The sequence below is a fragment of the Capra hircus genome, chromosome 2, assembly GCF_001704415.2.
Source record: "Capra hircus breed San Clemente chromosome 2, ASM170441v1, whole genome shotgun sequence".
NCBI lineage: Eukaryota > Metazoa > Chordata > Mammalia > Artiodactyla > Bovidae > Capra > Capra hircus.
This window is the reverse complement of record NC_030809.1, coordinates 61,939,362-62,227,719: the sequence shown is the minus strand read 5'-3', so window position 1 is coordinate 62,227,719 and position 288,358 is coordinate 61,939,362.

The window sequence follows — 288,358 nt, the reverse complement described above, 5'->3', positions numbered from 1 at the left end:
TTTTCTATTTCTTCCTGGTTCAGTTTTGGAATATTGTACTTTTCTAAGAATTTTTCCATTTCTTCCACGTTGTCCATTTTATTGGCATATAATTGCTGATAGTAGTCTCTTATGATCCTTTGTATTTCTGTGTTGTCTATTGTGATCTCTCCATTTTCATTTCTAATTTTATTGATTTGATTTTTCTCCCTTTGTTTCTTGATGAGTCTGGCTAATGGTTTGTCAATTTTATTTATCCTTTCAAAGAACCAGCTTTTGGCTTTGTTGATTTTTGCTATGGCCTCTTTTGTTTCTTTTGCATTTATTTCTGCCCTAATTTTTAAGATTTCTTTCCTTCTACTAACTTTGGGGTTCTCCAATTCTTCCTTTTCTAGTTGCTTTAGGTGTAGAGTTAGGTTATTTATTTGACTTTTTTCTTGTTTCTTGAGGTATGCCTGTATTGCTATGAACTTTCCTCTTAGCACTGCTTTTATAGTGTCCCACAGGTTTTGGGTTGTTGTGTTTTCATTTTCATTAGTTTCTATGCATATTTTGATTTCTTTTTTGATTTCTTCTGTAATTTGTTGGTTATTCAGAAGTGTGTTGTTCAACCTCCATATGTTGGAATTTTTAATAGTTTTTCTTCTGTAATTGAGATCTAATCTTAATGCATTATGGTCAGAAAAGATGCTTGGAATGATTTCGATTTTTTTGAATTTATCAAGTTTAGATTTATGGCCCAGGATGTGATCTATCCTGGAGAAGGTTCCGTGAGCACTTGAGAAAAAGGTGAAATTCATTGTTTTGGGGTGACATGTCCTATAGATATCAATTAGGTCTAACTGGTCTAATGTATCATTTAAAGTTTGCATTTCTTTGTTAATTTTCTGTTTAGTTGATCTGTCCATAGGTGTGAGTAGGGTATTAAAGTCTCCCACTATTATTGTGTTATTGTTAATTTCCCCTTTCATGCTTGTTAGCATTTGTCTTAAATATTGCGGTGCTCCTATAATGGGTGCATATATATTTATAATTGTTATATCTTCTTGGATTGATCCTTTGATCATTATGTAGTTTCCTTCTTTGTCTCTTTTCACAGCCTTTGTTTTAAAGTCTGTTTTATCGGATATGAGTATTGCCACTGCTGCCTTCTTTTGGTCTCTATTTGCGTGGAATATCTTTTTCCAGCCCTTCACTTTCAGTGTGTATGTGTCCCTTGTTTTGAGGTGGCTCTCTTGTAAGCAGCATATAGAGGGGTCTTGTTTTTGTATCCATTCAGCCAATCTTTGTCTTTTGGTTGGGGCATTCAACCCATTTACGTTTAAGGTAATTATTGATAAGTATGATCCCGTTACCATTTACTTTATTATTTTGGGTTCGGGTTTATACACCCTTTTTGTGTTTCCTGTCTAGAGAATATCTTTTAGCATTTGTTGGAGAGCTGGTTTGGTGGTGCTGAATTCTCTCAGCTTTTGCTTGTCTGTAAAGCTTTTGATTTCTCCTTCATATTTGAATGAGATCCTTGCTGGGTACAGTAATCTGGGCTGTAGGTTATTGTCTTTCATCACTTTAAGTATGTCTTGCCATTCCCTCCTGGCCTGAAGAGTTTCTATTGAAAGATCAGCTGTTATCCTTATGGGAATCCTCTTGTGTTATTTGTTGTTTTTCCCTTGCTGCTTTTGATATTTGTTCTTTGTGTTTGATCTTTGTTAATTTGATTAATATGTGTCTTGGGGTGTTTCGCCTTGGGTTTATCCTATTTGGAACTCTGTGTTTCTTGGACTTGGGTGATTATTTCCTTCCCCATTTTAGGGAAGTTTTCAACTATTATCTCCTCAAGGATTTTCTCATGGTCTTTCTTTTTGTCTTCTTCTTCTGGGACTCCTATAATTCGAATGTTGGAGCGTTTCATATTGTCCTGGAGGTCTCTGAGATTGTCCTCATTTGTTTTAATTCGTTTTTCTTTTTTCCTCTCTGATTCATTTATTTCTACCATTCTATCTTCTATTTCACTAATCCTGTCTTCTGCCTCCATTATTCTACTATTTGTTGCCTCCAGAGTGTTTCTGATCTCATTTATTGCATTATTCATTATATATTGACTCTTTTTTATTTCTTCTAGGTCCTTGTTAAACCTTTCTTGCATCTTCTCAATCCTTGTCTCTAGGCTATTTATCTGTGATTCCATTTTGCTTTCAAGATTTTGGATCATTTTCACTATCAATATTTGGAATTCTTTCTCAGGTAGATTCCCTATCTCTTCCTCTTTTGTTTGGTTTGGTGGACATTTCTCCTGTTACTTAACCTGCTGAGTATTCCTCTGTCTCTTCATCTTGGTTATATTGCTGCGTTTGGGGTGGCCTTTTTATATTCTGGTAATTTGTGGAGTTCTCTTTATTATAGAGCTTCCTCACTGTGGGTGGGGTTGTATCAGTGGCTTGTCAAGGTTTCCCGGTCAGGGAGGCTTGTGTTGGAGTTCTGGTGGGTGGATCTGGGTTTCTTCTCTCTGGAGTGCAGTGGAGTGACCAGTAATGGGTTAAGAGACGTCAAAGGTTTTGGAGTAGCTTTGAGCTGCCTGTATATTGAAGCTCAGGGGTGTGTTCGTGTGTTGCCGGAGAATTTGCATGGTATGTCTTGCTCTGGAACTTGTTGGCCCTTGGGTGGAGCTTGGTTTCAGTGTAGGTATGGAGGCGTTTGATGAGCTCCTATTGCTTAATGTTCCCTGAATTCAGGAGTTCTCTGACGTTCTCAGGCTTTGGACTTAAGCCTCCTGCTTCTGGTTTTCAGTTTTATTTTTACAGTAGCCTCTAGATTTCTCCATCTATACAGCACCGATGATAAAACATCTAGGTTAAAGATGAAAAGTTTCTCCACATTGATGGACACCCAGAGAGGTTCACTGAGTTACATGGAGAAGAGAAGAGGGAGGGGGTAGTTAGAGGTGACTGGAATGAGATGCGGTGAGATCAAAAGAGGAGAGAGCAAGCTAGCCAGTAGTCACTTCCTTATGTGTGCTCCATAGTCTGGACTGCTCAGAGGTATTTATGGAGTTATAAAGGGAAGAGGAGAGGGAGGAAGTAGACAGAGGTGGCCAGGAGGATAAGAGAGAGGAATGAGAAGGAGAGAGACAAATCCTGCCAGTAACCAGTTCCTTAGGTGTTCTCCACCGTCTGGAACACACAGAGATTCACAGAGTTGGACAGAGAAGAGATGGGGGAGGAAAGAGACAGAGGCCACCTGGTGGAGAAAAAGGAGAGTCCAAAGGAGGAGAGAGTGGTCAAGCCAGTAATCTCGCTCTCAGGTAAAACTGGGTAGTGAAGTTTGGGTTTTTAAATGTACAAAATTGACAACAAAAACCAAAAAGCAAAGATTAAAAATCTAGAGTAGAGGTTGGATTTTCAAAAATACAATATTAAAGAAAAGAAGCAGAAGGAAAAAAGAAACAAGAAAAGAAAAAAAAGCCACAAGAATTATTAAAAAACTACAACCACACCACATAAAAACTATATATGGTGTTTGTCTTAAAAAAATAGAGTCTTTTTTTTTGAAAAATAATAGTAGGTTATAGAAATAAAAATTAGAGGAGAAATGGAAGACTTAACAATTAAAAAAAGTTAGAAAAAGGGCAAGAAAAAAGAAAAAAAAGGGGGGGGGAAAGGAGTGATTGTAAAAATAGTAAAGATATTTCTGGCCCTTCTCTGATGTGGGCAGTGAGGGGTCACTTCCAAGGTGGTTCCCTCTGTTTAACTTCTTCTGTTTGCTGTTTTTTAAGGCTCACTAGTTCAGTCACGCTGTGGGGAGGGGGGATGCTGCAAACAAATAGCACTGTCGTGTGCACACAGTGTCTCAGCCCCACTGGACCTGTCCCTTCTCGCGGCACACAAACCGCTTCGGCTCTATGATGCTCAGCCGGGAACCGTCTGGGGCTGGCCCTAGGCTGCGTGCACATCCCTGGTCTAAGCTGCTCAGGTTCGGCGCTCAGGTAGCCCTCAGAGGCTCAGATTCGGCTGGGACTGCGTTTTGTGCCGTTCCGGGTCCAAGTAGCTCAGGAGTTTGGCGAGCATGGGCGCTGCGACTAGTTGCCTTTTCTGCCTCTGCTGCTCAGCTTTCTGGGTGTACCGCTGGCGCCCCTTGTGAGGCACATGGTGACTGTCCAGCACCCCCAGAAGTCTTAGCAAAGAAGCCTGCTTGCAGTTTGGTAGGTAGAGTCTCTCCGGGGCTGCAATTGCCCCTTTCCAGCCCTTACGGCTCTGGCTGCCTGTCCCCGGCGGGGGATGGTCTGCAGCCGGCTTTTTCCGTTCCGTCCTTTGTTCTGTGCTCGGTCCTGGCGGTGTCTTATGTTCGAGCTTTTCGCGTGGTAGCTATCCCACAGTCTGGTTTGCTAGCCCAAGTTAGATCGTTCTGGTTGCGCGTGGGGCGTTCCTGCCCGATTCTTACAAAGCTCTGCAGCCCGCGCCTCCCGCGCGTCCCTGCCCTGCCCCCACTTCCCAATGGCGGATGCAGGCGTCTGTGCTGCTTTTCTGCTGGGGGAGTTACTGTTGGGCTTGTAATCTGCTGGTTTTAATTATTTATCTATTTTTCCTTCCTGTTATGTTGCCCTCTGTGTTTCCAAGGCTCGCCACAGACTCGGCAGGGAGAATGTTTCCTGGTGTTTGGAAACCTCTCTTAAAATTCCCTTTCCGGGACAGGCTTCCTTTCCCGGGTCGGAGCTCCCTCCCCACCTCCTTTGTCTCTCTTTTCATCTTTTGTATTTTTTCCTACCTGTTTTTGAAGACAATGGTCTGCTTTTCTGGTTGCCTGATGTCCTCTGCCAGCATTCAGAAGTTGTTTTTTGGAGTTTGCTCGGCATTGAAATGTTCTTTTGAGGAATTTGTGAGGGAGAAAGTGGTCTTCCTGTCCTATTCCTCCGCCATCTTAGGATCGCCCTGAATATAACTTTTTAAAGTTCACTATTCAACCTCCTATACCCTCCCTGTAATTGGTATAAGTTTATCCCCATGGTCTGATACCTGGTTGTCTTTCCTTTTTTTCTCAGTACCCAAGTCCTTCCATATAACTTACCTGGTGTCCAGCTTATATGGTCCTGGGATCTGCCTTCCCCCCCTTGTTTTTATTGTAATCTCCCCCACAAAGTTTGAAAACCTGCTCCCGAGCCGTGTGTTGCCCCATGCTGACTGGCTGCCTTGACACTGTTTCCTGGCCATTGAAGATCTTCTGCCCTGAGGTGGTCCCTGGCCTGTGCCTGTCTCTCTCCACATGGTCAAAGGCACTCTGTCAAAGGTTCCAGCATCTTACCCTATACATCAGACCCCCTCCAGACTCCATTTTCTCTCTTCACCCACAACCTGCTTACTGCAGCCTGGGGCTTATATTTTTCATCCTGGGCCTAGGAACCTGGCTTCCTGCCTCTCTGACCAATCACTTCTCACTCTTCTCCCTCTTTGCTATGTCTTGGTTTTTGATTCTGGCTGTGACATTTGCATCCTGGCAGCAGCTCTAGACTAATCCCATCCCAGTCCTGGACCCTAGAACCCTTCTGACCTGGCCCATTGTCTCAAATGTATATCTGTGTACAAATGAAATAGAACTTATCCCACACTTGCTGTGTTTTCTTTCCCAGGTCTCAGGTCCTTCTGGTTTCCATTGTCTGATCGTGTCACCAAAAAAGGCCTCAGGAGAATGAGGACAACACAGGTCTCACTTTCTGAAGATTCAATGGGGTGATTGGCTTGTCCTTGCAGAATTCACTAGGCCTGTGCTGTCCCATGTCAGTATGTGCAGATTTCAATTTCATTGCCCCTACTTACTAAATGGTCTTCCCAGGTGTTGCTAGTGGTAAAGAACTTGCTTGCCAATACAGGAGACATAAGAGACGTGGGTTTGATTCCTGGGCCAGGAAGATCTACTGGAGGAGGGCATGGCAACCCACCCAGGATTCTTGCCTGGAGAATCCCATGGACAGAGGAGCCTGGTGGGCTACAGTCCATAGGATCACAAAGAGTTGGACATGACTGAAGCGACTTAGCATTCACATGCTTACTAGATGTCTGACCTTAGGAGGGTAAATTGTCTCTTCTGCTTCAGCCTCATCTGTAAAATGGGGACAATAATAGAACTTTCTCTATAGTTCTGTCTACATAGAACTGTCTCTATAGCAGAGACATTACTTTACCAACAAATGTTCATCTAGTCAAGGCTATGGTTTTTCCAGTAGTCATGTATGGATGTGAGAGTTGGACCATAAGGAAAGCTGAGCACCAAAGAATTGATGCTTTGAACTGTGGTGTTGGAGAAGACTCTTGAGAGTCCTTTGGACTGCAAGGAGATCAAACCAGTCAATCCTAAAGGAAATCAACCCTGAATATTCATTGAAAGGACTGTTGCTGTAGCTGAAACTCCAATACTTTGGCCACCTCATGTGAAGAGCTGACTCTTTGGAAAAGACCCTGATGCTGGGAAAGATTGAAGGCGGGAGGAAAAGGGGATGACAGAGGATGAGACGGATGGATGGCATCACTGATGCAATGGACATGAATTTGAATAGCCTCCGGGGTTGGTGATGTGCAGGGAAGCTTGGCGTGCTGAAGTCCACGGGGTCACAAAGAGTTGGACACGGCTGAGTGACTGAACTGAACGGATAGGTCTGTTGGTTTGAGGTTTGGCCTGATGAGGGTCAGGATAAGACATGACTCCAGGGAAGATTATAATTGTATGTTTTTCAGGGATTATGCCCCTGAGGACATTAATTTGTATACCATATGGGGTCTCCTCAGTGTGGACTTAGGCAAAATTACCATCGGACCACATAATTGGATAAACTGGGACTCACTTGTGAAAGTGATTTGTTCTCTATTAGTCACATCAGAAAACTTGAGACACTTCCTGTTCTTCTTTATACCTTGACTGCTTGGAAACTCAGAGCTAAATTTGTGCCCTCTCTCCAGCATGTGGATGGAGCCATGTGGTCTGTTTCCCATGCACTCTTTCTTTGGCTGTGTTACTTTCATTTTGGTAATAGATATGTTTGGAATTGCAGCCCAGCTCATACTAGCTTCTCCTCCTCACAGCTGGTGGTAGATTCCAGGTTGTTACAGTAAGTCCCCTTTATGCAAATGAATTCTGTTCTGAGAGTGCTGTCGTTAAGTCCAACAGAGTTAGCCTAGGTACCCAACTAACACAATTGGCAATTAGTACTGTATTGTAATAGGTTTATAATGCTTTCCACACAGATAATACAGAAAAAACACGCACACAAAAATAAAAAACATTTTTAATCTTATAGTACAGTACCTTGAAAATTACAGTAATACAGTACAATAGCTGGTGCTTCTTAGCAGTGCCAGCAATATCACTGCTGCTTTTATGTTTGCTTCCAGACATTCTGAGCTTGACAAAAGATATTATATTACTGTGTACTTGTGGGTTTTTTTTTTTTTTGCAAAAGGGTTATATAAATTTATTTTTTATATAACAATTAATTCCATCTCTCAGGTTTTAAAAAAATCACTAAAAGGACAAAAATCCACAGAAAAATATAATCTTTATCTGTTCTAAAGTACACAAAAGCACAATCACTTGCAGGGGATGTACATGCGTGACAATGTCAGACACGTGAACTACCTTACATGATTGGACATGCGAACGCATATTTGCGTCTTTGTAGGGGACTTAGAGTACTCTGAATAACACTATCCACTGAGTTGTGTGCCCTTATGCCACCCCCAATTCATATGTTTAATCTGTAACACCAGTGGGATGGTATTTGGAGATGGGGTCTTTGGGAGGTAATTCGATTTAGATGAGGTCATGAGATGTTCACGATGGGATTGATTCCCTTACAAGAAGGGACACCAGAAAGCTTGCTTCTCGTGGTCTCCTTACTCATAGGCAAGGAGTAAATGTCGCGCCAGACACGGTGAGAAGACACGTGTCTGAAGCCCAAGGAGAGAGAATGCGGGAGACCCGGGTTCAATCCCTGGGTGGGGGAAGATCTCCTGGAGAAGGCAATGGCAACCCACTCCAGTATTCTTGCCTGGAAAATCCCATGGACAGAGGAGCCTGGTAGGTTACAGTCCATGGGGTAGCAAAGAATCGGACATGACTGAGCGACTTCACTCAAAGGCCGTGCCAGACACGGCGAGAAGACACCTGTCTGAAGCCCAAGGAGAGAGGTCTCAGAGATGCTGACTGTGCCGGCAACTTGATCTTGGACTTTCAGTCTCCAGAACCATGAGAAAACAAAAGCCTATTGTTGAAGCCCCCCACTCTGTGGCTTTTTGTCATGACAGCCCAAGTTAACACACTCTTCTGGATAAGTGTCAGCCATCTCTAACAAACCGACCTAAAGACAACTTCTTCCTAGGAATCTGGGACCGGAACCAGAGAGAGTCAGCATCTCTCCAGGCAGCTTGAGCCTTAAGAGGTAGACTCAGAGGCTGCAGATAGCTATGTGCATGGGCAACAGGAAAGACAAACTGCTAAGAAAGTGAGAGAAACAGGCGCATGAGATAAATAGAGCTGAAGGACAGGCAGCTGATACTTCCTGGGATCCAGAAAGAAGCTTTGTTACTGGTACTTTCTTTCCTGTGACCCAGTTCCTTTCTTGCTCTTGGGTTTCACAGATTAAATCTTAAGCTTTTTTTTTTTTTAATTGCAACATTCCTTTTTGTTTTTTTTCCCCCCTAACAAAGCTATCTTGAATTCATTTCTGTTACTCTCAAACAAACAATAACTCTCCAGTAAGCCTCTTGCTCTGGTCCCTCACCATATATCAGTGTTTACATTTTGGTCTTGCATCATTTTTCAGAAGGTGCCTTAGAATTCCTTTGTGAATTTGGGATTGTGAATTGGAAAAGACTCTGATGCTGGGAAGGATTGGGGGCAGGAGGAGAAGGGGACGACAGAGGATGAGATGGCTGGATGGTATCACTGACTCGATGGACGTGAGTCTGAGTGAACTCCGGGAGATGGTGATGAACAGGGAGGCCTGGTGTGCTGCGATTCATGGGGTCGCAAAGAGTCGGACACGACTGAGCGACTGAACTGAACTGAACTGAAAAGAATTCAGATATTCTCTTCTGAAGCTGGTCATGAAGTCTTCTGGATGTCACTGACAACGAGACAGGGCCTGGGGGAGGTCCAGAACACAGAGAGGTGGGTCGTTGATCTGGGGTGTCTTCAGTTATAGGATTATCTCTTCTGCCACGAAGAAAAATTATTTTGGTCTGGCCTGACTTGTTTTGAAAGCATGTTAACTTTTTCCTGGTTTGCTCTTGCTTTGTCAGGAGTTGCAGATCAGTAATTTTTTATTTTTTATTTTTAGATCAGTAAATGATTTGTCCTTATTTATGGGAACTTACTCTGAACAGTCCCAAGTTATGACTCCAAACTAGGGTGATTGCTGTGATTGAAGATTTACAGAGGTGCTTATGTTTCTAAATATCCTTTGATGAGTCTCCATTTCTGTGGTAACCTAGGTAGGCTACTCAGTACACACACGCACTTCTTTGGGAAAACCTGATAGAAGAAAACCTGAATTTACAGAAGAGATAAAGTAGAGGTTGGCGCTTCACCCGGGTTTATAGAAGATGCACAGAGAGCAGCTCCCCTGAATCGTCCGGTGCCTTCTCTGCTCCCCACACAGATCATGAACAATGTCTTCTACAGAATAGGATCTGAATGAGAATTTTGTTGACTGATTGATGAGCCACTTGGGAAGAAGAGAAATGTGAAGCCAGGGTGATGGTTTGCTGCTGCCAGTTGGAGATAAATCAGAAAGGAACAGGAAGCATCCTGAGCAGACAGCCAGAGTCAGTGGGGAAATGGGACCCCATTTTTTAAAATGTGATCTGCATACAGTTTGTAGGAACTTCTTGCTGTATAAACCAAGGTATACAGGGCTTTTTCACATTGATTTGCTTGAGGCCTGAAGGATGGCCCCTCACCCTGGGTGCCAGTATTAATCAAAGGATGAGTGAGGTCCCCACCATACGGCAGTGCCAGGACCTGGTGTTTTTGTAGAGAAGCTACTGTTCATTTTTCAAGTTTCAAGTCACCCTGGATGAGGAGCTGCATTTTGCAAGCCTGAGACCTTGAAAAGCATGGCCAGCAGGGGCAGCCAGACTTGCCTTCCTCCTGGGGACCTGCATTGGTAAGGCTTCTTGGTTGCAAAGATTAGAGCAAAGAGCCCTGGCCCATTGGAGCTGGGTGAACAAGAAGAGGAATTTAGAATGAAGAAACAGGACTGCTCCCTGTACTCCAAGGACAGGAATATAGCTGTGCCTCAGACTCGGGTGGTAAAAAGGTGTGAGGGATGCAGGCAGTTTCCTTGCTTCATCCTTATCTCTCGCAGCCTGGCTTTATCTGCCTCTGCAAGCACAAGGGGGACTCTGTGGAGTAGGAGGTCACCCATAACCTACAGACCCTCCCTCTGAATGGGGTCAACTCCAGCCCTGCTGGCAAGCCTGGAAGGTGCATCTTATAGCAACTAGTTAGCTCTGAGAAGTATAATTGAGTCAAGAGCTCCTAGTAGACACTTTTTTAAAAAAAAGTGGAATATAGTTGCTTTACAATGTTATGTTAGTTTCTGCTCTATAATGAAGTGAATCAACCATAGGTATACATATATCCACTCCCTCTTGAGTCCCCCTCCCAACCCATCCCCATCTCACCCCTCTAGGTTATCACAGAGCATTGAGCTGAGCTTCCGGTGCTATACGGCAGGTTCCCACTAGCTATCTATTTTACACATGGTAGTGTATATATCGGGGAAGGCAATGGCACCCCACTCCAGTACTCTTGCCTGGAAAGTCCCATGGACAGAGGAGCCTGGTAGGCTGCAGTCCATGGAGTTGCTAAGAGGCGGACATGACTGAGCGACTTCACTTTCAATTTTCACTTTCATGCATTGGAAAAGGCAATGGCAACCCACTCCAGTGTTCTTGCCTGGAGAATCCCAGGAACAGGGGAGCCTGGTGAACTGCTGTCTATGGGGTTGCACAGAGTCAGACACGACTGAAGCGACTTAGCAGCAGCAACAGTGTATATGTGTTAATCCTAATCTCCCAGTTCATTTTACCCCCTCCCTGTGCCTACTTGTCTGTTCTCTTCATCTGTGTCTCTATTCCTGCCCAGCAAATAGGTTCATTTGTACGATTTTTTTAGATTCTGCATATGATATTTGTTTCTTACTTCACTCTAATGACAGACTCTAGGTCCATCCACATATCTATAAATGACCCAGTTTTGTTCCTTTTTAAGACTGAGTAATATTCCACTGTATATATGTAACCTATTTTCTTTATGCATTTGTCTTTCAGTGGACATTTAGGCTGCTCCCATGTCTTGGCCATTGTAAATAGTGCTGCAATGAACACTGGGGTGCATGTGTCTTTTTGAATTATGTTTTTTTTTCAGGGTATATGCCCAGTAGTGAGATTGCTGGGTCATATAGTAGTTCTGTTTTAAGTTTTTTAAGGAACTTCCATACTGGTCTCCATAGTGGCTGAATCAATCTACATTGTCACCAAAAGCGTAGCAGGGCTCCCCTTTCTCCACACTGTCTCCAGAATTTGTTTGTAGGTTTTTTCAGTGATGACTTTGATTCAACATGAATTCACCAAATATCCCTTGTGGGCCTGTCTCTGCAGGTGCTAGGGAGTAGATTATGCAAGAACTGGCCTAAGCCTCATTAGTTCATTGTCTGGCTTGGGAGATAGATAGGGAAACTGGTATAGAATAGAAATTGCCAGGATGGGGACCATCACAGATTCTCAGTGGGCGTTCAAAGGAGGGATGTATGCATTTATTCATTCAACATTCATGAGCGCCTCCCATGGTGAGGAACTGCTCTGAGGGTCTGGGAGTGCAGTGGTGTTTATGGCAGACCTCTGCCCTCAGGGGAGGAAACTGGCAAGACATGGACATAACCAAGATAACTTCAAGGTAGAGAGGAAGGAAAGAAAGAGCCCTCAAAATAAATAGGTCAGGAGATTGAGTAAAAGGCCATCGTGGGGTCATCCGTGTCAACCAGGATGGTGGCAAAGCCTGGGGTAGAACAAATAACATGCACCAGCCTCCAATGAATGATCAAGAGTCATATACACACACATGTGTGTCTTTGTGTGTGTGTGTGTATTCAGATTCTTTTCCCTTATAGGTTATTACAAAATATTGAGTATAGATCCCTGGGCTATATGGTAGGTCCTTGTTGCTTATCTATTTTATACACAATAGTATGTATATGGTAATCCTAAATTCTTAATTTTTCCCTCTTTCTGCTTTGGTAACCACATGTTTGTTTTCCATGTCTGTGGCCCTATTTCTGAAAAACTTAATTTCTGAATTTTCATTTCTATTAATAATGAATCTCTGAAGGAACACAGTATGGGTGATGCAACGTATTGGGGTGTCCCAAGGCAGCAGCTGAGACCTTCTGCTGTGGACCATGGGAAGTCCCTGGAGGGTTTTAAGCTGAAGCTCCATATTTGCATTTGAATGGATGGCCTGGCAGCTCTGCAAAAGGTGGGTCTCCACCTACTGACTGGGGACCTCTGTCTCTTATCCTCTACCTGCTTTCCTCTTTCTGTTTCACTTTCCATAATGCGCTCAAAAGCTGCGCCTTGTTCCTTGGCTTGGGACTCCTGTGCAACCTTCTGTGCAGGCAGGTTAGTAAACAACACCAAGTGTGTCAAACTCAAGCCTTGCAGATCACACAGGGAGTCAGGGCAGGCTACGAACTGAACCAGGAGGCACGAGGTCAGCATCTCTCCTCTTAATCAGCCCTCAGAAAGAAGAGACACTCCCCTGGTAGCCACGGCACCAGCACCTAGGTGAGACTTGGACATGCAGGTAGTTTAGGGCCTGGGAGAGAGGCTGGGGAGGTGGTGTGGTTGTGGACACCATATTTGGTCTTCCCTGAAGAGGTCCACATCTCACTGCTGCCACTGTATCCGTAGGGTGTAGGCTGCTCAGCTGAAGCCTGAGGTGTTGAGGTCGAGATTGTGGGTTCCATCTCTATGCCTTTATACATGTATTCACTCCAGTGATAAATACTTTCAGGGCTTACTCCACTGCACTTTTATACAGTGGTTTAAAAAAAGAGTATCCCTGCCCTTATGCAGAGTTGAATGGAGGAGGTGGATATTGTGCAAACATAGCAACACAGATTATTTTAATTAATAAATTTTGTTTTATTTAAATTTTTTAAAATTGAAGTTCAGTTGATTTACAATGTCATTTCAGGTATACAGCACAGTGATTCCGTATTTTGCAGATTCCATTCCATTCTATGTTATTACAAGATACTAGGTATAATTCCCAGGGCTGTACAGTACATTCTAGTTCATTTCAGTAGTTTGTATCTGATAATGCCAAACTGCTAATTTGTCCCTTCCCTCTCCCTCTCCTTTGGGTATCTGTAAGTTTGTTGACTGTCTGGGAGTTTGTTTCTGTCTCGCATATATTCACTTGTATTATTTTTTAATTAACTCCTTCAGTGCCCCCTGGGCCCCATGTGGAAGTTGGTGCTCCTGACTAGCTGATGCGCCCCCTGGTGGTCATCTCCCGCTGCTGCCCCTCACAGCGCGCCTCCACCCTCCGGCTCCCGTGTTCACACAGCCTCCTGGCTCCTTTCTAACTCACTCTTATAACAGATATTTCCCGCCCCACGCCCTCCCGCCCCACCCTCATGGAGCTCTGCTTACCCACCTTGTTATCCACTCATCTCCCCATGTGCTAAATCCATATCTCACATGTAGTTCTCTTTCTGCTCACAGCAGGCAGTACTCTGAATATTTCTTTATGTCTGTAAAAAAGGACTCTAGTTGCGAGTATCTGAAATCTAATCAAACCAGCTTAAAATTTTAAAACAGTGACTGTGATTATGGTGGTTGTTTGTTCTCTCAGGGCTCATGAAACAAGGAAAGTCAAGAAGCGAGTCTGGCTTCAGGCGCCACTGGATCCAAGGGTGTGTCATCAAGAGGTGACCCTTTGGCCTGGTGCTGGGCTGGATCCCCCCACCTCCCCTGTTAGGTCTTATTCTCAGGAAGCTGCCCCCACTGGGTGGTGAACACAGCTGCTGGCAGCTCCAAGCTCTGTTTCCAGGAGAAGGCATTTCTTTTCCAGCCGTTTCAGCAAAAGTCTGGACAGAGTCACATGGCTTTCCTTGAGCCAACCATGCAGTCAGGGTTGTGGACACTCTTTAACTGGCTAGATGCGGAGCTCGTGCCTTGGACATCAAGATGGCCACCTCTGGCTGGAACTTTGTGGGCTCAGAAGTGGGCTTCCTCAGAGAAAAACCCGGGCATGATGGTTGGAGGAAGGGATTCTGGACTAGCAAATAGCAAAAATGTCCACCTTGGTTTCAGCCAAAACCCCCTTAGTTAGTAAAACAAGGACTAAAGCTGTGTCTTACTGCCTTTGATATCCTCACTGGCTCTTCCAGGACTGGAATGCAACATTCAGGACATATTTAGTGAGCAAGTGTGTGCAGAGGTGTAAAAGGTGTCGGGACTGGGGAAGACACACACAGCTTTCTGTATGGAGTGGCCAGGATGTAAGGGGGGGCGGTTGACTAATGGGTGGAAATGCAAGGATGGATGAGAGAGGGATTTTGAGGCAGGACTTGGTGACAGATTATCATGAGAAGTTGTGCAGGAACAAAGGTCTAGGACTTCTGTTCTGAGTAACTGGGAACAAGAGGGACCACTGCCTGGGAAATAGTGATTTATCCCTGGATATCCTTCACCTTGGGTCATCCTAGTGGAGATGCTCAAGTGTTTATAAATCAGGGGCTGGAGCTCAAGAAAGAGGTCATCACTAGATCTAGAAGTCTGAGGATTTTCTTTCTTTTTTTGCATTGTGAAAGTATGATAGCATATTTACAGGACTCTCAGAAAATATAGAACAAAGTTACATATAGTTCCAATGTAAGTGAGCATTTTCAAGGATAATCTGTGAGTGTGCGTCTAAGAAACAGACTGGGTGACGGTGGGTGGGGAATGGAACTTCTCTGGCAGTCCAGTGGTTAAGATTCCAGTGGTTAAGATCCACTGCCGGGGGTGTGAGTTCAATCCCTGGCCTGGGAACTAAGGTCCTGCATGATGAGTGGTATGGCCAAAAAATAAATAAAAAATAAGGAAATCAAACAATGGTGGAGTGTATATATATATATGTGTGTATTATGTGTGTATATATATATATATATATATATATATATATATATTCAAAAAAGAAAGAGTGAGGGGAAAATAGAGCTCAGGCTGCAACATGGGACTGGCCCTGTGGGAGGGTGAGCTGGAGGAGCAGGCTGCAACTTGGGGACCAGCCCTTTCTTGGAGGGTGAGCGGGAGGAGGAAGACCAGCTGATGATGATGGCATGGCCAGATTGAAGGGGAATGGGCAGAAGCAATAAGGTTACCCAACCCAGGGGAGGAAAACATCTCCAAAGAGGAGGGCAAAAATGTGAGTCGATCCAAATGGTCAAATGGGATTCGCCCAAGAAAACACCTTGACCTGTAGCATTTAAAGGACCACAGGTGATCTTCAAGAAAGCAATTTAGGGAGTAACAGGGCAGGAGGAAGATTCTAGGGAGCTGAGAGATAAGACAGGGAGAAACCTGGACATGGATGAGCAGAGTCCTTTCCATAAAATACAGTGCTCCCAGCCCCGCAGGCCTGAAATAGAGTGAGGAGACAATAGAGCTTGAACACAGTTGCTTGAACAATCATTTGGGGCCTCAGTTTCCCTCCTCCTAAAGTTTAGGTTGAAGTAGCTGCTCCTAACCTTAATATTAAATTTATAAGCGGCTTTGGTCTCAGAGCAAAGGGTAGGAAAATAAGATTTTTTCCCTTGACATACGTCTCCTTTTGAAGGTAATGGGTAAGGATGGAAATTCACATTTGAAATCGATATTTTAGAAGACTTAATGGCAGCATGACAATTGCACATTTGTGGCTCTCAAAAGGGCAGATCTGTTCAAATCAGAGAAGATCGAGCAAAATCGGTAATTTCACGTCTTGCTTGAGAAGGAGGATTCATAGAGAATTTTAAAAAGGAATAAGGTTACTGCAAGGGACTCCCTTTCATGTTAGTCTTTTTTTTTTAAAAAAAGACTCTTGGTAACAGATTCATGGCACAGCTGTTGAAAAGAAGGCTCATTAATTAAAAAGCTGCAGTGGCTTTCCTAGGTATATAGAAATGAATTCTCATTTCTCACGGAGACCTTCAAAGTCCTGTACAGTCTGAGCTCAACTTCATTTCATGTTTTCTTAGGTATAAAAATTCATTGCCCTTTGGACATTACTGGCCCCCATTGCTGGTCCTTTCCAACATTTATTCATCCCACGAATGTTAATGTGCCAGGACCTGTTTTAGGTGCAGAGGTTTTGATGGTGAATAAACTCACACCTGGTGCTCTGTTCAGGCCATGCCATTGGGCTCAGACAGCAGGATTAAAATTTAGAGTCAGGCTGTGAGATTTTGGGGAAATCTTTTCTCCAAGCCTCCACTTTGTTTAAAGTGAGGTAAGAACACTGATTTTTAGGTTTTATGCAGAATGAGAAAATAAATGCAATGAACTTGACAACAGAGATGGTTCCAGTTTACTTTAGCTTCATCACTGCTGCTAAAATCCTCTCTGCCCAGGTTGTCTGTCTTCATCAGACTTCTTGGTTGGCCTGTACATAGAACCACTGAAACAAACATTGCCCCTGTGAGGATGCATTTTTTTCCTGTTGGCTCCTGTGACACCTGGGGAGCTCTAGCTTTATTAGGCAGGGGAAGCTTAAGACTGGAACAAGTAAGAGAGAGAGTGTGATTGGAGCTGGGGTACCAGCCATTGTAATAACCACACGAGAAGTGGCCAGGAAAGATGAAGTGATGCAGATGTGAAAATCTAGAAGTGACCTTTGGTATGGACAGGGAGGAAGAGATGTTAAATTTAGAAGAGAAGCAACTCTGGTGGTTGGAAATGAGGTCTTTAAAAAAGGGGAGTTGGTTTCAGGGGGAGGTGCATATGTGTTTAATCACTAAAAGTCATGTCTGACTCTTTGTGACCCCATGGACTGTAGCCCTCCAGGCTCTTCTGTCCATCGGATTTCCCAGGCAAGAACACTGGAGTAGGTTGCCATTTCCTCCTCCAGGGGATCTTCCTGACCCAGAGATGGAACCTCAGTCTCCTTCGTCTTCTGCATTGGCAGGCGGATTCTTTACCACTGAGCCACCAGGGAAGACCTTTAGGAGTAAGAGGTAGAGTTTAACTTTATCCAAGAATCCTAGAGTGTTCTCTTGGTAATCTGGGACCATCAAGATATGGGGTATTTCAATCATGGTGGTGTCAATCACTCAGTCATCTTAGACTCTGCGACCCCACGGACTGTAGCCTGCCAGGCTCCTCTGTCCATGGGATTCTCCAGGCAAGAATACTGGAGTGGGTTGCCATTCTATTATTATTCACAATAATAATGTCATTCACACATTATTCCATGTGTCGTTGTGAGGCATATGTAATAACACCTGGAATCACAACACCAGTGAGGCTGACAACTGCTGAACGGTGTGTGATGTAATTTTCACCCTCTTGTCAACATTCTTGCTGCCCCATCCCCAACACAGGCACCGTCTTCTCTTGGCTTCATTTCACAAAGCATGGTGATCACAGAAGGACATTGAAGTCTATGAACAGCAAGATGGATACAGGTGATGGTGCTGGAATAAGGAAAGTGCCCAGCAGGTCGCTGAGAAAGAGGACCTGCAGTAGAGAGTCGAGGCTGCGGCTTGTGGTCCAGCTGCGGGAAGTGTCATCCCAGCTGAAGTTGGGGGAGGAAATGAATTATTCAGAGGGAGCATGTGAAGGGCAGAGAAGCAAGGGGAAGAGCAGAACTGAGAAGGAAGGGAAGGAAAGAAGCAGGGCTCATGAGGAGCCTTAACCTTAACCCTGACACTGTTCTCGACTGCTGTGGAACCAGGGGTGTGAGAGTCAAGGATGATAAAAGCTTTCAGAACTCAAGACTGAAGAGCTGTGATCCTGAAGGGCTCAGAGAAGATCACAGGAGGCGCAGCTGAGAGCTAGTGATGAGGAGGTGGAGATGACGTCTTGGTGAGCAGCCTCAGAATGAGGCTTTTGTAAAATAGGTAATTAATGAGATAACCTACTGTATGGCTCAGGGAACTCTACTCAGTGCTCTGTGGTGGCCTAAATGGAAAGGAAATGGAAAAACGGGATAAACGTATACGTATAGCTGGCTCACTTTGCTGTACAGCCGGAACTGACACAGCACTGTAAAGTAACTACATTTCAATAAAAATTAATAAAAAAAAAAGAATTAGGTTCTCAATTGGAGTTGGGCAGGATCAAGAGAGCCTCAGACAAGCAGGGCTGGACCCCTGGTGACTGCAGCTGGGATCCAGGGGCTTCTGAACTTCTCGGTCTGTGGAGAAGCACTTGGTGACTATTTAAGCCCATTTGAATAAGGGGTTTTCTGTTTCCAGCAGCCAAACACATTCCAGTGGTTTCCGTCTACTAGAATGTAAACTCCAGGAAGGCAAGGGTCTCACTAACTTGTTCATTCTTGAATAGTCAGGGCCCAGAATAGTGGCCAGTGTATGTGGATAAATATTTGTTGAATAGAATATCTTTAAGAAAGTGCTTCTAATAATATTACTAGTAAAGACCATTGGGAATTTTTAGGCAAGACAACAGGTACACGTCTCTAGGGGCTTCTCCAATAGCACGGTTTTCCTGTAAGGGACCCAGGATAGGTGGGCCTGGTGCCAGCTGGTTGCAAAACAGCATCATCTACAAATACCATCTAGTGTTATCTTTCTTGAATCAAAAGCTCAGAACAATAGTTCTTAACCAGAGGTGTACATGAAAATCTCTTGGGAGTTTTCCTAAACTATACATATCTGCTTAAACTGCTTAACTGTAAATAAGGCATTTTTGAGACAACCAAGAACATTTAATTACCGGTGAGATCTATAGCATCCAATAGAAATATAACTCAAAGCATGCAAGTAATTTAAAATTTTCTAGTAGTCACATTTAAAAAAAAAAAAGGAAAAACAAATAGGTGAAATGAAATTTATTCATATTTTTTACTTAAACAAATATATCCGAAGTGTTATCATTTCCGTGTGTAATTCATGTAAGAAACTATTGATGAAGTAATTCGCATCCTTTCCATCGGTGAATGTGGCTGAACCATGAAATGTGAGTTGCCCAGGAAGCAGGTGTGATGGAGCGCAGCCTCTGACCCCGACTTGACCACTATTGTTCTGTGTGTGAACTGGCAACTTATTTATCTCTCTGGACTTTTGTTGCTTCATCTAGAAAAAGGCTCTATGCTTATAGTAACCTGAAAATAGGTAAGTGAAGTAGGTATTATTCACCCATTTTACCTGTGAGGATGTTGAGGCTCTAAGTTGAGTACCTTGCTCTGGTCTTTTAGCTCTGAAGGTGGGATCAATCTTGAACCAGGGTTTCCCTGACCCTGTAGAAACCTCTTTCCATTTTGCTGCCCTTTCAGACCCTCTGTGTTTTCAACCAGAAACCTCCCAGGAAGTAACAGCATCTTTCCTCGTCACTCTAGGATTCTGGTCAGGGTTGCAGCAAGGCTCTCCTTCCCAGCCTTATAGACAGAATCCAGTAAGGATCTGGGAAAAGACACTTGTGGGGGTATATATAGCAAAGGCCATTTGTTTTCTTCTAAACATACACGGAATAATGCAGTGTCTAAACAGCCCTGCCTTAGAATGCGAAGGCATGATTTACTTTTGAAAACCAAGGGGGTTAGGTCTCTGCTTGATATTTACAGTGAAGACTCTTCTCACTATCAGCTAGACTGTCCTCACCAGCATCCCCTCAACTTCTGGGCACTGGGAGTGATACTGAAATCCTGTCAGTCTGGGTGTAGACCTTCCTGCTACACCTAACAGCAACACCAAGGGAAATTCAAAGGCAAAATTAGCTTGAGGGTTGCTGGTGCAAATAAATTCTCAGTAGAGTGACTGAAGCATGGTAATTTAGCAGTTGCCAGCCATTTCTCAATAATAACTGAAATAATTATTTATAATTAGATGAGATCTAATAAAGGATTACATTTAAACCAGATGAAAAACATGGACCCCCTACCTTCACCCCTTACACATTCTGACTAATTCAAATATTTCTCATTTCTTTTTCTCCCACAAAAGGATGAAAAGAGCTGTTTTGCCTTCAAGTAAAAATAAGTATAATTTTCTTCTAGCGGGCTCACCAACAGTTCATTTTGACTTGTCGCAAAGGCCAAGTAAGAGACAGTCACCACTGTTGGCTAATCTTGCATGCCTTTTGAGTGACTGCAGGTTGAAATGGAGTTGATCTGCGAGGGCCCGGCTTCCCACAAGAAGCACAGTGCCCACGCGGGGTGCTCTGGAGACCTGGTGCTAGTCCCTCATCAGCCCACTGGGTCCCTGCTCTGCCCTCATTGCTCTGATGGAGACTTGAGAGGTGTGGCCGCTCAGGCTTTGAAGGTGACTAATTAAGCTCCTGCTGCCTGTGCCCTGAAGCCTCCTGGAGTGAGCCTCCGGATGAAGGAAGTTCTCGTGGGTGGTGAGGCTCTGGAGCAGCAGGAGAGTGTGCACAAGCACTTAATACTGCTTCTAATTTCTCAGACAATTGGAGGCACCGAAGGCAGAGCGTCTTGGGAATTTATTCTCCACGTTAATGGGGATAATTTGAGAAAACCACTTTCAGCTGTCCATGCTCACGGCCCCTTATGCTTCGCACTGCCTACACCCAATTAACTAATCATTTTCATAGCGGGAGCATCTTAGCCTTAGAAGAGAACAAGCTGTGTGCTGAAATATAGGCGGAAGCAAGGACTCTGGGTTTCTCTGCTGTCCTAGTAAGAGAGGGAGAGTGAGAACAGTCCTGAGGGGCCGCCTGGCTAACTCACACAGACCCGCCATCTTCCAGGGAGAAGCTAGGGGCTGGGTTGGATCTGAGAGGAGCGGTGCGTGCTGCGTCATCCAGGCAGAACCAATCGAATGTGGGGATGGAGAGGATGGGACCGAGGTGAGACCACCCGCACCCCAGCCTGTCTCCCCAGAACACCTGAATCAGTGTTGATCAATGGACACCAGTGGAAGGGTGTGCAGGGAAAAAGGATGGTTATTGCTGGGAACCAAGCTAAGAGATCACAGATCCAGGAGAGGACTTAAGTGCAACCCCTTTAAGTCTCTGTGGTTGAAATCAGCAGTGAATTCAAAAGTAGATGGTTTTTTAAAATTAATTCTTTTTCGAGTATAGTTGCTTCACAGCGTTGTGTTAGTTTCTGCTGTGCAGCAAAGTGAATCAGTTATATGTTTACATATATCCCCTCTTTTTTGGATTTCCTTCCCATTTAGGTTACCACAGAACACCAACTAGGGTTCTCTGAGCTATACAGTAGGGTCTCACTAGTTATCTAGTGAGCAGAGAAGGAGGGGCTGCAAGCTGGAGCTGAGAGCTGGGGTGTTCAGTGGTTCCCTAAATTGGTGGAGGGCAAATGGACCAGGGGTGGGGCAGGGCAGCCGCCATCATAAACTTGAAATGAGACCAGTGGGTGTGTTTTGTCCAGCTATATTCAGCCAGCTCCTGGGATATGGGGACAGAGATGTCAATGGAGGATTTACAGAGGGTCAGGTTTTGCTGGGCAAGAAGCAAGGAGGGGAGAATATGGATGAGGAGTTTGAGGATGTGGCATGAGAGGGATTATAAAAAGGCAGAAGGTGGTCCAGGGACAGTGAGTGGATGCATCGGGTCAATGATTTCAAAATCCTACTGGTGCTGAAGCATTGTAGGAGTAGGAAGGACACATTCAGAAAGTTTGCGAATATAGGGGATTTTGCTGAAAACTGGCCACAGATATAATATAGGGGAACACTCTAGAGTGGGGGCAGTGGTAGAGAGTAGGGGGTGGGTTCTGCTGAGAGCAGAAAAAACTGGATGGGTTTAGAGCCTGGGAACTAGCCCCAAACTGTAAGATTGTCAGGAGACTCAGGCTACCCAGGGAGGTGATGGGTAGCCATTTCGTTCTTCAGGGGATCTTCCCTACTCAGGGATTGAACCCAGATCTCCTGCATTGCAGGCAGATTCTTTACCATCTGAGCCACCAGGGATGCTCAATTACATACTGGACATTTTTCTTAGAACATTCCATTAAATTCAGTATTATCTAATTCAAACCTATGTTGTCCCCAGAGACCTTTCTTCCTTCCTTCTTTTCTTCCTGTCTTTCAGTATAGTTGATTTCAGGTGTACAGCACGGTGACTCTGTTATATATACATACATACATACATATATATATATATATATATATGTATGTATCTACTCTTTTCCTGATTCCTTTGCATTACAGCAGAGGTCCCCAGCAAGTTCATGGTCGGTTAGGAACCAGGCTGCACAGTAGGAGGTGACCATCAGGTGAGCAAGAGAAGCTTCATCTGTATTTACAACTGCTCCCCCATTGCTCACATTAGTTGCCTGAGCTCTACTTCCTGTCAGATCAGTGGTGGCGTTAGATTTTTATAGGAGCATGAACTCTGCTGTGAACTGTGCATGCGAGGGATCTAGCTTGCACGATTGTTATGAGGATCTAATGCCTGATGATCTGATTTTGCATTATGGTGAGTCGTATAATTATTTCATTATATGTCACAATGTAATAATAGTAGAGATAAACTGTACAATAAATGTTATGTGCTTGAATTGTCATGAAACTATCTGCCCCCTACCCCAGTCCTTGGTGCCCAAAAGGTTGGGAACCATTGCATTATAGTTTATTATAGAATATTGAGTATAGTTTCCTGTGCTAAATAGTCAGTCCTTGTTTTTTCTTTGTTTTATATATAGTGGTCTGTATAAGTTAATCCCAACCTCCTAACTTTTCCCTCCCTTTTTCCTTCTTTCCTCTTTGGTAACCTTCTTTCCTCTTTTGTTTTCTATGCATAGACCTTTTTTCATACCATGATTTTTCATGGAAAATGCCCTACCATCAACCTGCTCCCAATAGGAAACCCAAATCCCCTCCTTGCCTGCTCTCTTTCCCCATGCCACATTAAAGTCCCCAGCAAGCCATTTTGATGGGACTTCACCCAGGATCTGAATCTGCCAGCCTGTGCCCCTAGCTACACATGGCTGTGTTCCAGACCACCCTGTCTCTGACCTCGTGTCTGCCCACTGCTTTCCTCCATCCCCACTCTGCTATAAATGCTTCTTCCAGCTAGGTGAACATCTGAGAAGTAGCTTGGTTAAGAGTCCAGCACATCTTCTTGCACCCTTGCTGGGTTCCCAGAGCTGAGCACAGTGCTTGACCCCTGGAAAGAAATCCATCAATACTTACCACTGGATTGATTCCCAGCTACAGATACCATGGGCTCCTTCACTGGATGTGACAAGCCCAAATCACGCTAATGAGAAAATCAGATAATTCATTGGCTCCTAGGCCTGAGTGGTCTAGGAATGAAATTTGACTATGTCTAGAAGGCAATGGCACCCCACTCCAGTACTCTTGCCTGGGAAATCCCATGGACAGAGGAGCCTTGTAGGCTACAGTCCATGGGGTCGCTAAGAGTCGGACATGACTGAGCGACTTCACTTTCGCTTTTCACTTTCATGCATTGGAGAAGGAAATGGCGACCCACTCCAGTGTTCTTGTCTGGAGAATCCCAGGGACAGAGGAGCCTGGTGGGCTTCCATCTATGGGGTCACACAAAGTCAGACACGACTGACGCGACTTAGCAGCAGCAGCAGCAGCAGCAGAGATACAATAGTGTCTTTTCCTGAGTACACAGGCTGGCTTCTTTCAGGCATGTCTTATCAGCTTGCTGATCCCTTCAGAAAAGCAAAGACTTTTCTGGAAGCTCTAGGGGAAGGTACCAGGGCCAGGCTTGTCCACCTTTGAAGGGTGGGCACCAGCTCTATCTGGCAGGGAAGAGGGGTTCTGGAGGCTAGTGGGCTAATCCCTCCCTGCTGGTCCCCTCCCCACTCCTACCTCATTTGGCAGTGGGAAAGAGAGAAGACAGGAAATCTGGAGAGAGGAGTTAATACCTAACAGAGATTCAGTCTGGAAGTTCTGTTTGCTTTGGATTGTTGAGCCCATGAAAGCAGATCTATGTCTTTTCAGAGGAAGTGAGGGAACATTTGTCAGAGCATATTTGATAAATGTGAAAAGACAAGTGTAGGAGGGTGTGTTATTTTGATTGATGATAGCATACTCATATCAGTGTCAAAAACATATTAGGAAGATACAAAACTCCATCATCTCTTAATAATAGAAATAAAATAGGTTCAATTAAAATGCTTGCTGTTCTTTTTCAAATGTGGGACCAAATGACATAAACCAAAGGTTCTTACGATCCTCAGAAAAGAAGAACAACAAATCTGTTAGAAAAACAATTTGCAAAATACTCATTAGTCCAAAAGCATCCCTGAGAATTCTGCCTCCAGGCCTCTAATGGGCCATGAAACTTGAATTCAATAAAAAATGATTTAACCGTCAAGCGGGTGAACAGGGTAGACGTCGGCTTCCTTGCTCTCTCATTATGGAGTTTATTCTTTGGAGGTTGTTTGTGTAAATGCTATTTGTTTTACTGAAGTTCAAAGAAGCTTTGTGTGAAAATGGTATTTTGTTTCATGGAAGGTGCTGGTACTGGCTGAACTGCTGTCCATCTTCCCTGCTGTTCTCTGCCACCCTCCCTCCCCCAGGGGGTCCCGGAAACCTCAGCCCCCAGTGCTATGATTCCCCGGTGTGAGCAGTGAGTCAGCCAGTCTGGGGAATTCTGAGAGCTCGTACATTAGATTCTTGCTTTCCAATCCATTAATTTTGTTGTTTCTAGGCCTGTTGGGAGCCCTGTTGCCGCTTGTAAGAATAATATCTCTGCTGATGCTTTGGGCATCTGTTAGCCAGGCAGCTGTTTTCCAGACATTCTGTCTCCACAGCGTCGCTGGTCTTTGTGTGTCTTTGTGTGGTGGACCCAGTTTTATACTGACTTCATAGGAGGGTGTGAGCATCTTCCTCAAGGGTGGGGCACCACTCACCTCTCTTCTGGGAACACTAAGCCCATCCTCTGAATGTGAGAATGTGGAAAATCCTTCCCAAGCATTTTACAAAGAATCTGAGGAATCTGTTCAGGACACAGTGGTTTGGGATTTTCTTCTGATGTTGTCATCTCATGCCTCCTATGAGAAGCTGTCTGGGAACCAGGGCCTGGGCGCTGGCTTGCTGACACACTGAAGGGCTTTGGAGTCTTGTGCCTGGTGGAGGCCGGGAAAACAGCCGACTGGTTGGAGAGGGAGGTGGACAGGTGGTTGGCCTGTGTCGGCTCACCTTTGGTCCCAGGGGATTCAGGTGCTTGATCAGCATGTAGAGGCCCAACTGCCATTTAATTGGCGAGTGCTTGCTTCTTTCCTTCTGGGTCTGATGTCTTCCTGCAGGTGATCAGACAGTTCCAGGGGGGTGGAGGTCCACGTGACATGCAGAGAGGGTAAGAACTCTACCATTAGAGAGGTAAGAGCTTTGGAATTCAGTCCTGCTTATCAGCTGGGTAACGTTTGAAAATTTACTTAACTTCTTTGACTCTCCGTTTCGTAACTTAAAAATGCAAATAATAAGACCTACCTCTTTACCCTGTGTTCATAGTGGCAGTATTCACAATAGCCAAAACATGGAAGCAACCTCGATGTCCATTGACAGATGAATGGAAAAAAAAGTACATATTCCCAGGTGGCGCTAGTAATAAAGAATCCACCTACCAATGCAGGAGACACAGAGATGTGGGGTCCATCCCTGGGTTGAGAAGATCCCCTGGAGGAGGAAATGGCAACCTGCTCCAGGAAAATTTCATGAACAGAGGAACCTGGTGGGCTGCAGTACATAGGGCTGCAGAGTCGGACATGACTGAGTGTGCATGTATGTGTGTGTGCGCGCACACACACACACACACAATGGAATTGTACTTAACCATGAAAAAGAATGAAATAATACCATTTGAAGCAACATGGGTGTACCTGGAGATTATCATACTAAGTGAGTAAATCAGATAGAGAAAGACAAATGCATATGTGAAATCTAAAATATGGCACAAATGAACTTATTTATGAAACAGACTCACAGAGAACAGGCTTGTGGTTACCTAGCAGGAGGGGCTTGGGGGGAAGATGGATTAGGTATTTGGAATCAGCAAATGCAAACTAATGTATAGGGAATATATACACAGCAAGATAATATTATATAGTACAGGGAACTATATTCAATATCCTGTGATAATCCACAATGGGAAAGAATATGTAAAAAAGAAGACTCACCTGTTAATTTCAGGTATACAACAAAGTGATTCAGTTATGCATATATATACATGTATATAATACATATATATATCTGCCTATCTATATCTATACAAATCTATTTTTTCAGATTCTGTTCCCTTATAGGTTATTACAAAATATTGAATATAGTTCCTTGTGCTATACAGCAGGTGCTTGTTGTTTATCAGTTTATATATGGTTGTGTGTATACATTAATCCCAACCTCCTATTTTTTTCTCTTCCCTCTCTGCCCTTTGGTAACTATGGCTATGTCTGTGAGTCTGTTTCTGTTTGTGTGTGTGTGTGTGTGTGTTTTATTTTATTATTATTATTATTTTATTTTACAATATTGTATTGGTTTTGCCATACATCAGCATGAATCCTCCATGGGTGTACATGTTCATTTGTATTATTTTTTAAGACTCCACATATAAGTCATATCATACGGCATTGGTCTTTGTCTGACTTACTTCACTTATTGTGATAATCTCTAGGTCCATCCATGTCAAATGGCATGATGTCATTCCTTTTCATGGCTGAGTAATATTCCGTTGTATATATGTATCACATGTTTGGGCTTCCTTGGTAGCTCAGCTGGTAAAGAATCTGCCTGCAGTGCAGGAGACCCCATTCAGTTTCTGGGTGGGGAAAATCCCCTGGAGAAGGGATAGGCTACCCACTCCAGTATTCTTGGGCTTCCCTTGTGACTCAGCTGGTAAAGAATCCGCCTGTAGTGCAGAAGACCTGGGTTCGATCTCTGAGTTGGGGAGGTCCCCCGGAGAAGGGAAAGGTTACCCACTCCAGTATTCTGGCCTAGAGAATTCCATGGACTGTATAGTCCATAGGGTTGCCAACAGTTGGAGACAACTGAGTGACTTTCACTTTCACTTTTTTATCCATTCCTCTGTTGTAGGACATTTATGTTGCTTCAACGTCTTGGCTGTTAGTGGGAATGTAAACTGATGCAGCTACTTCATATGGGGAACAGTTAAGAAAGTTCTTTAAAAAACTAAAAATAGAGCTACCATATGATCCAATAATTCAACTCCTGGGTATATATCCAGATAAATGTTAATTCAAAAAGATACAAGCATACATGTTCATAGCAGTACTATTTACAATAGCCAAGACATGGAAGCAGTTATTTATAAGAACTCCCCTTTGTTGAAATATGTAGTGCGATTTCTGTTTTTCTGGCTAAAACTGAACTCATACAGGATGATGTAAGATGTCAAGAGTTCCTTATTTCAGGAAACAGATCCTCAATGAGGAGACTTAGGAATTGATTTGGTGGTATCCTTCAGTTTAAGTACAATGCTGAGCTTCTAGCCACTAGCGATCGGATACTGGAAAGACCTGGGATGCAGTGGCAAGGAGAGTCTCTCAACTGTCAAGTGATTCTCATCTCATTTTATAAACCAAGTGTCTAAATCACATGGCTGCTGCAGGTGGCCACCTTGGTGGTAACAACAATCACAGGCAAGAACTGTGGGTGACATGGCTGCTTCTGAGGGCAGTGCGGCACTTTCAGAAAGAGAATGACAGCTCGGGGGTCTGAACTCTGCTCAAGTCAGAATCAGAAAGCTGGAGAGCCACCATGACAGCCTTATAATGGTCTCTTAGGAGGTGAAGTTACCATGCTCAAGAGACATTCAGTTCAGTTCAGTGGCTCAGTCATGTCCGACTCTTTGCAACCCCATTAATCACAGCATGCCAGGCCTCCCTGTCCATCACCATCTCCCGGAGTTCACTCAGACTCACATCCATCGAGTCCGTGATGCCATCCAGCCATCTCATCCTTGGTCATCCCTTTCTCCTCCTGCCCCCAATCCCTCCCAGCATCAAAGTCTTTTCCAATGAGTCAACTCTTTGCATGAGGTGGCCAGAGTCCTGGAGCTTCAGCTTTAGCATCATTCCTTCCAAAGAAATCCCAGGGTTGATCTCCTTCAGAATGGACTGGTTGGATCTCCTTGCAGTCCAAGGGACTCTCAGGAGTCTTCTCCAACACCACAGTTCAAAAGCATCAATTCTTCGGCACTCAGCTTGCTTTATAGTCCAACTCTCACATCCATACGTGACTACTGGAAAAAACCATAACCTTGACTAGATGGACCTTTGTTGGCAAAGTAATGTCTCTGCTTTTCAATATGCTATCTAGGGTGGTCATAACTTTCCTTCCAAGGAGTAAGCATCTTTTAGTTCCATGGCTGCAATCACCATCTGCAGTGATTTTGGAGCCCCCAAAATAAAGTCAGCCACTGTTTACACTGTTTCCCCATCTATTTGCCATGAAGTGATAGGACTGGATGCCATGATCTTAGTTTCCTGAATGTTGAGCTTTAAGCCAACTTTTTCACTCTCCTCTTTCTCTTTCATCAAGAGGCTCTTTAGTTCTTCTTCACTTTCTGCCATAAGGGTGGTGTCATCTGCATATCCTTAGAGGTCTCATCAAAAGAAAAAAAATCTTGTTTTTGGTATCTTGCAGTAATCATTTCACAATATATGGAAGTCAAATCATCATGCCATAACACCTTAAACTCTTAGTGCTGTATGTCAGCTATGTCTTAATAAAATGGAAAGAAAAAAATCGTATTTCTCGTATTTGCAGGTCAGTCTTGCTTGAGAGCCCAGACAAAGCTGAGAATCTTGAACCCACAAATCCTTGAACCCTGCTTGCTGTCTTGACAGGATTGGCTTCCTTGTGTATGAAGACTTGAAATGACCTCTCCTGGGTTAGTCACCATCTAAGGGCAATCCTGTTCCCCTCACATCCCAAACAGTGTCCACTGGCTGTGGCAGGAAGAATGGTGGTTCCCAAGGATGTCCACATCTTAATCCTCATGATTTTTGAATATGTACCTTTACATGGCAAAAGAAATTTTTCAAGTGTGATTCAGGTAAGGACTTTGAGATGGGGAGATGATCCTAGATTTTCTGGGTGAGATTATCCTAATGTAAACATAGGGATCCTTAATAATGGGAGAAAAAGGCAGAAGAAAGTCAGGAAGAGATATGATTATGAAGACGGGTCAGAGAGATTGATGTTGCTGGCGGTGAGGAAAAAAGATGCAGCTGAGAGCCAAGGACTGCAAGCAGCCACTAGAAGCTGGGATTGTAAGGAAGTGATCCTCTTTCTACAGACTCCAGTGAGAAATGCAGCCACACAGACACCTTCATTGCAGCCCAGTAAGACCTGTGTCAGGTTTCTGACCTACTGAGCTGTAAGGTAATAGATCTTTGCTGTTTTGAGACACTGAGTTTGTGGTAACTTGTTATGGCAGCTATAGAAAACTAACACAGACCTGCAACCATGGTCCTATCTCAGCATGCTGCATGGGATGGACATAAAATCTGTTCAAAGAGGAGATAGTTTATATTCCAAAGTCATTGCAAAAGCTGGCTAATTTATATCACTAGAGACCTACGTGTGCTCTAAGTCTTTTCAGTCATGTCCTACTCTTTGCAACCCTATGGACTGTAGCCCACCAGGCTCATCTATCTCCAGGCAAGAATATTGGAGAGGGTTGCCATGCTCTCCTTCAGGGGATCTTCCTGATGCAGGGGTTGAACCTGCAGCTCGTGCAGCTCATGCATTGTGGGCAGATTCTTTACTGCTGAGCCAGCAGGGAAGTATACACACACACACAAACACACACACACACGTGCACATGCACACATTCTTTTAAAATATTCTTTTCCATTATGTTTTATCACAGGGTATTGACTATAGTTCCCTGTGCTATACAATAGAACCTTGTGTATCCATTCTATGTATAATAGTTTACATCTGCTAATCCCAAACCCCCACTCCATCCTTCCCCCATACTTCCTCTCCACTGACAGCCATTAGTCTGTTCTCTATGTCTGTGAATCTGTTTCTGTTTCATACACAGGTTCATTTGCGTCATATTTTAGATTCCACATATAAGTGATATCATATGATATTTGTCTTTCTCTGACTTACTTCACTTAGTATGATGATCTCTAGTTGCATCCATGCTGCTGCAGATGACATTATTTCATTCTTTTTTAATGGTTGAGTAATATTCCATTGTGTGTATACACACACACACACACACACACACACACATGTATATATATATATGAGAAGAAAATGGCAACCCACTCCAGTGTTCTTGCCTGGAGAATCCCAGGGACAGGGGAGCCTGGTGGGCTGCCGTCTATGGGGTCGCACAGAGTCGGACACGACTGAAGCGGCTTAGCAGCAGTAGCAGCAGCATACCATATATTCTCTTTCCATTCATTTGTCACTGGACATTTAGATTGCTTTCATGCCTCGGCTGTTGGGAATAGTGCAGAGCCCTTGGTTTAAAGGTGGGGGGCGCACCCTTGAAGAAGGACTTGGCTGCACTCCTACAAGTTCATCCTGTAAATCTTCCTCTAATCTGTCCGCAGAGTGTCCTGGATCTGTTGATTAAGATGACTGTGCTCATGTCACTGGATGAGGGAAATGCCCAGACCTCTAGTGCATTACTCTGTGTAGGCTTTTTATGACTGTTAATTCCTGGGGAGCCCAAAAGGGTGTGGTCCACAGATCAGGCTCATGGGCTCACCTTGTGATAATTTCCCATTTCTGAATGCCTGATCTGAATACACATCATAAGCAACAACTAGAATCTTCTCACTGGCCTTAGGCCCATGGAATGAGGGCTGTGATAGCAGACAGGGCATAATCCCTTGGGACATCCCTTCCTGACCTGAATAGAAACTCAAAGCTATGCTCTAGACCAGGGACCAAGAGAAGAAGGGCCACATGTTCATGTGTCCACACGAGCTTGTCCATCGTATGCCTTTTAACTGGACTGGACCATCAGGCACAGAGTCTCAAGGACAAGTTGGAGCTCACTGTGAAGTTGTGGGGTTGGAGTGGGTAGCCCTGTGCTTGTATCTCAGGACTACCACTGTACAGGTGTGTGACCTGCGATGTGGACCCAGGTAGAACAAAGCCCCAGTTTCTTCATGGAAAAGGCCAAGATTCTGGAGTGTGAGAGATTCCTGGAATCCAGCTTTCTAGACTCAACTGTGGGTCTTCTACTTACTTGGGAGTTGTGTGACCTTTGAAGTTGTTTAACCTCTCTATGGTCTCTATGTTATGACCAACCTAGATAGCATATTGAAAAGCAGAGACATTACTTTGCCGACTAAGGTCCATCTAGTCAAGGCTATGGTTTTTCCTGTGGTCATGTATGGATGTGAGAGTTGGACTGTGAAGAAGGCTGAGCGCTGAAGAATTGATGCTTTTGAACTGTGGTGTTGGAGAAGACCCTTGAGAGTCCCTTGGACTGCAAGGAGATCAACCAGTCCATTCTGAAGGAGATCAACCCTGGGATTTCTTTGGAAGGAATGATGCTAAAGCTGAAACTCCAGCACTTTGGCCACCTCAAGCAAAGAGTTGACTCATTGGAAAAGACTCTGATGCTGGGAGGGATTGGGGGCAGGAGGAAAAGGGGAAGACAGAGGATGAGATGGCTGGATGATATCACTGACTCGATGGATGTGAATCTGAGTGAACTCTGGGAGATGGTGATGAACAGGGAGGCCTGATGTGCTGTGATTCATGGGGTCGCAAAGAGTCGGACACAACTGAGTGACTGAACTGACTGAACCTCTCTATGCTTTAGTCTTCATCTCTCTAAGAATATGTTATAATGTCTACTTATTAGCTTCTTGTGAGAATTTAGTGATATCATAGATACAGTACATTGGAACAAAACAAGTGCTAGAAAATAAGTGATGGTAATTATTTAGGAGAAGAAGCTCTTTGGTATATGATAGCTAAGGCTGACATGAACAGAGATGTGAAGTGATGCGTTTTGTATCTAAGGCCTGACCAGTGATGCTTCATACCCCAAACCAACTAATCAACCAACTAACCCACAAATGAACAGCAAAAGATTCCATCCTATTTTTCAAATGATTATGCAGATTCAGTTCATTGTTTGGTGCAGGGTGAGTGGATCGGAGGTGTAGGGAGTGTTTGAGGACAGAGGGTGGGTGATGAGAAGGGACTTTATTTCCTGTAGAACCTGCGAAGGCAGAAAACCATGTGGCCACAGGTTCCTGGATGGATTAAATTACATTCCAAGCTTATTGCAATGTCCTTCTCTTAGACATGAACTGGTCCCTGGACTGACAGTCTTTTCTGGGTACCCATGATGGACCTGACATTTTCTACCAAGTTCAAACAAAAATATGGGGCTTCTATAGTATCTGTTTGAAGGAGGATATCTAGCATTTACTCAGCTCATCCTAGGTATCAGACACTAGATAAGCAACCTTACATATAGCTGGATTCTCACAACCAGAGTGGAAATATTCATTTCACCCCCAAAAGAGAATGCCATAAACAGCAGCAGTGACAGCAGTGCGCAGCCTCTGTTGATGATTGCTCTGTGCTGACACTGTACCAAGTATTTTACATATATTGAATTACTTAATCCTGGCAGGGAACCCATGGGAGTGGCATTGTATTTATTTCCATTTTGTAAATGAGAAAACCAAGGTGCAGAGAAGTTATATAGACAGGCCCAGTAAGTGCTAAAACTGAGACTTCACGATGGGATGATCTGATTCTCAAGTCCATGCTTTCCTGTATTAATTTGATTTTACCCAACAGAGAAGAGTCCACATGGATCCCATCCGTGCTGAGAAGTCGGCTGTGGTGGGGAGGTGATGAATTGTGGGCCTGTTATTTTTCCAAAGAGAGGAATGGAGAGAATTTATCTTGTCCCTAAAATTCAAGTTTACTTTGAACAAACAAAAGAGGAGAAGATCCTGCTGTGTGCCTGGCCCTTGCCAGGTCCTAGTATGTCGGGGATGACTGTGTCCTTATCCTTTTCCTCTGCATCCCTGTCCTCATTCTGACATCTCGGGGGACTGGATGTTTGAGCATCTTCTCTCCCACCACATCATCCTTCACATAGCAACAGTGTGGCTATTTCCTGCTGGTTTGGCAACTAGACTGGGCAGGCCCTGTCCTCAACTACACACCAGCTCCCTTCCTCCACTCCATCAATTCCGAAGTTGCTGTTATTCTCCCTGTTTATCAATGAAGATATTGCAGCGTAAGTGAACTGTCTGGGATCTCTGAACTGGAAAGCTGATGCTTACTTCCATGCCCTTGGGCTTCAAAGACAGGTTCTTTTTTCTACTCTCCATAGCTTGTCCCTTTGGGGAATAGTTTGAAGGACTTTACCAAAATATCCTGCCTGCAATTGACCCTTAAGCTCTTCTGTTAGAAGTGGCAGGATTGTGTTGAGGTGACATGCTTCAGAAAGGACAGAAATGGTCTTAGTCATCATTCAATTCCCAGGTGGGTGCTGAGCACAGAGAAAGCGCCAACAGTGTTTAACCAGAGAGGACATATCACGCATATACTTTTACTCAGGAAGAGGCAAGGCACGTGCAGCTCCTTCCATTGGGTAGGTTATGAGGTCTGGGAGAGACGAGGGCCTGGCTTCTGGTGTGGAGAACAAGGGAAAATAAAGACAGAAAACAGGGAGCGGTTGTGCTTGGTTATTAGTCATGCAGCAATTTTGTTGTAGCCTAGTCTGCATGGTCAGCCATGTCTGTGCCCCTGAGGCCCCAAAACTAATCCAGAATGCTTTCCCTTGTTCTCTCCGAGAAGCACTCTCATTGCCCGCCCACTGATGGTGATTGCATGTCACCTCTCATGACACCACCTTCTAGAACATTCTCCGTCTCTGCTTCCACCTCCAGGCGTGACTCACCCCCTGATGACTGCAATTTCCAAGCTCATTTTCTCTGTTGGCCTAAAAGAGTCAAATCAATTCTCTGTCTGGGTGCATTTTTTTTAAAACTGGCCATGGTGTTAGCTTACTTCTTCCCTTCCTTAACACAAATGGTTTCTAAAACGAGGAGTTCAATTTTGCAGCCCACTGGTCCATTGCGTGCATCATGGTGGCCGCATAATGTTGTCTCCTGGCAGTGCTGTCAGGAGACTAGGACTGCCATGTGGTGTCTGGAATGGGGAGGGATGTGTCACGGAAGGAAAAGATTCCCACCACTGCTACCTCTAAAATAATGACGATTGGTCACACGCAACTGCTGGTTTATGCACACGTGACTTTATGTGTTTCTCTGTGGTCTGCTGGGATGAGGGTTGGACTTTGTGGAGGGAGACTTCCAGGGAAGATGGGTGTAACTTCACAGCTGCTCTGCTGGTGGTCAGCCTTGTGATACAGGGTCTCAGTTTTCTCATGTGAAAAAGAGAGCTTTTGATGAGATAATACCTGAGATTTCTTCCCTTTCCAGGTAGCTTCAGTATAACTTTCTACATGCCAGGAACTCTGCCAAAGGCATGAAGATGATAAATAAAACACAGTCCTGTTTTCAAAGATTATAGATTATATATGCACATAAAAGTGTGATGGTACCCCTAGAGTGACGTAAGCTCTGGGAATGTATCTAAAGGAATGATGCATTCGCCCTGGTGGGACAATGTTTAGGATGGGACAGGGATAGGGGAAGGAAGATAGAGAGGCGACAGGAAAGTGAGGATGAGGAAGCTGGGCCTGGATGTGTGGGGGGAACATTTCTCAGACTGGTGAGGGTGGGGAAGAGGCTTGAGAAGCACCGTGAAGCCTGTGGCACACAGCTAAATGCCTCCTGCCAAATGTCTAAGTACCTCATCAAGCCAGAAGCTTTGTGATTTGGGGAAACGTGAGGACCCCCTGTAGACAACACCTAAGACCCTTTTCTTACTAGAAAGCCCAGTGCCCTAGGGCCACACTGGATGCTATCCTGGGACTTTCCTAAAGAGCAGATAGTATAAATATAGGCTTTGTGGGCCCTATGGTCTCTGTTGAAACTACTCTGCTCTGCCATTAGTGTGCTAAAGGAATCATGGACAGTACGTCCATAATTGGATGTGGTTACTTGTCAATAAAGCTTTATTTACAAAAACAGGTGTGGGCCATACTTGACCCATGAACTGAAGTTTGCTACCCCCTGGAGGACACTGACAGGTAGAGCTGAGATATAATTTAAAAAATTCAATTGTTCTATTGTTGGTGCTATTTTATGACACCTTTTCTTTTTTGAAAAATTTTATTTTATAGAAATATAGTTAATTTGCAAGATTGGGTTAATTTCTGGTGTATAGCAAAGCGATTCAGTTACATATCTACGTATTCTTTCTCAGATTCTTTACTCTTATATGTCGTTACAAGATATTGAGTGGATTTCCCTGTGCTATACACTAGCTTGTTGGTTATTGGTTATCTGTTGGTCCTTGTTGGTCCTTGCTGGTCCTTGTTGGTTATCTATTTCAGATATAGTGGTGTGTATCTGTTAACCCCAAACTCCTAATTTAGCCCTTGCTCCCTGCTTCCTCTTTGGTAACCATGAGTTTGTTTTCTATGTCTGTGAGTCTATTTCTCTTTTCTAAATAAGTTCATTTATGTCATTTTTAAGATTCCACATGAAAATTATATCATATGGTATTTTCCTTTGTCTAAGTGACTCACCTCACTCATTATGACATTAATAATCTCTAAGTCCATCCATGTTGCTACAAATGGCATTATTTCATTCTTTTTTTATGGCTGAGTAATATCTCATTGTATAGATATACCACATATTCCTTATCCATTATAATATCCTTTCTTAAAATTGCACACAGTGTGGAGCTTTATGTGTGTGTCCAGCCTTCAGTGGATGATTGGTGGTGCCTGGATAGGACTCTGACACAGAAGAAGCTGTCTCAGGGCAGTGAGGACCCTTATCTCTGTATGTTTAAGTGATTGGCAAGACTTCCTGGTTTTCTTTGGAAACTCCTCCTCCACCTCTGCTTTCCCTTGCAGCCTGACTACCTATTCCACATCCATCTCTGCACACTGTGGCCCCTTTCCATCTCCCTGTGGGGGACTTGTGTCCTCCAGATCCCCATATACTCCTTTTGACTGAGTCCCGACCTCACACCAAGCACTGAAATAGGGTTTTGTTGCTGTTTGGTCACCAAGTCGTGTCTGAGTCATCGAGACCCTGTGGACTGTAGCCTGTCAGGCTCCTCTGTCTCTGGGATTTTCCAGGCAAAAATACTGAAGTGGGTTGCCATTTCCTTCTCCAGGGGATCTTCCTGACCCAGGGATCTAACCTGGGTTGATTGCTGCTTGGCAGGTGGGTTCTCTACCACTGAGCCTATAAGACAAGGGCCATGCAATTGGGATTAGGCTTGGGCTTGGCTGTCCCCTGCTCACACTCAGGTTTGTGCTCTCCTTCCTAGGCTGTGGTACCAGAGTTGGAGGAGTCAGGAGACCTAAATTCAAATGCCATCTCGGTCACCAAATGACCATAGGATCTTTCACAAATCACTTCTCCTTTCCCAGCCTCTCATCTGAATAAGTTGTTCTTAGGGATGTCCAAGTTCATGACTACTCTTGCATACCATGGCTGTGATGCCTAGCTAGTTATGCAAATGGAAGCTTCATAGATTATTACCAACTTTCCTACCAGGAAAAGATTACTGAAGAGTTAGAGCTTCAACCACAGCCAACTAGATCCATCCTCATCGGGCCCTCAGTTCATCTGGCTCAGGATGCTGTCTCGGGTGGTGGCTCTGAGCAGAGTTGGTGGGACTCTGTTCTGCTTGCTTGGACTGATATATCTGCCATGTCCATCTCTCCCTCTGGATCTGAGCTCCTGGGGCTGCAATGAGATCTGTTTTTTGGCGTCATCTCAAGCAGTTTACACAGTCCTAGCACATAGTAGGTGATCAGTAAAGACTTGTTGGATTGAAAGTTTTATGGTAATATTTGATATTTATTTGGAGGTTTAGAGGAGACCCTCAGGCAAGAAAGCCTACTTGAAAAAGTATGTGGTGGTTTAGTCGCTAAGTTGTGTCTGACTCTCGCAACCACATGGACTGTGGCCTGCCAGACTCCTCCATCCATGGGATTCTCCAGGCAAGAATACTGGAGTGGGTGCCATTTCCTCCTCCAGGGGATCTTCCCAACCCAGGGATTGAACCCTGGTCTCCTACACAGTAGGCAGATCCTTTACTGACTGAATGACCAGGGAAACTCTCAGAGAAAAAATGTAGAGTTGATTTACAATGTTGTGTTAGTTTCAGGTATACAGCAAAGTTATTCACTTTATATATTCTTTTCCAGATTCTTTTCCATTATAGGTATTACAGGATACTGGCTATAGTTCCCTGTGCAGTACAGTGGGCCCTTGTTGTTTATCTGTTTTTTATAGTTTTGTTTCTGTCAATCTCAAGCTCCTTATTTATCCCCCTTCCCCCTGAGAAAGTCTGTTTTTGACAGGGGAAATTATTTATTGGGCAATGATGAACTTTCATAAACACTTACTCTGCTGGGGCTTGGTTCTGATTCAGTTCTTAAAATACTACACATGCTTTCTATTTTACAAATGACTATTTCAAATCAGTAGGCCAAGCCAACCACTTTTATTGGTGAAATATATTGATTGCATGTGACAGGTACTATGCTATCCTGTACATTTCTGTTTCCATTTAAGTCTAACTCAAACACTGGGCAGTTTATATTATTACTTCCATTTCACAGATGAGGAAGTTGAGCCCTGGCCTAAAGTCACCTAGGTAGGAAATGGCACAGTCTGACTCCAAGGCCTATACGCTTATGTGGCAGGTTTGACTTGGAGCTTTCTGGAAATCTTGGCCAAAAATTTGATGACTTACAGAGTTTTTGTTGTGAGAATGTGTCCTAGAAGGACCTGTCTTTAGGATAAAAAGCTGTATCGATAATAACCAACATCTCAATGACACTTTCATCATGTAGGGAGGAGTCAGTTTAGATATGGCAGTTTGTGTAAAGGTTCCTTTTTTTAAATTAAAAAAATTTTATTGGAGTATAGTTGATGTATAATATTATATAAGTTACAGATGTACAATATAGTGATTCACAATTTTTAAAGGTTATACTCCATTTATAGCTATTTTGTACTTGATAAGTTTTTCATTTTAAAGAATATTTTTTTATTTTATTTTAAAACTTTTATATTGGAATACAGTTGATTTATAATATTATGTTAGTTTCAGGTGTACAGCAAAGTGATTCAGTGATACATATACGTATATCCATTCTGTTTCAGTTGTATTTCTTAATCCCTTATCACTATCCTGCCCCTTCCTCCTGCCCTCTCCCACTGGTACCACTAGTTTGTCCTTTATATCTGTGAGTCTGCTTCTTCTTCGTTATCTTCATCAGTCTGTTGGATTTTTTAGATTCTACATATAAATGGTCTCACTGATAAAGATATCAAGTCTCCACATTATGGTCCTCAAATTATATTTTTAAAGGAGGAATACTCAACTCTGGTTGCAGATTTAGAATCACTTTTGTTAAAAAAAAAAAATAGCCTGGGCAGATCCTAGGCTGAGTTAATGAGAATCGCTGAAGTACTGAAATCTCTTTCAATACTCCTGAACATTGACATATTTTTAAAAGGCAAATAAAACCCCCGTAGCAAGCAGAGCTGGGTGGGGCGGATTCCCATGTACCTCCACTAATGTTGTTCAGGAATAAAATTTCTTGTAGTCTAGCTTGTTACAAAGGCTGCAGAGGATGCTTTGAGGTGGCAGAGGATGGCCTGACCCTCACGTCTTCTTTCTCAAACATGATTTATCTCAGATGCACTTTTCATCAACCCCAAACACCAGAGCATGTCAAGTGGCTCTTGCTCGTGGAGCCACAGGGCAGGTGTCTGCTAGAGGGGTCAAAAGTCCAGTTGGTCACCATCTTTCTTCTCAGTGACCTTTGTGAACTTTGTCCTCCATAGGTGCCCACACAAGTGGTAACTATGATTAGAAGCAGCATCTCCAGAGAAAAGCAATGCTCAGTGACAACCAAGGAACAAAACCAAGTGACCCATTTAATTCACTGCATTTGCGGCATGCTTTACATTTTTCAAATTCTTTCCGCATCGTCCATCTTATTTAACTGTGATGACTTTCTCCTTAGCATCCGTCAAGGGGCTCCTCGTGACAGGACCCTTTGCTACTTTTCCAGCCGACTCTCCTGCCTTTCACCCCAGGCACCTGCGCTCCAGCCATCTGCAGCCATTTGTGGTCTTTCATGCCTCTGTGTTGTTGTACGTCCTGCCTTCTGTCTCTGTTTCTGGAGTTCTCTTTTCAACTCTGTGCACCCGGTAAATCCCTGCCATCCTTCAGGATCTAGGTGGAGAGTTTCCCCCTCCATCAATCTTTCCCTGCATCCCCGAATCTTCTGTACCATCCCTCCCATCTCCCTAGCTGTGATGCACTCAGGTGGTCCTCTCCCTAAACTGCCAGCCTCTCTAGGGTAAGCAGCCCTTCTGGCTCATGGTTTGCCATGCTGAGCACCATGTATGGAAAACTGTCCATGTTTAATCAATGTTTTCTGAGTTACTGAAGCCCCGTGAAGGGGATTTTGGAAGATCAGGGCAAGAGCAAGCAATGTGCTGTTTCTCCCACTCTTCACTATATCCACTCCCTGCAAGACACAGTGTCCTGGAGAAGAGACTCTGGGAAAAATGGAACAACGTGGGCTCTTGGAAAGGAACAAGGTGCCTGAGGGACTGGAGGGAGACTTGCTTTCTCCTGGGTGCCCTTATTACGTTTTGAACCTTATGCCATATTACATGTTTGACCCACTCAAAAGATAAAGTAAAACACAGTTGCTCTCATCTCCTGACGACAGTGTTTGGTGTGAGTGTTGGGCTGTGGAGTCAGACCCCTGTTCGATTCCTGACACTTTCTAGCTGTGTAAACCTGAGCAAATTTCTGAGCACATCTAAGCCTCTGTTTCCCTATTGTAATATAAACATAACGGCAACAATGCTTGAAATAAAATTAGAAATAGAAAAAGCCGTCCTCGGGAGTGGGAACTGGTCGTGAACAGAAACAATGCCACGGGACGCCAGGATCAGACAAGCCCACTCTGTGACCACGATGGAGCAGGAAACAAACAAGATCACTCCATAACCATGTGTAGATATAGACAAAAGAACAACGTGGTCCAGATCATAAAAATGATAAAATGTCCCCTACGCAGGCTATTCTATGGGATTGCAGCTTGTTTAACAATTATATCTATTGGACTTCAATTTGTGCTTTCCACATTATGGATGAGAATTATCAAGTTAGTCTTTGATAGAATTACCCCTCCCTCCTGAAAGATTCAAGTCCAGGGCTAAGTCTCCCCTTCTGGGACCCTCTCCTAAATCTCCTAACAGGAGCCCAGATCCTTTTACACCTTCTCTCAACCACCCTCTTCAGGAGATGCCTACTGCTCCAATGGGATGCGACCTCCCTGTTGCCATGAGGCTATGAACTCAACTTTGTTCAACTACAAATGTGTTTCTGACAGTTTGGCTGCTGTAAAGTATCAATAGATTTTCATCATCATCATCATTAATAATGACCAACACTTATTATCTTCTCCCTCTCCTTTTTAGATTTACCTGGGATCAGATAACAGCAAAGACAAGATTTGACTTATGATTTCTTGAGTCTTATCCCCACCATCTTTCAGCTGCTTTGTGGAAAATAATACTTTTGCACAATAGGAAAAAAAATTATTTCCTGCAGAATCCCAGCTGCCATTGTTAATGTCAGATTTTGCTAAAAACATCCTGTGCAAACTAGAAGTATATTCTGAAAATATCATGGTGCTTTGTTGGTCTCTGCTGCTGAAAAAAAGCCCACGCAAGCTCAAAGACTCAGAGCAAATCGATACAGATGCTTAAAGGATTATTTCCAGGGCTTGGAAACCTCTGAGAAAGATACTTGCTCCACCCATTAAGAATGGCAGGGGTGACCTTCAGTGGATGAAGGTCATCTCAGTGTAGAGATTACCCACACCAGGAAACCCTTCCTGGAGGCAGAGAAAGGGATTCACTGTCAAGGCATTCTTTTCTAGGTTGCTTGAGCAACTTAGTACTTGGCTACTTTTGCTTGCTCCCATTTTGGGCTTGAAAATGAGAGAGCAATTATTGTTTGGGTTCAGAAATAATGAGGAGTTTCTATCTGGGGAAAATACTAATATTCTAAAGTGGCACTGAAAACAGGGGATGTAAAATATACACGCTTTATGATTGAAGCTAAGAATTATATGGAGATAATAGACTGGAAGGAAAGTACCAAAATAGAATACTGATTGCCACTGTGTGGGGAAATGGTGAGTGATTGTCTTTTTTTGTATTTTCCAAATGTCTTATATAGATCTTGTGTTACCTTCATAATGGAAAAGGTGAACAATGATACCATACAAAGATTCAGCAAAATTTCATCTCATGGTCAGAGGCAGTGGTGTCACAGACAGGCTAGACTCCTGGCGGTAGGAGATCAGAAACTTCCCAAGGACCCCTGTTCTTTCTAAAAGCAGGCACCAAGCTGCTGGAGGAGAAGGCAACGACTGAGCGACTTCACTTTCACTTTTCACTTTCATGCATTGGAGAAGGAAATGGCAACCCACTCCAGTACTCTTGCCTGGAGAATCCCAGGGACGGGGGAGCCTGGTGGGATGCCGTCTATGGGGTCGCACAGAGTCGGACACGACTGAAGCGACAGCAGCAGCAAGCTGCTGGATGTTTGCAAGTTTTATACAAACATCATATTAAGCATCACAAAGGCACTATTCCAATGGGGAATGGGCTGGAGGCCAAGTGGGGTATAACTTTCCTCTGATGCCTGGCCTGTGGCCCAGGGCTTTGCTTCTCAGTCCTGTTGAGTATCCTATTGCTAGCCTCTATAGGCTTCCCTGGAGAAGGCAATGGCACCCCACTCCAGTACTCTTGCCTGGAAAATCCCATGGATGGAGGAGCCTGGTAGGATGCGGTCCATGGGGTCGCTAAGTTGGACATGACTGAGCGACTTCACTTTCACATTTCGCTTTCATTCATTGGAGAAGGAAATGGCAACCCACTGCAGTGTTCTTGCCTGGAGAATCCCAGGGACGGGGGAGCCTGGTGGGCTGCCGTCTATGGGGTGGCACAGAGTCGGACACGACTGAAGCGACTTAGCAAATAAGCTTCCCTGGTGGCTCAGAGGATAAAGTGTCTGCCTGCAATGCATGAAGCCCAGGTTCGATCCCTGGGTTGGGAAGATCCCCTGGAGAAGGAAATGGCAGCCCACTCCAGTATTCTTGCCTGGAGAATCCCATGGACAGAGGAGCCTGGTGGGCTACAGTCTACAAGGTCGCAAAGAGTCAGACATGACTGAGCGACTTCACACTTCACACAGCCTCTATAAGCCTCTGTTTAGGGAGATTTAGGAAGTTTGATTCAGTTCAGCTGCAGTATCTAAAGCTTGGAGAAACTAGAGATGAGACTGGATGGAGAGAATTCAGAGCATAGAGAGCTATGGGGGCCACGCAGGAGAGCCTGATCTTGGGTACCTAGATCTGTGCTATTTAAACTGGCTGCCTCCTCCTTCTGGTGTGACATCATGTCACTTACAGTATCAACATGACACATCTTCCTGGACATTCAGTTTGATTTGGGTTTTTGGAGTGGTGCGGGGGCGTGTAGAGAAAGTCAAGTAATTTAAATGCTGAGTATTTTCTTATTTTTACATTAAACAGACATACATTTGGTACTGAAATGTGAAATCTGCATGAATTATTAAGAGCAAAGAAATGTTGTGCCTGCAGCAGACCACCTCCTACCACATCTTTAAACCCTCAGGAACTCACTCTTGGACAATTTAACTTTTTTTTTTTTCTCATCAGAAACTGAATTTATAAAGCAAAGACTAGAAAACTGTCCAGGACAGTGAACTGGGGACCTGTCACCCAATAATTTTTAGTAAGATGTTTTTAAAAATCAATTAATGTACATTTAAATTCTGAAAGACCCACATTAGAACCAGAAAATGGTCTTTTTATCATTTTAAAGGGATGCGAAATGAATACCCTCCATGGGCTATGCAGGTGGAGGAATGACACATTTGTTACATCATCGAGCTTCATTTCGGGTAGATTATTCCCCTCAGTCTGAGGGATTTATTCCTTTCCTTTTCCCTCTCCTTCTCTCTCTTTCTCTCTTCCTTCCTCTCTCCCTCTCTTGCTTTCTTCCTCCCCTCCTTCTCTCTCTCCCCCTCTCCTTCCTTCCTTTCTTTCATTCCACAAAGACTTATTGAATTCCTAATAAATGGACATCTCTATCTCAGAGAACAGTTTCCTGCACTCCTAGGGCTTAGAGCTTCCAGACCCTGTGGAGGTAAAACCCTGCAACAGAAGCATTCTTACAGTTACTGAAAAGTGTACCTTAAACTCTATGCCAATGAACTTGGATTCTTGTCCTGCTCAGTTAGTCTCACTGATTGGCCTTGGGCAAAACTTGAGTGAATATGCAAATATCTGTTTCCTCTGCTATAAAATATTGGCACTGCCTGTTTATCTCTGCTGATTTCTCAGCATGGCCATTGTATTTGTGAATACAAATTCAAAGGCTTCATCATCTGTGCCATGTTCTACTAGGTTAAGCTGATCATCTAAATAATAAAAGAAGAATCCCAAAGTGTTATTGTTATAATCATCATACCATTCTAATGAAGTTCCTCTCAGCCATCAAGCACATCAAATCAAGGTTAAGAGGTGCTTTTGAGACAGCAGACGGAAGCAAAAACTGGTATAAAGTGAAACGAAGGGAGGACAGGCAGTGCACTCAGCCTACACACAGCAGGTTGGGGGCCACAAAGCCAAGCAGGCCTGCAGCCCCTCAGTGCTGTGTGCTCCTGGCACTGCTTTGTGAAGATGCAAAGAAGTCCAAGAGCTGGGCCTGATTTCAATGTCACCTGGTGATTTGGACACAGAATCATCTCGTGTTCCAAAGAAGCATCATTGCAAGGAGAGGGGGCATTATCCTTCAGCATGACATGGTTCTCTTCACCATCCTTCCTTCCTCCACAAAGTAGGGGCTTTGGTCCATCCCAAATGGGAGGAGTTGGGCTGCTTCTCCTTGGGGACAACACGCTGGGTTAATGCACTGCTGGCCCTTCTTCCACTCTGCTTTCACACAGAAGGGAAAATCTTAGAGGCCTGGCTGTGTGCCAGGTCTTTACTCTGTGCCCTGGACCCCTGCTGCTGCTAAGTCGCTTCAGTCGTGTCCGACCCTGTGCGACCCCATAGATGGCAGCCCACCAGGCTCTCCCATTCCTGGGATTCTCCAGGCAAGAACACTGGAGTGGGTTTCCATTTCCTTCTCCAATGCATGAAAGTGAAAAGTGAAATTGAAGTCACTCAGTCATATCCAACTCTTAGCGACCCCATGGACTGCAGCCTACCAGGCTCCTCCGTCCATGGGATTTTCCAGGCAAGAGTACTGGAGTGGGGTGCCATTGCCTTCTCCACCTTTACTAGCTCACTTAATCCTCACAAAAAATCCTCCTTTGCAATTTTTACAAAGAAAAATTTGAGCATCATGAGGCAAAGTAACGTCCAGTGCTGTGTAGCTCATGAGTGGGAGTAAATGCAGAGCCTGCCCTTCTAACCGCAGCGCATAGCACTGCAGTGCCTCTCAATGTGTTTTTAGTTTAATATAAATATTTTTTTGAGAAATGTGTCTTTTTCTTGCATGTTTATGAGGTGTTGTTTTTAAATAAATTAATTAATTTTCTGCTGGGCTCCACTACCAATGGCAGGGACCATGGCTAACCAAACATCCTGTCTATTATGTCCTCATCTATCATTGATTCAGGGAGTATTGAGAGAACAGACTCATGTCATACAGTGGAAAACCACAGGCTTTGGAATCAGAGGCACTTGGATTTACAACCCAATTTCCAGAAGTGACCTAGAATAAGCCAGTCTCCATGAACCAGAATTTTCCAGTATGTGAAATGGGGATTATAATACCTGTTTTTACTGCAGGAATTAGAAATAATTCTTTCAACATATCTAGCACAGAGTGAATGCTGATAAATATGAATTCTTCCTTGAAGAATAACAAGTCTATAACTTATTCTTTGCTCTCATGACTCATTTGATACAACTGGCTATGTGCCCCATCTACTGAAGCATAGTGATGGGGCTGACTCATGTGATGTGTGAGCTGATATTACAGATGTCTGTGTAGCTCCTACATCAGAGGATGTGGAATGGCATCCTGGGAACCTCCTTGAGCTTTAAGACCCCAGGGAGAATGTCTCCCATTGGGGTCATGTCAACCAGGCAAGGCCATGATGCAGTAACAAAAAGCCCTGAGTCTCAATGCTAAGCTTAATGCAATCAACTTAAAATTTTATTTTATTGAAGTATATAGTTCATTTACAATGTTGTGTTAATTTCTGCTCTACAACAAAGTGATTCATCCTTATATATGTATTCTTTTTCACATTCTTTTCCTTTATGCTTTATTATAGAGTATTGAATATAGTTCCCTGTGCTATACAGTAGGATTTCGTTGTTTATCCATTTGAGATATAATATTTACATCTGCTAATCCCAAATTCCCAATCCATCCCTCCCTGACCCTGTCCCCTTGGCAACCAGTCTGTCCTCTATATCTGTGAGTCTATTCCCACTTCACAGATAGGTTTTTTTTGGTGTCATATTATAGATTCCACATATAATTGGTATTGTATGATGTTTGTCTTTCTCTTTCAGGCTTACTTCACTCAGTATGATAAACTCTGGGTCCATCCATGTTGCTGCGAATGTCATTATTTCATTCTTTTTTTTTTGTTGAGTATTATTCCATTGTATATTTATGTACCAAATCTTTTTTATCCATTCATCTGCTGATAGACATTGAGGTTGCTTCTTCATATCTTGGGTGTTGTGAATAGTGCTGCTATGAACATAGCTGCACACCCATGAGTGGGATTGCTGGATCATATAGCAGCTCTATTTTTAATTTTTAAAGGAACCTCCATACTGTTCTCCATAGTGGCTGCACCAGCTTACATTCCTATCACAGTGTAGAAAGGTTCCCTTTTCTCCATACCCTCCCCAACACTTGTTATTTGCAGATTTTTAATGACGGCCATTTTGACTAGAGTGAGGTGGTACCTCACTGTAGCTGTAAATATCATCAACTTTTCTTTATGTCTCATTCTGCACATGCAATGTCATGGATCCCTGCTGTCTGACACTGGTCAGGCTGATGGAGGCACCACCATCATACAGCTGTACCATCTGAGATGCACAGGCTCCTGATAACTGGTGTAGGAAAGACACTGATGGGGGGTGTGCACTAGGGGTTAAATGATGTTCATCGCCCTGGCTCACACCCTGCGAGTCTGTCCAGATCCTGGCTAACTGCACAGGGCAGGGAAATCCACCCTCATGTTTGGACAGAGGGGATAAATTGATGTGAACAATCACTCCAAGACTTTCCACAGGAAGAATATTGTCTCTGTGAAATCAGTCATTTCTCTGCAGCTCAGATTCCAATCTGAAAGGAACACCTTCCTGTGAAAAGACATTTAAACAGACATAGAGAATAGACTTACGGATATTGGGAGAGAGGAAGAGAGGGTGAGATAATTGGAAAGAGTAACATAGAAACTTATATTATCATATGCAAAATAGATAGCCAATGGGAATTTGCTGTATGGCTCAGGAAACTCAAACAGGGGCTTTGTATCAACCTAGAGGGGTGGGGTGGGGTGTGGAGGGAGATAGAAGGGAGGTTCAAAAGAGTGTACCTATGGCTGACTCATGTTGAGGTTTGACAGAAAACAGCAAAATTCTGTAAAGCAATTATCCTTCAATAAAAAACAAATTAAAAAAAAATCTATTTTTTTACTGGAAACATGCATGACACCCCAGTAGGTATGGGACAGAGTGCTTGACTCAAACTAGAGAAAGAAGTCTTGATTGGTGATGTCTCTGGATTCAGATGTTAAGAGAGGATCCAGCCAAGGGAAAGGTCAGCCCGCCCTCTCACACAGTCCAGCTTTAACCAGGCTTCTCCAATACAAGGATGTTGGTTTGTACAAAAATGGAGGTTAGGGTTTTAGAAGTTGAACAAAGAAGAGCTGGGTTGTGCCATGGTTCACCCCCAGTGGTTGGATGGATTTGACATCTGACAGTGTTTTGGAGAATGAACATCATCTTTAAAATCGGCTTCAAAAGCAAAGAATGACCAAACATTCTGCATTTTCTCTGATGGTTCACCATAGCTATCATTATACTACCACACCACTGTATCATTCTTGGGGATTTTTTGAAGTTTTTATTTTATTTTTTTAAATAGAATTGTAGTTAATTTCAGCTTCCTGGGTGTTTCTAGTGGTAAAGAACTTGCCTGTCAATGCAGGAAACATAAGAGACATGGGTTTGATTCCTGGGTCAGGAAGATCCTCTGGAGGAGAGCATGACCACCCACCCTAGTATTCTTGTCTAGAGAATCTCATGGACAAAGGAGCTTGGTGGGCTACAGTCCATAGGGTTGAAAAGAGTTGGATATGACTGAAGTAACTTAGTATGCATGCACATAGTTAATTTACAATGTTAGTTTCAAGTGTACAGCAAAATGGTTCAGTTATACATACTCATAATTTTTCCATTAGTGGTTATTATAAGATATTGAGTATAGTTCCGTGTGCTATCCAGTAGGGCCTTGTTGATTATCTGTTTTATATATAGCGCTGTGTCTATGTTAATCTCTATTAGCTTATCTGCCTCCCTTTCCTCCTTGGCAACCATAAATTTATTCTCTATGTCTGTGATTCTGTTTCTGTTTTGTAAATAAGTGCTTTGTAGCATTTTTTAGATTCTGCATATAAGTGATAGCATATATTTGTCTTTGTCTGACTTATATCACTTAGAGTGATAATCTCCAGGTCCATCCATGTTGGTGTAAATGGCATTATTTCAGTCTCTTTTATGGCTGACTAATATTCCATTGTATATATGTACATCTTCTTTATCCATTTATCAGTCAGTGGATATTAGGTTGCTTCCATGTCATGGCTACTGTGAACAGTGCTGCCATGAACACTGGGGTGCATGCGTCTTTTCTAATTAGGGTTTTCTCCAGATGTGTGACCAAGGCATTCATAATAACTTAGAACCTTTTGTTTTGAGCTATTTCTCCCCTAGATACCTGATGCTCTGATAGGAGAAGACGCACGTGGGACCCTGAGCTCTCAATCATTAGCTGTTTGGATTTGGGCCTCAGTTTCTTCATCAGTAATATGGGGACAATGATACACTGGATGTGTGACTGTTATGAGCATCAGATGAAATGAGATGTGAAGTGAGGTGCACCAGCAGTCATGGCTGACAAAAAGCCAGTCACAAAAATGTTATTTGGTGTGCCCTATGTTTATTACCCCCTGACTTGCTGGGGCTTAAATTTAAATTCCTGTATACTCTGGACAACTTGTCCTGGGATGCTGAGATTTTGATCACAAAGTATACTCTTTCAACCTGTATCTCCCTTCACCCAGGCTTCTTTCTGCACCAGGGACACCCAATACCCTAGGTTGGTTCTCGTCCAATAACTCCCCTATTGTCCCAGAAAAAAGCCTAATAACTTTTTCCTGTCACTATCATCAGGACCACTCAAGACATCTGGCTGCCGCTGCCAAGTGCATGATTAGCCAGGGCGTTGGCGAGCTCTTCTTCCAGGATGGAGAGAATCTGTTGGAAAATGATAGTCATTGACCACAATTATGTCAAAGGAGAAAAATCAGGAAAGGAACAGGAAAGGGGGCAGCAAATACATTTTCACCATGACTTAGATTTATTCTGGAAAAACATGAACTGATTTAGAAAAAGGATACCACTGAAAGGCAGGAGCAAAGCAGTGCTTTGCTGGAGACCAATTTCTGGGAGGACAAGATAACACAGGTGTTTATCTGAAACCCTTTATACACATGCACACACGACAGCTTTTTCTAGCTAATTAGAAATTTCATTTTACTGATGGCATTCCCAAACTCTTATCAATCTCTGCGGCAGACAAATGCTTGATGGAGGTGAATTTTCTAGTTTGGATGCTGTTCGGGTAATTCATAGGCCTCAAAAATAGAAAGTGATTGAGATGGAAAGGACCTTGACAACTCATTTTGTTAGCATCTCCGCTCTGCCCCCGGGATTTCCTTTATGGCATGTATATTCCACATTGCAATGATGATGCCAGTCTTTCCACTCATCCATCTACTCAACAACAAAGTGTTGACTAATAATAAAAATAAATAGATGAGGTTTTATTAAGTTTTCACCTTTACGCCAGATACCATGCTAAATGTTTCACATTAATTTTCTCATTTTACAATGAGAATTCCCTGAGGGATAGATTATTACTATCCTACTATTTAGATGTGATTTTGGAAGGTTGAGTATCTGACACCTAAGATAGAGCTGTTGGGGGTACTTCCCTGGTGGTCCATTAGCTAAGATTCTAAGATTCTACATTCCCAATGCAGGGGGCCTGGGTTTGATCTCTGGTCAGGCAACTAGATCCCACATGCCACAACTAAGTTCACATGCTGCAACTAAAGATACCACATGCTGCAGCTAAGACCCAGCACAGCCAAATAAATACATACATATTAAAAAGAAAAACAAAAACAGAGCTGTGATGAAGACATAGCCCTGCCTTCAAGGAGCTTATAGTTGAGTAAGGACACACACCCCAAGTGCATACAGTATAATAAGCATGCATAGCACTGAGACTGTGTTGCTGAAGTCCGTGGAGGCCAGCTTAGCTCAGCATGGGGATGTCAAAGAAGGCTTCCTGGAGGAGGTGATATTTGGACTGAGACTCGAGTAGTAAACTGAGAAAAACGTGGAATGGAATAGTTCTACCCCAAGGTCCTCATCAAATATGATTTTAGCCAGGTTCTTCTGGTTTGTTTTATTGTATCAGAAACAGTTTGTGCAGAAAATTGGAGGTTAAGGCTTTTGAGATTAGGAAAAAAAGGTTGACACCGAGACCGTCTCTTAGGCCCAGTGCATGGATGAGTAGCCCTTGAGTTTGGCTTCTGAGTGTGGTAGGAGCAAAGACCAGGAGGAGGAAGCAGCATAGCAGTTGACATAATGAACAGAGTGAGGGCATGTGGTTCAGTATGAGGGGCGTGGGATGAAGCCAAGTGAAGAAAGATGAGGCTGGAGGGGTGCAGGGATCAACGGCCCCAACTTCTTTTCTTTAAAATTTATTTTATACAAGTATAGTTAATTTACAATGTTGTTAGTCTCGGATATATAGCAAAGTAATTCAATTATATGTATATTTACATTCTTTTTCATATATTTTTCCATTATGGTTTATTAAAGGATATCAAATATAGTTCCCTGTGCTATACAGCAGGATCTTGTTGTTTATCTATATAATAGTTTACATCTGCTAATCCAAAACTCCCTGTACATACCTTCCCACTGCCCTCTCCTCCCTCTCCCTTGGCAACCACAAGTCTTTTCTCTATGTCTGTGAGTTCTTTTCTGTTTCATAAATTTATTTTTGTTTGTCTTTCTCTGTCTGACTTACTTCACTACTCTGATAATCTCCAGGTCTATCCATGTTGCTGCAACTGGCATCATTTCATTCTTTTTGGGGGCTGAGTAGTATTCCATCACACACACGTACCACATCTTCTTTATCCATTCATCTCTCTGTGCGCATGCAGGTTGTTTCCACGTTTTGGCTATTATACAAAGTGCTGTTATGAACATAGGGGTGCATGTATCTTTTCAAATTAAGAGTTTTTCTTGATCCTCATTTAATATAGGGTCACCATCTCTGCCAAAGTGGGGCCCCTACACGTGGATGCTTGCCCTCAGGGGAGGGGCTGTGTTCAGTCTCACTGTTCCCAGCTCCCGTCCTCATTGATTTTCCAGCTGCTGTGCTTGCTCCCACCAGAGACAAAGTGGAGGTGGAGAAGAGGGCCATGAATGGGGACATCCTTACTGGATTGATGCTGCAGGGAGGTGGCTCTGCCCTCTGGCCTGGCAGGTGCTCTTGTGGGTACCTCTGTGGATTCTTTGGGGATTTCCTTATGGGTCCCTCTTTCTCGGGAGATGCTTATCTATCAAGAGGATGCACTGGGAATTCCCTGGTGGTCCAGTGGTTAAGACTTGGTGCTCTCACTGCCATGGCTAGAGTTTGGTCCTTGGTCTGGGAACTAAAATCCTACAAGCTATGTGGGGAAAAAATAAAGAAAAAATAAAGAAGTACTGCTCACTTCTTAGTTTCCGCCTGTGCACCCTTCTGTATCCACAATGAGGCCCCTCCTGAACCTCTATCTATGATCAGTTTTCAGACAAGTTGGGGTCAACATTTCTATCACAAGTTCATCTCAACCTGCATGAAGGCTTCCCTCTCTTTGATCTGCTCTTTGATTTGCACTTACTTCCCAAATGCAGTCAGCCTTGGCTTTCCCAGACATGCACCTTCTGTGTTCCAGGGGATCTTCACAATCAAGAGATCGAATAGGTGTCTCTTATATCTTCTGCATTTGCAGGCAGGTTCTTTACTGCTAGTGCCTGGAAGCCCAGACACACACACACACACACACACACACACACACACACACACACACACACACATCTATTCTTTTTCAGATTCTTTTCCCTTATAGGTTATTATGAGACACTGAATATATTTCCCTGTGCTACACAGGGAACTAGGTCCTTGAAAGTGAAGTGAAAGTGAAGTCGCTCAGTCATGTCTGACTCTTTGCGACCCCATGGACTGTAGCCTATCAGGCTCTTCCGTCCATGGGATTTTCCAGGCAAGAGTGCTGGAGTGGAGTGCCATTTCCTTCTCCAGGGGATCTTCCTGACCCAGGAATTGAACCCGGGTCTCCCGCATTGCAGGCAGACGCTTTACCGTCTGAGCCACCAGGGAAGCCCTTAATAACTAGGTCCTTATTGTGCACCTATTTTATTTATAGTAGTGTGCAAATCTTAATATCAAATTTTTGTTTTGTCCCTCCCTGCTTTCCCCTTTGGTAACCATAAGTTTGAAAAAATAAATCACTTAATATTTATTCTTGATGCTTTTCTATCTTCACTGACAATTGGTTATTTAGCTAGTTCTCATCACTAAGTTTGAAATGTCACATTGAGGTCTTTATTGCACCTCGATTTTGCAAGTTGATGTTTATTATATGTCAGTGTTGCCTTCGAAAGCTCCCGCTGAAGATTCTGTGGCATGATGCTTTCAATCTTGCCCACATGCCTAATGTATTTGAACCTTAGAGCTATACTGTGGATAGGGAAGGTATTTTTGTCTCTATTTTTCAAATTTAGAAATTACTAACATGGTGAGTAAGAAAAAACCCTGTGGGCCTGTGGACTGGACCAAGTCAGGAGGGTCAGGCTCAGTAGCTACCTCTGGATAGGGCCATAGTCAGTGACCCAGAGAGCAGTGTGTAAGGGGAGCCTGGATGGGACAGAGTCCCAGGGGCATAGATGTCACTCAGGCTGGGGCTGAGTAAAATAGAGACAAGAGCTCACCCAGCCTGTGTCTTTGGGTAGCAAGAGGCAGGAGGCAGCACAGAGAGTTGAAATGAACTGTTAGGCTCCTGTGATCTGGGGCAAGTCTCTCCGTGTCTCTGGGCCTCAGTTTTTCTTATCTGTTAAATGGGACCATGAATATCTTCCTCACAAGGTTGTCACAAGACTGGATGAAATGGCATCTATTAAATTCCAGCACACTCTTTGCCAGAGGAGAGGTGGTAAACAATAGACAGAGTTCTTGAGGTAAAGTTACCTTTGTCAAGCTGATGGGTGCCTGGCCTTCTATGTGGGTGGGGTCAGAAGAAGGAGAGAATTAGTAAGAACTTCATCTAGAACTGGAAGCAGAAAGCAAAGTCGTTGGTGATTTTCCTTCCTTCTTTCCTTTGTTTCTTTTTACAATCAAAGGATAGTTGATACACAATGTTAGTTTCAGGTTTATAGCAAAGTGATTCAGTTATACATTATATATATATATTTGTTTTTTCATATTTTTTTCATTGTAGGTTATTACAAGATATTGACTATAGTTCCCTGTCCTATAATACAGGTCCTTATTGGTTACCTATTTTATATACAATGGTGTATATTTGTTAATCCATACTCAATTTATTTGATGATTTTTCTAATTTCCTTACTCCTAATACTTAGGGTATTAGCATAGAACTAACACCCAAAGAAGATGTCCTTTTCATTATAGGGCACTGAAATGCAAAACTAGGAAGTCAAGAAACACCTGGAATAACAGGCAAATTTGGCCTTGGAATGTGGAATGAAGCAGGGCATAGACTAATAGAGTTTTGCCAAGAAAATGCACTGGTCATAGCAAACACCCTCTTCCAACAACACAAGAGAAGACTCTACACATGGACATCACCAGACGGTCAACACAGAAATCAGATTGATTCTATCCTTTGCAGCCAAAGATGGAGAAGCTCTATACAGTCAACAAAAACAAGACTGGGAGCTGACTGTGGCTCAGATCATGAACTCCTTATTGTCAAATTCAGACTTAAATTGAAGAAAGTAGGGAAAACCACTAGACCATTCACGTATGACCTAAATCAAATCCCTTATGATTATACAGTGGAAGTGAGAAATAGATTTAAGGGCCTAGATCTGATAGATAGAGTGCCTGATGAACTATGGAATGAGGTTCGTGACATTGTACAGGAGACAGGGATCAAGACCATCCCCACAGAAAAGAAATGCAAAAAAGCAAAATGGCTGTCTGGGGAGGCCTTACAAATAGCTGTGAGAAGAAGAGAGGCGAAAAGCAAAGGAAAAAATGAAAGATATAAGCATCTGAATGCAGAGTTCAAAGAATAGCAAGAAGAGATAAGAAAGCCTTCTTCAGTGATCCATGCAAAGAAATAGAGGAAAACAACAGAATGGGAAAGACTAGAGATCTCTGCAAGAAAATTACAGATACCAAGGGAACATTTCATGCAAAGATGGGCTCGATAAAGGACAGAAATGGTATGGACCTAACAGCAGCAGAAGATATTAAGAAAAGGTGGCAAGAATACATGGAAGAACTGTACAAAAAAGATCTTCACGACCCAGACAATCATGATGATGTGATCACTCATCTAGGACCAGACATCTTGGAATGTGAAGTCAAGTGGGCCTTAGAAAGCATCACTATGAACAAAGCTAGTGGAGGTGATGGAATTCCAGGTGAGCTGTTTCAAATCCTGAAAGATGATGCTGTGAAAGTGCTGCACTCAATATGCCAGCAAGTTTGGAAAACTCAGCAGTGGCCACAGGACTGGAAAAGGTCAGTTTTCATTCCAATCGCAAAGAAAGGCAATGCCAAAGAATCCTCAAACTACCGCACAATTGCACTCATCTCACATGCTAGTAAAGTGATGCTCAAAATTCTCCAAGCCAGGCTTCAGCAATATGTGAACCATGAACTCCCTGATGTCCAAGCTGGTTTTAGAAAAGACAAGGAACCAGAGATCAAATTGCCAACATCCGCTGGATCATGGATAAAGCAAGAGAGTTCCAGAAAAACATCTGTTTCTACTTTATTGACTATGCCAAAGCCTTTGACTGTGTGGATCACAGTAAACTGTGGAAAATTCTGAAAGAGATGGGAATACCAGACCACCTGACCTGCCCTTGAGAAATCTGTATGCAGGTCAGCAAGCAATAGTTAGAACTGGACATGGAACAACAGACTGGTTCCAAATAGGAAAAGGAGTACGTCAAGGCTGTATATTGTCACCCTGCTTATTTAACTTCTATGCAGAGTACATCATGAGAAACGCTGGACTGGAAGAAACACAAGCTGGAATCAAGATTGCTGGGAGAAATATCAATAACCTCAGATATGCAGATGACACCACCCTTATGGCAGAAAGTAAAGAGGAGCTAAAAAACCTCTTGATGAAAGTGAAAGAGGAGAGTGAAAAAGTTGGCTTAAAGCTCAACATTCAGAAAACGAAGATCATGGCATCTGGTCCCATGACTTCATGGGAAATAGATGGGGAAACAGTGGAAACTGTCAGACTTTATTTTTTTGGGCTCCAATATCACTGCAGATGGTGATTGCAGCCATGAAATTAAAAGACACTTACTCCTTGGAAGGAAAGTTATGACCAACCTAGACAGCATATTGAAAAGCAGAGACATTACTTTGCCAACAAAGGACCGTCTAGTCAAGGCTATGGTTTTTCCTGTGGTCATGTATGGATGTGAAAGATGGACTGTGAAGAAAGCTGAGCACTGAAGAATTGATGCTTTTGAACTGTGGTGTTGGAGAAGACTCTTGAGAGTTCTTTGGACTGCAATGAGATCCAACCAGTCCATCCTAAAGGAGATCAGTCCTGGGATTTCTTTGGAAGAACTGATGCTAAAGCTGAAACTCCAATACTTTGGCCACCGAAGAGCTGACTCATTGGAAAATACTTTGATGCTGGGAGGGATTGGGGGCAGGAGGAGAAGGGGACGACAGAGGATGAGATGGCTGGATGGCATCATAGACTCGATGGACATGAGTTTGGGTGAACTCCGGGAGTTGGTGATGGACAGGGAGGCCTGGCATGCTGGGGTCCATGGGGTCCAAGAGTTGGACGTGATTGAGTGACTGAACTGAACTAATATAATGTATAACACGAAGAGTGAACCCTAATGTAAACTCTGGACTTTTGGTGATTATAGTGTGTCAGCATAGTTTCACCCACTGGAACAAATGACCCGTCTGGTGGGGGCTGTTGATAAGAGGGGAGGCTGTGCATGTGTCTGGGGAAGAGTATACAGGAAGTCTCTGTCCCTGCAGTTCAATGTGTGCATGTGAGCTAAGTTGCTTCAGTCATGTCCGACTCTTTGCGACCCTATGGACTGTAGCCCACTAGGCTTCTCTGTCAACGGGATTCTTTAGGCAAGAATACTGGAGTGGGTTGCCATGCCCTCCTCCAGGGGATCTTCCCAACCCAGGGATCAAACCCACAACTCGTGCAGCTCCTGAACTGTAGGCAGATTCCTTACCACTGAAATTTAAACTCATCTGGAAAATAAAGTCTTCATAAAAAATAGAAGCAATCAATGCAAAGAAATAGAGAAAAAGAACAGAATGGGAAAGACTAGAGATTTCTTCAAAATTAGAGATACCAAGGGAACATTTCATTCAAAGATGGGCTCAATAAAGGACAGAAATGGTATGACCCTAATGGAAGCAGAAGATGTTAAGAAGAGATGGCAAGAATACACAGAAGAACTGTACAAAAAAGATCTTCATGACCCAGATAATCACGATAGTGTGATCACTCACCTAGAGCCAGACATCTTGGAATGTGAAGTCAAGTGGGCCTTAGAAAGCATCACTACGAACAAAGCTAGTGGAGGTGATGGAATTCCAGTTGAGCTCTTTCAAATCCTGAAAGATGATGCTGTGAAAGTGCTGCACTCAATATGCCAGCAAGTTTGGAAAACTCAGCAGTGGCCACAGGACTGGAAAAGGTCAGTTTTTATTCCAATCGCAAAGAAAGGCAATGCCAAAGAATCCTCAAACTACAGCACAATTGCACTCATCTCACATGCTAGTAAAGTGATGCTCAAAATTCTCCAAGCCAGGCTTCAGCAATACGTGAACCATGAACTCCCTGATGTCCAAGCTGGTTTTAGAAAAGGCAGAGGAACCAGAGATCAAATTGCCAACATCCGCTGGATCATGGAAAAAGCAAGAGAGTTCCAGAAAAACATCTATTTCTACTTTATTGACTATGCCAAAGCCTTTGACTGTGTGGATCACAGTAAACTGTGGAAAATTCTGAAAGAGATGGGAATACCAGACCACCTGACCTGCCTCTTGAGAAATCTGTATGCAGGTCAGCAAGCAATAGTTAGAACTGGACATGGTACAACAGACTGGTTCCAAATAGGAAAAGGAGTACATCAAGGCTGTATATTGTCATCGTGCTTATTTAACTTCTATGCAGAGTACATCATGAGAAACGCTGGACTGGAAGAAGCACAAGCTGGAATCAAGATTGCTGGGAGAAATATCAATAACCTCAGATATGCAGATGACACCACCCTTATGGCAGAAAACGAAGTGGAGCTAAAAAGCCTCTTGATGAAAGTGAAAGAGGAGAGCGAAAAAGCTGGCTTAAAGCTCAACATTCAGAAAACGAAGATCATGGCATCTGGTCCCATGACTTCATGGGAAATAGATGGGGAAACAGTAGAAACAGTGTCAGACTTTATTTTGGGGGGCTCCAAAATCACTGCAGATGGTGACGGCAGCCATGAAATTAAAAGACACTTACTCCTTGGAAGAAAAGTTATGACCAACCTAGACAGCATATTGAAAAGCAGAGACATTACTTTGCCGACTAAGGTCCGTCTAGGCAAGGCTATGGTTTTTCCAGTAGTCATGTATGGATGTGAGTTTTGGACTGTGAAGAAGGCTGAGTGCCAAAGAATTGATGCTTTTGAACTGCGGTGTTGGAGAAGACTCTTGAGAGTCCCTTGGACTGCAAGGAGATCCAACCAGTCCATTCTGAAGGAGATTAGCCCTGGGTGTTCTTTGGAAGGAATGATGCTAAAGCTGAAGTTCCAGTACTTTGGCCACCTCATGCGAAGAGTTGACTCATTGGAAAAGACTGTGATGCTGGGAGGGATTGGGGGCAGGAGAAGAAGGGGACGACAGAGGATGAGATGGCTGGATGGCATCACTGACTCAAGGAACGTGAATCTGAGTGAACTCCGGGAGTTGGTGATGGACCAGGAGGCCTGGTATGCTGCGATTAACGGGGTCGTAAAGAGTCGAACAAGACTGAGTGACTGAACTGAACTGAGCTGATTGTGTGTTTAACCACACTATCATTCCTGTTTATCCTGCTTTGGGTAATGATTTTGCAAAGTACCAAGTATCTTTTTGTTTCCAGTCTTAGAGTCTCAGTGCTGTTGGGTTTAGCATAACTGACTGGGTTTGAATTTTTTCCAACAGTGTTTGCTGGTGTGCATGTGTATGTACATGCACTTAGCATGAGATAACAGGCAGATGGGTAGAGGGGAAGAAGCATCAGGTGTGACAGTCCCATACTCCCCTTGTCTTTTCAGTAGTGTGTCCGATGTTTGTATGAGTGGAGTCCATTCTGCTCCCTATAGGGTGATATTTACTTCTTTGTGTGCTGGAGTGTGTATGGGGCTTCCTTAGGGAAGACTTTACCCTGAATCTTGTGTCAAGGCTTTGTTTTTAGTAGCTTCTATGTCTGCTAAAGTGAATTGATTGATTAATATTCTGTGTAATTGGGCTCTCAAACCTGAGCATGTGTCTGAAACACCTGGAGAGCTTCAAACACAGATCACTGAGCCCTAGGCCCATAGGGTCTAATTCAGCATGCCTGAGAGGCACCTGATTAATTTCCCAGGCAATGCTGGTGCTGCCAATTCGAGGACCCAGTTTGAGAAACACTGGGCCTGTGAACAATTCTAATACAATTTGATGTCATTTCTTCAAAGCACCTACACTAGAAACTAATTGTTTACTCCTAGAGCCCGAAGGGCTTCTTTGGTGGCTCAGACAGTAAAGAATCTGCTGCAACCGACTGCGTAACTAACCCTTTCACTTCCACTTTTCACTTTAGGGCTTTAAAGCATTACATGTGTGTGCTCAGTCACTTCAGCATGTCTGACTCTTTGTGACGCTATGGACCGTAGCTTGCCAGACTCCTCTGTCCATGGGATTCTCCAGGCAAGAATACCAGAATGGGTTGCCATGCCCTCCTCCAGGGGATGATCCTGACCCAGGGATCAAACCCGGGTCTCTTAGTCTCCTGCATTGGCAGGTAGACTCTTTACCACTAGTATCACTCAAAGAAGTACATAGTCAAAAGGAAAGTTATGTGTAGCTTTAATAACCACAGCAAGTTCCAGAAACCCCAAAGCAAGCTCAAGGTAGCCCTAAGCTGGGAAACAGAGTACAGGCTTCAGGTGAAAGTGTGGTTTCCACACCTGAACCCAAATGCTTGCCTTCAGTAACTACTGAGGGTCAGAGCTGGGACTTGAATTCAGGCAGAGTTTGGCTCATTGGATAGAGATTGCTGTTGCCATCAAATAGATGATGAAATGGAGTTTCAGAGAAGTTAAGTGACTTGCTTAGAGTTGCAAAGTTGGTAAGTGAGGGAGTTAGAATTTAAACCCAGCCCCGTGGGCCATAGAACTGGGGCTGCTTCCACTCCAGGTTCTGCCCTTTAGGACAGCTACAACGGATGAGGTCTACACATGGGTGCTTGTGATAATTTCATCCTTGGGATAAGTGTAGCACTTTCTCCAGTTCTCTCCTTGAGTGGCATGGCCCTTGCTTTGATGCATAATTTCCTGTTGAGTGTCAGAAAGCCTTTCATGTGATTTTTGGTTTCATCTTACACATGAACTCAAACCTCTATTATGGACGAAGACAAAAAGTGAATGTTTGATTTGCTTAAAAATTGCCAAGACAGCTAGAGGTGGGTCTGGACTTAAACTCAGCATCCTCAACCCAGAGCCAGGCACTCATTGTTCATCCATCTTTGGGATGTGGTCAGGGCATCTGTTCTCCTTTCCACATTCTCAAATTGGGGGTGGAGGAGGGGAAATCATCTGGATACAGTGGTAATATCTTCATGCTGTTTCTGCTAAAAGTCAAACCCGTGCTGCTACCATGGCTGTTTCTGGCATCTCTGTTGAGTTATTTATCCTATGTCCATATCACGCACACCATTTACACACACAGAGATGCAATCTATGCATTTGAAGGATGGTTATGATCAGGGCTGCTCTATTACTTTACAAAAAGCTTCAGGAAATATGGTGTTTTTCTCAAAATGCCAATATAAAAGTTGATATAAAGATTTGTGGTGTGTAAGCTTTGACATTACATAAAAATATATAGGCACTGTAAAAGTTAACAACCGTTTTATTTATAATTATATTGCAGATTGGGATTTTTATATCCGCATTGTCAACAGTAACCTTTCCGCCTTCCCTTCCATCTTGGCCACAAATGTTTATGGTAGGTTATCAGGTCTGTGTTTCCTTCTGTCACATCAGGGCTCACAGTGTCTTTCCTGAGTCTCAGTCATATGCGTGTCACCCATCTGTCCCCCCGGGAAAAACAGATCTTACCCCGCTGCACCCATGATTCTCAGGGTCCTACTGCAGTTTGCTATTTTGTGACTGCCGTGGAAGTACAGACCATACTTTTCTCATTCTCTACATCCTCATATTAATAATAACCCTTTTGGATTGTCACATCTGTCTTGCAAGATAGAAAAGTTACGTTCAGCTGAAATTTGAGTCCCTGCATTAAGAAATGTTCATTATCTGGCTCTTACAGTTTTATAAGGATGAAGATTCAAACTCTCCTCTTCACATATGTATGAGGAAGATAATAGTACACTTTTATCCTTTGCTCAGCGCTGCTTTAAGGGAAAAAATACCTCATCTTAAATATTTGTTCTTCTCTACGAAAGATTCCCTATTGAATAGGGAGCTATTACTTTTAGCTGTCAGAAAACCACTTCGGAGGAGTGTTTAAAGTGGGAAGAGAAAAGCGATAGCCATGTAATATGTGGAACTATTGACCCTGGAATAATGCTACTTTCTTTTTTCCAGTTTCTTTATAAATTGAAGTATAGTTAATTTATAAGGTTGTGTTAGTTTCAAGAGTACAGCAAAGTGATTCAGTTATACAAACACACATGTGTATTTTCAAATTATCAAGGATTTTAAAGTTAGTGGGTAGGAAAAGTAATCTTTTTGTGAGCTTCTGCCACATGATGTTCCCCTTATTCAGACATCACATATATTATCATCTCATCTTTGTGTAAACCCTGCAAAAGTGTGGTCTCTGTTTATGGACAAAGAATGAAAGCTCAGAGAAGTTGAACAATTTGTCTAAGTCAACACAGTGCTGGAAAGCAGTACAGTCAAGATTGAAACCCTGAGTAGGTCTGAATCCAGAATCTCAACCAGGATTATCTTTTCTATCTTTTGGGTCTTAGAATCAGTGGTTGGAAATCCAGAGATCCCAGTTAATTCGAAGAAAGTAAGAATGCTATTTGGCAAAGCTTTGGCTCTGCTGGAGAGTTCAGCAGGACACCTTTGAATTCAAATCTGAATGCAATTTGTAAGAGGGTTTCCAGCATGGGGCTGAGAGTTGTCACCTCCACTGCTGTTCTCTAGTCTCAGGAGTGTTACAGGGCTGAGATTTATCTTTGAAAAAGAAAAGATCAGAGGCACAGCCTCTGAAATGCAAATATTGTTTCAGCAGCTTGCATTCCCCTCATTTCACTGCTGTCTGTGCACTTGTCTTCCTCTTAAAACAGAATATAGAAACTACTTGACCTTGGTGAGATGGTTGCCTATTTGGATGAGATCATGATGAGATGACATTATCATGGCAGGCACTTGACAGTTGCTTTATTAATTAGACTGCTTTATTTAGCAGACATTCTTCTCATCATTCTCCCTTCTGCACGTGCAGAAGAGGCAGCTACTTGTGTGCTGTGAATTGGGGAGTGCTGGGAGGGGGACCCTCATCTCAGAATAGCTATGGCTTGCTGCCCAGCATCACGAGACAGTACGACATCACATGTCACTAGTCCAGGAAAAGATAACAATTCAAAATTCAAAGTTCACGTGGATGGACCTAGAGAGTGTTATATGGAGCGAAGTCAGAAAGAGGAAAGCAAATATTGTGTATTAACTCATATCCGTGGAATCTGAAAAATGGTACAGATGATCTTATTTGCAAAGCAGAAATAGAGACACAGGCATAGAGAACAAATGTATGGATATCAAGGAGGAAAGGCGCTGCGGGAGAAATTGGGAGATTGGAATCGACACATATACACTATTGATACTGCGTATAAAACAGATAACTGATGAGACCATACTGTATAGCAGAGGAGACTCCACCTACTGCTCTGTGGTGACCTGAATGAAAGGAGGTGTGAAAGGGAGAAGATATATGTACTAATATATGTATGGTTGATTCATTTTTCTGAGCAGTAGAATCTAGCACTGCAGCAGAATCTATAGTTGTAAAGCAACTATACTCCAAGAAAAATTAATTATAATTAACCCCTCCCCCCCAAATTCAGAGTACCATTTCTACCAAGTGCATAAAAAGTGAAAGTGAAAATCACTCAGTCATGTGCAACTCTTTGGGACCCATGGACTATACAGTGCATGGAATTCTCTAGGCCAGTATTCTTTCTCTTCTCCAGGGGATCTTCCCAACCCAGGGATCGAACCCATGTCTCTTGCATTGTGGGCAGATTCTTTACCATCTGAGCCACAAGGGAAGCCCAAGAATACTGGAGTGGGTAGTCTATCCCTTCTCTAGGGACTCTTCCTAACCCAGGAATTGAACCAGAGTCTCCTGCATTGCAGGCAGATTCTTTACCAACTGAGCTATCAGGGAAACCCTATCTTAAGTAGGTGACCATCTGTATTATTCTCTGCCCCCATTATTTAACAGCTGCTCTGTTTCTCCTTGTCCTGGTAGAGTCAGTACAGTAATCCCTGTCATTGCCTGTTGGTTGAGAAGAAGGAGGAGCTCAGAGTCGCTAGGTAAGCATCTCAGTTTAAAGTTCAATGCGACAGTTGTTGAGCCCTTCCAGTAAAGGCACTACTGCTTTGTTAACAGACCTCAAAATCAGCAGACTCCAGACTGATGGAGGTGTGAAGAGAAATTCTGAAAGTTGGTTATAGGAATATCAGTAAAGTTGGCTACTCCTGCCTTCATGGCTTCCTTCTCCAGCTTTACACTTGACTGTCAGAGACAGAGTCCTTTGTTAACTGCTGTATTTTACAGGATTGCTTCACAACTATGCACAGTGTTGTCTCTGAGCTGGTGCCACACTGAATTTTTAACAGACCACCACAATTTTCTAGACGGTAGTCTGTTCCTGCATAGTGAGGAAAATGGTATGAATGATAAATGCCAAGGACACAAGTCTATTGCCTTACTCATATTGCTGAAATAAATTTTCTTTTTGTGAGAAGCAAAGTTATATAGAAGCAGTAGATTGGTGATAAGAAAGGTATTCAGTAGGTTCAGAGATGAGAGCCCAGCTTCTGCCAGAGAAGGCATATCCAAGACCAGAGTGTTTCTATTCTAGTGAGGGGAAATTGCTGACCCTTCATGAGAAGGGTCCCAGTATAACGTAACTGCCACCAGGGGTCTGGCTGGTTCTCTAGGGAATGATGCAATATTGTGAACATGGTTTCCAGTTCTGATTTGGGCAGGTGAGGCATTTGGCAATTGGAGTAGCCATCAGAGATCAGTATTGTTGAACTGACGCATAAGTCAGTCTATGTCCTGGCTGCATGATTCAGGAATCCATTGAGCAAGCCCTGGAATAGCTGGGGAAGTAGCTGCCTCGTCTAGAATGGGTCAACTTCTTTACCCAATGATGGAGACCAACCTTTACAGTAGGTACCCTCTGGTAAAGAGTTGTATGGAAAAAAGGTATCTCCATACTCTGCTCATTCTGACAAATTTACCCTACCTCCTCCTCAGAGCTTCTACCACCATTTCTATGAATTTAACCTCTTTCCAACCTTCACCCCATAGCCAAATTATTGGTTACTGGTCACAGTCAATGCAGGTCTATTCCTCTGACCATCTCGCCTTCTAGGCATTGTTTGATTCTGCAGATCATACTAGTAGAATTCGACCTTAGAGCCTAACCCTGTTTCTTATGAAAAAGCTGGAGCACTGATTAAGAAAGAGTAGAGATAATCCCTTGGATGGAGGAGCCTGGTAGGCTGCAGTCCATGGGGTTGCGAAGAGTTAGACACGACTGAGCAACTTCACTTTCACTTTTCACTTTCATGCATTGGAGAAGGAAATGGCAACCCACTCCAGTGTTCTTGCCTGGAGAATCCCAGGGACGGCAGAGCCTGATGGGCTGCCATCTGTGGGGTTGCACAGAGTCAGACACGACTGAAGCAACTTAGCAGCAGCAGCAGAGATATCACCTCATACCAGTCAGAATGGTCATCATAAAAAATCTATTAGCAACACACTGTTGGTGGGAATGTGAATTGGTATAGCCACTTTGGAAACCAATATGGAGATTTCTTAAAAAACTAAAACTAGAGCTACCATTTGTCCAACACTCCCACTCCTGGGCATATATCTGGAGAAAACCAAGGTTCAGAAGGATACATGCACCCCAATGTTCATTGCAGTACTGTTTATAAGAGCCAAGACTTAGAAGTAGCCTAAATGTCCATTGACAGATGAATGAATAAAGAAGATGGGGTGCATATATACAATGGAATATTGTTGTTGTTGTTTAGTCACTAAGTTATATCCAAATATTTTTAACACCACAGACTCTAGCCCACCAGGCTCCTCTGTCCATGGAATTCTCCAGGCAAGAATACTGGAGTGGGTAGCCATTCCCTTCTCCAGGGGATCTTCCCAACCCAGGAATCAAATCTACATCTCCTGCTTGGCAAGCAGATTCTTTATCACTGAACCCCTTGGGAAGATCCCCACAATGGAATATTACTCAACCATAAAAAGAATGAAATCATGCCATTTGCAGCAACAGGGATGCATCTGGAGATTATCATTCAAAGGTAACCTGTGTGATTATCTTTCACACAGAGAAAGACAAACATCATATGATATGGCTTATAAGTGGAATCTAAAAAAAAAGAGATAGAAATGAATTTATTTACAAAAGAAACAGACTTATAGTATTAGAGAACGAGCTTGTGGTTACTAAAAGGGAAGGGTAGGGGGAAGGAATAAGTTACGAGTTTGAGACTAACATATACACATTACTATGTTTAAAATAGATAATCAACAAGGATCTACTGTATAGCATGGGAACTGCTCAATACTCTGCAATAACTTAAATGGGGAAAGAATTTGAAAAAGAATAGATATATGTATAACTGAACTACTTTGTTGTACACTTGAAGCTAACACAACATTGTTAATCAATGATACTCCAATATAAAAGAAAAATAAAAAATAAAGAAAGAAAAGAAAGAGCAGAACCTGAGAACTGAAATGGGGACATTGCCTGAATTCTGCTGAAGCTGGTATTTCAAGCCTTCATTCTACATTGAGCCTCTCTTCTCTGGTGAGGTCGGTCTTCCTTGTACGTGTACTCTGCAGTGTCTCCACCTTGATTCATAAAGGAATGTGGATATTCTCAAGTTCCACCCTCACATCCTTGCTTTGCCTCCAGACTCAGGACCCTGGATAGATCTCTGGACAGATTCTGGGGAGATGAGCATAAGCAATAGCTATTGGTGGTCTCAGCTGCTTGCCACTGAAGGCAGGATTCCCTGGAGAGGTTCCAGAAGCCACAGCAGAGCCTCCTGCTTCCTGTCTGTCCAAGACCTCATGCCTGCCTACTGCTGTTGCAGTGGTAGCTTCTGCTCCTTTCCACCTTCCAAATATTTCAGGAGAGTTTCTCCTTGGATGATCAAAGAAGAAGCCACTCTGGCAAAGATTCTGGGAGATATGATTTCTAGCCTTCTGCCCCTGTGCCACATGAGAGAATGTCGGTTAGTAGAGCTGGTGATATCTCCCACTTGAAGGATCTGCAAGGCATACACTTGAGGAGAAAGTGAATAGGTAACAGAGGAAAGAAGGAGCATTCCTGTAAATGAGCTATTTGGAAGGTTAGAAAGGAGATAAAGAAAGAGAAAAATTGGATGGAGAAAAATTCCTGTCATAAGAAGTAGATTCATTATTGTTCTTGATTGAAAAGACAGTTCCCAAGGACAGATGAATGATATAGTTGGCCCCATAGAAGTAGCTTATATCCTGGTGGGGACCAGTTTCTAAAAATTAATAAATTGCCAAAGATTCATTGAATGCTGTTAAGAGAAACAATTCTCTGTGGGATTTACTCAAGTTGGTTTTATTTATAGGAAGGCTGAAGTCTTTCTCTCCCTGATGGGTTCTCTCTTAGGCATGAAATGTGTTCTGGGAAAATCCAGGAAAGCAAGAGAGCCAAGCAATGAGTGGGACACATGTGTTTGTTAAGAGGTTTTGACAAAGCATCCGGGAGGGACATCTGTTATGAACAGTGGGAGCTAAATTGCACTGTTTTGTTTCTCTTGATACATGCAGAGAAATGAGCCCACATGTCCCCTTTGGTATGGTCGTGGAGATATGAGCTCTCTGGAAAAGATGAAGGATTTCATGTTTGAAATATGTGTAGTTTCTTGGCATCCATACCTAGGACGTCTGATAATGAATAATGCATACATGATTATTCCTGATTAATATTTTAATCCTCAATATTGCACCAATTGGGAGAGCGTTGGCATGTTAACAGCTTCAACAATAACGGGGAACAAAGATTCTGCTTCAGCCATCAGAAGAAAACTCAACTCTATAGGCAAAGAGAACTGATGTCCAGGGAGATCCCAATCTACCTTCATGTGCAGAAATCAAAGAAAGACCCTGAGATGAAGGAGAAAAAACACAGTGGACTTGTGTCAAGGTTTTTTTAAGGAAGTAAGATAAAGTCAGTGGGAGCTTTTCACCAAAAAGATGATCCCACAGTGGCAAAGTTAGAGGGAGAGCCTAAATTACAGGGGGAGGGGGTGGTCTCAGGGAGCCGCAGGGGTGGGCAGGATGGTGGCACTGGGCATGGAAGACAGTGGACAGTGAAAGATGCAAGGAAGGGTCCTAGCAGGATTAGGGTTAGGGTTAGGGCTGGGGCAATCAGTTCGTATCTACACTGTGGATAGCGGTGGAGTTCTGGGCTGGCATTTCCAAGCCGTGTGGGTGGAGGCTGAGTTGGCCAATCAAAGCCACAACACCAGGCTTGGGAGTCCCAGGAAACCAGGTTGTGTCCAGGAATTGGCCTACTGTGGGGCAGGACACCAATGAAAGCTCCCCCCACCCACCCCACCTCTTCCCCGTAGCATGTCTTCTTTGTAACTGTCCTTGTAGGACCAATTTCTCTGAGGGCAACCTGTGTGAGTGAGTCTCCAACTTTGTGGACGTGGGGAGTCCATGGTCCTGGTCACCCACAAACATGCCTTTGTTCCCATCACCTGAAGCAGTTCTGCTGTTTTCTATTCTCTTACTCCTGCTGGAGCCCATCACCCAAGAACTGCATCCTGTTGAAGGGTGTGATTATGTCAGTGAAGGCTACTTCAGTTACAGGTGACAGAAAATTAACTCAAGCTGGCTTGAGTCGCTTTGAAAAAATGAATTTCTTTGTCTTGTAGAGCTGAAAATTACAGAGATGGATATAGGTTCAAAAACATTAGAATATGTTTTTTTGAACATGGGATTCTGGGTGGGTAGGCAAAATGGATGGGGGTGATCAAAAGGTACAAACTTCTGGCTGTAAAATAAATAAGTCATAAGGATGTCATGGGCAACATGGTGACTATAGTTAATAAATACCTTATGGTATAACCGACAGTTGCAAAAATAAAAAGCCTAAAACAAACAAACAAACAGAAAACTCCACACAACAGAAGACAGAGAATCAAATGATGCCATGAATCATGGGGATGCAAATGCCCAACCTCACTCATCTCTGATCGTCTTTGACCTGATGTCGTCCTTAGGCAGGGTTTCTCTCTGTGGCTGTGGGCTTACAATTTCCTGAACTGGGGTCCGGAAGTAAAATAAGTTCCCCTTTTCCAAGGCCTGAGTTTGGGTCTTTCTGAGGCATCCCTGGTCTAATTTCTGTGGCTGGGTTGGGGGAGGGGGTTGTGTCCAGTGTTTTGATTGCCCAGACCTAGCTCTTGTATCCACCTCCAGAAACAAGGAGGATTTATTACACTTGAGCTACTTAAACTGGAAGGTTTAGAGGCTGGAGGATTTCTTGAAGTAAACTAGGGTTCCCTTCTATAAGAAGGGGGAGATAAAAAGACCCATTGCATACGGGGACAGCAGAAGATGACTCATGAAGCATCTAGAATAGCAGGAGCAAGTCTCAATTATGAATGTCATTTGACTGGAATGACTGCCTGAAACATGGTGTTGAGAAGGATGCTGAGGTTGCCTCAATGTGCAGTAGCTGATAAGCAATGTCTATCACAGATGCGGAAGCATGGGCTGGTGTTATAAGTGCCGTGGATTAACCAGCTCTGATGGAGAAGAGACCTTTATTTGGCCATGCTGATCACTAATGCCTTTAAAATGAGAAAGCTTTTTGCCTTCAAAAAACATGAGATGGGATAAGATTTTTCCTGATAAAGATGAGCAATATAGTCAAGCATCACTTGTTCTGATGAAGGTCCCAGTGTATCCTTTCTTATCTTCCTTTTGTGAAAATCAAGGTAAAGCAGGAAGCTTGGCAAGTATTGTTGAGATCTGCATACAGACTGTGGCTGAAAGGCCTGGGGAATGTTTGAATGCTTCTGCTTTGGGCACAATTACATTGTGAATGAGCCAGTTGTGTGGAAGATGTAAAATGTTTCCGAGTGGATTTCTCATCTTGACAAACTCCTCCACTAACAGCCTGGGAGCACAGATCTCTTTAGCACTGAAAGGGAATAGGCATTAATAGTGAGAGGTTGGGATGCTAACAGCCCAAGGCCCACAGCCCTCTGCCCAGTACCATCAGCTTAATCTTCTGTGGCCAGAAGCTGCCCTCCCTCAACTCCAGGCCTCATTATACATGCTTCTTGGGCCCACTGTTTCTTGCTCCACAGCTCCTCCTCACGCATCTGACATAACCTAATGAAGACACTTAGCTTCACTTCTCACATCTGTTGCTCAGGCACAAGTCAGTGTCCTCTGATGCCTGAGTGTCTGAGGGGCGCAGCAGCATGTGGCCATCAGGGCTGTGGCTCAGAGAGACAGTTCAGGGCTGCACTCTCTCTGGGACCCATTCAGCAACACCTTTGAATATCTTATCTAGGCATGAGGACGCACAAATAAACATCACTGGTCCCCATCCTCCAAGACCATCTAGTCTGTGACCAAAGACAGGTCCCTCAATGTACAAGTCATAACATAGAACGCTGAGTTCCAAAGAAAGGAGTAGGCTGAAGAGGCTGCTTGAAGACACAGCAATGAATGCAGGTTTGTATTACTTCCTGACGCTCATGCTCATTCTGTTTTAATAGAAGAACAAATCTGATGCCATAGTAGATCTGTTTCTTTTACTTTAACCTTTGTATTCTATTGCTTCCAGTTAAGAATGTTGCTTATAACCTAAAATATACAGGGTAGACTCTTATTCTACCTCAAGGCTCTTATCTTTAGAGCATAACATTTTTCCATTCATAAATAAAAATTTGCAGAACAGGGAATAACATTTGCCTTGTTGGAAGTTTGCATGAACACCATGACCTGGACCTACGTGGACAGCTGGAAGAACAAAGGATTCCTACACCAAGAAGTCTGCAATAACCAACCATGCCCCTTCCTCAATTTGCCTTTAAAGACACTGCTGAAACCCTTTGGGGAGCTCAGGGTTTTGGGGGGCATGAGCCACTTGTTCTCCTTGGATGGCCCTGCAATAAACCTTTCTCTGCTCCAGACTCCAATGTTTGGTATCCTTTGGCCTTGCTGTGATTTGGGCACATGAAGTTGAGTTAGCACTATGAAATTGACAGGTTCTGTGTTTATTGCCCCCATTTTACAGATGGGGAAACCAAACTTTAGGTTATATAGCCATTCATTCATTCATTTACCTTTTTCTAGTACCTACTATGTATCATCACCTTGCTAAGTACTGGGGATACAGAGATGAGTCATCCTTCCCACTCTTGATTTAGATGCTCATGACTATCCCTCAAGAGACGCCAGTCAGTGAATGGATCTGGGAGACTGAAAGCTTGTTCCTCTGTATGAGGTTATCTTCCCCCAAATACTTGGGATGGTGCATTTCATGCAGTGTAACCTCAAAAGTATGGCATTCCTAAAATGATCTACTCCCCAAAACAGTATTGATGTTTTGCTGTAAGATGTTTCTCTAAGTTCTCTGAGTTTTTGCCAAGATGGAGAGGCAGCTCCTGGTTATATAAATGCAGTTCCATCCTACAATGGGGACCATCTCTTGGGAGGAATGAAAATGACTCCCTAGAATTTTCTCTGTTCAAATGGTTGTTGACATATCAAGGAAGAATTTTTCAAGAAAGCTCTATAAACACTGGACTTGAGAACTGTGTTTACAAAGCCATCTATTATGTTGACTCAGAAGATCTGGAGGCAGAAATCTTTGGGCTCTGCAGGCACTGCATGAACCCCAGTGGTGCCATCAGTGGGTGCTTGACAGGATGGCTCTAAGCTGCACCCCAGGGAACTCAGGAAAGCCATTGTCCCCTGCCACTTCCCCTTACCCTGGAATGAACACAGTGGAGTTGTTTTGACTCTTCTCCCAAATGGTGCAAGGCTATATTCAAATTATTTTTTCTGAAATCACTTAATACCATAGTTAAACCAGTGATTGGGTTCAGGCACATTTTGACCACTTTCCTGAAAATTTGTTTATAAGGATATTTTTAAGCTGACAATGAAAACATTCTTATTTTGTTCCTTCAAATTTAAGCTGTCCTGGTGGAGAAGGCAATGGCACCCCACTCCAGTACTCTTGCCTGGGAAATCCCATGGACAGAGGAGCCTGGAAGGCTTCAGTCCATGGGGTCACTGAGGGTCGGACACGACTGAGCGACTTCACTTTCACTTTTCACTTTCATGCACTGGAGAAGGAAATGGCAACCCACTCCAGTGTTCTTGCCTGGAGAATCCCAGGGACGGGGGAGCCTGGTGGGCTGCCGTCTATGGGGTCGCACAGAGTCGGACACGACTGAAGTGATTTAGCAGCAGCAGCAGCAGCAGCTACAGACAGGAGAGAGTGAGGGCTCTTGTTAGTACCTTTTGGATGAATTCTGCCTGCTCTACAGAACAGCATAAAGCCCCACCCCCCGGCCACCTCAGAGTGCTGAGAAGATCATCTAGCTGGACCACAAAAGGCTTTCTGGGATGCCCAAGACCTGTGACCAACAAACAAACAGTCTGGGGAGGGTGGGATCATGCCGTCCTGGACTTGGCTGAAGCAGAAGGACCCTCCATGTTGCTAGCACAGTGTTTTGCCCTTTTCTTGCTCTTCTCCTCCCCCAGCAGGCTTGAGGGAGCTTGGGAAGGCAGAAAAATGAAGCATAGGCCCGGGCAGAGCTGGAATGGCATTATATCTCCTGTGTTATCCTGTGCCTAATAAATCTACCTCAGGACTCAGAGAAAGCAAAGAACCTTTCCCACAAAGCTAAGTGATTCTTGCTTTCTCCTCTAGAACACACTAACTGGGCACATTTAGGGCCAGTATGCCAAGCCCACTTAGATTTCTCTAAAAACCTTGTTCAGCCTGTCCACTTGACCCCATACTAGCTTGAAAAAAGATGAGAAGGTATTGATTAATTTTATTCTATGGTTTTCAACTAATATACAGTGAATCTAGTTTTAGACATAAAATTGGTATCTTGTAGATGTCATGCTTGTGATTGAAGTTTCACTGTATTATCACACATTTTTCTTAGGAAGAAGCTGTTTCCAGGGTCCCCTACTGTGTTGTTATTGTTAAGTTGCTCAGTGGTATCTGACTGTTTGCAACCCCACGGACTGCAGCACACCAGGCTTCCCTGTCTTTCACTATCTCCCAGAGTTTGCTCAAACTCATGTCCATTGAGTCGGTGATACCACCCAACCACCTCATTCTCTGTCATCCCCTTCTCCTTCCGCCTTCAATCTTTCCCAGCATCAGGGTCTCTTCTAATGAGTTGGTTCCTCGAATCAGGTGGCCAAAGTATTGGAGTTTCAGCTTCAGCATCAGTCCTTCCAATGAATATTCAGGACTGATTTCCTTTAGGATTGACTGGTTGGATCTCCTTGCAGTCCAAGGGACTCTCAAGAGTCTTCTCCAACACCATCAATTCTTTGGTGCTCAGCCTTCGTTATGGTCCAACTCACACATCTGTACCTGACCACTGGAAAAACCATAGCTTTGACTAGATGGACCTTTGTCAGCAAAGTAATGTCTCTGCTTTTTAATATGCTGTCTAGGTGGATGAAACCTCCACCAGGTGGGAGAAATGAACTGAATGCTGCCCATAAGTATGCAGACCCCAGACTAGTTGGAAACAGAAGGTTCATGATGGTGATTCCCACTTACTTCACCACCAACGAATCAGAAGAATGTTCATGAGCTGATCACTCCCTCTTTGAACCATTAGTATAAAAACTCCTCACTACTCCCTCCAGGTTGGGACACACAGTTTTCAGGGCCTGCTATGTCCTTTGCCTGGTAAGCAATAAAGCTATTCTCTTCTACTTCACCCGAAACTCTGTCTCTGAGATTTAATTTGATGTCAGGGTACAGAGGCCGGATTTGACTTCCCTGTTGACTGACCTGCATATCAATAGCTACTTTAGAGTTTCAGGGTCTCATCAGCCTGGGAAGACAACAAAAGGAGTTCAGCATGAAATATTCATCCACAAAAGCCATGGAAGTGCTGGACCTGTAGCCCAGATGTGTTTCTCCTTTCTCCTGCTGGGTCCTGGTTTCTGTGATGTGCCTTTGACCTTCACTACCTTTTCTGGATCAGCTCAATAAGAGGTGGCATTGAGAGTCGTTAGAAATGACATGGCAATTCCCTTTGTCTGTAAAGTCAATAGACAGTGTCTGGGCTTTCTCTCTCCTGTGAGTGAGCTCTTTCTCCCCACTCCCTGATCTGGTCCTGAGAGTCAAGCTTTTTTTTTTTTTTTTCCTGAGCATCATTAGCTATCACTATAACAGGGAAGAGCAAAATCCGACTCCCTATTGGATCTGTTTCTTTTACTTTAACCTTTGTTCTCCAATGCTTTTGTTACTATAATCACCGAAAGAATGCTTTCTATAGCTATAAGCATACACAATGGCCTGCCTTGGGGAACCTGCCCCTCTGCCTGAAAGTTAAACTGCGGTGGCTTTGTTCAGCTCACTGGGAAACACCCTGCCCCTGCCTACCAGTGAATGGTTGCAGGGAAGCAGAAATGAACACATCCCCTCCCCCAAAGCTGGCCAAGCCAGGAGATACTTGGCAATATTTATTTACTTTACTTCCTCCCCCCTCCCCATCTCTGTCCCATAAAAGAAACAGGCATCCAGTCTCTAATAACACGGTACTCTAGGACATTAGTTCACCATCTTCTTGAATGTCCAGCTTTCTGAATAAAGTCTCTATCCCTCACCTCTATACCTTGTCTCCTGATTATTGGCCTGTCATGTGGCCAGCAGGCTGATCTTGGGTTCGGTAACATCACCTGGCTGAACTTTTCTGCTTCAGTCCCTTAGGCAAAGAGGTCACCTCTGCCTCTGACCTGAACCAAAAGTTGAATGTTTCTGTGCTCAGATAAGCCCCTTTCTGGGGATTGAGCTTGCCTGTATTGATAGAAAAGAGGACAGGAGAGATACCTGGGTTTGTTCCTTCCTGCTGAGGCACCCTGAGTGAGGCATTTAACTTCCTGAGCTCTCCAAGGCCTCCAGCCAAACCCTGAGAATGTGAGGATGCTGCAAGTGCGCTTCTGTCCTGGAGGATGAGCTGCAAGATCTCCTGAGTGGATGGGATGGCTCTGTGGCAAACTAAATGGTCTGTGGTTTTCCCTTTGGTAACCACTTGTTTGATATCATTTTTACAGAAGCTCTACTCTTTTGTAAAGTCGTCTTTTTCGTGCTGCGCTTTGTCTTGTGATTCTGTCTTATTATTTCTTCCTCCTGTTTTCAGTGCTGGCTTTCCACAGATGTCCCTGGACCTCGCCGTCATCCATCAGAGTAATTTCCTCTGAATCCATTTCCCACAGGAGCTCACTGGAGGTTCCCTTTTGGTCCTGCTATGATGAGATGATTTAACAGCCACATTCCCACAGCTAATCCACATGGAGGAGATGGAACCTTCCAACTGATTCCCTTTTCCTTTCCCTGATGCCATTACACCTTGCCTTTGATACGATCTGATTCGACACACGCCATAAAACGTGAAGAGATCACAATGCTTCTTTCTTTGGAAAGTTAAACAAGCAGTTTCCAATTTTTGATGCTCCTTTTCTTCCAGAAAAATTACCCAGAGAGTAGTTGATTTTCTTCTCTTGGGGCAGCTCTAAAAAGAGAGAGGAGATAAAATTGTTACATAGAGTGCTGCCTGTGTCCTTGGCTTTTTACCAACTGCACAAAGAACAGGGAACCTTGCCTTGCTAACTCTCGGCATAAAAGAAGATGGATCAAATAGTTTCAGAGGAGCTTGGAGAAGTGTCGGCCACGGCCTGCAGTGCTTTCTGCACCCGAGCACTTTGTAAATTGCCCCTTTTGAGTTATTCAAAGGCTCTGGAAATGTCTTTTCTTCCCACTCAATTTTTGGGCCCAAAAGTTCATCTATACTAATAAAATACTAGTTTTGATAACAATGAAATGGATGCTAATAGTAGCTACCATTTGCAGGCATTGAGGTGCATTAAATAGGCTGCACGTTGTGTTTAGTAATTACCGTAGTCCTATGAGACCAAAGGGATCTCCCATGTATAGTCAGGGAAAGCAGAGCTTGGAGCAATTAAACTACCCATCAGGAAGACTGAGATAGAAATAAATGCTGTACTGAAAATTTGAAACAGGGAAGAACAGAATCAGACTGTTTCTTCTACCTTAACTCTTGCTCTCCATTGCTTTTGGCTCTATCGTCACTGAAAACATGCTGTCTATAGCTGTACTGTTGTTGTTTAATTGCTAAGTGGTGTCCAGCCTCCCAGGCTCCTCTGTCCATGGGGTTTCCCAGGCGAAAATACTAGAGTGGGCTGCCATTTCCTTCTCTAGGGAGTCTTCCCCACCCAGGGATCAAACCTACATCTCCTGCTTGGCAGGTGGATTCTTTACCACCTGGGAAGCCCCAGGTGGCTGTAAGCATACATAATATCCTGCCCTCAATCCTGCCCCTCTGCCTGAATGTTAAGCTAAAGTACCTTTGCTTGACTCAAGGGTACTTTAGCTTCTGATGCTGCCCAACTCTAAATGGCTGCCTAGAAGAAGAAATGACCACATCTCCTCCCCAGTGCTGGCTAAGCTAGGAGATATTTTACAAGACTTATGGCCATTTACTTTACTTCCTCATCTCCTTCCCCTCTCTGTTCTATTAAAAAAAAAATTAGCATCCAGACCCCAATGAGATGGTACTCTAGGACATTACTTCACTATTTTATTGGATGCCTGGCTTCAGAAAAAAGTTGCTGTTTGCCTCAACATGTCTCCCAATTATTGGCCTCTCATGTGGCAAGCAGATGGAGTTTGGATTCGGTAACAAATTCACACCCAAGGCTTTTCCAACTTCAAACCCTGTGTCCTTTCCTGCATGTCAAACCCACTTTGAATTTCACTTTGATTGTCGGTCTTTTTCTTTCATCTCCCTTGTCAGAGTAGGCAGTATTTTTTTGATTTTCATTACAAGCAATGGGTAAGGAGTTTGAATAGCAAAATTCTCTGAGCGGAACCTGGGAAATTTGAGAACTCTCCTGCCCCCAACACACACAGATGACACTGTTGTTTATTTTATTACAGAGAAGTTGTAAATTTTTTAATTTTAATTTTTTAAAACAATCTGTACAAATGGTTCTAATTCTCAGCTTGAGCTAAAAAACCATGATCTTCTCTGTACTCAGAGAAGAGATTGAAGTCGTGGTGTGTCTGCTGGTTTGCTGTGTGAGTCCAGATGGATCATACCTCTTTTTATTGATCCCTTATAACTGGAAGCTTCCCTGGTGGCTCATGGTAAAGAATCTGCCTGCAATGCCAGAGGCCTGGGTTTGATCCCTATGTTGGGAACATCTCCTGGAGAAGGGAATGACTACCCACTCCAGTATTCTTGCCTGGAAAATTCTGTGGTCATAGCTGCAGTCCATGGGGTCACAAAGAGTTGGACACGACTGAGCAACTAACGCTTTCACTTTCTAATAACTAGAGGACTCTCTACCTCTCTCTGTCTTTTTTTTTCAATTTCCAATAAAAATTTTCATTTTTTAAGGTAAAACTGTAACGAATGACAGAAAGCAGAGAAGTGATTACCTAAGGTTAGGGACAAGCATTGGATTGTCCACAAAGAAGCAAGAGGAACTTTTAAAGTGAAGAAAATGTTTTATATCTTCATTTTCTTTATTGTTGATTTACAAAGTATGGTTGATTTACAATGCTGTGTTAGTTTCTGATAGGCTAGGTGATTCACACATACATATTCACATTCACATATACATATATACATGTATTCTTTTTCAGATTCTTTTCCATTATAGGTTATTACAAACTATTGAATACTGTTCTTTTTCTGAGTGGGAAATAGGGCTGCCAGTGGTGTGGGAAGAGAAGGAATAGGATGGTGTGGAAGGCTCTGTGCATGTTACATGTTTATTCAATCCCTTGAGGTTTAGAATCTAGAATTTGCAAAGTTTGAATTGTCAGCATTTCCAGGCAATGGCACGATTTTCATTCTGAGATGCCTGGTGGTTCAGTGGCTAAGACTCCACACTCCCAATGCCTGGGGCCCAGGAATCCCAGGTCTGGAAACTAGGCTTCACAGTCCACAACTAAAAGAAGCCACATGCTGCAACTAAGACCTGGTGCAGCTAAATAAGTAAAAGAATGTGACTGCAGGGTCACACCCACCAGACCAGGAACTGGGTTCTTCCTTTAACAAATTGAATGAGAACCCAAAAGGAACCTCTAGCTTTGTGATTAGACTTTGACATTTGGATCCAGCCCTTCATGCAAAAGCATGGACCAAACGGGCCTGGTTCCTTGTAGGTATGGGATATATTCTAGTCTCCTTTTTCTTTTACATATAAGGTTTTTAGAGCCAAGCTGAAGCCTGTGGGGAGGGCATCACTTGAGATTTGCAACCCTTCTTCACTGAACTCCTTTCCTTTGTCTCTTCAAGGGGCCAAAGTGACCCTCAGGCAAACGCTCAAGTCTACCTGGACCCAACGAGGGAGGAAGCCATTACTCAAAAAACATAAACACCAGGAGTACAGCAGCACTTTGGTCAAATGGAGATGCCAGCTTTTCTGTCTGGATTCTATCAGGATTTATGCTGTGGTGATTCCAAGGAGACTTGCAAATGGTTATAAGTGGTGCAAATTATAGAAGTGACTCATGGACATTCAGCTTATTTAATTTGATTGCTGCCCTCAAAAGATGCCTTGCTGACTGAAGTGTAACAGTGACAGGTAAAGAGTGTCTGAGGGGGTTCCTTGACTTTGTCTGCCTGGCTGTTGATATGCATAAAACAACAAGGTATAAAAGAAAGACAGGGGGAAAAAAAAAGCAACCCTGAAGCCTTTCATACAGCGGTTCCCTGCCTTCGAGTCACAATTGAAATGAAACTTTTCAAATTCCTCTCTCCCAGTTCAGCCTGTTCCCATCAATCAGTGACTGCGTATGATGGGGCTCTTTACAGGTCAGTCCATTTATCCTTGAGACTGCCGACAGGACTTTGCCCTGAAAAATTCTCAGACAGATGGGTGACTGTCCTCCTTTTCAGAGCTTTCCTGAGAAATAAATCATCAGCATTCTCAGTAACCCACGTTGGTGCGGAGCGTCTGGTAAGAAAGTCTCAAATTGGCATAGCCTTCAAAGGGAGAGGAGTCAGGAGTCCAGCTCTGTATTTCTTAACATGAATCATGCATCTTAGAATAAAGGAGGCATGGAAATCAAACACTTGATGTGCCAGAAACAACTGGCTCAACTCATCACCCTGTGACTGGGCCATTATTTCTGACAATACCAGCTAAGGTTCCTGTAGCAAAGCACCTCCACTTCTGGGATCTGCCTTTCTATTCTATCAAATGATGCATTATGACTCAAGGTGGAAGTCAGGGATATTATTGGGACCTCATTCTAAGATATGGAAAAATATATTTTTTTCCCCCTTGTGCAAGGCCTTTAGTGTAGATCTATCTTGCAGTGATTTCCTTGGGTGTGATTTGAGGGGCCCCCTACTGGTTAACATTTTTATAGCCTGTGAAATGGAGCAGGACCCGATGGCCCTTCCCTCCATGTCCTCTACCTGCCTTTGTCTGTAAAAACACTTCAGTCAAAGAATAAGTTTAATCTGAGAAGTGAGAAAAGGTAGAAGCAAAAGAAAAGAGTCAAACAGAATGAAATAATGATAGTTTAGTCATTAAGCAAAATTGAGGACCTTTGGTTCCTTCTCAAGGGCTATATAGACAATAGCCCTGAGCCATCTCCTGTGGGCTATCTTATAGATACTGAAACCCTCAGCAGGTGGAAGAAGTTAACTACATAATGATAAAACTGTAGCCATGATATAAACTGTTCCATCTCACACAGTCCTGAGAACTGGCCTCAAGGAAATGGGAACAAACTGGCCTTGGAACTGAAAACTAACCGTACTTAAAGCAATCAAAATGACACTGGTCAGACACTACAGGACCAGGTCTGATAACCATCAGAGCTGCCTATGCTGTTTCTACTTGTAGGGCCCTCCCTCAGTCTATAAAATTCATGCCTACTGGTTGTCTTGGGGTTGGAGAAGCTGGCCTTTGGACAAGAGTCTGCCCCCATTGCCCCCTGTTGCCAGCATTCAAAATAAAGCAAACTTTCCTTTCTATCAATCTTGATTCATTTTGGCTTTTGAGTGGCAAACAGCCAGACCCCCACTTTCAATAACACCTGTACATTTTAAATTGCCCTAACATCCCCCTCCGCAACATACACATAGGTGCTATTATTATGCTAGCATTTTTTCCCTAAACAAACTGTAAATATTTACCTAAGAGTTTTTAAAATTGCTGCTGTCTGGTGGAGCTTGGCTAAGGGGTCATTGACAACTAATGGCTCCAGGAATGTATGGCTTGGTAGAAGGAAGGGCTCTTACCTGTGTGCATGGCTGCCTACCCTTTGTCTCTGCTGTCTCCCTAGGGGGACTTGGGCAGTTCTCTTGACCCGTGAGAATGTTCTGTCCTGGTGCCTGGGGGGATTCCCTCTCTTAGACCAGACTGTCCCATAATGATAGACTCACATTACTGATCCCATATAGTCAGATAGGCTCCTGGGACTTAGGGAAAATTTTGACCTTATGAGTTAAGGAGCCCTTGGCTGTGAAGTAAGAGAAGACAGAGACCATATTGTGGCTCTAATAAGGGCATCTGTTATTACATATAATAAGAGGTTCAGGTGGCTGCAGGCTTCCTACAATTAGAAGCTCAATGATGACATCAAGGAAGTCGTCCCAGTCTGTTAATCTTTTTTGCGACTTTTGCCCTCAGGATGTCTCTTTCTCGATCATCTGATGACCACTGTTTCTCAGGTATTACATTCAGATATAGGGATTTCCAGGGGCAGAGGACACCATCACTTCCAAAATCTCTTTCTTCAAATAGAGAGCACTGTTTTCTCCAGGAACCTCCTGATGACCTCCTGTCATGTCTTATTGGCCAGCTGACCCAATGTCTACCTTCCAGCCATGACCAGGAAGGGGAAGGAGAGCTGGACCCACCTTTTCCTGAGGCGCCTAACCCAGACGAATCTTGTTAGAGAGGAGGATGAGGCCATCAAAAGTCATGGATGAACCTAGAGACTGTCATACAGAATGAAGAAAGTCAGAAAGAGAAAAACAAATATCATATATTAATGTATATATATGGAATCTAGAAAAATGGTACAGTTGATCTTATTTTCAAAGCAGAAATAGAGGACACAGACATACAGACACCAGGAGGGAAAGCGGGGGTGGGGGGGGTGGGGGTGGGGGTGGGAGGAATTGGGAGACTGAGATTGTCAGATAGACGCTATTGATACTATGTACACAATAGATAACAAATGAGAACCTACAGTATAGCTCAGGGAACTCAGCTCAATAGATGAGTTCTCAAATTAGCTCTGTGGTGACCTAAATGGGAATGCAATTCAAAAAAGAGGGGATATACATACAGCTGATTCACTTTGCTGCGCAGCAGAAACTAACACAACATTGTAAAGCAATTATATACCAATAAAAATTAATCTTAAAAAAAGTCTCTATAAAAATCTGCCGTCTTGGCCAGTGATTTTCTCTTTTCAGGAACGAGTTAACATTGCACTGCCTACTTTGCCTGACTGGCAGCAGTGATCTGGGGTCCACACTGATTGCTGAACTCATAAGATATAATAGGGTCCACCCAGTGCCAAAGTTAACTTTAATAGAGGCTATGAGACAGCTAATAAATAGCACAGCATATACAATCCGTGGCATGACAGAGGTCATGAAGATCCCCAAGCTTCCAACTCTCCTCAAATTTCTGTATACTTGGTACCTTTGTGGTCACAAAGCTGAGTGGGCAAAGACAGTGATTAGTTCTGGGGACTGTGACTTTTACATCATGCTACTCCTTGCTCAGGGGTAACTAAAATTGTCAGAGCACTTGTAATTCATCAGTTACCAATCACTCATTAGTTACAGGTTATCAATAGATAACCTCAGTGAGGTATGGATTCTTGATCTGTACATAGCATTTGTCTTGGGTCAATGCTGTGCATTATCTATGAATTCTTTAAGTTAATATCACAAGAAGGATTTAACTGAAGATCAAATCTTCTGTGTCTCTGAGGTTAGAGAAAAGACTATAACCAGCTATTGGCCCTTTCCTTCCAAGTTTATTTTTATTTACTTATTTTTAATTTTTATTGAAATATAGTTGGTTTACAATGTTGTATTAGTTTCAAGGGTACAGCAAATTGATTCAGATATATATATATATATGTACATTAAAAAATTCTTCTTTAAATTCTTATCCATTATATTTATGTATATATACACATATATATATGTATATGTATATAGATATATACATTAAAAAAATTCTTCTTTAGATCCTTATCCATTATAGGTTAGTATAAGATATTGAGTATAGTTCCCTGAGCTATAGAGCAGGTCCTTGTTGGATGTCTGTTTCATATATAGTTGTGTGTATATTTAAATCTCAAACCCCCCTTTCCCAATTGGGTCCCATCACTTCATGGGAAATAGATGAGGAAACAGTGGAAACAGTGGCAGACTTGATTTTTTTGGGCTCCAAAATCACTGCAGATGGTGACTGCAGCCATGAAATTAAAAGACACTTACTCCTTGAAAGAAAAGTTATGACCAACCTAGATAGCATACTGAAAAGCAGAGACATTACTTTGCCAACAAAGGTCTGTCTAGTCAAGGCTATGGTTTTTCCTGTGGTCATGTATGGATGTGAGAGTTGGACTGTGAAGAAGGCTGAGCGCCAAAGAATTGATACTTTTGAACTGCTGTGTTGGAGAAGACTCTTGAGAGTCCTTTGGACTGCAAGGAGATCCAACCAGCCCTTTCTAAAGGAGATCAGCCCTGGGATTTCTTTGGAAGGAATGATGCTAAAGCTGAAACTCCAGTACTTTGGCCACCTCATGCGAAGAGTTGACTCATTGGAAAAGACTTTGATGCTGGGGGGGATTGGGGGCAGGAGGAAAAGGGGATGACAGAGGATGAGATGGCTGGATGGCATCACGGACTCGATGGATGTGAGTTTGAGTGAACTCTGGAAGTTGGTGATGGACAGGGAGGCCTGGCGTGCTGCAATTCATGGGGTTGCAAAGAGTCGGACACAACTGAGCAACTGAACTGAACTGAACCATAAATTAGTCTATTTTTGTTTTGGATATAGGTTCAGTTTTATCATTTCTTTAGATACCACATATAAGTGATATATCATAATGATATTTGTTTTTCTCTGTCTGGCCTACTTCACTTAGTACAATAATCTCTAGTTGCACCCATGTTGCTGCAAATGGCATGATTTCATTCTTTTTATGGCTGAATAATATTCCACTGTGTGTATATATATACTGCATATTCTTTTTATTCATTCATCTGTCTATGGACATTTAGGGCATGTCTTGGCTATTGTAACTAGTTCTTCTATGAACATAGGGGTACATGTATCTTTTTGAATTAGTGTTTTGTCACAGGTATATACCCAGGAGTGGGATTGTTAGATCATATGATAGCTCTATTTGCAGTTTTTAAAGGAACTTTTATGCTGTTCTACACAGTGGCTGCACCAACTTATGTATTTTAGCCTGGTCCTCGGAACATTATGTGAACAAAATAAATATAACTCTCCTTATCCCTTTCTTTCTTGAGATGTATACCCACTATGGTTTTTACCTTCTTCCCTCTTTTATTCCCAGTTTCCAGGGAGATATCATGTTCCACATTTTTGCACAATTTCTTGTTCAAATTTGGTTCCATTAAGATCCTCCCTTAAGATACTGAGAAAGCCTTGTCAAGCTGAAGAATGATTATTGCATTTTATAAAGAAGAAATCAAGGCTGACACTAGATAACTTACTTGAGACAATACTCTCATTAGATTTGGTGAAAAGATCCAGGTGTCCTCAGTGCCAAAGTGAGTGCCCTTTCCACCTACTATGTTGCTAAATCACCAGGTGCAAGGAGCACCACTGAGGGGAAGAGGGACCACACCGCTGCTATGGGATCCTGGCCCCTGTTAGAGCTCTGTTTCTGTTGCTATCATGCTGCAATTGTCGAGCCTCTGACTGTTCTCAAGCCTTGTCGCCACCTTGACCCTGGCAACTGTCATTGTTTCTCTTTGCCCGGTTTCATCACTGTCCTACTGCTCCAGAACTGATAGAGTTGGCCCTGCCCTCCTTTGATAGACCACCTCCTGGAAAGAGTCTTGTCACTGGAGCTCAGTTAATTTTTTTTAATAAAGATTTTTTTTTGATGTGGACCATTTATAAAGTCCTCATTGAATTTGTTACAATTGCTTTTAGATTTTATGGTTGTTTTATTCACCCGAAGGCAAAGGGGATCTTAGCTCTCCAACGAGGGATTAAACTTGCACCCCCTGCATTGGAAGGCAAAGTCTCAACCACTGGCTCACCATGGGAGTCCCTGGGCAAATTCACTTTTTAAACCATTTTTGGAAATTGTGTTATTTTCAGGTATACAGCAAAGTGATTCAATTATACATACACGCACACATATCCATTCTTTGCTAGATTATTTTCTCTTCTAGGTTATTATTAGGCTTTCCAGGTGGCACTCAGTTCAGTTCAGTTCAGTTGCTCAGTCATGTCTGACTCCTTGCAACCCCATGAATTGCAACATGCCAGGGCTCCCTGTCCATCACCAAATCCTGGAGTTCACCCAAACTCATGTCCATCGAGTTGGTGATGCCAGCCAGCCATCTCATCCTCTGTCGTCCCCTTTTCCTACTGCTCCCAAACCTTCCCAGCATCAGAGTCTTCCAATGAGACTCCAATGAGTCTTTTCAATGAGTCAGCTCTTTGCATGAGGTGGCCAAAGTACTGGAGTTTCAGCTTTAGCATCATTCCTTCCAAAGACCACTCAGGACTGATCTCCTTTAGAATGGACTGGTTGGATCTCCTTGCAGTCCAAGGGACTCTCAAGAGTCTTCTCCAACACCACAGTTCAAAAGCATCAATTTTCAGCGCTCAGCTTTCTTCACCGTCCAACTCTCATATCCATAACATGACCACTGGAAAAACCATAGCCTTGACTAGATGGACCTTTGTTGGCAAAGTAATGTCTCTGCTTTTCAATATGCTGTCTAGGTTGCTCGTAACTTTTCTTTCAAGGAGTAAGTGTCTTTTAATTTTATGGCTGCAGTTACCATCTGCAGTGATTTTGGAGCCCCCCAAAATCAAGTCTGCCACTGTTTCCACTGTTTCCCCATCTATTTCCCATGAAGTCATGGGACCAGATGCCATGATCTTCGTTTTCTGAATGTTGAGCTTTAAGCCAACTTTTTCACTCTCCACTTTCACTTTCATCAAGAGGCTTTTCAGTTCCTCTTTACTTTCTGCCATAAGGGTGGTGTCATCTGCATATCTGAGGTTATTGATATTTCTCCTGGCAATCTTGATTCCAGCTTGTGCTTCTTCCAGCCCAGTGTTTCTCATGATGTACTCTGCATATAAGTTAAATAAACAGGGTGACAATATACAGCCTTGATGTACTCCTTTTCCCATTTGGAACCAGTCCGTTGTTCCATGTCCAGTTCTAACTGTTGCTTCCTGACCTGCATACAGGTTTCTCAAGAGGCAGGTCAGGTGGTCTGGTATTCCCATCTCTTTCAGAATTTTCCACAGTTTCTTGTGATGCACACAGTCAAAGGTGGCACTTGTGGTAAAGAAATTTCCTGCTAATGCAGGAGATGTAAAAGATGTGGGTCCGATCCCTGGATTGGGAAGATCCCCCAGAAGAGGGCATGGCAGTCCATTCCAGCATTCTTGCCTGGAGAATCCCAGGGACAGAGGAGACTGGCAGGCTATAGTCCACAGGGTCTCACAGAGTTGGGCATGACTAAAGTGACTTAGCATGATGCATGTATAAGGTTATTATAAAATATTGAGTTTAATTCACTGTGCTATACAATGGGTCCTTCTTGTTTCTCTGTTTTGTATATAATAGTGTGTCTACATTATTCCCAACCTCCTAAATCATTTTCCCCACCCCTCTATCCTCTTTGGTAACCATAAGTTTGTTTTCTATGTATATTCCTTTTTTTTAAAAAAAAATCTGCCAGAAAAGAAAATTGTGAGACAATATTCAATTTCACAAAATAGTTTTTTCCATTTTTAATATAATTTAATTTTTTTCCATTTAAAAATGTTATTTTATATTGGAGTATAGTTGATCAACACCATTGTGTTAATTTCAGGTGCAGAGAAAAGTGATTCAGTTATGCATAGACTTTTACCTATTCTTTTTCAAATTCTTTTCCTATTTAGATTATTTTCAAATATCGAGCAGAGTTCCCTGTGCTATATTTAAATAATACATCTATTCATTTTTAACACAAAGTTTCCTTAATGACAGTTTGGTGACCTTTGATCTTTGATCTTTGCTTTTGGACACCCAAGTGTCTCAGCACTGGGGTCCATCACACTGGATCCCAGGGAGTGAATGCTAGTCAACTTTTCTAGAGCTATGCTGGGCAAAGTTTGGGAGCAATAAAAATGGTCCCTGTCCTCAAAGCCTCACCATTTTAAGGAGTATGGAAGATGACATTATTGTTCAGCAACTATTCACTCCCCCACCACCATGGGAGGAGTTCACTCCTCTCCCACTGGTGCTGGGCTTGGCTATGTGACTTGCTCTGGCATGAAAAATGTGTGTAGGAACGTCCAGTGCACCATTCTGAGCCCAGGCCTTGAAGGGCCTGGGCATTTTTGCCTTTGACACATTTTTTGCTATCACTGTGAAAGGACAGTGCTCCAGGAAGCCAGGGAGGATGAGACATATGAGCAGACCTCAACTCAGCCTGTGGCCTGGCCAAACCGGCAGATCTGCACACCCCAGTGAGAAATAATGCCTATATTATTTCACAGATGCCTGTTATATCACTGAAATTTTGTTATTTTGCAGCAAAAATTGGTGCCTAGGGACACATGGTGATAATGAGCATAATAGTATAACACATGGGAGGACACAGGAGGAGGCGTGATGCATGGAGTCTGCATCCAGGTGCAGGTGCAGCTGCAGCTGTGTGGTGCCTGCCCCACACACCTCACCCTGACCCCCCTGCCATGGTTAACTGGATTGTCCTCCGAGAGAGAGGTGAGAGGTGGGACTGTCTCCTCTATGTCCATTATTTAAATTTCCTTATGCACCCCTGGCAGTTAGGGCTTCCCTAGCAACCTCCAGGCAGCTCAGTTATCAGCACCAGTTCTGCTAGGAACCCTGAAGTTATTCAGGGAGGCTGGCACTTGACTTTACATGTTATAATTATGTCAAAATGTAAATGGCAACCTTTTGTCTTTAGATAGTATTGTGGGAGATCTGGAGATCTTTTATATTTTCTTTTTCAACACAGTTAAATAGCTAATGACACCTTTGTGCATGTGAGCATGCTAAGTCACTCTAGTCGTGTCCAACTCTTTGGACCCTATGGACTGTAGCCTGTCCATAGGATTCTCCAGGCAAGAATACTGGAGTAGGTTGCCATGCTCTGCTCCAGGGGATCTTCCCAATGGAGAGATGGAACTACTGTCTCCTAGGTTTCCTGCATTAGCATGTGGCTTCTCTACCCACTGAGCCACCCGGAAGCCCAATGATTCCTTTGCCTGATCTCAATTCTGAGATAACTATGTTAATAAAACCACTGTAGTGATTAGAGAGAGCAAGACATCACAGGGCAGGGCTGCCTCCCAGATTGGTGATGTCCTAAAGACTCAAACCCAGAATGTGTGCATTTTTAAAATTGAAGTATAGTTGACTTACCCTGTAGCATTAGTTTCAAGAGTACAGTAAAGTGATTCAGTTATGCATATACATATATCTATTCTTTTTCAGATTATTTTCTCTTATAGATTATTATAGACTATTGAGTAGAATTCCTTGTGCTATGCAGCAGGTCCTTGTTATTTATATTTTATATTATGCACCTGTTTTATGTATTTTATATATGTGTCTATTCATCCCAAACTCCTAAATTTTCCCTCCCTCCTTTCCCTAAGGGTCTATTTCTATTGCATTTGAAGTCCATAAAAGTGAAGGGACCTGCTTAAGGTCCCATAGCTATGTGGCTGGTGCTGAGAACCAAGGTTGATGGAGTATCTACCATGAGGCTTTTCCTCTGCTCCAATTTTTTTGTTAACACGTCTTAATTCCTGCAACATTCCTGTAAATATTATTGTCCTTCCTACTATTCTACAGTTGGAGAAACTGAGGCACAAAGAAAACTGTCAAGCTCTCACCCTCATTACCCCCACCACTCCGCCAGCATGGAAGACCTCTAAGGCAATTTCATTAAGTTAAGTGTTTCAAATATCGAGAGATATTTGATGGCCTTTCTGCACTGATTCTCATTCTGTCTGTGAGTCTGCTTCTCCTTTGCTTTATTCACTGTTTTGTTGTCTATATTAGAATCCACCTATAAGTGATATCAATCAAGATTTGTCCTTCTCTGACTTAGCTCACTTAGTGTGATGCTCTCCAAATCCATCCTTGCTGGTGCAAGTAGCAGAATTTCTTTCTTTTTATAGCTGAGTAGTAGTCCATTGTGCGTATGTACTACATCTTCTTTATCCCTTCCTCCGTCGAAGGACATTTGGGTTGTTTCCATGTCTTGGCTAATGTGAATAAGTCTGCTATGAACATTGGGATGTATTTTTTCAAATTAGTGGTTTTGTTTTTGGATATATATGCAGGAGAGGAATTGCTGGGTCATATGGTAGTTCTATTTTTAGTTTTTTGGGAAACCACTATACTGTTTTCCATAGACTTCAATAAAGAAATCTTTATTGAATTCGTTACAATATTGTTTCTATTTTATGTTTTGCTTTTTGGCCACATGGCATGTGAGATCTTAGTTCTCTGACCAGGGATCCAACCTGCACCTCCTGCATTGGCAGATAAAGTCTTAACCACTGGACTGCCAGGCAAGTCCCAGTGTCTGGTCTTACATGCAAGTCTTAATCCATTTATTCACACAGATTACTTCCAGAGAGTGCTTTATTCACTCTATGATCAGGGCCACTAATAAAGAACGAAAATGATGAGGACAAGAACAATACTCATAGTTGCCGCGGCAGCACAAGCAAGAGTCGCACTGCACAGGAGAGAACGAGCGTCCCACAAGAAAAATAAAGAAGAAAAAGATGAGAGATCAGACAAAATGTGATGCTTTCTTATTGTGCAATATATAGAAAAGTATTGACTGACATCACAAGATGTAATCTAGAAATACAAGACCTACATGAAAGATCACAATAAAAAATCTATTTAAAATAAGTAATCTATCTCTATGAAATGCAAGAATAACGTCAACTAGGTAATAAATTCACTGGACACTAGAACATGCTAAGCATGCTAAGCTCTGCATAACGCCGAGCAGCCCCAACTTACCCCCCCCCCCCATAGTAACGCAGGGTCATGAGGGCTGTGGGTGGTCTCCTAAGAGCCTTGGGTTCTGGGGTGGAGGCATTACTGATCCTGCAGGAAAAGCAAGCCTGAAGTAGGATGAGGAAACATAAAGTAACCTGGCTTTGGTCTAAATGGATAACAACCCTTTTTTTCATTTGGTGTGGGTTTTTACCACATAAGTCTTCACAGAGCAACATTACTGAACCACAGTCTTTCTGCTATATTGAGTGTACCTCTTATGAGATGATTATAATGATCCTTACTTTCCTCCAACATGCAATGACATGCCATACATTCCTGAGGGTGAAATTTCCTTCAACAAGACGAGCTCTAAGAAAAGAAACCAGTTTTCAAAATTTATCATGAAACTAAATTAAAAGGCATATAAAATAATTTTTTCTCATATTGGGTCTTGAAGTATGACACATTGGGTTCTAATCTCAGATCTGCCATTTCCCAACTGTTTTTTTATTTTTAATTTTTTTGCTGCACCTCATGGCTTGTGAATTCTTAGTTCCCCAACCAGGGACTGAACCCAGGCCACAGCAGTGAAAGTGCTGAGCCACCTAGCCACTGAACCACTGCTAGAGAACTTCCTCAACTTTTGTTTTTGTCTTAGCTTCTCCTTCTTTTGTCTCTTTCTTCCTTTCTTGTTCCCTCCCTTTCTGCCTTCTTTACTTCTACTAAATTGGTTAGTATCTATCTGAATAGTTGGGGGGAAAGGGCATATTTTCAAGAAAGATTTGATGTGGTAAAGGCAATGACTTATTAAGAACTAAATCTCTGGATAGACATGGAGAATCTCATTCTAAGTGAAATAAGTCAGAAAGAGCAAGACAAACACCATATGATATTACTCGTATGTGGAATCTAAAATACAACACAGATGAACATATTTGTGAAACAGAAACAGACTCACAGATATTGAGAGTAGACTTGAGGCTGCCAAGGGAGAGGGAGGTGAGGGAAGGATGGATTGGGAGTTGGGTTAGCAGATGTAAACTATTATATAAAGAGTGGATAAATGAAAAGTTCTGCTGTATAGCACAGGAAACTATATTTAGTATCCTGTGATAAATGATAATGGGAAAGAATATGAAAGAGAATGTATGTATATGTTTAACTGAATTACTGTTCTGTACAACAGAAACTAACAGAATATTGTAAGTCAATTAACTTCAATAAAACAAAATTTAAAAAAGAACTAAATCTTCAATGTGTAGATCACACTTCTCAGCTCTTTTGACTCCTAGTCAACCTTCTGGAAGAGATATAGTTTCTTCTACTATTTCTAGGATATAGGGAAAGTATTTAAATGCCTCTGTTAAGATTTAAGCCACTGAATGATGATGAAACATTTTTTTCTCACAGCTCTGAACAGAAGGACTCATGTTCCTGCATTCTACCCAATTCAGTTTGGGTTACCAAACTGCTTACAGCCTGGAAACCAACTTCCCACCATCATTTGAGAGCTGAACACAGTAATAACAGGATTCTTTATATCCATTTACCTAAAGCTGATGGAACACTAGCTACTCCACCACCACATCCAACATCTTTTCCAGTATCCCTTTGACTATGGAAGAATGGTAACTTATGTGCTTATTATTTGCCTGGCTCTGTGCTAGCCCTTTGTCCTTGAATTCTGGGTTTCAATCCTCATGAGAGGATTTAAGGATTGACACTGTTCCCTACTTTACAGCTGGAACTGCGTGATGAAGAGGTGGATAAAGTCCACAGGTCCAGAATTCATACTGTTTAATTCAACCCAGTGAAATTACTTTAGTATCATTAATGATTAATTTTTATATGTATAGTTCTTAAAGACACACCACGACTTTTAATTAGAATGCCTTATTGATGTTAATGGTTTCATGTTGATATAACAAAATTTTGACAGAAAAAAATATGTTGTTCACCTGGCAGAGGAACAAAACAATCAGAAAGGCTTGTGGAGAGGGACTAGTCACTCAGGAATGGAAATAGGTTTAAATTAGTGAAAATTGCAGCAAAAATCTTTGTTAAGATTTTAATCATTTTAATTTTGTAAGGACTTATCACAGTTTCAGCAAGAAAGCTCAAACTGAAAAGAAGATGGATTACTCAAAATAGGTTTCCTAACAACAAACAAGGGAAAAAAAAAGTTTGCTGTTGGTAACCTAAGGAAACAACAATATGGATGAAGTAATTTCTCCAAGTAGTTGAAAAGTTGGAAAACTCTGTATGTTTAGTGATAGAGCAATGGTTATATGGTACATATGATAGCGTCACTCTCTGTAATAATAAGCATTAAAATGATGGTTAATAACAAAAGAAAGAAAAGAAGTCGATGAACCTGTTTGTCCCAGTCCCTTGGGTTATGCATGAGGTCAGAACGCAAAAGCCCAGGACTCTTTGACTGTAAAGGTTCTGTTCTTTCTCCTCTTGCATTTCACTCTCTACCCTGTTGTCACTGCAGGGGTGCTCCCTGTGCTGTGGTTCTGGGAAAGAGGTGGGCTCCTGGGTGGCCTGGAGGAGGGGAGGAAGCAAGACCACTTGGTAGGACTAGTTACATACTCTTGATCCTCATCCTAGAGCATTTGTGTTCAGTCCATCTGTCTTCATTTGTCCAGGTCTTGCAAAAGAAGTGGTGCTTTAACAAAACTGCAATTTGAAAAGCATTCAAGTCCTGCTAAAAAAGGAGGGTCCTGATTTCCTGCAAGCCCAGCAGACTCATGATCCTGGCAGATGTTCATCTCATGTCTGTTGACATAGCTGGGACTTAATAAGCCATGCTAAATGTCACAGCTTCAAGGGATGAAAACAGGAGTGGAAACACTCATAATTAGCCAAGGATATCAGCCCAGCCCTAGAGACTAATGAGCTGGGCTGATGCCAAGTTTATTATTATTTTTAATAAAATGAAAAGTTAAAAAAAGATATCTTGCAAAGTGCTGTAAGTAAATAAAATGCTAACAAAAAAAGATAATGCCAGCCCCACATGCCTCAAATTATAACCCCTCCTCCTCCAACTACTGTACAAAGCTGCCTCCAAGAGGAAAAGAGGTGCAGTTTTGCTGAGAAGAGTAGTAACCTTAGCTAAGAGACTGGAGACTGCAGCAATCAGGAGGGGGGTCAGTTTGCAGTCATGGAACTCAGTGAGCTCTGGTGGAGATGGTAGGTCCAAGGCCACAGCTCCTAGATGGTGATGGGCCAGGGAGGCCCTGGGTTGCTATGGGAGGAGATGTCTCAGGGCAGGCTGGGCCCTATGTGGGGACAGACAATAACAAGATCCATGAATAGGGTTGTTAGGAACATGAGACTCTCTGGTATTGCATTGGAGGGTGATGGGAATAGCAAGGCCTCAGGCTTCTGCTCCTCACTCTGTCCACCTGGATTGCTGTTCCCCTTGCCGTCCTTCTTCCACACTTCAGTGCTCTGCACTGATGACATCATCAAAGACTCACAATAATTCTCTGTGGTCTACACCAGTAGCCCCATTTAATAAATGGGAAGCCAAAGTTCGGGAAGTTTCTGTAAGTTGACCAAGATCTACTTTGTGACAGGTATTCAAATGCCGTTCACGATGTTTCCATCACCTCCTGAATCAGAGAGATTTTCAGTGCCATGGATTTGAACTCCCTTTCCTGAGCCCATGAAGGTTTCTATCAGAGATTTGCAGAGGATGGGGGTCCCTCATTTCCCTAGGAAGCTCTTCTCTGTGTAGCATCAAGCATCTCTGTATGCAGTGCACAGAGGATGGAGTCTGGTTTGGGGGTTATTTTGTACCCCACTTCTTTTATTTTAGCTGCATGACCCTGATAAAGTTATTTAATCTCTCTTAGTCTACTAATTTTTAAAGAGATCTCTTTCTGATCTTTGGAAAGGGTTGGAGGGGGGACAGTAATACCCACAAGGCTGTATTTGAGTTTAGAGTAAACAGGGTGCGCAGTGTAACTGGGATCATTCCTAGTGTCTAGTGCATACCGATGAACCATAATACTGACTGCCGGGCAATTATAGTTTCAGCACTGAGATATACAGATGACGCAGGATGCAGTGTAATAGGTGTTGGACCTGCATCAGAGCAGCTGGGTTCTCATTCTGAGTCAGTGGTACATAAGCCCTGCAGATGTGGATGAGACTCTGAACCACTCTGAGCTTCAGTTTCTTCATCTGTAAAGTGGAAGCTTAATCTTGATCTCTGTTTCTTGAACTCACCCCAGAGGATAGCTCTGAAGAACATGATGTCTGTGCAAGAGCTGTGTTTACAAAAGTGTCAGAGTTACACAAAAGAGGGAAAAGATCCTGTCCCCAGCTGAGAGGCAGTTTTGATGTGGTAGGTGACATGACTAGACACAGTTAGCTATGAAACTCTTGGGCAAAAGTCTGTATTACACAAGGATGAAAATGATGCTACAGAGGACACTTGGGATTATGGCTGAACACCTCCTGCAGGCATCAGGCTTATTTGGATTTGTTGGGTCCTCATTTCAGATGGAGGAGGTATGCTAAACTCTTGGGAAGATTTTGCTTTCAGGAAATAAACATTGGAACTATAGCAATGGACAAAATAGACACACTCTTTTGTTTTCATGTAACATATTTTAGTGGAGAGAAAATAGACAATTTAACAGATCAAAACCCTACCAACTACATAGCTAACACATATAGTTTTCTGGATAGTGTAAAGTGCCATGGAAAAAAATAAAACAAGAAAGAGGGTGAACACTAGTCAAAATAGTCATCTTTAAAAAGTTTACAGATAACAAATGCTGGAGAGGGAGTGGAGAGAAGGAAATTCTCCTATACTGTTGGTGGGAATATAAATAGGTACAGCTACAATGGAGAATGGTATGGAGGTTCCTTGAAAAAAACCAACTAAAAATAGGGCCTACTCTATGATCTAGTAATCCCACTCCTGGGCATGTATCTGGAGAAAACCATAATTTGAAAAGATACATGCACTCCAATGTTTATAGCAGCACTGTTCGCAATAGCCAAAACACAGAAGCAACCTAGATGCCTATTGACAGATGAATGGAAAAAAAAGATGTAGTACGTATGGAATACTACTAAACCATATAAAAAGAATGAAATAATGCCATTTGCAGAAACATGGGTGAACCTAGAGATTATCATACCAAGTAAAGTAAGTCAGACAAAGACAAATATGATGATATCACTTATAGGTGGAATAACACAAATTAACTTATTTGCAAAACATCAAAAGACTCACAGACGTAGAAAACAAACTCAGAGTTACTAAAGGAGAGAGCTGGGGGTGGGAGATAAATTAGAAGTTTGGGATTAACATATACACATCACAGTATATAAAATAGATGAACAACAAGGACCTGCTGTATAGCACAGGGAGCTCTACTCGGTTGCTTGTAATAACCTATAATGGAAGAGAATCTAGAAGAGAAAAAATGTATATCTCTAAATGAATCACTCTGTTACACACCTAAAACAAACACAATATTGTAAATTAACTATACTTCAAATTTGAAAAGGTTAAAAAAAAGAAAGATAATGAAAGTGTCACTGGGGAAGGATCATGGGGAGGACTATGGGACAGGGTCATCGGGGAAGGGATTTACAGTTTATTCATTTAGTTTTTGGCCATGCACTGCTGTATGCAGGATCTTAGTTCCCTGACCAGGGATCAAACCCTCCTGCCCTGCAATGGAAGTGTGAAGTCTCAACCACTGGATAGACAGGGAAGTTTCTACAGTTTTAAAAATGATGCTTGCAGACACCCTCACTGCAAAGGGTCCTCTGAATGACATCTGAAGGAGGTCAAGGACAGGAATGTAATGTAAAGGGTGGTATGCTCTAGGAAGAGTGTGCCAGGTGGAGGGAATGACAGGTGCCAAGGCCCTGAAGTGAGGGTTATAGGTCTGTTTACAGGGTGTGAGCAGTTTTGGCGCGGGCTGCATACAGGACTGGCGTGGGCTGAATGGGGCACTTGATGGGGGAGCTCTGGAAAGACAGGAGTCATTCTGCCAAATTTGCCTTTTATTTGGAATTAGATTATCTGTTATTTGGAATAAGTTAAAGGAGGGCTTTGAACCGAGGAGGGTTGTGACCTGAGTTACATTTTTACAGGCTCCCTCTGGTTGCTTTGTAAGGAAAAACAAGGAGGAGAGGCCAGAAGTTAGGAGGTTATCAGGAAAAAAAATTTTTTCAATTCTTTACTTTTGTGTCTTTATGAGATAATGGATGTTCATTTAAACTTACTATGATAATCATTTCAGGATATATATAAATCAAATCATTGTGCTGTATACATACATCGTGCTGGATACCTTAAATGTATCCAGTACTATCAATGACATTTCCATAAAACGGGAAGAAAAAAAAAAAAGCAAAGGTTAGCTATTTCAGCCTGGCTTCCACCAGTACAAGACTGAAAAAGAAGGAATTTAAGAAATTATTGCAGTAATGTAGGTAAGCAGGTTTGCTCCTAGGACTGCATCTGCCTAAGTTAATTTTGTATCCATTCTCCTTCCACCCCAGAGTGTTTGGTATATGGCAGGTGTCCCCTAAGCCTTGTTAAAATGGAAAACGAGGATGTAGCGTTCTCTGGTGATTACAGAGCATGGGCACCACTACTGGGATTCCAGCCTCAGCATTCCTGCCTTGTGACCTGGGACATGTCACTTTCCCTCTCTGTGTTTCAGGTCCCTGATCTGTAAATAGAGTAATAACAGCCTCAACCCTGTAAGCTTCTTGTGAGCATGGTACAGAATAATGTACTCAAAGGGCTTGGAAGAGGGTTTCACGAATATCAGTAATCAGCAAAGGAAGAGCAGACTTTTTGTACCTTTCTTGAAGAAAGAGAAAAATATTAGAAATATCCCTGAATGATTCTGAAATGTGAGAAGTATTTCTTTGGCAATATTTCTATTCCAACAACACAATTTTTTTGTTGACTATCACTTTTCTTTCCTGGACTGAAATCAGATTTTGGTTTTGATGATGTTACAGATGGACTGGGGGTCTAATCGGGCAGGAATGGGGATGTGGGCTCTATCCTTGGCCCAGATTTCTCCATATGGAGCAGCCTTGTGTCCTTTCCTCTTATCAAGCTTCACGGCAGCCACGTTGTGAGTTTATTGCTAATGTTATTAGTTTCTAATCAGGGCCTACTGAGATTATTACCTAATACTTATCGCACTGCACTTCTAACCAGATGTCAGAAATAATGAGCCAATAAAACTGCTATTAATTTAGTTCTGAACGACAATTTTAGGCTCTAAGAGCTCAAGATGAGGGGCCTCATAAAAGCAGGGCCCAAATAATTGGGGTGCTCAAAAGTAATAGCAAAAATGGTGAGAATATGAATGAATATGTAAGTGTTTCTAATTTAACAGCAAAACACGCAGCTCTGAATACTAACACTTCTCATGCACTTTCCTGGGATGAATGGAGCTGTCCTCAGGGATTCAGTCTGTAGGGTTTGGGCAGAATGGCCAAGGAAGTTTACTCTTTACAGGAAGAAATTATGGTGCCACCGTAGCCCTGTTTACCACTGTCCGGTTTGGTTCCAATGAGAGAATAGGGTTCGCAGGTCCCTGGAGCAGAGGATTTCCCTGAGAACTCACTGAAACGTGCTTTTTTTGCTGCTAGGCTCTGGGGCATCCTGACTGACCCCTGGTTGCCTGCCCTGGCAGACGCTCCATTTTTGAGAAATACCCTCTTTCTACCTGCGTTGTCTGTCATCCTGCATGCAGCTGTGGGAGGCTCGTGTTCAAATCCTAACTGCACCACTCTGAGGAAGTGATGGAAACATCATTCTGCATCTCAGCTCTCTCATCTCCCAAAGGAGTGATATGAATAGCCCCTTCCTTCAGAGGGTAACAGTGCAGCATTCAGAGAAATAACAGTGAAAAGGAGCTTAGTGAAGTGTCTGCGCCTCCATGAACTGGATCAAATGTTGCTGTCTCTTTAATGATGCAAACGTGCTCTTCCTCCTTCGTCACTGCCCGTTCATTCCCTCATTTGGATGCTGCTTATCAGGTGCAGGAGAGGGTACCACTAAAAGGTTCACTTCTTTTCTTCCTCATCAGCATATGCATTAAGTTTGCCCTGAGTGCCTTCACTTTGGTTCACCAATTTTGTTTTTCTTATATTTTTGGAAGTTTAGTTGATATATGATATTGTGTTAATTTCTGCTGTACAGAAATGTGACTCAGCCTTTTTTTTCTCTTATTCTTTTCTATTATGGTTTAATCACAGGATGTTGATTATAGTTCCCTGTGCTGTACAATAGGATCTTGTTGTGTATCTATTCTTTGTACAATAGGTTATGTCTGCTAACCCCAAACTCCTAATCTACACCTCCCTTATTCCCCTCCCCCTTGGCAACCACAGGTCTGTTCCCTATGCCCCGTGTCACCATTTTTAAAGACACTTAAACCTGTTCTGCACACACACTTGGCTCACTGGGGTGGTAGGGATTTGGGGCATAGAAGTGAAGCTTCAGTGGGTGATTTGATTCTTCTACTGTCTGGTGGCTGTAATCGAGGAGAAAGATCCTTGCATGCCCCTGGGAGGACAGGACGCAGGCGGCAGAAGCCTTGCTGTGGCTCCCTCCATGGCCAAGTCTTCCACTGGTAGACCTGGGGTATGGGGCTTGGCTCTGAGATGTCACCACAGATGCAGGCTAATTGTTCTCAGTGGTTGCTTATTCTCACTGGGCAGACAAGTCTACTCCATTTCTCAATGAATGAACTGTAGGCAGAGATGATGACCAGCAACCTCCCATCTGTTCCCAGGCCTGGTCCATAAACCCTACCTCCTAAACTTCCAGGCATCTCTTCCTTTGTCTGCTGGCTGCTGTGGAAGATGCATCACTGCACCTGGGACCCTGGGATGTCAAGCCATTGGAGGGAGGAGACATCTCTGAATGAACCTCTGTCAACTTGCACTGAATGCTGAAGTGAGCACACAGATGTCACTGGGTGTAAGAGGGAAACAGTTTTCATCCTCATTAGATTTGTTTCTTTTGCTTTAATCTTTGTATTCTATTGTTTTTGCCTCCACTTAAGAATGTTGCCTAGAGACTGAAATATGCAGGATAGCCCATTTTCAAGCCTCTGACCTTTAAGAGTGTAACACTTTCTCACTCATATAGAGATACAGTTTCAGAACAGAGAATAGCATTTGTCTTGAAGGATTATGGGAACATTGTGACTTGACCTACATTGACACTTGCAAACACAAAGGATTCTGACACAAAGGCTTGATAGTATAAAAGAAACCCCTTTTCAGTATAAAAGAATCCTGAATTCTGACCAGCGTAAGATGGTTCTCTAGGACATTAGTCTGCCATCTTCTCTGTCTGCTGGCTTTCCAAATAAAATTGTTATTCCTTGCTTCAACTCATCTCACAATTTATTGGCCTATTGTGCAGCGAACACAATGAGTTTTGAGGCAGAAAGTGAAGAGGAACTAAAAAGCCTCTTGATGAAAGTGAAAGAGGAGAGTGAAAAAGTTGGCCTAAAGCTCAACATTCAGAAAACGAAGATCATGGCATCTGGTCCCATCACTTCATGGGAAATAGATGGGGAAAGAGTGGAAACAGTGTCAGACTTTATTTTTTTGGGCTCCAAAATCACTGCAGATGGTGATTGCAGCCATAAAATTAAAAGACGCTTACTCCTTGGAAGAAAAGTTATGACCAACCTAGAGAGTATATTCAAAAGCAGAGACATTACTTTGCCAACTAAGGTCCGCCTAGTCAAGGCTATGGTTTTTCCTGTGGTCGTGTATGGATGTGAGAGTTGGACTGTGAAGAAGGCTGAGCGCCGAAGAATTGATGTTTTTGAACTGTGGTGTTGGAGAAGACTCTTGAGAGTCCCTTGGACTGCAAGGAGATCCAACCAGTCCATTCTGAAGGAGGTCAACCCTGGGATTTCTTTCGAAGGAATGATGCTAAAGATGAAACTCCAGTACTTTGGCCACCTCATGCGAAGAGTTGACTCACTGGAAAAGACTCTGATGCTGGGAGGGATTGGGGGCAGGAGGAGAAGGGGACGACAGAGGATGAGATGGCTGGATGGCATCACTGACTCGATGGACGTGAGTCTGAGTGAACTCCGGGAGTTGGTGATGGATAGGGAGGCCTGGCGTGCTGCGATTCATGGGGTCACAAAGAGTCGGACACGACTGAGCGACTGAACTGAACTGAACTGAATGATGGTGGGAGTTCTGATGGTTTGAAGGGTGTTTATTACAGCAGCTGACTAACAAAGATGAGCAGCACTTTGCCAGGTAGACAGGCAGGAAGAGGGCATTGCCTGCCACAAGTGTGGAGGAGCCAGAATCCCCCAAGTGTGTGTTATGGGGACTGAGGTCAGCTGGGGCTGCAAGACAACACAGTGGGAAGGCTGGGGGCAGGAAGGGTGCAGGAGCAGAGGCTTGCAGGCTCTGTTTGCCATTTAGGATCACAGCATAAGCAATGGGGCCATTGGAGAATGGTAAGCAAAAGCTCTCACTGTAATGATGCTCTAGGCATGTCCTTCTGCTGGCAGTTCTCCAAGGCAGGATGGATGAGGGTGACATGGGATTTGTCCCAAGCTGATGGATAAGGAGGCTTTCCAGACCATCCAGGGTAGACAGCTTGGGGGCTTGAACTAGGAATGTGACTGTGTTGACAGGAGCTGGAGCTGACAAAGTAGTTATTTCAGAAGCAGAATTTTCAGGAATTGGTCATCATTTTGAGGCCAGCTGGGACTGGGGGAAAAGACCCTGATGGCTTCCTTCTGTTTTTGTAACCTTGTGTCCACTCCCCTTTCTTTCCTAATTTCTTTTAAGTATGAATTGGTGACACACTGGCTGTCATAGAATGGTGAAAGCTGGCTCTTGTTTTCTGGGGCACGCTTGCTTCTCATGGGCATGCTGACCCACAGGGTTGCAGAGCAAACACTTAACTTGCTCATCAAGGAAACCACTTATGCCCTGGCTCTGCTGTCCCCCAGGATGCATGGAGGCGGTGGGCATCCAGGGGCATATTTTCTTAGCTCTCTCTCCCTTGCTGTGGCCCCTCCATGGCCAAGTCTCCCATCAGCAGACCTAGGGTATGGCACTCATAAGCCACCCACTCATATTGTGGGGATGGAGTTTCCATTTCTTTTGATTGAACTCATTCATAAATACATCCATGGCTGATTCATGTCAATGTATGGCAAAACCCACTACAATATTGTAAAGTAATTAGCCTCCAATTAAAATAAATAAATTAAAAAAACATATTCATAACCAAAAAAAAAAAAAAAAAGAAGGGAAACTCTTTTAAGTGGATTTGAACAGAATTTTATCATGTTGGAGAAGAAAATGGCAACCCACTCCAGTACTCTTGCCTAGAAAATCCCACAGATGGAGGAGCCTGGTGTCCATGAGGTCGCAAAGAGTCGGACACGACTAAGCGACTTCACTTTCACTTTTACCATGTTCACCACAGCCAACTTTGCCTTTAGAGCTTGGGTGAAAAATCAGAAGTGTTAATTGAGTCTCTAGTTCAATGGGATTATCTTTGCTGCTATTAAAGTAGAAATCAATATTAATATTTCCCCCGTTAACCTTAACCATCTTTCTAGAACCAATATTTTTCTTCCCTTTGTGTCTCCCTCTATGACTCTGTTACCTTCGCATTTCTAATTGTGTCTGGAATTTATGGAGTATCTTTTATTTCTAAAGAACACAGATAGCTGGTGAGGCTGCCTTCATATCTTGGATCAGCGTCTGTAATGGATTTGCTTTTATGCCTAGCTCCTGGACAGCCCTCTCATTATCTGATGAGAGAAGATTATCTTTGCTGGCCTTCTAGGTAATGAATCCTTTTCATTTGTTTTCCTACAAACAAGAAAGGAGCTGGAGTGCAGTTTTGTCCAACGTACGTCTTGAGAGAGCTTAATGGACCCTCTGATACCCAGACAGCCTCTGGGTGGACCTGTGCACCTACCTGCTCCGTGGAAGCCAAGTTCATCGTCTAACTAACTGAGGTGTGTGTGCTCACTTGGGTCCCCGGGATGCTCCCCACCGTGTCCCAGGTGCTGGTGTGCTCTAATCTGGGCATATAATTGGTGCTTGTCCTGAGAGGCACTCTCACTGCTTTCTGTGTGCTCTGCATTGAGCACCGCCCAGTGATTTTATGGCTCCCACTATGAGTGTCTCCCAATTTGTTAGAGGTAAGCTCTTTAGCCCGGCATGCAAGGTCTCCTGTAATCTGTCCCTGTTTATCTCTTTGGCCTCATCTCTAGCCCCTGTAGCTGGAACCCAAACTGTAGTTATGTAAAGCTGTTTGCAAGTTCCCAAGCACAGCTTGCAAAAGGGCCTGTCCACACTATTCCATCTCCCTGGAAGGTCCTTCCCCAGAGCTACACCTTGAGCCTGAGTTTGAATGGCCTGCTTCTGAGAAACACCTTGGCCTTGCAGGAAGTCAGCTCTTCACTGTCTTTGATGACCTTGTAGTCTGTCTCTCTTCCCCACTATACCCTGAGTTCCTTGAGGGTGGGCCACCTGTCATCCCATCTTTATCACTACCACCTCACATGGATCCTGGAGGAAAGATGTGCTTGGTGAAGGCTAGCTGAGTGGCATCTTTCCATGTGTATCTGGGAACCCAGCCCTCGATGGAAGAGCTTCACATGCCATGTTTCATTCATCTGCAACACGCCTCTGTGAGGCAAGTGCTCCTTTTCCTCTGTTTCACCGATGAGTCATTTGAGGCACAGAGAGGTTAGGTGACTTGTCTAAGATGGCTCAGCTTATGTGTGGAGGGTAGCGGAATAAAACCCTGGCTTTTTGTGCTTCATGGTCTTAACTGCTTTGACCCTGACACTTTCCCTCCTCTCTTTCTCTTGCCCCTGCATCTTGACAGGTCTTTGCCTTCTTCCGCTACTTTCCCACCTCTCTCAGAAGATACATATTGTTGTAAAAGGAGATGGCTATCTTTGTGAAGCCTAAAATCAGTGCAAGTGTGCTGTGTGGGGTGGCCTCTGTTTGTTACCCCTTCCCACACTGCCCTGTATAGTCTCCAGCTCCCTCTGCCCCGTGCTCCAGGAGCTCAGTTCTGGCAATTCTTCCCTTGCTCTCTGGCTTTTGTTTGGCCCATGGAGGCATCAGGATGGGGAACGGAGGCAAAGTGGTTCTTGAACCCTAACTGTGTTCTCCTAGAGCAGAGCTTGCGAACTCTATAAATTGCCAGATGGTAAATATTTCAAGCTTTGTGTCACAAGAGATGAAGTTAAGGCTATGATTTAGGTAATTAAGACCCATTTAAAATGTAACCATTTGAAAATGTAGTCATTTCTAGCTCATGGGCTATAACAAAACAGGCAGCAGATCACGTCTGGTACAGCCATAGTCTATCAACCGCTGATCTGGAGTCTGGAGCAGGAGATGCCAAACTTTGATGTGTACCAGCATCACTGGGAGGCTGTTCTACCACAGATGGCAGATCCCCATCCCCAGAGCTTCTGTAACTGGGTGATGTTGATGCTGCTGGTCTGGGTACCACAGCTAAGAACCATCAGACAGGCGAAGACACCTGTCGAGTGTTCCTTCAGGCTCAAACATTCTTCTCTTTCTTCATTTCTTCAGGCCTGTGTGCTTCCCTATCTGTTGTGGATTCCATCAACACTGCCCTTTGTAAATTGTCCTTTCCTCTTCAGTTAAATTCATTTGCATGCACCACCTTGGTTAGAATCTTCTGGATACTTGGAGTGTTTCCATTTTCCAGAAAGAGTCTGAGAACATTGTGCCTCTGTACTTTACAGGACTAATCCTTGGAGGAGAACGTTTCACCAGTGAAATATTCTTGTATTGATTGCATAAAGACTCTTGAAGGGTCATCTCTGCATATGGCTCTCAGGGAGCTGGCACCAGTTCAGAGGATGAATAGGACAGCAGAGTTCTTGTTGTGAGACAGGCATCTGTAGGAGGCTACAGGTGTGTCAAGGATGCCCAGCTCTGAGGAAGTGGTCAGAGCAGGCTCTCCAGGGGAGGAAGTGAGTTCAAAGGAAAGATAAGCATCAGCCTACAAAGAACTGGAAGTCTTGGGGAGTAGAGAGTGTGTGAAGGGATCTGGGGAGCCACAGGAATAGTGTGTGTGAGTGTGTGTGTGTGTGTGTGTGTGTGTGTGTGTGTGTGTGTGCGTGTGCTGGGAGAGGCAGGGTCTGAGAGCAGTTATACAGCTGGAGATGTGAGAAGAGGCCAGATCACAGGGCCCTCATTGAGGATCAGCATGAGAACAGTGGGGGTTTTTATCAGGGAATGACACCGGGAGACTTTCAAGAAGAAAGATCGCCTCGATGGGGAACTGCATGAATGGTGCACAGGAGAGGCTGGTGGCCAGGAGGGCCCCTCACAGGCTGCTGGGCTGGTTTCCCACTAATCTGGTTTAGGACAGGCTGAGTCTGGAGGTGGCGGCTGCCAGCAAGCTTTAAGATAATCTTAGGTGAGTCTCCACCATTTCAAATGTGCTGCCTGGGAAGCTGGCGAGAAGAAAACCTCTCCAGAGGCCTCACCTCTTCTTCTGGGAAGCAGGATTCCCACCGTGCTCAAGGCTGCCCGCCAGACGCCACTGGATGGCTTCATTTCACAAATAAACAGTATGAACAAATAGAATCATTTCTAAGAGGGAAAGTATTAAGGAAACCGTAGCAGCACTTGTCCATGTAGCAGCATTTGTCCATGTTTCTTACGAGGTCATCACTTCTCTGCAACATTTACCCAACACCTCAGAGCTCCCACCAACTACGGGCTACCTTTATGGAAAGGTCAAACTTTTTAAAGGTTAATTGTTACCCTTAAGAAAATCACAAAAACAAACTGCAGGGCTGCATGTTTAATGAGAGTTTGGTTCAGCAGTTCCCAGAAGCAGGATTCCTGACAATTTGATTTAAGCAAATCAAGATTAGTCTAGAAACCAAGTGCCACTGGCGACTTCTGACTTAAAGTGTGCAGGCCAGCTGGGGTTTAAGGAGTATTACTGTGCTTCAGAAATGTCTTCTGGCCAAAACCCCCAGCCAGCCAGGAATTTGAGCACTGCTAAATCCTTGTGTCTTTGCAGTGTGGTTGGTGGCTGAGCAACTGAGTACAGAGGGACCCAAAGATTTCACCCTCTTCTCTTGTCAATATCCTCTTTCCCTCAGCAATCTGTCCCGCGCAGCACCTGGCCAATCACCTCTCGGAGGATGGCTTTTCCATCTGGCTCCCTCTGCTTCCTCCATTTGTTGCCTAGCAGCAAGCTCAATGCAGTTTGTCCAAATCAAATCACTGTTGCCCTTTCCCTCCATGCTGGGTTCTGCCCAAGACTGCTCCCCTCTAGAGCTCATCCCACCCCTGCTGAAATTCTCAGGTTTTGGTTACTTTTTCATTCCACATTGTTCTTCCAGGACCCTGTCCATCCAATTGCCAGATCGTATTGATTTCTTCCTCACAATTCATCTCAGTACTGTCTCTTTTCATTGCTGGGGCCACCACTCTGCTCTGATCTGAACCTCTCTCCTGGATGACTCCAGTCATTCCCACTGTCTTCATTGTGGGTCATCCATGTCACCCACTGACACAAGACAGATTTTCCTGAAGATCTGTTGTGATTCTGCAAATCCCTTGATACAAGATTTTACTTAACAACTCTGGAATGAAACTCAGAATTTCAGTATTCCCCTCCTTTGTCTTAATCTCTTACCCACCTCCCTCTTGCCTTTTATTTAAATTCAAATTATTTATTTATTTAATTAGATTATAGTTGATTTACAATGTTGTTTCCCCCTGCCTCACATACCTGGAATATTCCTTCCTCCTTCCTTCCTTCCCTCTTTCCTATATTTCTTCCCTCCCTCCATCTGTCTCGGTCTTCCTCCTTTTGAAATGACCACCTACCCTGAACAGTGCTTTTGTGTTCAGTACCCACCGTGTGCCAGATACTCTGTTAGGACCTCAGTGCCCTCATGGCATTTACTATTAACCCCAGATACCTGTTATGGAAGAATGAAACGGGTTCAAAAAGTGTAGCTGTGGGGCTAGAATGTAAGTAAGTCACAGCCCAGCAGGGTTAACACCACATGGACACAAACAGCAGTTATCTCCTGCAGCCTAGGAGAAAGGACACTTGAGTGACCAGGACAGGCTGTGGGAGGACACAGGGAGGAAGGAGACGCCTCTTGCCAAAGGGCAGGGGCATCTCAGGCATGTGAGGGGCAAGTAAAGGCATAGAGCGGGGAGGAGAGCCTCCAGTTTAGACTGCAGACTATCCTCTTTGAGGTGATAAGGTTTTGTAACAGTGATAGGTTCTAGAGATCTGTAGCTCATAGATCTCCAGTGCCCATAGCTCACTATACTATGTTGCGCCCTTGTAAATTGGATAAGAGGGTAAGTCTCTACAATGTTCCCATAGCTAAAAAGGCAGGGGACACAGCAGTGTAAACCAATTATACTTCAATGTTGTTGTTTAGTCACTAAGTCGTGTTTGACCCTTTGTGACCCCATATACTGTAGCCCACCAGGCTCTTCTGTCTATGGTATTTTCCAGGTAAGAATACAGGAGTGGGTTGCCCTTTTCTTCTGCAAGGGATCTTCCCAACCTAGGGATAGAACCCATGTCTCCTCCATTGGCTGGTGGGTTCTTTACCATTGAACCCCCAGGGAAGCCCCTATACTTCAATAAAATAAATAAAACAAATAATTTTAATTTAAAAAAAAAGGCAAGGGGAGGGTAAGTGATTAAAAGGTGGGGAATTCTGAGTTGAATTCTGAGTTGCATTACAGAGATGCTAAGAAAGACAGAATCACAACAGATTTTTAAGAAAATCTGTCCCGTGTCAGTGGGCAAGGTGGATGACTCACGATGAATACAGTAGGAAGTGATTGGAGTCATCCAGGAGAGAGGCTCAGCTCAGACCAGTGTTGTGGTTGTGGCAGTGAAAAGCAAGTTCTGAAATGGATCATGAGGGAAAAAAAAAAAGTCAGTAAGACCTGGCACCCGGGTGGACAGGGTCCTGGGAGTCAGAGGGTGGGAGCTAATTAGCTAGAACTTTCCTAACTGTGCTCCTCCCTGCGGTCAGATTATAGTCTTCCTGCTCCTCCTATGGGTTAAGCTTAGTCCCATCTCTACACCTTTACCCATTCTCTGGATTTCTCCTAAAAGAGCTGGAGGGCCTGGACTGCACTGGGTTGTATCAGCTCCGAGTCCCATACATTCATTGCCTGAAGCCACTGCTTATGTGCCCTAAGAACTTGTTTCCCTTCAATTGTCTCTTAGTAGCTGAGTGCCACGCGTGGAAGGTTGTACAGGGTCATCAGCCACCAGCGCATTTCTGTTGCCCTTGCTCCATGGTTTTCAGGGTCAGAGTTTCTTGTTCAGATGCTGCAAAGCTTCTGTTTTAGATGCCATTCCTCCAGGCAGCATGACCTCATTAAGTGCCAGACAAGGAGGTGTCTTTGCCTTTGGACTAATGCTTGTGCCAGAGGAGGCTGTCCTCGAGCCCCGCCCTGTCTTTGCTGACTCAGTACCTGCTGTGCTCTGCTGTGCTGTGTGCCAAGTGGCTTCGGTCGTGTCTGACTCTGCGACTCTATGGACTGTAGCCCGCCAGGCTCTCCTGTCCATGGGATTCTCCAGGCAAGAATACTGGAGTGGGCTGTCCTATCCTCCTCTAGGGATCTTCCCAGGACAGGGGTCAAGCCCACATCTCTTCTGTTTCCCGCATTGGCAGGCAGGTTCTTTACCATTAGCACCACCTGCAGTGTTGTGCCTTAGTTGCTCAGTTGTGCCCGACTCTCTGCAACCCCATGGACTGTAGCCCAACACGTTCCTCCACCCATGGGATTGTCCAGGCAAGAATATGGGAACGGGTTGCCATTTCCTTCTCCAGGGGATCTTCCCAAACCAGGGACGAACCTAGTGCCACCTGGTGTAGTCTAAATACATTGTAATTTAGGATGGATCGGTCTTCCTCTCTGCTGCTGCTGCTGCTGCTGCTGCTGAGTTGCTTCAGTCGTGTCCGACTCTGTGCAACCCCATAGATGGAAGCCCACCAGGGGATTCTCCAGGCAAAGAACACTGGAGTGGGTTGCCATTTCCTTCTCCAATGCATGAAAGTGAAAAGTGAAAGTGGAGTCGCTCAGTCATGTCCGACTATTAGTGACCCCATGGACTGCAGCCTACCAAGCTTCTCCATCCATGGGATTTTCCAGGCAAGAGTACTGGAGTGGGGTGCCATTCCTCTCTAGGTCCCTCCAACTCACTGAGTGGGCCTCCTAGAAGGAAACCTACAGGTCCTCCCATCCTCTGGCTTAAGTTGTGTTGGGTCAGTGGGTCAATCAGAAGCAAAAGAAATAGTATGTTTCCTCTGGCTTTTCTCCTGCATGGTTCTCCAGACTGTTTGTGGCCCAGCCAAAGGCCACTGCACCTAACATAGCTGTCTGCTCTCTTCTGGCTCAGGGGGCCACCCTTCCTCCCTCCCTCAGGGACTCCTTCAGGAATCCTGGTCATTACTGATTCCAGGGTGCTTGTGCATTCTCTAATCTCTACCCCAACTTTGTAGCCAATTTATTTAACTCCCTTAACTTTTCCCAAGTGCAGTTTTCCTTCCTGACTAATATGCTCCATAAGTGACTTGTGGAGCAAACCTTGAAATATTGTGTCCAGCAAAAGAAACCCTACATGAAAGAATGCATGTGAAGTTTGAGAACAAGCAAAACTCATCAGTGGTGATAGAGGTCGGGGCTGTGGTTGACTATTTTGGGGTTGGGGCTTGGGAAGAGGGAACTTTCTGAGGTTTTGGAAATGTTCTGTATTATGATTGGGGTGGTGGCTACATAGATATTTGCAACTGTCAAAAACCATTGATGTAAATCAAACTATAGTGAAGTACCTGCCAGAGTGGCCATCATTAAAAAGTCTGCAAATAATAAATGCTGGAGCAGGTGTGGAGGAAAGGGAACCCTCCTGCCCTGTTGATTGTAATGTAAGTTGGTGCAGTCACTATGGAAAGCAGTATGGAGAGTTCTTAAGAAACACTAAAAAAGGAGTCACCATACGATGCTGCAGTCCCTCTCCTGGACATAATGTACGTGTGTGTGCTCAGTCACTAAGTCACGTCTGACTCTTTGTAACCCCATGGACTATAGCCCTTATAACCCCTATAGCCTGCTCTTTCTCATAGGATCACTTGTGTGTGCCAAGTCGCTTCAGTTGTGTCCAACACTCCTCAACCCCATGGACTGTAGACTGCCAGGCTCCTCTATCCATGGGACTATCCAGGCAAGAATACTGGAGTGAGTTGCCATTTCCTTCTCTAGGAGATCTTTCCCACCCAGGGATCAAACCTGTGTCTCCTGCATCACCTGCATTGGCAGGCTGATTCTTTACCACTACAGCACCCGGGAAGTATTATTGTACCAAGGTATCCATACAGCTGAAAAACACAAACAAACAAACAAACAAAACCCTCATATTGTTCTTGAAAAAAAAATTCATCTTTGGCAAGAATTAAAAAAAATCTGCCTACAGGGTTAAGATATTGGCATACATTTTTCTGAATTTTTTTTAAAATTATTGGTAATTTGTATTTATTTTGTAAATCGTCTATTCAGATCTTTAAAAAAAGACATTAAGAGAAAACTCACCTGTGGGATAACTCAGCCTGCATTTAATAGGCAATAAAGGGTTATCTGCTTGAATAAATCAAGGAAAAAGTCATTGAACTCATACACATGTTTTATTATGTGTAAATTATACCCAATAAAAAGTAAGTATCTAGGAGTATAAGGGAAAGTAATTAGATTGAAATATGTATAACAAAATGTTTAACATCAGTTTGTGGTATGAGTAAAAACATCTTTCTTGTTTCTCAACAAATACATCAACACCCTATATAGCCACTGTTTTGAACCTGCAGCCTGGTGGCACCTAGGAGTGCAGCAGCCTCTTCTCCTGTCTTGGCTCTCCTCATGGGGCATCTACTGCGCTCGTGTTAATTGCTGTATGAGCAGGTGTTGCTGAGAGCAGGCCGTGCCTCTTAGATGCTTCAAAACAGGGGTGTAGATCTTGGCACGGAGTGGATATGTAAAGTTTAAAGCCGAAGCCACTGCTTCTTTAATAAATATTGAATGAATTTCTATTCTGAACTAGGCAGTGTGTTCGTGACTAGGGAAACCTATTTTCCAGTTTTAAACGGAGTCTCATAAACTCAGACGTGTTCTTGGCCCTTGGAGTTTTGCCCCAGATTAATGGCCTGTGAAAGGGCTGCGCTCACTCACTTTCTGAGGTTTTCTCCTGTGTTTTTCCTCGGTAGAGGCTCCCGTCTGCTCCTGTTGCTGTTCCTGTCACCTTCACCCCAGACTTGTGGGAACCTGGGTTGAGAGGCCTGCTGTTTGCATCGCGTGCAGGACGTAGGGTGTCACAGTGGAGACTCACGGCTGAATATGACCATTGTCCTGCCTCTTTCCTGCTTCCCTGTCCTTGATCAGCAGATGGCCTTAACTAGGTTCTCAGAAGGAGAATTCCCTACCCCACACAGCCACTCTGGAGGCACAATCTATTCCTTCACTCTTTCCCCACCTGTGCCATTTCCCTACTTCTTTTAAATTGTTTTTTAGGGGCCAACCAAGCAGGTCATTTTTTGTTTCATATAATTTCCTGAAATTCTAATAAACATATATTTTTCCATCTTATTATATCTGGAAGAAAAGTATTTCCATTTTGTGTGATCATCCAATGCAGATGATCTCTCTGGGGGAATGAATGAGAAAAAGACAAGAAATAGCATGTAATTTGCCCTCTGGCCATCCTTACCCAGTACTGCTTCTTCCTTAGGTGATGGGCAGTGCTCTTCTCTGGGACTGTGCTTGGGAGTCTCTTTCATGGCATAGCTTGGCTGTGGGATGCTTTTCTACTTCAGAAAATCTTGGATACCACTTTGTATTGATATATTCTTAAATCTACCATAAATACCTGGACCCTGATGGCTGCGCTTGCCTGGGAGACCACACATGAACGTGAAAAGAAATGAGACTCTGAGTTGTTCTGAAGACCTGTCTGACCAGAAGTGAGGAACCTAAAAATGACCTTACCTGAGGACACTGCCTGGTTGGGGGTTCAGCTTCCTTCATAAGCTTGGGTCTGGGAATCTGAGCTTAAGCTTCCAGATCTCTGTGAGGTTGGTTTCTAAGGCTAGCAGATGTCCTGTAGGAAACAGATGTCTATTTTCCTAAGTTCACAAGAATTGGGGGCAGAAAGTCTCAGCCATTTTGTGCAGGTTTGGTTTCTTGAACTGCATCTCACTGTCAATCATTTTCCTCCCACTTTGCTCCAGCTGGATCTGATTTTCCAGATTAAAATCATGAAGGATTGGTATCCAGCTCACTGCCAAAGCCTGGGGAGGTTGAAGTCTTTTCTCCTTCCTGTCAGTGCATGTTCAGAAACCTGCTGTGCGGATCTGTGCACCATCCACAGTCCTGCAAGCTTGTCTGAGTGCTTTTCTGCCCTGGAGACAGAGAGATTCATGACTTTTGACTTTGTGTAATTTCTAGTTCTGGTCCAGGCAATTTTTCTATCCATCATCATTGCTTCTCCACATCTGAGGCCTGCCTCCCTTGGAACATTTCAGTGGCACATTCTAACTTCAGCTCAAAATCTTCCTCTTTAATCTGGCACTACCTTCCCCCAGAAGCCTTATCTGGGCTAGCATCTGTGTGCTAGCATCCAGGTACCCGTCATCTGTGGATGCAAGGCTTGCTTGATAGCTACCCCTTAGGAGGATGTTGGGCTCTGGAGTGGTCTGTCCCAGCAAACAGAGCAGGATGAAGACTCTTCTCAGTTATCTTGAGCTGAGTTTTCAAGGTTCTCCTCTCCTCTCTCAGGACTGAGTGTCACTGGAAGCTGTATTAACCACCAAGCCATAGGGTTTCCTCTGATTGGCTAGTTTATGAGTTCATTTCTTGGCCTCCATTGCCCTGGCCAATGTATCAGTAAATGTTCTTTGTTTTCTGCTCTATCTACCTGCCTGGAGGGGCCATTATTCCCTCACATTTTCATGTTGGTCTTGGGGCTATGTCACCGTTGTCCTCTGACCCAAGCGCTAACACTGTTCTCTGACCCAAGCATCACTGTGGTCCCTGTAATAATAGTCATCTTCCTTCCCAGAGCTGGATGTCCACTAGCTTGGCAATCAAGACAAGGGTACCCCTTGGCTCAGCTCTAGGGCAGTAATTTCATTCATGTTGCATTGCACTAGAGTCCCATTTCTCAGCTTTAAGATCCTAGGCCAGGGACTTCCCTGACGATCCAGTGGTTGGAACTCCATGCTTCCAATGAAGTGGGGGTTGGGGGGTTACGAATTTGATCCCTGGTCTGGGAACTAGGATTCCACATGCCATGTAGCCAAATAACTAAATGTTAAAAAAAAAAAAAAAGATCCTAGACCAGTGCCCCAGTTTTGCTCTGATGTCATGTGGGGCTGCTTGCCTCCTGAATATTTAGGTAAATATAACTCTAATCTTCAACATCGTGGACTGTGTTAGATCAGAGTTCTCCAAACAATTGCTGTGAATTCAAAACTTGAGCCTTCAAAACTTGGTCCTCTTATGGACCTCTTTGCTGACCTGGATGTAGATTCCTGCCTGTTCACAGTTTTCCTCCAAAACTTTTATTCAAACCAAGCTGATGCTCTGCCACTTCTGCCTTTTTTGTTTGTTTGTTTGTTTGTTTGTTTTTTTTTTTTTGTTCGTTTGCTTCAGGTAGGGAAGAGTTGCTATAGGCCAGTCAGCTCTGTTTAGTTTTCCTTCCCCAATGGTGATGAATACAATTTTCTCTCTTTCCTTGGACAAGTGTTTTTGAGTTGGACTTGGCCACAGTCACCAATATTATTCCATTATTCCATACACAATTGCAGGCAATATCTCCAGCATGGAGTAGATTTGAGTTTATAAGCAAGAGGGTTTACAATGCTTACGTAACACTGTGAGACTTAACAGATGTTACCTAAATGTGGGTGAGTAAGGGAAATGAGAATTAAACCCCTTATTTTGACATTCACATGATATCGTGAAAAGCAGATTGGCTTTTTTCCTACTCCTCAAAATTCTTTTTTATCCAAAGAATTGCACTTTTATTATTAAGTGTCATGGTATTCATTTTGTAAACAAGATTTATAATATGCCTTAAATAGATAATATGTACTTTGTTGCAATTGGTATTTGTCTCAGTTCAAATTCCCAGCTGTTTTTAATCACTACTTAATGCAACCCTGGCGTTAACATTGAATGAATATATTTCATACAAATTTATTTTTCTAGGGGTCATACTGCTTCTTAGACAATGCCCTTTCCAGAGATTGTTTCCAGAAACCTACATGGTTCTTCATAGAAATTTCTGCTAAAAAGCCTTTTGATTAGAATTTAACCTGTATCATAGTAGAAGCCATCATTATCATCGAATTTGTGTCCTCAACTCTTTTTATGTGTCCTAGTATCAAACACCTATAGCGGCTTCTGTTCTCCAAGCCAACGAAACATTCTTTCCATAGCTTTATGGTAAAAGAACATAATGTTCCAGGCAATTAGAAATCATAATCCACTCTTGTTTAATGGTATGTTGCTGCCTTTTTCTCCATTTATGTATAAAAGCATTTTTAAAACATGAAATGTCCATACCATTTTGTCTTCTTTTTCACTCAACGCTAAAAACATTTCACTGTTTCTCCAGAGGATTCATAAATGTAATTCTTAACACTGTAATCTATCATTTTATCTACATCTTAACAGTCAAAATTTTACTTACCCTCTGACATCTACAAATGCATTTGCACAAAAAGCTGCATTTAGCCTAAGGTTTTGGATAAGACTGACTGGGTCTGATGGTTAACTTGATCCAGCAGTGGCTGTCTGTCTTTGAGTAAGTTATCCTCGCCCTGTTTTCTAATCAGAGAAGCATAATAATAACAGTGCCGCATCACAGGGCTGATGTGAAGATCAAATATGTGTTACGTAAGAATCCTTTGGATCAGCGCCTGGCACAGAGTAAGCCGTTAATAAATGTTACCGACTGTTTTTTTTTCTCATTTTTATTCTTTTTTTTTTTTTTCTTTTGCAAACGTCTCCATTAGAGATTGCCATCCAGTTCTCTAGGCTACCTTTATGTCTGCTTGTGCTGTGCAATGCATACCCTTAGTTCTTTTCATTCTTCACATTTTATGGAGAATCGCTTAGAAATTCTCTGCTCCTTGATTTAAGTGGATTTCCAGGGAGACTAAAATAAAGCAATTTTTGTGTAGAGGCCAGCTGATCCCCTTGCATTAATTACAGATGTAACAATGGTGTTCCCTAAGAAAGCAGGTGTTGCTTTCTGAAAATTTAGATGAAGAGTGCTTTGTGGAATATGCTTTGTTTGACAATAAAAAAATTTTATTTCTTCATGGGTAGATGCAAACCAAGAGGCAACCAAGAACTTAAAAAGTGACATGAAGAGTTATGTAGAATCACAGTGACTGCCTTGTCCCAGCTGAGTTTCTTTCTTTCTTTCTAATGTTTGGGAACGCATGTAAGAATTAAAGATTTTAAAATTAAAAAAAAAAAAAAAAAAAAAATAAATAAATGGATATTTTGGTTTATTTTCTTTCATTTTTTTGGTAAATTAGTATAATTTCATATTTCCCCATTTGTAAATGTTATTATTTTATTGGAGTATAATTGCTTTACAATGTTGTGTTAGTTTCTGCGGTATGAGAAAGTGAATCAGCTATATGTACACATATATCCCCACCCTCTTGGACCTCCCTGCCTCCCTCCCTCCCACCCCTGTTCCACCCCCCAGGTCACCACAGAGCCCTGAGCTGAGCTGTCTGTGTGAGGCGGCAGCTTCCCACTGGCTGTTTCACATGTGGGAGATATTTATGCCAGAGCTACTCTCCCAGTTCACCCCACTTTCCCCTTCTCCTCTGTGTCCACATGGCTATTCGCTACATCTGCATCTCCTCTCCTGACCTGCAAATAGCTTCATCCGTACCCTTCTTATAGATTCCATGTTGTTGTTCAGTAGCAAGTCTTGTTAAACTCTTTGCGACCCCTGGACTGCATCTCACCAGGCTTCCCTGTCCTTCTCTCTCTCCCAGAGTCTAGGTTCTGAATATATACATTAATATACAAGACTTGGTTTTCTGTTTCTGACAACTTCATTTTGTATAGCAGACTATATATAGGTCTATGCACATCACTACAAATGACTCAATTTCATTCTTTTTTATAGCTCAACAATATCTCATTGTATATATGTATCACATCTTCTTCATCTATTCATCTGTCAATGAGCATTTTGGTTGCTGCCAAGAACTGGCTATTGTAAATAGTGCTGCAATGAACACTGGGGTGCATATGTCTTTTTTGAATTATGGTTTTCTCAGGGCATGTACCCAGTAGTTATCCAGCTGAGTTTCTGAATGAATTGGTCTTTGACTAATTTATATTAACCAGTACCCCTATCAGTGAATTCAGTGCAGTTCCCTTCCCTGCAGTGGACTTCCCTGGTGGCTCAGACGGTAAAACGTCTGTCTACAACATGGGAGACCTGGGTTCAAGCCCTGGGTTGGGAAGATCCCCTGGAGAAGGAAATGGCAATCCACTCCAGTACTCTTGCCTGGAAAATCCCATGGACAGAGGAACCTGGTAGGCTACAGCCTATGGGATCGCAAAGAGTCGGTCATGACTGAGCAACTTCACTTCACTTCACCCCTATCAATTAATTCAGTGCAGATCCTCAGTTGTGTCCAACTCTTTGTCCTTCACTGTCCTTCACCAACTCCTGGAGCTTGCCAGAACTCATGCCCATTGAGTCGGTGATGCATCCAAACCAACTCATCCTCTATCATCCACTTCTCTTCTTGCCTTCAATCTTTCCCAGAATCAGGGTCTTTTCCAATGAGTCAGTTCTTCACATCAGGTGGCCAAAGTTTTGGAGTTTCAGCGTCACCATCCATCTTTCCAGTGAATATTCAGGACTGATTTCCTTTAGAACTGGCTGGTTGGATCTCCTTGCAGTCCAAGGGACTCTCAAGAGTCTTCTCCAACACCACAGTTCGAAAGCATCAATTATTCAGCACTCAGCTTGCTTTATGGTCCAAATCTCACATCTATACATTACTACTGGAAAAACTATAGCTTTGATCAGATGGACACTTTTTGGCAAAGTAATGTCTCTGCTTTTTAATATGCTGTCTAGGTTGGTCATAACTTTCCTTCCAAGGAGTAAGCATCTTTTAATTTCATGGCTGCAGTCACCATCTGCAGTGATTTTGTAGCCCAAGAAAATGAAGTCTGTCACTGTTACCATTGTTTCCCCATCGATTTGCCATGAAGTGATGGACCATATGCCATGACCTTTGTTTTCTGAATGTTGAGTTTTAAGCCAGCTTTCCCACTCTCCTCTTTCACTTTTATCCAGAGGCTGTTTACTTTCTCTTCACTTTCTGCCATAAGAGTGGTATCATCTGTATATCTGAGGTTATTGATATTTGTCCCTGCAATCTGAGAAGGGGGCAACAGAGGATGAGATGGTTGGATGGCAACACTGACTTAATGGATGTGAGTTTGAGCAAGCTCTGGGAGTTGGTGATGGAGAGGGAAGCATGGCGTGCTGCAGTCCATGGGGTTGCACAGTTGAACACCACTGAGTGGCTGAACTGAACTGTGCTTCCTCCAGGCTGGCATTTCACATGATGTACTCTGCATACAAGTTAAATAAGCAAGGTGACAATATACAGCCTTGATGTACTCCTTTCCCAATTTGGAACAAGCCCATTGTTCCATGTATGCTTCTAACTGTTGCTTCTTGACCTGCATACAGATTTCTTAGGAGGCAGATAAGGTGATCTGGTATTTCCATCTCTTGAAGAATTTTCCACAGTATATTGTGATCCACACAGTTAAAGGCTTTAGCATAGTCAATAAAGCAGATGCAGATGTTTTTCTGGAATTCTCTTGCTTTTTCTGTAATTCAACAGATGTTGGCAATTTAATCTCTAGTTCTTCTGCCTTTGGGCTTCCCTTGTGGCTCACCTGGTAAAGAATCTGCCTGCAATGTGAAGACCTGGGTTTGATCCCTAGATTGGGAAGATCCCCTGGAGAAGGGGAAGGCTTCCCACTCCAGTATTCTGGCCTGGAGAATTCCACAGGCTATGTAGTCCATGGGGTCACAAAGAGTTGGACACAACTGTGCGACTTTCACTTTCACTTTCCTCTTCCTTTTCTAAATCCAGCTTGAACATCTGGAAGTTCTCAGTTCACGGACTGTTGAAGCCTAGCTTGGAGAGTTTTGAGCATTACTTTGCTAATGTGTGAGATGAGCGTTTTATGGCAGTTTGAGCATTCTTTGGCATTGCCTTTCTTTGAGATTTGAATGAAAACTGACCTTTTCCAGTCCTGTGGCCACTGCTGAGTTTTGCAAATTTCCTGGTGTACTGAGTGCAGCACTTTCACAGCATCATCTTTTAGGATTTGAAATAGCTCAGCTGGAATTCCATCACCTCTACTAGCTTTGCTCATAGTGAAGCTTCCTAAGGTCCACTTGACTTCACACTCCAGGATGCTGGGTCTAGGTGAGTGATCACACCATCGTGGTCATCTAGGTCATTGGGATCTTTTTTGTATAGTTCTGTGTATTCTTGCCACCTCTTCTTAATATCTTCTGCTTCAGTTAGATCCATACTATTTCTGTCTTTATTGTGCCCATCTTTGCCTGAAATGTTCCCTTGAATCTCTAATTTTCTTGAAGAGATCGCTAGTCTTTCCCATTCTATTATTTCCCTCTATTTCTTTGCATTGATTACTGAGGGAAGCTTTCTTATCTCTCCTTGCTATTCTTTGGAACTCTGCATTCAGATGGGTATATCTTTCCTTTTCTCCTTTGCCTTTCACTTCTCTTCTTTTCTCAGCAATTTGTAAGGCCTCCTCAGACAACCATTTTGCCTTTTTGCATTTCTTTTTCTTGGGGATGGTTTTGATCTCTGCCTCCTGTATAAAGTTATGAACCTAAGTCCATAATTCTTCAGACACTCTATCTATCAGATCGAATCCCTTGAATCTATCTGTGGCTTCCACTGTATAATTGTAAGGGATTTGATTTAGTACCTCTGTAGCTAACTATGTTGCTTACTTGTCCCAGTTAAACCAGTTTGAAGTCTGGCAAGTTGAATTTTATTTCTCTGTCTCAATTTTTCATGCATCAAATGAAGAGAAAGAAACACAGGTGAACTTCATAGGGATATAAAGTACTTTGAAATGTAAATATAACTATAGATGCATACGTAAAATAAACTGTGAACTGGTATGCAAATATCCTAGTAAAGCTATGTATTTTCTTTGAAAGAAAATAAAGGTCCAGAGATCATTTTAATTCACATTTTTAGGAAGCCTAGCTTTCAATTAATGTTAGGATTGATACTCTTTGTGAGGAAGATGCTACTCAGATGTAGGTTTCATTGACATGATAGAGGACCCTTGTTCATATTTCCATATAATACAATGGGGCCTTTTCAGAGATGGCTTTGGTTTTACTTTCCAAAGACCACCTGTGTAAGCAGGTGAGAAGAGCAAGATCACAGAACTTCTCTCACTGTGAGCTGATGATATTGTACTTTGGGTGAATTCCATTTTGAATCAGCAAAGACACAGTGGATTGAGTAATCTCAGCAATCAATGAATCTCTCCCTTGTATCTTGTCCTCAGTCTTTTTTGCTGATTTCCTCTGAAACATTGTATATCTGAATTATCAAGACACCTACCCACTTTAATTGTGAGTCTCACTGAATACAAACATAACCATCTGTAGTTATAACTATAAAAACTCTATACATAAGCTTTGTAACTAGATATATTTCTTTGTAGAATTCCTTGGAGTCACAGAAATAAATTTTGGTTCAAGTATTAGAGATAATCAGGTCTCTAGTTTCTTTGCATATTAATTTAGTGCTAAGCTTTAATTAGAAAACATATATTTATTTAGAAGTTTTCTTTCATGCACTTAGGTTATATTAACAACAAGAAATTATTCATTTAGGATATATTTAAAAAGTACAAAGCATATATGAAAAAACACTTTGTCATAGATAGAACTGTGTTCCCTAAATTTATATGTATTAATAGAATCCTACCCCACTAGTACCTCAGAACTCAGAATGTGATCTTACTTGGAAATAGGATTGTTGCAAATTTAATTAGTTAAGATGATGTCAGCCTGGAGTAGAGTGGGTTCCTAATCAGATATGACTGGTGTCCTGATAAAAAGAGACATTTTGGACACACACCAGGAGAATGCCATGTGGAAATGAAGGCAGAGACATGGGTGCTGCTTTTATAAGTCTAGCAATGTCAAATATTGCCAGAAAACCACCAGAAACTGGGAGAAAAGCATGGAACAGAGTCTCCTTCCCAGGTTCAGAAGGAACCAACCCTTTGAAACTTTGATCTCTGACTTCTAGTCTCCAGAAATATGAGACAATGCATTTCTTTTGTATTAGCCACTCATTCTATAGTAGTTTGTTAGGCAACTCTAGCAAATTAAGACTGTAGTACCAGAAGTAGGATGCTCCTGTAGGGGGTACTCAAAAATAAGAGTGATTTTGGAATTTGTTGATAGAGTCTTGAGGTGCCTGATTTAAAAAGAAAAAGCCTTGCCTGGGAAAGGGATTTGAAAAAGAACAGTTAATTATATGGGCATAATTGAATCACTTGGCTGCACACCAGTAACTAACACATCATTGTTAATCAACTATGTTGTTTTTGTTCAGTCGCTAAGTCATGTCCGACTCTTTGCGACCCCATGGACTGCAGCATGCCAGGCCTCCCTGTGCCTCACTATCTCCTGGCAGTTGCTCAAGTTCATATTGATTGACTTGGTAATGCCATCCAACCATGTCATCCCCTTCTCCTACCTTCAATCTTTCCCAGCATTATGATCTTTCTCAATGAGTCGGCTGTTGACATCAGGTGGCCAAAGTATTGGGACTTCAGCGTCGGTCCTTCCAACGAATACTCAGGGTTGATTTCCTTTAGGGTTGATTGATTTGATCTCCTGTCCAAGAGCCTCTGAAGAGTCTTCTCCAGCACCACAATTCAAAAACATAAAATTCTTCAATCCTGAGCCTTCTTTATGGTCCAGCTCTCACATCCATACATGGCTATCGGGAAAACCAAGGCTTTGACTATACGGACCTTCATCAGTGAAGTGGTTTCTCTGCATTTTAATATGTTGCCTAGGTTTGTCATAGCTTTTCTTTCAAGGAGCAAGTGTCTTTTAATTTCATGGCTGCAATCATCATCCATAATAATTTTGGAGCCCCAGAAAATAAAGTTTGTCACTGTTTCCCTCCCCGACCCCTCATCTATTTGCCATGAAGTAATTAAACCAGATGCCATGATCTTCATTTTTTGAATCCTGAGTTTTTAAAAATTTATTTATTTTAATTGGAGGCTAATTACCTTACAATATTGTGGTGGGTTTTGCCATACATTCACATGAATCTGCCATGGATGTACGTGTGTTCCCCATCCTGACTTTCCCTCCCACCTCCCTCCCCATCACATCTCTCAGGGTCATCTCAGTGCACCAGCTCTGAGCACCCTGCCTCATCCATTGAATCTGGACTGGCGGTCTATTTCACATATGATAGTATACATGTTTCAATGATATTCTCTCAAATCATCGCACCCTTGCCTTCTCCCACAGAATCCAACAGTCTGTTTACACCTGTGTCTCTTTGGCTATCTCGCATATAGGGTCATCGTTACCATCTTCCTAAATTCCATATATATGCGTTAATATACCGTATTGGTGTTTTTCTTTCTGACTTACTTCACTCTGTATAATAGGCTCCAGTTTCATCCACCTCATTAGAACTGATTCAAATGCATTCTTTTTAATAGCTGAATAATATTTCATTGTGTATATGTACCACTGCTTTCTTATCCTGAATGCTGAGTTTTAAGCCAGCTTTTTCACTTTTCTCTTTCACCTTCATCAAAAGACTGTTTAGTTTCTCTTTGCTTTCTGCCATAAGGGTAGTATCATCTACATATCTGAGTTTATTGTTATTTCTTCTGGCAATCTTGATTCCAGCTTGAGCTTCATCCAGCCTGGTATTTCACCTTAATACTTAATGATCTAAATTTCTCTTGTCAGTCACATGACTATTCACTGCCACAGCATTCTGAATCCTGTTGATCTTTTGCCCCTACAAGAAGAAGTGGCATTTCATGACTGTCTTACCTCAGGGAACTTTCCGTTCCTCACTCAGATTTACTAGAGACTCTGACCTAATATTATTTGTGTGTGGATCATTCCTCAAAGTTGAAACTGGCAGTTATCAGAAGAATATACTATTTCCAATAGAAGTTGTCCTTAGAACATAGTTCTTTATCTGAGGTAAAATCAACCCAGAATTAACAAGTGAGTGCAATAAGATTTGCACTTGTCAATTAGCCAAAGAACAGACAGCAAATGTATACTAGAGTTGTCCTTTAGTGTCTGTAGGGGGTTGATTTCAGGGCCCCCATTATATGCTCAGGTCTGTGTTAAAGTGGCAAATGTGTGTGCGTGCTCATTCTCTTCAGTCGTGTCCAATTCTTTGCGACCCTAGGGACTGTAGCCCCCCAGGCTCCTCTGTCCATGAGATTCTCTAGGCAAGAATACTGGAGTGGGTTACTGTGCCCTCCTCCAGGGGATCTTCCAGACCTGGTGATTGAACTCACGTCTGCCTGCACTGCAAGGAGAATCTTTACCCATTGAGTCACCTTGGAAGCCCAAAATGCCATATTTTTCCCATATATGTACATCTTCTCATACACCTTAAATCATCTTTGAATTATTTATAGTACCTGATGTAATGTAAATGCTATGTAAATAGTTGTAAATACAATGTAAATACTATGTAAATAGTTGCCAGCATGGGGCAAATCTAAGTATTGCTTTTTGGAAAGTTCTGGATTTTTTTTTTCCTTAATATTTTTAATCTGAGGTTAGCTGAATCTATGGATGTGAAACTCATTAATATGGGCAGCTGATTGTATACAGAATCAGGTATGATTTTGCAGTAGTATATGACTTTGAGACACTTTGGAGGAAAAGACCTTTTTGCCTGTTCTGAAGACACTATCAAAAATGGTCAACAAGTTAAGAAACTTATAGTTCATGGGGTCTGAAAGAGTTGGATCGATGCAAAGAAATAGAGGAAAACAACAGAATGGGAAAGACTAGAGATCTCTTCAAGAAAATTAGAGATACCAAGGGAACATTTCATGCACAGATGGGCTCGATAAAGGACAGAAATGGTCAGGACCTAACAGAAGCAGAAGATATTAAGAAGAGGTGGCAAGAATACATGGAAGAACTGTACAAAAAAGATCTTCATGACCCAGATAATCATGATGATGTGATCACTAACCTAGAGCCAGACATCTTGGAATGTGAAGTCAAGTGGGCCTTAGAAAGCATCACTACGAACAAAGCTAGTGGAGGTGATGGAATTCCAGGTGAGTTGTTTCAAATCCTGAAAGATGATGCTGTGAAAGTGCTGCACTCAATATGCCAGCAAATTTGGAAAACTCAGCAGTGGCCACAGGACTGGAAAAGGTCAGTTTTCATTCCAATTCCAAAGAAAGGCAATGCCAAAGAATGCTCAAACTACCACACAATTGCACTCATCTCACATGCTAGTAAAGTAATGCTCAAAATTCTCCAAGCCAAGCTTCAGCAATACGTGAACCGTGAACTCCCTGATGTCCAAGCTGGTTTTAGAAAAGGCAGAGGAACCAGAGATCAAATTGCCTACATCTGCTGGATCATGGAAAAAGCAGGAGAGTTCCAGAAAAACATCTATTTCTACTTTATTGACTATGCCAAAGGCTTTGACTGTGTGGATCACAATAAACTGTGGAAAATTCTTCAAGAGATGGGAATACCAGATCACCTAACCTGCTTCTTGAGAAATCTGTATGCAGGTCAGGAAGCAACAGTTAGAACTGGACATGGCACAACAGACTGGTTCCAAATAGGAAAAGGAGTGCATCAAGGCTGTATATTATCACCCTGCTTATTTAACTTATATGCAAAGTACATCATGAGAAACACTGGACTGGGAGAAACACTGGACTGGAAGAAACACAAGCTGGAATCAAGATTGCCAGGAGAAATATCAATAACCTCAAATATGCAGATGACACCACCCTTATGGTAGAAAGTGAAGAGGAGCTAAAAAGCCTCTTGATGAAAGTGAAAGAGGAGAGTGAAAAAGCTGGCTTAAAGCTCAACATTCAGAAAACAAAGATCATGGCATCTGGTCCCATGACTTCATGGGAAATAGATGGGGAAACAGTGGACACAGTGTCAGACTTTATTTTTTGGGGCTCCAAAATCACTGCAGATGGTGACTGCAGCCATGAAATTAAAAGACGCTTACTCTTTGGAAGAAAAGTTATGACTAACCTAGATAGTATATTCAAGAGCAGAGACATTACTTTGCTGACTAAGGTCCGTCTAGTCAAGGCTATGGTTTTTCCTGTGGTCATGTATGGATGTGAGAGTTGGACTGTGAAGAAGGCTGAGCGCCGAAGAATTGATGTTTTTGAACTGTGGTGTTGGAGAAGACTCTTGAGAGTCCCTTGGACTGCAAGGAGATCCAACCAGTCCATTCTGAAGGAGATCAACCCTGGGATTTCTTTGGAAGGAATGATGCTAAAGCTGAAGCTCCAGTACTTTGGCCACCTCATGCAAAGAGTTGACTCATTGGAAAAGACTGTGATGCTGGGAGGGATTGGGGGCAGGAGGAGAAGGGGACGACAGAGGATGAGATGGCTGGATGGCATCACCGACTTGATGGACATGAGTCTGAGTGAACTCCGGGAGATGGTGATGGACAAGGAGGCCTGGCGTGCTGCGATTCATGGGGTGGCAAAGAGTTGGACACGACTGAGCGACTGAACTGAACTGAACTGAACTGTAAAGATTTGGACATGACTAAGTGACCTCCACTTTCACTTTCACTTAGATGCATTCCTACCTCTGGAAGAGGTGGCTGTTTTAAAGTTTGAGGTCCATGAAAAGAGAGAGTATACAAGTTACAGGAAATGCTCTAGCAGATCATTGTGACAAAAACAGCTCTAACCAAGGTAATGATCTTAACTAAACTCTCTGAGTATTTAAACAGGTCATTATAAAATGTCGATGGTTAATCCTTTGTTTAAGAAAGGAAGAAATGAAAAAACAAATCAGGTTTCACTCTTTGCTCATATATTCTCTGGCACTATCAAGATGGCCACTTGGTGGTACCAGATTATTTCAAATAGATACTAGCTAAATTTCTCCATTAAATTATTTATTATGGTACAAATGGGTTACACCTCAAATCAACATCTATAGGGAAACTTTCAAAAGACTGCTGAGTTTGTTTTGAGGTCACATGTCATCTCTCAAGAACATAATCCTGGAAAAATCATAAAGGGACACAGCCAGATCCTAAAACCTCAGGGTCCTTTGAACACATTCAGATGAATTTGGTCAGATTATAGCCTCTATGGGATTTGATTATATTTTAGTTATTGTACTTATTTTCAGGGTGGGTTGAAGCATTCCCTTGTCAAAAACTACAGACTTTACAGTAGTGAAACAACTGCTTGATTTTGTGTTTTAACCTGGGAATAGCAACTTTTATATTAAGTTACTGAAGCACATAGTTTCTGGGAACAATTACAGGAAAACTCTGTGAGCCTTTATCTGTTATTCAATAACTATACTACTTTTACCATACGTGATCACCTGGAATGATTGAAAGAACTATGGTTTCCTTAAACGAAAGTGAACAAAAATTTCAGGAGTCCTTGAGGTCCTTTGGCCAAAGCTCTTCTGAAATAAACCTTCTGGCCATAAAGTCCGCTCCTCCTACAACACATTAGTCATCTCTCTATTAATTGGTAGATGGAAGTCCTATGCACTTAAGATTTTACTTCCAGTACTAGACTCTGCCATGTTGAACACAGATATAGCAAGACACTGTAAGAAATTCACCATGTACTATACCTGGGCTGTCACCAATAGGGTACCTTATCTTTCCACAATATCTTCCTGGACAGTCTCTTCACAGTCTTAGACCGTGAGATTTCATATATTGGAAGAGACAACAGAGAAAAACTGTTCTTGAGTCATGTTGTAAAGAACCATATCATGTTTTATGAACAACAAATAGAGCAGTGCAACTTCAGGGAGTCAAGCTTTGGGTTCACATTTCATAGCTAAAGAAGCAATTCAGAACTCCACATGACTGGAAGGCTGCTGCTGCTGCTGCTAAGTCGCTTCAGTCGTGTCCGACTCTGTGCGACCCCATAGACGGAAGCCCACCAGGCTCCCCCGTCCCTGGGATTCTCCAGGCAAGAACATTGGAGTGGGCTGCCATTTCCTTCTTCAATGCATGAAAGTGAAAAATGAAAGTGAAGTCGCTCAGTTGTGTCTGACCCTTAGCGACCTCATGGACTGCAGCCCACCAGGCTCCTCCGTCCATGGGATTTCCCCGGCAAGAGTACTGGAGTGGGGTGCCATTGACTGGAAGGCTACTCCACTGTAGATTCTTAGAGACCCTCCATAAGAAGCTGATCTTTAGGAGCAGACAGCCAGTCTAAGATCTTTGGAACAAGTACATGACTTCAGATAGTGGAAAACTTCACTCCATAATTTGGGTCAAGGCTTATCTTTAATTCCTGTATTGTTTTTCATCCGTTCACTTATAATCATCTTATTTTCTTTAGATCCCTGGTTGTTGCTGATCCATATTGGCTTCTTTTCTCTTTTCTTTCCTCTTTCTTATAACTGCTTAATCTGAACCTCCTCGTTTAAACACCATTCTTCAGTTCAGTTCAGTTCAGTTCATTTCAGTTCAGTCACTGAGTCATGTCCGACTCTTTGTGACCCCATGAATCACAGCACACTGGGCCTCCCTGTCCATCACCAACTCCCGGAGTGGATGGCATCCTGGTGATGCCATCCAGACATCTCATCCTGGGTCGTCCCCTTCTCCTCTTGCCCCCAATCCCTCCCAGCATCAGGGTCTTTTCCAATGAGTCAACTCTTCTCATGAGGTGGCCAAAGTACTGGAGTTTCAGCTTTAGCATCATTCCTTCCAAAGAAATCCCAGGGCTGATCCAGATTACCCCCAATAGTAGCCACTGCCCTCAATCTTGCTCACTGCTGGATATGCTGTCCATGATCAAATCTGGACTGTTGGATATGATCCCCATGATAAAAATGTCTGGACAATACTTGTTTCATCAAATGAGACAATCAGAGCTATTGGTATTTGCACTTTCACCAATATGAACAATTGACCCTAAACAAGTTAACTTATGACTTTGTTAGTGTTTGTCTCTCCCAGAAAAATAACTATTTATTGCAATCAACTTATCAGACCATAGGAAACTCTAAATTTGAAATCATCAGATTTTGTAGGGGGATAAGCCAAAGCCGACATTAAAGAGACCAATAGAGGTCTCTATAGGTCAAACATAATCCAGCTAATGTAAAGCTTTGGTTCCAATCTCATGTCATAAAAACTCCTTTTCCCCTGATCTCCATGTGCCCCTACTGGATGCTATTTCTTTTATGGCCATAATGTTTTGTCCTGTTTGCTTCTGATTCGTACCTCATGCACTTTAGAAATAGCATTATTATACTTGTATGTACCCAGAGGCCCTATTTCTATAAATCCTCAGGGCTCAAAATTCTGACTTAAATGTGGGCTCCAAAATGAAGCCACCCTCCACACACTCTACCTGGAGGAATTGCTGTCTTGTTTCTGTGAATCATCAGAGCACTGTTCCCCATGGGCATTCTGCAGAGGTCATTAATGATACCACCTCTGCCTAGAAGGAATACAGGTTGGTTTCAACTCATTGATATGAGTGGTGGTGGACAGTTATATTGCTCTATACGTTTTTGTTGGCTAGTTGTGGTAGAGTCTCTGCCATTGCTGGTAGCTTGCCCTGTACTTGAACCAATGAGATGAACAGGGTGGAGCAGGCTCTACATTGCCTTGGCTCCCTAAGGTTGATGTTCATGGCCCAGAGGGCATTTGTTCTTGGTCTGGGTTGGTTAATTTGGATTCCCAGTTCTGAAACATTTTACAAGTACTATCAATTGTTCTTACCTTTGTCTTGGTGCTGATTGGTTGCATTCTATCCAGAGTCATAAATACATCTATGCAGCTATTCTCTTGTCAGAGGATCATGATAACGACACAGCAAAAAGGTCAAGAAGATCTCACAATACAGTTGACTATGGAGAAAACTGTACATTCAATAAATGGAGACAGTCTGGTTCTCTAGACTACTCTGCATTTGTCAACTTCTCACAGGTGAGAAATTGGCTAAAAGGGGAAATTGATAGGCTGAATATACAAATAGACAATGTTTGTCCATATATAGTAAACTGTGACACAGCAGCAGCAACCAGTCCCAACCACAACCTGTGTAACAATTGTCAGAGCTTGGTCAATGACTGAGAGCTTCTCCTTTTTACCCCCACCCCTGACCTCTTTCCAATTCAGGACCAACTAGAGAAAGCCAAATATGCTCCTCAAATCACTTACATAAGATCCCTCACTTCTAGTTATCCCACCTCTACTTTCCTGTGGCAACAACCTCCAATCAGGGCATATCTGAAGTCTCCCCCTTTTTTCACTGCAAAACTTTCCTATTCCCATGTCTACCTTTGAGTCTCTGCTAAACAAGTGATAGTGACCGACTCCTCCTCTGTAGAAAGTTCTGAATAAACAGGCTGTTTGTTCTCAGTTGCATGGTCTTATTTATTGCCATGCTTCTTAGCTCTAAGGAATAAAGGGCAACATCCCTAATTAAGAATAATGTGCATGTGGGTTGGGGGAGGAGAAAATCCTGGGTAGGAGAGAGAAGAGAAGATTAGTCTGATTTAGTACAAGAGAGAAATAGAGAATGTTTTCAGAGTTGCATTTTTCAACTTTCAAGTAACAACCTTTCTCAGGTCATTGTCTGACACATGGTAGACAATTATTAAATGTTTTTTGACTGAATGAGTCTATGGAAGCTTGTTCTCCTCCATCCCCACAGCAACATCCTCAGAGTTCCTACAGTTTTCAAGATATTATTGAGCTGGACAGTTGGCCTTGGGGTAGAACTGTGACTAGTGGAAATTGGTTTAATGCTTGTCCTTTCAACCTTTCTTTTGGCGCTAAGGCTATGTTCTCTTTTTATAGGACCCCTTGGTTAAAAATGTTGTTATTTATTATTAGATTCCTTTTATTCAGGAGAAAGATCCTATATATTTTTGAGGGCAGAACTTTATTTTATTCCAAGGAGACTATGCAAGAAATATTTTCAAATTGCACAAGTCCTAGCATCGTGGTTTTGGAGGATACAGATTTATTCCTACAGCAAATAATTATAAAGATTTAAGTAGGTTTTAGTAAATTAGGCAAAGTAAAATGTTGGTGAAAGTTGTGACTTTAAAATAGAATATCTTCATGGAGATGGTCCATCTGACTGGACCAACTGAGTAGTGGCTCTAGACAAGTGGGATGTGCGCAAACTCATCTTGAACTTTCTGTAATTTTTTTCTCCCCCTGATATTTTCCTCTAATCATTCCTCACTCCTTCTTTATTGTGACAGTTTATAACTGACTTAAAAATATGCATGTCTACATATGCACACGCAAAGGCACACACACACACTTTTCTCTAAATGGGGAACTTCTTCGACTTTCTTAATGTGCACCTACCTTTCTTTTCTATCATTTGTCTCAGTTGCAATATTATACTTATTTTACTTAATATACTTATTTTACTATAACTTGATCAGTAGACTGGAAGAACTATGTCTGTTTTGGTTCATGGCTTGGCTCAGTAAATATTAACTGAATTAAAGGAATAGAAATATTGAAATAATCTAATAACCTGTTTTCACATCTCTCTCATCATTAGTTAGTGTTGATTTCTTAGAACCCAAGGTTAAGGCCAACTCATATTGGACCCTTAATAGAAAACTTTTGTTGAAATGGATTTGTTGTCCTGTATCAGTGATCTGTCCTGTATCATTATATCATTCCCAGGGGAACCAAACCAAGGACGATGTGCCTGACTGAGGAGAAGAAGATAAGAAATTACAGGGAGTACATGTGGCTGTATCAGCACAAACTGCTCTATTTCTTGCAGAAGATGAGTGATTAAATCAAGGGTTAATTCACCTTTGGTGGCACTGGATTTATTATCCTTTTAGTTTCTTAGGCCATTTGATAGTCAGATTAGTCATTTAGTAAGGAAGTGAGAAGTTCTTATTGCAATGTAGGGGGAAAAAAAACTGATATAAGCATCAGAGACCTTGATTCTTCTATTTTCTCTTTAGCTAAAGATGGGCAAACATGTTTTACTCTCTCGGCTGCAATTTTCTCAGCTTAAAATTAAGCTCTGGGAACAGAAATTCTCTTAAATTTCTAACACACAAATTCTGTGTTTTATAAAATAAGAGAGGATGTTATGTTTGAATTTTCATTTGTTTGGCTTATTTCAGCCACACATTTTTGCAAGTGTTTGTCTTATATTCTGAAAAAGCTGAGCACTCCTAAAAGAATATATTTATAAGGTAGAATAATGCTGACTTAAACTATGGCCAAGAAAACTTAAATGCAATAAAATCCTCTATTTTTATATCCAACTGGTCCTCCCAGGCTAACTTATAAGAATGATTTTTTACTTCTCTTGAAGACATTTGTTGATTAGTTTTACTCTGCCTTTGTGTCTTTAGTTATTTAAGTCTGATGTATCTCATGTGTATATTATGAATTCTTTTTTCTAACCCATTAAGAAGACATGGTGTAGTGTATGGGCTTGTGGGTCAGACACAACTAGGTTCAATACCGGCTATAGTACTGACTAGCTGACTTATCAGGACAGTTTATTTCTTGGCTCTAAAATGTAAAAATATCAATGTAAAAATATCATCAACCTTTATGATGACATCATATTGTAATCTTTGCAAGGATTAAATGCAATAATGTGGAGCAGACTGAGTTCCCTCAGTTAACATATGCACTCTCCTTTCTACTGTGTTCAGGAGGCTTCTTGAATCAAACAACTTTTTCTTTTTGTAAATACTACACCCCTATAATCAGCAATTTTTAGAGTAGAAGTTTAATATGGGCTGATGGTTGGAGGGAATGACTGCTCGATACCTAGAAGGAACATGGCCCTGAAGAATGTTTTCTTAGCTATTAAAACAAACAAATTGAGAGATGACGGTGGCTTGGAACAAGGTTAGGTTTAGAGTTAGGGCACTGAAGGGAGTGAGAAGTAGTTGGAGATGTATGTTGGTAGGGCCAACAGAACTTTCAGATCAATTTTTTAAGGAGTACAAGAAAGAGAGAGGTCAAGGATGGTTCCAAGATTTTTGTTCCCCCTAAGTAAAAGGAACTGAAATAAATAAACTGTGATGGAGCTAAAAAAGAATGCTTTCATTAGTTCAGGGGAATTAGAAGGGGGATCAAGCCAATGCAATGTAAATGTCATGGAAACACACAGAAGACTGAAGACTTCTGTGAAGGGTAAAATACAATAGAGACTGCTCTCTGCTGCTGCTGCTGCTGCTAAGTCGCTTCAGTCCTGTCTGACTCTGTGCGACCCCATAGACAGCAATGCTCCCTAGAGAGAATGAAAACCTATTATCCCATTAAAATGCCTCTCCTCTGGCTCATCTCTGCAAGGTGGGAAAACTCTAATAATGCACATTATTTCCTGGCAAATCATGATGGAAATGTTGCAGATTTTTGTTCATGAGGACTGAAAGAATTCATCATGGTTTATTCCATGACAATTAACACCAAAGAGAGTAATAACAGTGCACTGTTTATTAGGTAGTATCCTCAATCTTTTCATATGGTAGACAGAATCCCCACAGGCTTGCTAAAGGTATATAGGCCATAAAACCTTACACAATAATGTTTGACTGTATCTGTGCAGTATTCTAGGGGTTGCATAAGTGGTCTGGTTCTTAAATCTCCTCTAAGACTATCAGACATGCAACCAAAGGCCTCTGGAAATATCGTTTTAAGAACAGATGACCACCAATCAGCAAATACTTATTCAGTTCAGTTCAGTCACTCAGTTGTGTCTGACTCTTTACAACCCCATGAACTGCAGCATACCAGGCTTCCCTGTCCATCACCAACTCTCAGAGTCCACCCAAACCCATGTCCATTGAGTCGGTGATGACATCCAACCGTCTCATCCTCTGTCATCCCCTTCTCCTCCTGCCGTTAATCTTTCCCAGCATCAGGGTTTTTTTTCAAATGAGTCAGCTCTTTGCATCAGCTGGCCAAAGTATTGGAGTTTCAGCTTCAACATCAGTCCTTCCAATGAACACCCATGACTAATCTCCTTTAGGATGAACTGGTTGGATCTCCATGCAGTTCAAGGGACTCTCAAGAGTCTTCTCCAACACCGCAGTTCAAAAGCATCAATTCTTCGGCACTCAGCTTTCTTTATAGTCCAACTCTCACATCCATACATGACACCTGGAAAAACCATAGCCTTGACTAGATGGACCTTTGTTGGCAAAGTAATGTCTCTGCTTTTTAATACGGTGTCTAGGTTGGTCATAACTTTCTTTCCAAGGAGTGAGAATCTTTTAATTTCATGGCTGCAATCACCATCTGCAGTGATTTTGGAGCCACCCAAAATAAAGTCAGTCACTCTTTCCACTGTTTCCCCATCTATTTGCCATGAAGTGATGGGACCGGATGCTATGATCTTCGTTTTCTGAATGTTGAGCTTTAAGCCAACTTTTTCATTCTCCTCTTTCACTTTCATCAAGAGGCTTTTTAGTTCCTCTTAACATTCTGCCATAAGGGTGGTGTCATCAGCATGTCTGAGGTGATTGATATTTCTCCCGGCAATTTTGATTCCAGCTTGTGCTTCTTCCAGCCCAGCATTTCTCATGATATACTCTGCATATAAGTTAAATAAGCAGGGAGACAATATACAGCCTTGACGTACTCCTTTTCCTATTTGGAACCAGTCTGTTGTTCCATGTCCAGTTCTAACTGTTGCTTCCTGACCTGCATATAGGTTTCTCAAGAGGCAGGTCAGGTGGTCTGGTATTCCCATCTCTCTCAGAATTTTCCACAGTTTATTGTGATCCACACAGTCAAAGGCTTTGGCATAGTCGATAAAGCAGAAATAGATGTTTTTCTGGAACTCTCTTGCTTTTTTGATGATCCAGAAGATGTTGGCAATTTGATCTCTGGTTCCTCTGCCTTTTCTAAAACCTGCTTGAACATGTGGAAGTTCACGGTTCACATATTGCTGAAGCCTGGCTTGGAGAATTTTGAGCATTACTTTACTAGCTTGTGAGATGAGTGCGATTGTGTGGTAGTTTGAGCATTCCTTGGCATTGCCTTTCTTTGGGATTGGAATGAAAACTGACCTTTTCCAATCCTGTGGCCACTGCTGAGTTTTCCAAATTGGCTGGCATACTGAGTGCAGCACTTTCACAGCATCATCTTCCAGGATTTGAAATAGCTCACCTGGAATTCCATCACCTCCACTAGCTTTGTTCATAGTGATGCTTTCTAAGGCCCACTTGACTTCGTATTCCAGCATGTCTGACTCTAGGTGAGTGATCAGACCATCGTGACTATCTGGGTCATGAAGATCTTTTTTTGTACAGTTCTTCTGTGTTTTCTTGTCACCTTTTCTTAGTATCTTCTGGTTCTGTTAGGTCCATACCATTTCTGTCCTATATTGAGCCCATCTTTGCATGAAACGTTCCCTTGGTATCTCGAATTTTCTTGAAGAGATCTCTAGTCTTTCCCATTCTGTTCTTTTCCTCTGTTTCTCTGCATTGATCGCTGAGGAGTTTTCTTCTCTCTCCTTGCTATTCTTTGGAACTCTGCATTCAAATGGGTATATCTGTCCTTCTCTCCTTTGCTTTTCTCTTTTCTTCTCTTCACAGCTATTTGTAAGGCCTCCTCAGACAGCCAGTTTGCTCTTTTGCATTTCTTTTTCTTGGTGATGGTCTTGATTCCTGTCTCCTGTACAATGTCACGAACCTCTGTCCATAGTTCATCAGGCACTATCAGATCTAGTCCTTTAAATCTATTTCTCACTTCCAGTGTATAGTCATAAGGGATTTGATTTACTTGTTTACTTGAAATACTTGTTACTCATGTACATTTCATAAGACTTCATCCTGCACCTGTAAGAGTGGGTGTAGATGAAGTGCACCAGCTACTTCAAACTAACAAATGACACACAAAGTCAAGTTGGGACTAGGTATGCAAAAGGCCAAAATTCAAACTGAACTTCCTTTTTAGGCTTTATTTCATTTTACTTTAATTGGATCTCTAATGAAACTTACTATTTGGTTAAGTCCTAAAGAACATGTATTAATGCACTGAAAATGAACAGAGAGAAATGTTAAAACATTTTCAACAATGAACCTGGGATGAACAACATTTTATTACATTTAAGGGACTGTCACTCATTTTCTCTCTCTCCTTCCTTCCCCCAGACTCATTCTTTCTCCTTCTCCCTTCTCTTTTGTCTTCACTTTTTCTTTTTCTTTAATTTGAGATCTGCTTTTCCCCAGGTCAAATGAATAGCTGTATCACAAAATACAGCAGCTATTAGGCAGAAAGGAATTTCAGAATGTCACCAGATCTAAGACTGTAGTTTCAGATCTGATTGCCCCTGAAGGACTCTTAGATAATTGCTTGTCTGGTTCTTAGATCTTACTGCCTCATTCTCAGCATAAGCAGTAATGAGGGGAGGTAAATTTCTAAAGGGGAGAAAGCCTAAGAAAATGACCTTGCTTTAGGTTGTATGGGTAAGGCCCATTTCTGGAATTATAGAGGAAGATTTGATGCGTACTATACATGCATGCATGGAGCAATAAGCACGTATAATAGTCTCATGATTCCAAAGCTTTGGGTATAATACATGGAATGATTTATCCCATTATAAACCATAATTTACCCTCTCTTTTTATTTCTTCCCAACTGCATGAATAGTGATCATTGGGAAAAGATGAGTATTTTATCCCATTTTAGCATCTCAGGCAGAGCAACGTAATGTAGACTATGATTCAAATTGAGTAGTTTCCATGTAAAAATGACACATATCTTACTATCACATCCCTGATACATTAAACTGTGTGTGTGTCAAATGAAAGATTCTGTCCTGGGTAATAAAGAAGAATTTTCAGAGAACTTGGCTGAAGCTGTGGGCAAAGACTCAAAGAACTGCAAGTTTCCTTTTGGCCTACGGAATCTTGTTACACTCCCACGATATTAAATTTCTATAATGAAGGATGACAAATTGATCAGGGGAAGGGAGGTATTTTGCTTACAAAGAGGGGGCAAATGAGCACAGGCTTTGAAGCTGATCACAGCAGGCTGAAAGCTTCTCTGCCACTGGAGGGCAGGCCACTCATTTACCCTTCTGAACAACAGTTTCCATATCTGTCAAAGGAGCATGTCAGTTTCTGTGGCTACACATAATGCAGGGAAGCATGGGACATAGTCGGTAATAACACCTTTGTTACAGTTAAGAAAGTGGTGAATGTAGAGTATCGACTAAATTGCAGGGCAAGTTAAAACTGCGTAAGATGCCTGTGTGATACCATTTATGTGCAATTGATTCGATCATTTAAGTAATATATGCCCAACAAATAGAGCCTTTTCTCACAATAAGAAACTTCATAAGGCAAAGCTTAGTCAGATTCCATCTGCAATGTTTTGAAAACATTTTGTAATTCTGAGCACTCTTATAACTGCTTAGAACAAGGGGGTGGAAGGCTGGAGGCCAGCTTCCTGGCTTCAGGTCTTTTTCTTATTCTTTTATCTTACAGGTTATTACAAAATATTGAGTATAGTTCCCTGTGCAAAGGAGTGAGTCCTCACTGATTATTGATTTTGTTTATAATAGTGTGTATATGATAATTCCAGTCTCTTAATTTCTCCCCCATCACCTTCTGCTTTGGTTATCATGTTTATTTTCTATCTCTGTGTGTTTCTTTTTGTTTTGTATATAAGCTCATTTGTATCTTTTTCTTAGATTCCACATATAAACCATAACATAGAAAATGGGATGTGTTCACACACACATATGCACTCAATGAAATATTACTCAGCTATAGAAAAGAATGAAATGATGCCAGCAATTTTGATGGACCTAGAGATTATCATACTAAGCGAAGTAAGCTAGACAGAAAAAGACAATTTATTCCTTTAAATGTCAAAAGTAGTTGAGATATATCCATATCCAATGTCTCTAGCATTAGAAAAGATATTTTGGGTGCTTTATCAGATCATAAATATTAAGATTTGTTTGGCAATGATTGGAGAGCTAGGAACTGATTGATTAGAAACATTAAACCTTTGCTGCCTAAAATACTAAATTGGCTTCATACAGAAGGGAACACTTCAATGAGCCAAGTGTTAGGTACAGGGTGGGCTCTTGATGCAGAGAACAGATGGAAAACAACAAAGTCGAAGACTGTCAGTGTCTTGCTGGTATTCTTGACTTGTATACAGAATCAGCAGTTGCTCATGTATATAAGATTATGTCCCTTGAGAGTTCAGACAGGAAGTGTTCTCATTAAAGCTAAAGATAAAAAGATCAGTACTTACTGGAGAAGACATTTTGTGGATATTCTCAACTAAATTTCAGTGGTTTATAACTATATATTTAATTTCCTTCCACAGAACCTAGTAAACAGCTATACTACCTTGGAGTCTCACAAGTATTTTATGACAAAAGCAGCTCATGAGATAAATGAAAAAAATATAAAGCCTATAGAATAGACCACAATTTTACTAACATCTTTAATTTTTAGAAAAATTGGCTCAGTTCCCACTCTTTAATGATCTAGAATTTCCAGTAAATCCTGGAGAAACTTGAGAATGTTATGAGAGCAAAAAATATTTAAGGAAAGAGACATTTCACATCACGGTAAAGAAGCACATAAAGCCTTGATTGCTATGCGCATCCTTGGTATCACCTCCTGCTGCCACCCAGACAGGTTTTGTATTTTCCTGAGACTGATCTGCATTACTTTGACCCCAGTTGTAGGTGTATTCTGAATCTCTGTATCTTCCATTAAGGCTTCTACTAACCATTCACCAGGAAAATACTGCCCCCCCACCAAAAAAAAAACCCTCTATTTTTAGAATTCTCTTGTTTTCACAGATTAGAGTCATTGTCCTTAAATTTAAGTCTGTTTTCTGCGCTTACTCTCTGACCAGATGCCTTCTTTAGTTGACCTACAGGTTCAACTGATGCTGAGTCTACTTAGATTGCAAGAATTTTTTTCCTTTGGTGGTGGTTATGGAAATGTATAATTGAAATTTAATAAATCTCATTGATGAAAGAGCTACCTTGGTATTTTTCTGTAATGGGACTTATCCTTTTTTTTTAATTGGAGGACAATTACTTTACAATATTGTGATGGCTTTTGCCATACATCAATATGAATCAGCCATAGGTATACATGGAATTTATCCTGATAACTTTGAAACTGAAGACCATACCCCCAAAATATAAAACGAATATTTGTGATTTGCAAAAAATAGCTATTCATGGGCACTCTATACTCCTTTCTATTTTATTCTCCTCCCTTTTTACTTTATTTTCACATTTTATTTTGAAAATATCAAATGGTAATTTTAAAAAATGGTATTGTTTTCTTAGAGATAATGAAATTTTAATTTGCTGTTATAAATAAATAAAGGAGAAAATAGATTCATGAAGTAAGGAGCTGCTAGCAACCTATTTTCCATGTGCTTTTGTTTCTGTTACATGATGGAGAAGTTTGTATACACATGTACAAAAATGCTGTTATCTTAGAGATTATTATTTTGTCTCCATTTTCATAGGAGAAAAACAATCCTGTTTAGAAAATTTAATATTTGGTAGATTAATCTCTATAAATGATCAAATTGGTTGGACTTTGCGCTAAGGCTTCGAATAATTATGCATGAAAATAATTCCTAATGAGTGCATAATAAATACGTAGCCTCTCTCCCTGCCCTGATCCTGGTCTCACTCACAAATAACCGTGACCCATGGAGTAGCTTCTAGTGAACATTTCTAGAAATGTTCTTTGCATGGGTGCCCACAAGCATACATACACATATTTTATCCACCTCTTTTTAAGGATAAACATGTTGTTCTAGATAGGTTAATTGTTCTGATCTAGATTTTCTTAACCTATAGAAAACATAGATGTACTTCATGCTTCTTGAAAAATTATTACAGGATACCAGAGTATATTCGTATGTACCCTGTATACTAGGTAACAATTGCTAGAAAATTATGGCAACAGACCCACTGCCTGTTTTTATAAACAAAGTTTTCCTGGAACACAGACACATTCATTTACTTACATGTTATTGATGGCTGCTTTCTAATGGCAATGGCAGAGTTGAGTAGTTGTAACAAAGATTGCATGGCCCACAAGTCTTAAACATTTACCATCTGGCCCTTTAAAAAACTGTTTTCAACCACTTCAATAAGATTTAATATGCTCAGTTGCTAATTTGTGTCCAACACTTTGTGACCCCATGGACTGCAGCCGGCCAGGCTCTTCTGTCCATGGAATTTCCCAGGCAAGAATACTGCAATGGATTGCCATTTCCTTCTCTAGGATTTAATATAGCAGGTTATGATATAGCATATAATAGAATGACATGACACATAGAAAAGAACACATAAGTGTATGGCTTGACAAATCTAAATAATAAAATAAACAAATCTATGCCATCAGCTTCCAGGCCAAGAAACAGAGTATTGCCAGTACCTTCTCATGGCAGCTTCTGTCACCACTGGCAATAGTTCTTTATAACTGTCTTATAATATTCCATTATTTGAGTCGACCTTAATTTGTTAAACATTTTCCTATTCATAGGCATATTGTTGCTGTTGTTCAGTCATTAAGTCATGTCACACTGCTTGTGATCCCATGGACTGAAGCACCCCAGGCTTCCCTGTCCATTACCATCTTCCAGAGTTTGCTCAAACTCATGTCCATTGAGTTGGTGATGCCATCCAACCATCTCATCCACTCTGTTATCCCCCTCTCCTGCCTTCAGTCTTTCCAAGCATCAGGGTTTTTCCAATGAGTTGGCTCTTTGCATTAGGTGGCCAAAGTACACAATGTTTTCTTACTTATTATTACATTTTAATACATATTTCCTTGCACCTTGGAAGACAAAGAATTGATGTTTTTGAACAGTGGTGCTGGAGAAGACTCTTGAGAGTCACTTCAGTAGCAGAGATCAAACCCGTCAATCTTAAAAGAAATCAATCCTGAATATGCATTGGAAGGACTGATTCTGAAACTGAAGATCCAGTACTTTGGAATGAACAGCTGACTCTTTGATATCTAGATCCAGAAGATTCCCCCAAACAAACTTTCTCATCCATTAAGCAATCAGTGCTCATCCTCCCCTCACCCAGCCCCTGGCAACCACTCATCTGCTTGTTGTCTCTATTGATTTGCCTATTCTGGACATTTATTATAAATGGAATCACACAGTGTGGCCTTTTGTGTCTGGCTCCTTTTTCTTAACATACAATCCAGTGATTCCACTACTGGTTGTATACACAGGTGTTCAGAAAAACTCGTAACAAAAACTCATAACAGCATTATTATGGCCCATAGCCCAAAGGTGAAAACAACACAGATTTCTATCAACCGATGAAAGGACAAACAAAATGAGATATATACCTGCAATGGAATATTATTCAGCTGTAAAAGGAAATGAAGTGCAGACACATGTTGCAAAATGGATGAACCTTGAAAACCATTATAGGTTATTTATTATTATTAAAAATATTTGCATATTAATAGAAATTGTATATCTCGACCTGAGAGACTTTGGCTTTTGTATTCCCAAAGCTGAAAGCATGAAAGGAAATGATTTAGAAAGCCAGGCAATGTGTCTCTCACTGTCATACCCTTTCCACACCAGAAACAATTTCCTCAAGAGTTGGAGTTGATGAGGCTGAGAGGAGTGAATGAGAGTCAAGAATTCGTGCAACCAAGGAAAGAGATTCTATGCCTGCTTCCTTGTTCTCATCTTGCCCTGGGCAGACAGAAGACCCAGAGAGCTCTGGAGGAAGCAAAAACAGAAGGGATATTTCCCACAAAGAATGCAGGACAGTGGCCACCTGCTGAGAGGATGAGCTTCATGGTGCTCAGTTCATCTCAGCCAGGGCCAGCCTGGACACAGCTCCTAGGACTCAGTGTAGCCCAGAAGCAGCAATGTGATGGTCACATCCTTCGGTCCCACCTGAAAGTATCAGAGAGAACTAGAAGGGAGTGAACAAATGGCCCGGGGGCTACATTATGGCAGCTATCTGTGTATAGTGATGGCTGAGCATCTTTGGAGCATGGAAGCAGCAATCTCTTTGTGAACATGTGAACTCAACTTTAGATAACTCCCTACTGCTTTCCCTGCTTTCATGACAGACAACAAGATAAAATATACCACATCTCTTTTGTATTTCACAAACCTCTAGAACTGGGACATGGTCTTGGGAGAAGTCTAAGGGAAACCAGCTTCAGTTGAGATGAATTTCTCACCATTTCATTGGATGGATTTTTGATCGTTAGAGAAAAATAAAGAAAAGGATCATTTCTTTTTGACACCTTGGTTTTTGCAATTATATTTCACTTCTTTATAAATGTGTCAATAGGAGTTCTTTCTTAAATTTCTATTTTCATTCTTTTTGTTGCTCTCTGTTGCTTTCAGAGAGGAAGTTGAAGTGAACTGAACCACTTTGCTGTGCACCTGAAACTAACACAATGTTGTGAACTAACATTGCGAGTGCACGTGAATGTGCTCAGTCGTATCCGACTCTTTGAGACTCCATGGACAGTGGCCTGCCAGGATCTTCTGCCCATGAGATTGTCCATGCAAGAATACTGGAGTGGGCAGCCATTTCCTGTTCCAAGGGCTCTTCCTGACCCAGGGATCAAACCCTTGTCTCCTATGTCTCCTGCATTGGCAGGTGTATTCTTTATCACTATGTCACCTGAGAAGATAAATTAACTATATTTCATAAATATATATATATAAACTATATTTCAATAAAAAGAGAGATAGAACAGAATAAAATGAATTGATACAAAAGTTTTTGGTAAAAATAAAGAAAAAGTAATATTACTAATGTCAAGCTCTTGGATTGTCTAAGGGGTCTTATTTGATTTTTCTAAACTGTTACAGCAGACAGAATTCATTTGGGAAGACATAATTAGCTGCATAGGTAAGAACTCATCATGGGTGGTTTGCAAACGGAAAAGAAGAAAGCCAACACCGGGAGAGATGTCCTGTCTCACTACCTTGTGTCTAGTGGTCCTAGATTGTCTTGAGCCCAAGGTTGAAGGGCTATATCAGTTGAAGATTTTGACTCTATCAATTGACTGTATAAATTTAAAGACAAGCTCAGCAAAATGTCTTAATTAAAACTAAGCATACAAAGTCTGAGGATATACACGCAGGTATTAGGAAAGCTTAATTAGATAAACCAGAAGGAGAATGGATACACTGACTTCAAAAAAACAACTCCAAAGAAGCTGTGTTATATTTGAAGACAAAATACCCATCCAGGGTTCATGCTGGGCAAACCCACATGATCTGGACAGACAGAGTTCAGTTTGGGTGTGGACAAATTGATGAGGTCCTTATCGTCAAGACTGAACAAGTGAAACAAAGATAATCACTCAGTTGGGCAAACCAGTGGTTTTCTGAGCTGAGTCTGCAATCTGATTTGGAAATTGGCTTCATCATTAGAACGTTCCACTGTGGAGTGGCCAGGACCATTTTTCTCCTCTCCAGCTGTTTATTATTGTTAGACACCCTTTTTGTTTTAGATATAAAATTGCCTGACAAGGTAAAATGAAATGACGTTATCTTTCTAATCAATGTGTAATGGCCATGCTGGTTTCAGCCATACTGATTGAGCACCCCATGTCTGTGATCCAGAGAAATAATTAGACATGCCTTGAATGAATCTCCCTTCTGGATGCCTTTGGGAAGGAATAGTGGTGGTATGATTTCACCAGGAGTGGGAATTAATATGTCTTTTGTTTTTATTTCAATGGCACCTCATTTACACTGTGAGAATTCCCTAAGACAGTGTCCTCTCCTCATTTTCAAGACATTCTGAGATGTCCCAGGGAAGGATTGGGACACCTGTCCCAGGTGCCCAGTAGTCAGTTGTTTAGCTCAAGAGGAGCAGCAAGTTCAGCGGCTATTTTGATTCATGTGCACAACTGATGCTCCTAGAGGATTTCTAATGGATCTATAACATCCACTAAGTCTCTGATGATACAGAAGAGATACCCAAGGCTCACATGGGAGGTGGCTGGTGTGCTGCATTATGTGAAATCTTGAAGACAGGCAGGTCCATGTTCAAATCAAGTGTGCCAGGAATAACGATCTTTGTGGCCTGGAATGAGTTTTGGAGCTGTTCTGAGCTTTAGATTTCTCCACTGAAATATAAATAATAATTCTATCCCAAATTCTTCACTGAAATCCACACATGCCAATCTACTATGTGCCAGGAATTTGGAGAGACAGATTTATTTTTACTCATTCAGAAATATTTGGTGAGAATCTATTATATTCTAGGCCACTAAGATGAATGCCAAAAAATAGCATTGCAGCAGTATGTGATGGATACGATGGATGGATGGAGATGACTTCAAGGTTTTGTGAGAGCATATAGAAGACTCTAAAGGACTGGTGAGATCAGGGAAAACTCAGAGGGGAGCTGCTGTTCCGTAGTGTTGAATGAGGAAGAGAAACTTCCCAAGTGGGGAACAGACTAGATTTCTCTAGGTGAAAGAGACCCAGACCCCAAACCAGGAGCTTCTGACTGCTAATCTAGTGCTGTTTTTCACTGCTGTATTTTGAATCTTCATTTGAACTTTCAAGGATAGATTCTAAATATGATAACAGAGGTGTTTGGAAAGATCATATTAAACCACCAATGAATCAACTATGAAGAACCATTTAAAATACAGATTTTCATCTGTCTCTTACAGCCAGAATTGACATTCTGATGCTTTTCGTAGAGGATAATGCCTAAGTTAAAAAAATTAATATCAAAGTCTAAATTATGAGGGATGGGGTGGAGAGAATGCATTACATGGTAAGAATTATTTAAGTCATTGAGATAATAAAACCTTCATTCTCATAACAAGGATGAGATAATGAGATGAATCCTTCCAAGATTTAACAGATTTATTATTCTAATGAACTCTACCTGACAGTTTTGAACTGTATATAAAAACTTATTAATCTTTTGATAGACACTGAGATTTTTCTTCCTTCCCATCGAGGTGTACGATGAAAAAATTATGGCCGAAATTGCTCACTGAAATTTTCCTCATGGCAGAGTGTCATTTTGAGGATATGTCTCTCTGCCATCCTGACTTTATTGAATTAAACTGGGGAAATAAAACTCTGTAAAGAAGAAATTAGAGGTGTAATGATGGAGGAGATTAACTGGCATGTGGGTCCAGTGGTAAACAAAATTAAGCACAAATTAGATTTTTATCTGCCAGCTCAGCAGGATTCTGTCTTGTTAATTTAACAGTCTTTTTAATTTTACAAAGATGTTCTGAACATCTATTTTATGCCAGGCACAGTGATGGTGCCAGGGACACAAAGTTAACTAGGATATGGTTTCTGTGCTTGAGGATCTCAGCTTGTAGGGAGCATGGACTCCCAGGCAGGCAATGAAGGAATTGATTACTGACATGGTCAAGGCATAAGAAAAGGAGCAGAATGAATGGATTGGAAGTCTTGAAGTGGTTAAAGAATTGGAGCTGGGACACTAGAGAGAGAGAACAAGTTTTAGAGAGTGGTGGTTAAGGTGTGACATGCTTAAAACAGAAACATAGGATGGGGTGCAATTATTGGTAATGTTTCAGTTCAGTTCAGTCGTTCAGTTGTGTCTGACTCTTTGCGACCCCATGAATCACAGCACGCCAGGCCTCCCTGTCCATCACCAACTCCCAGAGTTCACTCAAACTCATGTCCATCGAGTCGGTGATGCCATCCAGCCATCTCATCCTCTGTTGTCCCCTTCTCCTCCAGCCCCCAATCCCTCCCAGCATCAGAGTCTTTTCCAATGAGTCAACTTTTTGCATGGGGTAGCCAAAGTACTGGAATTTCAGCTTTAGCATCATTCCCTCCAAAGAAATCCCAGGGCTGATCTCCTTCAGAATGGACTGGTTGGGATCTCCTTGCAGTCCAAGGGACTCTCAAGAGCCTTCTCCAACACCACAGTTCAAAAGCATCAATTCTTTGGTGCTCAGCTTTCTTCACAGTCCAACTCTCACATCCATACATGACCACAGGAAAAACCATAGCCTTGACTAGACAGACTTTTGTTGGCAAAGTAATATCTCTGTTTTTCAATATGCTATCTAGGTTGGTCATAACTTTTCTTCCAAGGAGTAAGCGTCTTTTAATTTCATGGATGCAATCACCATCTGCAGTGATTTTGAAGCCCCCCAGATTCAAGTCTGACACTGTTTCCACTGTTTCCCCATCTATTTGCCATGAAGTGATGGAATCAGATGCCATGATCTTCGTTTTCTGAATGTTGAGCTTTAAGCCAACTTTTTCACTCTCCTCTTTTACTTTCATCAAGAGGCTTTTTAGTTCCTCTTCACTTTCTGCCATAAGGGTGGTGTCATCTGCATATTTGAGGGTATTGATATTTCTCCCAGCAATCTTGATTCTAGCTTGTGCTTCTTCCAGCCCAGTGTTTCTCATGATGTACTCTGCATATAAGTTAAATAAGCAGGGAGACAATATACAGCCTTGACGTACTCCTTTTCCTATTTGGAACCAGTCTGTTGTTCCATGTCCAGTTCTAACTGTTGCTTCCTGAGCTGCATACAGGTTTCTCAAGAGGCAGGTCAGGTGGTCTGGTACTCCCATCTCTTTCAGGATTTTCCACAGTTTATTGTGGTAATGTTTAAAGTTGTATTTTCACCTGTTTTTGATTATGATTTAACAGAAGTAAGAGATTTTTTTAAAATTAATTTTTATTGGACTATAGTCGATTTACGATGTTGTGTTCATTTCAGGAATACAGCAAAGTGAATCAGCTATACATACATCCCCTCTTTTTTGGATTTCCTTCTCATTCAGGTCACTACAGAGCCCTGAATGGAGTTCCTTGTGCTACAGAGTAGGTTCTCTTTACTTACCTATTTTTATACATAGTATCAATAGTATAGATACTCAATCCCATCTCCTATTCATCCTACTCCTCCTTCTTCCCTTGGTATCCATATGTTTGTTAGAGAGATTTTGTACCTCTGTCTAGTACACATGTATATCTTTGAAACAAAGTTTCATGAAACAATCCTTACCCTTCCTGTTGGAAAGTCCCTCTGATATTTCCTGTTCTGCTTTGTTCTGTTTATGTAATTAAAAACTGAATTTTATGACATGAATACACTGCCATTCTGGCTTGAACTTCACCAGGAATGAGTGGTTAACAATGGGTAGAAGACAAATTCATGGGCAGCAAGAAGATAAATAAAATAAGAGACCAGAATATTGAATGGATTGTTCAAGGGTTTTGAAATCACCAAGCATCATGGTAGGGGTAATGGTGGAGAGAGAAAGACAGTGGTCCAGGGGACAGAATCTTCAGTGAATTAAGGGAAGTGACCAGGAGACTTTGTTGTTGTTGTTCAATTGCTCAGCCATGTCTGACTCTTTGCAACCCCATGAACTGCAGCAAGCTAGGCTTCCCTGTCCTTCACTATCTCCCGGAATTTGCCCAAAATCATATCCATTGAGTCGGTGATGCCATCCAACCATCTTGTCCTCTGTTGAACCCTTCTCCTCCTGTGTTCAATCTTTCCCAGCATCAGGGTCTTTTCTAATGAATCAGCTTTTTGCATCAGCTGGCCAAAGTATTGGAGTTTCAGCATCAGTTCTTCCAATGAATATTCAGGGTTGGTTTCCTCTAGGATTGATTGGTTTGATCTACTTGCAGTCTGAGGGTCTCTCAAGAGTCCTCTCCAGCACCACAATTCAATAACATTAATTTTTTGGTGGTCAGCCTTCTTTATGGTCCAACTCTCACATATGTACATGACTACTGGGAAAACCACAGCTTTGACTATATGGATCTTTGTTGGCAAAGTGATGTCTCTGCTTTTTAATATGCTGCCTAGGTTGGTCATAGTTTTTCTTCCAAGGAGAAAGTGTCTTTTAATTTCATGGCTGCAGTAACTGTCTGCAGTCACTTTGGAGCCTAAGTACATAAAGTCTGTCATTGTTTCCATTGTTTCCCCATCTATTTGCATGAAGTGATGGGACCAGTTGCCATGATCTTCATTTTTTGAACATTGAGTTTTAAGCCAGCTTTTTCACTTTTCTCTTTCACTTTCATCAAGAGGCTCTTAAGGTCCTCTTTGTTTTCTACCTGAGGGTGGTGTCATCTGCATATCTGAGGCAATCTTGATTCCAGCTTGTGCTTCATCCAGCCTGGCATTTTGCATGATGTACTCTGCATATAAGTTAAATAAGCAGGGTGACAATATACAGCCTGACATACTCCTTTTCCAATTTTAAACCAGTACATTGTTTCATTTTTGGTTCTACTGCAAAAGAAAGAAGGGTAGTAGCTTCTAGTCTGACAGAAAGTGCTTTAGAATGACCAGCAGTCTTACAGAGATGGAAAGAACATGGTGTGGACACAACTATGAAGGATGAGAAGGCATCCGTCCCATGAATATGAAAGAAAGCTGCCATTTAAAAGAATTACAGAGGAAACAGGATCATCAGGGAGAGACAGTTTCCAATTAGAAGATAGAAGGACTATTTAGAGATAGAATGAAAGTGGAGAAGACTTTGCCCTCTGGAACTCATCTTCTGTCCTTGGGTTTGGAGGATGGAGGAAAGAAGGGAGTTTGGGTTAGTTTATAAGACATGTCAAGCTTTGAGGGGCTAAGTAATAGACACTTGGTTGTGACTGAATTAAAGAGCCTCTTGATGAAAGTGAAAGAGGAGAGTGAAAACTCAACATTCACCATCCTAAGATCATGACATCAAGTCACATCACTTCATGGCAAATAGAAGAGGAAAGACTGGAAGTAGTGACAGATTTTACTTTCTTGAGCTCCAAAATCTCCATGGATGGTGACTGCAGCCATGAAATCAAAAGACACTTGCTCCTTGGAAGGAAAGCTATGAGAATCATAGACAGTGTATTAAAAAGTAGAGACATCATTTTGCTGACAAAGTTGCATATAGTCAAAGTTATGGTTTTTCCAGTAGTCTTTTACTGATGTGAGAGTTGGACCATGAGGAAGGCTGAGGGCTGAAGAACTGATGCTTTCAAATTGCAGTGTTGGAGAAGACTCTTGAAAGTCCCTTGGACTGCAAGTAGATCAAACCAGTCAATCCTAAAGGAAATCAACCCTGAATATTTAATGGACGGACTGATGCTAAAGCTGAAACTCCAATACTTTGGCCACTTGATGTGAAGAGCCAACTCTTTGGAAAAGACTCTGATGCTGGGAAAGATTGAGGGCAGGAGGAGAAGTGGGTGACAGAGGATGAGACGGTTGGAGGGCATCACTGACTCAATGGACATGAATTTGAGGAAAGTCCAGGAGACAGTGAAGGACAGGGAAACCTGGTGATCTGCAGTCCATGGGGTCACAAAGAGTCGGACACAACTTAGCTACTGAACAAGAACAACATTGCACCATGGGCTTTGACATGGCTTCCACTGGGCACAAGGTTGATTACCCTTCATGACAATACCCTTCAGTAGCATGCTGTATTGAGTCAGGGAGAATTTGGAGGGGTATATCTTATGTTTTCAGATGGTGGAGGGGAATATGAGATACCACCTGTATTCTCTATGTAAAAGTTTAGAAGTTTGGTCAAACAACACAGTGCTGCAAAAATCATAATGTAACATGCAGATGCCAATCGCTATTGAGAGAAAATAGAATTAACTTCTCAGAGGAACTGCGGGAGGGCTTTGCAGAGCAGGTGAACCCTAAGTCCTCACCTGGTTACAAGTAGAGAACATCCATTCTACAAACAAAGGAAAATCCCCCTGGAGGAAGTAAGACCTGAGCTGGCTCTTGCCACTGGTTTAGAACAAACTGCGGGTTACAAAGCACTGGTTCATTTAAATTTAAGCAGTGGATCTGCGTTAGCATTTTAAAAAAGTATAGAACATACTAGAACAAAAAATAATTTAGTAAAGGAAAATATAACTTCTGAAGATTTTACATGATAAACAGCTAGTAACTGTTCTCTATGGCGCATCATAACTCTTGGTATAAGACCAATGGTCAATTACAATCTTCACAAAGAGTGAACTCTGACACTGCCTCTTGAGGTACTTAGGGCATCATTGTCTCTCTCTGGACCTCAGGTCCCTCATCTGTAAAGTAAAGTGGGGTGATATTTTTGTTTTCTCCCAGTTCTAAATTCTCTGATTTCTCTTAAGAAGATGGCTACAAAGCTCACGGGAGACAGAATGCTAATGTTTACTATTTCACAGTGTATTTTGTCTGAAGTTTTCTGTCCCATGAGGTCACAGAATTAAACTCATTATCCTTATTGCTAATATAATTAAATGCCTTTGAAGCCAGAGATTTCATTTGTTTATCACTGACCAAGTGATAATTATGTGGTCAAATAATGAATTATGTTATCAGCTACATAAATAATGAATTACAGAATCAGTTATCTAAAAGTGATTTTAGAGTATAAGAAATTGACTTAATCTCCTAAATCAAGAAAGTATTCTATAGAGCTAAGTAAATTCTTCTCTTTTTAAACTGATAACACATACAGCCTGGCCAAAAGATAACTACAGAAGTAGAAAATGGTCTGTCTTAGAGGTTTTTAAAGATTTGTATTAAGTTGCAGTCCTGTTCTACACAGTATGGTTGATTTTTTATAAATCCATCTTTCTCTTTTTTTCTTGACAGCACATTTATCCATGTGCTTTTCAAGCTGAGCTTTCTAAGTGACCAGCCTTATTTACAATTTTCTAGAAAGAGGTAGAGTGCAACTTCTGATTTTTGAAAGGAAATATTTTTTTGTGTGTAATAGAATGATTGAATACAAGGTACTACTGTTACAGTTTCTAATAACTTTCCAGAGATTAAAGAGAAAGCCATGCATAAAAAAAATTGTTATCTCTCAGTTTTTAATGTTTATGCTTTAAATGAAAGATTTAAAAAAACCTAGACTTGATATAGACTTAGATGTTGAGGACAGTGTGAGGGAAACTGATGGCCTCACCTTTCTCTTGTCTGTTGGGTTTTATTATTGATGATCAGCTAATGGGTTTCAATACTTCTCTTTTTTTACACTTGATCTTAGCCAAAAGAGAGAATACTTCTCTTTTTAAAAATAGGTTGGGGGCACATCTATGTATCTGTGATGAGAATCAAGTTTTTAATGTAATGTTGCAAACAGCCATAGTTGTTCTAAATGTTGAAAGATCATATGCAAGTAATAAAAGAAATCTAGTGCAGGAAATAAGAGCCTGCATTACACGGTTGCTATGAATGTGAAAGAAAACAGGTCTAAAATTTCTGGTTCAGGGCACATGTATGGTTTAGTTGCTAAGTGGTGGTTTAGTCCCTAAATTGTGTCCAACTCTTGTAATCCCATAGCTGTAGCCTGCCAGGCTTCTCTGTCTATGGTATTTTCTAGTTGAGAATACTGCAGTGGGTTGCTATTTCCTTCTCCAGGGGATCTACCCCACCCACGGACTGAATCTGGGTTTCCTGCATTACAGGCATTCTTTATTGCCTGAGCCACTAGGGAGGCCCCTAGCACTTCCCTAGTACCCAACAAGTAACATAGTAGCACAGCAAGTGGCAGCTACTACGATTCCTAGAGAATTTGTTAGAAAAAAGGGTCTTTGACCAAAACAAAAACCAAAAATAACACGCCATGGATTCCTTTCTTTGTTTTTCTTGTAACTTATAATTTCAAACCAGAAAAGTAACAAGAATAAGAATAGTGCGAGGAATGTGCGTATACCTCTTACCCAGTTCATCTACCACTGTTTGTACATGCTCTTTATGTTTGCTCCCCCCACCCATGTATCTTTCTCCCTGTATCAATAGAGAGTAAGTTGCATATATTATGATCCTTAAACCCGAAACACTCAAGTGTTTCATAAGAATATGAATATTTTCATACATAAGCACATTTTCAAACATAAACTGCTTTGCAGTTGTCAATTTTAGCAAATTTAACATTAGTGCATGCTTTTATCTCATCTACCCTCCATATCTCAATTTTGTCTGTTGACCCAATATTTTTACGGCCTTTTCCACCTGTGAGTAACAGGACTGAGACAGGATCATGTATTACATTTGGTCATCATATCTGGGACATTCCCAGCCTTTCTTTGTCATTTAAAACATGGACATTTCTAAAGAACATAGCTCCCTCCTTTCCTTAAGTAAGATGTTCCTCCTCTTGGATTTGCATGTGTTTCCTTGGAGATCACTAGAATCAAGACCAAGACATGGAGACCTAGTAGTGTTCATCACTATTGGGTGATTTTTGCTTTCAGAAGGCAAATCTAGGTGTTCATGGATAGATATCCACATACCTCATATACATGCCAAAATACAGAAACATTCATATTTGCATGCATATCTACATATACATGCATGCACACACATGTACACACACATATATGCATATGTATTCTAGAAATTATGAATTTATACCAAAATCTTTAAATTCAAACTGTCCCCAAAGGTTCTTTCTTACTCCCCCCAATCGTTTCATATTTACATGTCCTTTTTCCCTAATAATTTCAACATATTTTGTAATTTGTTCAATTCTATATGACATAAAAAATTATTTCAGAAATGCTTTGCCCATACTTTACAAGAAACAAATCAACTGAAAAAGAATTTCAGATTTGCTTGCAATTCTCCCATTCCATCTCACCTAAGACTGAGGGTTTATCAAACGTCACGTTCGTAAGTTATTTCGTTAAGTTCTTTTTTTTTTTTTTAAGATTTAAAATGTTTTATTTTTTATTTATTTATTTTTTAATTTTAAATCTTTAATTCTTACATGCGTTCCAACATGAACCCCCTTCCCACCTCCTTCCCCTTGTTTTCCTCTTTAATGTGTTACCTCTTTAATGGTTTTCATTTTAAATACATAAAACAGAGTTCCTTTTGTTTAGTTTTAGATTTCCTCATCACATCTACTCTGCTTCATTGACTACCAAAAGCCTTTGACTATGTGGATCATAGCTAATTATGGAAATTTCTTAAATAGATGGGAATACTAGGCCACCTTATCTGTCTCCTGAGAAATCTGTATGCAGGTCAAGAGCAACCGTTAGAACTGAACATAGAACAAAGGACTGGTTCAAAATTAGGAAAGAAGAATGACAGGGCTGTATATTGTAACCCTGCTTGTTTAACTTATATGCAGAGTACATCATGTGAAATGTCAAGCTGGATGAATCACAAGCTGGAATCAAGATTGCCAGGAGAAATATCAACAACCTCGGATATACAGATGGCACCACCCTTATGGCAAAAAGCTAAGAGGAACTAAAGAGCCCTCTGATGAAAGTGAAAGAGAAGCGTGAAAAAGCTGGCTTAAAATTCAACTCAATAAGCTACGATCATGTCATCTGGTCCTATCATTTCATGGCAAATAGAAGGGGAAAGAGTGGAACCAGTGAGAGATTTTATTTTCTTGGGCTCCCCAAACACTGTGACAGTGACTGAAGCCATGAAATTAAAAGACACTTACTCCTTGGAAGAAAAACTATGACAAACCTAGACAGCTTATTAAAAAGCAGAGACATCACTTTGCCAACAAAGGTTTGCATAGCCAAAGCTGTGGTTTTCCTAGTAATCATGTATGGATGTGAGAGTTGGATCATAAAGAAGGCTAAGCACCAAAGAACTGATGCTTTTGAATTGTGGTGCTGGAGAAGACTCTTGAGAGACACTTGGACTGCAAGTAGATCAAACCAATCAATTCTAAAGGAAGACAACCCTGAATATTCATTGGAAGGATGGTTGCTGAAGCTGAAGCACCAATGTTTTGGTCACCTGATAGGAAGAGCCAACTCACTGTAAAAGACCCTGATGCTGGGAAAGATTGAGGGCAGGAGGAGAAGGGGGAGGAAGAGGACGAGATGATCAGTTAGCATCACCAACTCAATGTACATGAATTTGAGAAAACCCTGGGAGTTAGCAAGGGACATCAGAGCCTGGCATGCTGCAGTCCACGGGGTCACAAAGAGTCTGATGAGACTTGGTGACTAAGCAGCAGCAACAACAACAAATAGCACCCTTACTGATTTAATACTTTGTAAATGCAGACCATTAAAAAGCTCCAAAAAGCTCCTAAAAATGACATAAGAAGGTGTACACAGAGAAAATCACTCCCATACTACTGATACCACACCACTACCAACTCCGTGTAGGTAGCCGACATTACTGTTTTATGATTTATCCTTTCTGTATTCACACTGGTAAAGACAAGGAGATGTAGGCATGCTTTCTTATTTCTCTTTATTTTTTTTTTTAACAAAGAAGTAGCATATACATATTATCCTTTTCATTTTGCTTTTTTAGGAGAAAAAGTTATAATATCTTCTGGAAATCACTTCATTTGGTTCATAGAAATCTTCACCATTCTTTTTCAGAGTTGCATAGTATTCCAATATAGGTAGGTAGCATTGATTATTCTACTAGTCTGCCTATACTTGTACTTTTGGGTAGTTTCCAAATTGATGTTTTGAAAACTCAAAGAACATTGCAGCAAACAACATGTTGTTTGAAATATTTATTCAGGATAAGCACAATGTTGAAGTTCAGAGTGAAGCCATGTATATATTATTTGTTCGGTATTACCAAATTCTGTATGGGTTGTGCAATTTGCCATTCTTGAGCTGGAAGGACTATAGCATCTATAGTAATGTGCAGCATCTGTGGGTGCCTCTAAGTTTGGTGTGTATTAAATGGCAACCCATTCCAGTGTTCTTGCCTAGAGAATTCCAGGGACAGAGGAGCCTGGTGGGCTGCCGTCTATGGGCTCACACAGAGTCAGACATGACTGAAGTGACTTAGCAGTAGCAGCAGCATGGAGTGTTTACTGGTCTTTCTGTCTCCAATGTAGCCCCACAGTTCAGTTCAGTTCAGTTCAGTCGCTCAGTCGTGTCCGACTCTTTGCCACCCCATGAATCGCAGCACGCCAGGCCTCCCTGTCCATCACCAACTCCCGGAGTTCACTCAGACTCACGTCCATCGAGTCAGCCATCTCATCCTCGGTCGCCCCCTTCTTCTCCTGCCCCCAATCCCTCCCAGCATCAAAGTCTTTTCCAATGAGTCAACTCTTCGCATGAGGTGGCCAAAGTACTGGAGCTTCAGCTTTAGCATCAATTCCTTCCAAAGAAATCCCAGGGTTGATCTCCTTCAGAATGGACTGGTTGGATCTCCTTGCAGTCCAAGGGACTCTCAAGAGTCTTCTCCAACATCACAGTTCAAAAGCATTAATTCTTCGGCACTCAGCCTTCTTCTCAGTCCAACTCTCACATCCACACATGACCACAGGAAAAACCATAGCCTTGACTAGACGGACCTTAGTCAGCAAAGTGATGTCTCTGCTTTTGAATATACTGTCTAGGTTGGTCACAACTTTTCTTCCAAGGAGTTAAGTGTCTTTTAATTTCATGGCTGCAGTCACCATCTGCAGTGATTTTGGAGCCCCCCAAAATAAAGTCTGAGACTGTTTCCACTGTTTCTCCATCTATTTCCCATGAAGTGATGGGACTGGTTGCCATGATCTTCGTCTTCTGAATGTTGAGCTTTAAGCCAACTTTTTCACTCTCATCTTTCACTTTCATCAAGAGGCTTTTTATCTGCTCTTCAATTTCTGCCATAAGAGTGGTGTCATCTGTATATCTGTGGTTATTGATATTTCTCCTGGCAATCTTGATTCCAGCTTGTGTTTCTTCCAGTCCAGCATTTCTCATGATGTACTCTGCATAGAAGTTAAATAAGCAGGTGACAATATACAGCCTTGATGTACTCCTTTTCCTATTTGGAACCAGTCTGTTGTTCCATGTCCAGTTCTAACTGTTGCTTCCTGACCTGCATGAAGATCCCTCAAGAGGCAGGTTAGGTGGTCTGGTATTCCCATCTCTTTCAGAATTTTCCACAGTTTATTGTGATCCACATCTTATCGATAATCAAACATCACAACTTTTCACCTCTTAATTTGAGGGAAAGCAGTGCTGGCTGCATTGAGGATGTTTATCACCAGTTTTGCTTCTGATTGCATGGCAGAATTTCTGTCTTTTGAGTAAGTAGGGGTTTGATTTACTGAGAACCACCATGCTACCCCACCTTATGACTGGGACCATATGCTGAAATCAGACAATGGAACAGAGCAGCAGGAACTGAGCTTGGAGGGAAAAATTGTCAGAGAGGAAATATAGACTGCATGGTCAGAAATAAGGATTTGGAAGCAGCTATGGAGAGTTCTGACAAAACATGATCCACTGGAGGAGGGAATGGCAAACCACTCCAGTATAATTGCTGTGAGAAATGCATGGACTTCATAAAAAGGCAAACAGATATGATACCAAAAGATGAGTGCCCCCAGTGTGCTACTGGGAAGAGTGGAGTACAACTACGAATAGCTCCAGAAAGAATGAAGCGGCTGGGCCAAAGCAGAAAGGACACTGCGTTGTGGATATGTCAGGTGATGGAAGTAAAAGCCCATGCTGTAAAGAACAGTATTGCATAGGAACCTGAAGTGTTAGGTTCATGAATGAACATAAATCGGATGTGGTCAAGCAAGAGATGGCAAGAATAACATCGACATAATAGGAATCAGTGAACTAAAAGATAGGAATGGGCGAATTTTATTCAGATGACCATTATATCAACTATTGTGCCCAAGAATCCCATAGAAGAAATGGAATAGCCCTCATAATAAACAAAAGAGTCTGAAATGCAGTACTTGGGTGCAACCTCAAAAATGACAGAATGATCTTTGTTCACTTTCAAGGCAAACCATTCAACGTCAGAATGATCTAAGTCTTTGCCACAGCCTCTGATGCCAAAGAAGCTGAAGTTGATCAGTTCTGTGAAGACCTAGAAGATCTCCTAGAATTAATACCAAGAAAAGGTGTCCTATTCATCATAGGGGATTGGAATACCAAAGTAGGAAGTCAATTCTCAGAGGATGAGACAGTGGGATGGCATCACCAATTCAATGGATATCAACTTGGGCAAACTCCAGAAGTTGGTGAGGAACAGGGAAGCCTGGTTTGTTGCAGTCTATGAGGTCTCAAAAAGTCAGTCACGAATCGACAGCTGAACAACAACAACAAAATCTGGGATCACTCAAGCCAGATAATTCAGGTGGTTGATAATCATCTGAAATGCAATGTGATGCATGGGACAAATGTTCATTTCATAGGAGCAGGAGGACAAGCTAGTAACCAAGATTATCAAGCATTTAGTATGTGTCTGGTATTGTGGTCAGTGTTTCAAATCTGTTGCCATTTTAGTTCATCTGTGTTTGAGATGAAAGATGCCTCCAGCAGTGAACTTAGAAAGTTTTCATTTTAGAGATCTACTCATTTTTTTTTCCAGCTTCATTCAGCTCAATCAATAACCACTGAGTGCTTCTGGTAAATTAGGAGTGATGTAGATTAAAGACAGTTTCTACCCAGCCTCTGCCTTCAAGGGTTTCTTGACCACCACATTCCAAAGTGGGTGAGACTATTCAGACACAGGCAGTGCCAGTCCAATTTGGGCAAGGTGAGACTAGAGTAATGGTGGGTATCCTGGGAGCCCTGAGGAGCCCTCAGAGATTTCCAGAGGTGGAAGGGAGGGTGCCTGCCTAGGTCAAAAGTATGTGGGTGAAAAAGTGTGAGGCAACCAGAAGAAGAGCAGTGGGGTTTCAGGCAGAGAGAACACCTTCAATTCTGCAGCCATGGCCCAGAAGAATGAAACAACAGGCCATGAGTGGGTGAAACTGTGGGCACTAGATGCTGAATGGGGGAGGAGGGCATGGAGTGATGGGCTGCACTGGGGGTCACCTCATGTGGACCGAGGAGGTATGCACAGTTCTTTTTGTCCTTAACTCTGGTACCTCAGCCAGTAAAGAATCTGCTTGGAGTGCAGGAGACCTGGATTTGATCCCTGCGTTGGGAAGATGCCCTGGAGAAGGAAATGGCAAACCACTCCAATATTCTTGCTTGGAAAATCCCTTGGACAGAGGACTCTAGAAGGCTACAGTCCATGGGATCGCAGGAATCAGATGTTACTTAGCAACTAAACCACCGCGACTGCCTGCATACCCTTTCTAGCTGTTCAGAATCAGGAATAGTAATAGTAGTAATAATAATACTAATAATAGTAAATCATCCTTTATTTGGAAGGTTATTGGGCAAATGAGACCTAGAAATTGTCATCTGGGAAAATTCAGTGGCTGCGTCATCTTTGGCCAGAGGTCCAGGGTGAGTGTTTGCCTGAGTTGAAGCTCAGTTGGATTGATTGTGTTCATGGTCTACCTGACTAGAGGATCAAAACAAGCATGAGTTCTCCACTGCAATAAGTGTGTGACATCTTCTACAGTGGGGCACAATAAAACTTGCCCTTGTTCCAGGAATATCAGGGTGATGGATGTGCTGACAAAAAAATGCACCTCAGAAAACCACCAATAACGCATTTTATAAGTGATTGGTTGGCCTGACCAAGAGCTATTAATATACTACTCAATTATGTTCATTTTATGTTGTTGTTCCTAATAACTTTTGGGACAAAATCTCTCCTCTATCCAATTACAGTGCTCTTTCCAGGTCTAAAAGCAAAAGAGTAACTTCCAAGTAGCTGAAGGTATAGGATCTGAGTTATCAACAAGCTGATTTTCACTGGAGCATCAGCTTTTGGTGTTTCTCAGAATGAGAATCTAACCTGAGTCGCTCATTAACTGCCACAGCTTCCCTTTTTAAAAAATTAATTTATTTTTAATTGAAGGATAATTGGTTTACAATATTGTGTTGGTTTCTGCCTTACCTCAACATGAATCAGTCATAGGCATCACAGCTTACTTTTTAAAGATAAACATTTCTTCTTGCACCAAAAAAGATATTTTTAGTGTAATCTTTGCACATGGATTTTTACTCTTCCCTTTCCTGTCCTTTCTTTCCTGCAACATGTTTTTCTCCGTCATTATCTGCTGTTAAATCTCACTAGGTCATTGCTGTATAACCTGTCAGTGGAGTGAGTTGGTGGATTAACCTGATCTATTCACATTATTACAACGTGCATGTTCTCTGCTATTCTTTTGTTATAATTGGTAGAGTTGACTAGAATTCTCAGCTCCCAGCTGAAGGGGGATTGTGTTTGCCCGGTTCATCTCCTCATTAGGAAAATGGACTAATTTAACGTTTCAAAAACCGCTATTGAATCATTTCTCCATTTGCTTGTTGTCTGAGACCAGTGTACTGATGAACTATTTCAACTACATTCTGCCTTATTTTGTGAGAAAGACCCAGCTGACTGGTCTTTCCTTCTCTACTCCTGAGATTGTCTGACATACTTTGGAACTCCTTGGGTTTCTTCTTTCTTATTTAAAGAAATCAAAACAAGTGTCACTCTATCATTTAGAAGCAGATATATACTGAACAAAAGAACTAAGATATTCACATAAATGATCACTTGGGAAAATCAATAGCAATTTGATAATGGGATAGAACAGTTGTGTATTTCAAATAACTTTGTGTTTGTTTCATATTTACTTTCACCTAAAACTAGAAGTTAGGGTGCATATGAAAGTTTGTTGGTTTTTATAAGGTAATATCAACTCTGTGTTGAACTCAATTAACTTTAATAATAGATCTATTGATTCTGGTATATTTCCTAAATAGATGATCACATTGTAAAAGAATGACAAAAATGTGATTTCCTTTCCTATAGCATTGGCTAGAACCAAGGTTCAGTGTGAATCATATGATTGATAGTGGTTGATTTCATTGTCACAAGAAATACAAAGTTGACTGCTGGGTTTTGAGAGATAAATATTTCAAGTTAAGAAAGTTTTCTTTTAAACCTGGACAGCTGTCTTTGTAAGAAAAGACACTGGAATGAAGGTTGAACTTTATCAAATATTTTTATTAGAATTTATTGAAATAATTTTTATCTCTTACTCCAGTGATCCCCAACCTTTTTGGCGCCAGGGACCAATTTCATGGAAGATGATTTTTCCATGGACGGAGTGAAGGAGATGGTTTCTGGATGATTCAGGCACATTACATTTATTATGCTGCCACTGATCTGATATGTATGTATGGGCCTTCATTCTGCATCATTTGGGCCCTATCTGAGGTTTCATGTCTTTTTAAAATTCAAAGAAGTTTTTCCTTTTATTGACTTGTGTGTATTTCTCCTCAAAGGTTTCTACTTTGGGAATTACTATTAGACAGTTATTTGAACTTGTGTAGGTGAGGGAGATTAAGATCTACAACTTTCCAGTTGCAAATAAATGAGTTATAGGTATGAAATGTACAATGTGGGGAATACAGTCAATAATCATGTACTATCATTGTATGGTGACAGATGGTTACTAGACTTACTTATCATTGTGAAATGTATAGAAATATAAATCACTATGCTGTGTAACAGGAACTAACATATTGTTGTAAGTCAATTACACTTAAGAAAAGAATATATGTATCTTACCTCCCTCTCTTTTAGCTTACTACTTTATTGTCTTTTTGCGGTATTCTCTTGAATTGTCAGTTCAACCTTCCAGCTCACTTTTCTCCCTTTAAAAAAATTATATTTATTGTGAAAAATTTCAACATATAAAATGTATACACAAAATAATAAGTAATTAGGTCCATAGAATCTTGCTTAAGGAATAAAATAACATCAAAATATTTGAAGTCCCTTGTGTTCACCTCCCTGTCAGAACCTTTCTCTCTAACTAAAGGGAATCATAATTTTGAATTTGGTATTTTATCATTTCCAATCATGTCTCTATATTTACGACAGGCATGGCATCGCTTCACTTTCTAAATATTGTACAAACAGTACTATACTGTGTACATCTTTTGTAGCCTTGCTTTTCAAAAACCACTCAGTTATGTTTATACTTACTCATGTTAATAGATATAGTTCTAGTTTATTCCTTCAAATTATTGTTTAAAATATCTGAACAGACCTCAGTTTATTTACTCATTTTCCTCTTGGTGTGCATTGAAGTTTTCTTCAAATAGACAATTGTAATGAAAAGTAGCCTTACTGTGAACATCTTTGTCCATGTCTTTTTCTTACTGAACTGTAGATTACGTTACTTATCTCAGAGAGTAATATTTTGGGGGTCCAAACATCATCATCTCATTTTCTAATAGATTGATATTGCACTCCTCAAATGGTTTCTTCGCATACAGAAGAAATCTATGCATTTCTTCAGATAAAGAAATTCCCTATGTGAAGTCATGAAATATTCTTTACTAATTTACTCTGGTTTCTAGTTTTTATTTTTTCACATTTAAGTCTTTCCTCTGCCTACAATTCATTATTACTTATAGACTATGTAATTATAGTTATAAGTAATTTGAGAGATCCAATTTTATTTTAATTTACATCAGTTCAGTTCAGTTCAGTTCAGTCGCTCAGTTATGTCTGACTCTTTGGGACCCCATGAATTGCAGCACGCCAGGCCTCCCTGTCCATCAGCAACTCCTGGAATTCACCCAAACTCATGTCCATTGAGTCAGTGATGCCATCCAGCTATCTCATCCTCTGTCATCCCCTTCTCCTCCTGCCCTCAATCCCTCCTAGCATCAGGGTCTTTTCCAAAGAGTAAACTCTTCACATCAGGTGGCCAAAATATTGGATTCCAGCTTCAGCGTCAGTCCTTCCAATGAACACCGAGGACTGATCTCCTTTAGGGTGGACTGGTTGGATCTCCTTGCAGTCCAAGGGACTCTCAAGAGTCTTCTCCAATACCACAGTTCAAAAGCATCAATTCTTTGGTGCTCAGCTTTCTTCACAGTCCAACTCTCACATCCATACATGACCACTGGAAAAACCATAGCCTTGACTAGATGGACCTTTGTTGGCAAAGTAATATCTCTGCTTTTGAATATGCTATCTAGGTTGGTCATAACTTTCCTTCCAAGGAGTAAGCGTCTTTCAATTTCATGACTGCAATCACCATTTGCAGTGATTTTGGAGCCCCCGCAAAATAAAGTCTGACACTATTTCCACTGTTTCCCCATCTATTTGCCATGAAGTGATGGGACCAGATGCCATGATCTTCGTTTTCTGAATGTTGAGCTTTAAGCCAACTTTTTCACTCTCCTCTTTCACTTTCATCAAGAGGATTTTAGCTCCTCTTCACTTTCTGCCATAAGGGTGGTGTCATCTGCATATCTGAGGGTATTGATATTTCTCCCAGCCATCTGATTGATTCCAGCTTGTACTTCCTCCAGCCCAGTGTTTCTCATGATGTACTTTGCATATAAGTTATATAAGCAGGGTGACAATATACAACCTGACGTACTCCTTTTCCTACTTGGAACCAGTCTGTTGTTCCATGTCCAGTTCTAACTGTTGCTTCCTGACCTGCATATAGGTTTCTCAAGAGGCAGGTCGGGTGGTTTAGTATTCCCATCTCTTGAAGAATTTTCCACTGTTTATTGTGATCTACACAGTCAAAGGCTTTGGCATAGTCAATAAAGCAGAAATAGATGTTTTTCTGGAACTCTCTTGCTTTTTCGATGATCCAGCAGATGTTGGCAATTTGATCTCTGGTTCCTCTGCCTTTTCTAAAACCAGCTTTAACATGTGGAAGTTCACGGTTCATGTATTGTTGAAGCCTGGCTTGGAGAATTTTGAGCATTACTTTACTAGCGTATGAGATGAGTGCAGTTGTGCAGTAGTTTGAGCATTCTTTGGCATTGCCTTAAGGATACTCAAAGATTCCAAAATATTTGAATAATTATGTAAGTAAGAGCAAGACAGGATGAAAAATAGCCAATAGCTAGTTACTCATTATGACTGTGAGTAATTTAAACTTGATGGGAATCTTCCAGACTTTGAAAATTTTGACCTTTTAGAATTTAATTTGTCATAGAGGGATAATGTGAGCTTGTGAGATGCTCCTATAGTCTTGACCCAGAACACGATGACTAGAAGACTCAGGGCCTCACTGTTGGACAGAAACACAGGTAATTAGTCCTTCAATCAAATGTCCTGGAAGACAGTGGGCAGTGAATCTTCTTGACCATTTGTCGTTTGATAAACTTTCATCATATGTCTCAGTAACCTGTGCCTGGGAGCAGCTTATATATTACATTATTTAAGTTGTTAAAGTCACAAGCTTTATATTCTGCAGGCTTTTTATTATGCAGGGTGTCATTAGAATGTTCTGTGCCACTGCTTTGTAACAGCTCTCTGATAGAAAGTAGAGGAGCCCACCTCTCAAAGCCTGAGATAGTAAAAGTAGGGGGTTTAATTGACAGTCATCACTGTCAATCATCTCAAGCAGAGAAGGTGAGGCAGTGCTTACATTGACCCTGTGGTGCTGTGTGGATTAATTTCTTTTTGTCTGCTTTTTCATCTGGAGCCTGAAAAATTATTATGGGTAAAGCAAGATGTTTATCTTATGATACACCCCAGATACAGAAATGAAGGGATTTTGTCAATAAACCTATCTTTACCTGTTGGGTCTAGCTTTTGAAGTTCAGAACCTTTTAAAAAATAATTTATTCATTCTCTTTGGACCTGGTAAGAGAAGAATCTTCCCTGATTATTCATCAAAAATTCTTCTTAAATGACACAATATCTATATCATAGTTGTGTGAATTTTCTCCAGCTGTCTCCTCTACCTGGCAACATATCCATCTTCTTTGAGCAACAAAGGGGCTTCCCTGGTGGCTCAGATGGTACAGAATCTGCCTGCAGTGCAGGAGACCCAGGTTCCATCCCTGGGTCAGGAAGATCTCCCTGAGAAGGGAATGGCAACCCACTGCAGTATTCTTGCCTGGAGAATTCCATGGACTGAGGAGCCTGGTGGACTATAGTCCATGGGGTTCCAAAGAGTGAGACACAACTAAATAACTTTCACTTAGCAAATAAACTCCTCTTCACCCAACTGAGCTAAGAGTGCTTCTTGGCCAGTGTCCCCGCCATGGTGCCCAGCTCCTTCTGGTCCACCATGAGCTCTAGGAGGACTTGGACTTGTCCTTCTTATATGTATATCTTCTCTTCTTTGTACACACATGCATACACACACAAGTGTGTGTACTTGGATATGTTTGGTGTCCAAGTACATTTTATTTATTTGAAAGGGGGCCTAGGGTTTCCTAGGGTAGTATAGGTCAGCTTTTCATCTTTTATTTTTTTAATTGAAGTGTATTTGATTTACAATGTTGTGTTAGTTTCAGGTGTACAGCAAAGTGATTCAGTTATACATATAAATTTATATATTTACCTTCATTGACTACATTAATGCTTTTGATTGTGTGGATCATAACAAACTGTGGAAAATTCTTAAAAAGGTGGGAATCCCAGACAACCTTACTTGTCTCCTGAGAAACTTGTATGAAGATCAAGAAGTAGCAATTAGAACTGGACATGGAACAACTGACTGGTTCCAAATTGGGAAAAGAGTACATAAAGGCTATGTATTGTCACCCTGCTTATATAGCTTTTATGCAGAGTACATTATGTGAAATGCCAGGCTGGATAAATCACAACCTGGAATCAAGATTTCTGGGAGAAATATCAATAACCTCAGATATGGAGATGTTACCACTCTAAAGGCAGAAGATTAAAAGGAACTAAGGAGCCTCTGGATGAGGGTAAAAGAGGAGAGTGAAAAAGCTGGCTTGAAATTCAACGTTCAAAAAACGAAAATCAAGACATCCAGTCCCATCACTTCATGGCAAATAGATGGGGACAAAGTGAAAGCAATGACAGATTTTATTTTCTTGGGCTCCAAAATCACTGCAGATGGTAACTGCAGCCACAAAATTAAAAGGTGCTTGCTCCTTGGAAGAAAAACTATAACAAACCCAGTGTATTAAAAAGCAAAGACATGACTTTCCAACAAGGGTCTATATAGTCCAAGCTATGGTTTTTCTTATAGCCGTGTACAGATGTGAGAGTAAAAAAGGCTGAGAATTTGATGCTTTTGAATTGTGGTGCTAGAGAAGACTCTTGAGAGTCCCTTGGATTGCAAAGAGATCAAACCAGTCAATCTTAAGGAAATCAACCATGAGTATTCAAAGGAAGGACTGATGCTGAAGCTGAAGCCCCAATACTTTGGCCACCTGATGTGAAGATCTGACTCACTGGAAAAATCTCTAATGCTGGAAAGACTGAGAGTAGGAAGAGAAAGGGGCAACGGAGGATGGATAGCATCACCGACTCAATGGACATGAGTTTGACCAAACTCAGAAATACAGTGAAGGGCAGGGAACCCTGGTGCACTGCAGTCCCTGGGATTGCAAAGAGTCAGATACAAATTAGTGATGGAACAACAAAAATATATTTGTATATTCTTTCTGTCTAGCTATTTCTCTTGAACTGAATTGAAATTAAAATATCATTAACTGATATCCACAAAAGAGATAAAAATGTTTAAAAGCTTTGGGATCAGAGAAAACTGGGTTCAAATGCTATTTTGACCATTTATTGCTCAGATGCTGCTGGAAAAATTCATATCTGAGTCTTAGATTGTTGTTTGATAAAATTAGAATCATAAGAGTTCTGTTAGATAACACCTACCTAGTGACTGTCACAAAGGAGGACTTATTTTTTGGTCTACTCTCCTTTTCTGTTTTCAAAGAAGAGTTGCTTTTAGATTATTTTCATTTTAAAAGAGGCCTATTGATGATTGTGCCTTGCATAAACAAAGTAACAAATCATTGATATTCCTCTCTTCTTGTTTATTTGCTATTTCCTTTGTGGGAAACAATACATAAATGAAAATTTGGCATCAGACTCTTGGAACCAGAAGCATCAGAGCCACTTGGGAACTGGTGTGAAATGCAGAATTCTAGAATGTATTTGGTGAGGAATGTGCATTTCAGGAAGAGCCTTAGAAGATTCAAGTGCCTGTTCAGTTGTGAGGAGAACTGAACCAGAGTGGATGCTGACCCCTGATTTGAGGAGTAGTGGGAAGTTAATATTAGCTTTCGTGCTATTGGTACGGGGATTTCTAAGGTAAGAGTGACCAGTTAGGTAGAACTTCTTTGTGGTGAAAGGAGGCCTGGGTTTTAATGGCTGTGATTGCCTGCATCTCCCAGCTGTATTTTATTTCATGGGTGTGCCAGCCTGGAGCTCTGGAACCTGTGTAACAGTTACCTTCCCCGGAGGAACCAGCTCGTGTGCCCATCCTGACATGGAAACAGTGGCTGGTGGTTTGATTTCATTTATCTGTTGATGATTATTCCCTGTGGCCATGTCAGCAGACTGTAGTCTTGTGCCTCCTCAGGGATTCAGCAGACTGAAACAAAACTTTTCTTTTATCCTTTGTTGTCTTATTAAAAAAAAACCCTCTAAAAGAAGCAAGGCTTTAATATTATATATATATGAAATAAAATAAAATATGATGAAATAAATATATGAAATAAAATACAACTGGGAGATGCAGGCAATCACAGCCAATAAAATCCAGCCCTTCTTTTATATATATATATATATATATATATGTTTGAAGTGTTCCATGTCTCATAGAAAACATATTATTACCCTCTGAAAGGATGACCTTCACTGACATTTCATTTCAAGGGTATTGGCTTGGTTGACTATCTTTCTTTTAAGTCTCCACACATTTATTTGAAACTTGCAGATGTTTTTGTACCAATTAAATGTCTATACTCTGAAGATGACCATTCATGAGCAATTCCAGAGTTTCATTGGTGACAGGTAGATTTAGATTTTCATGACCATTTAAGTGGATACCTTTTGTCCTATCTTGTGTGATAACCAAACAAATTTCACTTCTGAGTGTTGGATGACACCTTAAGAAGTGTTTTTCAGGAGGAAAGATGACTTAACTATTTTCTAGCTACTTTTTAAGGCATTGGTTCAACAAACATTTTAAACATATTTACACAGAACATGTCCTTAGAGTAAAAAGACATGAGAAGTGTACAGAGTTTCTGCTTTCAAGAGGTCAAGAATTTGGTAGGCAGACAAGCAGTGTTTGATTAATTGCAAATAAAATGTGATGTAATTGCTTGACTCTAAATTAAATAAGAAAAAGATATGTATAGAGTACAATTTTTGTCCCAGAGAGAACAAAGGGAATGTTTAGGTGAGGACTTGAAGTCCCAGAACAGGTAAATAACTTTGGATATGTGTAATTAAGAAGAGACCCCCATATGTACCATGGTGACAAAAGGACATTCCACTGGGGGGAAATGTACCTACTCAGGCCTGGAGATATGAAACAGTACTGTATATTTGGAGAATTGAAAGTATCTGAATCTGTTTATAGTAGTGGCTCTTACCACTCATCAAACATTTTTCATTGTGACAAGTAGTGAAAAATATATTTTATGTAGTGATTCAGTACCCAACACGTGTACACACAAATTTAACAGGAACAAAAGACAAAAACTTCACAAATACTATTTGATGATATAGTATATTATCAATATTATAAATAATAATATAGTATATTATCAATATTATAAATAATATTTGCTGCTGCTGCTAAGTCACTTCAGTCGTGTCCGACTCTGTGCGACCCCATAGATGGCAGCCCACCAGGCCCCTCTGTCCCTGGGATTCTCCAGGCATGAATACTGGAGTGGGTTGCCATTTCCTTCTCCAATGCATGCATGCATGCTAAGTCACTTCAGTCGTGTCCAACTCTGTGCGACCCTCTGTGCAGCCCACCAGGCTCCTCTGTCCAGAGGATTCTCCAGGCATTTAACGATAATTTAAATAATGTTTATCCTTGCTAAATACAATATGCTTTGATATTTTCTTTCCTCATCTCTGTGGTTCTGTTTCATTTAAAAATGCTGCTGCTGCTGCTGCTGCAGCTAAGTCGCTTCAGTCGTGTCCGACTCTGTGCGACCCCATAGACAACAGCCCACATGGCTCCACCGTCCCTGGGATTCTCCAGGCAAGAACACTGGAGTGGGTTGCCATTTCCTTCTCCAATGCATGAAAGTGAAAGTGAAAGGGAAGTCGCTCAGTCATGCCCGACTCTTCGCGACCCCGTGGACCACAGCCCACCAGGCTCCTCCGTCCACGGGACTTTACAGGCAAGAGTACTGAAGGGGGTTGCCATTAAAAATGCTGGTCATAACTTATTAAACTGATGACAATTTATTAGTGAGTCATTATCTACAGTTTGAAAAACAATGGTATGGTCTGTAAGTACTCGGGGGGAGGAAACCAGACTGGAGAGTCATCAGGAATCAGATAACACTAGAGGAAAACATAGGCAGAGAAATCTTTGATAAAAATTGCAGCAATGCTTTTTGGATCTGTTTCTTACAATATTGGAAATGAAAGCAAAAATAAACAAATGGGAATTAACTAAACTTAAAAGCTTCTGCACAGCAAAAGAAACCACAAACAAAGCAAAAAGACAACCTATAGAATGGGAGCAAATATTTGCAAACAATATGACTGACAGGGGATTAATTTCCAAAATATAAAAACAGATCATACAACTGAGTAACAACAACAACAAAAACCCCCAACAACTCACTAAAAATATAGGCAGAAGACTAAAATAGACTTTTCTCCAAAGTCTTTTTTCTCCAAAGAAGATGTAATGATGGCCAAGAGACACATGAAAATATGCTCCACATCACTAATTATTGCTAAAATGGAAATCAAAATTAAAATTACATACTAGATCACACCAGTCAGAATGGCCATCATTTAAAAGTCTACAAATAATAAATGCTGGAGAGGGTGTGGAGAAAAGGGAACCTTCTTACGCTACTGGTGGAAGTGTTAATTGGTGCAGCCACTATGGAGAACAGTATGGAGATCCCTTAAAAAACTAAAATTAGAGTTACTATATGCTCCAACAATTCCACTCTTGGGCATATATCCAGAAAATACAAAATCTCTAATTCAAAAAGATACACGTGCAACAATGTTCATAGCCACACTATGCACAATAGCTGAGACATGCATGCAACCTAAATGTCCATCAACAGATTAATGAATAAAGAAGTTGAATATATATATATGCATGCATTAGTATATATATATATACATGTGTAGAAACACAATGGAATATTACTTAGCCATAAAAAAGAATGAAAATTTTTGTCATTTTTAGCAACATGGAAGGTCCTAGAGATTATCATACTAAGTGAAGTAAACTAGACAGAGAAAGACAAATATGATACATTTACATGTAGAATTTTGAAAAAAAGGATATAAATGAACTTATATGGAAAAGAGGAATAGCACCACAGACATAGAAAACAAACTTCTAGTTACCAAAGGGAGAAGAGGTGGGGGGAGGGATAAATTAAGAATTTTGGATTAATAGATACACACTGCTAAGCTGCTAAGTCACTTCAGTTGTGTCTGACTCTGTGCGACCCCATAGATGGCAGCCCACCTGGCTCCCCCATCCCTGGCATTCTCCAGGCAAGAATACTGGAGTGGGTTGCCATTTCCTTCTCCAATGCATGAAAGAGAAAAGTGAAAGTGAAGTCACTCAGTCGTGTCCAACTCTTAGCAACCCCATGGACTGCAGCCTACCAGGCTCCTCCGTCCATGGATTTTCCAGGCAAGAGTACTGGATTAGGGTGCCATTGCCTTCTCCGAGATACACACTAGTATGTATAAAATAGATAACAACTATATAGAACAGAATGCTATACTCAATATTTTGTAATGACATGAGGGAAACACATCTGAAAAGTATGTATATATGTATACACACACACACACACACACACACACACATATATATATATAACTGAACCATAGAGTCGGACACGACTGAGTGACTGAACTAAACTGAACTGAACCATATATACATATATATAAAATAATCTCTTTGCTGTATACCTGAAACTAACATAACATTGCCGATCAACTACACTTTGATTAGAAAAATGATTCTCAGATTTTGACTTGAGCAACTGGATGGATGGTAGAATCACTTGTTGAGATGTAGTGGGCTCGCATATGCTATTGTGCAGGACAAGGGTGCTTATCAAGAATTTTGTTTTGTTTGAGGCAAACTTGAGATGACTATTGATTTCCAAAAGAAGATGTCAAGTAAATAGTTGAATACATTAGTAAAGAGTTCAGTGAAGATGTCTGGAACTAGATCTATAAATGTGAGTGCCTTTGACATGTGGGTGGTATTTAAAATTGTGGGACAGTTAGGAATGAGATAGGGAGAGGAGGAAGATAGAGAAAAATAGCGAATTAGTTGTTAGTGAAATGGGCTCAAAAATTAAGAGATCTAGCTAAGGAAGGGAAGACAAAAGTTCCTGGAAGCTTGTGGTTAATGTGGTGGAAGGAAGCCTGGGTGGTTGTCCTTAAAATACCAGCAGGAATAAGAGTTTTCTAAAGAAGGAAGCTTTTGATTGTGTCAAATGCTGACGAGATGTCAAGTGGGAGGGAAGAAGTCATTGCATTTGGAAGGAGAATTGGAGTGGTGTTGGAAAGAGGAATTTTTGTAGAGTGGTGGCTTTGGAAGCAGTAATGGAAGGGCTGGAATGATGATCATGAGGATGTGGAGGTTGGGACAGAGTTGCGCCAGAGCCCAGGAGGCAGTGAGAAGTGCAATGGATGTTATTGAAAGGCTTTCAGAGAGTTTTGAAATATCTTGTGGATAGTGTGTGGAGAGGCAGCATAAGGTGGGTGTGTGTGGCTAGGGAGAGCGAGCAATTGTGAGGCTTTGCAGTGGTCTATGTGAAAAAGGATGGCAGCTTATTCTAAGCATTTGGCTTTGTGAAGGAATTATGTCACAAAAACCCTTCACAGAACAAAAAACGAGTTCAACAAGAGCAGTAAAAGTGTTTTATCTTTGGAAATGAGCATGATGTTGCATTTGACAATATTTCATGTTAATTTATTCTGTTGACTAATTGTTCTTTGGAGAAATTGAACTCATTTGCCATTAGATTTGACATGTTAAATAAATCAGATCTCTTAAAAGGCTTCCAAATTCTGAGAGCATAAGATAGTTCAAAATTGCATCCACATTTATCCACACTGTTTTTGACATGATATGCAAAGAAAAATAGCCTCATTCATTCTTGTCTGTACACTGGCATGGGGGCATTTCCTGGGTTACAATTTTTTTCCCCTTTTTCAAGATGAACTGACTGCCTTAAACCCGACTCTATTATTAATCCATTATTGATTAATATAAATCTTAAAAATATAGTTTTTTAAAATCAAAACATATCATAGATCATGTGAAATTCCTTTCATTTCTCATCACTTCATTTCTGGTTTTGATATTGCTTTTAAAAAGTTTTTTTTCTCCTTTATAATGAGACAGCGTCTATAACACATTTCCTATTACATTGCCATTTTTGTTTAATGGAACTCAACTTGAAGCGTCCATTTTTCACTTGGAGCAAAATGAAATTCTTTCTCTGAGCTGTTGCATTAACAGTCAATATTGTGTTGGTTCTAGCTCCTCAAAATCATGAGTGATGTATACTTAATGGATCTTCTTCTCACATCTCACCCATTTTTCTACATTTCTCACTGATCCTAAGTATTCTTTCCAAAAATCTAACCTTTATCACTCTCTACTAAACTCTTCTCTTACATTTTAATGCCTCGCTTAGATGTAGTTTATCATCGTCTGTACTTAAAGATGTGGTTTTTGGTTGAGGAGATGTGATTACCTTAAAGTAACTTTTGTGAAATTTTAAGATAGATTCAATTTTTAAGGGAAGCTTTTCAATCTTGAACAAAGATCGAACTTCAGTTCAGTTCAGTCACTCAGTCGTGTCTGACTCTTTATGACCCCATGGACTGCGGCACGCCAGGCCTCCCTGTCCATCGCCAAGTCCCAGAGTTTATTCAAACTCATGTCCATTGAGTCAGTGATGCCATCCAACCATCTCATCCTCTGTCATCCCCTTCTCCTCCAGCCTTCAATCTTTCCTAGCATCAGGGCCTTTTCCAATGAGTCAGTTCCTTGCATCAGGTGGCCAAAGTATTGGAGCTTCAGCTTCAGCATCAGTCCTTTCAATGAATATTCAGGACTGATTTCCTTTAGGATGGATTGGTTGGATCTCCTTGTGGTCCAAGGGACTCTCAAAAGTCTTCCCCAACACCACAGTTCAGAAGCATCAGTTCTTCAGTGCTCAGGTTTCTTTATATTCCAGCTCTCACATCCATACACGACTACTGGAAAAACCATAGCTTTGACTAGGCACACCTTTGTTGGCAAAGTAATGTCTCTGCTTTTTAATATGCTGTCTAGGTTGCTCACAACTTTCCTTCCAAGGAGTAAGCATCTTTTAATTTTATGGCTGCAGTTACCATCTGCAGTGATTTTGAAGCCCCCCAAAATCAAGTCTGTCACCATTTCCATTGTTTCCCCATCTATTTGCCATGAAGTGATGGGACCAGATGCCATGATCTTAGTTTTCTGAATGCTGATGAATGCAATTTGCAAAGTTTCAACTTGAATGAATGCTCTGTTGGTCTCAAGAATGTTTTTAAAATTATTTTAAATTTGTATTTAAACATTTTTATTCTATACCTTTTTTTTCTTTTAGAAAGGTGGAACAGCAGAAGCATAAAAGTGAGGACATAAGACTTTGGAGTTTTCTCCATAGGATGTATGCAGAGCTGATTATATCATGAATAAGATTTTATTACAATTAATTTTTCTAGATGAAGAACCTCAATAAATTCATCAAGTTTTCCTTGAATTTCTCTAATTATCTTGAGGTCTTCAGCCATTCGAACTTGTTTAACAATAAACAATTTTGCTTTCTTCTTGCTATCTTCATCAAAATCTTCTAATGCATCTTTAACATTTTTCTCCAATTATCCGACTTCAGTGTTTGTAGGTTGTTGCATTAGAGTATTTGCAGTGATAGCAAGAAGGTATAGTTTTTGCCAAAATAGGACAACATCTTTACATCCCTACTCAGAATCTAGGAAATGCTATTGCTGGTAATAGGAGAAGGCAATGGCACCCCACTCCAGTACTCTTGCCTGGAAAATCCCATGGACGGGGGGAGCCTGGTGGGCTGCAGTCCATGGGGTCTCGGCGAGTCGGACACAATTGAGAGACTTTACTTTCACTTTTTGCTTTCATGCATTGGAGAAGGAAATGGCAACCAACTCCAGTGCTCTTGCCTGGAGAATCCCAGGGATGGTGGAGCCTGGTGGGCTGCTGTCTATGGGGTCGCACAGAGTTGGACACGACTTAAGTGGAACTTTTCAGTCTTGAACAAAGATGTAACTACATTCCTGTGAAATATATAAAGTCTCAACATAAACGAATGCTCAGTTGGTCTTCAGAATGTTGAAAAGATGTTTCACCTTGAGGGGAATTGCATTTGTGCTCTAGTTCTCTCTCTGTCTCTGTCTGCCTATCTCTCTCTGTACATTTCTAAAGACACTTGATCTGCCTTTCTCTGTCCTGTCTCACTTGCCTCTTGTTACTGTTCCCCTCAGTTCAGTTCAGTTGCTTAGTCATGTCCGACTCTTTGCAACGCCATGGACTGCAACACGCCAGGCTTCCTTGTCAGTTACTAACTCCCAGAGCTTGCTCAAATTCATGTCCATGGATTCAGTGATGCCATCCAACCATCTCAACCTCTGTCATTCCCTTCTCTTCCTGCCTTCAATCTTTCCCAGTATCAGGGTCTTTTTAATGAGTCAGTTCTTCACATCAGGTGGCCAAAGTATTGGAGTTTCAGCTTCAGCATCAGTCCTTCCAATGAACATTCAGGACAAATTTAATTTAGGATTGAATGGTTTGATCTCCTTGCAGTCCAAGGGACTCTCGAGCATCTTCTCCAACACCACAGTTCAAAAGCATCTGTTCCTCAGTGCTCAGCCATTTTTATGGTCCATTCTCACATCCGTACACAACTACTGGAAAAGCCATAAAACTTTAGCTTTGGCTATATGGACCTTTATCAGTAAAGTAATGTCTCTGCTTTTTAATATGCTGTCTAGGTTTGTCATAGCTTTTCTTAAAGGAGCAAGCATCTTTTAATTTCATGGCTACAGTCACCATCTGCAGTGATTTTGGAGACCAAGAAAATAAAGTCTGTCAGTGTTTCCATTGTTTCCCCATCTATTTGCCATGAAGTGATGAGACCAGGTGCCACGATCTTTGTTTTTTTGAATGTTGAGTTTTATGCCAGCTTTTAACTTTTCAGTGTTCTCCTGGTTCCTGATAAAAGGCAGTTGTACCTTTATTCTCTACCAACCATTTTAATCCAGAGACTAGGTTCATTCTTCTCACCAATTCACTTGTTTTTCATTAGAGTTCTAATAGCCTTATAGTTTACTGTTTTACAGACTTACACATTGACTATGTTTTAAGTGTATTGGATTGTCGGGCATCACTCACCTATTCATTCATTCACTTCTCAGTTCAGTTAGTGAACAAACACTTATAGTGTCCACACTACATGTTATTTACTAGGAATGCAGACATGAATAAGACAGAATCTATATCCTCAAGGAACATCCACGAGAGGAGGACACACCTAAGCCTTGATTCAAAAGGAATACTCTCAGAAGACTCGCTGCGATGGAATCTCCCCACTAAAAAGGACCAGAGTTAATAAAATTCTAAGGATTTTCTTTGGATTTTCTATGGCATCTGTAAGGGAATTTTGATTCTTAAGTACCTACTGGGATCTGGCATTATGTCGGCCTGTTATAATTATTAATCTCCAAAGTCATCATGGGAGGGAAAACATTACCATCCCCAATTTATTGATGAGAAAATTAGAAATAAGAAAAGTTAGAACTCATCCAGTATTCTAAGGTTAACAATTAATTTGCAAAGTTGTTTTTCTTTAAGCTTTGTTAAAATAAAACACAAAATAGAGACCAAACTTGAAATAATACCTCCTGAACCAAATAATAAAATGGGAGCCCTCGTTGAAATAGAGAACTAAATTCACCTGAGAAAGATAGTGCGTGATGATTTATTTCTTATAAACATGCCGATCTTGGTATTTATATCCATAATAAAAGAAACATATGTTACCTTCAAAAATTGTATGAAATAATCACTTAAAAAATTCTCCTTCTGTCTGAGAATCCACATTGTAATAACTAATCACTTTCAAGCTTAAATAACTTCCTCATTTTGTTTTTTAAGATTTTTTTATTACTGAGGCAACATTAGTTAATTCCTAAACATTGGTTTATATCATGTTTCCTGTGTAGAGCACTATATTTCTATTTCTGTATACCCTACAGTATGCTCACCATGAAAAACTGAGTTTCCATCTGTAATCACATGGCTGGTCTTCTTCACCCATTTCACCCTGCCCCTGCCCCTCTGGTAACCACTGCTCTGTCCTCTGTGTTCGTTTTTGTTTGGCTTGTTCATTTATTTATTTGTTTGTTTGCTTTTTATATCCCCCATATGAATTAAACCATATAATACTTGCCTTATATCACTAAGCATGAAACCTTCAAAGCCTACCCAAGGTTGCAAATGTCAAAATTTCACTTTTTTATGGCTGAGCAGTATTCCATGGTATATATATGTATCGCGTTTTTTTAACTGATGGGTACTTAGGTTGTTTCCATATCTCGCCTGTTGTAAATAGTGCCGTGATAAATGTCGGGGTGTATGTGTGTTCAGTCTTGATCATGTCTGGCTCTTTGTGATCCATGAGCTATAGCCCACCAGACTCCTCTGTCCGTGGGGTTTTCCAGGCAAGAATACTGGAGCTGGTTGCCATTCCCTTCTCCATGGTATCTTTCTGACCTGGTATTGAACCCGCATCTCCTGTGTCTCTTGCATTGGAAGGCACATTCCTTACCTGTGAGACACCTGAGAAGCCCATGTATCTTATCAAATTAGTGTTTTTTTTAAATTCTTGGATAAATACCTAGAGTAAAATTATTGTTTCCTTATTCTTGGATAAATACCCACAGATGGGATAGCTGGATCAGTTGGTAGTTCTATTCTCAAATTTTTGAGGAATTTCCATATTGTCTTCCATAGTGACTGCTCCAATCTACATTCCCACCAACAGTGCATGAGAATTCCCTTTCACCACACTTTTACCAACAGTTATTTCTTGCCTTTTTGATAATAGCCAATTAATAGGTATGAGGTTATATCTCATTGTGATTTTGATTGCATTCCCCTAATAATTAGTGGCATTAAATATCTTTTCATGTATCTGTTGGCCACCTGTATGTCTTTGGAAAAATATCTATTTAGCTCCTCTGCCATTTTTTATTAATTTTTTTATTTTTTTTTTCAGTTTTTTATTTTTTAAACTTTAAAATCTTTAATTCTTACATGCGTTCCCAAACATGAACCCCCCTCCCACTTCCCTCCCCATAACATGTCTCTGGGTCATCCCCATGCACCAGCCCCAAGCATGCTGTAGCCTGCGTCAGACATAGACTGGCGATTCACTTCTTACATGATAGTATACATGTTAGAATGCCATTCTCCCAAATCATCCCACCCTCTCCCTCTCCCTCTGAGTCCAAAAGTCCGTTATACACATCTGTGTCTTTTTTCCTGTCTTGCATACAGGGTCGTCATTGCCATCTTCCTAAATTCCATATATATGTGTTAGTATACTGTATTGGTGTTTTTCTTTCTGGCTTACTTCACTCTGTATAATCGGCTCCAGTTTCATCCATCTCATCAGAACTGATTCAAATGAATTCTTTTTAACGTCCTCTGCCATTTTTAAATTGGATTGGTATTTTGTTGTTGTTGTTGAGTTGTATAAGTCCTTTATACATTTTGGATATTAACTCCTTGTTGTATGTATCATTTACAGATATCTTCTCCCATTCAGTAGGCTATCTTTCCTTTTTTTGTGTGTGGTTTCCTTTGCTATGCAGAAGTTTTTTAGTTTGATGCAGTAACATTTGTTTATTTTTGCTTTTGTTTCCTTGTCTGAGGAGACATATCTAGAAATACATTGCTAAGATTAGTGTCAAAGAGTGTATTGCCTATGTTTTCTTTCATGAGTTTTATGGTTTTAGGTCTTACATTCAAGTCTTCAATCCACTTTGAGCTAATTTTTGTGTATGTTTTTGTGTATGTTATGAGATAGTGATCTGGTTTCTTTTCTTTTTTTTTTTTTGCATGTTGCATTTTCCCAACACTATTTACTGAAGGAACTGTCCTTTCTCCATTATATATATATTTTGCTCCTTTGTCATCAGTTAATTGCTTCTATTTGTGTGGGTTTCTTTCTGGGCTCTGTCTTTTGTGCCATTGATCTATGTATCTGTTTTTCTGCCAATACCTCACTGTTTTGATTACTGTGGTTTTGTGATATAGTTTGAAATTGGGGAGTATGATACTTTTAGCTTTGTTCTTTCTTCTTACAATTGCTTTGGCTATTTGAGGTCTTTGTGATTCTATATAAGTTCTAGAATTTTTTGTTCTATTTCTCTGAAAAATATCCTTGGGATTTTGATAGGGACAGCATTGAAACTTAAGGCTACTTTAGGTAATATGGACATTTTAACAATGTTAATTCTTCGAATCCATGAGTGTGGAATATCTTTCCATTTATCTGTGTCCTCTTAAATTTCTTTCAACAATGTCTTATTGTTTTCAATGTACAGGTATTTTACCTTCTTGGTTAAATTTATTCCTAGATATTTTATTCTTGTTTTTGATTGTAAATGACATTATTTTCTTAATTTTTCTCATTATCACTTTATAAGCCATCCTGTAACATCATGCCCCTGAGCTTCATATCAGTTTAATTTTAAAGCTTCCAGTTTGTGAACTATTCTTATATGCACACGTATGTGTGCTCAGTCACTTTAATTATGTCTGACTCTTTGCAACCTTATGGACTGTAGCCCTCCAGTCTCCTCAGTCCATGGAATTGTCCAGGCAAGAATACTGGAGTGGGTTGCTATCCTCTCCTCCAGGGAATCTTCCTGATCCAGGGATCAAACCCACATCTCCTGCGACTCCTGCATTACAGGTGGATTTTTTTTTTTCACTGCTGAACCACTGGGGAAGCTCTCTTATATGCAAAGTAAATGCATACTACATTTTATTTATCCAGTGGTTTTAATTTTGCTCTTTCTCAATTTTTGACATCTCTACTATGAACACTTTCAAATATGTGCCAAGAGCACATAGCATCAATTTTTAATACCAAATACCTCTATCACCAATGATTAGTATCAAATATCAGTATCATCAGTTATCAGTATCTTGCCATTCTTCTTTCATCCATCACCTTCATCTTTCTTTCTCTTTACTTTGTGTCTGTAATAGATATGAACTCAGAAATACACAAACAATATTATTAGTACAACAAATAATATTCCTTTATAATTGCTTAATATCATCTGACACTCAGCTCATGTTTGCTTTTTTTTGATTGTCACAAAATGTCTTTCTGGAGTTACATTTTTAAAACAATTAATGTCTCAAATAGATTCATACATTGCATTTGATTAATATGCCTAATAAGGCTCTTTTCACTTTAAAAATTTTTTCTCCTCATTTTTTCATGTCAATTACTTACTGAAGACATTTTTTCCCCCCTGTGGAATTTATCATCTTCTGGATTGGGCTGATTGTGTTCACTTGATTTTGTTTAACATGTTCCTTTATGCCCCGTATTTTCAGTAAATGGGTAGAACAATCTAGCGGTATCATTAGATTCAGATTAATGTGCTCTCTTTTGGAAAAATATTTTCTTTGTAACTGGTACTATGTCCATTCTATTGCATCACTTCTGGTATCTCCTTTCTGTCAATATTATAGTTGATAACTGGGTTCAGGAGTTATGGATCTGAGTCACACTTTGCAAAAACCTGCATGAATATTTTGCTTGTGTTTTCAAAGTCACCGATATTCATTGTCCAGGTTGATTATTTTATTAGAAGCTGTAAAATGATGATTTCTATAATTCTATCATTCCGGACACATTCATTAGTTAGCAGTCTTCTAGAATAAGAGTTTATCCTTCATCAGTTATTTAGTTGCCTGGAAATACAGTTCACATTCAGGCTTCCCCAATGGCTTAATGGGTAAAGAATTCTCCTGCAGTGCAGGAGACACAGGAAGCATTAGTTTGGTCCCTGGCTTGGCAAGATCCCTTGGATGAGAAAATGGCAACCCACTCCAGTATTCTTGCCTAGATAATCCCATGGATAAGGTGGCAAAGAGTCGGACATGACTGAGTGACTAAACAGACAGACAGACTGATGGTTCATATCCAAAATACAGGCTGCATGCTTGATTCTAACCCTGTTTTCACCAAGTTTCACAGTGATGAGTTGGTGCAATACAATACTGGAACCCAGGATTAGGTAACTCTGAGCCTTTATAATTTCTACCTAATTAAAGAGTTTAAAATGCTGTAAGAATATAAACAAAGTCTGAAAGTCCCAGTGCTTTTAGGCAGACAAGAGGTTAAAGAGCCAGGATTCCCGAGACACCTTCATTCTATTGTTTCTGGAGATGTGTTAGAGGTCACTAAGTGCCACCCAGTCTCATTTCATAGCAGTTATTACCACTCTTCCCAGGTTGATTTACCATTGTAACCACCGTGGACTCTCAGCACGCTGATGATCAACAGCTATTTTAACTAATAGCCTCAGCCCTTCTCCTATTCTTCTGGCTCTGGGCTGGGGTATTTTTCCATATTACTTCCTGAGGCAGCCTGACAACTTTGAAAAAAGAGGGAAATTATGTGAGTAAATACAGTATTTCCTCCCCGGCCCCAAGGGGATTGCCTTTGTCAGCATCAGCAAAAAATCAGAGATTGGAAGTGACTCCCTCCTGCTCCTGAGCTTGCTCAGCACAGCAGCTGGAACCAAACAGGCCTCTGTGTGCCCATGTGAATACCTGAAAATAATGTGTTTATTTCTGTACTTTAAAAATTAAAATTACCTTTCAAAAACACTCCAGGAAGCATCAAGGAAATTGTGGGAGACTCAGTTAAATGTTCTTTTTTTGCCTACTGCTCTCCTGGTTTGGGGGCCTGAGAGGGGTCATCTCCAGGCACCACTGTCGTAGTAAAAGGTTGCGTCTTTCTCCAGACATCCCTCTCTGCACACCGTATATGAAATGTTCTTACTAATCCTACATGGGAGATAGAGCCTGACTTTAGTCATCTCAAAAGGGTGGTGTTGGATAACAGAAACAGTTAGAATTATGTATACAAGTCCCTTCCCTCCTCTCCATCCCTACTGGAAACCTTAAGTGAGTGAATGAAAGAAGCTCGGGCGTGTCTGACTCTTTGTGACCCCATGAACTATACAGTCCATGGAATTCTCCAAGCCAGAATACTGGAGTGGGTAACCTTCCTTTCCTTGCTCCGGGGGATCTTCCCAATCCAGGAATCAAACCAGGATCTCCTGCACTGCAGGTAAATTCTTTCTAACTGAGCTATGAGGGAAGCCTGGGAACCTCAAAGGGTAGAGCTACATTAATATTTTGGGGAGTGGAAGAAAGGAGGGTCAGGGTAGGTGGTATGCAAGGATACAGAGAAGACGGCAGAAGGCTGGGGATACAGGAAGGGCAAGGGGTCTAGAGAGAGCAGGTAGGGGCAGTGGGGCCAGGAGTCAGGTGGATTCCAAGGGGAGAGTCTTGGGCTCCTTTCTTGCTCTTCCCAAGTTCCTTGCACTTCCTCTTCTTTTTCTCCCAGTGTCCTGGGGCAGCTCTTGGCAGATGGTCCAGTATCGAGTCTTTGGGAGAGTCTGAGGCTGAGGGGTGACTGTGGTGAACAAGTACAGGGCTTGTTCGCATGTTCATTGTGTGAGCCTGGGGCATAGTCATCAGGGGCAGAAAGATCTGCCTTTTGAACAATGGTGTCACAATAGTGAAACAGCAGTTCCTTCCCCTCACCATGTTCTCCTCTTGCCTTTTGTCTGTAGAAAAACTTTTGTCAAAGAGTACATTTAATCAGCAAAGTGAAAAATAAAAAACAGGACAAGATAATAATAGTTGAGTTATTAAGCATTGTTAAGGACTCTTAATTCCATCTCAAGGGCTATAGATAATATTCTGAGCCATCTCCTGTGAGCTGTCTTATAGATATTGAAACCCCCACCAGGTGGAAAAAGTTAATTATATGATGATCAGATTGTAGCTATGACATAAGCTGCCACAATCCTGAGAACTGCCCTTAAGGAAATGGGAACAAACTGCCCCTGGAGCTGAAGACTAACAACACTTGAAACAATCAAGATGATGCTGGTCAGACGCCACATGGCCAACTTCAAGATGACTGTTGAAGCTGACCGTGCTGTGTCTGTACGTAGCCCCTTCCTTCCACCTGTACACTCCTGAAACTCCCCTTTAAAAGCTCTTTCTCACTGATTGGCTGTTAAACAGATGGCTGTTTTCTGATTTTGCTATATATTTTGGGAACTGTCCTAGCACTTTTACTGAGATCATTCCTCCCCCCTCTCCCCGTTTCCTGCTAAGCCTTGAGAGTCACGGACTCCTGGACTTACCCAGGTGACATAGAGAAAACAAGGACAAACATCTGGAACATCACTGACATCATGGGCCCAAGAAATGTGTTGTTTTAGTTCAGTCAAGGAACTAACACTCAAAGAGTTTTAAAGCCTTAATCTCCTCTCAGTATCAATTGTCAGACATATTCAGCCACCTGTAGTAATAGGCTGCATTCAGCTATAAAAAGGGCCATTGTCAAAACGACCTGAGAAATATTTCTAATGATTCCTTTAGGACTTCTGTCTGGTGCACACTCATTCCCTCTTGAAGCCTTTTGGCAAGTTAAGGTATGTGGCCCAGGCTGGAGAACCTGCTTACACTTCCCAGTTGGTCCACTGCATTTTGGATATCATAGTGCTTCTTAAATCTACACGTGTCTGTCCCAACACCCAACATCCTTACATCAAAGTAAGGCGCATGCTGAAGTTTCACAAACAGCATTGAGAAACTGTAAAAAAGTTGGCAAATCTCATCCCTAACTATAGTGCATAGAGTTACATGAACCCCAAAATACAGGCAAGGAGTTTAGATACCACCATGGCCTTGGGCAGAGAAAGGCAGGAAGAAAGAAAAAGCACGAGCTGTCAGTCATATGTGAGGGAGAAGGAAATCACAAAGTCAGAGTGTAGACTCTGCCTGGCACCTGGTGCCTTGTAGATCCTGCTCCAATTGCATATGAAAGTTTTCCCCAACACATCCCTTTTGATGTGGAAAATGTTAAGACTTGAAGGAGAAGCGAAGGTGACTGACTTGCTACAAACTGAGAAGGTGCACGCCACATCCGTGGCAATCATCACAACATCAGTGACTAAGTTTAAAGAGAAATGAGTGTGGAATCTAAAGAGATGATACAAATGAATGCATTTACGAAACAGAAACAAACTCACAGACTTACACAGTGACCTTATGGTTATGGGTGGGGGGCAGAGAAGGGAAGGGATAGTTAGCAAGTCTGGGATGGATGTGTACACACTGCTATATTTAAAATGAATAACCAATAACGACCTACTATATAGTACAGGGAACTCTACTCAATGTTATATGGCAGCCTGGATGGGAGAGGAATTTGGGGAGAGAATAGGAACATGTATATGTATAACTGAATCACATACGTATAACTGCAAACTAGCACAACATTGTTAATTGGCTGTACTCCAATATAAAATAAGGAGTTAAAAGTAAGAGACATGAACATTATGTTCAAGGAATAAAATGCCTGCTCATTGCATTTTCTTCCCCAGTTATACCAAATGAACATTTTCCCATCTCACCCAGCTATGCTGAATTCCAAGCCCAGTGTCCTTTTTAAGATCTCCAATTAATCACCTGACAGGAGGAAGGCAGGGGGTGTGGGTGGGCAATGAGTTAGTAGGAGAAGGGTAGTAAGGAATTTGGCAAGGAAATACACAATTACAACTGTGTGAGAGGCTTCTCAGAAAACATAGGCAGTGTTTTCTGTCTACTCCATTCTGTTGAAAGGAAACAACAGGAAACCCAGCAATGGACCCAGGTGATCACGTGCATTTAAAGTACTCTTAGCATCCCCCCTGCTGAGTCTGTGTTGGCTATACAATTAGGGAGGCTGAAGCTGGAGAAAACACAGTTAGGAGTTTTAGTTTTCAAATTATGAAACATTTACCTGGTTCTTGAAAGAGAAAGATGTGTACCTGGCAGAAGCTGAACCCGCCTGGGTACTTCCTCTCTTGTATCATTTAGCATCTCAACATCACATGCCTGCAGGGACCACGAGCATCTGGAAACATCCCACAAGTCCCCAAGCATGAAACTTCATTGGCTTCTCTCTCTTAAGACTTTCTTCCTTTGTCTTTCCCTGAAGAGAGAGGAAAGAAGAGGCATGCATTCCAATTGCTTATTTAGGGAGACAAAAAGGCTGTTTTTGAATTTCAAGTTCAACATCTACTAACACAACTGTGTATCTTAGGAAGATTGTTTCCTTAAATGTAGTCATTTTTTCTTTCTCCTTTTGCAAACGTCATTAAGTGGGGACATATCATACTTTCTTAAGTTCCTTCTGCCTGATTTCAGTTGAACAAAATATTAGTTGTTCATCTACTTCACCATTTAATAATGTTTTATTAGGTAATGATTATGTGCAAATCGTTTTACTAGCCCCAGGAAATAAAGATGATGAAGGCATGGTTGCTGTCCTCAAGGAACTCCAAATATCAAAGGATCCCTGACAGTCACAAAAGAATTGAAACCATAGCCTATGATGCCTTCCCAATACACAATAAACCAAAACAGAAAAATTGGGACTTCCCTGGTGGGCCAATGGTTAAGGACTCTGTGCTTCAAATGCAGGGAGTGGAGGTTTAATCCCTGCTTGGGGAACTGAGATCCCACATTCTGTACAGCCAAAAAATAGATGAACAAAAAATGAAGTTGAGAAACTAATCTCCTTCAGGTCATTTGTCATGCTTAGCCATTCATTAATTAAGCTATTCATTAATACAACAAATATTGATTGAGCATGTACTAAGTGCCAGAAACTCTCTGAAACTTGCATTTATGTCAGATAGTGATAGGATGTAGGATGGTCACAAGGACAGAAATTGTATGGACCTAATAGAAGCAGGAGATATTAAGAAGAGGTGGCAAGAATACACAGAACTACACAAAAAATATCTTAATAACCTAGATAACCACTATGGTGTGATCACTCCCCTGGAGCCAGACATTGTGGAGTGTGAAGTCAAGTGGACCTTAGGAAGCATTACTATGAGCAAAGCTAGTGGAGATGATAGAATTCCAGCTGAGCTATTTCAAATCCTAGAAGATGATGCTGTGAAAGTGCTGCACTCAATATTCCAGCAAATTTGGAAAACTCAGCAAAGGTCAGTTTTCATTCCAATCCCAAAGAAAGACAATGCCAAAGGATTGAATTTGGCATTGAATTCATCACACACACTAGCAAAGCAATGCTCAAAATTCTCCAAGTCAGGCTTCAATAGTACATGAACCGAGACTTCCAGATATTCAAGCTGGATTTAGAAAAGGTAGAGGAACCAGAGATCAAATTGCCAACATTTATTGGATCATATAAAAAGAAAGAGAATTCCAGAAAAACATCAACTTCTGCTTTATTGACTATGCTAAAGCTTTTAACTGTGTGGATCACAACAAACTGGGGAAAATTCTCCAAGAGATGGGTATACCAGACCACCTTACCTGCCTCCTGAGAAATCTGTGTGCAGGTCAAGAAGAAACAGTTAGAAATGGACATGGAACTGGTTTCAAATTGGGAAAGGAGTATGTCAAGGCTGTATATTGTCACCCTGTTATTTAACTTATATGCAGAGTACCTCATGAAATGCCTGGCTGGATGAAGCACAAGCTGGAATCAGATTGCCAAAAGAAATATCAATAACCTCAGATATGCAGATGACACCATCCTTATGGCAGAAAGTGATGAGCAATTAAAGAGCCTCTTGATGATAATGAAAGAGGAGAGTGAAAAACTGGCTTAAAACTCAACATTCAAAAGACTAAGATCATGGCATCCAGTCCCATCACTTCATGACAAATAGATGGGGAAACAATGGAAACAGTGACAGATTTTATTTTCTTGGGCTCCAAAATCACTCTAAATGCTGACTTGAAGTTAAAAGAGTTTGGTCCTTGGAAGAAAAGCTACAAACAACCTAGACAGCATATTAAAAAGCAGGCATTACTTTGCCAACAAAGGTCCATCTGGTCAAAGCTATGGTTTTTCTAGTAGTCATGTATGGATATGAGAGTTGAACAATAAAGAAAGCTGAATGCCGAAGAATTGATGCTTTTGAACTGTGGTGTTGGAGAAGACTCTTGAGAGTCCCTTGGACTGCAAGGAGATCAAACAAGTCCATCCTAAAGGACTTTTGCTGAAGCTGAAACTCCAATATTTTGGCCACCTGATGTGAAGAGCTGACTCATTAGAAAAGACTCTGATGCTGGGAAAGATTGAAAGCAGGAGGAGAAGGGGACGACAGAGGATGAGATGGTTGGATGGCATCACTCGATGAACATGAGTCTAAACATTCTCTGGGAGTTGGTGATGGACAGGAAAGCGTGGCATACTACAGTTACAGCGTCACAAAGAGTTGGATGCAACTGAGCAACTGAACTGAACTGAACTAAATGACACAGGCAATGTGTAATAAGGTCGGTTAAGGGGATAGAGAGAGATATTGCAGTTGGATACAGTGACAGTTGAACACAGAGTGAGTGAGCTTTATAAATATCAGGTGTCTGCAAGACAGAGGGCCTGAGGAATGAATGAAATTGACGTGCTCAATGGGCAGCCAGGAAGCCAGAAAGGCTGAAGAAGAGGAAGAGGAAGTGATGAGGAAGAGAGGAAGTGAAGGTTTCTTATGTATGGATACATGGTTGTATAGGTCCTGGTAAATAATTGGGGTTTTACAGTTGCTAAAAACAAACAAACTAACCTGGAAATAGATGAATATATAGTGTCATTTAACATAATGTGACAGTTCGATCAAATAATACTATCTCTGTTTCCAAATTTTATGACTATCTTGAATAAGGAAAACTGTGGTAGCTCCTCGAGGGTTTTGAGCAGAAGAGAGGCATGGCAAGAAGCCATTTGAAGGGCTTCATAGTATGCTGTCTCTCAAATGTACCATACTGGCCTAATGATTATTTTGAGATCAAGATAATTGAGAAAAAGCACACACAAGCCGGCCCCCTCTCTACCAGGGAGAGCAAGACTGTTCTTGTCCTTAATCACCCTGGAGATAAGTCTAGATGCTTATTAGTCCAGAGATGGTCCCAGAAGAATCTATGTAGCAAATATTGCTAGAAATGCCCTTACTCTGCATCTGTTATTGTTGTCACTAGGTCATAGCCAATTCTTTGTGACTTCAAGGACTGCAGCATGTCAGGCTTCCCCATCCTTCACTATCTATCAGAGTTTTCTCAAACTCATGTCCATTGAATTGATGATGCTATCCAGCCATCTTGTCCTCTGTCACCTCTTTCTCCTCCTGTCCTTAATCTTTCCCAGATTCAGGGTCTTTTTCAGTGAGTTGGCTCTTCGCATCTGGTGGCCAAAGTATTGGAGCTTCAGCTTCAGCATCAGTCTTTCCAATGACTAATCAAGGTTGATTTCCTTTAGGATTGACTGGTTTGATCTCCTTGCTGTCCAAGGGTCTCCTCCAGCACCACAATTTGAAAGCATCAATTCCTTGGCACTCAGCCTTCTTTTTGGTCCAACACTCACATTAGTTTCCTCCATATATTTACCTTCTCACAATTTGTTGTTCAAACTCAAAATCCTTTTCCTTTCTATCTTGTCCCTTCTCTATGAAGTTAATATTCTTTTGTTAAGATGCTATTTAAGTTCAACTTCTAACCGTCTCTTGGAGTCACCATCACTGATGTCTCCCATGTGTAAGTGAATGCACACATGAATCAACTTCTATTTGTTTCCTTCTTGTTTATCTTTTTGTCAGCCTAATTTGTAGAGCCCTATCTGGAGAACGCATGAGGGTGGAGGGGGGAAAGAGTTAGGTTTTTCCTCTCCTACACTTTCCTTTGACCAAATCATTTCATCTGCTCTGTTGGGAATAACCTGGAGGGTTGCAAGGATGAAACAGCAAAAGCACGTGCTGGGCTGTGTAAATGGTTTTGATGGACTATGCTGGGAAGTTGGGCTTGAACAGCGATGGTAAGAAGGGCAGATTCTAGCTATGTGTCAAACGTAGAGCTAAAAAGACTTGATGGTGGATTGTGATGCAGGATGAGAAATAAAATATAAGAAGGACAACTCCAGGCTTTTGTCTGAAGTGACTGGCAGCCAGGAGTGATTGTCAAGATGGGAAAGACTAAGGAAAGAGCATGCTTGGGGTGAGGGCATCCTAAATGGAGATAAATGAACACTAGGTTTGGGTTTGTTGTATTTTAGAACAGAAAACAATTGAAACTGATGAGCGGGCAGCTGGATGTAGGAGTCTGAGGTTTAAGGTGGGGGCAGGAAGAAATCTGGTCTGGAAATTATCAGAATTTGAGAGTCTTTGGTGTATGAGTAGACTCAGATCCCCTGGAGAATGAATAGAGAGTAGAGGGGTTAGCACTGAACTCTCCCAAAATTTAGACATTGGAAAAATGAGGAGGAACCTGGGAAAGCGTTGGAGGACGGTGAACAACAGGATCCAAGGAGCATCAGGAGAAAGTGAGCTTTGAATGCCAAGTGAAGGAGGTGGTTCAAGGGGCTAACTTTCAACTTTGAAAAAGGTGAAGACCGCATTTTCTTTTCTTATTTTTTTTATCATCCCTAAATGTTGGCTTTGATGTCTGCATATATTAAGAACCAATAGTAGCTTGCTTGATTTTTATTTGTTATTTATTTGGCTGTGTGTGCCGTATTTGGGATCTTAGTTTCTTGGCCAGGGATTGAACACTTTTCCCCTGCAGGGGAAGTATGGAGCCCTAACTACTGGACTGACAGGGAAGTTCCCCAGGAAATAAAGAGATGCGTGTGTGTTGAGCTGAACTGCCTGGCTGTGAGTAAGGTTGTCTTCCCAACACTTGTATTTCCCAGTTAGACCTCAACAAAAAGTCAATTTTCCATACATTGTTGACCTTTGGGTCTGATCATATGTAATTGAAATTGCAAAAGTTAAACTCAAAAATGCCAAGAGCCAACAGAGCTGTAGAGGTTGTGGTAAAAGAACCTGTACAATTTGGGCACAAAAAATAGAAATAGTCAATTTTGCTTTCTATGTGGCTTATTTATTTATAACCTGCTTTGTTCCCAACGATAATCTTCCAGTTGGTAAAATCTGTCTAAAACCCTCACTGTTTGCAGAAACTTAGACTAAGTGCCTAGGAGTGTTAACAAAGAATTAAAGAGGAAATAGAGGCAGGAGTCTTCTAGTGACTCACTTTGGTCAATGCATAGCTGCTGCAGACTTCCTAGATTTTTAGTTTTTCACCCACATTATCATTTAGACTACAAGCCCACAGGCTAAATCCAGGCAACAGACAAGTTTTGTTTGGTGAACATAATGTTGGCTTACATTTATGGAATCTAGAAAAATGGTACAGTTTAACCTATTTCCAGGGCAGGAACAGAGACACAGACATAGAGAAGGGTCTTGTGGACACTGGGATTGGGAGGGGAGGCTGGAATGAATTAGGAGATGAGGCTTGACATATATACACTATCAAGTATAAAGCAGATAACTAGTGGGAAGCTGCTGTACAGCACAAGGAGCTCAGCTCAGGGTTTTGTGATGAATTTGAGGGAGAGACGTGGGAGGGAGACTCAAGGCAGAGGGGATATCAGTTCAGTTCAGTCCAGTCGCTCAGTCGTGTCTGACTTTTTGCGACCCCATGAATTGCAGCACGCCAGGCCTCCCTGTCCATCACCAACTCCCGGAGTTCACTCAGACTCACGTCCATCGAATCAGTGATGCCATCCAGCCATCTCATCCTCTGTCGTCCCCTTCTCCTCCTGCCCTCAATCCCTCCCAGCCTCAGAGTCTTTCCCAATGAGTCAACTCTTCGCATGAAGTGGCCAAAGTACTCGAGTTTCAGCTTTAGCATCATTCCTTCCAAAGAAATCCCAGGGCTGATCTCCTTCAGAATGGACTGGTTGGATCTCCTTGCAGTCCCAGGGACTCTCAAGAGTCTTCTCCAACACCACAGTTCAAAAGCATCAATTCTTCGGCGCTCAGCCTTCTTCACAGTCCAACTCTCACATCCATACATGACCACTGGACAAACCATATATAGCTAATTCACAATGTTTTACAGCAGAAAATGACACTGTAAAGCAATTATACTCTAATTAAAAATGAAAACAAATAAGTAAGTAAAAATGGGAGATTTCCCATTCTACATTTCTGGTTCCTTTTGAAAAACTGGTCCGATAATATTCTGAGCTGGATCACAACTACCCCAGCTAGACAGAGCATACCCCTCAGTCTTTAGCTTGCTAAAATTCACACATGGCCTACTTTATTGATTTAAATTACCTGAGTGAGCCTTAGGGGCAATGAAGTTTGCAATCATTGACCCATGAAGTTTAATTATCAGATACATTATTACAACTTAAATCTTCTTTCAACACAGCCCCACATGGCTCACCCATAAACATTTTTCAGGAGGAGAAAATTGACTTCTTCTATGTGTTATATTGTTCCAGATGCTCATTTGCATGGTGTAAAATTTCACTTAAACTTATTTTTGATATGTCAAAACAAGATGCATATGGTTCTAATCAAGTTAGTGAATACATATTGCCATAGCTTCCAAAGACAGAGTATTGTAAAATTCTGATTACTTGACTCACTTGGCAGTGTATATCCACCATATTGGATTAGACATCTGAACCTACCATGCTACAATCTCTGAAACGGCTTTCATTAGTTGGTTCATTTATTCATTTACCTACTCTGTTTTGATGCCTTTTATGTGTCAAAAGTGCTGGGAGATTGAGATTAGGAAGGAGTAAATTTGTTTCTCTGGCATTATGTTTCAGTAGGAAGTTAAATACAAAAGTAGAAAGTCAAAATCCAGTGGGATAAATTCTAGGAGAGTGTCAGCACAGTGTGTGATGGGACTGCAGAACAGAGGGTCTGAAACCAACAAGACCTTGGGGGACCCAGCCAGGTATAAAACTGTCTCCACACTCCCTACTTCCTGTCTGTACAAAAAGACTTCAGCCCCCTCAAGTTCCAAAGAGCAGGCCCAAGAAGTTACTAATTAGGAAAGGGAGGGGATGCAGAAACAAAGAAGGCACAGTCAAGAAACAGGTTTTTTTTTTTTTTTTGAGAAGGATGCAACTTCATATTAAATTAATCAATTAATTTTTAACTTTTGCTGTACTGGGTTCTGTTTCTGTGGTGTGCAGGCTCTTATTTGTAGTGTGTGGGCTTAGCTGCCCCATGGCACATGAGATCTTACTTCCTGGACCAGGTATCGAACCTGCATTCTCTGCCCTGGAAGGCAGATTCGTAACCACTAGACCACCAGGGAAGTTCCAAGAAACAATAATTTTGTGATAAAACAGAGTCCTAGTTTCTTCTCAATGGATAGCAGTCTGATACATGTCTTTGAGTTGCCCTCTAGGAGCTAAGGCCCTCACCCAGGCAGAGGAGGATAACTTCAGGCTGAGCAGTAGATTCCTGTTACCTCATCACCAACCAATCAGAAGAAAATCATGCACCCTGCTGCTCTCACCAGAAATGTTGCCTTTATAAACTCTTCTCAGAAAGCCATTCAGAGAGTTTGGAGAGAGAATGCTCCTTTCTTAGCCCTATAATAAACCTCTGCTCCAAACTCTGGTGTTTCTGTTTGTTTCAGTGTGCACTGGGCTCATGAACTTAAACTTGGGTTCAACAACAGGGCCAATGATCTTGTTAAATAAGGAGCTCCAGTGTGGGTAACTTTTGAGGTTCTTTGTTCTTAATGGTTGAATGAATATCACGGATCTTTTGGAACAGTGCTACTATTTTGTGTTGGTGTGTGATGGGCCTGTGTAGATTTCATTTAAAGGTGTTCTCTCTGATTCTCTCTTTCTCCTCTCAGTTTATTGCTAGACAGATGGAAGGAGGAGAAGGGAAGAAAGAGATGGAGGAAAAGAGAGGGAGGGAGAGATTAAAAGGATTTATTTTAAAGTGGTTTCTAGAGATAGGTTTATATAACACTTTGCTACATAGCTTCCGTGGTGGCTCAGAGGTTAAAGCATCTGCCTGCAATGTGGGAGACCCAGATTCGATCCCTGGGTCAAGAAATTCTCCTGGAGAAGGAAATGGCAACCTACTCTAGTATTCTTGCCTGGAGAATCCCATGGACAGAGGAGCCTGGTAGGCTACTGTCCAAAGATGACTGAGCAACTTCGCTTTCTTCCTTTTTTTTTTTTTTTTGCTACATAGGCTACATAGCAAGGAACTTTTCTGTCTCACAAGAAGTTCTCAGCTAGTCTTATTGTTCTCCATTTAATGGATGGGGAAACTCAGAGGAATTAGGTCACTCACCCAACCTCCAGGGCTTTGTAAGTGGCAGAAGCAAGTTGCAAACCAACGTCTCTATAACCCTGGTGAAAGTGAAAGTGAAATTGAAGTCGCTCAGTCATGTCCAACTCTTTGCAACCCTGTGAACGGTAGCCTACCAAGCTCATCTGTCCATAGGATTTTCCAGGCAAGAGTACGGGAGTGGGTTGCCATTTCCTTCTCCAATAACCTTGGTAACCTTACACTATGCAGGTCTCCATTGCGGCATACAGGAATTAGGCTCTGCTTTTCAGAGAGGGGAAATAGGAAGAACCAAGCAAAGACTCCAGATTTGTCAAAGTATCACAAAGATGGCAAGCACAGTGAGAAGTAGGCTTAAGATTGGAGGATTCAAGTGGATCTTAAGTGGGGTTCAGGGGGTATACTCCACATATCCTCAGAAGACACCTGAAGCTTAAGAAAAGACCCTCAATTCCCACACCAGCAGCTCATGGCACTAAGTCTAAGGCCCACTGTTGCAGATTCAAACCTCTGTTTTTAGGATAGCTGGGGAGGGGCTGGTAGTTTTGCTGCTTGTGGATCCACGTGTTGGTTAGCCCCATTCCTATTTTTGGTGATGAGCATTTGCTTTGAAATATTATAGCCTCCTCTGTACTCTGCATGCCTCCTCTAAGACCTATTTTAATTTCTCTATGCAATTCTCCCCTTGTCCACTCTATCAACGGAATGATTCCTATAGAAAGTCTACATCATCCCTGGCAGCCCTTCCTGGTGGCCTAAGGCTACAAGGTCATGGGGGCCTGGATCCCTCTCATGGGTGGGATGGCCCTGAACATAGCTTACATTCCTGATTGCCCCTGTAAGTTGGGCTAAGGCTGCTTCCATAGAGTGTCTGAGCTCACACCTTTACCTGGCTCCTCCTTTTCTCTCTGTCTCTCTTCCACTAGATTCTCTTTAATGAATAATTTGCTCCTTATCCTTGCTTCAGGAATTTGCTCCTGGGGAAACTCACCTAAGACATGCAGCATTCATGTTAGTGTGTTACAGATTTATATATTCATATGTTTGAAACTCATGGAGAGGGATATTCATGGAAAAAATGACATTGTGTTTGGAGCCAGACGAATCTTGTAAACTGAACCACTGCCACTGAGGTTCTCAGGCAAGATACCCACCCTGTCCCCCATTCTTGCTTGTTTCACAATGTGTGAAACATCAGCAATGCTGCTGAAATTGACAGAGTCTGAATTTAGTAGGATAAAATATCTAAATACCTGATACTCAATGTCCCACTTACTATAACCCGGAACAAAACTAAGTTTGAGACATCGACTCTAAGAACAGTCATGTAGAAACTGCATTTAAAATATAAATAATTTTCCTTGTATTATGTTTTTGCATAGATCTTGCTCATATAAAGAGAAAAACAAATTTGCACAGCCCTGGCCTTCACAGAGGTAGCTGATGCCCACTTGGCGTTCTATAGTGTTGCTGCCAATTTGTACTCACCCTCAGGAGGCACTGTGGTCTGTGGACAGAGAAATAAATATTTCTGTTTGTTTTTTCATTTAGTATATGTCAGTCCTGCATTGATCTAGGCTCTTTCCCTCAAAGGGATGCATGTAGAAGCAGTTTTCACAGCACAGATAAATATTAAAGGCATATTTAGTTCCCTGCAGTGCACAAGACTGAGGAGACAAACAGTGCCGCAACTGAGGGCAGATTAAGGGCTGGCCATCAAAGTGACCTGCATGGAGGCCCTACAAAGTGTGCTGTCCTAAAAAGCAAGCGCCTGACCTCATCTTTCGGGATTTGGAAGTGTAGGCCGGATTGAAATGTGCATCACTTCCGTCTCTCAAGACCCCAAATGCTTCTTCCCTGACTCAAGGTTAAGTATTCTAGTCACAGAAGCATGTGGGCTTAATTTTTCTTGGATTTTTAGAGAATTCAAACTTCTTTCTTGGAAGTGGCATGGGCTGTGGGTTGATACCCATCTGCCCCAAGAAGAAGCTGAGAAAGACTTGAGCATATATTCCACAGGACCTCATTTTTGGATTGGGATAAAGGACTACTAATACTTTCAGATTATTCCAGACACACCAGGGTGCCTTTTATTTCCCTGTCTTGCTCCCACTATGTGCTCTGCCTGGAGTTTACATCTCTTCCTTTACCCCTCATCTGTCTCCTTTTACCTGGAGTTCAGTTACTTGTGCTCCAAGATTTAGTTTAGCAGCTCTCGCTCTAACCAGCCTCTTCTCTCCCATCTAATTAGTTTTGCCACCATCTTCTGCTGCTCCTCTGCCCTGTTTAGACATCCATAGAAGCAGCTAAAACCTTCTAGAAGCAGGAACTATGATTCCCCAAGAGTAAGAATCACAACAGTCATTTCGGGTTCTGCAGTGTCAGGCCCTCAATGGATGTTGGCTAGAAAATGAACAGTCATGAAATCAGAACTGTTTTAGACACCAGACAAAATGTTGAGGAAATAAAAAATATAATCTTATCTTTCAAAATTAGAAGCCCCCATAACTTTCCAGGGGACTTCCTCAGTTTCATGAGGAGGGGGATTTTATGTTATTGATATATAATTGATTTGCAGGTTGTGTTGGTTTCAGGTATACAATGAAGTGATTTAGTTATTCAGCTATCTATCTATCCTTCCTTTTAAGATTCTTTTCCTTTATAGGTCATTTTAAAATATTGAATACAGTTCCCAGTGTCATATAATAGGTCCCTGTTGCTTATCTATTACATACACAGTAGTATGTGTATGTTAATTCCAAACATCTAATTTATTTCTTCCCCCTCTTCCTCCTTTGGTAACCATAAATTTGTTTCTATGTCTGTGAGTTTACTTTTGTTTTGTAAATAAGTTCATCTGTAATCATTTTTTTTAGATTCCACATATAAGTGATATCATATGGTATCTGTCTTTCTCTGGCTGACTTGCTTCACTTATTATGATAATCTCTAGGTCCATCCATGTTGCTGGACATGAACCTAGAGAAAGAAAAAAAGGATAGTGGCATTGTTTATTTCTTTTTATGGCTGAGTAATATTCCATCATATAAATATACCACATCTTCTTTATCCATTCATTTATTGATGGATATTTAAGTTGCTTCCATATCCTGGCTATTGTTAAGTAGTGCTACAGTGAATGCTGGGTGCGTGTATGTTTTCAAATGAGGGTTTTCTCTGGATATATGCCCAGGAGTGGGTTTGCTGTCTTATCAAGTAGTTCAACTTCTATTTTTTAAGGAACCACCCTACTGTTGTCCATAGTTGCTGCACCAATTCACATTCCTACCAACAGTGTAGTAAGAGCCCTTTTTCAAGAAGGAGATTTTAGTCTGTATTTTCACTGTATTTTCACTCCCCTAGAACAATGCCTGACTCATGGCAGGCCCTTGATAAACACCGAATGAGTGACGGAATGCATTCCCCTGTGCAAGGTTACAGTTCCCTCAGTGACGCGCCTGTTTAGCATGAGAACATGGGAAATGTACTGCTTCAACTTGCCAAATCAGGGGTTCCTGTTATAATGCAAATATCTCTGGGGAAGACGTGATGGGGATATTTTAAATCTTTGTATAACCAAACGTAAACAAATTAAACCCTTGTTTAAATTTGTTTTTCAGAGGTTCTGGTTTGTTAGAATCTTCCATGGTACCTGGAGGCTAAGAGAAGCTGGTTGCTTTCAAGCCACAACAGTTGCTGAAGGAAGTGAGATTACGTGCAGGGTCTCATCCATCCAGCCATCAGCAGCCACAGAAAATACATGTTCGGCTGTATATTGTTTTATCCAATTTAAAGAGTTAAGTAGAAAATGTTTTTCTGATTGGAAGTCATTTCTGCTCTTCCTGGGTTGTTAGGTACTTCATCACAAGGGTAGATTTTTGTCTCCTCTTTCTCTATATATTCTAGAGGGTTTACAGCAGGGCAGTAAAACCTTTAAAATGGCTTAAACAACAAGCTGTGTTGTTGTAATCATTTCTGAAAGATGTATGGCAGGCATCACTGTAGGGATTTCTGATGACAAAGTATAAAATCCTATTTTGATGTCCTAGGACAGTTTTAAGCCTGAGATGGTTAAGGAATTGCAAGAGATAATTCTATTCCAAGGCTACATCATATATGGATGTGAGAGTTGGACTGTGAAGAAGGCTGAGCACTGAAGAATTGATGCTTTTTTTTTAAATTAAATTTTTATTTTCACTTTATTTTACTTTACAATACTGTATTGGTTTTGCCATACATTGACATGAGTCCACCACGGGTGTACATGCGTTCCCAAACATGAACTCCCCTCCCAAATCCCTCCCCATAACATCCCTCTGGGTCATCCCCGTGCACCAGCCCCAAGCATGCTGTATCCTGCATTGGACATAGACTGGCGATTCGATTCTTACATGATAGTATACGTGTTTCAATGCCATTCTCCCAAATCATCCCACCCTCTCCCTCTCCCTCTGAGTCCCAAAGTCCACTATACACATCTGTGTCTTTTTTGCTGTCTTGCATACAGGGTCATCATTGCCATCTGTCTAAATTCCATATATATGTGTTAGTATACTGTACTGGTGTTTTTCTTTCTGGCTTACTTCACTCTGTACAATCGGCTCCAGTTTCATCCATCTCATCAGAACTGATTCAAATGAATTCTTTTTAACGGCTGAGTAATACTCCATTGTGCATATGTACCACAGCTTTCTTATCCATTCATCTGCTGATGGACATCTAGGTTGTTTCCATGTCCTGGCTATTATAAACAGTGCTGCAATGAACATTGGGGTACATGTGTCTCTTTCAATTCTGGTTTCCTTGATGCTTTTGAACTGTGGTGTTGGAGAAGACTCTTGAGAGTCCCTGGGACTGCAAGGAGATCCAACCAGTCCATTCTGAAGGAGATCAGCCCTGGGATTTCTTTGGAGGGAATGATGCTGAAGCTGAAACTCCAGTACTTTGGCCACCTCATGCGAAGAGTTGACTCATTGGAAAAGACTCTGATGCTGGGAGGGATTGAGGGCAGGAGGAGAAGGGGACGACAGAGGATGAGATGGCTCGATAGCATCACTGACTCAATGGACATGAGTCTGAGTGAACTCCGGGAGTTGGTGATGGACAGGGAGGCCTGGCGTGCTGTGATTCATGGGGTCGCAAAGAGTCGGACACAACTGAGCAACTGAACTGAACTGAACTGAACAGAATCTAACAAGATTAAAGTTAGCTGTGATTGAGAGCAGTTAAATAAAGGAAAAAGCATAGCAAAATTTGTCAACATTGACCCTATATATTTTATCTTTCAATGCGCTATTTATTAGTGTTACTCTCTTTAGTGTTTAGAGGTATCTATTTAGGCTCCTAGGCTTCCCTGGTGGCTCAGAGGTTAAAGTGTCTGCCTGCAATGCAGGAGACCTGGGTTCGAGGGGAAATATCAGCTAGTATTCCGGTTCTTAGAAAAGAATACGCTTCTCAGTTCAGACTAGATAAGGTATCTGTGTTCCACAGGGGCGATTTTCTGGAAGGAAAGGGGAAGTGACTCAGGAGAAGCCACTTGGCATATGAGGCTGGAGAAGGGGTGGGGAAGGCACCAGTATGGGAGGGAGCAGGGTAGAACTTGGAAACTCCTGAAGAACAGAAGAAGGAAGGCTTTAGCTGAGCATCTTCTGGCAAGTGGCTGCTATGTAACCTGCAGCGTCTTGGCCAGTTCTCTTCTTGGCTTTTCTCTCTGTCAGAATGCCAGAGAGATGTGTTTCTGGAGGGTAGGGAGGACATGATGAGAACTGAAATGATGATATAAGGAGTCTGGTGGAGTGGCTCAGAATGTCTAAATGACTGGTGAAAGTAGGAAGTCCTTTACCCGCATTCTCAAGTATCTTTTCTCCTTGACTATTCCCTACCTGACTACAGCTGGCTCTGCCAGCCCGGAGGTATGGAGTTGCATCCACTAGGATTTCTGCCCAGGAGGGCTATACACCAGTGTGTGATCCTGGAGTCAATGGCTTGCAGCTGAGCTGTTCCTGGGGGCTTTGCAGATTTAGAGAGTCACCCTCCTAGAAAGTGTGACTCGGTTAATATTGATGCCCCTGAGAGAAGGGTTATTGTAAAGATGGAATCCTGGAACAGTCACTTTTACTGCCTCAACCCATTTGCATCGATGCTTTAGAGGGTTGCATAGGTACTTTTATTTTTTAGCGTTGCTTCTTTGTGTGCAAAAGAAAGCGAGTTCTGTTCCTTAAAATGAGTTCTTGATTTTTCAAAGCAGAATCAATAGGCTGTCTCATTTTGGGGAAGAGAGAAGATGCTGTAATGGTTCTGGAATCTGTTAGTTAACAGTACAGTGGGCTCACCTGTATCTTTCATTCTGTTCTGGTGCAGAAAGGCAGTTGTGAGAAGGAAGTCTGACATCCTCTCCCTTGGCCTGAATCCTAATCCTCCACATCCTTGTTCAAACCACAAAGTGCTTGACCTCCCAGTCCCTCAGCAGGGCTTTCATCTGTTGTCTAAGATGATCTCCATGAAGTGGTGTTTTTCTCCTCATTTCACTTGATGACATGGGAACTCTTGACTTTCAGAGCTGATGAATAGAGAAGCTAGGACTTGAACGTGGGGTTTTCTTCATCAACAGCCTGTACATTTAGGAAGCAGGCGTTCTTGCCTGTTGTTAATAATTAATAATTGAACAATTCAGCCAATATTTCTGCTTCTCTGTTGTACATTGGATCAGTTAGGACATTGGATTAATCAGGGTTCTCCAGAGAAATAGAAGAGGAGATACAGGTGGCAACCTACTATAAGAATAATAGGCAACATAGTTTATATGTTAATAGAATATTGATATTAATAACCCACAATTATTGTATGATATATTATGTATAAAATAGCATAAGTGTAGAAATATACATACAAAACAAATATATAATATTGCTTATATGATTTATTCTATTATTGATTAATAGTACTATAATTTAACATAAAATATGTTGTATATTGTTTCTATGATAAATTTCCATATCTATCTACCTACCAATCTATCTATCTCATGTGATCTTGGAGTCTGAGAAGTCCTACCACCTGCCGCGTGCATGCTAGAGAACCAGGAAAGCTGATGGTATAATTCAGGGCAATTCTGATGGCCTAAGAATTAGGATTCTGATGGTGTAGGTCCTGAACTAAGTCTAAAGGCCCAAGAAGCTCAAACTCCAATGTCAGGAGGCAGGAGAAGACAACATGCCCCAGCTCAAGCAAAGAGAGCATACTTGACCTTCTTAAGCCTTTTTGTTCTATTCAGGCCCTCAGTGGGTTGGAGGATGCCCACTCACCGATGTGAGTGGCTGGCTGTACATTATAGATGTGCAGCTTGTCCTGGTACCTTTCTTTTTCCCATTTCCTTCATCTATACTATTGATAAACCATTGACTATCACCTTTCTTTCTTCATAGGTGTTCAATTATAGTCAACAAGCGCTACTTAATGTTCCATCTTTCTATTCCTTCCTTGGGTGATTTCTTACTCAACTTCCTGATTCAAATGCTAATCTCTTCTACAAACATCATCGTAGTTACATTCAGAAATAATGTTATACCAATCCCTTGAGTAGCCCTTAACCCAGACAAGCCTGATACATAAAATGAGCCATCCTAGACACAGTTGCTGGAGAAGAGTACGACCCCCTCCAGTACTCTTGCCTGGAAACTCCCATGGATGGAGGAACCTGGTAGGCTGCAGTCCATGGGATCGCTAAGTGTCGGACATGACTGCCCAACTTCACTTTCACTTTTCACTTTTCACTTTCATGCATTGGAGAAGGAAATGGCAACCCACTCCAGTGTTCTTGCCTGGAGAATCTCAGGGACAGAGGAGCCTGGTGGGCTGCTGTCTATGGGGTTGCACAGAGTCGGACATGACTTAGCAGCAGCAGCAGCAGCAGACACAGCTGCAAACATTCGTCATTCTCATAGACAAATGATCTATGGTGGAACGTGTTCTTTTAGATGAGTGACCAAAGAGGGATGAGGTTGTGAACATGAGAAAGATGGCTAGCAGATGTTTCTTCTGCAGACACTGCCTATCCTTTCCTGGGACACCTATCTCTGTCCTTAAACTCCATGGATTCTCCATGTGGGCATGGTGAGCACAGGCGAGATTTAGTTGACAGAGTGGAAGGTGCTATTCTTTCTTATTGAAATGTAGTTGTTTCATCATCAAGTGTACCACCTCTTCTGTTTTAGGAGACAGATTTATGCAGTGGAAGGACAATGGCCTTGGGGTGGAGTTCTCTATCTGCTTTTGCAGTGAGATCAACTCGGGCAAGCCAAGGGTAGCCAGTTACCCTGCAAAGGGTCACATGCTGCTTGCATGTGTATATTGCCTATTTCTTACAGTCAGCCTTCTGGATCCATGGGTTCTGGATCCACAGATTCAAGCAACCTCAGATCAAAATTAATAATATAGAAAAATCCAGAAAATTTCAAAAGCAAAACTTGAATTTGCTGCTCCATGCTGGCAACTGTTTATATAGCTTTTACTTTGTATTGACTACTATTTATATAGCATTTACACTGCATGAGGTACTACAAATAATCTATAGATGACTTTAAACAGGAGGGTGTGCATAGGGTAATGTTCAAATACTGTGTCATTTTATATAAAGGACTGAGCATCCAGGGACCTTGGTATCCATGAGAAGTTCTGGAAACTTATGGATACTGAGGGATGACTGTGCTAGAAATATGATCCCAGGCAGGTTCCTTGCCTGCTCTGTGCCTCAGCTTCTTCATATGTAAAATGGGGATGAAAATACCTATTATATTTTATATAAACCCATGGGGATTATATGAGAGATAGGTGAGTTTATATATAAACTACTTTCAAGGATGCCTGGCCCACAATAAACTTTAAGTATGTGTTCACTGTTTCAGTTATTTCTTCTCTGGTAAAAGAATCATTGTACTGCCTTCCTTGTAGGCAAGGTTGAAACTAATTTGTGTACCTTATAGCTGTGAATTTCAATCAGGGCCAGTTCTTCCCCAGGGGATATTTGGCAATGTCTGAAAACATTTTTGTTTGTTTAATGCTGGGGATGGTGTGGGGTGATGCTACCGGCATCTATTGGAGGTCAGGGAAGCTGTGAAACATTCTACAATGCCCATTGCCGACCCCAAAGCAAAGAGTTATTGAGTCCAAATGCCAGAAGTGCTGAGTTTGGTACCCTGACTTACAGTATGCTTGTAGCTCAGCCTTATGTACATTATAGATGTGCAGTTTGTCCTGGTACCTTTCTTTTCCCCATCTTCTTTCATCTATACTATTGATAAACCATTGACTATCACCTTTCTTTCTTCATAGATGTTTAATTATAGTCAAAAAGCTCTACTTGATGTTCCCTCTTTCAATTCCTTCCTTGAGGAATACATCAGATATCAGGCTTTTGTGGGGATGTTGAAATAACGAGCTCCCACTTTATAGCTCTTTTAGAGCTGCCAGAACAAAATGGATAATAGAGAGCCAGCCCTGGCATTGAGCTTAGGGTGCTAGAATTTGCAATCATTGAAATGACATTGTCTCCATTTCTGAAATTCTGAGTGGACCAGGGCATATTTTCTGCCAGTAATAGATTCCTGGGGGATATGAGTAGAATCTCTGGGAAGAGACCTTGATCAATGATAGAGAAGGGGTGTTCATTTATCTCACCCCACCCCTTGATGAACATCTTAGCAATTGAGAATAACTGGTGTCACGCTTGAGAAGAGGGAAATAATGGACATGCAGAAGATAATTTTTAGAAATTGCATTTGAGGCTTACCCGGGAGAGTAACTCAGGTGCTGGGTTGTGTTTAGTACCTCAGTCATGTCTGACTCTTTGTGACCCCACCTACTGTAACCTGCCAGGCTCCTCTGTCCATGGGGATTCTCCATCAAGAATACTGGAGTGGGTTGCCATTTCCTGCTTCAGGGGATCTGCCCGTTCCAGGTCCCCCACATTGTGGGTAGATTCTTCATCAGCTGAGCTACAAAAGAAGCCCAACTCAGGAAGCTACAGGTAAATTTATTGCTTGGAGATACATAATTTATCTGAATTTTTACGATGACCATTTTGGCTTCCTGTATACATTTCCTACGGGGCTTCCCAGGTGGTGCTAGTGGTAAAGAACCAACCTGCCAATACATAAAAGACATGGGTTCAGGCCCTGGGTTGGGAAGATCGCCTGAAGGAGGGCATGGCAACCCTTTCTAGTATTGTTGCCTAGAGAATTCCATGGTCAGAGGAGCCTGGCAAGCTGCAGTCCAAAGGGTTGCAGAGTTGGACATGACTGAGCAACTGAGCACTCACATGCACAAACATTTTCTAAAGCAGGAGGGTTCTGAGTGCTACAAATTTTATGTTGAAAAATGGAAAGAAAAATGATCTTGCATACTACGTATCATCCAAAAATTTCTCAGTAGATGTCCTAGTAATTAGATGTGAGTTCAGGGAAAGCTTCATTGGAATCAAATATGCCATTAATAATTGCTGAACACAAATGATGCCTTGCATTCGTGTGATGTGTAGTACAGTATGAATTCTTATCTCCATGTCTGACTGACCATTTTTCTATTTTCTCAAAGTTCTTAAACTGTCTTTCCTATTTAGAAACTGCCACGTTCCTCTCATAGATGACTTATAGTTTTAGAATGAGAAATATAAGCAAGAAGAAATTCTCCCTAAAAGTAATCCAGTGTTTTATTTCCAAGACTACAGAGTGTTATTGAATATGAACGCAATGTGCCTGTAACCTCTTGGCACCCACATTATATTAAAAAATGTGCATTTGATAAAGCCTCAGATATGAACCATGAGTCAGGGCAATTTTTCAAAGCCATTGTGCAGAGTTCTTATGACAGCAATAAATACCTAAGTATCAGTTTAATAATTGGATTCTGACAAGTTTGCAATCATGGCCACACATCACCAAAACTGTTTATTCAGCACCTCAGAAAAAAATCAGAGGATGCATTTGTGCAAGATGTTTTCAAGTTAAAAAAGAAAGCAGGAAACAAATGGTGAGGAAGTTCTGAAAAGCACAATGCTGAGTATTTTGCCTAAGTTTTTGGCATTACTCTCATCTGAGGAGTAGGAGTTGAAGGCCTCTTGTATTGTACAGGCAGTCCAAACTCTGGTGAGATTTTGGTTCTTTTTCTAAATTCCTCTGTGACCTTAGGCACTTTGTTTAACTTCTGGTTTTAAAACTTTTGCATATGTGGATATTGCAAAGAAGAAATGAGATAGTCCATACAGCTATCCCTGTACTGATTACCAGAACACTTGGTGCTTATGAAATTGAAATTTCAATCTTCTCATTATTTCCTTTTAAAGAATCTGTGGAGTTGGGAGAAGTTAAAAAAAGCTGGACATGTGGCAAATTTTTAATCACAACCAACTCAGGTGAAAAGACCGAGTCAAGACTCTCCCTCATCAGTAAGGATGTCATAGCCAAGTTTTCAGGCACATTATGATCAGATAGAACTTTGGTGGACACCCCCCAAAACTGAAAAAATGGCACCATTAGGGGCAAAATCTGCTTACATGCTTGCTAGCTATTCTTGTCTCTTTTATTTTAATTTAAAAATTTTAATTGAAGCATAGTTGATTTATAATATTCCTATCTCTTAAATCAAGTTCAAAAATGAAGAAGGAAAATTACACATGGCATTTCATTATCTTTCTCTGTATTGCTCTTCAAACTGAAAGAAAAGTCCACTGTTTTCAAGTCCTCTGTCAATTACTGCTGCTGCTGCTGCTGCGTGGCTTCAGTCGTGTCCGACTCTGTGCGACCCCATAGACGGCAGCCCACCAGGCTCCCCCGTCCCTGGGATTCTCCAGGCAAGAACACTGGAGTGGGTTGCCATTTCCTTCTCTAATGCATGAAAGTGAAACGTGAAAGTGAAGTCGCTCAGTCATGTCTGCCTCTTAGCGACCCCGTGGACTGCAGCCCACCAGGCTCCTCCGTCCATAGGATTCTCCAGACAAGAGTACTGGAGTGTCAGTTACTAGCCGTGTGATTTGGGGCAGTCTTTCTAAGCTTATTCTTCCATCAGTTCAGTTCAGTTCAGTTCAGTAGCTCAGTCATGTCCGACTCTTTGCGACCCCATGAATCGCAGCACGCCAGGCCTCCCTGTCCATCACCAACTCCAGGAGTTCACTCAGACTCACATCCATCGAGTTGGTGATGCCATCCAGCCATCTCATCCTCTGTCGTCCCCTTCTCCTCCTGCCCCCAATCCCTCCCAGCATCAGAGTCTTTTCCAATGAGTCAACTCTCTTCACCTGAGGTGGCCAAAGTACTGTAAAGTGGTACTAATCAGAGTACTTGTTTCAAATGCAGTCATGAAGATTAAAAGAGATAATGCATATAAATTATTTAATAATTATTAGCTCTTACTATCATTATTAGTCTCCCAGAAGCTATTTTCCATTCACCCTGGCTCTTCTGGTCAAGTTTCCCCAGGGAGGTATGGAGAGTTTAGATGGCTGGTGAGTTTGTGAGCCTCCAGTAGCTGCTGCTATAACATCTTAGGTTCAGGAATGCTGCCAGTTATAGTGATGACCTTGGAGATGGGTAAAAATTGAAATTTTGTATAGATAGGAGCTGAGGCATCTGTAATTAAGTATTTTGAACTCTTGATTACATCTGTCTGTATATGTATCTATGTTTATATATTTATTTAGAAAATAAGACTAAGTTAAATATTTCTGGTGGCATTTTTAAACCTTCTATGATGCAATTGTTTCTGGATCCAAACTTGGTTGTGATACTTTAGGAATTTTTAAAATACAGGTATATGTATTTTAACTATTGCTTCACATTAAAAAATGTCTCACAATGGAAATATTCACTATGATTTACCACAAAATGAAAACTTCAGGAATTATAGTTGCTTTCATCCTGGGATAACATTTGCTGTTTGCTGGGGATGAATATCTGCCATAAAAAATAGATGGGAGCTGCTTATGTAGTGTTTTCATTTGTTGTAGCAAATCTATCTGTCAGGCGAATCTGACAACAAGATGAGCGCCCCTAGTTTGATTCATACAGGAGGAGAGGGAGGAAGTCTGCAGGGGTTGGACTTAAGCCTGGAGAATGAGGGAAATGCAGGTGAATAAGGAAATCCAGACAAACCACACAGCCTGTAAACTCACATGAGAAAGCCTTCAGCCACCTTATAGTAACACACATTTTAGAAGATGTCTGGTTTTAAACTGATAACATCAAGGGACTCATCTTCTACCTTGGAGTTTTAGATTACAAATCACTTTTATATCACTCTGAATGCTTAGTCTCTTGATAAAGTTCCTTACAAGCAAAGAGTAGTATGGAGCATACTATTTAATCTGCTGAATGTGTGTGCATATATGCTCAGTTGCCAAGTCATGTCTGGCCCTTTGCAACCCCATGGACTGCCAGGCTCCTCTGTCCATGGGATTTCCCAGGCAAGAATTCTGGGGTGGGTGGCCATTTCCTTTTCCAGGGGATCTTCCCAATCCAGGGATCAAACCCAAGTCTCCTGCATTAGCAGGTAGATTCTTTAACACTGAGCCACCAGGGAAGCCCAACATATTTAACAGGACATCTTAAATAGCTACCACATTCTAAGTAAATGCTGGTGACTGGGAATTGAATGAGATACTGTGTTTGCTCTGGGGACTGGTAGAGGGGGCTGGAAGTAAAGTAAACTCATCTACAAACAAACAAATGCAACAAAATTTAGGAGCATTCTGGAAGTCATAGTTTGTGAGCAAAGAGCAGAGAGTTTTCATTTCCATTTGTGGGTGAGGATTGTCTATATCAGAAAAGACTTCAGAGAAAAGATGACTGGGAACATTAGCAGATGTTTGTCAGAAAAGATGGGAAAGACATTTCAGAAAAAGGTACCATTTGAGCAAGACATGGGGGTGGAAAGCCCATGAGCCAAATTTTGGCATCTAGATTTTTTTTTTCTGTGAAATTCATCCAATTACTTTATTTTAAAAGATGATTCAATTACTAAAGTATAAACACAGATGAGAAATTTGTTAAAGAGTACTCAGTTGGACTAAAATAATACTTTAACAATATCTGTTCTGCTAGGGTGCCTGTGGTTGATTAGTATCACTGGTGATGCTGTGGGTTGGCTCATTAAACACCATTCCAACTTTCTTCTTCGTGTTCGTGCCTGACTGGAGAGCCCAAAGAGCTTAACAGTGACTCTTCCTGTGGCACTCACATCTGATTTGATCTGGGCAGTCTGATCAACTCTGCTCTCAGCTCCTTCTATATCACTCAAGCACATGAGGTTTGAGGCCTTAAAGTATAGAAACTAAACATTATAGACTGAATGTCCTTATCCCTAAAATTCAAATGTTGAAGTGCCAGGCCCCAGTGTGATGGTGTTTGGAGGTACAACTTTTTGGAGTGTTATGAATTTATCAAATTAACAGTCGATTAAATGGAGCACAGGATGCTGGTTGGTGAGCTGTGTTTCAACAACAGATCACACAGAAAATTGAAGTAGAGAATTTTATTAATCACAGATCCTGGAAGGAGTATCTGGAATGCCTCAAGAGGCCACCAAGTGAAGTCAAGGCAGAATACAGACAGAAAGAGGCCCGAGTAACATGCCTTGTGAGGGTCTCTGGGTGGAGCCCTTTGGAGTTGATTCTTAAACCAATGCTGATTTGGTCAATTGAAAGCAAAATTTCCAGGTACTAGTAAGCTCCAAGTGGATTTTATGTAAGGAGTGTGTAAGGGGAAGGTCCTAGGAGGCACAGGAGACTGGGGATCACAAGGGCTCCTGGGGAAGTCATATCAGGAACTTACATTTGCCTATGACTCAGAGGGCTGCTCTCTAGAGACATGAGAGAGCGTCTTTATCATGGGAGGCCACAGCAAGAAGGAAGGCATCAAATCACCTGGCAACTTGATCAGCAAATAAAACTGTTTGCTGTTTAAGCCACCCAACCCAAGATACTTATTATAGCATCCAAGGCAGACTAAGACTGACAGGTTTGAGACCTCACTTATATTGGGAATACCCTCCTCCTTGCAAATCCCCTAAGAGCTTGTGGATACAAGAACAGATCAGTGGTTGCCAGGCGTGGGGGGTGAGGGGTGGGTGAAATGATGAAGTGAGTCAAAAGGTATAAACTTCCAATTATGAAACAAATTAGTCATAGGAATGTAATATATAGTATAGTGGCTATAGTTAATAGTACTGTATTGCATATTTGGAAGTTGCTAAGATAGTGGACCTTGAGTTTGCATCACAAGAAAAAAAAGTCGCCACACTGTGTGTGGTGATGGATATTAATTAGACTTATTGTGATGATCATTTTGCAGTATAGAGAAATAGCGAATCATTATATTACCTGAAATTAATGTTATATGTCATTATACCTCAAAAATAAAAACAAAGGAATTAAAATACAAAAAAAAGACAGGGTTGATACAATCTCAGAAAGAACTTTGGGTGTAGTTAGAGCTACATGGATCAATAGGAATTGAATAAATCAGAATCTAAATGCATTTTTGAAGACAGTTTATTGCCAACTAAATTACAATCTTGGAAAATATAAAAAATAAAAGAAAAAAGTATCCACCTCTCAATTTAAAAACCCTATGCCTGGAACTTCCCTGGTGGTCCAGGGGTTAAGAATCCATTTGCCAATGCAGAGAACCTGGGTTCAATTCCTAGTAGGTTTTCGTGTTGTCTTCTGGGGGAGAGGATGAATGGTCTTCATGGCAACTAGAAGAGTGGATCATGATGGGTATAGTGCTTGATGCTCACAAGCCAGCGTCCGTTTCCTCCTGTTCATCCAGGAAAACCTGTCCCAGCCCCTTTCAACAAATACGTATTTCCTGAAGTTTGATGGGAGTTTGGGATTGAATTCTGGCAACTGGAATGTGAGTGGAAGAGACTGGCTATTTGAAACTAGTCCTTCCACCTTCTCTCACAGGAACCTCTACAATTTCTCCCATTCTCATCTTCCCACTGGATTTTGATACCCAGGCCCACATTGGGGACTGTATATTGAAAACAATGAAGTTTCTGTAATGAAACATAGAGCCTCCTTCCCCAGCTCAGGGCTGCACCATGAGTGAGTAATGAGCAGTGTTTGCTGAAGGCTTCTGAGATGTGGAGTGTTTTTGTTATAGCAACTAGCCAGCTCTGACAACTCTTGTGTAACTCCTAATGGTAGCCCCAGCATTTAGCAAGATTCCTGGAATATAGTAGGTGCTCAGTATATATACTTGCTGAACTAATGAATAAAGTTGTCTATTGAATTTAAGATAAATTTTTTATAGTAATTGTGGAATATTGGCTATAGTTCCTGTGCTGTAAAATATATCCTTATAGCTTATTAATTTTATTAAAAAATTATTTATTTTTATTTAAAAATTCTGTTGAAGTATAGTTGATTTACAATGTGTTAATTTCTGCTATATACATCAAGGTAATTCAGTTATACATATACATTTTTCTTCATATTCTTTTCCATTATGGTTTATCACAGGATATTGAATATACTTCTCTGTGCTGTATGGTAGGACCTTGTTGTTTATAAGAAAAAATTTAAAGAATATCTACTATGTGACAAGAATTGAGCAAAGAACTTCAGGGAAATGAGTAAGATATTGTTTAAGACCTCAAATGGCTAAAAATCTTTTTTTAAAAGTTACATATTGTTAATTCAAACAACTTGTCCTTAATGATTTTGAAGCATCTTACATTAAAAGAAAATGTAGTAGAATGAAATGCAATATCAATAAAAATCAAGAATTAGGATCAGGAAAATAGAAGTTGTAATGGGCAGTGAAGATCAAGTAAGATCTTGATACTTGTAAGTAAGACTTACAGTACAAGCTGTAACTCCTGAGGTTGAGTACCTTAGCCTTGTGGAAGCTAAAGTGAAAAATATGCCTTACTAGAAACCTAATTTTTATTGTAGGAGAGGAAAACCCAAAAGACACAAAGTTATACACACTGCAAAGGATGAGCAGCCTTTTTTCCCGATACTGAAAATTTCCTTTGAACTTGAAACCTTAACAACTGGAGTCACTTATTAGAATTGGGAAAGCTATTAGCATTCAAAAATGTTTCTCAAGGTGAAGTTTTATTTAAAATGTAACAGAAATAGTTCTTTAACATGCTAGTGAAATACTATACATTTACGTTCACTTGAATTTAATGCAAAGTGTTAAGCTACTTACTCCATGCTACATGCCTTAAGGGAGGGAAAGTGACTTTTGGTAAGTACTCTCTAGTTCCTAGCACCTAGTAAACACTGAATAAGTAAGTGCTGACGTGCTGTATGAATACTGTAGCCACCATTATGCTAAATTTCAATTGAGTTAGAGTTGGTTATATTTTATAGATTGAACTTTATTAAAGTTTCTTTCACTAGGCGTTACATAATAGACCACATTGATTTTAATAAAATGTGCATTGATTATGGCAAAATGTCAGTTTTCTGCCCTGAACACAATCTCCCACAGTCATTAAACAACATTACAATTTTATTAAATCAATTCTATTCATTCATTTTAATTAAGGACAGCTTTTAATGTGACCTTTTACTTTGGAGGACACTTGCTCAAAATTCAGCAAAGAGTTAATCACTTCACTCAGATGCATTTTTCAGATTCTTAAACAAACAAAAAAAAAAGAAACTGTAATTATGTTGTCTTGATGGTCTTATCCAAAGACATAGATAAAATACATGAATCACCAAATTTAAATTTCAATCTGGGGATCAGAAGACTGAGTGTTTTAAAAGTTACTTTTGGGGAATTCCCTGGAGATCTAGTGATTAAGACTTCAGTTCCCAGTGCAGGGGCCACGAGTTTGATCCTTGGTAAGGGAGTTAAGACCCACTCCAGTACTCTTGCCTGGAAAATCCCATGGACAGAGGAGCCTGGTAGGCTGCAGTCCATGGAGTTGCGAAGAGTCGGACACAACTGAGCGACTTCACTTTCCACTTTCGTGCATTGGAGAAGGAAATGGCAACCCACTCCAGTGTTCTTGCCTGGAGAATCCCAGGGACAGAAGGGCCTGGTGGGCTGCCGTCTATGGGGTCGCACAGAGTTGGACACGACTGAAGCGACTTAGCAGCAGCAGCAGCAGCAGCAGCAGCAGGGGAGTTAAGATCCCATATACCGCACGGCACCACCAAAAAAAAAGAATGAAAGAAAGAAAAGTTACTATTCTGAAGCTAAATTCATATATTCTGATCTAGATTCAGATTCTGAAAGCAACGTATGTAGCAGAATAGGTTGGTCCTTGGTTGCCGGGAGAAATATCAATAACCTCAGATATGCAGATGACACCACCCTCATGGCAGAAAGTGAAGAGGACCTAAAAAGCCTCTTGATGAAAGTGAAAGAGGAGAGTGAAAAAGTTGGCTTAAAGCTCAACATTCAGAAAACGAAGATCATGGCATTCAGTCCCATCACTTCATGGGAAATAGATGGGGAAACAGTAGAAACAGTGTCAGACTTTATTTTTTGGGGCTCCAAAATCACTGCAGATGGTGACTGCAAACATGAACTTAAAAGATGCTTACTCCTTGGAAGAAAAGTTATGACCAACCTAGATAGCATATTCAAAAGCAGGGACATTACTTTGCTGACTAAGGTCCGTCTCGTCAAGGCTATGGTTTTTCCTGTGGTCATGTATGGATGTGAGAGTTGGACTGTGAAGAAAGCTGAGTGCCGAAGAATTGATGCTTTTGAACTGTGGTGTTGGAGAAGACTCTTGAGAGTCCCTTGGACTGCAAGGAGATCCAACCAGTCCATTCTGAAGGAGATCAACCCTGGGATTTCTTTGGAAGGAATGATGCTAAAGCTGAAACTCCAATACTTTGGCCACCTCATGTGAAGAGTTGACTCATTGGAAAAGACTCTGATGCTGGGAGGGATTGGGGGCAGGAGGAGACGGGGACGACAAAGGATGAGATGGCCGGATGGCATCACTGACTTGATGGACGTGACTGTGAGTGAACTCCCGGAGTTGGTGATGGACAGGGAGGCCTGGCGTGCTGCGATTCATGGGGTCGCAAAGAATCGGACACGACTGAGCGACTGAACTGAACTGAAGTGGTACTTGTCCGCTTCCCCCAGTTTTCTTCTCTTTATATACACTTCCTTTCTCCTTTGACATGACTCAATTTATTTGTTTATATTTATTTAGTTGGTTGTGTTGGGTGTGTTAGTTGCAGCACCTGGGCTCGGTAGTTGCAGTGTTCCCTCTTAGTTGCCCTCAGGTATGTGAGATCTTAGTTCCCCAACCAGGGATGGAACCTGAGACTCCTGCATTGCAAGGTGGATTCTTAAACTCTGGACTGCCAGGGAAGTCTCTACTCAATTTAATTTTCACATTAGAAAATATACGTTAAAAAGTATCTCCCAAAGTGCTAAGTGGTACAAACCAAGGAAATAACGACAAAAAACCCAGTTCTCACAATAGGTAAATGTGGAGTCCTATTTTAGCTTGGAATTTTTTGATTTTTAGTGACCTTGATCACTACTTTTCTCTGTAAAATTTCTGGGCCTTTGTATTTCCAGTTGTGTGAATGTGCCTTTAAATTTTGGTTATGGGTTTTTCTTCTTAAACTAACCAAATAAATTGGTCTTTTTTAATGTGATTTCCCCCCCTGTCTTTTCCCATTAAGCATTCCTAATCTGGAGATTTAATAAATATTCATTTTCCTTTGCAAAAAAAATATGTCTCCCAAGATGCTCATCATCTAGGGATTTTGGCACCTTAACAGAAGAAAATGCCCTGGTTCTTCAATCACAACCTCGTTTCTACCTCTAGACTAGATATGACAGGCTGACCTACAGGCAAGGCACATCTGAGGCTCTAGTTTAAAAAAAAAAGCCTAATGAGATGTACCTACAGTGAGTGCAATAGTAGGGACTGATCCCTGCCTCCTGTCCCTGCTGTGTGACTGATAACACCAAGTCTCATGCCCGCAGGCTTGGCTCAAAGAGTAATTATAATCAAAGTGTATTGTAACTAATTATCTAATTTTGATGAGCTGTTTATAGTTACTTTTGTGAATATTCCATTACAAAAGGAATAACCTTATAAAGTGTTCCAGACAAAAGAGAAATAGATAAGTATAAAATTTCTAGGTGCAATTAACTTCTGTTTGAATTCTATCCAATTCTCTTATTCTCTGTATGAAAGTGAAAGTCGCTCAGCCATGTCTGACTCTTTGCAACCCCAAGAACTATACAGTCCATGAAATTCTCCAGGCCAGAATACTGGAGCAGGTAGCCTTTCCCTCCTCCAGGAGATCTTCCCAAGCCAGGGATCGAACCCAGGTCTCCCACATTGCAGGTCGATTCTTTACCAACTGAGCTATCAGGGAAGCCATTCTCTGTATGGACTAACCTTTTTTTTAAAGAAAAAGTTTAGCAATGTGTCCTGTACACTCATAGGTTTCAGGGCTTGTGGGCACTACAGGTGGTAGAAAACAAAACAAATTTCTATAATTGTACTGTAACCCCAAACAATAAAAATTGAATGAATATCAGTCATTTTCCCCTTCCTCCCTGCCTTACCTTCAGTTTGGTTTCCCTGTGTTTCTGTTTTGTTTTCTGATTCCTTTTCCTCCAAGTAGCCTAAAAGCATTTTGAGAATAAGGCCAGGCTTTTATCTTTATCTCACTTGCGCTCATCACAGTGTCTAACTCATGGTAAGTACTCTATCCATAATTATTGAATGAATGAATAAAAATCACTCTTCTTTGTGAAAATTTAAACAACCTTTTACCCTTGTGTGCTGCAAAAACCAAAAATCTCTAGAGGAAGTCATTATAATATAATAAAAATTGATTTAGGATTAATCTTTCTGAAAAAAAAACTAACATGACTTCAGCATAGTTTTGTTGAAGGATAAAAATTGTCATAATGAGTGAAATAAGTCAGAGAAGCAGAAACATTGTATGACATGTAAGCTAAAAAGACATGATACAAATGAATGTATTTACAAAACAGAAACAGACTCGCAGATTTAGAGAAATGGATTTATGGTTGCCGAGGGGGAAGGATGGAGGGTAGGGAGAGTTAGGGAGTTTGGGATGGAAAGTACACACTGCGTCTTTAAAATGGACAACCAACAAGTACCTACTGTATAGCTCAGGGAACTCTGCTCAATGTTATGTGGCAGCCTGGATGGGAGGGAAGTTTGGGGGAGAATAGATATATGTATATGTATGGCTGAGTCTCCTTGCTGTCAACCTGAAACTATCACATTGTTAATTGGCTATACTTCAAGTACAAAAGAAGTTTAATAAAAAACAAATTTAAAAAAAGAATGAATTGGTTAAAGATATTAATAATATGAATATCATATTTCATTGTACTAAAATATAACCTTTTTTAGGCATTATGATCATATTTGCTAAGCAGAATAAAAGTGCTTTTCTCAAACAATTCTGTCTCAAAGAGAATCCAAGCCAAGTGAGCTTTCTATTTGCAAATATTCTCTCCATTACTACAATGGATGGAAGCCTTTAAAATTAATACAGTTGCATTTATTATTCTACACTGCTGCTGCTGCTGCTAAGTCACTTCAGTTGTGTCCGACTCTGTGCGACCCCATAGATGGCAGCTCACCAGGCTCCCCCGTCCCTGGGATTCTCCAGGCAAGAGTACTGGAGTGGGTTGCCATTTCCTTCTCCAATGCATGAAAGTGAAAAGTGAAAATGAAGTTGCTCAGTTGTGTCCGACTCTTAGTGACCCCATGGACTGCAGCCCACCAGGCTCCTCCATCCATGGGATTTTCCAGGCAAGAGTACTGGAGTGGGATGCCATTGCCTTCTCCATTATTATTCTATAGGGCTAACTAATAAAAATTTTGCTAATAAGATTTTCTTAATAAAGGTTTTTCAATCCCTCTTCCCTCTCCCCCCAAAAATGAGACCTCTTACTTCTTTCAGTAGTTGTTTTCCAGCTATTCATGGAATTCTTGTTAGACATTATGGAGTTAAGTGATATGGATGATGGATAAAAATAAAACATTCCTGTCCACAAGTTGTTTGTAATATGACTGGGAAAACAAAGCAATAGGTAACAATGGGTGAAAGCACCAAAGATTCTTAAGACTAAAAGAGCATGACAAGCCAGATACAAAGTGAAGTTGGGCTGGATGAAGATTCAGGGGAAGTTTCCTAAAAGGTGAGGCATCAAACTATGTTTAAGCCTGGATGTTTCACGGACTCAATAGATAGAAGGAAGACAAGCATTGCAGGTGGGAAAGGCAGTGTATGTGAAATCAACTGTGGAAAAGGACATCTCATTATGATTAAAGTCAACAGTCTATATAGAACTGGAGTAGGTGGAATCAGGTTGGAAAGCTACACGGAAAGGTGTGTGGTCCAGATCACGGGCTTTGGAAGGCGATCATCTTGAGTAGGGCAATGTCTAGTTTGTGCAGGGCTCTGGGCAAATTTTTGTTGTTGTTGTTGACTTCAATAGATAAATACTTTGATATAAAAAGGTATTCCAGTCTATCATTAGAAAACATCAGGCAAACCACAATGGAGGAACATTCTGCAAAGTACCTGACTAGTCCTCCTCAAACTGCCAAGGTCTCCAAAAACTAGGAAAGACTGAGAAACTGTCACAGACAGGAAACAGCTGAGGAGATATGAGAACAAAATGTACTGTGGGACCCTGGGTAAGACTATGAGCAGGCAGAAAGAACTGCAGTGGGAAAACTGGGGAAATTCAAATAAAGTAAGCAGATTAGTTAACAGTATTATACCAACACTAATTTCTAAGTTTTGCTGAATATGCCACGGCCATGTAAGATGTTAACTTTAAGGGAAACAGGATGAAGACTATCTTTTTAACTTCTCTATAAACATAAAATTATTCCCAGTAGAAGTTTATTAAAAAAAAAAAACCACATTGTCAATGCAGCGAAACTACTCTGTATGATACTGTAATGATGGATATATGTCCTTTTATATGTATTTGCCAAAACCTATAGAATATACAACACAAAGAGTGTACCCTGCTTGCCTGGGTTGACAATGATGTATCAGAGTTGGTTCACTGATTGCAATAAACATATCACGCTGGTGTAGAATGTTGATGGAGGTGAGACTGTGTGGGCAGGGAGAGGGTTTCGGGGAACTCTATTCTGTTCGCTTTTGCTCTGAACCCAAAACTTCTTTAAAAAATAAAGTATAGTCTTTGGAGAATGTATATATGTCTAAGTATAACTGAGTCACTTAGCTGTTTACCTGAAACTAACACAACATTATAAATCAACTATATTCCAATATAAAATACAAATAAACTATATTTGTTTAAAACATATTATAATACCACATGTATAAGAATCCCACATTTGTATGAAAACTCTGTTAATATTCTCCTCACCCTAGAAATTTTCATCCCTCCTCACTTTTGAGTAACCTCTTGAGCTTTCAAAATCAAAAGTTTCAATAAAAATGTGACTATCAAAATGCATTACAAAATCCATGGGTCTGTGTATGTTATCATGATTATTTTTTATTAAGAATCAAGATTTTGAATAATAGATAGGAAAGAAGTATGTCTATGTTTGTTTATTGCCAAGTTGCTGCACATGAAGATTCTGCAGCATATCTAAGCCCCACTTCACCTTCTTGGGGTCCAAACACACTCTTTCTGCATAATTCTGTATCTCCCACCATTACTCACAATACTATGGTTTTGGGGAAATGATTTTATAATGAATTAATATTGATCTCAGGCTTCTTAGGTGACTTGTTGGTAAAGAATCTGTGTGCCAAGAAGGAGACAAGGATTTGATTCCTGGGGAAGATCCCCTGGAGAAAGAAATGGCAACCCACTCCAGTATGCTTGCCTGGGAAATCCCACAGACAGAGAACCCTGGTGGGCTGCAGTCCATGGGGTTGCAAAAGAGTCAGACATGACTTAGTGGCTAAACAACAACAAGAAATGTAGGTCTCACCATTGTAGTATCTCAGGCCACTTACTGAATGCTAGTGACATTACTGCTCCTGATGCTGGTCACTGGACTGCCCGGGGAATATCAGTTCCTAGTAACCCTCTCTACAGTTGTTAACTGTGCTTTGTTGAAAATGAGCTCTTCTTTGAAGTCTTTGGGCTGTAATGACTATTTCACTAGGATGAAATGTCTTTCTTGGTACCTTCCACAAACCTGCCTGTTACAGGGAGCAGAGATGAGGGGCCTCTGGGCAGAGTAAAAAAAAGAAGTCCCATTTATGCAAGGAACCTCTGTCCCCCATCCTGCACAACTTTTGACTCAGGTAGAAGGGCACTGCTTTACCACATTGGGTGTTTGTGATTAACTTGAACAAAGTTTTGGAGATCTCTGTGACATCTGGTTGACCCCATGTCGGGGAGCTGTATGTCAGGCACATCTCTCCCAAAGAGAGATGGGATCAGAGCCCATGCAGGTCCAAATCCAGCCTAGAGTTATCCCCAGATGGCACTGCCCACCCCAGCCAGTCCCAGAAACCAGAAGGAACTTAGAAACTCTTGAGGAAGGTAGCACTATAAAGTGTAGGTTCCCTGTGGAGTGAGGTCTGGGGAGGAGCCCCACTTTCTTGCTTATGACTAAGGGCGATGTTGTACCTGGCTTTGGTCCCGTCTGCCTCCTATTAGACCTAAAAACCAGGCTAGTCTCAACCTCTGGGCCTTGTTTTCTTCTTCTCTGAGAGGAAGGTAATAACCTCAAATAATTGTTCTGAAGAGTGAATGAGATATTTATTGAGTTCCTGTGAAATGCACTGGAGAAACAGCAGTGAATAAGACACATAAAAACTGCCCTCTTGAGTTTTTATAATCCTAGACTCTATGAAGTCAAAACTGTGTTCAGCAAATAATATACTCTCAATAAATGTTGGGTAGCATTGCTGTTGGTTCAAACTCTAGAACTTCTCCCCAGGGTGTTCCAGGCCTGCCTGGATGCTCTAGTGAGGCCTGAACATCTCTTGGGCTTTAAACAGTGAGGGAGAAAGGACTGGACCATGTGAGAAGGGGTTTTGCTTGTTGTTTTTAAACCAAGGGTTACTTTGAGGATATCTAGACAAGAGAAACAAAAAGATCACCGGACCCTCAGGCAACACTTCCTATATGTGTCTTTCTTCCAAGTGAGATTTTTCAAGGGGTCAGGTAGGAATGAGTTCAAGACTACTTTGCTGTGAGTTCACTTCACTTTGGTTGGATACATAAAGATGTCTCTGATTAAACTGTATCATGATGAGAGTGTTTGCTATAACAATATGTGCACTAACTTTACATTCTGTGAAGATTCCTCCTGATGCCTTCAAAATAAATTCTATTAATATAAAAATCTCCTTGATGATTTTTCTACAATACAGCAATTTCTAAAAGCAGTGCAAAATGCCATTATTCCTTCAATTCTGTTTTCTGACTTTTCAACATTTTTGGACCTGAAAAAATATATTTTAAAAATCCCTTCCCAGATGTGTTTCTAAAAGGCTATGTGAAGCCAAGAGATACTTTGCTTCTTTGAACAAGTGCTTACCATACATCCACATGTGATGTATCAACAATTAAAGGATATCTCATTTGAAATTGGGAGTTAGCTTTACTTTCTGCTCAGTAGGAATTCTGTCTGAAATTCGCTTTCTTTTATGTTCAAATGATATCTCACAAGCATTTTAGTTGAATAACAGGGAGAAAACCAATTATATTTGCTATAACTCTTTTCCCATTGTCCTACAATAAAGCACTATCCCTAGGTAACGAGGAGTAAAATTGATATGTGTATAATAAGTTTAAACCAAGATTAGTTTTGATCAACACTCCAGAGAGAGTATACAGCTATTATCTGGACAACTTTTCTTTACCTGAGCTCTTTGGAGCTCAGAGCACAGGTTGGTAATTGTTATGGGCTGTGTTCTGAACTGTCCCCACTGCAACCTTTCTGTGTTGAAGTTCTAACCCCCAGGACCTCATCATGTGACTGTATTCAGAGAGTCTTCCAAGAGGTAATAAAGTTAAAATGAAATCGTTAGGGTGGGCCTTAATCAAATATGGCTGTTGCCTTTATAGGAAGAGATTTAGACCCAGATATATATGGAGGGAAAGAACACGTGAAGCCACACTGTCTACAAGCCAAGAAGGGAGGTCACTGGAGGGACCAACTCTGCTGGCACTTTGGTCTTGGGCTTCGAGTCTCCAGAACTGTGAGAAATAAACTTCTGTTGTTTAAGCCATCCAGCATGTGGTACTTTGCCATGGTAGCTCTAGCAAACCGAGACTGTGAAGCAACACTTTCTAGTCACACACCACAGAAAAAAACACTTTGAGACATCAGGGAACCTGGAGTTTTACTTCATTGATATTTTAGTGGAATCATAAGAATGGTTCCTTTCTGAGTATATTTCTGCAACATTAATCATTATTTTCATCACTGCCATCACCATGGATATCACCATCATCTTCATCACCATCACCATCACTGTCATCTTCCTCCTCCTCAGCATCATTGTCACCATCATCACTGTTACCATCATCACCATTACCATCATCACCATCCTCCTCCTCCTCCTCATCACCACCACCATCACCACTATGACATCACTACTGTCACCACAGCACCATCGTCATCATCCTCATCATCATTTTATAACAACAACCCCACCATCTACCAGCTAGTACACATTATGAGACAATGTGCTCTGGCATTCTAAAGGAGATCAGTCCTGGGTGTTCTTTGGAAGGAATGATGCTAAAGCTGAAGCTCCAGTACTTTGGCCACCTCATGCAAAGAGTTGACTCACTGAAAAAGACTCTGATGCTGGGAGGAATTGGGGGCAGGAAGAGAAGGGGATGACAGAGGATGAGATGGCTGGATGGCATCACTGACTCGATGGACATGAGTTTAAGTGAACTCCGGGAGTTGGTGATGGACAGGGAGGCCTGGCGTGCTGTGATTCATGGGGTCGCAAAGAGTCGGACACGACTGAGCAACTGAACTGAACTGAACTGAATAGGAATATCATCAATACTACAGCAACATCACAAAGCCTCTCAAACCATCAGTGACTCAACTCAATGTTTGTTTGTTTCTTGCTCATGCATTGCCTAGGAGGCTTTCCTTAGGGGTTCCATTTTAGAGTGAATCAGGGACCCAGCAAGCTCCTTCTTCTTTCTACCTTTTCCTTTTGGAATTCACTCCACTGAGTCAGCAGGTAAAGAGAGAGAGAGAGACAGAAACAGAGAAAGACGGAGAGGAGGGACACTGTGTTGTTCATAGGAGGATTTTTATGGGCAAAACTTGAGAGTGGAGTTTGTCACTAGCCCCCAATTCCACTACCCAGAACCAGGGATGTGGCTTCACACAGTGCAAGAAAGTCTGGGATGTATAGGCCCAGGAGGGAAGGTGAGCCAAATAGAGAATGGCAAGCCTTCCTCTGCCACAGTCTCTGAAAGTTTCTTTTCTCTCCAGGTTTTGTGCTGTAATAACGTAGATCTTATTTCCCTTTTGCATGAAAATCAGGGTTAGAGAGGTTAAGTAATGTGTCCAAGGTCAAACAGATGGACTCAAGGCCCCAATACCTACAATATTTGTAATTTTTCATTATATTAGTGTTTAACAAAGTGAATTTCCTAAAGATGCTGTTTAAAAAAGTTCTGTGGTCAAATACACTGAAAACACCACATAGCATAGCACCCTTGGTGGAAATTCAAAATGGACTTGGATATATTAAAGGATGGGAGAACTCTAGAACCCAGCCCAGAGCCACTCTAGTTCCTCCTCTGGCCTCTTTAGTCATCCTCATGAGATAGTAACTAAAGGTTGCTGACAGAAGAGTTGTGGGCTGTCAGGTCCTTGCTCTAGCACTATGACTAGGGTCTATTCTGATTGTTCACTTAGCTTCCAGATTCCCCCACTTCCTGGGCATCATTGTTGACTAGTCAGATCATTATGTGCTGCTCAAATTCTGCCCGTATTCCTGTTGGATTAATGGAGACACAGGTGGGCACCACCAGGACATAGTCCTTGCATCAGCTGGGCTGCTGTTTGCCAGGCAATCCAATGGTGCCCCCAATTAAAGTGTATTCTTCCCTAGTGAGAGAAGAGGCACCCTTGGTGGCATCACTGGCACCCCAGTGCTGAGTGTGCTCTGTCCATCCGGCCACCTGCATGGATACTCTCTACTGCCTACTGTTTCCAAAAGCTCCTTCAACGTGGCCTTTTTTGGTACAGTGATTTTAGTACCAAGACAAAGACTTTGGCTCTGAGAGAACCAAGGTTGGACAAAGAGACAATTGAGTAGGGAGTCATAGAGGCCAGTGGAGACACCAGCTACATATCCTATAATCTACCAGTGTGGGGAAGGGGATGCTCCTGGGTCAGGCCAGAACGTGTGGCTGTGCCTGGCGTATGGTTTGGGATGAAGACATGCCAAAGCTTTGGGTTCTTCTTTTAAGCAATCCTTTTGAAGCTCATCTCCATTTAAGAGGAGAAATTCATTAAAACTAATAAATTCTGACTTCCCATAAATATTAAAAATATTAAATTTATTAATAAAATGAGAGTTAATGCTTACATACCCTTGCTCTATGCTGGACATATACTTTGTAAATGAATAATTAGCACAGCAGAGTATTAAAATTATCACCATTATCCCCTTTACAGGGGAAGGAACTGAAGAAGAAAAAATTATTTTATCATAGAGCCAGAATTTGAGACTATAGATGATGATTTGAATTACCAAACAGCTCCACCACTTTCTGGTCAAGAATATAAGATGTGATCTAGTTATCAATATCTATAACATTCCAATAAATAATTTTTGTGACTTAGTCAATAATAAAGATATTGAAAATATTAAGCAAATATAAGACAACATTTTATTTCAAATTTTAGCCCATTTCCTATATTGGGCTGTTGCTTTGACCAATTACTATTGGTTCAGCAGAAACTGAGGGGATTCAGCAACAGTAGAATGAATATTGTTGATTTTAGAAGGAAATCAACTTCTTGTGACTATCAGTAATCTAATAATTACTGATTCAATGGAAATGTCATTGGGATAGTTTGATGTGGTTTCCTGGGTCAAAATATGGCTTTAACAACTAGCATTCATCATGTCAGAATGATCATGCCAACAATCATTTGGTATATTTTTAGAATGAATTGACAAATGATTTATGCTACAACTTATAAAAATTGATAATTAGATGCTAAGATTAAAAGAATTAGGTGCGAATTTGCAATCTTGGGAACTACCTGTGTGTCATCTGAAACCAGCCTTTCACACGAAGGGCAGGGGGAGACAAAGGACGGAGGCAGATCACTGCCGATTGGCAGGTGGCAGGTTTGATAAACAAGGGAACTTACTTACATGAGAGACTTGTCTTTGGATGCTGTAAGATGAGTGGGTCTCACATCCACCCGACAGAATCTTCAAGTTTATATAGAGGCCTTGGCTAGGTTCAGTCCCATATACCGTCTAGATGGTCTCAGTGACATCCTATTCTCAAGGCTGCATCCTTGAAACAGTTCCTAGGGTGGAAAAGGTGGGCATATTCCAAGGACAGAGGAGGGGTGAGGAGCATCTGACTGGCCAGGTCCAGCTCATGGGTCAGCTCTGTATTATCGCTTCCAATATTAGGAAATAAAAATAGATACAATATTTACATATGAAAGTGTTAGCTACTCCTTAGTGTCCAACTCTTTGTGACCCCGTGGACTGGAGCCTGTCAGGCTCCTCTGTCCATGGAATTCTCCAGGCAAGAATACTGGAAAGGGTTGCCATTCCCTTCTCCAAGGGATCTTCCCAACCTAGGAGTCAAACCCGTGTCTCCTGCATTGCAAGCAGATTCTTTACCATCTGAACCTCCACAGAAGTCCAATGTACATATTTCCATTTGTTTAATATTTTGAATATATATCTGTGGGTACCAAATCTTACAAAAGTACTTCAGAGTGGTCCACACATTGTTATAGTCCCCTTCAAGATTCAGCGCAGGTATTATGTTTCCAAGCGAGTTTTCCCTGAATACCATCAAATATCTTAGAAAGCAAAGGAAATTTTGGTCTCTAATCTCACAGCTCCCAGGTTCCTATCTTTGTACTCATCATCCATCATGCTGTCTTCTAAAATATTCTTTATTATATATATTACAAATACTTCTTCCCAACTGATTCCATATATAATGTCAATATATGTGATGTATATATACATGCATATAGTTGTTGTTTTATTTTTTTGCCACTTGGCATATGTGATCTTAGTTCCTTGACCAGGATTGAACCTGTTTCCCCTGCATTGGCAGCACAGAGTCTTAACCACTAGACCTCCAGGAAGTCCCCATTATGCTGTTTCTTATTGATTTATCTATAACCCATTTGAATGTGGAGGTGTGTTCTTTGTGCTTAATGTCATAGATTTTTACTTTAAATTCCTTTAGACTTCGCCTTTGTTTTCTTAGGATCTGTGTACTTATAAGATGCTTATACTGAATGCAATAATAGATCACGACCCTGGGGTCTTTGACCTGCAGCATCTTCAAAGTTGAAAACATATCAGAGATAGTTACAGCATCCTTGTGAATTTTCCAGTATGTTTATTCCTACCATTTTAATCAACTTTCTTTCTTAATTTTTCTCCATTGGAGTTTAGTTCTTTCTTTATTTTAAATTGCAAGATCATTGCCAAAATTGCACTAAATTTTTAAAAAAAGTAACATATTTTTCTTTATGCCATTCTGGTTAAACCTCATACTTTCATGTTTATAAATTCTGGTTGCTGCAAAACCATTCTTAATCTACATAAACTTTGCTTACAATGTGACTATAATCTTGTTTTGTGAATGTCTGTGGGTTTTTTCTACCCTTTTTTTCTGGTAAGTCACCCTAACTCTGAGATGAAATGAGGAGATAGAGGTAGACAAGGAAAGATAGAGAAAACAGCAAATACAAAACACTTAAGATGAAAAAGAAATTTGCATGTTTGGGGAAAATAATTATGGTGAGTGAGAGTAGGAGATAGAATTGAGAAAGTTGATGCTTAAATCATGAAAGGGCTTTTAAGCTATGATGAGGATGTTAGATTTTATTCTATGTGCAAAGCAAGTAGACACTGCATTGTCTGATTTATGACAGAAATGATTTCTATGGGGAAGTTGGACTGGGAAGGGGACAGTGCAGAAGCAGTGAGACCAGGTAGGAGGACATTGCCTCAGCGGAAGTGGCAGGGGTGATGATGGTGGCTCAGATTGAACAGTGGCAATAGAGATGGTGATGAAAGCATAGATTTCTCAGGATGCTTTAAAGTTAGACCTTGAGGATGAACTGGCTAAAGTGTGAGAGGGAAGGAGAGGGACCAATGTAATTATAGCATGAATATATCATTGGATGTTGGTAACATTTTCTGTGATGGGAAAGAACAGGGGTTAAAAGTAGCTTTGGTAGTGAGTGAGTCATAAGTTCTATTCTGAGCCTGCTGTGTGTGGGATGTTTATAAAATTAAAAATGCATGGCTTAATGAAAGGGTGGATTCTGTGGGGAGACTGGAACTGGATAGAAATCTGAATGTTATCACCACATCAGTTCAGTTCAGTTCAGTCGCTCAGTTGGGTCCGACTCTTTGCAACTCCATGAATCACAGCACGCCAGGCCTCCCTGTCCATCACCATCTCCCGGAGTTCACTCAAACTCACGTCCGTTGACTCAGTGATGCCATCCAGCCATCTCATCCTCTGTCGTCCCCTTCTCCTCCTGCCCCCAATCCCTCCCAGCATCAGAGTCTTTTCCAATGAGTCAACTCTTCGCATGAGGTGGTCAAAGTACTGGAGTTTCAGCTTTAGCATCATTCCTTCCAAAGAACACCCACATAGATGTTATTTAAAGTCACAAAACTGGGTATTCCACCTAGAGACAGTGTGTATTTAAAAGTAAGTAGTTGAGTCAAGAGCCTAGAGACCCTCTAGCATCTAAAGTGTGTTGATATGGACAAGTCAGAGTTAATACATCAAGAATATAATAACAGTAATAAATGTGTAGGCACTTAACAAAGCCCTCAATATGTGTAATGCAAAAACTGACAGAATTGAAGAGAAAAATAGAAAATTTGGCTAAAATAGTGGGAGACTTCAATACCCTGCTTTTAATAATGAATAAATGGTGAGAAAGAGCATCAATAAGAAAGTAGAAGGATTGAACAATTCTGTAAAACAACTGGATGTAATACATAGCTATAGAACTCTTCACCCAACAACAGCAAATGTCCATTCTTCTTAGTGTACATGGAGTATTTTGTATGACAGACCATATGTTAGGCCATAAAACACATCTCAATAAGTTTAGAAGGACTGACATTATACAAAGCATGCTTTACAAATACTATGAAATAGAAATCAATAACATAAGGAATTTTGAGAAATTCACATATATGTGGAGATTAATTACACCCTTAAATAACAAGTAAACTGATGGAGAAAAATCAACAAACCAAAAGCTAGTTCCTGGAAAAGGTAAGAAACATTTATAAACCTTTAACTAGACTAACCAAGATAAGTAAATTTGTATATACATGAATGAAAAAGTTCCAAAAAATAACATGGAGAGATAAGAAAGCCTTCCTTAGTGATCAATGCAAAGCAATAGAGGAAAAGAAGAGAATGGGAAAGACTAGAGATTTCTTCAAGAAAATTAGAGATACCATGGGAACACTTCATACTAAGATGGGCTCATTAAAGGACAGAAATGGTATGGACCTAACGAAAGCAGAAGCTATTAAGAAGAGGTGGCAAGTATACACAGAAGAACTGTACAAAAAGGATCTTCACAATCAAGATAATCACGATGGTGTGATCACTCACCTAGAGCCAGACATCCTGGAATGTGAAGTCAAGTGGGCCTTAGAAAGCATCACTACGAACAAAGCTAGTGGAGGTGATGGAATTCCAGTGGAGCTATTTCAAATCCTGAAAGATGATGCTGTGAAAGTGCTGCACTCAATATGCCAGCAAATTTGGAAAACTCAGCAGTGGCCACAGGATTGGAAAAGGTCAGTTTTCATTCCAATCCCAAAGAAAGGCAATGCCAAAGAATGCTCAAACTACTGCACAATTGCACTCATCTCACACGCTAGTAAAGTAATGCTCAAAATTCTCCAAGCCAGGCTTCAGTGATATGTGAACTGTGAACTTCCAGATGTTCAAAGCTGGTTTTAGAAAAGGCAGAGGAACCAGAGATCAAATTGCCAACATCCGCTGGATCATTGAAAATAGCAAGAGAGTTCCAGAAAAACATCAATTTCTGCTTTATTGACTATACCAAAGCCTTTGACTGTGTGGATCACAATAAACTGTGGAAAATTCTGAAAGAAATGGGAATACCAGACCACCTGACCTGTCTCTTGAGAAATCTGTATGCAGGTCAGGAAGCAACAGTTAGAACTGGACATGGAACAACAGACTGGTTCCAAATAGGAAAAGGTGTACGTCAAGGCTGTATATTGTCACCCTGCTTATTTAACTTGTATGCAGAGTACATCATGAGAAATGCTGGGCTGGAAGAAGCACATGCTGGAATCAAGATTGCTGGGAGAAATATCAACAACCTCAGATATGCAGATGACACTACCCTTATGGCAGAAAGTGCAGTGGAGCTAAAAAGCCTATTGATGAAAGTGAAAGAGGAGAGTGAAAAAGTTGGCTTAAAGCTCAACATTCAGAAAATGAAGGTCATGGCATCTGGTCCCATCACTTCATGGGAAATAGACGGGAAAACAGTGGAAAAAGTGTCAGACTTTATTTTTGGGGGCTCCAAAATCACTGCAGATGGTGATTGCAGCCATGAAATTAAAAGATGCTTACTCCTTGGAAGAAAAGTTATGACCAACTTGAATAGCATATTAAAAAGCAGAGACATTACTTTGCCAACAAAGGTCCGTCTAGTCAAGGCTATGGTTTTTCCAGGTGTAATGTATGGATGTGAGAGTTGGACTGTGAAGAAAGCTGAGTGCCGAAGAACTGATGCTTTTGAACTGTGGTGGTGGAGAAGACTCTTGAGAGTCCCTTGGACTACAAGGAGATCCAACCAGTCCATTCTGAAGGAGATCAACCCTGGGATTTCTTTGGAAGGACTGATGCTAAAGCTGCAACTCCAATACTTTGGCCACCTCATGTGAAGAGTTGACTCATTGGAAAAGACTCTGATGCTGGGAGGGATTGGGGGCACGAGGAGAAGGAGGCGACAGAGGATGAGATGGGTGGATGGCATCACTGACTCCATGGACACTGGTTTGGGTGAACTCCAGGAGCTGATGATAGACAGGGAGGCCTGGTGTGCTGCAATTCATGGGGCTGCAAAAAGTCAGACACCACTGAGTTACTGAACTGAACTGAACTAAATGAAAAAAATAAAAAATCTCAAAATTGCTAAAATTGAAACAGAAGTGTATATTTTTACAAACTTTAAAGAAACAACAAAAGATAAGAAAATATTGTGAAAAATTGTATATCAACAAGTTAGAAAAGGTAGTTAAAATGGATAGATTTCTAGAAAAATACAAGCTATCAGAACTGACTCAGTGGGAGGGAGGCTCATGAGGGAAGGAATATATGTATACAGATAGCTGATTCACTTTGCTGTACAGCAGAAACTAACACAGTATTGTAAAGCAATTATACTCCAGGTTAAATAAATGAAACCTGACTCAAAAAGATATAGAAAAATAGATATATAACAAGTAAATGGACATATAGCAAGTAAAGTGGTTGAATTAGTATCAGTAAAATTTCCACAAAGAGAAGTCCCAGACCAGATGAGTCCTCCGTTGAATTCTACAAACTATTTAAAGAAAAATGAACATCTATGCTTTATAAACTGTTCCAAAAAATAAAAGTGGAGAACACACTTTCCAACTCATTTTATAAGTTCATTATTACCTTGATATCAAAACAAACAAATCATAAGAAAAGAGTAATACAGACCAATATCCCTTACAAATATATATAAAAATCCTTTAACAAAACCATACTGAACTTTATCCAGCAACATATACAGAGAATTAGAAACATAAGTTTCTGGAAAATTTTCCCAGAATGCATATTTGTACTAATATATAAAAATCAATCAGTGAAATACACCATATTAAGAAAACAAAGAACAAACCCCACAGACAATCTTAATTAATTCTGAAAACCATTTGACAAAATTCAATACCCTTTCATGATTGAAAACCCTAAACTAGGAATAGATGGAAACTTTGTCAACATGATAAAGAGCATCTGTGTAACACCCACAGCCAACACCTACTTATTCATGACAGATGGAAAGCTTTCTCAGTAAGATAAGGTACAAATCAAGGATGTCCATTCTTGCTACTGCAATTCAACATTATTATAGAGATTTATGCTAAGGAATTTAGTCAAGGAAAAGAAAGAAGATTCCTTCAGATTGGAGCACAAGAAACAAAACTACCTATTTGCAAATGATTTGATCTTGCACATAGAAAATCCTAAGGAAAAAACAGCAACATAAAAAAACAAAAATATACCACTAGATCTAATATTAATAATTGAGTTCAGCAAGATTGCATGATGCAGAATCAGTATATGAAAATCAATTGTAGTTTCACATATTAGGAATGAACAATATGGAAATGAACAAATTGCACCTGTAGTTACATTAAAAAGAATGAAGTGCATAAGAATAAATTTATCAACATGATTATAAAGCTTGCATACTGGTGAAAGAAAATATTGTTGGAAGAAATTAAAGAGTTCCAGAATAAATGGAAAAACATCCCATGTTCATGGATTGAAATACTTCATATAGTTAAGATATTTTCCAAATTGATCTACAAATTCAATACAACCCTTGTCAAGATCTTAGCAAATTTACCCCCCACCCCTTTTTTTTTGCAGAAACTCTGGAGCTAATTCTAAAATCGATGTGGAAATGCAAGGAATTCAGAACAATGAAAACAATTTTGTGAAAAAACATATCAGTGAGATCACATCTCCTGATTTGAAAACACGCTGCAAAGCTATAGTAATCAGGACTGTGTTGTACTGGAATAATGAGTCATATAGATCAATGAGAATCCAAAATTGAGTTTAAAAATAAATGCATTTAGTTATAGTCAATTGGTTTTTGACAAGGGTACTAACATTTCAACAGAGAATTTAGCAAATGATGCTGGATATTGAAATAACATAGGATTGCTGCCTAATTTACAAAAATTAACTCAAATGGATCAAAGACTTAAACATGCCATATCATTTTTACAGTAATACTTCTTATGAAACTCTTTGAAAGCTGAAAAACTAAAGAAAAAACAATTGGACTTCATCAAAATTAAAAACTTCTGGGCATCAAGGGATGTCATAGTCAAAATACCTCCAAGATAATGGGAGCAAATATTTGCAGATTGTACACCTGATATCAATAACCCCTGATATGCAGATTATACCACTCTAATGGCAGAAAGTGAAGAGGAACTAAAGAGCCTCTTGATGAGGGTGAAAAAGGAGAGTGACAAAATTCACTCTTCACTGGCTTCAAATTCAACATTAAAAAAAACCAAGATCATGGTATTGGGTGCCACTACTTCATGGCAAATAGAACGGGAAAAAAGTGGAAGCAGTGACATATTTTATTTTCTTGGGCTCCAAAATCACTGTGGATGGTGACTATAGCCATGAAATTAAAAGATACTTCCTCATTGGAAGGGAAGCTATGACAAACCTAGACAGTATATTAAAAAGCAGAGACATCACTTTACTAAAAGAGGTGTGTATACTCAAAGCTATGTTTTTTTTTTTTTTTTTTTCCCCAGAAGTCATGTACGAATGTGAGAGTTGGACCATCAAGAATGCTGGGTGCCAAAGAATTGATGCTTTCAAATTGTGGTGTTGGAGAAGACTCATGACAGTCCCCTGGACTTCAAGGAGATCAAAGCAGTCAATCCTAAAGGAAATCAGTCCTGAACATTCATTGGAAGGACTGATACTGAAACTGAAACTCCAATACTTTGACCACCTTATGCGAAGACCTGATTCACTGGAAAAGACCTTTATGCTGGGAAAAATTGAAAGCAAAAGGAGAAGAAGGCAGCAGAGAATGAGATGGATATGAATTTGAGCAAACTCCAGACGATAGTAAAGGACAGGGAAACCTGCTGTGCTGCAGTCCATGGGGTCACAGAGTCAGACACAACTTAGTGACTGAACAACAAAATGATCTGTTACATTCTAGCATCCAAAATAATGAAAAAACTCCTACAATTTGCAGTAGGTAGAATAATGTCTACATTAGAATAATGTCACTTAATAACGTCCACATTCTAACCCCTGGAACTTGAGGGTATTTTACCTTATGTGGCAAATGATATTTTGCAATGCAATTAATCCAAGAATCTTAAAGTATGAAGATTACCCTGGATTGTCTAAGTGGGTCTGATATAATCACAAGGGTTTTTGTGAGAGGGAGAAAGGAAGGTCAGAGTCATAGATGCTGTGACAGTGGAAGTGGAGATAAGAGTTATGCAAACATGAGCTAGGACTATGGCAGCCTCAGGTCAGTTCAGTCGCTTGGTCGTGTCCGATTCTTTGCAGCCCCATGGTCTGCAGCACACCAGGCTTCCCTGTCCACCACCAACTCCCAGAGCTTGCTCAAACTCATGTCCATAGAGTTGGTGATGCCATCCGACCATCTCATCCTTTGCCATCCCCTTCTCCTCCTGCCTTCAATTTTCCTCAGCATCACGGTCTTTTCCAATGAGTCAGTTCTTTGCATCAAGTGGCCAAAGTATTGGAGTTTCAGCTTCAGCATCAGTCCTCCCAATGAATATTCAGGACTGATTTCCTTTAGGATTGACAGGTTGGATCTCCTTGCAGTCCAAGGGACTCTCAAGAGTCTTCTCCAACACCACAATTCAAAAGCATCAATTCTTCAGTGCTCATCTTTCTTTATAGTCCAATTCTCACATCCATACATGACTACTAGAAAAACCATAGCTTTGACTAGATGGACCTTTGTCAGCAAAGTCTCTGCTTTTTAACATACTGCCTAGGTATATGGGCAGCCTCAAGAAGCAGGGAAAACACTAGGAATAGATTCTTTCCTCAAGCCTCTAGAAGGAATACTGCTCTGTCAACATCTTGAGTTTAGCCTGGTAAGATCCATTCCAAACCTCTGATCTCCAAAACTGTAGGATAATAAATAGGTGTTGTTTTAGGCCACTGTGTTTTTTAGTATTTTGTAATAGCACAATAGGAGACTAATATAGATTTTGGTACCTAGAAATTGAGTGACTCTGATTACAAATACCTAAAAATTTGGAAGTAGGCATTGGCCAGAGGCTGGAAAAAATTGAGAAACCTGATAGAAAAACCTAGATTAGCTTATTACCTTGGAAGGATTGTTGGGAAGAATTTAGATATTAAAGGTTCTGCAGATGAGAGCTCAGAAGGAGGTGAGGAGCATGGTAGATAAAACCTATATAATCCTACAGAATACTGAAGGCATCATAGGTTGGTAGAAATAAGAATACTGAGTGTTACTGGTGAGGTGTGAGAAGGAAATGAGAAACATTATTGAAAAATGGATGAAAGGGGATCCTTGTTACATAGTGGCAGAAAACTTAGTAGAATTTTATCTTATAGTTATGTGAAAGGCAGAATTTATAAGTAATGAACTGAATTGAACTAAGATTTTCAAGCAAATTGCTAAAAGTGTGGCCTGGTTTCTTCTTGTTGCTTGTAGTAAAATAAAAAGCACAGAATTAAATTGAGAAAAAAATATTAAGCAGAAAAGAAACAAGAATGTGGTGATTGGGGACATTCTCAGCTTATGTAGATTGCAAGAGACACTAAAATTTGGAGATGTAGTCAAGGGTATGACAGAACAATCTTTTTCTAGTACCTGGGGAGGAAAAAAAAAGGTCAGAATATTCAAATCAGACAGAAAAGCCTTTAAAGAGATTAAGCATGTGACTTAGCCATTTCCCCAGAAGCAAGGGATAGATAGAGATGAGATGGGATTATTTTGTGGAGGAGTCTCTAATTTATGAGAGTGAATCCCCAAACATACACAGAAGACCTACAGGGTTTGTAAGGATGTTACACCAGCAGAAATATTGTCTACTCGGGCACAAAAAAGAGGATAATATAAGAAGAAGGTTGTCCAACTCCTAAAATTCAATAGGCAGGCAACAAGCTAATAAACAACTAAACTGCAAATATTTGCTAGCCTCTGTGAAAAATGAAAGATTTCTCAGAGGGTGGAGCCTTGAGCCTGGAGATAAAATGGTTTTCAAGCATTGGTGGTAGAGAGTATATGGTTTTCTTTTAAGAGTTACAGTGTAATATGTATGAAAACAAAGCTAGCAACAACAGTGTCATCAAGAGGTGTCATTAATTAAGTGTTCTCCCTGTTCTAGATAATCATTCTATAGATGTTTCTGTGATTATTCTAACAATACCATAAAATAGGTAATCTCATACCCATTTTCAGTTCAGTTCAGTTCAATCACTCAGTCGTGTCCGACTCTTTGCGACCCCATGAATCGCAGCACTCCAAGCCTCCCTATCCATCACCAACTCCTGGAGTTCATTCAAACTCATGTGCATCGAGTCGGTGACGTCATCCAGCCATCTCATTCTCTGTCGTCCCCTTTTCCTCCTGCTCCCAACCCCTCCCAGCATCAGAGTCTTTTCCAATGAGTCAACTCTTCACATGAGGTGGCCAAAGTATTGGAGTTTCAGCTTTAGCATCAGTCTTTCCAATGAGCACCCAGGACTGATACCCATTTTAAAACATGTTAATTATGGTTTGGAGGTAACTAGCTCATGGTCACAGAGCAGGGGTGGAATGCGCTGCTTTCAGAGCCTGGAAAGTGTACCACATTTCCTTCTCATCCTGTAATGGCTTATGGAGACTTAGTAAAAGTCACCTTAAAAGTACTAACTCAAAAGGACCAAGGGTTAGTTTTCAGCAACCTAAAATAGCTTACGGCCCTAATACATAGAAGAAAAATAGATTATTGACTGGGAAGCAAATATCAGCATTTTCTCCTGTAAATATTCTAGTATGGAAGAAATTTTTACTACAAGTGCAAAATACTTAAACTGTTTGGCCTTGCTAACCTCGTAATAGGTGTATTCCAGTTAGTCTAGTTCCTAGATACTCTGTAATTCAGAGCATCTAAATATTAGATACAAAATATCAGATCCCATGCTCATCACAGAATCTGTGATTTTAAGGAGTTTCCTGGTGGTCTAGTTGTTAGGATTCCACGTTTCTGGGCTTTCATTGCTGTGGCCTGGGTTTAATCCCTCCTTGGGGAACTGAGATTTCATAAACCATGCAGTATGGCCAAAGGAAAAATGAAGAACCTGTGATGTTAACATCTTCATGTAGTGTTAGCATTAAGTGTTAGTTGCTCAGTTATGTTCAACTCTTTGTGACCCCATGTACTATGTGACCCCACCAGGCTCCTCTGTCCCTGAAATTCTTCAGGCAAGAATACTAGAGTGGGTAGCCATTTCCCCTCTCCAGGGGGCCTTCCCGACTAGGGATTAAACCCGGGTCTCATGTATTGCAGGGAGATTCTTACCATCTGAGCCACTAGGGAAGCCCCATGAAGATTAGCTCCAAGTAGAAAATGTAGAGAGGACATATGCTTAAGGAACTGGTCTACGGAAAAATTATTCTTCTCATTGCAGTCATTAAAATGATAATCTTGAAAATATATAGTTAGGTAATGGAATGTAGTGGTTAAAGCATAGATTTCACAGGAGGATTGAACTAACTGGGTTACCATGAGCAAACTGCCTCATAGGATGATAGTGAAGACAAATATTGTATTTCATGTGACCTTGTTAGCACAGTAGCTTATACATATTAAGCCCTCTGTATAGTTTACCTGCTGTTATTATGATTATATCTTAGTCCATGGAACTGGTTAATATGACTCTTTTAGATGACAAATCAGGTCCCTGAGCCTATATGATAGAAGAGAAGACCTGGGACTCCACTAAAACTGGTCCAGGGGCAAGGCATTCTGTTTAAATCCCATGGGATTTCAGGAAACAGAATAATTTCAGAAAATAATGGGAGAGAGAGGAGACAAAAGAATTATTGATAACTTGCATTTTCAAGTAAGATTGCTGAAATTAAACCATGCAAGCAAAGCAAGCTACAAACAGAACAGACCAAACTGTCAACCATAAAAAGTTTCTTCTTGAACAGATTATGTAGATGACACCACCCTAATGGCAGAAAGTGAAGAGGAACTAAAAAGCCTTTTGATGAAAGTGAAAGAGGAGAGTGAAAAAGTTGGCTTAAAGCTCAACATACAGGAAATGAAGATCATGGCATCCGGTCCCATCACTTCATGGCAAATAGATGGGGAAACAGTGGAAACAGTGTCACACTTTATTTTTGGGGGGCTCCAAAATCACTGCAGATTGTGACTGCAGCCATGAAATTAAAAGACGCTTACTCCTTGGAAGAAAAGTTATGACCAACCTACATAGCATATTCAAAAACAGAGACACTACTTTGCCGACTAAGGTCCGTCTAGTCAAGGCTATGGTTTTTCCTGTGGTCATGTATGCATGTGAAAGTTGGACTGTGAAGAAGGCTGAGAGCTGAAGAATTGATGCTTTTGAAGTGTGGTGTTGGAGAAGACTCTTGAGAGTCCCTTGGACTGCAAGGAGATCCAACCAGTCCATTCTGAAGGAGATCAGCCCTGGGATTTCTTTGGAAGGAATGATGCTAAAGCTGAAACTCCAGTACTTTGGCCACCTCATGCAGAGTTGACTTATTGGAAAAGGTTTTGATGCTGGGAGGGATTGGGGGCAGGAGGAGAAGGGGACGACCCAGGATGAGAATGGTTGGATGGCATCACTGACTCGATGGACATGAATCTGAGTGAATTCCAGGAGTTGGTGATGGACAGGGAGGCCTGGCGTGCTGCAATTCATGGGGTCGCAAAGAGTCGGACACGACTGAGTGACTGAACTGACCTGAACACTTTTCCAGCTTATATTGTTGCATTCTAGATGCTATTTTAGGGTTTTATTAATATTATTTTGTCAAAGCTCCACAGTATTATGCCTAGAGAACAGCAAGTAAAATTATTTGCAGACAAGTTTTCCATGGTACACAGAGGTTTAATGTCACAAGCTAGTAAGTAGTGGAGCTAAGATCCTATCCCAATTTGTGTCACTCCATAATCAGCTCAACTAGCATCTCTTCATCTACTGAGCTTGTCATTTGAGAGGAAAATGGACACATAGGTGGAGCATTTCAACAAAATAACATATGATTGCTGCTGCTGCTGCTAAGTCGCTTCAGTCATGTCCGACCCTGTGAGACCCCATAGACGGCAGCCCACCAGGCTCTGCTGTCCCTGGGATTCTCCAGGCAAGAACACTGGAATGGGTTGCCATTTCCTTCTCCAATGCATGAAAGTGAAAGGTGAAAATGAAGTCACTGAGTCGTGTCCAACTCTCAGTGACCCCATGGACTTAAGAAGCATAAATTACTCAGGAATACCAAGATTTAACCATTGGCCTATTGTGAGGTTCAGAAAGAGCTTCTTTAAAGAGATCATACTTGAATATAATCTTAAAGAATGAAGAAGATCAGAAGGGCATTCCTGAGAGAGAAAACGGTTACCAGTGAAGGCATGGACAGATGAAAGCCATCTAGAGACTATGCAGCTTACGGAGAATTCCATGTAGTTCAAGACTAACAGGTATAAAGGACTTGAAGGAGGTTTTTAAAGGTAACATTGATATGCATACAGAAGTCTACTTTTAAAAGCGGTATCTGAAGGGGTAGAAAACTTTGTTCCCTCCACTATTTCCTGTAGGGGAATATCCATAAGCTGGAGTGAAGTGAAAGTCGCTCAGTTGTGCCCAACTCTTTGTGACCATATGGACTATACAGTCCATGGAATTCTCCAGGCCAGAATAGTGGAGTGGGTAACTGTTCCCTACTTCAGAGGATCTTCCCAACCCAGGGATCAAACCCAGGTCTCCTGGGCTGCAAGCGGATTCTTTACCAGCTGAGCCACCAGGGAATACATAGGAGAATGGCTTTAAATGACCAGACATCTATATCATAATTGTATCTTTTCTCCTGGATTAATTAAATTAAGTTTTTTTAAACCTAGCTTTAAACCTAAATGTGCCTAGATATGTGAAAGGTAAAAATATATATATATATACTTCCTTGTATGTGGGGTATTTTTAGTTAGGGTTTTCAAGGTTGGTCATGGAATTTCTTGGAGTATAGTTGTTTCCTGTCTGGAATATTACAGGATGAGACTATGTCACTGGGAAAGATGGGTTTAGGAATATCTCAGTGCACAGGCTTGGAGTCTCTCCTGATACGGCAATACCTCCTCCTATGGCACACCAATAAGTGTGTTTACACTGCTGGATTGTGAAGCATCTTGAAATTATTCAGATGGTTCTTGTGAAGATATGTTAATATCGAAGCTATAGTCAGACTTCAGTTCAGTTCAGTCGCTCAGTCAGACTTGGATGGGACTATTATTCTACTCTTCTGTGGGAGGCCATGTGGTCAATAACATCTCTTAAAATCCTGATAAAAAGTAGGCATCAATTCAATTTAATGGTCTTAATACCTAGGGGCCAGAGGTATAAGAGGATAAGGGTCTGTTTTTTATACCTGTGAAGAAATGATCCAGTGGATCAGAAGAGAGCTCGCTTGCACATGGCCTTGCGTGATGTTAGTTTCAGTTCGGTCACTTAGTAGTGTCTGACTCTTTGCGACCCCATGAATCGCAGCATGCCAGGCCTCCCTGTCCATCACCAACTCCTGGAGTTCACTCAGACTCACGTCCATCGAGTCAGTGATGCCATCCAGCCATCTCATCCTCTGTCATCCCCTTCTCCTCCTGCCCCCAATCTCTCCCAGCATCAGAGTCTTTTCCAATGAGTCAGCTCTTCGCATGAGGTGGCCAAAGTACTGGAGTTTCAGCTTTAGCATCATTCCTTCCAAAGAAATCCCAGGGCTGATCTCCTTTAGAATGGACTGGTTGGATCTCCTTGCAGTCCAAGGGACTCTCAAGAGTCTTCTCCAACAGCACACTTCAAAAGCATCAATTCTTTGGCATGATAAGTTAAGGAGCACACAAATGTTAGGAATCGCTGGTGGATTTTAAGGAATAGAGTCTAAAATGGTCAGACATGAAACTGTTTTCACATGACAGTGTGAAGGGTAAATTAAGCAATTAAAGACTAAACGATAGCAGCTAGAAGACTGTTGCAATCATTGGATGATGAAAGACTAGAGGCTATGGAGTCAGATAAACTAAGGTTCAAATTTTGGACCTGCTACCTCCTGGATTGGATGGCATCACTGACTTAATGGGCATGAGTTTGAGCAAGCTTCAGGAGTTGGTGATGGACAGGGAAGTCTGTCATGCTGCAGTCCATGGGGTCGCAAAGAGTCGGACACTACTAAGTGACTGAACTGAACTGAAGTTACTTCCATCTTTTTTAAGCCTCAGATTTCTCCACTAGGAGGAATGTAGGAAAGAGGGAGGATGGTTGTAAGACTTAAGAGATCATTTGTGTAGCATGCCCCATTTAGCACTTCCCATAGTAAATAAATAACATTATCACATCTTATGACTTTCAGATACCCATCACTTTTTTCCTTTTATATGCTAATACTGGACATTTCTTGAAAAGCTAACAGCATCTTTCTTTGTGCAATTAAGTATAAAACTTAGAATGAAAATCTCTCGTGAAGAGACTTCATTGATTACAATGAAATCTGATCAATATATAGATAGTTGACAGGATGTTTTGCTCTGAAACCAAGGAAAGTGAGTCACCAATGAGAGAAAAATGGGGCAATGAACAACCTGCAGAAACAAGAGGCTGGTTGGTGGTAAATGTATTGAGAGAAAAAAAGACAAACACTACCAAAAACTCTGGTCCTGCTAATTGGATACATCTGTAGCTTGGCTCAAGCTAAGCATGCTTGTCTTTTCTCCTTATCAACTAATCTGTTCCCAGATTTTATTCCCCTATCAAATAGCACTTTGTATCAAAATGAATTTCCTGAATGCAATTTAGGTTTGGGGTTGTGTTATCACTGAATGATTCTCTAGCTTCATTTTTTCCCCATATGGATAGTTTCAAAGTAAGCTCTTTCAGTCTTGCAGGTGGTTTGAAGAGGCTGTGTGGAGCCAGTAATAACTTGGCAGTTGACTGTATTTATTTGGTGGTGAAGCAATAGAGTCATCATCATCATCCAGAATGAGGGGTTTATTTGGAAGCCTAAGGTGTCTAATACTTGAACAGAAACACTGTTACTGCTGCTTTCAGCAGTGGATTTAATAGGGTACGTTTTGGTTAAAACTCTGGAAGAATGGTTTTGAGAGAGTGAAGCAGTTGCCTAAGTTGGACTGAACTTATGAGGTATGAGTTTGTTGACATCTTTTGTGATCAAAATCAAAATTAGTTTTCCTCTATATTTTTGGACTGGGAAGCTTTCTTAATGCTACCAGTTTCTTTTTTCATTTTTCCAAGATAAAGTGAGCACAGAAAGATTTGCAGTGACAGTTACCCTCTGATAATAGATATAATTGAGATAAATATATTTAATATATTCTTTTTTACAAATTGCAATTGGTTTCTTCTTATATTACATTTTTTATGAAAAATTTCTACTATGATTTATAATGATTTGAAAACAAAAAGATTAGTTTGAACAGAGAGTCAAATGAAAAAGAGATCCAGTTATTCAAATATGACCTATTTTTCTACATCAGCACAATGGTTCCAAGATATGACAGGGTGGATTAAACAATATTTCATTACAAAAAATTGATAAATGAGCATCAGTAGGGTAATACTTGATTATTTCTATTAAAGAATACCTAATGCATAGATAAAATTGACAGCAGTTTAATTCACAGTAACATTGGAATGACTCTGAAAGGTTCTTTTGTCCTCAGATTCCAGGTCATAGGATCTATCTGTTCACAGTTTCACTGGCCCCTCTTTTGGGAGAAAGCTTGATGATGTGGATCAATGCCTCTCCCACAAAATTTATTTCAAAAATACTGTCTTGTTATGGAGGTTCCTTAAAAAATTAAAAATGGAGCTACCAAGCATGTGTGCATACTTAGTTGCTCAGTCATATCTGACTCTGCGATTCTTTGGACTGTGGCCTGCCAGGCTCCTCAGTCCATGGGTTTCTCCAGGCAAGAATACTGGAGTGGGTTACCATACCTTCCTCCAGGAGATCTTCCTGACCCAGGAATCAAACCCTCTTTTCCTGGGTCTTCTGCATTGCAGGCAGAATTTTTTACCGACTGCACTGTTAGGGAAGCCTCAAAGCTACCATATGATCCTGCAATTCCACTCCTGAGCATATATACAGAGAAAAAACATGGCCTGAAAGGATACAGGCACCTCGATGTTCACTGCAGCACTATTTAAAAGAGCCAAGACATGGAAGAAACCTCGATGGCCATTGACAGAGGAATGGATAAATAAGTGGTACACAAATGAATATTCAGTTCAGTTCAGTTCAGTCGCTCAGTCATGTCCGACCCTTGCGACCCCTTTGGACACCATAGACCCCAGCACGCCTGGCCTCCCTGTCCATCACCAGCTCCTGGAGTTTACCTAAACTCATGTCCTTGAGTTGGTGATGCCATCTAACCATCTCATCCTCTGTTGTCCCCTTCTCCTTCTGCCTTCAATCTTCCCCAACATCAGGGTCTTTTCAAACGAGTCAGCTCTTTGCATCAGGTGGCCAAAGTATTGGAGTTTCAACTTCAACATCAGTCCCTCCAATGAACACCCAGGACTGATGTCCTTTAGGAGGGACTGGTTGGATCTCCTTGCAGTCCAAGGGACTCTCAAAAGTCTTCTCCAACACCACTGTTCAAAAGCATCAATTCTTCAGTGCTCAGCTTTCCTTATAGTCCAACTCTCACATTCATACATGACCACTGGAAAATCCATAGCCTTGACTAGAAGGACCTTTGCTGGCAAAGTAATGTATCTGCTTTTTAATATGCTGTCTAGGTTGGTCATAAATTTCCTTCCAAGGAGTAAGCATCTTTTAATGTCATGGCTGCAGTCACCATCTGCAGTGATTTTGCTGCTGCTGCTGCTGCTAAGTCACTTCAGTTGTGCCTGACTCTGTGCAACACCATAGACAGCAGCCCACCAGGTTCCCCCGTCCCTGGGATTCTCCAGGCAAGAACACTGGAGTGGGTTGCCATTTCCAAAAGTCAGCCACTGTTTCCAGTGTTTCCCCATCTATTTCCCATGAAGTGATGGGACCAGATGCCATGACCTTCATTTTCTGAATGTTGAGCTTTAAACCAAGTTTTTCAGTCTCTTCTTTCACTTTCATCAAGAGGCTTTTTAGTTCCTCTTCACTTTCTGCCGTAAGGGTGGTGTCATCTGCATATCTGAGGTTATTGATATTTCTCCCAGCAATCTTGATTCACTACGCAGCCATAAAAAGAATGAAATAATGCCATTTGAAGCAACATGTATGTACCTATAGGTTATGGTGGTACCTGAAGTAAGTCAGAGTAAGAAAGACAAAATCGTATAACACTTACATGTGGAATCTAAAAATACAAATTAACTTATTGGCAGAACATAAACAGAGTCACAGACATAGAAAACAATCTTATGGTTACTGGAGGAATGGTGGGGGGAGGGGATAGTGAGGGAGTTTGAGGTCAACATGTATACACTATTGTAATAAAAAGGAATTAACAACAAGGACCAACTGCATAGCACAGGGAACTCTCTTATTGCTATGTGGCAGCCTGGATGGGAGTGGAGTTTGGGGAAGAATGAATACATGCATATGCATGACTTACTCACTTTGCTGCGCATCTGAAACTATCACAATGTTGTAAATTGCTTTGCTCCAATATAAAATAAGAAGTTTATGAAAAAAGAATATCTTTCTGGTATTTAGGCAGACTTTGAAGCATATGTCTCTATTTAGAATCCTACTGGTTACAGCTGAACCAAAAATGGGCCAAAGCATACCAGAAATAAATGATCTATGAATTCTGGTTCAAATAGGTAAACTGTTTCCTGTGGCTTTGAGTCAAGAAATACTGAGACAGTGACCATTAGCAGGATGCCAGGAAGCTCTGCTGAGACCCTGGCTCAAACTCCACATGCTGTTTGAGGAAACAGATGAAGTATTGAATAGAGGATGGATGAGGACATCAGTAGAGATGAAGGAGAAGGAGCAGATATGCAGAGAAGCCAGAGAGATAGGCTGGGAAGGGATTAAGTGAGGATGGGAGAGGGACAGTGCCTCCCTCCCTGCCCCCAGCTCCAGTTTTCATTCAGCCCATGTATCTTCACGATAATCACACACTCTCTCTCTGGCATCTCAGGTTACCAGAGAAGTAAATCAGGTCTTTCTTTTTTCTCGATATAATAAGCAAAACACAAGAAAATATCCAAAGTTTTTCGATTTGCAAATAAGTTCAGGAATAATTACATAATATTTTCTGAGTACCTGTTGCTTAATGAGGTTAAATAAATAACAAAAACTAAAGTGCTGGATAGTGAATAGGCCTGAGGGAATGGGCAGGAGTTTAAAGATCCTTTGGACAGTGGAAGGTTTAGGGGACACTCTGTACTCATTATTTTCCTGGATGAGCTTTGGGCTGGGTGTCTAGGGAGATGGAAAAGAAGCATTGCAAAGAACACTATTTTCTCCTCAGTGAAATGAATTTCGCTTAGCTGAACTTTGATATTATGCCCTATACTTTCATTGAAGAAACAAGAAAAAGTGCTTTCTTAGGTTCACACTTACATTTCATATTGAGATATGGTAATTTTCACCACCCCCAACTTTGCTTAAATTCCTTTGAAGAAGTTTCATGTAAGAAATTTCTTTTGGAGCTAAGTGGTGGGTAAAATTTTGCCTCCTCTTATGAACTGTCATGATTTATCTCTATGGACATTGAGAAACCACTCAAATGATTCTGTTACCATTTTTATTTTGGTTGTCAGGATGGTCAGAAGTAAAGTCCTGAGGACTTTCTGACTCACGTAGCTGTGTTGTCTCTCTCCTTCTCTCTTTCTCTCTCTCTCTCTCTTTTTCCTCCAGACTTTAGTTTCCTGGGTTTAATTCTATGTTTACTAATCTTTTAACATTTGTGTTGAAATTAATATTTTACTATTTTATTGTATAATTATTAAATAAGTAGTGCTGGAAAGATTCTCATTCTAAAAGCATAGTAAATGAAGGATCACTGAAAGAAGGTGATATTTGAGAGGACAAGAGGGAGGTAAGAGAGAGAGAAACATGGTGTGGAAATGGCCGGTAGGAAGGACCCAGGAGAAAAGAGAGCAAGCGCAAGGGTTCTTGGAAGAGTGAAACACACAAGCTTGAAAAACAGAGAGCCAGCTGGTGTGCACAGTGGAGGGTTTGAGATGGGAGTTATATGAAATCCAAGGCCAAATTTGCCTGTTATTCCAAGTATCTCTTGAATTCCTACTTTTGCATTCCAGTCCCCTATAATGAAAAGGACATTTTTTTTTGATTCTGTTTCTAGAAGGTCTTCATAGAACTGTTCAACTTCAGCTTCTTCAGCATTACTAGTCGGGACATAGACTTAGATTATTGTGATATTGAATGGGTTGGAAACGAACAGAGATGATTCTGTCGTTTTTGAGATTGTATCCAGGTACTGCATTTTGGACTCTTTTGTTGACTATGAGGGCTACTCCATTTCTTCTAAGGGATTCTTGCCCACAGTAGTATATATAATGGTCATCTGAGTTAAATTCACCCTTTCCAGTCCATTTTAGTTTGCTGATTCCTACAATGTCACTGATTCACTCTTGCCATCTCCTGTTTGACCACTCCAAATTTGCCTTGATTCATGGACCTAACATTCCAGGTTCCTATGTAATATTTTTTTTTATAGCATTGGACCTTGCTTCTATCACCAGTCACACCCACAACTGGGTGTTGTTTTTGCTTTGGCTCCATCTCTTCATTCTTTCTGGAGCTATTTCTCCACTAATCTCCAGTAGCATATTGGACATCTACCAACCTGGGGAGTTCATCTTTCACTGTCCTATCTTTTTGCCTTTTCATACTGTTCATGGGGTTCTCAAGGCAAGAATACTGAAGCGGTTTGCCATTCCCTTCTCCAGAGTTTGGTTAACAGAGTTTTGCCAAGAGAATGCACTTGGCAAAGAAAACACTCTCTTACAACAACACAAGAGGAGACTCTACACATGGACATCATCAGATGGTCAATAGTGAAATCAGATTAAGATACTTTTTGAAGCCAAAGATGGAGAAGCTCTAGACAGGCAGCAAAAATAGGACTGGGAGCTGACTGTGGCTCAGATCATGAAATCCTTACAGTCAAATTCAGACTTAAATTAAAGAAAGTAGGGAAAACCACTAAACCATTCAGGTATGACCTAAATCAAATCCCTTATGACTACACAGTGGAAGTGACAAATAGAATCAAGGGATTAGATCTGATAAACAGAGTGCCTGAAGAACTATGGACGGAGGTTTGTGACATTGTACAGGAGGCAGTGATCAAGACCATCCCCAAGAAAAAGAGATATAAGAAGGCAAAATGGTTGTCCGAGGAGGCCTTATGAATAGCTGAGAAAAGAAAAGATGAGAAAGGCAAAGGAGAAAAGGAAAGAGATACCTATTTGAAAGCAGAGTTCCAAAGAATAACAAGGAGGAATAGAAAGACTTCTTCAGGGATCAATGCAAATAAATAGAGGGAAATAATAGAATGGGAAAGACTAGAGATCTCTCCAAGAAAATTAGAGATACAAAGGGAAAATTTCATGCAAAAATGGGCACAATAAAGGACAGAAATTGTATGGACCTAACAGAAGCAGAAGCTATTAAGAAAAGGTGGCAAGAATACACAGAAGAACTAAACAAAAAAAGATCTTCATGACCTAGATAACCGCAATGGTGTGATCACTTACCTAGAGCCAGATGTCCTGGAATGTGAAGTCAAGTAGGCCTTAGGAAGCATCACTACAAACAAAGGCAGTGGAGGTGATGGGATTCCAGTTGAGCTATTTCAAATCCTAAAAGATGATGCTGTGAAAGTGCTGCACTCAATATGCCAGCAAATTTGGAAAACTCACTAGTGGCCACTGGACCGGAAAAGGTCAGTTTTCATTCCAATCCCAAAGAAAGGCAATGCCAAAGAGTGCTCAGACTACCGCACAATGCACTCATCCCTCATGCCAGCAAAGTAATGCAACCTAGACAGCATACTAAAAAGCAGAGACGTTGCTTTGCCAACAAAGGTCCAACTAGTCAGAGCTATGGTTTTCCCAGTAGTCATGTATGGATGTGAGAGTTGGAATATAAAGAAAGCTGAGTACTGAAAAACTGATGCTTTTGAACTCTTGAGAATCCCTTGGACTGCAAGGAGATCCAACCAATCCATCCTACAGGAAATCAGTCCTGAATATTCATTGGAAGGACCGATTCTGAGGCAGAAACTCCAATACTTTGGCCAGCTAATGTGAAGAACTGACTCATTTGAAAGGACTCTGATGCTGGGAAAGATTGAAGGCAGGAGGAAAAGGGGATGACAGAAGATGAGAGGGTTGGATGGCATCACTGACTTGATAAACATGAGTCTGAGTAAACTCTGGGAGCTGGTGATGGACAGGGAGGCTTGGTGTGCTGCAGTCCATGGGGTTGCAAAGTGTTAGACACGACTGAGTGATTGAACTGAATTGAACTCTGTGAAATGAGTGGGACATGTCTAAATATTGTGTCTGAAACTGTAGGCCATTGTAAGTGATTTTGGCTTTCACATAGAACGTTACAGAAGGTGTATAAGAAAGAAAGTGATGTGATATAACTTATACTTTGATGAGACTAGCTCGATTTCAGTGTCAAGAATAAAAGATTGGGTAATAGGCATGAAAGAGTTGACAAAGACAGAAACAAGAAGACAACTTGGAAGGCATTTCAATAATCCATGTCAGGGATGATATTGTCTTGTTACAATTTGGTAGCAGTGGAGGTAATAAGATGTCAGATGTATTTCAATGGTAGTATGGGCACCTGATAGATTTGATGTGGAGTGTGAGAGTAACAGAGAAGTCATGGCCAGCAGAAGCAGCAGGAACACTGGAGGTTCCCACATGGAACTGGAGGAGTTGAGCTAGAGTTCTGCCTGGAATACATTCATTTTAGTGTATCGATTAGACCCTCAAGTATGGATGTTTAAGCAGACACCTGGAGACAGAAGTTTAGGTGAAGGATCTATGGCTGAGACTTATCATTTGGGGAGACATCAGTGTATTGATGAATTTTAATGTCATAAGATTGATGAGATCATGAAGGAAGTGAATCTATTTAGAAGAGAGAAGATGTCCAAGACTAAGTCAAGGAAATGCGGTGGATCCATAAAACAAGATCCAGAGCAATGGGCAGTGTGATAGAAAGGAAAAGACAATATCGTAGTCAAACAAGCAGAGACTATTAAAGAGGAGGGAGTGATCCACTGAGTCAAATGTGTATGGAAGATGGAGAATCAGCGATTACATTTATTATAGCAACACCGGGCTCAATGGTAGCCTTGAAGGGAATATGTTTTACAAGAAGAAATGGAAGAAGTTAAAAGCCAAAGAAGTGGGACAGAGGTGCTTAGAAAAAAAGAGGATGCCTAAGTATCAGAAGAGAAGGGGTCAACAGCATACCTGGAGGGTCTAGGTCAATACTGAAGCCACTGCCTCCAGATTTTGAGGTAGGTGGAAACAGAATCATAGTTCACACAGGCTTACGAACCAGTAAAAATTTTCCGAGAAATTACTTTGGGTGCAAACTGGTCTTTTCCGGTTCATATTTACAAGACAAGAAAGGTAGTATTTGATTGTTTGGGGATGACTCATGGGATTCGGGAACAAATGAACACAGATTCTTTCTATTCAAGGTGTACACGTAAGTGTAAAGAAAAATATACTAAAATATAATTGTGGGTATCTAATCCAAATTTTCTCAAGACGACATTTTTAAAAAGAAAAAGTGCTCAGATTAATTATACTGTGGCATTTTAAAACTGTTTTGGGTTGCTGTCATTTTATCTTTTTAAAAATATCCCTTTAGAGTGAACCAATTCTCCATATTTACAGAAAGTCAATTTTATTCTTGGACTGCATATTAATATCATTTCCCAGCATAACGAAATTCCACTGAACAATTTCATTATTCCTGTAAAGTGATTTGGTCATTTTGGGTCAGAAAATTAGCATTAAGCTGAAAAACAAATCTCCCATTACTTTGTCTTACAAAAAAAAAAAAAAAAGAGTTTTCTGGTTTTACTGCATCTAGTGATCATTTAGGTGCAAAAAACGTTCCATTCCAAATTCTGTGCCAAATTTCATCACATTTCTTTCACTGCACAGCTTGTTAAATGCGAACAAGTGACTTTGATTTCAAGGCAGCGCTAAGATTCTCACGTAAATTGCCTTGGAACTTGGTGGCCCCTAATTTATCCAGCCATGGCTAGACATTTTTGTGCGATATTGTTTATACAGAAAAAACACACCTGTGCAGGAAGTTCTGGGAGCATAGAGAAACAGGAAAAGGGCTTTTAAATATGGCCTTTAAAATGTCCCAACAGGATGCCTAGAATATAGTTGTTACACTTGTTATTAAGGTTATTTTAAAGCACTTAAAAAGGAGGAATGTTTAAGGAGAGTGAAAAAACCCGCTGACTTTGGCTTTGTTCTCAGAGAGGGTTGTTGCAAGAATTTGAGCACACAAACAGCATTATCGGTTCACTCTGGTGGTCCTTTGGAGGAAGATGAGGTTGCTGACAAGGAACTAAGAGGTTATTGAAGTTGTCCAGATGAAAACAATGCAATAGACCTAGAATAGAGAAACAATGAGAATGGTGATGAAGAATTTCACTTGTGTTACTTTACATTTTGCTGTGTTGTTGAGTCTAGAAAATGTAAGTACAGCCCAATTCTCCTCTAGGGTTTCCTATTCTGATGTCTCTCTTCTCCCTTTGTTTCTGTTTGATGCTGCAATATCAAATGCATCTTCTACTTCTCTGAGTTGATGAAACTGGAGCTACTTCTTCCCCTTTTTAAAGAAGAGGGGCTTAGGAACTCTAACTAACCATTCTTCCATGCAATTTGGTGATCCTAAAATCATGGACAGTCTTCACTCACTTTAGTAGGCATCCCAGGAGGCTCAGTGGGTAAAGAATGTATAAAGTGAGAAAAGTGTCTAAATCCATTTTTGTTTTACTAAATTCCAGAAATAAGAGGAGACACCAAATTCCTTCATGGTAGTTTCGTCACTAAGTCGTGTCTGACTCTTGGAATCCCCTGGACTGTAGCCCACCAGGTTCCTCTGTCCATGGGATTTTCCAGGAAAGAATACTGAAATGGGTTGTCATTTCCTTCTCCAGGGGATCTTCCTGACCCAAGTATCAAACCCAGGTCTCCTGCATTACAGGCAGATTCTTTACTGACTGAGCCACCAGAGAAGTTCTAATAAGTGGCAAATATGTGTCTGACTCCATGTGGCTCATTTTATGGTAAAATTTAGATGTTACCATGTTATTTTGGAAACTGTTCTGGCATGGCTGACTAGGGCAGCATGTGGTAGACAACCATTCCTGATCTACTATTGGCTGTGTATCGAAAGTAGATAGGGAAAATAGTTCTGCTCAGAATGTCTAAGCCAGAGGGTGTTATCTGCTTGTGTAGCTTTACCAGTAATTGTTTTAAGAAGAAATGAAAATTCTTTTGAATTAAATTTTTGAACTATATTAATCTTAAAAAGCACAGAACTAGATTCCAGTTTATGGAATCCTTGTTTCCTGTGCTGTGCTTTGCTTAATGTGCAAACAGACAACAGAAGCTAACCATTCCTCTGTAAGTTCTCTCATGTTTGCCTTTTCTGGCCCTTCTCCATGCCTAAGCCCTAAGGTGTGTGCTCAGCTGCTTGTCGTGTCTGACTTTTTGTGATTTTATGGACTATAGCCAGACAGGCTCCTCTGACCTGGGATTCTCCAGGCAAGAATATTAGAGTTTGTTGTGCCCTCATCCAGGGGATCTTCCTGACCTGGAGATCAAACCTGCGTCTCCTGCATTGCAGGCAACTTCTCTACCCACAGCCTCCTGGGAAGCCTTAGAAGACAACTAATAAATAAATGCTGAAACTGTATAAACTGAATAGAAGTCTAATTTGGCATATTAATACGTCATTTATAAAAGCTCTTACTGATAATTAGCATACTAAGCAAACCATTCATTTAGGAACAAAAAGTCACACATGTACCTATTTACCATTTTCTGAGTTTCCACTGTTTGTGGCAAACATAATGACCACTGGGGTCCTCTGAAATGAGGACAACACTGCTTTCATCCTCCAGGAACTCACAGTTTGATGGAGGGGACAACCAGATGAATGATCACAAATCAGTTTGAAGTGTTACAGTAGATACATGCAAAGACTTACTATGGTGTGCCAAGAAGGGCCCTTTCAACCACATTTCAACCTAGAAACACAAATCATAGAATCATTTTTCTCTAGTTGGAGGCCATTTCCAAGGTCATGATGCAAACGTTTAGTCTCTCTTCCTAGACAAGTTAAATAAAACCATTTAAAAAATGAGTCATAGGTAAATTGTTTGAACAAAGACATTGTCATTTACAAACTTAAATATCAGTGCTCAATAAATAATTATTGAACACTTATGGCCCATGGTCTTTCTAGGTGACTCAGTGGTAAAGAATCTGCCTGCCAATGAAGATATGTGGGTTTGATTCCTGGGTCGGGAAGATTCCCTGGAGGAGGAAATGGCAAGCCTCTCCAGTATTCTTGCCTGGGGAATCCCATGGAGAGGACCTGGTGATCTATAGTTCATGGGGTCACAAAAGGTTCGGATATGATGGAGTGACTGAGTATGCACACACACATCTCTAGATACAGGATTCAAATATATTTCCTGAATTCAATATATTGACTACCTATTTATATATTCTAGTGTCTCATGTTCTAACTCTCTTGTGTGATCAATTTTAGTTTTCAACTCTTATTTGCCTCTTCTTTTCCAAAATATTTCAATAAATAAATTTACAGATTGGAGCAAAACTGACCAGAATATTTTTTCTTTTCTTTTTTTAAATTGAAGTTAATTTACAATGATGTGTCAGTTTCAAGTGCATATGCATATATGTATTTTTTTCAGATCTTTTTCTATTATAGGGTATTACAAGATATTGAATATAGTTTCCTGTGCTACACAGTAAGTCCTATATTTTATATATAGTAGTGTGTATCTGTTAATTCCAAACTCCTAATTTATCCCTTCCCTTCCTTTTCCTTTTAGTAATTATGTTTGTTTTCTATGTCTGTGAATGTGTTTATGTTTTATGGATAAGTTCTTTGTATCTTTTTTGGGGGGGCGGAATTCTACCTACGAGTGACATCATATGGCATTTGTCTCTGACTTATCTTACTTAATACAATGGTCTCTAGGTCCATCCATGTTGCTACAAATGGAATGGCATTATTTAATTCCTTTTTGTGGTTGAGCAATATTTCATTGTATGTATGTATCACATCTTCTTTATCCATTCATCTACTTATGGACATGTAGGTTGTTTCCATGTCTTGGCTATTGTAAATAGTGCTGCTGTGAATGTCAGGTCTCATGTATCTTTTCAAATTAGAGTTTTCTTTTATGTATGCCCAGGAGTGGCATTGCAGGGTTATACGGTAGCTCTATTTTTAGTTTTTTAAGGAAGCTCCATACTGTTCTCTATGGTGGCTGCACCAATTTACATTCCCACCAACCCTCTTTAGCATTTACTATTTGTAGACCTTTTGATGGCCATTCTGACTGCTGTTATGTGGTATCTCAATGAAGTTTTGTTTACATTTCTCTAATAATTAGTGAAGTTGAGCATTTTTTTTTCACGTGCCTATTGGCAATCTGTGCGTAGTCTTTGGAGAAATGAGAACTGATCAGAATTTAGAAAGAGATGATCTTAGGAGCAGGTACACTGGTGAATCGTTCATGTTCTCAGAGATTTTCCTCAAGAGTCAGAAATGACTGAACGACTGAACTGAAGTCAGTCCAATCCAGAGCTAATAATTTTTAAAAAATAGAAAACGGTGACTGAACATTAATGAAGACCATGGAAACTATATATTTATGAATAGCCTTTGGGTTCAATAAAAGAAAGGCCCTGGACTATAGGCTCATCTTGGTAAGAGAAGAAGAGCCCATTTGGGGAAGTAAAACAGAAGAGAATGTTGACGTAACAGTTGGCTCTGAAGAGAACAGCATGGATAGAAACAAGGAGAAACATTCTTTTTTTACATGAAGAATAAGTTCTGTTTATTTTCTTCCATTTTAGGAGAGTTAGAGTGGATTAGACTCAGTAAATTGCAGCTATTATTATTAGAGCCACATTCAAGTATTTTGCTTAAAGACTGTATTAGGAAAGAAAGCCTCATATACGCTTGAGTGAAGGAAAGTTCTTCCATGTACAGGAATGCGATTCCTCAGTGGAACACAAGCAATGAGGGGATGGAGGAAGAAAAAATTCAGGAGTCAAAACAGGAATCTGATTTCTAGTCATGATAGAAAAGCTTAATAGGACTAACCCTATAAATATAAATGATAATGTAGACAAAATGTAGACAAATAATGTGAAAAATACAACTGTTTAGAAGCTCTAGGGAGCAAACATGGAGAAACAAGAGTGAGATGTGTTAAGTTGGCAGCATCAGGCTGGAAGGCACCCTCTACTGCTCTGTCCTCAGGTTGCATGAATCTCCTGCACACAAAGCTGATCCTTGCTGGCAGGAGGTGTCAAAGGACAAAGTTCAAGCTGGCAGGACCATGATAAATGATAGGGGAGTTCTTGGAATGGAGGGCGAGAGCATGAATGCACCCATATGCACATAAAAACCACCAAAATCTTTAAGGGGTAGGAATTTGTTCTTTTCTTAATTTAAAAAAAGAAGCTAGTATTTTAAAAAATAATTATAGCACTGTGCTATGGCGGTTGTAATGGTTATTAGTATTATGTGTATAATAATGATACTACAAAGATTGGTGGCGATGAATTGAACTATATTAGAAGGTTTCTACCATTTTTACATGATGTAGTGAAACATTAGGGGCTTCCCTGATGGCACTAGTGGTAAAGAACCTGCCTACCAATGCAGGAGACATAAGAAACACTTGTTAGACCCCTCGGTCAGGAAGACCCCCTGGAGGAAGGCATGGCACCCTAGTGTTCTTGCCTGGAGAATCCCATGGACAGAGGAATCCAGCAGGGTATAGCCCACAGGGTCGCAAAGAATCAGACATGACTGAAGCGAATTAGCATGCATGCATGCAGTAAAATAGCAAGTCCACACAGATGGCTGAGATGTACATTGTAATTTCCAGTGAAACCAGTGAAAATTAATGTAAAGAGATTATAGCTAAAATATTAATGTGTGCGTGCTCAGTCACTTAGTCAGTTCTGCTCAGTTGCTCTTTGTGACCTGTCCGACTCTTTGTGACCCCATGGACTGCAGCACGCCAGGCTTCCCTGTTCATCACCAACTCGTGGAGTTTACTCAAACTCAGGTCCATTGAGTCGGTGATGCCATCCAGCAATCTCATCCTCTGTCGTTCCCTTCTCCTCCAGCCTTCAATCTTTACCAGCATCAGGGTCTTTTCCAGTGAACTGGTTTTTCTCATCAGGTGGCCAAAGTATTGGAGTTTCAGCTTCAGCATCAATCCTTCCAATGAACACTCAGGACTGATTTCCTTTAAGATGGACTGTTTGGATCTCCTCGCAGTCTCAGGGGACTCTCAAGAGATTTCTCCAACACCACAGTTCAAAAGCATCAATTCTTTAGCACTCAGCTTTCTTTATAGTCCAACTCTCACATCCATACATGACTACTGGAAAAAATATAGCTTTGACAAGACGGACCTTTGTTGGCAAAGTAATGTCTCTGCTTTTTAGTATGCTGTCTAGGTTGGTCATAACTTTTCTTCCAAGGAGTGAGAATCTTTTAATTTCATGGCTTCAGCCACCACTGGCAGTGAATATGGAGCCCAAAAGAATAAAGTCTTTCACTTTCCGTTATTTTCCTCCATCTATGATTTGCCATGAAGTGATGGGACCAGATGCCATGATCTTCGTTTTCTGAATGTTGAGTTTTAAGCCAGCTTTTTCATTCTCTTCTTTCACTTTCATCAAGAGGCTCTTTAGTTCCTCTTTGTTTTCTGCCATAAGGGTGGTGTCATCTGCATATCTGAGGTTATTGATATTTCTCCTGGCAGTTTTGATTCCAGCTTGTGATTCATCCAGCCTGGCATTTTGCATGATGTACTCTGCATATAAGTAAAATAAGCAGGGTGATAATATACAGCCTTGAAGTATTCCTTTCCCAATTTGGAACCAGTCTTTTGTTCCATGTCCAGTTTTAACTGTTCTTCTTGCCCTGCATACAGATTTCTCAGTAGGCAAGTCAGGTGGTATGGTATTCCCATCTCTTTCAGAATTTTCCACAGTTTATTGTGATCCACATAGTCAAAGGCTTTGGTATAGTCAATAAAGCAGAAATAGATGTTTTTCTGGAACACTTGCTTTTTCAATGATCCAATGGATGTTGGCAATTTGATCTCTGGTTCCTCTGCCTTTTCTAAATCCAGCTTGAACATCTGGAATTTCACAGTTCATGTACTGTTGAAACCTGGCTTCAAAAACTTTGAGCGTTACTTTGCTAGCATGTGAGATGAGTGCAATTGTGTGGTAGTTTGAGCATTCTTTGGCATTGCCTTTCTTAGTGATTGGAATGAAAAGTGACCTTTCCCAGTCCTGTGGCCACTGCTGAGTTTTCCAAATTTGCTGGCATCTTGAGTGTAGCACTTTCACAGCACCATCTTTTAGGATTTGAAATAGCTCAACTGGAATTCTATTACCTCCACTAGCTTTGTCTGTAACGATGCTTCCTAAGGCCCGCTTGGCTTCACATTCCAGGATGTTTGGCTCTAGATTAGTGATCACACCATTGTGGTTATCTGGGTCATGAAGATCTTTTTTGTATAGTTCTTCCATGTATTCTTGCCACCTCTTCTTAATATATTCTGCTTTCTGTCCTTTATTGTGCCCGTCTTTGCATGAAATTTTCCCTTGGTATCTCTAATTTTCTTGAAGAGATTTCTTTGCATTGATTGCTGAGGAAGGCTTTCTTATCTCCTTTCTATTAATTAAAACTCTGCATTTAAATGTGTATATCTTTCCTTTTCTCCTTTTTCAGTCGCTCAGTCCTGTCCAACTCTTGGGGACCCCCAGGGACTGTAGTTCACCAAGCTCCTCTGTTCATGTAAGTTTCCAGGCAAGAATACTGGAGTGGGTTGCCGTTTCCTCCTCCAGGGAAAACATCAATAGAGGAATCAAAGTGGAATAATAAAAATATTTGACTAACCTGAAGGGAAAAAAAATATGTATATTTCAAAAACAATAGCTGTAAATCAATAAGAAACACATTTAAACCCCAGCACATAAAAGAGCAAAAAGTATAAAGAAATAACCTACCAAAAAGAAAATAAAGTTGTCAGTAGAAATAGGAGAGAGGCAATTTAGGAAGGAAATTTTCAGCAGAACTTTTGAAATTACTAAAAGCCAAACTGCTGTTATTTGAAAAGATAACCGGTAAAAAGTCTGTGTTAGCTGTTTTTGAAGAAACTTTATCATAACTACCTCTCTCAATGTAACATTTCCCACTACTTCTCTTCAATGTTAGCTACCATGTAAATTAATGTGAACCAGTGATCTACTCCATGCCTATCTCTGTGGTATGCCCTTTAGGTGATTTATCTTTAAATCTTTATCTTTAAACTCAGGTGGTTTATCTTTAAATCTTCTATTTTGTGAATAAAAAATATGGAGGCCTTGAAGGCTTCAGTGACTTACCCCAAATCACAGAGCCAGTAATTGGATGGGTGAATTGATTCTTGGGTCTCTGACATTCATGCCAACACATGGAATCACGGGTTGTGCTGGAGGAAGAGAGGTGACACCAGCATGGCACAAAGGAGGCTGAAAAGGGACAATAGCTGCCTAAGGACACCAGAGTAATGAATGGGAGGAAGTGTTAGGTGTGAGTGGCAAAGAAGATCACTGCACACTGGAGAAAATTGATATATCTAGGCAATTGCTTTCTGGTTTACAAGAAGAGTATGATTTATATGAGAGAATGACACAATTTAAAAAAAATGGGCTACAAAAATTGAAGCAGGATCCAAATGTAATTGATGTATTTTTATTTGCTCTTACTCATACAGAAATCGTGTAGGAATTCAAGTTTAAAAAGTCAGAAAACCCTAATATTTAGTTACCCTCTCTGTTTGTATGATAGAATCACATTGATCTCGATTGTTCTTTAGACTGCTTAATTTTACATTATATACCATGAATGCTTACTATTTTTATAAGCAGATAACATACGTCTAAAGGGGAAAAAAAATGAAATCACCACAATTTCAATCACTCCAGGAAGAAATATAAAAGAATAAACACAATTTCATCAGGCTTTAAAGAGTATCTCTCATGACAACTGCTTCTGAGAATCTGGTATCTTCTCTGAGGGAAACTGTTCATTAAACAATTTTCAATAATGTGGTGAAGAAATACAGCAAAGTTATTAAAGAGATGATCGCTCTCACAGGTATACCTACCACAGGGGCCAGAACTGCTCTTTAAATATATTTTCCTTTGACTACTGCTCTGACAGACTAAAGCCATATTACTGTATTTAATTTTTAAAACTCTTTTAAAATAGGGGTCATTCTTCTTGCATTGAAATGAGCTCATTTTATTACTTTGGAACTTCTGTGGAGCCTGATGATTTTACAGTCTTTTGATGTTTGCATATGGTTTGGTTTTTGCTAAATCAAAGGATGTAGTAAGATTGTGATGACTTCAGGGACTTTCTGATGCCTCACCTGTTCAGTGGTTCCTGAAATTATTTAAAAGTGTATACTTGTTAATTATACAAACAGAAAAGCTTTAGGATACAAAGAACCTAGAAGAAGTCAGATGTGGCAGTAAATCATATTGAAGTAGAAATGTCTAATAATCCATGTATCTATCTGTCTATCTACCTATCATCTATCAATCTATAATTTTAAAGAATCAGAACATGTCAGGATTTCAGGAAGCCCCAGGTTCCTGAAATGAAGATATATTATGGAGAGGGAAATAATCAAACAATAGAATTTTAGTATTCTCATTTCATTGAGTACTTACATGTCTATTAAACAGTTCTGCCTTAGTTTAACACTAATGGATGGAGTTTGTATGACTTGAAAGGCTGTGAAAAAATGAAACAGTCATACCTGGCTTAAAATATGCTCTCTGTCTCCTCTAGCTACATGACTGAAGGCAAGGGATCCAGTCTCTCCCAAGCTTGAGTTTCTTTACATATAAAATGAAGGTGATGTGAGTTAATGGTCTCTCTGCTGCTGCTGCTGCTGCTAAGTCACATCAGTCGTGTCCGACTCTGTGGGACCCCATAGATGGCAGCCCACCAGGCTCCCCCGTTCCTGGGATTCTCCAGGCAAGAATACCGGAGTGGGGTGCCATTGCCTTCTCCAATGGCCTCTCTATTCATTCTAAAGGAGATCAGTCCTGGGTGTTCATTGGAAGGACTGATGCTAAAGCTGAAACTCCAATACTTTGACTACCTCATGCAAAGAGTTGACTCATTGGAAAAGACTCTGATGCTTGGAGGGATTGGGGGCAGGAGGAGAAGGGGACAACAGAGGATGAGATGGCTGGATGGCATCACCAACTCGATGGACACGGGTTTGGGTGAACTCCGGGAGTTGGTGATGGACAGGGAGGCCTGGCGTGCTGCGATTCATGGGGTTGCAAAGAGTCGGACATGACTGAGCGACTGAACTGAACTGAACTACTTTTCTGAACACTGTGATATGTATGCATGTGACATGTGTTTTATCTTTCAACCTGGATTCACTCCCATTTCATGGATGAGATAATAGGGAAGCTTATTGATTTGTTATGAAGGTAAATTAAAGAAGGTTTCTAAAGTAAAGATATAAAGTTTTGTATCTCATAGGCATTCTACAAATATTTGTCCAGCCCTGCAAAGTGCTTTGATGAGTCCATTGTATCTCAAGAGAGCTAACTCTGACCACACATTAATGACTTTGACTTCTAAGAATCTATTTATTTTCTCCCTGTAAAGATGTGCTTATTCTTCTCTCCCTGATGAATTTCTATCCCATATTTCAGTTTTGTATTTTATCTGCTACATCAATCTTATTATATTTCACTCTATGAACAGTAATTTTTCCTTTCATCAGATTTCTGTATCTAAGAATTTATGTCTCTTGGTCTGGCTCCAACCATCATTCAACTGGAATTTTTATATATTCTGTAAACTTTTGAGTCCATGGCTTGTAGTCTAATTTAATAATCTACTACGTGAAGATCCAAGGCAAGATACTGAATCTCTCCGTGTCCTCCTTTTCCTATCTGCAAAAGAGAGAGTGCCTTTACTAAATGTACCTTGAGGACTACTGGAAGAATAAAATTTAATAACACTGGGTGGAAGCATCCATGGACGTACACAATGGATCATCTATACCTGCTAGATCCTGTCCCTAACCATCCCTAAGAACTCTAATATTTTTGAAACAAAGATGATTTCTTATTTTTTCTTTCTATGTCTCACATGTCCATTGTCATGAATTGCTTGGTCATATTGAACCATCTGCAGTTTGTGACATGCATCATTCTTTCTACCAGATGCATTCTGAAATTGTTTACCTGTAAAATTGTGGAAAGTGTTGAAATTGTTCAACACTTAGCTCAGGCTCACTTCCTCTTGGAAGACTCCTGGGGTCCTTGAAGCTGAGAGTTTTCCTCTCTCTTTGTGCCTATTACACTTTATTACCTATGTACATGTTTCCTCTTGTGGAGCAAGAGCCTCTTGAGAAGAGATTTATTTGTCCTTTTATCCATGGAACATAGTTCAGGCCATGAGGTAGAGGTGCTCAATGAGTGTTTGTTGAATGAATGAGGTGAAAGAATGAGTATAAGCAAGACTCTCAGGAACCAAATGTTGCCACTGGATAGAGCCTCAGGCTGAACTCTGGGGATGTCTAGTTGCCAATGAGTTCATTCAGCGTCAAATTACTCAGCATGCTCTTGGCATTTTTGGTGATCCTTTTCTCCTTCAAACTCCCAGATATGGCCAAAGACACATGAAGAGTTGGCATCTTGGTCAGCCTTCAAGATGACCTTTGGATATGTAGCCACAAGGGATAACTTGCCTTTTTTTGACAGCTGTTTTTGTAACTTACAGATACTTGTAATGGTTCAGATCTCACTTATTTGTATGCATGCCATGGCTGATCTATAAAACATATGGCATTTTGAAATATTGATCTTTTCAGTGCCAGCAAGTAAGAGATATTAGTGCAGCCTGGGATTCCATTTGTAACCATGGGATTAGAGTCAGAGGAGTGGAAAATTGGAATAGACCAAAATTCATGTGCAGTGGAAAGTACAGCTGGCAATGGTGCTAAAGAAGGAGAATAACAAATATGGGAAGCATTATTTTAAAAGCTGACTCGACCATCAAGTGGGAAAGGAGCAGTCGGCTTCCTGCGCCTCCAGGTTGGTTTTTCAGACTTAAATTTAGCACAACAGCTGGGAAAGGCAGAGTTGAATGATTTGGAAGCTGATAAAGGTGGCATCCCTCTGGGTTCCTGCCACTTCTGCCAAGCAAGTAAATGGGAAGATGAATTGAAAAACAAGAAGTAACTGTCATGAGGAAAGATTGAAAAAATAATAGAACGTTTTCCTAATGCTTGTAATTATATCTAAATTGGACCTTTCAAGTTTCTTCCAATGTCACTTGCATTACGAAGCCCTTCTAAACCTTTCCTGGCATGTTCACTAAAGAATGAATCCTCTTCCTTCATCGCTAAACTCTGGAAGATTCTGCAATTATGCCCCAGAGACTTAACTCCATGTGTTTCGCTGTGGCTTCTGTTTGTGCAGAACCCAGGTTTGATTTGATTTTGTGCTTTCAGAGACAGAGAACCTAGCACATTGTATGATACATAGAAGGTACTTCAAGGTGGACAAACTTAGAGACTATTACACAGAGTGAAGGAAGTCAGAAAGAGAAAAACAAAATTGTATACAAAGTTTATTGTACACCCCTTGAGTCCAGATGGACTTGAGTCCAGGTTTACGGAATTCTAAAAGCTTCTGTCATTTTTTTTTCTTTTTCATTTATTTTTTTATTGAAGGATAATTGCTATACAAAATTTTGCTGTTTTCTGTTGAACCCCAACACGAATCAGCCATAGGTATACATATGTCCCCTCCCTTTTGCACTTCCCTCCCATCTCCCTCCCCATCCCACCCCTGTTTGAGTTTCCTGAGCCTACAGCAAATTCCCATTGGCTATCTATTTTATTGGAGAAGGAAATGGCAACCCACTCCAGTATTCTTGCCTGGAGAATCCCATGGAGGAAGAGCCTGGTGGGCTACAGTCCATGCGGTCGCAAAGAGTCGGACACGACTGAGCGACTTCACTCATATGGAATCTAGAAAGATGGTACTGATGAATCTATCTGCAGAAAAACAGTGGAGATGCAGACATAGAGAACAGACTTGTGCACACAGTCAAGGGAAGGAGAGGGAGGAACAAGTTGAAAGAGTTACATTGAAACAAATACATTACCTTATGTAAACAAATAGCCTGAAGGAATTTGCTGTATGATGCAGGGAGCTCAAATCAGGTGCTCTGTGACAAACTAAAGGAGTGGGATGGGGTGGGAGGTGGGAGGGGGGTTCAAGAGGGAGGGGCCATATGTAGGCTTATGGCTGATTCATGTTGATATATGGCAGAAACTAATACAATATTGTAAAGCAATTATCCTCCAATTAAAAGTTTTTAAAAAGAAATACTCCATACTACTTTATGACTGAAAGTCTGGATGAATACATTTAGAAGAAATTTAAGAATATTTAGTAGATATTCTATCCACTAGACCACTAAAGAATCTTCATCCAAGGATGGGATTGACTCCTCCTTGATTTTAAGGAGAAAATTAAAAAGGAGGAGATGTACTAAATAAGGGCTTCCCAGGTGGCACTAGGGATAAAGAACCACCTGCCAATATAGGAGACATGAGACACGGGTTCAGTCCTTGGGTCAGGAAGATTCCCTGGAAGAGGGCATGGCAACCCACTTCTATATTCTTGCCTGGAGAATCCCATAGCCAGAAGAGCCTGGCTGGTGACAGTCCATAGTGTTGCAGAGTCGGACAGGACTGAGGTGCCTTAGCATGCAGCACATAGGTACTAGAAAAACAGGAAAGAAGTGATGGAAAAGAAGTTCCTTAGGTAACATATGCAAGATGGAGGCATGGTTCCTTGTCTACAGCTCTTATCTCCTTGCTTCTTCTTTCTCTAGGAGTCTTTTACAGATTAGGATCTATCTACCATTCTCCTGAAATCAAGTCACACAGTATCATTTGAAGACGAAGGAAAAAATTTTACATTAAGTGGCAGAGAATGTGTGTGTGTGTGTGCTTAGTTGCTCAGTCATGTCTGACTCTCTATGACCCCATGGACTGTAGCCTGCTAAGCTCCTCTGCCCATGGAATTCTCTAAGCAAGGGCACTGGAGTGGGTTGCCATTTCCTTCTCCAGGGGTGGCAGGGAATAATATTCAGCAAATACTCAATTTTCTTTTCTATATTTCTCAGTCATATTGGAGAGGGCCACGTGGATACTTGGGTCAATTGGAGGTCATTGGGAGGTGATATAGCACCATTACAGGCTGAGGCAGTTGGCTGGCCTTTCCCTCTTCCTGTTCTAGCAACTGTTATTGTTTAGTTGCTAAGTCATGTCTGACTCTTTTGTGACCCCATGGACTGTAGCCCACCAGACTCCTCTGTCCATGGGATTTTCCAAGGAAGAAAATGGAGTGGGTTGCCATATCCTTTTCCAGGGGATCTTCCCAACACAGGAATTGAACCCGTGTCCCTGCATTGCAGATGAATTCTTTACCACTGAGCCACTTGGCAAGCCCAGCAGGTGCTGTAGTTGTAGCCCAATCAGCAGCCTCAGCAAGAGGGATTCTGCAAATTACTAACGAGTCTAGCTGCAAGGATTTCATGGGTCCACACCAAGCACTCTGTTGTCTGAATATTGTAAATGATATTCTTTCTGAAAAGGAATGGACCTCCCTGAGCCTGGATCCTCGAGTGATTTGTGTAATCGACCCTCCACCAATCCTCTGGTGATGTGTAACCTAAGAGAGACTGAGGCTTGTGTGTCAAGTAAACACATTTTTGGAGTTGTTTTTGTGATATCATAAGGGAGGCTCTCATGACTAGGACTCATCACTTATATTTTCAGCAATTTCTTTTTGCATGTCCTTTCAGCTATACTTTGTCTGTCAATCTGATCTTGTCTTTTCAATATCTTATATGCTATAATGTGGATTTATTATTTTTGAAATATGATTTGTCATTTTTAGGAATTTAGAGCAGGCAAGGTGTTATATATATATATATATATATTTATGCTCTCTCTCTCTATATATTTGCTCAACCAGCAAATTTTAATGCAATCTAAAGATACACATGGATATATTTATGGATATTAGCTTCCTAAGAGAAATGAAGCTGCTTGAAACACATTCCAATCGTTTGAAGGAGATTTCATGATAAAAAGTGACTGCTCTTCATATAATGTCATTTTGATTGATCAAAATGATCACATATCTATTAAACACCTAATCCTGGGCTTGCTAGGTGCTATGGTAGGGAAGGGGGAGGGTAAGTGAATTTTAACTCGTGCTTGCTATTTTCCTTCCTCCCACATAACCTTTATAATTTTGAGAGGATGAAAAATATTATGCAGGTGGAACATTAATGTAACAAAGCAGAAGAATATTGAATGATGTGGAGTCATCTTCTATTGAGGCTCAAACAAATAGACAAAAGTGAATCTGTTTTGAAGTTAGTTGACTTTGACCATTTTATCTCTTCTAACCTCCATGGTGATCTCTTGGACAATTGTGTTTGGAGACTCACTCTTTTTCTGTGTTTTCTCTACAGTATTAATAATATGAGTCATAGTAGGTAAGATGTATTCTGGGAGTGAGTGTAATTTGAATTTGGCCTTGAGGGATATGGTAAAAAGAAGCGGGGGCACATTTCAGGTTTTGAAAAAAAAAAAAAAAAAAAAAAAAAGACAATCAGAATAAAGGTATGGGAATGGCCACCTAGGTAGACCAGGGCTATATGTTGGAAAACAATAGAAGTGATCCAGGTATTGGTGGGTCTTCTTATTCTCCTATCAGAAACATGGCTCTTCCTTATTTAACCTTTTTAGTTCCTTAATCTTGTGCATTCTCTACTCCCAATTTTGTAGTGATAACTCAGTTGGTAAAGAATCCACCTGCAATGCAGGAGACCCCTGTTCAATTCCTGGGTTAGGAAGATCCCCTGGAGAAGGGAAAAGCTACTCACTCCAGTATTCTGGACTGGAGAATTCCATGGACTAAAGAGTCCATGGGATCACAAAGAGTCAGACATGACTGAGCGACTTTCACTTCACTTCACTTCACTTCACTTTATATGGTAAATATAATGTAGGAACATTTCAATTTTTACCAAGATATCTGGTTTTCAGTCATTTCTCTATCCATAAAAAGCTAAAAACTTATTTCCTTGTCTCTCTTTATCATCCTCTATCCTTTATTCTTTTTGCTGTGCCTCTTACTCTGACTCTTGACACCAGGTAGACACAGGCTGATATGTAGTGACAAAATCTCTGTGAGGATCAAGCATCATCTGGATACTACTGTGCCAGGATGTTTATCCTCGTGTGTCACTTCCCCCATTTATTCCAACAAGTGTTAACTGAATGTCAGAGATTGTGCTAGATATTAGGGATATAAAGAAGAACAGTTGTGATCTCTGGCTTTACAATCTTAGAAGGGAAATAGCTCTATAACATCCTATAACACAATGAGATAGTTACAGTTACAGTTAAGAAACAGTAGATGACATCTTTTGAGAGGTGAAATTTGAAACTGGTCAGAATTTCATGTGTAAATTCATTTGTTTTGACTTACTTGACTTGGCTGCTACTGAAATACTGTCTTTTGGGTTAGCCTGGTGCTGCTGCTTAAAAATGGACCCAATCTCTGTCAGTGGGGGTGTTTAAATCAGCCATGTACCACATAAAATAGGAATTGGGACGCTAAGACTCCTCAAAAGAGTTCTGGTGGTGTTACTATCAAAACAAGAGGAAAGGGATATCAAAAAGCCCAAATTAGCAAATATCTACAACTTGTGGTGAACCTATCTGAAAAGACTTCTACAGAGCCATGAAACACACTAGTCCAGAGGGGAGAACCCTGAATGTAAACTAGACACTTCCTGAGGAAAAAAGCAGGTATGTGGAGGTGTGATAGATGCTTCCTTTCTTTTCTCCAGTTCCAATCTGCACCCTTCTCTCCACCTTGTTTTATGCTCTAGGAAAATGACTATTACTGGCTGTTCCAGCCAACCTCGCTTGTCCCATAACTTCCACAATCAGAAGATAAGAAGGCAGGAATAGAGAAAGGTTGGGGTGTTTATTTCCTTTGCTCCTTTCCTCTGGGGCTCGAGTGGGCAATGGCTGTGCTCACCAGAAGGTCAGAGTTTCTGTCTCATTTTCTTGTTATACAGCTACTGCAACTGTTACAAAATGACTATTACCCTCACCAGGGTCTAGAATTTTTCCCTCTTTCTTTTCCCTTCAGCCTAAGAGGTGGAGTGTCTTCCTGAAGTTGCTGGTTCTGAGGTGCTGGACCACTCCTTGTTGGCTTCCTGTAGCTTTGTTCTCAACATTTAGGTGGGTGAAATATCACTATGCTTGACTGCAATCTGTCTCATGTTGGGTCATCCAATGCAGGGTGAGACCTAAATGCTGGTGTTAGATTAAGAAACAGCTAAGAATATGAGAGCTGGACTGTGAAGAAGGCTGAGCACTGAAGAATTGATGCTTTTGAACTGTGGTGGTGGAGAAGACTGTTGAGAGTCCCTTGGACTGCAAGGAGATCCAACCAGTCCATTCTGAAGGAAATTGACCCTGGGATTTCTTTGGAAGAAATGATGCTAAAGCTGAAGCTCCAGTACTTTAGCCACCTCATGCGAAGAGTTGACTCATTGGGAAAGACTCTGATGCTGGGAGGGATTGGGGGCAGGAGGAGAAGGGGACAACAGAGGATGAGATGGCTGGATGGCATCACTGACTCGATGGACGTGAGTCTGAGTGAACTCCGGGAGTTGGTGATGGACAGGGAGGCCTGGCATGCTGCAATTCATGGGGTCGCAAAGAGTCGGACACGACTGAGTGACTGGACTGAACTGAACTGAAGAATATGAAATCCAACATTTGGAGACCATGGAGCCAGATGTTGGGTAACCACTTGGTTGAGTGAAGTCCCAGCAGGCTTGAAAAGCATACTGAAAGAAACTGATAACACACAACCAAGCAAGTCAGGGAACAGTTGATAGCAAACAGGAGCAGGACTTACTGGATTGAAAAATTCCAATGATAACTTTACACATTATATTCTAAGAAAATCATTCATTTTCACCAGCATTCAGGAATCAATTCTAGTCTTAGAGAGGAGCCAGACAAGATAAAATGAATTACCCTTCCACTTGTCCTTCTAAGACTGTGGATTAGACAGTGACTTTGAAGTTACAAACACCACAGTTGATGAGAATAACACTGTCTTTTAAAATTTTATAGACAATATATTAACAGTTCTTCCAATTTTTTTTATTTCCTATGGTAGATATTTATCTTCTTTAAGCCCTGGTTGGAAAACTCAGCAGTGGCCACAAGATTGGAAAAGGTCAGTTTTCATTCCAATCCCAAAGAAAGGCAATGCCAAAGAATGCTCAAACTACTGCACAATTGCACTCATCTCACATGCTAGTAATGTAATGCTCAAAATTCTCCAAGCCAGGCTTCAGCAATACGTGAACCGTGAACTTCCTGATGTTCAAACTGGTTTCAGAAAAGGCAGAGGAACCAGAGATCAAATTGCCAACATCTGCTGGATCACGGAAAAAGCAAGAGAGTTCCAGAAAACCATCTGTTTCTGCTTTATTGACTATGCCAAAGCCTTTGACTGTGTGGATCACAATAAACTGTGGAAAATTCTGAGAGAGATGGGAATACCAGACCACCTGACCTGCCTCTTGAGAAACCTGTGTGCAGGTCAAGAAGAAACAGTTAGAACTGGACATGGAAAAACAGACTGGTTCCAAGTAGTAAAAGGAGTAGGTCAAGGCGGTATATTGTCATCGTGCTTATTTATCTTATATGCAGAGTACATCATGAGAAACACTGGGCTGGAAGAAGCACAAGCTGGAATCAAGATTGCCAGGAGAAATATCAATAACCTCAGATATGCAGATGACACCACCCTTACGGCAGAAAGTGAAGAGGAACTAAAAAGCCTCTTGATGAAAGTGAAAGAGGAGAGTGAAAATGTTGGCTTAAAGCTCAACATTCAGAAAACGAAGATCATGGCATCCAGTCCCATCACTTCATGGGAAATAGATGGGGAAACAGTGGAAACAGTGTCAGCCTTTATTTTGGGGGGCTCCAAAATCACTGCAGATGGTGATTGCAGCCATGAAATTACAAGACACTTACTCCTTGGAAGAAAAGTTATGTCCAGCCTAGATAGCATATTGAAAAGCAAAGATATTAATTTGCCAACAAAGGTCCATCTAGTCAAGGCTATGGTTTTTCCAGTAATCATGTATGAATGTGAGAGTTGGACTGTGAAGAAAGCTGAGTGCTGAAGAATTGATGCTTTTGAACTGTGGTGTTGGAGAAGACTCTTGAGAGTCCCTTGGACTGCAAGGAGATCCAACCAGTCCATTCTAAAGGAGATCAGCCCTGGGATTTCTTTGGAAGGAATGATGCTAAAGCTGAAACTCCAGTACTTTGGCCATCTCATGTGAAGAGTTGACTCATTGGAAAAGACTCTGATGCTGGAAAGGATTGGGGGCAGGAGCAGAAGGGGACGACAGAGGATGAGATGGCTGGATGGCATCACTGACTCGATGGACATGAGTCTGAGTGAACTCCAGGAGTTGGTGATGGATAGGGAGGCCTGGCGTGCTGCGATTCATGGGATCGCAAAGAGTCAGACACGACTGAGCGGCTGAACTGAACTGAACCTGAAGCCCTGGTTTCCTTTTCCGTAGACTGGAAATAATGATATCCACTGTTATGTGCCAGCTAATCTTGTAGCAGTTTATGGTAAGCAAAGTCTTGGCTCAAATGTGGTAATGACTTCTGACCATAGCAAAGGGGATCCTTGTCCATTCTGTTCATTTAGTTAGAGGTTTTGAGGTGCATTCTCTTGTCTTCCATGTGGAAGATGTATGACTTTAAAAAAATGTTTGTTATACAAGCAACTGATGAGTCATGAAGAAATCAAAAGGGAAATCTTGAATCAAATGAAATCTTGAATCTTGAAACAAATGAAAAATGTAACTACAACACATGAAAACATATAGGATGACCCAGAGAGATGTTATGGGGAGGGAGGTGGGAGGGGGGTTCATGTTTGGGAATGCACGTACACCCGTGGTGGATTCATGTCAATGTATGGCAAAACCAATACAGTATTGTAAAGTAAAATAAAGTAAAAATAAAAATTAAAAAAATAAAAATAAAAAAATAAAATAAAATTAAAAGCAAAAAAAAAAAGGAAAAAAAAAACCATATAGGATTTTGTAAAAGCAGGTCTAAGAAGGAATTTTGCAGTGATAAATGCCTATATTAAGGAAGAAGAAAGATTACAAATAAACAACTTACATTTACACCCCAATAAAATTTAAAAAAAAGAACAAAATAAGCTCAAAGTTAGCAGAAAGAAGGAAATAGCAAACATCAGAACAGATATGCATTTAATACACTTAACCTATAGAATATCGTGGCTTAGCCTAACCTACTTTAAACATGCTCAGAACACTTCTATTAGCATACAGTTGCACAAAATAACCTACTAGAAAGCCTACTTATAATAAAATGTTGAATATCTAATACCATTTATTGAATATTATGCATGCATGCATGCTCAGCTAATTTAGCTGTATCCGACTCTTTGTGACCCAATGGACTGGAGCCCACCAGGGTCCTCTGTCCACGGGACTGTCCAGGCAAGAATACTGGAGTCAGCTGCCATTCCCTTTTCCAGGGAATCTTCTTGACCCAGGGACCAAACCCAAGTCTTCTATATCTCCTACACTGCAAGTGGATTCTTTACTGTTGAGCCATCAGGGAAGCCCACTGAATACTATACTGAAAGTGAAAAGCAGGATGACTGGATATAGAATGGCCATAAATATATTGGCTGTTTACCCTTGTGATCGTGTGGCTGACTGGTACATACAGTTTGCTGATGCTGCCCAGCATCACAAGAGAGTATATACTGCATGATGCTAATCTTGGGAAAAAAATTAAAAGTATAGTTTCTACTGAATGCATATTGCTTTTGCACCATTGTAAGAAATTGTAAGTAGGACCATTAGGACATCTTTAATGTTCTCACCACAAAGAAGAAAGCATAATTATTGGATGCGATGGAGGTGTTAGCTAATACTATGGTAGTAATCATTTTGAAATATATAAGCAATTAAGTTAACACATTGTACACCTTAAATATACACAATATGTCAGTTAAATCTCAATAAAGCTGGAGGGAAAATGGAATATAATCTCAGAGCCCAACTAGCCATCAGGCAGCCTTGATTCTGAGTGACTTGAATTAAGGAACCCAGATACATTAAATTCTTCCTGAAGAAGGGACAGAATTCTTCTGAGAGTCTGAGGCTGTGTTAACTGAGTTACCAAGACGGAAGGTAAAATATTGCAATAGGGACTAGGACTTGTTCCGTTATTATATTATCACGTGAATTATATTATAGGACCAAAACAAAAGAGCAGACAAACACACTGATAAACAGCCTCATCTCTCCAGTTATTAGCAATGCTGAAGAGCATCAACAGTTCAGTGAGGCAGGCAGGTCTTTTAGCATTGCTCTAATCTCAGTCAAGCCATCACAATCTTTAAACTACATACGCCTCCATCAAAGTTCCTATGTTGTTTTCAATATTCCAAGTTAGTTTGTTGTTGGATAAGAAATTTGGGTGACAATCCATGTAATGAACTTAATAATTCATTCAGAAATTTGACTTGTGCCTTTTTGTATTTCTTTCAAGATTCCCCAGCTCCTCCAGAAAAATCAATGTTAATGAGATCGCATTAAGAGTTACTTTTTGTGAATGGTTTTATCGGAAAGGTCATCCCCGTAAGTATGCTCTCTAAGGGGCCTGAATAGGATTGAGAAAGTAACTCTGTGTACCAACAATATCAGTAATAGTTTTAGATAATATAAATAATAGTAATATAATGAGAATAAAAAATTTCACTGTGTGTACGGTTTTAGATGCAGCTCAGCATTAAAATTTAACTGATGACAATCCAATTAGGATTCAAGTAGTTCCTCCCTCATTTAAGATTACTCGTTTGAAGCACTCTGGCTCCATCCAGACTTTTGTATTGGCTCTGACCAGAATTGGTGTCATGGATTATGGCTTACCATCATTTGCAATTTTATGGAAAATTACAATGCAGTATAACATGCTTTCAAGGCACAATGACTATGTATTTGGAGAGTAGAGTGAATTATTAAAGCACAGGCTTTGATTATATGCCTAAAATTGATATGTTGGTAAGTCAGTTTGTCAAGCTTGGATGAAAAGTTGTGATGGAAGTGTTGAGGTAAGATGAAAGGGGCAATAGACTGGCTATATCCTCATAGTCTCTACTGAATATTTAATCAAGTAGGCAAATAGGGCCTGAAAATGCAGATCAGGACATTTAATCACTGCTTGGTCTTTCATTCTGGAGGAAGGCATGCCATATGTGCGTAAGTGCTTGCTAAGTTGCTTCATTTGTGTCTGACTCTTTGTGACTCTATGGACTGTAGCCCCCCCCCCCCGCCCCTCCCCCACCCCCGCCCACCCCACCACTGTCCTGCAGGCTCCTCTGTCCATGGGATTTCTCAGGCAAGAATACTGGAGTGGGTTGCCATGCCCTCTTCCAGGGGAATCTTCCCGACCCAGGAATTGAACCTGCCTCTTATGTCTCCTGCATTGGCAGGCAATTTCTCCACCACTAGCACCACCTCAGAAGCCCCCAGGAAGGTATAAGACCAGCATTAGCCATGACAAAGATACTAGCAGAGAAAATAGAGACAGGGCATGGTGAAAGCACATTCAGAAGGTGAAATCCAAGACAGCTAATTTGGTTGATATAATGATCTTCTTTGTAAATATGCCAAGTCATCCATCCCAATAGTCAGGAGCTCCAAATTAATTGATTTTGAGGCCATTTCTTTTCTTTCTGTTCAGTTCAGTTCTTTCGCTCAGTCGTGTCGGACTCTTTGCGACCCCATGAATCGCAGCACGCCAGGCCTCCCTGTCCATCACCAATTGCCGGAGTTCACTTAGACTCACGTCCGTCGAGTCAATGATGCCATCCAGCCATCTCATCCTCTGTCGTCCCCTTCTCCTCCTGCCCCCAATCCCTCCCAACATCAGAGTCTTTTCCAGTGAGTCAACTCTTCACATGAGATGGCCAAAGTACTGGAGTTTCAGCTCTAGCATCATTCCTTCCAAAGAAATCCCAGGGCTGATCTCCTTTAGAATGGACTAGTTAGATCTCCTTGCAGTCCAAGGGACTCTCAAGAGTCTTCTCCACCACCATAGTTCAAAAGCATCAATTCTTCGGCACTCAGCTTTCTTCACAGTCCAACTCTCACATCCATACATGATTACTGGAAAAACCATAGCCTTGACTATATGGACCTTAGCCGGCAAATTAATATCTTTGCTTTTGAATATGCTATCTAGGTTGGTCATAACTTTTCTTTTAAGGAGTAAACGTCTTTTAATTTCATGGCTGCAGTCACCATCTGCAGTGATTTTGGAGCCCCAAAAATAAAGTCTGACACTGTTTCCACTGTTTCCCCATTTCTCATGGAGTGATGGGACCAGATGCCATGATCTTCATTTTCTGAATGCTGAGCCTTAAGCCAACTTTTTCACTTTCCTCTTTCACTTTCATCAAGAGGCTTTTTAGTTCCTCTTCACTCTCTGCCATAAGGGTGGTGTCATCTGCATATCTGAGGTTATTGATATTTCTCCCGGCAATCTTGATTCCAGCTTGTGTTTCTTCTTTTTCGTTCTGTTAGTGCTTTAAATTTACCATGGCAAATAGATGGGGAAACAGTGGCTGACTTTATTTTTTGGGGCTCCAAAATCACTGCAGATGGTGATTGCAGCCATGAAATTAAAAGATGTTTACTCCTTGGAAGGAAAGTTATGACCAACCTAGATAGCATATTAAAAAGCAGAGACATTACTTTGCCAACAAAGGTCTGTCTAGTCAAGGCTATGGTTTTTCCAGTAGTCATATATGGATGTGAGAGTTGGACTATAAAGAAAGTTGAATGCTGAAGAATTGATGATTTTGAACAATGGTACTGGAGAAGACTCTTGAGAGTCCCTTGGACTGCAAGGAGATCCAAGCTGTCCATTCTAAAGGAGGTCAGTCCTGAGTGTTCATTGGAAGGACTGATGTTGAAGCTGCAACTCCAATACTTTGGCCACCTGATGTGAAGAGTTGACTCATTTGAAAAGACCCTGATGCTGGGAAAGTTTGAGGGCAGGAAGAGAAGGGGACGACAGAGGATGAGATGGTTGATGGCATCACTGACACAATGGACATGGGTTTGGGTGAACTCCGGGAGTTGGTGAAGGACAGGGAGGCCTGGTGTGCTGCGATTCATGGGGTTGCAAAGAGTTGGACACAACTGTGTGACTGAACTGAACTGAATGTGCAAATGCTGTTGAAAGCAGGAGAAACTTTGGACTTTTTAAGACAAAAAGGAAGACAAAGTGAAACCTTTTAGACTGTTACATGTCCAGTCAATGGTCTCATGTGTATCCTTCAGTTCCTCCAGTGTCCCTGTTTATTGCTATCTTTGAGTTTCCCAGGATGAACTGGAATCATCTGCTTGCTGCTCTGCATCGTTCTTCATATTGATGTTTTCTGAATGCAGAGCTCGTTTTCTAGTTGAGTTCAGTTCAACTGGAGAGTTTGCTCTACACTCTCTGTAGGTGTTACCTGAAAGTTTGGCAATAAATATATATACAAGATGTAGTTATGGTCAGAGAGTTTGATGGGGAAGCTTGCCATATTATCAACGGAGTAAGAGCGGGGAGGATGGTATTTATATAGCCAATGAAAGCACAGATAAGATACACTTTATCATGGTCACCTGGGAGAGGAAGGGATTTGGGCCGGTTTTCCACAGTGGATGATAATTGAGTTAAGTTTTTTAAACTGTTTCATTGTTACTCATGTTAGGTGAGGCCAACAGATAAGAAGGTAGTTGCCACTGAAAAGATACTTTGTTACTCAGAATTCCCAAGAGAAGGCCCCCTTCATCCCCCACAGGAAATCAGCAGGGTCCCTCAGTAGGCAGAGGGAGCCAGGGGAAGTCATGCAGAGTCTTTATTGTGGTTTCCACAGAAAGGAACTAGAGAAGCAAGGTAAGTAGGTTTAAGATTGGCTAGTTTGAATAGTTTCGACAGGCTCTGGGGCACAAGGGCTATCCCTTATTGTTATCCCAAGGTTTCCCTTCTCCAGATGATCTTCCTGACCCATGGAACAAACCTGGGTCTCCCGCATTACAGGCAGATTCTTTACCACTAGGCCACCAGGGAAGTCCCAAGGGATGTTTAGCACTGCGAAAGAGTGGTTTGAAGTTTGAGAGCTTGATAAAGGGGTAGCCTGGCTGTGGGCTGTGCATTGGTTGGTTTGCAGATGAAAGACACTCTCCCAGGTGAGTTGTTTACTGTCTCTGGGAATTGGCTAGACTTCAAGGAGCAGTCTCTCCAGGATCAGCAAGGACCTGAATATCAAAGCTTCAAACATATGGAAAATTAAAAGGCATGAGTAATAAAGTGGGCTCTAGGGTAATGGGAAAGAATTATCCAAGCAAAGAGATGGTCAAGGGCACACCAAGGAGACAAAAAGCTTGAGTAGATAGGATGTGGAAAGCACATCACAATGTGTGACTGTAAATATATATTTAAAGTTCACTAGGATTCAGATGATGAATTCACCTGCAATGTGGGAGACCTGGGTTCGATTCCTGGCTTGGGAACAACCCCTGGAGGAGGGCATGGCAACCCACTCCAGTATTCTTGAATGGAGAATCTCCATGGATAGAGGAGACCGCTGGGCTACAGTCCATAGGGTCACAAAGAGGTGACTGAGCAACTAAGCACAGCACAGCATAGAATTGTAGTAGAATAGGGATGGTGAAAGATGAGACCAAAGGGAAAAACCAGAGGCAAAATCAGGAGAAGCTTGGATGTTTTCCTGAAGGGCAAGGATTCTGGAGAAAGGATGGTCAATTAATTAGCCATGGAAAAAAAATTGCAAAAAAGTAAAATGGACAGAAGGCTGTCATCATCTATCCAAATGAGAAAAGATGAAGGCTTGAAATGAAGGTTGAAGGCAAGAAGTTATATCAGATTTATTTGACTCCTGAACTCATGTTCTTAACACTATGTTATTTGGTTTATTATTATTATAAACATTCTATTATTATTATCACAAAAGTGTTACTAATTGTAGATAATTTGAGCAACAATATTGCAGGCAGGGATGAAAAGGGTGTATTGTGGATGTAAAATAGACAGGATTTGTTAGGGATTCACTATCAAGATGGCATTAATTTTGTATTGTATCTTCAGATCTTGGCATGTAACATTAGGAGCTCAGTACCAGTTTGTTACATATACTAATTTCTGATTAAAAAGTACTTTTTTGTAAATTTTTATACAAGCTACTTTATTCATCAGAGATTATATTCCTGAAGTTTATCATAGAGCCTGCCTATTTCCTGAAATGGCTAAATCTCTTATAATCATTGTTACTAGGCTCTCTCAAGAGAATAAAAACAATTTAGTCTAATTATTCTAGGTTTCCTGAGTGGAACCATTATTACACATGCATAGCATCAAAGAAAGCTCCCCGTCCTCCCCTTACAGAGTCAGGGAGATGGTTTCCTAAGTTAGATCACATCGCTTCTGACAGTAAGAGAATTTCAGACTTTTCAGTTCATTAGTTTTATGGTGGCTATATACAATGAACATATCATTTGCTAGTCTTTAGGCATTTAATTTTACCAGGTGTTTGAGAAACTAGACAGGCCACTTAAGAATCTAATGACTACCCTGTATTCAGGTAGGAAAAAGTTGAAACCATGACTAAAATCACACCTGCCTACCACTGGCTTTATGGTCGCAAGCTTTACAATACCTTGGGCTGATGTACTCCTGCAGTGAGCATTTCTGTTTTGGTGTCCAACTTTCTATGCAGAGACACAGATATAAGATTTTTGAGTCAGAACATTGTCTTAGCTTACTTTTCATTGAGGCTTCTTCAATTTGGATGATAATTTTACTTTATAAAAGAGTAGCATGATCATGTGAAGTAATTTACAGAGTTTATCTAACGTCAACTTTGGGAGGAAGGTATTCTGTAAGGAATTTGACAAAAAGTAACAATAGTGCCTTATAAAGGTGATGAGACTTGTCCATGGTCTCATGGCAATAATTTAAATCACATTTATTTGACTCCTGAGCTCATGTTCTTTTCATGATGTTACTGGTCTTATTATTATCATCATTATATTATTATTTTTATTACAAAAGTGTTTATTACTAATTGTAGGCAATTTTTAAAAATAAGAAGAAAAAATACTTTACCCATAAACCATCTTAAACATTTCAGTTTTCTTTAGTTTTTTTTTTCCCCCAAACCAGTTTCTTCTACATTTACATGGCTATGAATACAGTGCATAGATTATTTTGTATTACTTGGAAAGATTTGAAATTTTCTTTTGGGAGAGAGAAAAAAGAATTTAAATGATACAAACGAAGCTGAAAATAGAAGGAAATATAAGCTTGAAGAAGTGGAAAGAAATATTAAGAATTAAGAGGTGTTGCAAGCCCAAGAACATGTCAATCATTATAATTTATTTTAAAACATTTTTTTTTTTTGGTTTAAAGAAACAGCATCCTGTCACTGCCAATACTCAGAAGACACACCTACCTCTATTCAGTAAAACATCCAGAGTCCCAGTAAGTTTATATTAATTTTCCTACTTTCCATATCAGTCAAAGATTATATTAGCTAACTTTTGAGTCCTTTTCTCTGGATAAGAAAGCAATAATTTAAGAGTGAAGTTGTATGGCCTATATTTGTGAGAATTTAGCTAATAATGAGATCTCATTAAATTCATCCAGTAATGGAACTATAATAACACTAGGAAAAAATTGATTCGATTCCACAAGATTTAGAAACTCCTTCTAAACTTTTGAGGTGGCATTCAAGAAGCAATGACTCCTTGGTAAATCTGAGCTGAAGTTAAATAATGATGTTCAAAGAGTTAATTGTCAAAATGAATTCATCAGTTTCATTGCTTCAAAAAGTGGAACACCTTATTTCAGCTATGCACTCTGGAATCCAATCCGGGAAGGTGTTAGAACTTGAGGGACCATGACAAGTTCTAGTGTGCTTTCTGCCATCCAGCTGCCTTTAGAAATGATGTTTTGTTTTGTTTTTTAAACTGGTGCACCTTCTTTTAGCTTATACAGAGTCTTGTGATGATTCAGCAACAGAATAAGGCAACCCCCCCAAATTGATCTATATTGTATCTGCCAAGAATTATCAGAAGTATGATTTGAATGACATAGGACTAATAACAGAAGTAAGGCCTTTGTCCAAAGCCATGCATGTCAGCAGTTGTATCAGTAATGTATGCTCAGTTGAGAAGGCATACATCACAGTTGATGGGCAAAACCAAGGTAGGGAACCTCACTGTTGGCCAGACATTGGAGGAAAAATCCAAATTTATACATTTGAGAGTGAAGTGGGCTCAAGAATAAAATATGGGCCATAGATCACAAGCAAGAATTGGCAAGAGATGGTCACCATATTGACAAATGTCTTGTTATCTTAGATATCATTTTTTTAGCTCCAATAGAGAGAACTGTCACCCTTCTGTGGCCATATGGAACTGTCTCCAACCAATGAGATAAACTTAGGTAACTGGATAAAGCCCAGACACCAAGGTTGATAAATGATTAATATATAAAGATAGGTGAATGACAAATATTTTAAATAATATATGTGATAGAGACATAACAAGAATCAAGCCACAATTGCTGGGGTCCAGGAAGTGATAATAAAATATCTTGAAGCAGCCTTTGGGCAGGTTAATAACTTCCCACTCTCTTGGACTAACCACTTTCCTTCCATCCCTTTTCCACCCAACCAGAGCAATGTGTTTTTTTTTTTTAACTGATTTCATTTTATCTTCTAGATATCACAGCAAAAAGTCTTTGAAATACTATGGGTTCCTCTACAGTTATATTTCATTCATCTTTTTAGATGATACTATTTTGTGACATATATTCTATCATTGTATGCATCTCTCTTATTTTAGGCTCTTTTGTTTATATCTTATTTCCCTAACTGATTATAGTCTTCCTGTGAATAGAGGTGGTGAATATGGTGAATATGGTCTTCCTGAGATGGTGGTCAATTGGAAGAGAATCAATAATTACCTTTAAATGACTTTTTTTGATATATTGTCCTCACTACACTCTCATTTATAGTATAAATTACCTTGACAGTTTTTTTTTGTTGTTGTTGTTGTTGTCCTTTTTTGAAGGAAGGGGACAAGATCTATATGCTTAGATAGAAATTAATGGACCTATGGTTAATCCTGTGACCTATGAAACCATCCACTTCTTTAGTTGATAAAGTAATTTGTGTGGAGACATTTTGTAAGCTATTAAGGCCCCTTAGAAACAATCATTTTTATTTGATTAAAATTCTGTGAGCTGATGATTGCTTTGTAGAATTATTTTCAATCCTATTATTGTTTGTAAAATATTGTTTTTAAATTCAGATGAAGATATTTTGATCTTTATACATAAGAACAGTCTAGGTTCCTAACAAAACAATGTTAGAATTGGACGTTACTACAATAGTTGGCTAGAACTGCCATAACAAAGCACCATAGCCTGGGGGACTTGGACAGCAGAAATAATTTTCTCACAGTGCCAGAGGCTGGGAGTCCAAAGCAAGGTGCCGGCAAGGCTGACTCCCTCTGCGTTGATTGACAGATGACCACCATCTTGCTGTGTTCTCATATGGGCTTTCCTCTTCATGCCCTAATCCCTTTCGGGGATTCTTTGGTGACTCTTCCTTTTGTCACAAGGGCATCAGTTCTACTGTATCAGGGTCCCACCCTTATGACCTCATTTATTCTTACTTATTTCAAAGTCCTACATCCAAATATAGTCACATTGGGAGTTAAGGCTTCAAATATGAATTTTAAGGGGACACAATTCCGTCCATAACAGTGAATTTATGGCTTAATACAGTCCCCACATTTTGTAAATGAAGAAACTGAGGTCTGAAAATGGACAGTGCCCAGCAAATCCAGGACAGAACCAGGGCAGAGCTGGTAGCCCCAGCTCCAATCTAGCCATCTTTTGCCTTTCTTTGTTGTGTTTTTCTTTCTCCAGTTTTCATCCAGTTAGTACACAATCAAAACAGGACACTTCAATGCATTTATTTCCATCCTCAGACCCTCAAGAATATGTTTGTTGGGAAATAACTTAAGCATCATTGAGATTGTACTAGTAAATATAGAATTCTGCTGATAAGACTAGTGTGTTAATGATATTCTTTGTACTCTTTTTTGTGACTTCTAAGGTGTAATGTGAGTGTGTGTGTTTATGATAAAAATATCAGATTTGGACATGACTATGTGTTTTGTTAGCCTTTTTCCAAATATGAAAAAGGACAGTGAACAAAAGAAAGACAGAAAAAATAATCGAGTATGTTCATGCAGTTAAACATAGTTCACCTAAAAAGTAGACATGTACCTTCAAACATATATCCCTAGTTGACAAGACTGTTTAACATCTGGCTCAACATAGGCATGGACGCTTGGTCTGGGATGTGATGAACACATGTGGGAATTGCTGGTCACCCCCTGCCCATCCTTGTCCTCCTTCCCTGAAACGCCCTCTTTTCGCAGCCAAGCTGTCCTGCCCACCACCCTCAGCACTTCTGCAGGAATGGTGACCCAGTGACCCACCTCCCTTGCAGCTTGGTGTGGAAAAATGACTATGTTCTAGCAAAAATTTCTTTTCCTTATCCTTTCCAATGTCTGGAATGCAGAACAAATGACTGGAACTCAAGCAGTCATATTGCACTATGAGAGAAAAGGCACATTCTGAGGATGACAGTCACCAAATGGAAGGAGCATGTACCTGTCATACTTACATGAATCTGTCCCATCTAGCTCTCTACCTCTGAGAAGAGGGAGGGAATCAACCTCACACTTCCTGTTACTTTAGGCTTTCTGACACATACAGACCAACCCAACCTAACATATTCAGCAGGCCTTTAAGACGTAGAGTAGTTAACAAGCTCAGCAAGACACTTTTTGTACTTTTCTGTATGAGTGCAGAGTATTTTAATGGCTTCAGTGGGTTAACCTGGGAGCAAAGCCACCACTTAATACATCATTCATTTACTGAAATTTCAAGTGACAAACTATTTCGCCCCACCCATGGAACTTAATTTTCTTGTACAAAATTGTTTTGATACTTAGAAACCTGAAAATCATTTCAAATATTCTCCAAAGAACAGGAGAACAATGTCATCTATTTGTCTATTTGAGTGGACAAAATATACACTAGCTTAAAAAGGGCACAACATAAGAGAGACTGTGGTCAGTGGTTCTTGGGGGAAGGAGACTTCTGATCACACATTTAGTCCTCCTGGCAAATTGGGTCATCTTTAATTTTGGCCAGGGCTCCTTTTTAAAGATCACATCCCCATTTGTCTTTTGTTAGCTTACTACAGTACTGAGCCTTTACTCAATGTTAAATTATTTAATGTTTATTATACCTAGTGTTTCTAGATATTTAACTCTTCAGATTATTAGAAATAATCTTCAATGTGTCCTAGTGGCTCAGATGGTAAAGAATCTGCCTGCAATGCAGGAGACACAGGTTTGATTCCTGGGTCAGGAAGATCCCTAGAGAAGGGAATAACAACACACTCCAGTATTCTTGCCTGGATAATTCAATGAACAGAGCCTGGTGGGCTACAGTTCATGGAGTCGCAAAGAGTTGGACAAAGTTGACTGATTAACATATTTACTGTCACTTTTTTTGATGTGCTACAAACTTCCTTAAAATGGTTTGAATGCTTAGGCTCCAGTTATTCCATCTACATTCCCATCAGCAGACAAAGGAAGAGGCAAAGGATGTCAAATTTCCCTTTAAAAAATTACTGGAAATTGTGCACAATACTTTTATAGAAGAAAAGCACACGATAATTTTTGATATTCAAGTCATCCCTCATCAATGTTGAATAGCATTATATAGCATATGCAATATTTCTTTGGTGAATAACAGACATTTTCTTCAAATTTTTTTTTTTGGTGTCTTCTTACCTAAAAGCATCATTTTTTCAAACTATGACACTGTACTATATAAAAAATATTGTTTTTTCTCTTTTTGTAGTTGAATAATTGTTAACATTGTTGGAATTTTGAGAACTAGTTAATGTGGATTTAGAACTTTATATTTGAGTTTACAGTAAAGCCAGAGATTAGCTGAATCTCCATCATTAATGAAGGAAATACAAGGCAAAGAAGAGATGCTTAAAATAATTAGCTTCTTTTTTTTTTTTTTTTCTGCATCCAGGTGTTGAACTTTGATCTGAGTTTCTTTCTCCATAGGAGGGGTGGTCTGCTATAAGAAGTGGCAACAAGATGGCATCTCCCATGGAGAGACACTTGTACCACTTAGAGGTTGGGAAGATGCTCTAACAAAGGTGGGCACTTCTGCTGTGAGCTGGTTTGTGCAGGTCTAAATATATCCCACATCTGCACAGACAGGAGAGATGCTTTGGCAGCACGTCTTAGCTTCAGTCTTTGTAGGAATTTGTGTTGAGCATTTTATGAGACACACTTGACATGAAGTTCAAAATCCATGTTGACTATGCTTTACAAAAATAAAGCCTATGTTTAAATGAGGTTGGTTCATCTCATAAAATTAATACCTTTTTTCTCCCTAAGACAAAAGCAAGAAGTGAAGTATAGTTTGGTAGATCCTGAGTGTCAAATTAGGAAACATTAACTTGGTTTGTTGGTCTCTGGGGTGTAATCATAGATTGTCAAGACATAATAATCCAACAGAAGATGTAGGTGAGAAAGACTGGACTTGCAGTGGAGTTTAGGATAGGTTGCAGGTTGGATCAGGGACAATAAGTTCAGATAGAGCTACAGAGAAGCCCGTCATGAGCCTAGACTTGCACATCTCATTTTTATGACACATTTTGGGAAGAAGTTTTAGTGGAGTTGTGGCTAGGGAGAATAAAAGATGAAAAAGCCCTTGAGGAATAGGTGTGATTTTGAATGTGTAAAGTGCTATAAGATACTCTTAAAGGTGTCTTGGAAAAGTTTAAGATTCAGGAGAGGTAGAATGGAGAGGACCTGACTGAGGAATACCTAATGAAGTGGGAACTGGTGGGAACCCTAGGCTAAGAGGAAAGAGGACATCATTCTCAATAGAGGTTAGACTTCTCAGCTAGAGGAATCAATAATGAAAAAGAACCAAGGAAAATGGAATTAATGGGAAATCAGGGCTCAAGAAGCTTATTTGTGACTGATGGTAAGGAATCTACCAGGACTTTAAAAAGTGGAGCCACAATGGGGCAGTTGGCAGAGATGACAGTGATGCTAGGGAGCAGAAGGTTTAGCCACAGGGCAGAACAGAGGGGCCTTCTTGAATAAAACATAGGTTGGGTAAGGAGGACTAGAAAATGCAGGCACCACATAAGGTCCAGAGGAGGGATGCTGACAGAACAGTGGGCTGGATAAGCAGTGCAAGATGGGGTGAGGGCGCAAAGACAGCAACTTTATCAATGCAGTTTGCACTTTCCAAGAGGTCAAGGTCAAGATTCCAAGGGAGATTAAGGTAGAGCGGAGAAAGCTCACATGGTGTCCTCAGCAATGGAAAAGTAGAAGATTCCGTCATTTCCTGAGATTTAATAGGATGGTGAAGTGTGGATGCCCAGGAAAATTGTGTGTAGGGGGGCAGGTTTGAGATATCACAGTGATATAGGTGACAGTAGTCAAAGCAAAGCCCCAAATACCAGAAAGTGCAACTAAAACAAAACTCAGGCAAGCAAAATTTGTGATCCTTTTCTGTCACACTGGAAACCTGATGTAAAATGGGCAGGGGGAATTACTCAGTTGGTGTAGAATTTGTTAGCCAGACTCATTCATTCATTTATTCAATGAATATTAGTGAATATTTACTGTGTGCAAGGCATTTCCCCAAGTTCTGGATGTTTAACAGAACGCAGAAAACAGAACCCAGTCTTGAGTCTCAGGACTTCATATCCTAGAACTGGAGGAAGATTAAAAATAACAAATGACAAGCAGGTGTGATAAGGAGTCATGGGAACCCAAAGCATCTGATCCCATCTGGAAGGGTAGGGTCAATGAAAGGAGTACAGGGCATAAGGTGAAGCCTGAGAATGATGAACAGATCATACATAACAGAACCACAGAGTTCAGTTAAAGGGTCTGGAAGGGAACTGGAGAATACTGGCTGAACTTAGAGGGTGGTGGAAGGGGGATAGAGAATGAGAAAATGGGGTACAGAGGGTGATTTGTCCCTATAAGAGGGAATGGCTGGGATAAGCTATAAGGGCAATAAGAAAAGGAAATTGCTGTGGAGGCAGATATCGGATAAAGGAGAGAAGTAAAGAAATATAATTGGTCTTCTGGTTGCTTTCAGCAAATGGGGACTAGGGCAAAGGAGGGGCAAGTCCTGTGTCTCCTCCCTGGCTCCCCAGGAGGTTGGCTTGTGTTGCAACAGAAAGAATTGATATCTTGGAATCATATGCAGGCTTGAACCACAACTCTGCATCAGATTTCCTGAATCCCAAAGTACTCATCTTAAAGATTATGTCATAAACTTTGCACGTTTTTGTAAGGACAAAATAGGATAATTAAAGAAAAAAAGTACTTGGTAAATCAACTTGCAAAACAATTCTTTTTTGACATAAAGATGCTTCTTAGAGCATTTATGAGAAGAATACCTATGTTCAGCCATCAACAAAACTCTTCACCACTACTTTTCTTTTTCCAAAGAGAGGGAAGAAGCGTTAGCTTTGCAATTTCATATCTCAAACACAAACCAAGACATGGTTGACAAGCATTTGTTAGGCCAGCAGGAGGACATTGGGCATTTATGAACTGAAAAGAAACACTTTGGAGTGTACCATACTGTGGCAAGCTTAATCCAATATAAATTAGAATTTAATGATTTTTACAAGAGCATTCAGGAGTTTCATACAGTTATGGCATGTTCACTCTATAGTATTGCTTTTCTCTGGAATTTGCTTTTCTGTCTTTATTTCCCTAAACTCTTTATTTTCTCCCACCACCCACATAGCTTACACCCCAAACTCACTCTCAATAGCACATTCAAAATTCTTCATATTAGGTAAAGTAGGTACTTCATTGTCTAAGCAACTTGAGTGAGACTCAAAGCAAGATATTTCAAAATCTTTGGGCATTAGCTATGCCATATAGGAAATATGTTTTATTTATATACAAATCAGGTATTTGACCATACATAGTTCTGACTTACTTTAGGTTTTGCTTAGATCTATGATATGCTCTTTTTTTTTTTTTTTCCTCCTTAAGTTTCTCATTTTAGAAGTTAGGTCAAATTGGGCCTAATATCAGTTTGAGCTGATTCATCAGACCTAGAGACCTAGAGACTGACATACAGAATGAAGTAAATCAGAAACAGAAAGATATTACATATTACCACTCATGTGGAATCTAGAAAAATGATACAGATGACCCTGTTTGCAGAGCAGAAATAAAGACACAGATGTAGAGAACAAACTTATGGAAACCAAGGCAGGGAGAGGGTGGAATGAATTGGGAGGTTGGGATTGACAACTACGTAGAAAATGAATAGCTAATGAGAACATAGTGGATAGCACTGGGGACTCAACTCACTGCTCTGTGGTGACCTAAATGGGAAGGAAATTCAAAATAGGTTGTATATGTATATGTATAGCTGATTCACTTTGCTGGGCAGTAGAAACTAACAAAACATTGTAAAACAACTATACTCCAATAAAATGTAGCAAATAAAAAAAATAAAATCCTTTGCTTATTAACGTATAGGTTGGTTGAGACATTCATTCACTCACTCAGCAAATGTATATTCATGGAACAAACACTTGTGCTAGATGCATATGGAGAGACATTCTAAGACTCACGTGGACCTCAAAGAGCTTGCAGCCCAGTGAAATGGGAGACTTGAAAGAGCCTAGGAGAAGAACGGCAGTAGTGACAAACAGTTCTGGCACAAAGTAAAAAGGTTATGGAGATGCCTGGGCTGAGATGAAGACAACTGAGGTCAGAGTTGCTGATTCAGAATTGGCAGGGTGGGACATGTGACAGGCAGAGTCCACACTTCTGCAAGGTATTTAAGGTGAGAGTTCGGTTAGTGTGTAGAGGTCAGACCTCAGAGCCTTTTATTTAGAGGAGCACAGGGAACTATAGTCAATGTCCTGTGATAAACTATAATGGAAAACAATATAAAAAAGAATGTACATACATATATGCTCCAGTCGTGTCCAGCTCTTTGCAACCCTATGGACTGTAACCCATCAGGCTCCTTGTGGGTTACAGTCCTTGTAAAATTCCTTGTCCATGTAATTTTCCAAGCAAGAGTAATGGTGTGGGTTGCTATTTCCTACTTCAGGGGATCTTCCTAACCCGGAGATCAAACCCATGTCCCTTTTACATCTCCTGTATTGGCATGTGGATTCTTTACCACTGCATCACCTAGGAATCCCATACACACATACACATACACATGCATACACAAACACACACAAAAAAGTCACATTGCTATATAGCAGAAATGAACACAACACTGTCAATCAATTACTTCAAGGAAAAAAAAAAAAAGAGAGAGAAGAATATACTTCCTGGAGAGTCCAACCTAAAACAGGTTGATAATTCAGTACTTTGAGTAAATCAATATTGAAACTAAATTATTTTTCGGTTGCAAAAAAAAAAAAAAAAAAAGAATGGAACTGGGGGAACTGAAGTGGGAACATCATTGCGAAGAAACTTCTGCTTTATGTTGAAGGGCTTGAACTTTTAACACATAGGCAAAAATGAGTTGATATATTTTAAATAGTGGGGTTACACCAGGAGATCTTTATTTTAGAATGTTCACTTCAGCAGAAATGGGAAGAAAACACAGGAATGGGGAGGGGAGATACATTATATTACTTAAGGAAATCATTTAATGGTTCATGAAATTAGTATGGTGAGTTCTAGCACTAGGGTTCAATGGAATGCTGAGAGTTCCCTTCCCTGAATTTCTTACAATATTAAAATAAAAGCAAAATGTTGTAGAGTTTTTTCTTTTTTTTTAAACAAAGCAATATCTGTGATGACTTTCAGGTCTTTCTGTCATTCTGATCTTAGTGTAAATGTGTCCCATCGTTCTGCTATTCTCCCAAGCTTAGAAGAAACTGTGGCATAGTGAGAGGTTGAGTTTCAGCAGTGTGATACCATGAGTAGGATCATTTTAGAACTCGAGTCTTTGACAGAAGAGCATGCTGAAGTCTGAACAGCAGAGGACAGGATGAAGGTTTGCCTGCCTAGAACACATGGAGTATCAAGGGTCCAGCCAGATCTAACCCACGTATGATTTATCTGCAGACTTGACCATGCTTGTTGAAATGATCTGTTAGGGTGAATTTTACTATTACTAGAAATTTCATTACCATCCTCAGAAAGGCACACTACTGAAAACTGAGGACAGGGAATTATAGCCTGGGGAGGTGTGGAGACAGCGTTCTCTTCTCAGAGTCCTAAACAGCTACAGCAGCTAGGAAATAAAACCTTACTTGCTCTCTCCCTGAATTAAAGCCTTCACTAAAGTAAAGTGAGAAAATGGACTTCTTTCACAATAGATGTTTCCCTACTGGACACTATAATTATAAAGGCCAGGTTTACCTGTAAGTTCAAAGAAATTTAACAGTGCAGAAGAGTATACACTGGATAATGTCCAAGCGCTGGTCTTGCACACATGATGTGAGCAGGCTCACAAAGCATGTGACCCAACACAGTCAACCAGTGGTTTTTATACTCATCAACTCAAATAATTAATGTGGATTATCTGAAGTGAAGTTGATGTACATTGTTAATTAACCAACTCACCAAATGACTTATAATGTGCATTCTTAGCAATCAATCAGTTCATTCAATTGATTAATTCATTTACACACTCATTCTATAGATATTTATTGAGCATTTTCTTTAAGTGCTGGGAACCAAGATATACTGATACATCTTCTGATTCTAAAAATTATTTTACATTCATTATGTCTTCATTCCTTTGTTCAGAAATAATTTATCATCACCTACCTGATGAAGAATGAGAACATTCTTGGATCTTTCCTTCAATAATGGAGAGTCAGACGAGGCATGACCAGGATGGCACTAAGATGAAGGAGAAAATGGGATCAGGTGAAGTGCTGCAGGGGTGCCAGTGATGAAACCATTGATTCAGAGTGAGGGAATCAGGTTAGGATCTGCAGAGGGGTAACAGTTGTATTGAACTTTGAGAAATGTGGTGATTTTGACATTTAGCAAGATGGAAGATGAATCTTGGAAGATCAGTATGGACAAAAGCATGGAAATTGGAGAGCAGAGCTTTGATAAGGGAAACAGTAAGTTGTTTCTTTTTTAATGTTCTGGGCATAGCATGTAGGTAGAGAAGTAATAGGAAACAAGTTTGAAAAATTCTGCTGCAGAAAAAACATGGAAACCTTGAATATTAGGCTGAAGTATTTAGATTTTACACGTTTTTCTCAATGAAAATTGTTAATATTTGGCTAAAGCTATGCTTCATGAAGGACTTCCCAGGTGGCACTAGTGGTAATGAACCTGCCTGCCAATGCAAGAGACACAGGAGATGAAGGTTTGATCCTTGGGTCAGGAAGATCCCCTGGAGGAGGGGCATGGCAACCCACGCCAGTGTTCTTGCCTGGAGAATCCCATGGACAGAAGAGCCTGGCAGGCTCAGACACGTGTGCACATGCACACAAGTATAAACTTGCATGTGAGAACACACTCATACGCACACATGCACATAGATATAATCTAGATTAAAATGGAACCCACTGGATATTAGGAAGCTGGGTGGGAAAGAGTGCGGCAGTTGGACCTTCAGTACGTGAGCTGTGTGTAGAGGGCAGGCACAGGAGGTGGCAGGGCGAGGCTGGCTGGGGCTGTTTTGGAGCTTTCACTATTTTCTTAAGCAGTCCCAACCCCGGAGGTGAGTGGGGAGGAGGCAGTGCTGTGTTAATGGTGATGAGGAAGAAGCAGCCCAACTTAGAGCTCTGGGCGATGACCAGGGTGACCAAATCTGTTTCCTTGCTATTTGCCCTTTGACTTGCTGGTCTTTTTGGCCGAGAGGATGACAGAAATAGTCAAGAGTTTGGGGAGAGTTTCAAAATGGACTAAAGGCCAACATGTAAGACTGGATACTATAAAACTCCTAGAAGAAAACAGGAAAGACATTCTTTGACATAAATTGTAGCAATATTTTTTTTTGAACTGTCTCCTAAAGCAAGCGAAACAAAAATGAAAATAAACAAATGCAGCCTAAATAAACTTATAAGCTTTTGCATAGCAAAAGAAGTCATCGGCAAAATGAAAAAACAGCCTATTGAATGGGAGAAAATGTTTGCAAATGATATGACTTACAAGGGGTTAATATCCAAAATACATAAACAGTTCATACAACTTAACACAGACAAAAAAAAGGCTCGATTAAAAAAATGTGCAGAGGAACTGAAAAGACATTTTTCCAAAGAAGACATACATATGGTCAACAGGCACATGAAAAGAAGCTCAGCATGGTTAATCATCAGAGAAATGCATAAAACCACCTCATACCTGTCAGAATAGCCATCATCAAAAAAGAACACAAAAAGCAAATTCTGATGAGAAAGTGAAGAAAAAGAAGTCTGTATACAGTCGGTGGGAATGTAAAGTGGTACAGCCACTATGGAATACAGTATGGAGGTTTCTCACAAAATTAAAAACGGAACTGTCATATGATCCAGCATACATCTGAACAAAACAAAAATACTAATTTGAAAAGATAACTGCACCCCAATATTCACATCAGTACCACTTACAATTGCCAAGATATAGAAGCTATCTAAGTGTCTATCACCAAATGACAGATAAAGAATATGTACTATATAGATTTGTGTATATATATATACACATGTAATGGAATATTACTCAGCCATAAATAAATTAATTTTCCATTTGCAGCAACCTGAATGAACTTGGAAGGCATCATGCTAAGTAAAATGAGACAGAGAAAGACACAAAAAACACTGTATTGATTTCACTTATATGTGGAATCTAAAAACTCTTAAATATAACAAAAAAGAAGCAGACTCAGAGATATTAGAACAAACTAGTGGATACCAGTGGGGAGATGGGGGGAAGGAGGAGGGGCAAAATAGAGGTAGAGATTTAAGAGGTATAAAGTGCCGCATTTAAAATAGAAGAGCTACAATCACATTTTACAATACAGGGAATATAGCCAGACTTTTATAATTATAAATAGAATATAACCTTTAAAAATTGTGAGTCGTTATGTTAAGTAACTGAAACTTACATAATGCTATAGCTCAATTTAAAAAAAGAATTTGGGGAGAGTTTAATCTTACTACATTCTAGGTCTTTGACTCCAGCAAACAACCAAAATTCAAGATCTCTGAGCCTGTTTCCTTATCTGTTAAGTGGGGACAATGCAGTTGGTTTTATTACGTAAGTTAGGGTATTATAAAGAGCCTAATAGCATTTGTCAGTGTAAGGACTTGATAAATGGTAAGTGTTATTATCATTATTGTTATAATTACTACAAGTTTAAGTGCCATAGACACATTATAGGACTTCCCAGGTAGTACTAGTGATAAAGAATCACTAGTCTGCTAATGTAGGAGATGGAAGAGACATTGGTTCGATCCCTGGGTTGGGACATTGATCCCAGGAGTAGGAAATGGCACCCTGCTCCAGTATTCTGACCTGGAAAATTCCATGGCAGTGGAGCCTGGTCGGTCACAATCCATGGAGCTGCAAAGAGTCGGACATGACTGAGAAACTGAGCACAGACACTTTATATCAAAAATATTTTATATAACAGGCAGCCTGGAATCATCAAGATGATTGACCAAGAACATTTATAAATTTATAAATTTATGCATTTATACTTCTACAATTTTCCTACATTTATCTTTATTGGATATTTCTTGTCTGCATTTTTCAATTTGCTTGAATTCTTTCTGTGTAAAGTTTCTACCTCCTAAGAAGACCTTTATTTCATATTAAGTTAAAAATATAGTGTTTATCCTAAGTTTCTAGGTTATTAGCAAAACCTCACATCATACTGACTAATTAAGTATCTGTGATTTTCCCCTGAGTGACATTGTCCCAAGCTAGTAGTCTTTTAAATATGTTTAAATTAATCTGTGAGCCTACCACATTGATTTTAACAAAATCTTTTGTGAACATTTCTAGTTCTAAATAACAGATTTCAAATATGTGTGCATATCAGGTTTTGTGCAGTTGTGTACAACATACACATGTGCACACAGTCATAAACAGATGTGCACATCATTTGTCCCTGCCCCAACTACTAGTCCTGCCATCTCATCAGAGAGCAATTAGATTTGTTTGGCATCAGTTGACCAACACAATCCACTATTTTTGTTTTCCTTTGTATGGTTCAAGTGGAAAAAAAAAATGTTATTTTCTTGCATTTTTCCCCTCAACAAGCACATATAGACTTTTTGCATGTTAATTGCTATATTTGATTTCCCAGTGTTGATTTATAAGGTGATGAGCTTTTAAAGACATTTCCCACAGGACATTTGTTTTCTTTGACATTGTTTTGCTGCTAGACTCTGAGTGTTTTTGTTGCCCAAGGCCATGATCATTGCTGATTTTATTAATTGGTTGATGCATAAGAATTTATTTTGAATAAATACTGCCAAGCTTATAGCATGTGTCTTTCTTTTAGGTCATTTTGTAGATTATCATCTTATCTGGTTTCTCCTAAGCAATTAAGATAAGAAAGTCTATTAAAATTAAACTTTGAACAAAGATTTCAGAGTCATCAATATATAATAGGATATGCTTTTCAAAAGTGTCAATGAATAGGTTTCAGATCTTTCTGCAGAAGCATGTTTGTTATGACTTTGGAATTATCCTTAAAAACACTCTTATTTCCCATCCTTGGACTTCCCTGGTGGCTCAGACGGTAAAGTGTCTGTCTACAATGCAGGAGACCTGGGTTTGATCCCTGGGTTGGGAAGATTCCCTGGAGAAGGAAATGGCAACCCCCTCTGGTACTGTTGCCTGGAAAATCCCATGGATGGAGGAGCCTGCTGGCTACAGTCTATGGAGTCACAAAGAGTCGGATACGACTGAGTGACTTCACTTCACTTCATACATTTCCAAGTACTTTGGTAGAAGACAGGTAGCAGTTAACTATTATTATTTTTAGGAAAAAGGTTTGAAGTCAACATATGTGTATTTAATCCTGGCTTGATCACCTAAGAACTGGATGGACATACTAAGTTACTCAGCATCTGTGAGATTTGTATCCCTCCCCTGTAAAATGGAGATAGTAACGCCTCTTCATCCAGTGCGGAGAGTTCCAAATGTACGTGCACAAAAACAGCAAGTGTGTCAGTTACTCAGGCTTCCATTTATGATCACAACTGTCCAGTTGCTTCTATTTTAGAGCAGGAGTCTCCTGTTAGAAGAATTTGACCTTTCCAAAGTGATTCCTCAAACCTCCCCTTTGCTGTTCCACTTCTATTCTCAATTTGGGACCTTGCTTCACACTTCACTGGGGAAAGAAATATTCCAATCAGGAAGACTTAGCCTCTTCTCTGGTCAATCTCTGACCATGCTTGCATACCTACCCACACCTCCTTCTCTGTGGAGTCTCCTGCTGTGATCTGAACCAAGAGCACCAACACCTCCATCACCGTCCCCTGTAGCCTGGCTCAGTTCTTCCTCCACACTCGAGGTCTTTGCTCCCTCAGATTCACTCTCTCTTCTGCATCTTTTGTTTCTTCTCTATGGGTCATTGTCATTGGTGTACAAACAAGCACCAGTATAGTCCAGTTGTAAACAAACCCTTCAGTGATCCAACGTCCTCCTTTACCTACTACATTTTTCTATTGTCCTTTTCAACAAATCTTTCCCAAGGAGTTGATATACTTACTGCACTCTTTCTTCATTTAGCTTCTCACTTCTTTATTTCACATGCTTTATAATCTCATGAGTCTAATTCCTGGGTCAAAAATCCTTAACTTCTCTCTGGCCAATTCCACTTTACATTTTATGCCTTTATTTTCCATTACCTATCAGTAGCATTTAATGTAATTAACCATCCCCTTTGGAAACACTCTGATTTCTTTTTTTTGAAAATTATTTATTACCATTTTAAAATTGACATATAGTTCATTTACAATGCTGTGTTAGTTTCAGGTGTATAGCAGTGATTCAGTTATTTATATATACATATATATTTATTTTTCTTTTTCAGATTATGTTCCACTATAGGATATCATAATATATTGCCTATACATCTCTGTGCTCTACAGTATGTCCTTGTTGTTTATCTTATACATAGAGATGTGTATATGTTAATACCATAAAACTTAATTTATCCCTCCCCTTCACTCCTCACTATTCCTTTTGGTAAGCATAAGTTTGTTTTCATGTCTGGGTGTCTATTTCTCTTTTATAAATATGTTCATTTGTATCTTTTTAAAGATTCCACATGTAAGTAATATCATATGATAGTTGTCATTCTCTGACTTATTTCACTTCATATGGTGATCTCTAGGTCCATTAATGTTGCTGCAAATGAAATTATTTCATTCTTTTTTATGGCTAAGTAATATTCCATTGCATGTGTGTGAAGTCTTTTTATCCATCTGTCAATGGACATTTAGGTTGCTTCCATGTCTTGTCTATTGTAAACAGTGTATGAACATTGGGATGCACATATCTTTTAAAATTGTGATTTTATCTATTTGCCCTAGAATGGGATAGCTAGATCATATGGTAACACTTTTCAGTTTTTCAGAGAACCTCTACACTGTTCTCCATAGCATTGTCACCTTCTTTATTTAACTTATATGCAGAGAACATCATGCAAAATGCTGGGCTGGATGAAGCACAAGCTGGAATCAAGATTCCTGGGAGAAATATCAATAATCTCAGATATGCAGATGATACCACCCTTATGGCAGAAAGTGAAAAACAACTAAAGAGGCTTTTGATGAATATGAAAGAGGACATGAAAAAGCTGGCTTAAAATTCAGCATTCAAAAAACTAAGATCATGGCATTTAGTCCCATCACTTAATGGCCAATACATGGTGAAAAAATGGAAACATTAACAACATTTATTTTCTTGGGCTCCAAAATCAGTGCAGATAGTGAATGTAGCTATGAAATTGAAAGATGCTTGCCCCTTGGAAGAAAAGCTATGACAGACCTAGACAGTGTATTAAAAAGCAGAGACATTACTTTGCTGACAAAAGTCTGTATAGTCAAATCTATGATTTTTCCAGTAGTCATGTACGTATATGAGAGTTGGACCATAAAGAAGGCTAAGTGCTGAAGAACTGATGGTTTCAAACTGTGGTGTTGGAGAAGACTCTTGAGAGTCCTTTGGACTGCACGGAGATCAAACCAGTCAATTCTAAAAGAAATCATCCCTGAATATTCATTGGAAAGACTAAAGCTGAAGTTCCAATACTTTGCCACCTGATATGAAGAATCTACTAATTAGAAAATACCCTGATGCTTTGAAAGATTGAAGGCAAAAAGAGAAGGGGGTTGCAGAGGATGAGATGGTTATATAGCATCACCAATTCAATGGACATGAATTTGTGCAAACTGTGGGAGGTAGTGAAGGAGGAGATAGTGAAGTGAGGAGCCTGGTGTGCTGGTGTCCACGGGGTCATAAAGAGTTGGACATGACTTAGCAATTGAACAACAGCAAATGGTTCTTTTCTTTCTACAATGGAAGAGTACTTGTGAAAGGTACTATATGGACTGCAAAGAAGAAAATATTTGGTATCTAGTTATTTATCAAAAATTGTTTTAGCTGATGGACAAGTGATTATTTCAGTAGTTGTTTCTTTAAAAATCACAATTTTCTTATTAATTAAAATGTAACATCTACCATATATCAATTTCCAATTACATGTTTTGTTTTAACCAGTATTATTGGTTTTGTTCATTGTTGTACGTATTCTTGGGTCAACACCACTACTTTACTACCATTGTGTTGATTTTAAATGGTGAAAACCAAATTATCTGTCATTGTTATCTTTCCAGTTTTCCTAGGGAATTCTCACACAAATATTTTTCTATATAAAACTCAAAAAAAAATTTCCAGTTTATAAAACTGGAATCTTGATTGCCATTAGAATAAGATGATTTATTGGTTTGGGTGGAATTTTCTTTTTTATGATATTGAGTGTCTTCCAGCCCAGGAACATGCTATGCGTTTCATATTTTACTTTATGTCCTTTTATAAAGTTTTATAGCTCTTTTCATATAGGCCCTGTAATTTGAAGTTAAATTTAATCTATATTTGTGGGTTTTACAACTTTTGATAACAGGATTTTCCTCTTTTCATACCTATTATTAAGATGGAATTGTTAGCATTAAAATCTATCTATTGAACATGTATTCAAACACCTTATGAAATTGTTTTATCATTTTGAATATGTTTTTGGTAGTCTTTTGTATTTTCTAGCAAAGCATCAAATAAGGATATTAGTAATATATTTTGTTAGTGACTACAGGAATAGCTGCTGTTAATCATGACAACTTTCTTACTTTACTCTTATTGCTGTATTTCTTGTTGGGTATTGTTAATTATACTTTGTCGTGTTTGGGGGAAATTCTATTCCTATTTTGCTAATAGTTTTTACTGTGAATGGCTTCTAAATTACGTTAGATGTTATTTTACCACATGGTAACATAATCATGTATTCTGCTTTTTTCCTCTTTAATGTGTTGATAAAATTTTATGCTGACAAAATTGCTTAACACTAAATCAGTAGTCATGGAACAAACTTTTCTTAGTTAAAATGTGACATTTAAAAGTATGGTGCTATATTTAGTGTGAGTACAATTTTAATGTGATTACGATTTACCAGGATTTTCTACAATTTATAACAAAAATTTGCTCTAGTTTTGTGTGTTATCTTTGTCAAGCTTTGACATCACAATCTATGACCTGGAGTCAGTTCAGGATGGTCACTCAGTCGTGTCTGACTCTGTGACCCCATGACTGCAGCATGCTAGGCCTCCCTGTCCATCACCAACTCCCAGAGCCTACTCAAACTCATGTCTATCACATCAGTAATGCCATCCGACCATCTCTTCCTCTGTCGTCCCCTTCTCCTCCAGCCTTCAATCTTTCCCAGCATCAGGGTCTTTACAAATGAGTCAGTTTTTTGCATCAGGAGGCCGTAGTAGGAGTTTTAGCTTCAGCATCAGTCCTTCCAATGAATATTGCCTTTAGGATAGACTGGTTGGATCTCCTTGCAGTTCAAGGGACTCTCAAGAGACTTCTCCAACACCATAGTTCAAAAGCATCAATTCTCTGGCGCTCAGCTTTCTTTATATTCCAACTCTCACATCCATACATGACTACTGGAAAAACCATAACCTTGACTAGACGGACCTTTGTTGGTAAAGTAATGTCTCTGCTTTTTAATATACTGTCTGGGTTGGTCATAGGAGAAGGCGATGGCACCCCACTCCAGTACTCTTGCCTGGAAAATCCCATGGATGGAGGAGCCTGTGGGCTGCAGTCCACGGGGTCACTAAGAATCGGACACGACTGAGCGACTTCGCTTTCACTTTTCACTTTCACTTTTTGTTTCATGCATTGGAGAAGGAAATGGCAACCCACTCCAGTATTCTTGCCTGGAGAATCCCAGGGATGGGGGAGCCTGGCGGGCTGCCGTCTATGGGGTCACACAAGAGTCGGACATGACTGAAGTGACTTAGCAGCAGTAGCAGCAGCAGAATGGTCATAGCTTTTCTTCCAAGGAGCAAGGGTCTTTTAATTTCATGGCTTCAGTCACCATTTGAAGTGATTTTGGAGCCCCCCCAAAATAAAGTCTGTCACTGCTTCCATTGTTTCCCCATCTATTTGCCATTAAGTGATGGGACCAGATGCCGTGATCTTAGTTTTCTGAAAGTTGAGTTTTAAGCTAACTTTTTCAGTCTCCTCTTTCAGTTTCATCAAGAGGCTCTTTAGTTCTTCCTTGCTTTCTGCCATAAGGATGGTGTCATCTGCGAATCTGAAGTTCGTGATATTTCTCCCGGTAATCTTGATTCCAGCTTGTGCTTCATCCAGCCTGACATTTCACATGATGTACTCTGCATATAAATTAAATAAGCAGGGTGACAACATACAGCCTTGACATACTCATTTCCCGATTTGGAACCAGTCTTGTCCATGTCCAGTTCTAACTGTTACTTCTTGACTTGCATATAGTTAAGATAATTAAAAGAAAATGTTGGTGATGGCAATGATAGTGATATTTAGAAAGTTATACAGAATTCAGCTCCAAAAAATTCTGTATTTTATACCTTTTTAAATAATAGATTTTTATAATTTATGTTTTCTTAAAATGGGTTAATCTTGTTGTTTTTATTTTTAGTTGCTAAGAAATCATGTCTGACTGTTGTAACCCCATGATCTGTAGCCCACCAGGTTCCCCTGAGCATGGCATTTCCCAGGCAAGAATACTGGAGTAGACTGTGGTTTCCATCTCTAGGTGATCTTCTCGACCCAGAGATCAAACCCACATCTCTCACATTTCCTGCATTGGCAGGCAGATTCTTTACCACTTATCCACATGAGAAGCCCATGTGGATAAAATCTTATAAATTTATATTTTCATGAGAAGAGCAGCTTTCTTTTTATAGAGTTGATTGCATATTCTTTTATTAGTATGAGCTTCATACACTTACAGGACTTTCTCATTCTTGGTATCTGTGTCACTCAGAATTGCCAGGAGGTTATAGATTGTTTTCTTTTTAAAAAAGGGCTAGGTGCAATGGAGAAGGAAATGGCAACCCACTCCAGTGTTCTTGCCTGGAGAATCTCAGGGATGGGGGAACCTGGTGGGCTGCCGTCTCTGGGGTCACACAGGGTCGGACACGACTGAAGCGGCTTAGCAGCAACAGCAGCAGCAGGTTTAATAAAATATTTCTCTTAAATACTATGTTTTATTAATTTCAATTTTATTTATATTATCTATTTTTATTTTATTTCTATGTGTATTGCTATTATTTTATATCTATTATTAGTTTAGTAGTTATCTATTGTATAAATTTATTAGTTATCTAGTAGAATTTATCTCTATTATTATCCTTTTCCTAGATAATCTTGTATAGCTATTCAATTATCTTTTCCAGTTTTTTATCCTTCTTCTCTTTATTTATAGCTTGCCTATAAGTATAATAAATATTTTTAGGACTACAAATTGCCCTCTGATTACTATTTATCCCATAAGATGAGATAAACTAATTTCCTCCTTATAAATTTTCATTCCTGATTTGTCCCAATTCCGGTATTTCTGGTATACTTTTAGAGGACATGAATAAATGAATGAAAAAACCCTGTAATTTCACCTTAAATTTCTTTGAGTCTATTTTTTTAGAAGAATATTTCTTAATTTCCAAGTCGTAGATTTATTTTGATCATTTTTTGCTGTTTTTGAGGATTTCTTGTTATATTCTGTGTAAAGAATGCAGCCATTATAATTTCTTTTTTTCTTTTAAAATGCTCAGTAAACAATTTTTTTTTTGCATTATTGTTGATTCTTTCCATTATTATTGACTCTTTTCAGATAAGCCAATCAGAGCATGGCAGGGTGGGAGGACTCCTTTCTAGAATTCTCAGAGAGGGTCACATTCACAACTCGCATTATTTCCCATGAGTCTGACAGGGAGAGGCCTTTTTGG